The 288,358-nt window shown below is 45.9% G+C and overlaps 2 protein-coding genes across 3 annotated transcripts; both read right to left on the bottom strand.

The window, feature by feature from the left end:
• Nucleotides 1–23,733: 23,733 nt before the first annotated feature.
• On the bottom strand, nucleotides 23,734–60,220 carry LOC147706092 (E3 ubiquitin-protein ligase RNF182-like). Its single transcript, XM_086929027.1, has 2 exons — nucleotides 60,084–60,220; nucleotides 23,734–25,481 (listed from the first exon to the last, which is right to left on the bottom strand). Exon 2 carries the CDS (start codon nucleotides 25,413–25,415, stop codon nucleotides 24,672–24,674), a length of 744 nt encoding a protein of 247 aa, XP_086785153.1. The 5' UTR covers nucleotides 25,416–25,481; nucleotides 60,084–60,220; the 3' UTR covers nucleotides 23,734–24,671.
• Nucleotides 60,221–136,788: 76,568 nt separating this feature from the next.
• Nucleotides 136,789–277,404, bottom strand: PCIF1 (phosphorylated CTD interacting factor 1). Of its 2 annotated transcripts, none has more exons than XM_086932538.1 (16): nucleotides 277,222–277,404; nucleotides 247,225–247,363; nucleotides 246,053–246,177; nucleotides 242,397–242,534; nucleotides 241,907–242,070; nucleotides 233,254–233,408; nucleotides 232,507–232,654; nucleotides 231,915–231,998; nucleotides 209,126–209,225; nucleotides 176,253–176,415; nucleotides 175,620–175,792; nucleotides 151,584–151,670; nucleotides 146,991–147,175; nucleotides 145,874–145,967; nucleotides 143,403–143,578; nucleotides 136,789–138,504 (listed from the first exon to the last, which is right to left on the bottom strand). In XM_086932538.1, exons 1-16 carry the CDS (start codon nucleotides 277,402–277,404, stop codon nucleotides 138,249–138,251), a joined length of 2,370 nt encoding a protein of 789 aa, XP_086788664.1. In that variant the 3' UTR covers nucleotides 136,789–138,248. The 2 variants fall into 2 exon arrangements, with proteins under 2 accessions (XP_086788664.1, XP_086788665.1); XM_086932539.1 differs by lacking the exon at nucleotides 277,222–277,404 and adding an exon at nucleotides 251,302–251,490.
• Nucleotides 277,405–288,358: the final 10,954 nt, after the last annotated feature.

Below are 288,358 nucleotides of genomic sequence, written 5' to 3'. Positions count from 1 at the left end.
TATAGACATGCGAGCCCGTTTATGTCCCCATAAAAAGAGGGATAGGATTGAATGAATTTTCTTAAAAAACTTCGAAGGTATTGAAAAAGGAATGTTGAAAATAGTAAAGAGAATTATGGGTAAGAGCATTATTTTAACCGTATCCAGTCTGCCCCACCACGATAAGTAGAGGGGATGCCATTTTGAAGTGAGGGCGGTTAGTTTTTGTATGCAGTCCTCCATGCTACGAGCAATGGAACTTGAAATAGAAGAGCTAAAATGAAGACCCAGATTTTTAATATAATTAGGATTCCACGTGAAACCCGAACTGGTAAAGTCCGCCTTAAAAGTAAATTTAGTGAGGGGCAAGATTTCACATTTGTCTTTATTTAATTTGTAACCGAAGACCAGTGCAAAAGAATTGACTTCATCCAAAAAAGCAGGGAGGGAAGATTCGGGATGTGACAAAAACAATAAAACATCGTCAGCATAAGCTGCCATTTTAACTGAGGTCTGATTGAAATTAAAACTGTGAATGTTAGTATTCTGTCGAATCCGCAGTAAGAAAGGTTCAAGGGCAAGGTTAAACAAGAAAGGAGATAAGGGGCAACCCTGCCTAACCCCTCTTTCCAAGGAGAAGTATGAAGAGATACCACCGTTTGCCACAATAGCTGCTCTTGGATGAGAATATAAAAGAGAGATTAGGGTGGAAATTTTTGGCCCAAATCCAAACCACTTCAAAGTCTGGAAAAGATATCTCCATTCGACTCTATCAAAAGCTTTCTCCGCGTCAAGAGCTATAGCAGCAATGGAATCTGACGAGTGACAAGTTTTAGAGAGAATATCAAAAAATAACCGAGTATTGTTTGCAAGCAATCGACCCTTAACAAAACCAGATTGCTCCTTTCCTAAAAGATCAGGTAAGTGAGATTCTAAACGTAAGGCCAAAGCTTTTGAGAAAATTTTGTAATCGATATTTACTAGAGAGATGGGTCTATAATTTTTACAGTGTTGAGGATCTTTACCTGGTTTAGGAAGAACGCAGATGAGAGCATCCAAAAAGGAACCAGAAGAGGTACCAGATTTAAAAAAAGTAGATAAAAGCAGATGTAATTTCGGAAGAAGGAGATTAGAGAAATGCAGAAAAAATTCAACTGTGAAGCCATCTGGACCCGGAGCCTTATCCTTTTTAAGAGAGGACAATATAATCTTAATGCCTGTTACTCTATTCCTTTTATTGTCCTGTCCTGTGAAGAGGAGGTTGGGCTAAACAAATACTCGAAAGTTTTACATGAATGCATGCATGTGCAAGTGCTGTTGATCCAGAGAGACCTGACACAGACTTCCACATCTGACGTGAAGTTGGTGGACCAGACTATCAGTCCAAGGAGGCATTGATTAGGGTGTAATGCCCCACAACAAATCCTGAAGGTACTTCCTTTCTCAGGGCGCTTGGCCTGTGTATGTTCTTATAAGCTCTTCTGTTGCCACCAGTAGCTTCCTGTTTGTGCTGGGCCCGGTGCTCCTTTGCAGCAGAAGGGACCCTGAACAACAAGACTGCACTGCGTTGCTCCAACACACAGACTCCTGGGCAATTTGGTGCTCATGTTTCTTCTTCAGAGTGGAAGAGCACCAATTTCCTTCAAAATGTATGTTCCTTATTGAGTCAGGCTGCGTGACAAGGCGAGCAAGACCTCTGACCTCCTAGTCAGGGTAACTGCTCTCCCCTCGTGCAGCTCCGTCCTTAAGGCAATGCCTCCGGCGCCTTCTGGTTCTCCCAGGTAGGTGTTTGAGGCACTCCACCCGCAGCCTCCTGCCTGCGCCTCATCCCTGGTGGTCCAGTGGAAGAGCCTTATCTTTTTTTTTTGTTCGTTGTTATTCTGCCTATTTTTCTGTTTGCTTCTGTTTCTGCCTTTTTCCCGCCGCTGCTGCCCTTGCGTCCTCTCTCCCCCAGCGTGTTCCCGATCCCGCCTCCCAGCCGCTCTCCCTCCCCCCGACCCCTAGTTAATGGTGGCTGCTGCTCAAAAAGGTAAGCAAGCCCTCTGATCTCCTGGTCAGGGTAACTGCTCTCCCCTCACGCAGCTCCATCCTTAAGTCACTGCCCCCAGCACTTTCTGGTCTCCTAGGTAGTTGTTTGAGGCCCGGTGGTCCAGTGTCAGCCTTTTCCGTTTGCTGTTATTCTGTCTTTTTTCTGTTATGTTTTTTCTGTCTTTGCCGTTTTGCCTATTTTTCTGTTTGCCTCTGTTTCTGCCTTTTTCCTGATGCTGCCCCCGTGCCCCAGCAGCAACACCCCCCAGCGTGTTCCATGTCCCGCCTCCCAGCTGCTCTCCCTCCCCTGACCCCTAATTAATGGCAGCTGCTGCAACGAAGTCACACCAAAGCCAAACCCATCTGCGCCCCGACTGCGACCAGTGCCATGGACCCTGGTCCCCTGGTCCCCTAACTCCTGCTGCTACGACCCCAGCACTCTCCACGCACTCAACCCTGGACGCGCCAACTACTGCCAGCTATCGATGCTGAGCAAATCCCAAGGCCCTTTCTCCTGCTGACACTGCCGCTGTACCTTCACGCACCTCCAGACCGAGACAGCCACCAGATGCAAGCGCACACAAACCCCTAAGCTGCAACTTCCTCAACGCGGGCTCCCTGCACAGACACTCAGTAGAAGTTTGGGACCTCCTCAACTCCCACTCGCCGGACGTCGCCTTCCTCACAGAGACCTGGACCAATGCCAGCTCCGCTCCCGACATCGCAACCGCCATCCCCGATGGATACAAGATCCTGAGGAAAGACCGCCCCAAGGAGGCCTCACTATCATGCACAAAAGCTCCCTCCGACTGACAACCACTGACTCGAATGACGCCTCAACTCCCATGGAACACATCCACTTCCAGATCCAGCCCAACTCCCGGACCGACACTCCGCGGCCCGCCGCACATCTTCCACAGGGCCGCCTCCGCCATCGCACCTGAACTACAACGGCTAATAAACTGCATCCTTGAAACAGCCACGTGCCCCGACGACTGGAAACGCGCTGAAGTCAAACCCCTCCTCAAGAAGCCCTCTGCAGACCCTACTGACCTCAAGAACTACCGACCCATCTCTCTTCTTCCCTTCACCGCCAACAACATCCTTGACTCATCTCAATCCAGATTCCACAGCAACCACAGCACCGAGACCACCATCATAGCCGCCACTGAAGACATCTGCACCCTACTCGATCAAGGCCACACTGCAGCCCTCATACTACTAGACCTCTCAGCAGCCTTTTACACCATCTCCCACCTCACACTAGCTGACAGACTCCACGACACCGCTATCCAGGGAACTGCCTTAGACTAGATGTGTTCTTTTCTCTCTGGAAGAACACAAAGAATAAGACTCCAGCCCTTCCTCCCCGAACCCACAGAGATCAGATGCAGAGTACCCCAAGGATCCTCCCTCAGTCCCACGCTCTTCAACATATACATGGCCCCCCCTCGCAACCATCGTAAGAAAACACGAACTCAACAAAGTATCATACGCCAACGACACCTAGCTCATCCTCTCCCTCACCAAGGAACCCGAAATCATCAGGCACAGTTTCCAGGAATGAATGTAGGACATTGTATCCTGGATGAGCAGCAGCAGCCTGAAGCTCAACTCGGACAAAACGGAAGTCCTCATCCTCCGATCCACCCCTCCACATAGGACAACACCTGGTGGCCCCAGCTTCGGAAACCTACCCACCCCATGGGCCACACCCGCAACCTCTGAATCATACTCGACCTCTCACTCACCATGAACGACCAGATCAAAGCTGGGTCCTCCACGTGCTTCAAGACCCTCTGCATACTCCGCAAGACCATCAAATGTATTCCCCCATACTCAAGGAAGACCATCAACCACGCACTCCTTACCAGCAGGCTGAACTACAGAAATGCGCAATACGCTGGAATCAACAAAACACTCCTTTCCAACTCCAGATCGTCCAAAACGCAGCAGCCGCACTCATGCTCGACATCCCACGACACCACCATATCACCCAACACCTCTGCGACCTCCGCTGGTTCCCCGTCGAAAAGAGAATAACCTTCAAACTGATCACTCATGTCTACAAAGCCTTCAATAACACCGGACCAAAATACCTCAATGAAAGAATCTGCCTCCACTCCTCCAAGAGAAACCTCCGCTCCGCCGACCTAGCCTTAGCCAAGGTCTCCCGTATGCACTGAGCCAGAACGGGGGGCAGACTTTTTTCCTACATCGCAGCAAAGACATGGAACAAACTCCCTCTCAGCATCAGACGTAGCCCTACACTGCAAATATTCAGAAAGGACCTCAAGACCTGGGTCTTCAGATAACCTCGAAGCTGCCCAAACCCCCAGCCCCCTGTGCCTTGAGACCCTCACTTGTGAGTAGTGCGCTCTATAAATCCCTGATTGATTGATTGATTGAGGTTTTAATGACCATGTTGCAGGTCTTAGTGGCCCATTGGGATGGCGGGCAAACCGCCCCCACCAGCCGTGCTAGTCATCGCTGACCCGGCAAGGGCGATCCGCCCGCTAACCACACCTCAAAGTCCCATCGCCATTTTAGGATGGCTGGGGGGTCCGCAGCGGAGCCCCAGCGAATGAAAGACCGACTGCCTCTTTTCCGCCGATCGACTCGTCGACCGGGCGGGAACCATGGTTAATATGATGGCGGTGTCTGCAAGACACCGCCATCCATATTAGGATTACAGCGGAGATCAGACATGGAAAGGCATGCTGTCTTTGCCGTTGGGGGCCAGTAGGGGGCTCCCAGGAAGTTAGGGGGGTGGGGGGTTCACATGGGGGGTACCTATGTTACCCATCTGCATTGGCATGGACAAGGTGGCAGGCACCGCGCAGTGTCTGTCACCTTGTGCATGCCAATGCACCACGTGCATTCCCAGTACTGCCCACCACAATGCTGGGAATAGGGGATGCCACCGCGGCAGTGGCATCCTAATTGCAGGTGCGGGACCGCCGCACCCCTGGCAGACGGTCCCGCATTCCTAAGTCCGCCCGCCATCGTAATGGACCCCTTAATAATAATTTTGCACTTTGGAACAAATATCAATCAAGATTGTGTTACCAAAAGGAGAGACCGCAAAGGCATCATCTACAGCTCCTAATAGGGACTTTACTGTTTTCTACAAAGAACTGATGATATTGCGTGTTGGTATATGTTTCAGTTGGCATGCAAGATGTCGAGGCTCACATAAGAGAAGGCATCTCTAGTTAGCTGTTATTTCATGTTGCTGTATGTTTCAAATGGTAAGTAGTCAAAATATCGAATTTTTAATATAGACCTACACTAATATCGTGTTTTTAATATCGTAGGGACAGAATATCGAAGTCAAGAATATCGTTAACCAGAATATCGACTGCAATGTAAGTAATATCGATTTTTTTAATATCGAAATAAGTAATATCGAAGTAAATTATATAATTAGGAAAAATATTGTTGTACATATTATCGATTTTTTTTGTTACGTATTTTAGTATGTATTTTATATGTATGTTTAACATTTTTTTAATGTGTTTTCATTAATATTAAATAGATGTATTAAATGTTTAGAAAATAGTATTTTTTTTTATAAATGTTGCGTTTCAGTATCAGAGCGACTTGTGGGTTTATAGGGGAATAGGGTGGGAAGTAATTTAATTATAATTAATTAATATGTTTGCATTTATTGATATTGATAATTTATTGTAAATTAATTATTAATTGGCAAAGATGTTTTATTAATTGGATAATTTATAATTATATTAATTATGAGTACTTTATATTAATTTTTAATATTATTATTGTTAATTGATTTATTTTAAAGTCATTATCAATTAGTAATTATTTTTATGAATTGATAATTAAATTAATTTTGTTGTTGTTAGTGTGTAGGGGTTGTAGATTTATAGGGGAATAGGGTGGGAAGTAATTTAAATATAATAAATTAATTAATATAGTTTTATTGATTTTTGGTTTATTGTTAATTAATAATGAATTGTAAATTATTTTTATTAAATGGTTAATTTTAAATTATAATTTAATAATTTGTATGTATTGTTATTAATTAAATTATTGTTATTATTAATTGGTATTTAATTTCTATTAATTGATAATTAAATTAATTGTGTTATTTTTTATGTGTAGTGCGTTGTTTAATTATGGGGTAATAGGGTAGGAAGCAATTTAATGTTATTTAAGTAAATATTAATTTCATATAATAGTTATTTATTAATATTTTTTTGTTAACTAATTATTTCCATGTTATTTATTTGATAAAAAATATGTAATTGATAAGTATGTTCATTTAACCCCTACTCTATCCTACACTTTTCCTACTGTTGCACTCACTGGAGTGGGAATAGTAAGTTTTTACCCCTATACTATCCAACACTTTACGTACTATTGCAGACACTGGAGTTGGAATAGTAATTTTATTTACGCCGTTATCTAATATTTTTTGTATTATTTTAGCTAATGTAGTGTATTTTAAAAAGATTAAAAAGTTTTCATTTTTTAAATTTGTTCCATATATTTATTTAATTTTTATTTATATTGTTTTATGTGTATAGATGTATTTATAATTTATTTAAAAAATTAACAATTTATAAGTTAGTAAAATAAATATTAAAACATTTTAATAAGTATATATATTATATATTATATGTATATGTTTAATGTTTCTTTTAATTATATATATTACTTATAATTTTTAAGCATTTAAAAATATTTTTAACTGTTTATTTTAATTATATGTATTATATATTTTATTTTACATTATTATTTTAACTTAAAGAAAAAATGATATTTTTAGCAATTATATTTTTGACATCAATATTTTTTTTCCAATATTTTTGTACTTACCATAATGTTGATAGGATGTCGATAGACTTCGATATTTTTGCTGCAATATTTTTGTAGCTCGATATTGTTACCTTCGATATTTTGTCAATGATTCGTTTCAAATGGCATGTTAGCTAGCACAGAAAGGTTTTTAGTGTCAGAGAAGCAATGGGAGCTCTGCCATAAGTAGACACATAAGAATTGTGGCGTGCTGTAAGTGGGTGGTGCAACTGGGTGAGTGGAAAAACCCTTGTAACCACTCAGCCGACCTGACCTACCAACTGAAACAAAAAGAATACCCTATGCACACACATGAAAAGTCATTATGTTGTATATGAGTTAATATACAAAAGATAAAGCAACAAAGCAACAGAAATTCAGGGATCTCCTGTACAGTATTAGTCCAATGGAGTTCTTTAATTTTCTTTCAAAAAAACAGCCAGCCGACACGTGTTTCATCGCTTCTGCGAATCCTCAGGGCTCTAAAACGGCTGTATCTAGAAAAGAGGTAGCTCCGCCAGTGAAACTTCCGACATGGCAGGGCCCAAAACCAGGGTCCACACGAGGAACACGGCAACAAGGCGACCCGGGAGTACGCTGAACCATACCTACTTTCCGCATCTGATGAAAGAGAGACCATAGAGTTATCCGCTCTTCATTTCTTCATACTACGCTGCTCCTGGGCCTACTACCCGAATTACTTCATTCTGGGGTGCCGTCTCTACGTCCTTGATAATTACTGAACAGGTTTCAGGCCCTGCCGGGTCAGAAGTATCACCGGCGGAGCAACCTCTTTCCTAGATACAGCCATTTTAGAGCCCTGAGGATTCGCAGAAGCGAGGAAACACGTGTCGGCTGGCTGTTTAAAGAACTTAAAGAACTCCATTGGACTAATACTGTACAGGAGATCCCTGATAGATAATGATACTTTATTTGATTAAAAAAAATCATAAAAGGGTGGACTTACCACCATGCAAGCGGTATTTACATCATAAAAACAACACAAAATCAACTTTAAATCAAGTTAGGAATTAATATCCTGCTGAATTTCTGTTGCTTTGTTGCTTTATCTTTTGTATATTAACTCATATACGACATAATGACTTTTCATGTGTGTGCATAGGGTATTCTTTTTGTTTCAAATGGCATGTTAGGTGCTGAAGCTCCTAGAAAAGGAGGAAGAAGTTTTAGTGAGCTGTGATTATGTGTTGGCATATGTTTCAAATTGCACGTGCGATGCCAAAGCTCATAGAAGAGAAGGCAGCTCTAATTAGCTGTGATTGCATAGTGAGTAAGTTTCAAATGACACATGAGATTCCAAAGCTCACAGAAGGGGAGGCAGCAGCTCTAGTGAGCTGTGATTGCATGTTGGTATGTGTTTCGATTGGCATGTGAAACGCCGAAGCTCACAGAAGAAATGGCAACAGCTCTAGTGAGCTGTGATTATGTGTTGGCATATGTTTCAAATTGCACGTGCGATGCCAAAGCTCATAGAAGAGAAGGCAGCTCTAATTAGCTGTGATTGCATAGTGAGTAAGTTTCAAATGACACATGAGATTCCAAAGCTCACAGAAGGGGAGGCAGCAGCTCTAGTGAGCTGTGATTGCATGTTGGTATGTGTTTCGATTGGCATGTGAACTGCCGAAGCTCACAGAAGAGAGGGCAACAGCTCTAGTGAGCTGTGATTGCGTGTTGGGTAGAAGCATTTTTCTAGACTTATATTTTTGTGCAATAAATAATAATAAATACTAATCTTTTTTATATTGCTTCCAATACACATTTGATGAGTGAATATGATTACAGTTGAAACGAGTTTAATATGATACATAGAAGTGTGTGTGTTTATTACTGTAATTTAGTTATGCCTCATTTACGTGAAAATGCCATCTTGGACAAAATAGATCCTGTCTCTGTCATTTATTCGCTTCTGTTTCTTCCCCTGTCCATCATGTCCCCCTGCACATCTTCTCTTCTCACAAGCTCTACAGAGAGAAGTCAAACTGAAGTACTAGTTTATTTCCTCTGTTGTGAATACAAACCTTTCAAAGTTCTTACTTGTTGCAACTTTCAAGGCCGTTTCGCTGTAGCTCCATTGCTAAGTCTGGTCTTTTTCATTTGTGTGAAGTATCCTTGTTGAAATAAGTCATTTTGTTTGAGCCACTTCGGATGGCAGTACCTTTGAAGCTGCTGAATGCTTTCTTAAAATAGGATAGCGCCTATGTGTTAAGGTAATGATAGTCAAGATTCTGGTTCACCCAAGAGTTTATACTCTCAATCATACTACAATGATTCTTCTGTGTTACTAATTTTGTAAGCAAGAATTTTGTATAAGAACCCCTTGATTGTAGGATGACTCATAGATTTTTGGGAATTTTCAATTTCTTTTAGGGATGCTGCCTGAGTGTCTTTTGATTTTGCTGCTTATCTGGGACTTATCATTTTTTCGAATTTTGACAACTTCGTATAACTGTGTATTTGAAGTGTTCTTGGCATTTATTCTGTATTGCTTGATGTTGAGATTATTTTGTAGTAAAACTCTTTAACTTTTCTCTGATCTAGAACTCAATTATTGAGTGGCCCCAGTTACTTATATTTGCTACTCCTCTAAATTGGTGTCCGGAAGGGTGACGTTTCATGCAAGTACCTTCAGTAAAATGTTGGGTGTTCTGAATTTTGAGGTCTGGTTTTGCTCCCACATTGATGTATGTTTAAATTGGCACAGAGATGCCCAAGCTCACAAAAGAGAGGGCAGCCGCTCTAGTGAGCTGTGATTTCATGTAAATGTAAATGTACAGGAATTTATATAGCGCAAATCACCACTGGTTTCTAAGCGCTTGCTTAGGGAACCCGTCCTGGTATTCCCCTGTGAGATAACCCCGGCAGGGTGTCCGCAAGGTGAAAGCCAGGCATCCCGATTAAGCAAGCTATTGCCCAGAGTCGCAGAGTGTGAACCCGTGAGTCGAGTAGGCACCGGAGCGAGAATTGTCAAGTCCATGGACATTTTAGGACTCAAGACCCCGCCGAGCCGGGAATTGAACCCTGGTCCCGGGCTGACCTCTGCTTCCAGGTCTGTCTCCTCTAACCAGTGAGCCACACTTTTCATGGTGGTGTACTTTTCAAGTGACATGCGAGATGCCTGAACTGACTGAAGGGAAGGCAGTTCTAGTGCGCTGCGAGTGCATGGAGGTGTATGTTTCAACTGGCATGATGCCAAAGCTCCAACAAAGGGTGGGAGGCAGCTCTATTGAGCAGGCTGCCTCTCACTGGAAACGAGAAAATTATGGAACTTGCCGAGGGATAAATGCAATTGTGCATAAAATAGGTAGTAATTTGCCTTTTAGGGAAGGACGCCTGTGGTTGTACTTCAAAGGTTTGAAGAGCTTCCAGAAAATGCAGAACACTTCATGGAAACCTCGAAGCATTGTAATAATTAGAGTTGGAATGGTTAATTAAAAGCGAAGAAGGCAATGAGTTTGAAGGCTTGCCAGAGAGAGGCTCCTGCTGTTTGCAACATCATTATAAGTTAATAGCAAAGAGACACCAGCTGCAGAAACTCTATGAAAGGGGCTTCATTTTGTCAATGAGGAAAGCTCTGAAGAGTTTTTTTTCTAATACTTTTTTGAAAGAGGTGTTTTTTTCTGATATGTCATCCTCACTCTTTAAAAAGTCTTACTTCTTTTAAAGCATATATCCATGTATTTTGTGTTTAGGGGACTTATCAGACATGTCCCACTATTTCGAAATGGAGTTGGTGGCAAAAAATCATCTATGCCTGTGCCATTAGGAAGATGTAGACATAAGGAAGTTAGTCTCAACGGTGAGTTTGGAAATAGGTTCTAACCTGTCGGAAGGACGTTTATTGTCATCTTCCGCATAAGGAAAGACTTTGCATATGTCATAGGGATGTTCTTCGTACTCCGACTCATTTTACCCTCTTTTTCTCCATGTTTCTGCCCCACTCCCCTCCACCCTTGTTCATGTCCCTTTTTTGTGTTCCGTGTTCCAATTTAGAATCTTCATGTGAAGCTGACAATAGAATGTTGGTGAAGAGAAGTAGGAAGGAGCGAGCAGTTGATTAGAGGACTCTGTCAAGAAAATAAAGGATTTTACCGTCTTCATCCTGTGTGGGATGTATGGCGGTACAACGCGTGCTTTTACAACACGTACCGTTACGATGCAGGATTTACAACGCAAGTCGTTACTTCGACTTGCGTTGGGGGGCGCTGGATAGTGAATAGTTTAATTTACTATTCCTACTCCGTCCCCGTGGATAGTAGGGAAGGTGTTGGATAGTAAATTAAATTATTCCCTATCCTAGAGTGCCCTCCAGCGAAAGTCGTAACGACTTTTGTTGCGTGGTAACGGTACCGCGTTGTAAAACAGTTGTTGTAAAGGATGTTCCCCCCTGTGTGGATCCTTTCTAAGAGTTGTGTCTTGAGAGGCTGAGGGAGGTAGAGGGTCTGAGGCAGAGGTAGACATAATGAGGAATGCACGGTGGGTGCCAGAGATGTTAGACCCACATGGGCCCCATGCCAGTGATGTGGCTTTCTGGAGATTTGGGGTGGGAGGGAGTAGAGATGTAAGTTTGGGTAGAACAGATTTAGCAAGATAGAGTAAAGCCCTAGCTGGGTGGAGCCCCACAGACTGCCTGCCCTCGCGAAGGCAGAAATGAGAGTTTAGAGTATAGCGAAGTGGACTGCAAGTCAACCCTCCTTCAGACAGTAATCTTGGTAAAACACAGCAGGTTCTGGAGATTCCTTTCAGCATGGAATTCCTGTCCTCCATCTGAGAGGAGGTAAGTGGTTCCTTCAGGGCACTTACTGGTGAAGGAGAAAGAAAACAGAGGCCTCCTAGAGTCACGGGGCGTTCCACAGTTGGATGGAAGAAACCGTTGAAAGGAAGCACACGGAATGATTCAAGTTGAATGGGCAAAGTATCAGGCTTTGCGCTTCCTGCTTGAATGCGTCACATTGGCGTTGCAGTCCCATGTAGGTCTTGTCCTTCCCAGGGACCTTCTACACCTATGTGTTTATTGCACAGCGTAGGCCTCCAGGCCAACTGAGGAGCAATGGACCTGGAGGATCTTTGGATGAACTATTTAAAGTGCAAAGACAGAACCTATATGTGTCCTTCTCTTCCAAGGGTGAGGGTGACTGCCAGGGCTGGAGACTGACTTTTCTGCCCAATGGTGCTTGAGTCCACCTCGGGGATCTCTTTCCCACTGAATGCGTGAGACTGAAGGCCACCTTGGAACCGAGGCAACTTCCAGATGGTCTGCACTGTAAAGTACCCTCATGGGCCATAGACTCAAAAGTGGTAAAGGAGGTGAAGAGGGCATGGTAAAGGAGCTCCCAGCAATAATTCTTCGATGGTCCTCTCTAAGGAGACCAAGGAACTGGGTGCTACTAATTTACACCAGTCAAGACAATCTCCCAAGAGTAAATGGGGAGGTATTTGAGGTACTGAAGGGAAGAAATACGCATACAGAGGCAAAACCAACAAAGTTGTGATAACAATACGGCAAATGAACTAGATGACAGCAGGAACCAGACAACCAAGAAACTTGTGAAGCAACATGATCCCCCTACTGGCACTTCATTTTCTGCCTAGGAAGCGTTAGGTTTCGTGATCCAGGCCCGAACTGGTGCTGCGGGGCACTGGGTGTTTCCCGATGGGCTGGCAGCGTGGTGGTTGGTTTCACTGCTGGTGTGGCCCGCTTTAGATTCTGCAGGCCAGGCCGTCTGCGTTTCCTGCTTACACCGCTCTAGCACTTTAAAATAAACCATGCATAACAAATTGGTTTTAAGGTGTGCCCAATCAGATCATTCTCGCTCCAAAACCTTTTTTTTGTTCCAGTTTGGTCTTTCATGTCTCCTACAGGGTCACCACGAGCAATGTTGACCTTCAGGGCTTTAGGAGGAGTTGTGTGAGGAATCTGCTTTTGCTTGGCACAGAGAGTGCAGTACATCTGTTATAAAGTCTCTTCATAATTCAAACCAGTGTATTTCTTCATAATGTACCCTTACAAATGCATTTGAATTTAATATATGAAATTATACCTTTACATTGACTGGTAATAGTTAGAAGTGACGGATTTTAATCATGAACATAAAAAATATTCTTGCCCCACCACTGCCCAGACGACGATGCTGTTAGCGAACCAAGAGTAAAAACATCTGTCTTTTGCCCCTATACGTGGTCTGGGATGTTACTACAGAAGATGTAACATTATAGTCTTTCGCTTCTGTGCAGTGCATATCCTGAACTGATGAATTTTGATGGTTTTAAGGGTGGTTTGGTCACTCTGCACTTTAGTATTATATGCTTAAAATGCCCTTTGTCACTTGGCCTTTTAGGGATCCTGGCCTAAACTGTTTCACTTTAGCAATGGCGCTTTAATTTACAGAGTTTTTTTTCATTTGCAGTTTTGAAAGGATGTCACTGACTTTAGTATGAAAGATAGTTAGATCAAAGCAGGAGTAGAAGTTTACTGGTCCTTGGTGCCTCTGATTGGAATTGAATTTAAGGTTGGTGGGAAAGGCTACTTTAGTCTACATTGCACCTCTGGTTTCAGAGGGAGGGTTTTTTTTGATTAAGGAATTAGATATTTGTATTTTATGCAAATCTCATTTAACCTGTTTATTACTTATTACCTGTAATAAAATGTACTTAAACTGATGCATTTAAAGGTGCTTTTATGTTATAATGAAGGAAAAGAAGGCACTGAAAAAAAAACAAATTCCAAGGATCACACACTATGGTCAAGTAGAAGCCAGGATTAATGCAAGTTTTCTTTGTTTTTATGTTGTGCAATTCAGCCACTACATAGGTATCTCTTTATCTTTCCTGTTTCAGATCGGCGCTTAATTCATTGTGTTTAATTCTTTGAGGCACTATATCTGGACACTGTGTTAAATACACCCAAGCTATGCATGCTCCTCAAGGGTCGGTGGTGGTAATGTTATGAGAGAGTTTTAATGCAGAAGATAAAATGAAAAACAGAGCACCCTCCCGTGGACCCTTGGTTATTGCATTGAGACCATTTGCTCCATTTAGCTGAAAGTCTTTATTCATTGTCATACATTCTTGAATTCATTCATCCACCCCGTCCTCGTCATCCAACTATTTATTAGTTGCGCCATGCAGTCCTGTCCCTAATCTTAATACTTCTTTTGAATGAGTGGACAAGATTCTGTCATGAAAAATATATTATAAAAAACAACATATTTGAAATGTATTTAACAAACATTCTTGGGGGTGGGGGGGAGACCCCACAAACCCTCCTGGCAGTGATCAGGGTTTCTCGCTGTGATCTCTCACTACATGCAATTATGGGGCTGGTGCAACAAAAGTTGGCCGCAATACTATTAGTTCCCAGTAGTGCCCTGCCATGATCCTCAATCTCTGATTGGCCTGGATCTGTCTCTCACCTGTAAGGCCCTCCTCCTCCTCCTGCTATGCAGTGGCATAGCGTGGATTGACAGCGCCCGGGGCACGGCAAGTAGTACGCCACCTAACTTGTGGAGTGTTAGCACTTCCTGAGTCCCTTCCACTTTTCTTAAAAAATGTTCCACCCCAAGAATTTTGTGACCAGGGCGACCGCCCCGTGGTTCCGCCCACTCTACGCCACTGCCAGTAGGCTGGGCTTTCCAGCCTTTCTGGCAGCATTGTTGTTTCTGAGCTGTGGTAAACTTTCCCCTGTGATGTACACTGTAGCCCCTGACTCTCCTTTTCTGCCGTACTCTGACAACCGGGTCCATTCTACCTCCCTATGCGGCAACTAGGGCTGCACTGGTGCATAGGGTGCCCTCTCCAGATGTGTGGCCTAACCTCATAGGCCCATCGTTCTCCATGCTGAGGTGTGGTGTGAATCTGATGGAGCAACATCTGCTTCCCCTAGTGCACTCCAGCTGGCCAGCTGAGTATGGGGTTCTCGGAGTCGCGATCAGAACTGGGAAACTGGGGAAAGGGCGTGCTGGAGCTATAGGTGGGTCTGGGTCTCAATCTCAGCATCTCAATGCGGCTTCCAGAGGCCACTGGTAAAAGAAAATTCTCATCACAGGTATCATATTCCTAACATTGGAGTTACTCCATTGCCCCCAGACAATTTCCATCGACACCAACCCCAGATTTTGCTCAAAGTAGTTTGTATTCCTATTTTTTTTTATCATCTTGATAAAATCACTGTTTAGCAGTAGTGATCTGTCTAGCTTCAATCTAGAAACGGATTTCATCCTAAGTGCTACTGAGAACTTTGGTGCAAAAGCTGTATGGTAGGAAAAGAAGTTCAGCAGAAAGTTAAGTGAAGCCCCTTGCGCCTCATTTACGCTGCTTTGCGTTCATCACGCATCTGTGCCGTTTTCCCCCCATGGTGGCGGCGCATCCATGATGGCGGAGCTGTCGCGCACAATAACTGGCGCATCCCTGCTGATTTGCAGGGATGCGCCAGTTATTGTAAATATGCCCCATAGTTTTCTCTTTCTCTATATCATGCCCGACTTCGAAGAGTCCAGCCTGACAGACTACAGAAAATTAAAATCCCCTCCTAGTTTCCTATTTCAGGGAAATCTATTAATGCTGCCATTAACCTGTTAAAAGAACCATAATAGGACACTGCTGTCAAGCTTCATTGGTTAATTTCAAGCGCCTTGCAGGCCATCTGGCATCATTATTTTTGGGAAGTTCTTAAAATAACAAAAGAGAACTTATTACATAATAAAATTGCCACCACTCTGTGTGCCTCCGAGGCTGATGAAGCCGCTGCTAGTCTAAAAGGAGACCAAAATAGTTTTTCCTTTGAAGATGACTTTTTAAAATGTGTCTCTTGTAAATAGAGCTGCAGAAGGATTCTGATCCCAGGCCGGTGACAATATAGCTTTTTTATTTTTTTATTTTATTATCCAATGCATTGACATTTAATTACAACATTTGAAACTTATTCATATGGTCAAAAGAAGAACCACCTTGAAATGTCTAATGTGAGAACCATTTAAAAATATTTTTGAGACCTAGATGTACTCCGTTTTCCACCTCCCTTTCTACCATTCTGGTAGTCCCACCCTCTTTCGCTCCAGAGAACTTCCATCCATCCTCACTGGAACTCCCGCCCTGACTACTCATTTATTTATTTATTTATTTATTTTGTATTCTTATAAAGCGCCAGACTAGACTCCCGAAGGGGTATCTCTGCGCTATTGCTGTACCACGAGATTGTGCTAGTTACGAGAGCATGACTAATATAGGGTGCAGAAACTGAAAAGTAATTTATTTATCGGGATACAGGTACGTCTTTAAATTCTTCCGAAAACACAGATGACTGGAAATTGATCTGAGTTCTGGGGGCAAGGAATTCCAGAGTGTTGGGCCGGCATAGGCTAATGCACGGCCACCTTGTCTGGTTTTTTTTACTCTTGGTATCTGCAGGAGCTGCTGATGACTGGAGCGTAGAAAACGCCCCGGGATGTAGGGCTGAAAGATCTTAATCATGTACTTCGGGCCCTCCCCTATCATGCTCTTGTGAATCGTGCATAGAGTCTTAAATTGGACTCGCTTCCTCACTGGAAGCCAGTGGAGTCTCTTCAGCAGGGGACTTGAAGGAGTCCTAGCTGGAACATTCAGGACAATCCTTGCTGCTGTGTTTTGGATTACTTGCAATTTACTGAGCTGCTCCTCGTTAGCTCCGAGGAGCAGCCCATTGCAGTAATCCACCCTGCTGATGACCAGAGCCTGCACGAGCGTTTTTCTATGATGGTCTGGTATATAGGGGAAGACTCGTCTCAACATCCCGATAGCCCGGAAGCAGGTACCAGCAACCTGATTAACATGTCCCTTGAAAGTAAGTTGCTGATCAAAGAGCACTCCCAGGTTCCTAACAGAACTCTTGGGGGTGGGGGCAGGGCCTAGCTCCACGGGCCACCAGTCAGATGACCAATATGTTGCCGCTTGTCCAAAACACATGACCTCCGTTTTCCCTACATTGCACTGCAGACAGTTAGTTGACATCCAGTCTGCAATGGCTCTCATGCCATCTGCAAAAGATCTTTTTATTGCAGATGTGAGAGTTTTAAAAGGGAAAAGGAGTTGGGTGTCGTCAGCATACGACACCGGGGTGAAACTGAAGGATCTAGCTAAGTTGGCTAGGGGTGCCACATACACATTGAAAAGTGTAGGGCTAAGGCATGAGCCTTGTGGCACACCCTTATTGAGCCCCCTTAGCGTGGATTTGTGGGAGCCCAGCCTAACTTCTTGGACACGACCAGTCAGGAAGCTCTTCAACCAAGTCAGAGCCTCTCCCTCCACGCCCACCTCACCTAGGCGGTCGAGGAGCACCGTGTGAGACACCGTATCGAAAGCGGCGGAGAGGTCCAACAGCACCAGAATCAGGGAGCTGCCCTCATCCAGTGCCATTCTGATGTTATTGGTCACTGTTTGAAGGGCTGATTCTGTGCTGTGGTTAGGCCTGAAACCAGATTGTGAGTAGTCCAGGCCTTCCGTCGCTTCCAGATGTTGAGAGAGATAGGTGTTCACATGTCTCTCTGTAACCTTACCTAGGTGAGGCAAGAGGGAGATAGGTCGTAGATTGGAGAGGTCAGTCCAAGGAGAGGATGCCTTTTTCCTGATCGGGTTCACCACCGCCCTTTTCCAATCTGCAGGGACCTGGCCTTTAGTTAGGGAGATGTTAATCACATCCAGCATGTGCGGGCCCAAAATGGGAATCATAGGGCCGATCATTTTAGTTGGAATAAGGTCATTAGGCGACCCAGATTTAATGTGGCTGCAGAAGGAAAGGAGCTCTGTGTTGGTAATCGGAGGAAAATGTGAAAGGGTGGGTTTATTACCAGATACCGATATTTGGGGATGGGGATGGCCTATGTTGGAGATATTTATAGCATCATTGGCTGCCACTATTTTTTCGTAGATATTCTTTATTTTATCCTCAAAATATCTCGAGACTTCATCACATAGGTCTTGTGAAAAGTCCTCAGAGCTGTCACAAGCAGTCGGCTTAATAAAATTCTGCAAAATATTAAAAAGCTCCTTAGAGCAGTTGCCGGCCTGTGCAATCTGCTGTGTTAAATGTTGCTTCCTGGCTTGCTTGATATTTTTGTAGTACTTGGATTGAGTTTCTAAGAAAGCTAGTCTACTGCTCTCGGTCTTCCCTTTCCTCCAGGCTTTCTCAGCCCGGTGCCTCATGGTGCGACTCTAAGCACCAATTTCTTTAGGGAAATGTATATGGCACGGTTGTATGATGGATCCATGCATACATTTACAACACGGGCAATACAACACATATGTTGTTATCACTTGTTCCTTCAGCATGCTAGTCGTTACAATGGCTTGCCATAGTGAAGCGTTGGACTTTGGAATAGTATAATTTATGATTCCACTCCAGTCTGTGTAACAGTAGGAAAGGTGTTGAACTTAAAATCCAACACCAGTCCAACAACGCATTCCCTAAAGCAATCATTATAACGACTTGCTTGCTAAAGGAACTCGTGGTAATGATGCGTTTGCTGTAGTGCCCGCATTGTATAAGCACTGTATTGTGTCGACTGTGTGGTAAAGGGTGATTTCCCATGGGAGACATAATGAGTTTACGTAATCAGTTGAGTTCAACATAACTGTCTATCAAACCAATATACTGAACCTATAGGAAAGCCCAAGGCTCTAAAAATTTTACTTTATCCAAAAAGAAATGCACGGATACTATATCTGAGAAGGTTACAATTGACCCATTTACCAAGACCTTGAGCTTGGCTTGTCGAATGAACATAGCTTTAAAAGATGGATCATTTGTTTAAATTCCCTTCCACGTTTGGAAGATTCAAACAAAATGTCTTTATAAAGTTAGAAATTAGATTCATTAGTTATTTTAAGCTCTTTTTGCTTGATCACCTTAGTCAGAATTCACTCCTTGATCGACAGTCCCCAGAATTCACCAGCATTGCTCTTCGAGATTGATTATTTGGGCAAACTGAAAAGGGGACTCATTCTCTGGTGGTTGACAAAGATTCTTTAATACCTGGTAAAACATAAATTTGAATCAGATACTTAGTTTGGCTACATGGCCTTCTGTTCGCTTTCTCTTCAATTCCATTGATTGCTTTGGTGCTAAGAAGATCTGGTCCTATTACTGGAGCCATCTTGGGTGAGGTGGACCATTGTTTCCTCTGCTAACCCAGCTGCCCCTACTGGATTTTTTCTGACTCATCCCTACCACCTCAAAGGTCCTTTGCTCTTCCAATCTTCCCTTCTTCGACTGACATTAGAGGTTTGGCTCTTGAGAGAGTAAAACTGTAGTAGCAGGCATGTTCAAAAGAGGTGGTTTTGTCTATTTATCAGTCCAGAAGACCAGAGTCCCTGAAAGTGTATGGTCGCCATTGGTGTAATTTGGAATCCTTGTGCGTTATGAAAGGCTAGCAGGTTTGTTCTTATGAGACCATCTTTTGAACATAAGATTCCTTCAGATTTTTATGTTTGTCAAGACATTGTGCCACATGTGTTTTTTCCTTTCCCTCGCCTTCTTTAGATCTGGAGTTTTATTTGCACATTTTAGCTATAGAGCACTTTCAATACACCTGGAAAGGAAAGCCTCTTTTAGGAAGGTAGATTTTTTGTGTTACTTTTGGTATATTTAATCAGGATCATTGTCCCCCTTCAGTTTTCTTAGGTTTATGGATTATGTTTGCTGTTTCTGCTGTATAGTTGTTATCTGGGGTGCATAGTGGGTCTATGAGGAGAATTTCAACTTCTTGCGGTTCAAAGTGCTTGCATAGTGGATGTTTGTAAGGTTGCTACTTGGGCAATTCCCCTGATTCTTGATGGTCCATTACAAATTGAGGTTGGGGGGAATTTCTTGAACTTTTGGTATCTCATTGTTAAGGCCCCAAAATAAATCTGTATTGCCTGATTAGAGGGTTATTTTTTCATTTAAATCAAATACATTTCTGTTTTCATCTACATTTTATTTTCCAATGTACTTTATGAATTACATTGTGATTACATGTTCAATTGTTTATTTCTGACTTGGGTATTGCCGCAAATAATGACTGGATGAGAAAGATGGGTGAGAAGGTAATGGCCTGGTTACTTACTGGTAATCTTCATCACTCCATGCTTGGATCTTCCTCAGAACCGTCCATAAGTCCTTCCCTCCCACCTAAGCGACCACAATAATTCAGAAGCAACTTGTCAACTACCGGGAGTGTGGTTTATTCCTTTGTATATCAATGAAGTGTGTAACCTACCAGAGGAGGTAAGGGAGAAGCAGGGGCTCGATACGTTTTTATTGTTTTCATTTAGGTAGGAGAAACATAAATGAAGAATCTAGCGCAGTTGAGGGGACTAGCTCAAATAGTAAGGTCGGGGACGACCAGGGTTACTGGTAAGTAACTGGGCCACTTCAATGAGCAATTCCTTTAGGTCCTGAGAGTGAATAACTAGTTTGCGCTTTATTTATCTTATTTGTTTGCATAGCATAACCAGATGAGTTGAGGACAGAAATATAATCCATACCCCTTGTGCACTAGGTTTCTCCAAGCTACCTCCATCAATCCAGATCATACAGCAGTGCATGATAAAATCGATGAATGTTGTGTATCTTTCAGGACATTAATGTAATCAAATATTTATTTAAAAAAAAGTAGACTTATTTAGCCCACTGGTGTTGGTTTTATGGTCTGTGGATCCAGTAGCGGCTCCTGATGGGAGTGCTAATGGGCGGTGACGTGGGGCGGGGGAGGGGCAGCGTGGGGGGTAGTAAACACCGGAATACGGATGAATGCAGGTAAGTTGACAATTAAATCAACAAAACAAATTCCGTTGCGTGCGCTGCATCACCAAATGCGATGCAGCATGCGCAACAAAATTCGTTTTATTGATTTAATTGTCAACTTACCTGCATTTATCCATATTCTAGTGTTTACTACCCCCCACCCTGCCCCCTCCCCCACCCCATGTCACCGCCTGGTAGCACTCCCACCAGGTGCCGCTACTGTGTGGATCTCTGGCAGACCAAGATGTCAGCTCTGGATGTCACATCTCTGGTAGGGTCTACAGCAGTGCTTCCCAAACTGTGGGTCTCATGAGATGATGTTGGTGGGTCTTGAAAGTCCAATCAATAAATAAAGAAATCTTTAAAGTCTGCATTTATCTTGTTACATTTGCTGCACTTCCAAGACAGAGGTCAAATGTCAGGATATGTTTTCTGACACATTTCTGCTTATTTTTTCATAACAGGGCTTAGTGTTTAGATTTTAGAAACTCCTCTTATTTTGCAGCCCGAGAAAGAAAAGTCAAGTGAATTATGTGACATTCTTTCAGGGGGAGGGAGTGAAAGGAAGGGCTGTAGGGTGTCGTTTTTGTAACACATAACAACAAAACGTAAATTTCTGCAAATGAACTGTGCACATTCAGCAGTTAAGAAAGCAGAAATGAAGCACCTTTTCTGTAATTCTGTAGAGTGAAAGATTGTAATAGAATCAAAACAAATTAAGACACTTTATTTGGTGATGCACAAATGATAAATATTCACTGAAACTTGATTTCCACACATTATAATGTGTGTACAACATAGTTTTCTGGGTGAAACTGTATGTCTGTGCAAATTTAGAGGCTATATCAAAGGAAAATGTGCTGTCTGTAAATGACAGTGTGCTGCTACACAATGCTTTAGCTACATTAAAAAATCACCCACCTCATGTCCATTAAAGTCAGGTGGGTCGCAAAGGTTTATTGTTCTAGAAAGTGGACGGTGGTTCTAAAAAGATTGGGAAGTACTGATCTAGAGAGAAGGTTTACCAACTCAGTGCTAGCTCTGAAGCCTTATTGCTGGGAGAGACTGGACATACATGTGTACAGCACTGCCAAGGGCCAAAATGGGTGGCGGGACATGCACGAGGCCTTTAAATACTTTCACCCTAATGGGAATAAATACAGTATAAGAACAGAGTTTGTCTGTGGGGACAAAGCGCTGGAAAAAGGTGAAGGGAGCAGAGATAAGATTACACCATGTTTGCTGTCATAAGGATGTTTCTGCAGTGGACTGGGCCTTCGGTGGGCAGACTCATCAATAATGACAGTCTGGTGTGGCTAGGATGCAGTGCTTAATTTGTAAAAACATAATTGCCAGGGCCCTCAACAGGAGGTTACTGCAGTTTGCACTACCCATTGCCCCTGCCAGCGAGAGTACCAACACAAATACTAACCATCACACTCCTACAAGTGTGACAATTCAGACTATTTCAGGCCCCAAAAGCGATAAGATTGGCTTGGATAGCGGATATTAGTCATTTTAATGTTTATTGAACTAAAAAATAACTTTTGTTGTGCTCCTCTCCAAATTGCACAAATAGCGCCACCATGTGGAAGACTGTCATAAGTGCTGTTAAATTAAATGCAGGTGCTGAGCACTGGAAACCACTGGTTCAAATTAAGCAATGCAAGGAGGACTCTCGGTGGCACAGTTATGGTACTGCGGTAGGGCATGGAGAGAATTAAACGTTCTTAACTGGACAGACACATTGTCACATTAATCATTTACAATGAATACAGGCTAACACCCAAGAGGAATAGCCCTCTCAGACAGCTTGGCACAAGACATGACACCACAAAATGAACTCCGTTCTGTTTTTACTTTAATAGCATTTTAATAGTTGGCTCATCAACAATATACAGACAAGGAATTGGTGCTTTTCTCCATCCCAACACCTATCTTGTGCCTTATAGTTGCCCACCCTAGTGGAGAAAGGTCACATACTTGTCCTTTTCACAAAGGCTTGGTTAGTGTCAACACTGTTTTAAATTCTCAGCACTTTTCGTGCTAGAGTGTCAGACAAGCCAACACAGTTCTTCTCCGGGAGCCTCCTCCTAAAGTAATATTCACAGTGGTTCTGGCTGGGGCATGGTGAATGCACAAATACAACGGAAACATGGCTTCAAGATAAGGAAAATGACGTTCCAGTTCTATGACCATGTGGATCAGTGGGGCTCCCTGGAAATGTTGCTATCTGCATATTCTCCCAAAGATTTCCCAATAAAGTGGATTCTTAAAGTGCATAAGTCCTAAAATAGTAATAACAAAAATATAGATCTACTTTAATTACTAAAGTGAAAGTCGTGGCACTAGTCTTACCCTAACCGTAGCCCATTCCTCAACCAATGGATGGCCATACCATTGTTTCCTTGAATGTTTGTTTGAAATATACACTGTACATCCCTTACTTCTTCACCTGTCCAACAATTGGATCATTCTTTAAACCTCAGAAATATGATGATGAACACTTGTACCAGGTCCAAGCCAAGACTCGAGCCCTGACCGGATTTACCCGAGTCCGGACTAATCTTAAACCAAGTCTTGACAAAGCATTGGACCCCACTGTGGATTGTTAGCAGGATAGCAGTGATGTACATTCCAGTTCAAAGTGTGCATGTCAGTTTGGTCACCTGTCTTGTGATAGCCAGTCCAACATGCACAAGTTTTGGTTCTCCAACCCTAGTTGTGTTGGACAGCTGGATGGTGAGCTGGCACAGGCCCCCTGTCTGGATGAGCTGTGAGCCAGCCCACGCCAACGAATCCTGGAGCTTCTGTCATGCTGGTTATTATTATCAGAAGCATGAGAGCAGCATCTGGATTGGTTAGGGAAGTTGGCTCTGGGATGCATAAATCCATGGACAGGATAAGAACACAGAGAACCGGAGGACAAGCACCCAGTGGGGAAGTAAACATTTAATTTTAATTCTGACACATTTTAGAATTAGACCCACTGACCCGCACTGTGAGAAACTCACATTCCTATAGCCTCAACTCTAGATATCTCCGTTGTGGCACATCAAAACACTGTTTATAATGAGTCTCGATTGAGAGCTCTGGTGCTGACCCTACTTGAATTGCTAATTTCTCACAGTGCCTGTCAGTGGATCAAAATATTGACTTCCTGCGCCACCATTTTTAAATGTCACCAGCCACCTCTGATGATGTCCCTCTCCTGCAGGACGGCCATTGCTAAGGTGAAGCAGCCATGTTGTGGCCTTGGTACCTTTTACGTTCATTTGTAGATGACTGACTTAGAAAGTCCAGCTGTGACTCAAGGTGTCTCTCTCCTGCAGGATGTGGTGAGCCACATTAATATGGTCTCACCCTGGCCTAGATGACTAGCTCCTTCAAGGCAAGGAAGCATTAGACTGTCAAGGACTAGTTACAGAAATAAGTCACATAGCTGAGGTCTCTTCTTGGCCTGGATGCTAGCCTTTTCAAACCACAATCTCTAACAGAAAAGGTCTAATTCTAACTTATTTACTCCCGCCTTTAAAGTATGGGGAATTATGTAAAGGTGGCTTCACTCTAACCCACTGTGCTCATCTTATGCAGGGTGAGGGGGTCACATAGGGAAAGCCTCACTGTGGCCGGTTTATGATGTGCCTATAGTGTTGGGTAAGTCATATAATTAAGATTCCAAAATTGCACAAGGTGTCCTTTTCCTGCTGGGTTGGGTAGTGAAGTAGAAACAGTATCAGTCTGGTTCACAGTATCCTTTGGAAGGATGACTTTGTAACACAGTGAGGGTATCACTCTGAACCACAGTACTACTCGCTTGCAGGATGAGGGGAGTAACCAAGGAAAGTTTCACCCTGGCCTTAGTGCCCCTCCTCTGCAGAATTGAGGAGTCACATAAAGGTGGTTTCCCTCTGGCCAATGGTCTTCCTGCTCTTCAAGAAAGGATGAGTCAGGCAAGGAAAGTCTCACTTGGCTACACATTTTCCCTCCCCTGCAGGATGTGGCAGTTGTATTGGGAAAGCCTCACTCTGGGTCATTGCATTTCTCTACCGCCAGCAATGTTTAATCATGTAGGGAAGGCTTCCATGATCTCATGACACAGACACTGGCAGAAGCCATAGAATATGCACAACAGAAGGGTGGATGGCACCAGGCTGACCAGCACAATGCCCATCGTGAGCTGCTTGATCATGAGAAGGTAGATGCCCAGAGGCAGTGAGCTGAAGTAGATGAGGCAGAGGATGCCAATGACAAAGCGTGGAAAAGTCCTCCAGGTGCAGGAGCGGCATTTCTGGGCCGGACAGTGACAGGGCAATGAGTCTAGGCTCGGGGCACGGTACATGCGCATGATATCAAGCACCCCCAGGCTCTCGGCTGAGGAGCCCCCCTCTGGCACCTCCATGATGGTGATCACAAGGCAGTCCGATGAGCTGTGTGACTGCTCAGTGAAGGGCTCCAAGTCCCCAGGGCTCAGAATCACCTCTGGAGACACAGACGCTCCTCGTTTCCGCACACGGTCATGGTAAGAGAGTACCGTGAGGATTTTGCAGTCATCTTGTAGGAACTGGACATCCTCATCCGGGACGCAGGTCTCCTGGCGGCAGAAGGGGCAGCTGACGATGTTGGGGGATGAATCCCCAATGTCGGCCATCTTCTTGAGGCATTTTGCACATACCCGGTGCTGGCAGTTGAGGAGCTTGGGCTTGCGCTGCCGGGTGTCGTAGCGGTGGTAGCAAATCTTGCATTCCAGCTCCTGGGGATTGTAGACCAGCAGCTGAGAGCTTTCTGGTTCCGCAGACGTTTGGCTCATTGCTTCTCCTTCACAAAATGGAGGTCGAAAATTGTCCGGCAAAGAGGCTCAGATAACAGGAGCTTCCTAAAGGAGATGAGGGAGGTGGAGATTTGGAAAAAGGCGAAGGGAGAAATAGAGAGAAAAATAATGAAAGAGGGAGCCAGGGCGAAAGAACAAATAGAGGCCGATGAGGTGGTTGTGAAGAATGATAAGTAACCATTTCATGAGGACATTGAGGAGCCGGAGTAATGGAAAGGAGAGAAAAGGACAGGGGACAAAAGGACAGGGGACAAAAGGAAATGGACGTGTAGGACATGGGAAGGGAGGAGGCAAGTGAGAGTAGTTGATAGAGAGGTAAGTAAAGTGACAAGGCGACAGAAAATCAGATGTGTGGTGAAAAAAAGGGTACCAAGAGAGAGAATGGGAAAAAGTTCAGGAATGGAATTTTTGAAGGGAACAGAGGCGTGAGAGAAAACAGCAGTGGGAGCCCGGTTGAATCGATATAGGTAAATAGAGAGGATTTAGTAAGGAAGGGACAAGAATGGAGTACCAGAAGAGGAAAATGAGAAGTAATCCACATTAAATGAGTAAAAGAGATGTGAGAGATGGAAAGAGAGAGTAAAAAAGAGAGTTGGTGAATCCAGAATAGAGAGTGATCATGGGACAGGATGGGAGGAGACAAAGAGAGGTAAAACTGTTTATTACAACATAGCACACTTAAACACATTCATTGCTTGACTACAGCTTCCATCACAGAACAAGTCAAAAACAGAGATTCTAGTGTCAAGTCTGCTATATATAAAGGAGATATTTGACATCATTGCAGAATGATACTCTTACTCAAGCATAAAAAGTAGAAAGTTGCCTCATCATTACTGTCAGAATATTCACATTTATCTAATTGTTCATCCAGTGCCTCCCAAACATGATTTTGTGATGTTAGTAAAACTAATGTAGAACTTATGGCACCCCAAATCGACTCCCGAAACCCTTTACTCCAAGACACAAGAGGGCTGAGTAACCAAAGCAATTATGAGTTGAGGGAGTAGTACTGTAGGAGTACTCTTTTATGGTTAGGTATGGTAATAAGACCTTTGCTTACATTAAAAAAACAAGACCATTACTGTTTGATTCCGTGAAAAAAAAAAAAAAAAAAATATATATATATATATATATATATATATATATATATATATTTTTTTTTTTTTCACTAAGAAAACACAAATATTAAAGTGATGTTATAGTTAGGTAACACATTCCATATACAACAGAATATTTTAATCTAAACAAAAGCACTGAAATTCACCATTTATAGTTAATTGAAGTTATTCTAACTCACTCCATCAAGTAACTATCACATGAACCCCCCACTGTGCACAGTTACGTCAGAAATGATATCATTTCATATGTCATATGGGATGCTATCAATGTTGTCATTGAACATTTATTTATTTATTTGAAAGGTTTTATATAGCGCTGGCTAGACCCAGAAGTATCAGAGCGCTTTACATGAGCAGGCAACAAAAACATTAATTCAGAGCAAGGAGAACGGCAGTCATGTGAGAGCATCTCTCTATTTCTAAGGATTGTGGCTGATTCACAAGTAAAAGTGAATATAGAAATAGAATGGAGGTAAAATACTCAAGGCAGATGGACGTGAAACAACAGGGAGAACACAAATTGAGGAAGAGGAGGGCAGGGGAACAGGGCAGGGGGGGAGGGAGGCAATGAGAATGTCCTCAGACAGCTAGCAGAGCATACGTTGGAGCTGCTAGGATAGGAGCGGGGCAGGGGAGAGCAAGGCAGGGGAGAGCAAGGCAGGGGTACAAGGAAAGGAAGAGTACAAAAAGGGAAAGCGAAAGGTCGAACAGGTTAGCGGAAAGGTAATCAATACACAGTAGACAGTTCACCAGGCAGGAGGAGACATTATAGACTCCAGTACTTGTTGAGTAGGTGACATTTTAGGTCTTTTTTTAAAGCTGAGGTGGGAGGGGTTGCAGCGCAGGTCCCTCTGGAGGGCATTCCAGATGCTCAGAGCATTTCCAGAGAAGGAGCGAGTTAAGGTGGAATTCATTTTTAGTAACGGAGGACAAGGAGAAGTGCTGTGGAGCTTCTCATAAGTCTGGAGCAGCCAGCTATTTTGAGTGTGTCTGTTAGGTATGATGGAGATTGTGAGTGGAGAGCTTTGTGTGTGATGCAGGCAGTCTTATAAAAGCATATACCTTCAATAGGCAGCCAATTTAGGGATTTGAGGGCAGGTATGATGTGGTCTAATCTTTTACAGACAGTAAAGAGCCTGGCTTCTAGGTTGATCACAGATCTGAGAGGGACAAGGTGGATTTTTGGGGTTCCTGTGAGGATGACATTGCTGTAGTCAAATTTTGACAGTACTAATGACTGTACTACACATTTCAAGTCGTCTTGGGGGATGAAAGGTTTAATTTTTTTGAGGTGTCTGAGAGAGAAAAGGGCTCCTTTGGGCGAGTTATTAATATGGTCCTTCAGTGCCAAATTTTTGTCCAGAGTGAATTTTAGGGATTTCGCTGAGTTGGATAAGGTGAGCGGACAGCTGAGGTCAGAGATCCAGCCTTGGATGGGGAGCTGGTTACTTTTAGGAGAGAAAAGAATCATTTCCATTTTGTTAGGGTTCAATTTAAGATGGTTAGAGTAGAACCAAGATTGTATTTTGCTCAGGGCATTGTTTAAATGTAGTACATCCGTATGAGATTTTATCTTATAGTAGAGTTGGGTGTCCTCAGAATACAGGTGATAGTTGATACCGGATTGTTTCAGAATGAGAGTAAGGGGGTCCGTAAAGAGGTTGAAAAGAGAGGGGGGAGATAATTGAGCCCTGGTGGACACCTAGGGGGACAGCAGTGGGATTGGCGAGGCATGAGTTGATTTTAATTTGTTGTGTTCTGTGTTGGAGGTATGAAGTGAACCATTTCAGAACCTATTTACTTAGGCCCATGCAAGCTTTCAGTGATTCCAGTAAGGAAGAAGGATTGACTGTATCGAAAGCTGCAGAGAGGTCGAGGAGGACAAGAAGGCAGGCCTCTCCATTGCCCAGAGAGCGGTGAATATCATCAGCAATGTTCAGCATGGCGGTTTCTGTGCTACAGCCTTTCGTGAAACCAGATTGGAAGGAATGAAGTAATTTGAACTTGCCTACGTGGTTGTCTAATTGGAGTAGGACACAGTTCTCTAGGGTTTTGGCAAGAAGGGGGAGGTTGGGGATAGGTCGGAGGTTGTTAAGATCGTTAGGATCAGCATTTAGATTTTTTGAGAATGGGTGTGATTTGCCCGAGTTGGAGGGAGTCTGGGACACAGCCAGTGCCAAAGGAGGTGTTAATGATATTTGTCCAGGGTGGGGTAATGATGTGGTTATGGTTATGTACTAGGTTGGAAGGTAGATGATCTCTGGTGTGCAAGGTCACCTTCAATTTGGTAGTGATATTAAAGACATCCAGCTCAGTCACAGGCTAGAAATTAGACCAGGAGGTGTTATTTTTCAGAATTACGTTGGGGAGGAAGTCACCAGAGATAGTTGGAGTGGGTAGGTGAGTGGGAGTATTAGGCGGGAGGAATGGGACGGAGAAAGGAGGCACTTCTGTAGTGGGTTGGGGGTAGTGCAGGGCCAGCCTTTGGGGGGAAAAATGGATCAGTTTTAGCAATTTTTTCAGAGAAGAAATTTGCAATTACCTTGCATCTTTCGGTTGAGGCTGTCGGCACTGGGGTGGCAGATGAAGTTTGTTTTATGACAATTTTAAAGAGTTCTCTGGCCCTGTTTTGGCACGATCTAGTTGGGCACGAAAGAAGGATGCTTTTTCATTAAAAATTTGCTTTTTATAAGTTGATCTTGCAGATCTGAGGAGGGCAAGATGGGAGGGTGAGGGGTGTTGTCTCCATGTTCTTTCTGCTAGTCTAAGTTGCTTCTTTCATTATTGTGACCGGGGTTGAACTAGGAATTAGATTGGATTCTTCCTTGTTGTTTTAGTTTGAGTGGAGCAACTTGATCCAGGACATCACTAATGGCCTTTTTGAAATGATCGGTGTACTCATTAGCGTTATGGGAGAGAGGGAGGAATTGAAGTTGGGTTTGGAGTTTGGACTCCAGTTCACTAGGGGGGATTTGTTTGATGTTTCATGTTACTATCTTGGGTTTGTTATTAAGTGTCATGGGTGATATAGTATGTGAGTGTATAAGCTGTGCATGGCAAGGGTTCTAGTTAGGTTATGGTGTAAGTGACATTTTCACCTAAAATTATCATCACTTTAACCTTTGCTTTTTTTCAGTGAGTTTTTAAAGGTTTTTTAATATAAAGGCAGCTATTATTACTAAACCTAAACATAAAGTCACTTTAATCTTAGTTTTGTTCCAGTTAATTTCTGTAGTTTGTGTAACGTAATAGATTATTACCATACCTTGTAATATGAGCCACATACCATGCACACCCTTTGTCCATGTGTGGAAGGGGGTGGGAGCAAGCTCTGCCACCAAGCCAGGCCCTGCACCCAAACCCCCCATGAGAAGGGGTACATGGCATGTGATTGGCCACAAGGCCTGGCTGTGGAGACCCAAACTCTAATGAAGAGTAACACCAACAGCACTTTTTTATTCACAATGCTGTAAATCTGTGTTTTCACAGCAAGTTTACATGGGGGCCCCCACTGGGCAACAGAGTGGATCTACAGAGCCACAGAATTGCAAAACATAAAAAGTAATTGTAATTTGGCCTGTGGGTGTTCCCTCTGGGACCCACTCTCAAGGCCCAATTAGTCAGGATACTCCTTTCCTGCCCCCCTTATGATTTTTTGGGTATTTCCTCGGATCTGTGGATGAAGTCCTCGAGTCCTAAAATAGTGGCTACTTTTTTTTTTCTTCAGGTTGTGGCCAGCCAATCAGATCGCATAGTTTGGGCTTGTGGATCCATTATCCTCCGCAGCATGAAATACACATACATTTTAATCCTTTATTTAAAAAAAGTACAAAAAGGATTTACACCAAATCACAAAAAGCACACTTTCTGGTTATATAGATCAATCTTTCTGCCAAAGGAGGTGCAATTCCTTTAAGCTGTTTTTTTCCCAAATCGCTGTTCAATTTAAATTGCATGGAGAAAATGCGGTTTGGGACCAGCCCTTCTTATCAGCCCCTGCATGACAGATTGCCTCAAAGATTTCAAGAAAGCAGTTGAGGTAGATGAGACTTATTTTTTGGAGGGAAATTTGTGAAGATGCAAAAATCTGCACGAAGGTTAATAGCAAATCAAAAATCCACAAAATCCATTTCCTCTGGCAACACGGTCCTAAGTATAACTATTTGGTGACAGCAAACCCTTGGATGTATATATATATATATATATATATATATATATATATATATATATATATATGTGTTACCACTCGATACCGGTAATCCAGGGCTCTAGCAGCGCGGCGGTCCCTTCCAAAAAACCAGCGTTTTTTGTAAATATGGCAGCAAGCTTCCTGTAAACCTTCCAGGTTCAGAAAGGGTCGGGACACTCCGGGATGCTTCAAATTTGTTTATTTAGCAACAACGGTTACAAAAGCCGACGCGTTTCGCCGTAAGGCTTGGTCACGGTGAAGTTTGCACTTGATACTCCCCTTTTTCATACACCCAGTGATAACAATAGACATAGGACTGGCAAGGTGAAGCAACCAGATATTTGCTGCCATCTTGTAGTGGCTAATGCATTACGCTATTGTACACAAATAATAAATTACATTGTTCCAGTGTTGATGCATACTGAAATGTTGGTAGACATGGTAGCCTACTGTTTGTCTAATAACTATTTTTTCTTTGATGAGCAACTGTATGTACAGCTACAAGGGACGGCAATGGGCACTTGCTTCGCCCCAAGTTATGCCAACCTCTTCATGGGGTGGTGGGAGGAGCAAGTGTCCTTTTGCTTTGAAGAGTTCAATGATCACATTGTCCTATGGACAAGGTTTATTGATGATATTTTCGTCATTTGGCGAGGGGAACGCAAAAGCGCAACTGAGTTCATTTGATCGCTAAATACTAATGATTTGAATTTTGAACTAACTTCTCAAATAAGCACAGAGTCCATAATATTTCTGGATGTTGAAGTACAGGTGCAAGATGATCATCTAAAAGCCAGACTTCATAGAAAGGCGACGGCGGGGAACAGCTTGCTGAGTGCAGCAAGCTCACACCCTTATAGCCTTGTTCAAAGTATCCCTTACGGAGAACTAATTTGTGCTAATAGAAACAGCAGCACTGAGGAAGAATTTGCCAAAGAAAAGATGGTCATGTGTGAGAGATTCAGACAGAGAGGGTATGCCCAAAAGATAATCAAGAGAGCTGTAAATAAGGTAGATGAGCTGGATAGAACAGCGCTCTTAAACCCCAAAAATAGAGTTGACAAGAATAATAACCAAACCAGGATCATTACAAAGTACTCCAGTCAAGCCTTTCAGGTACGCAAAATTCTAAAGGAAAACTGGCATATATTAAAAACCGATGCTATTTTGGACAAATGCCTACATGAAACCCCACAAATAACATTCAGAAGGGGTCTGTCACTAAAAGACGAATTGTGTCGCAACCAGACAATGAAGTCTACCAATGAACGAGGTAGGGCATCGTCAGGGTTTTCATGCTGTATGCACTGCAAAGCATGTGCATACAGCAAAAATTGTTCTAAAATCAAAGTACCTAACAGTGAGAGGGAATTTGAGATTAGAGCAAACTTTGACTGTAATACAGAGATGTGTGTATACTGTTTAATCTGTCCTTGCAATAAACTATACATTGGTAGTACCAAGAAAAAGGCAAAAATTGAGGGTCTTGGAACACAAGCGAGCAATCAGGAACAACAATGAACTGTATCCGGTAGCTCGGCATTTCAAGAGTTTTCATAACCAAAATGACAAACTGCTAGCATTTGTTGTTCTGGATGCAATCAAACCTCAATTAAGGGGAGGTGACAGAGAACATCAGTTAAGAGTGTTAGAGTCTAAATTTATCATAGACTTCGAAACTCTAATACCGGTAGGCCTGAACTCCAGTGAGGAATTGGCAGTCCATCTCGGATAATTGTATTATAAAACAATCAGTGGCTAAATTTATGAGACTCCTTGTATATAAATTGATGAGCATGCATTGTTTTTAATTGTACATACATTCACGTATTTTTAATTCTTTTGCAATTGTATGTGAGCACTTTTTCTTTTTTCTTTTTATTAGGACTGTGCAGTTTCTATGATGGCTATGAATTGATTACAACCGTCAGTCAAGATTGCGTATTAACTGTGAAAAAACATTTTTGTTTAGTACTCTTTGGATTCGATATGACATGCCCACTGGGGCAGGATCTCGAGTACAACTACAGACAGTTGAGAACATGAACTTGCATTACGCCCACTTGGGCAACACTGGAACAATGTAATTTATTATTTGTGTACAATAGCGTAATGCATTAGCCACTACAAGATGGCGGCAAATTTCTGGTTGCTTCACCTTGCCAGTCCTATGTCTATTGTTATCACTGGGTGTATGTAAAGGGGAGTATCAAGTGCAAACTTCACCGTGACCAAGCCTTACGGCGAAACGCGTCAGCTTTTGTAACCGTTGTTGCTAAATAAACAAATTGGAAGCATCCTGGAGTGACCCGACCCTTTCTGAACCTGGAAGCCTTTTGGCGAAACGCGTCTGTTGTGGGGGTAGGGGCTTTGATTAAATACTTTTGAAATCAACGGTATGGTGTGCTGGTCTTTTGTCTAGCCAGACTGGAGTGGACTGTTTCGAGAATATATATATATATATATATATATATATATATATATATATATATATATATATATATATATATATATATATATATATACCGTCGCTTGCAGCAAAGAGAGCCTCCACTTCAGGTAGTTTTTCAAACACGATTTAATGCAAGCTGACGCGTTTCAACCATCAAGGTCTTTGTCAGAGCAATCCAAACACTTCCTACTGTGCACTACTGCCTTGAGAAAACATCGCATACGCCCAGGTGTGAAAATATGATATATATATATTAATATATATATATATATATATATATATATATATATATATTTATATACACCCCAACTCCTTCGTACACAAAGGATGACGACAGAGTGTGTGGATTGTCTCAGTGTATTTATGTCTAACTGGCATGGAAATGCATTGCGGCTGAACATAGCCTTGATCGCCGAAGTCTAGGCGCCATTTGCAACACATTATTCTTTTGCATCTGTGCATGACGTGCAATAACCATAAGTGAAAGCCGACTTCGCAACCTCCTTCAAAACACACATTGATTTACATTTGTATTTCTTCTAACTAGTTGATAAACATAGTTAGTAAAGTCGTTAGTAGAAGTATGTTAAGGAATTAACCATACTACAGTACAAATTAATGTCACCAGTAATTAAAATTATGTAAAATCATATATTACCATACATGTTAAAATATATTTGTCAAACATGTATTTTTTAAGAGCAGACAGCTGAAAACCGAGTCAGCATTGACTGATTTCTTTCTTTTATGAATATATAGCTATATATATATAAATCCTAATAAAAAAGAGTTACCCCATGTGGAAGGAGCCGCACAAGGTAAGTATTAATCATCTTTTAATCACAGAGGGGGCAGGCAGAGACAAACATGGAAGTCATCAGTAGTATCACCAGACGCGTTTCGGGTCGTCGTGTCCGTTGATCATTGGCAGCTGAACATGAAATGCAGGATTGGTGCATTTTGCAGGGTAAAATAACCTTAAAACACACCACGATTTATAAAATGGTATGGTATAACCAAAACATGATTTACATTGTGTCTAAAATGTGTTAACACCCTTCATACGGGTTCTCGTTTGTGTTCCTGAAAAACAGGCTTTCACTACAATGTATTTCAATAGGGACTATGTCCTGGAGTTCTGTAATGGTTGTCACCCCATATTGTTAATGTTGTGGGCAGCCAACCAAGGGGTGCCCCTTTGGGATCACTCTACACATGCCCCTGGGGGTTGGGGAGAGCTTACCCTACCCCCTTATATATATTTTAATTATTTTTCAGGACCATGCCCAAGACCTGGAGTCCAGCAATACCTGCTTCAATTAATGGTCAGCCAATTAGGATTGATTAATCCCTTTTAAATTGACCAATCACAACATATCTGACACTAGTGGTCCACATATCACTATCTGTTCTGGTGGTAATGCCTTCTTGCAAAATGAGCAGATTTTAAACACTAGTATCTTGAAAACTACGGAACAGATTTACACCAAATTATGAAAAGCATGCTTTCTGAGTAAAGTTCTACGTTTCTGACAAATTTGGTGCAATTCCATTCCACCCTTTTTTTATATTGTAAATCAATCTTTTTTAGGGAATTAAAATGCGAAATTACCATTTTGTGACCCCCACTTTTTCTTGACCCTTGCTTTATGGATCCATGTGAACCTGTCATGAAGGAGCCAAAGTGTATTAAACTTTTTTGGGAAATGTGTCATGTAGATCAATCACATGGATGGAAAAAAGTAAAGGTTAAATTAGCACTATAGTTAGCTGGTGAAATGAGTTAAAATCTAATGTTTAAAAACAAAAAACTACTGAACTTTGCCAGTCATTGCTCAGTGTGCGAAGTATAACCTGTTCCCCACTATGCACTATGTATGATCTCACATATTACATCACGTATAACATGTCAAAATTCCATCATTGATGACATCTCAAATGATATCATAGAAGGCATCACCGATGATATCACTACTGACAAGCTAGCTATAACTAGACCCAATTTTCTATAACCATTGTAGCGATAATGGGCATAATCACTTGCAATGTGCAGGACATGGATCTGAGAAGTCACCCAAACTTAGTAGATATTATTATCTATTTTTAGAGGTATTCAGGTGCATAAAAAATGAAATGGCTCTGTAGACATTACTGCGGGAGCAAGCATAGGTAGCTGCCCTCTACAAGAGGGAACAATGCCGGCTCCCCCAGTATGTGGAGAGTCAGCTGGGGCCACGGGGGCCATGGGGGCCATGGGGTTCCCTCCGCTGGGCCCAACTTGTAGTTTGTCTTTTGAGATATCATCAGTGATGTCATTAGTGATGTCACTGACCATGTCATCAGTGATGTATTATGTGTGGTCATAAGCCGTGCATTGTGGGGATAAAAGTTATAGTTGGCTCCGGTAACTATAAATGCTGAATTTCACTGGTTTTGTACAAGTGAAATCTGACGCTAACTTTACCGTCCCTGTAACCTTTGTTTATTTTCAGTGAATTGATATGGGCTTTTTTTAATCTGTATCCTAACTTTAATGTCCCTGTAAGCTTCGTTTTTTTTTAACCCTTTATTTGACAATTATAATAATACAATAGCAAGTTCACAACCACTAGGGCCGGCCGTCGCCGATACAGACAAATGCATAAGATAGTACAGTTACACAGCGCTGCAGCCGGCAACCCGGGGGTCTTGCGGCGAAAGCTTCATTTTTTTAAGTGAATTTCTAAGTTTTTAAAAATTCTATTTCCTAACTATAACATCCCTGTAACTTTTGTTCGACAGAGAAATTCATCAGAGTTCTTCTGCCCACTAGAATAGTATATTAATAATGTGACTATTCTTGTGTGGGCCAAAAAAAGACTATAGTAATCTTGTCTCAATACATTGAGTCTTGTTGATACATTCCAATCCGTACTCGGTTATATTTATGTCTTCATTGAGTACCACATAATGAAGGCATTAAAAATGTCCAGATTCTAAATGACTTTAGTATTCTTGTCTCATCCCAAATAGTTAACAAAGTACCTCAGCACTCGTGGAATCATTTCACGGATCTATTCATACCTGATTAATAAATTCTACATACAAACGATAAAGCTTCTTAATATTGTGATGAACAAAGATTATCAAGTTGCCGCACACCATCTAAAGTGCCATAAAAACTAAAGAAAATGTACAATACCACATGAAATATAGTAAGAATAATAAAACAAGAGTAAAATAAACATTTAAATCACAATGCATGAAATTATCAGTCTAGTCAATTACAGATGTACATGAAGTTCTTCTTCATAATTCATACCCAAGGGTACAAGGCAGTTCCCTTCTATTAAGTTTCATGACTTCAGGCGTTTCAGCAGTGGCAGCTGCTCCTGGGAAGCAGTAGTGGGAGAGGGAGGGTTTTAGAAAAAAAAATCAATTACCCGCCGGCTGGCCGGCTGCTGCCTCTCCTCCATCCTCTCTGTCCTCTTCCTTCCGTGGAAGCTGGAAGCAGGAAGCTCCCTGGCTCCGCTAAGCCAATCACAACGCTGTAATGCCGCGTTGTGATTGGTCTGAGTGCCCTCGATGCTCAGACAGGGACTGGGAGCCTGGGCATATTCTCCACCCTGTCTGTATAATACACCCAGTGGAGAACATTCAAAGTGCGCATGACTGTTTGGCCGGCCCAAGACTGCCGGTCAAATAGTCATGCCTACTTAGAGAGTGCCACCACTCCTACCCGCTGCTCTACCCAGCCCAGCCCCACCCCGCAAAACTGCCTCCACGGAAAAATAAAACTATATTGTGTTGTCATTTTATGTCTCATTTTTTGCTGTACTGAATGGCAGTGGTGCGACGCTCCTCAGCCTGAGCGGAGGAGACATCCCTGCGTTTCAATACGAGACTTCTGCCTTCCCTTTGACTTTTTGGCAATACTATCATTTCCAAAATGACTCAATAGTAGAAAATCCCTATTGTGGTTTTCTTTGAACTGTTTAGCAGTACTATAATTCATATCTTCATTAGTGATGGCTCTATTCTATTCTAATATCTTCCTTTTCATTGTGAAAGTAGGGATCCATATGTATAGCTTCTCAAAGGGGCACTTGATAGCATACACTACATATTCAGTCTTGCATTAATGGGTTTTTAATCTTTTATTTCCAGCCAGAGTTGCCTATGTCATATTCAAAGACATATTTGTTAAATGTACAGGCTTTGCAATGTGACGCAGTGCAGCAACCAAAGTTGCTGCACTCCCTTACGTGAAAGAGAGAGCAGAGCATGGACATATCTACTAAGACAGTGGTTCCCAAATTGTGGTCCCAGTGGGCCATGATACATTACCAGGGGGTCCGCAGGCAGCAGTTTAGTAAGCACTGCAAACTTCCTTGTATAATCAGCAGTTTCTGGGCAACAATAAAAGGATCTAGATAACTCCAGTGATTAATATACTTGCTGGAGAGAGATGGGATTCTTGTCCAGTGGCAGCTTTTTCTCATCTAAGGTAGCTCAGAGGGTTAATATGCTTGGTGGAAAGAACTTGTACCATGCATTACAATTTCTTTTACTTTATGTGCATAGCTCAGTGGGTTACTGCTTTTGTCAGATTCTGTTGTTTCCGTGTGGTTCATAAGTTGCAATTGTAATCTAGCACAGTGAGCTATGAACTACCATCAAAGAGCTGAATGCAAACTTCATGGCACTAGTTAGTAAGTTATGTTTTTTCCCAGTCTTTCATTATCCTGATGCTGCTAAAAAAGTTTTTTTTTGCCAAGAAATTGACAATTATTAGCAAAGTAAACCCTAACCACCCTAACCACTGTGTTAGGTTCTGAATCCTGAGTTTGTGCTTCTCCAGACCAAGTACTCTTAAAAAATGCCTACCAGTATGGATGACGTGTCAATCCTACACCTCGTAGTCCCCTTTGCCTTATGTAACATTTTCCATAAACTGATTTACACACATATTATTCATTGTCTCTGTATGTGTGTGCTGAAAAGTGCTCTGACACCCTACACAGATATGTGGAGTGCTATAAAACAAATTAAATACATGTGACAGAGGGCTAAAGAGAGATAAGAGGCACTTTTGGAGGGTGACAGTGAGGAAATCATTGAAGAGCCCCAACAAAGATTGTTGTATCCTGGTGCACAGTAATGTCTTCACTTACTATGCTTTAAAAGCTAATACAATGCAATATGTAATGACAAATGTGTTGTAGAATACACAATTGTTTCCTAATTTTCTTTGGGGGAAAATTAACCCAAAGACCCCTTTATAGTGGTTAAGCTCACTTGCTGCACTTTGTGTGCAACATATGGGGACTGGTCTGACAACATTTGCCGGGGCTGCTTTGGGTTTCAAGTCTGGCCCTAGCAGGAGCAGGAGCCATGTCTCATGAAATAAAGCCAAACATTGAAAAGTTAGCTGGGGAGATGCAGCACCAACCTTCCCATTAAAGGTTTTCAATTTTTGCACATGTTGTTCAATATCAAATATTAAAATCTTTAGTAATAGTATTTGTTTGGTGTGCACTTGTTTGTGTATTTTTTGCGAATTGCTGTTTTAATGTTTGAAATGTATATAGTACAAATTGCTTAGGGGTCCCCGACTTTCAGTTGTGACTCAATGGGGATCCGCAGGAGTCAACAGTTTGGGAATCACTGTACTAAGGCATGGCGCTGTTACTATATCCCCCTCTGCTGGTATACTTTTGGCTGCCTTGTGCCACGCACACACCTTTGCACCATCATGCAATGTTGTATGCTTGAAATCGATCAAAGGTTTTGTACTAGAAGGGTTCTTTTCCAGTGTAAAATTCTAAGCTTAGTCATAAATTAACATGTTTCCAAGTTTGAATGTATTCTGTTCAGAACAGCACAGATTTAGAGCTGGAAACGTTACGAGAAAAAACTTTTCTCCAAAGTTTTGCCTGCCTCAAGGATATTTAATTTTTTTATGCAAATCCCTGTCTACCAATGTTAGTAAGTAGGGTTTTGTATCAAACTTCATGGGTGGTTACATGGAACTGCCCACATACCATCCATGGAACGCCCCCTAGATACAAAGTAGTGCAAAGTAGCGCACAGAACTACTTTGTGTTTCTTTAGGGCTACTTTCCAGGGAAAAACAAGCATTACAAGCCATACTTTGTGTTACTTTAGGAATACTTTGCAACACAAAACAATTTTTGTGCTGCTGCACCGCGTTAGTAAAGCAGGGTCACAGTTATGCCTGAGACGACATGATGAAGGGTGTAGGAATCTGGCTCTGTATATACTATACCAAAGTAAGGTATAGTGTGCACAGAGTCCACTGGAACGCTAAAGATAGACGAAGGTAAAAGTAGATAATACCTTACTCTCTATTTGTTGAAGTGTGCATGAGCAGTAAGGCTTTATCAGAGGGTAGTGGTAAGCATTTATTCTACACATTCAGGCAGGAAACTATGTGACACACTCAAAGACTGAAATCAGACCAATTTGTTTGTATAAAAATATGATTTAGTTTATATTTTATTTTCTAGAACCAAGCCAGGCCTGGTACAGGTAAGTATAATAACACTTTGCAGGAATAATGCAGTTAAATATATTTGAATGGAGTTGAATGCAGAAGGATTGGTTACAGGTAAGTCATTTGGTTGTAAGCAGTTTAAATTATATTTCAGATTACTTTGTACATTACTTTTTAGATTACTTTTTAAGTTACTTTCTCTACTCAGTGTAATATGCCTAGATATTGTATTGTATTGTATTGTAATTGCATTTATATAGTGCTTACTACCCCTGATGAGGCGTCAAAGCGCTTTTTCGACAAGTAACATGCTACTCCAGGACCCATAGAGGATTAGTGTTGAATTAGTATAGTGAAACATGCAAGTACGTTTTAAGTGGTGGATAGGTTAGTCAGTTATTTGGATTTGGAATGATAGCAGAAGGATAGAGGAGGACAAAGGTTTGTATTTATATAGCGCTTATTGGCGCACGCTATTCAGGAAGCCTACAAAGGATTAGTGGTGAATTAATAAGGTGAAATATAAAGTAATTTCAGTGGTGGATATTAGTCAGTTACTTGGAGTGATAAGGATAGCGGAGGCATAAAAGGGGAAGAAAGATTTGCATTCATAGTGCACTTGTTACACCTGATGGGTGTTGAAGCCCTTTTCTGGCGAGTAGCACGCCACTCTGGAACCCATAAAGGATTACTGTTGAAAATTAGTATAGTAAAAAATATGAAGTAATTTGAGTAGTGGATATGTTATTCAGTTATTTGGGTAGTATATTAGTATAGTTTAATATGGAATTTGAGGAGTGAACATGTTAGTATGTTAATTTCGATTGAAAAGGATAGTGGAGGGATAGAAGAGTGATGGATTTTTTTTAGGTCTTAGCTGTAGGAGGAGGCTTAGAAAGGTTTGTTTTAGGGGATCGGTATAGTAAAAGAGGTGTCAGATGATGCAAGGAGGGGTAGAGTAGGAGAGAGTCTAGAAAGGGTTATTTTGGCAATCACAGTAGTGGTATGGGGTTTGGGATGAATGAGAGAATGGATGTAGAGGATATATTGATAGATGTAAAAGGATGAGAAATAGGGTAGTGCATTGGAAGGAGTATTAGAAGAATTTTGAGATGAGTCAGAAGGTTTGGCTAGAAGATCTTAGATATATTGAGCGAAGTATAGCCTGAGAAATAGGGTAATGCATTGGAAATGCTAAATTAGAAGAAAGTGATAAATATATAGATCCATAATTACATTGAAAGTACATAGATACATAAAGGAGGTAAGTATATGTAGATTAAAGATATTGATAGAGGCCCAATGTTATCCAATGGGGGTTAGGGGGCCTCCAGTTAGTGGCTGTTCACGAGCAGGCCACAAGGTTGTGGGAACAAAGTTCCTGGACTTAAGCTCAGGACAAAGGGGGGTCTGAGTTAGCACACAAGGTGCACCCACAGCGGCACAGGGGCGGCCAGGAGCAGGGTGCTGATTTGGCATCAGGTGCCAGTGTTTTCAAAGTGGATTGTCGATTTTGGATTTTGGCTGCAGGCTCGGTCTAGGAAGTCTTCTGGGTGGAATCAACAGCTAGGCAGATAAGTTGGAGGGCTCAGGGACTTAGGTGCATCTCAGGTTCTCTTCTCCAGGGTGCAGGGCGGCTGGATGCGGGGGTGTCTTTTGAGGTCGGATTTCACCTTACTGGGCCTCTCGCGGTTGGGGGTGGTCTCCGTGCAGAGGCTGCAGTCAAAATGGGGGAATCCTGGAGGGGTCAACCCACAGTGGACTCGAACTCTGGAGCACTGGGGGACCTTGCTGGGACCGGTGGGCCACTCTGATTCAGCCCATAGGAGTTGGTTTTCTTTGTCCTCAGGAGGCTCAGAGTCTTTCTCGGCTGTTTCTTTTTAACAGAGCTGATGTTCACAGGAGATCTGGTCTTTGTGGAAGGCAGTTAGTCCTCCCAGGGGTTCTGGAGGTCGCTAGCTGCAGGACAAGGTGACCTTTGGCACAGGATCTCTGGAAACTGCAGACGGGCATGTAGGCCAGTGACCAAGTCAGTTGTTTTCTGCAGTCTCCTCTGCTGGGTGTCTTCTTTCATCCTTCTTCTCCGTAGGTTTCAGGAATCTCTCTTCTTGGTTCAAGGCTGTCCCTTAAATACTGTATTTAGGGGGTTTAAGGGGTTTCGAGGTCAGTAGCCAATGTGCTACAGACCTTAGGGTGACTACACCCTTGGTGTGCTCACCCCACGTGGGGGAATGGGAACAATCCCTAATCCTGATTAGAGAGTGCCTGCCATCTGCAAGATGGTGGGCACTGATGAGTGGGCTTCACCTCGCCTCCCCCACCTAAGGGATGGGTTTGGCAGAGGTGGGCACACCTTCTGGGCTGTGCTAACTTTTCTCACCTGTCTTACTGCCGAAAAGGAGGGGAGACAGGAAGGGGGCCTGCTCCTGATAGCAAGAGAGGCTGTGGGTCACGTTACAAAGGCAGCAAGGCCTTTGAAGCTACCCTTCCACAGATGGCTTTTCCTGACCTGGGGGAGGCGTGAACACCTCCACCCAGGAAAGGCTTTGTTTCTGGGCTCAGGGAGCCATAGCTCCTACCCCCAGGGGTCTAGAAACATATCTCATGGTGGCAGGCTAGTGTGTACAAGTCAGGGAACCCACCAGAGGCTGGTCATTTTTCAGGGGCCATTCTGATGCTGTGGAGTTCGTAATAACAAACTCCCAGACCATATACACGTTATGACTTTACTGCACTTACAATGTCTTAGAATGGACTTTGACACTGTAGGGGTACAGCGCTCCTGCATCTGTACCTTCATCAGTGGTATAGTGCAACCAGCTAGAGGGGTGTCCTACCTGTACTATAGGCCATGGAAATGTGTGCCATGTCGACTCGTCACTTTTCTACGCATGTGTGTCTGTGTGTGTGTGTGTGTGTGTGTGTGTGTGTGTGTGTGTGTGTGTACACGCCCCAATCGGGTGTACAAATGTATAGTTTTGGCACAGGCCCTGGGAATCTGATTGGCAGGGACCCAGGTCACATCAAGTCAAAGTGCATCAGAAATCTGGCAAAAGGTGGAGGGTTACTGCAACAGAAACCAAACTTCATACAAAGGGCTACTGCAAGGTGGGCTCCTTCCCTACTTCTCTTGTGGTCTCAGTTCATTGAACCTGTTTTAAGCTATCCGCGCCCCTTCAAAGTACGGCAGGTGGAAGAGAAAAGGAAGATCTACTATCAATTTCACTGCTGCTGATATAAATAAAAAATATATGTATCTTACTGTTTATCTTCTTACATTTTGGTTGCAGTGCAAACATGAGTGGCACCTGCTTAAATTTAATTAAGATTATAGATTTGAGATGTACAGTTATTTTACTTCAGCCCATGCAGATGTTATTCAGCAATTACTGTATTTACAAAATGTGTCGAATTAAAAGTAGTAAGATGAATTTAAAAGTAAAAAGCACTGGAGTAAAACAATGAGAGCTGTGCTGTGATGGGGGGGCAATGACGTCACACCTGGAATTCCCAAGAGTAATAAAATGAAGGCATCAGCGTCCGAACTTGAGCTAGGATTGCTACATTTATTCATGGGAGATGTTTTAAAGGAGCACTCAGCTGACACTGCAGGGTTACCACATGTCCGGATTCCAGCTCATCTGATTCCTGCGCACCAACACAAGCGATCTCCAGCTCTACACCAAGACGGGCAGCCTGATGACACTTACCCACAAACAACGGGGAGTTAATCCACCCGGCAGGGATTTGCCAGAGGACTCACCCTAGGAAAGACTAGGTTAGAGAGCGCTTATTAGATGTACATAAATACACAGTACTTATATGCCTGCATATATACACTGTCTTAGCACAATAGTGGAAATGTTTATTATTTTCACTATTCTTGTGATGCTTGTTACACTAATCTGTTTAAATCTACTCTTATCTCAGTGCACTTCTTTTATGCAAGAATCACAGCGCTACAAGAAATATTGTAAAGTCTTACTGAGTATTTCTTTGGGTATACACGAGAATCCAAATGAAAGGGTTCTAGGTCTGTTACCCGGATTTCCTTGGCGGATCAGAGTGGTCATGTTCAGAGGTTGCACACATTTGTTACCCTGTACGGTTAGGGATGCGGTTGGTGCACTGTGAGCTAGCAGGATTATAGACCAACATCTCTTGGGGGGGGGGGGGGGGGGGGAAGGATTCAGACTTGTACCATCCCAACATTTATGTTGTCCAACAAACGCACAATTCTACCACACTTGGTACAAGCTGTACAACATGGCATGAGCACTTCTTAGTAAATGTGATATGGGAGGGAAACAGGCCTTTCAGATACAATCAATAACAGGGAGCCTGCCTACTGTCCCAGAGAAACAGAGTTATTAAAACATTAATTAGGCATTTACAAAGATAATTTATTAATCTTAAACGCAAAATGTATATTTTTACCACATTCTGAATCAGTAAATAGTGCTAGTGCGAAGTTACCACTAATGTAAGTCATAGAATCTCAGTCACTATGTCAGTACTAAAAAAGCAAGCGATAGTAATCCAGTCACCATCACCAATACAGAGCACACCTGAATATCTCAGTTACGATTTGTGCTGGTCCTGCAATATATACCTCTGTAATGCATTCAGCACTGTTTCCCCTGAACCACATAGGAATAAAAAATAAATTGCTTACATTCATGTTCATCATCAATGGTAGTACCACCAGGGCACACCAATGCAATGGCCAAAGTTGCCACAGGTATGCCCACAAGTGGGTTCACTGCTTACTGTGACACAGGATCCAAACTATACTTCACTGACAAGGCCTAATAAAGCTGAAACCTATCCAGGGTTGCTTGTATTCCCTTCTAGAGAGGTTCTCGCCTGGCAGTTCGGGATGAACTGTTTCCCATGAAGAACAGGGTCAGTCCTGATTTGCATAACATGAGCCTTTTGCCTCGAGTGCCACAGTGCGTAAAAAATGGCCTGGAAATCTAACCAGAGTGAATGTCAGGGGTTTAAACTATTTGCAAGCACTCCTCCCATTGCCTCTTGTGTGTTGTAGGTAGCTCAGTAGTACCTGCACATGTGAAACCTTCAGTGAAATCCTTAGTCACCCGTTCGTTATCAGTGCCAACTCCCCAGTGTTTGTGACCCAGTCAGCAGCTGGCGTGGAAGTGATGGGGCCCTGCGCTTTGCGCGGACACCCCAAAAAGGGCACAGAAGGGATCGGTGAGGTCTTCATGGAGGTGGACTAGCCTAGAATGTGCCGTCACGGTACCCACAGGACTCGACCTCAGGTGTCGAATGGCTGGACAAGTCAAGACTAGGTGGATGCTGATCCAAAAATAGGCAGATTCCAAAGACCCCCATGTCCCAAACCAGTCCCTGCAGCAAAGGCTAGCATTAGAGGTATGAGGGGTGGAAATTGGAACTGGGACCCACTGGCATCCTTTCAGAAGGAAAGTCAGTCCGCTGCTAGGGCACCTAGAAGTGGATATAAGGTCTAGAATGTGCCCCCAGATCCTTAGCCTGGGGCCGGGACTAGTTAATACCTAGCACAGCCAGGTATAGAAGGAGAGCTTTGCCTCTGGTGCATCAATGCTCTCCCGGCTAATCATTGTTTGCATCTGAGGGACAGTGGCGGCTTCTCCGCTAAGGCGGAGGAGCGTCGCCTCACTGATCAAAAGGGAAAATGAAATGATAATAACATATTGCTATTATAATTGTATTTTCCCTATTGCAGTCATTGGTGGGGCGGGGCTGGCTAGAGCAGGGGAGGAGTGGTGTGCACCCCCTAAGAGTGCATGAACTGTTTGGCCGGCCCTCTGGGGCTGATCAAACCGTTTGTGGGCACTTTGCATGTTCCTACCTGGCTGCATTACTTGTCCTGGTCAGGAACGATCCAAGGATCACAGACTAAGCACAACGCTGCTTCGCAGCATTGTGATTGGCTCTGGGGAGCCTCTGTGCTGGGGTGCCTCCTGCTGCCGCCAGCCAGGACAGGAAGATTAAGACGAGGGCGGAGGAGAGGCTGTGGCCAGCCGTTAAAGGCCAGTCTTTTTAGGTCTCGCCTGTCGATGCGCATGCGCATCGAGCAAGGCGAGAGTATTGCGAGTTATCCACTCTTTATCCACACTGCAAGGAATCGTGGCGATTCCTTGCAGTGCCCGTGACTTTTAAGGTCAATGCGCATGCGCATTAAGCTTATGCGCATGCGCATTGACCTTAAAAGTCACGGGCGCGTGCATGTCCGTCTTTGTTTACCCGCTCCGCCCCCTCCCGCCGTGTCGCCTTGCCTACTCTCTTCCACAGCCTCCCCCAGCTCCGCCCCCTCACTACTTGATTGCACGGCCGCTAGGCCGTGCCTCCCCTACTCTCCTCCCCCCTCCTCCTCTCCTCCCATGCCTGCCTGCCTGCCTCAACTCTCCGCCTCCTCGATCTTCTGTAAAGAATAATTGAAGTATACTCATTAAACCAAACAAGGAACTTACACGTCTATCAAAGCTAAATTAACCCGTAAGAATAACACACAGCGTGTCATTCGTATATTACCAATCCTTACCGAATAATGGGACCGTCTGATTTAAAGCGTCCCGAGTCGATCACATTTTTTCAATGGGCTCTACACAGTCAGCGCAACTCAAGTCACTGCTGGGTAGAAGATTAAATCCAACGGGGAAGGATCACACGGTAAGAGGATTCCCTCCCGTCAACAATCCAGAGTAAAAGTTTGCGTTTAGGCGTTTGTCTCTCGCGCCATATCAGGGCTTAGAAATAGAGGGCGGACCAACTACACTTAAACCGGGGCACACAATCCCAACTTTAGAGCGGAAACTAAAAAAGGACTAGCGCCGCGAATACCTCTAAACTCACTCATCATGGCAGTGCTCTAAGTAAAGTAATATATCCAAGTTTATAACACGCAAATACTCGAATATGCCTCAGTTTACCCAGAATGAATTTAAAAAATCTGAATTATACCAAATATAATCACATAAAAATAAAATGTTTGTCCTAGTATCTTATTTATATACTTTCAACACAGCGAAGTGTAAATAATAGTCACCCCTTATAACCCAGTGTGTTGCCTCAACCCCTTACATTCTGCAGATTTTGTAATACATTTGTCAATTGATCAATACATAAAACGATTGATTTCAAGTACAGCAGTAGTGCAAAATATACACACAAACAGGTATATCTATATTAATATTCAAGACCCTCAACCCCTCACCCTCACCCACCTTCACTCACCCTCACCCTCACTCACCCTCACTCACCCTCACTCACACTCACCCTCACCCACCCTCAACCCCTCATCCTCACTCACCCTCAACCCCTCACCCTCACTCACCCTCAACCCCTCACCCTCACTCACCCCCACTCACCCTCAACCCCTCACCCTCAACCCCTCACCCTCACTCACCCTCACTCACCCTCACCCTCACTCACCCTCAACCCCTCACCCACCCTCAACCCCTCACCCTCAACCCCTCACCCTCAATCCCTCACCCACACTCACCCACACTCACCCACACTCACCCACACTCACCCACACTCACCTTCACCCTCACTCACCCTCAACCCCTCACCCTCACTCACCCTCAACCCCTCACCCTCGCTCACCCCCACTCACCCTCAACCCCTCACCCTCAACCCCTCACCCTCACTCACCCTCACCCTCACTCACCCTCAACCCCTCACCCACCCTCAACCCCTCACCCTCAACCCCTCACCCTCAATCCCTCACCCACACTCACCCACACTCACCCACACTCACCCACACTCACCCACACTCACCCTCACTCACCTTCACCCTCACTCACCTTCAACCCCTCACCCTCACTCACCCCCACTCACCCTCAACCCCTCAACCCCTCACCCTCAATCCCTCACCCTCACCCACACTCACCCCCACTCACCCTCACTCACACTCACACTCACCCACCCTCACTCACCCTCACTCACCCTCACTCACCCTCACTCACCCTCAACCTCATGCTAAAGATTTACAAAAAAAACCATTAACAATTCTAAAAGCACTAACTCTAATGCTGCGAGACCTATTGCATTTCTAATGCTTGTTTTATTTTATTATTGCATTCCTCCCCCCACCCGCCCCACTACCCCTGTCCAGTAGCAGCAGCTACTGCTGGGCCATACTGACTCTCAGTCCAGTTTGCACTGCATTACTTCCAGTCTTTGCAGCCCTAGGGTGAGGTGAACTTGCTTCCCAGTACTTCATTCAGGGGGGTGGAGCTGTCTGTGTCTATGCAGTTGATTTCTTACTTGGTGGTTCGGTGCCGTGGATTAGAAATGTGTGAGAGCGCTCGCAGCCAGTAGATGAAGACGGTTCTACATGGAGGAGGTCTTCGTTGCCCGGCTATCGGGGCAGATGTGACATTCTTTGTTATTACCCTCCCCTGGAGCCAGCGCCCTCTGTATGAGGGAAGGACATCAATAAAGCCACTGAGCATGGCACCTAGCCAACCATGTTTGACGTTTTTAGGGATTACATTGGCACCTGGGCCATGTATTCCACAAATATGTGATGTTACAACGCAATCAAAATGAGCGCTGCATGTAACATCGCAGTTTTTACAATGCAAGTCATTACAACGACTTAGGAGTAGCACGATTTACTATTCCAACACCAGTCTACGTACAGTAGGGAAGGTGTTGGAATAGAAAATCTTACTATTCCTTAGGTTAGAGTGCCCTCCAGTGCAAGTCGATGTAACACGTGTTGTAATGGCTGCGTTCTAAATACATTGCGGTGTAGTCACCGGTAAGTAAAGGACGTTTCCCATATTCCACATGGAGCCACTGTGTCCCTGCAGCTGTTTAAGGATAGTGACTGGGACTAACTTTGGGCAAATCCCTGCGAGCCGCAAACACATCTCCAGAAGCCCCCATGCTTAGGATGCATAACTCCCTTGTACCTGTGCAGGGTGGCACCAAACTGTGGATGAAGATAGAAGGGGCTACACTGAAAGGGCATCTTTTTGGGAGGGTGAGCCGTGGAGGTCTTATTTGCAGAAAACAGTGACACCTCTCTTTACCTTTCTCCCTGTACCCTGTCCTCTTCCATAAGCCTCGGTCTGTCAATTGGTAGGGACAGAAATTTACCCAGGACAGCACTCACAGAAGGGTGCCAGCCACAGCATGAAGAGCAGGGCCCAGGCTTCCTGGCTTCTGATGACTGCATCTGAGCTTTCCCCAGAGCAGTGATTCCTAACCTGTGGCCGGTGCAACCCTGGGGTCCACGGTGAATATTCAAGAGGTCTGTGACTGTTTAGAAAATTAAAAATGAAATAACATTAGCAGATTAATAGAGCACAAACACACACAAAAGAAAAAGTTGGAAATTGTAAGCTTTAAAATGCTATGGAAAGGTGATGGAATTTGAAACTGGAAGCTAAAAATGAGGTTGGCATATTTATCTTGATTTGTGGGAGCACAGTGTAAATGCAGCAACAACTCTGTACTATTTTGTAGGTCTGGCTTAAAAGCGCAGTTGCCTGGGAGCCTTATTGTTACCAATTCTTTAAAATACACAAGTAGTAGTCTTTGTTTCCTCCCAGAAGGATACTTTGTTCTTACTTCATGGATGTTATGTCATTCCGCCTCCTATGGAGTACTACAGTAAAATACTCGCAGATTTATTTTACACCTCAAAAGGACTCTGAAACATCACACTGTAAATTCTTTATCTCAAAGATGCATAAAGAAAGCAACCATGTTTCTGTTATTCACTGCAGTATACACTTGTCAGGCCTCAAGTGTGAGACAGACCTTTTGACTATGCCTGCCAATGCTTGTCTTCACTGCTGTTCACATCTCTCTCTTCCTCCCTCAATTACAGTGCATATTCCTTGGTCTGACACTCCTCGGTGGACCTGCTGAATCTAAAAATAGCCACCTCCGCCTAAAAGGAAATCAGATCAATTTATGTGGAACAGCAACCAGTGCAGTACTGGACATCAGAGAAATGCTTTTAGGATGACAAGAAAATAGGCGGCCAAGAAAAAGAATGATGCCTGAAACACCTATCCAACTGGTACACCTGTTATATGCCCTTAGAACATGGATCGGCCAATCACAATTCTCTCAAAGAGATCTCTAGCTGATAATATACGTTTCCTTTATACCACCCTAAAGGTTGTGATGTAGTTAGGTTCAGCAGTCATACCCAATCAGCAAACCATAATGTGACTCTCCGAGCTCTTTTAATTGATCAGAGAACTCCATGGTGGCTTGGAATATTTTTATACTTGCATCCTATATATGTAAATGTAAATGTAAATGTGTTTGTATATATATAGCGCCTTCTGCCCAGAGGTCTCGTAGTGATGTATTCATACCGCTGTGGAACCCTTCCTGGCTTTCCTGTGAGATGTCCACTCCTGGGCACCCCCAAGGTGAAGCCAGGCATCCAAGCGCTGCTGGGGCCGTTGCATATATTTAACACTGCTGTCAATGAACACCTCATTTTACAAGAATCATATTGACTACCTTACCTATATACTAGGTCATTGTGCTTTTGCATATATGTTATGATAACTTTATGTAATGTCCTGTTCCTCAATCATCTTCCACCACATCCATCCTCCATTTATATGTACCCACCAAAAGTGAAAATGACTATGTACTGTGTTCTGTTGCTATTCACAGCATGTTGTGTTGAAATGCTCTGGGGCATATTCTCAAGGAGTTATCGCTGAGTTAGCGGCACTTTATTGCAGCCAAAGTCACAATAAAATTATTATCTCATTCACAAGCTGGTGCTAACAGCCCATAGCACCAGTTCACCTGCGATAGCAGCCGCAAAAAACATCACCACAGATGACCTATCGCAATTTAGATGCAGAGTAGGCGTTCCCGTGCCAAAAGGCGTGACAACACCCCTCCGCAACATTCTCAACAACCAGCCAGATTGGCAAAAAAAAACACAAAACATGCGATAAGGTGCGTTAACAGCAGGAAATTTACACCTGCTCCGACCTGGTGTAAAGTCGGACGACAGCCTGCACCACAAAAGGGAGCCCGGCCCAGAGCAACACCTGAAGGGCAACAGATGCCATGGAGCCTCTGATCATGCAGGCTGGACACCCAAGAGGGCCCCAACACCCACCGCCACCAACCCCAGGACCACCCGCCACCCCCCGACCACCCCCGCCCCGACCAACACTGAGGCAGCGCAGGCAAAGACAGTGACCCCCTGAAAATGCACCAACCACACACACTCAACACCAGAGTATGACATTACACACCACAGGCTCAAAGGGAAAACCAACATCCCACCGAAGACAAAGCTGCTGCCCGTGGTGCACCTGTTGGCTTCTGATACCTACCAACAACTGCCAGAGTCGGAGGAGCCCCATCAAAGCTTCTCAAACCTGTCCTGGATGCCATCAACAGCTTGGCACCCCAGTACCTATACTTCCCCCACACTGGGCAAGACCAGCTGGAGACCAAGCAAGGCATCTACGCCATAGCTGGCTTCCTGCACGTTGTGGGTGCAATTGACTGCACACGTGTCCTACTGGTGCACCCTGGCAAAACTGCACACAATAACCGCAACAGAAAGCACACACATCCCATCAATATGCAGGCAATGGCGGTCCCCCGAGAAATCACCACCAACGGTGACGACAACCACCCAGGCAGTGTGCATGATTCCTACATCTACCGACAGTCCATCAGCAACCAGCACTACCAGAATGGCACGCACGGAAACGCACTGCTTGTTGTCAAGTACATAACACACACCTCAACTCCACAATCGTGTAACTCACAACATTGGGAATGCACACGTTACAAACTCACATACAACATGCCACACAACATACCCACCCACCAAACACGACAGCACAACTTACTGTGGGAACCTTGGCCAGCCATGTACATGAGCCATCAACATCATGGCACCTCAGCCACACAATAGCTGAATGTGGGGAGAGGTGGGAACCAGGCATGTGCAAAGGAGGCAAGTGACCCATGGATGAGAAGGTACCCATTGCCAAGTGTGGCATGGAGGTTATGGCCAGACTGCAGTATGAAGACCACCCACATATCCATGTCGATATACCCCACTGGTGTATGGAGTGCAGTGGACAGTGGATGCAACCATGTCACCCCAGCCACTGTGGAAGCTCACGGAAATGTCGCTTGTTATGCCCCGTCCCCCCCCCCCCCCCCCCCCCCCGCCCACTGTAAGCGTGAGCGGAGTGGGCCGGCCCGGCAAATGCCAGGCCAGCATAGGGGTGTGAATAAAAAGCACGTAGCTCTGGGCGTGGTCCTCTACCGGAATGCCCAACGTCTCTGCCAAGGCAGCGCCTCCCAGCCCTCCACGAGGCTGACACCGCCGACGTGAGCGTAGTGGGCTGCGATCCTGTGTGCCAGCAGCACCCCATGCGCTGGTTCCCGAATTGCCCGCCCCTGCGCACCCAGGCCTCACTGCTCACCTGCCGACACCAGCGTGTGTCGAAGAGGGCCCACCACGCGCCGGTGCAAGCTCCAAGACCGAGGCACACGAACCTGGCAACCTGCTACGACCATCACAGACTCCGCAAGCAAGGCCTGCAGTACTCATTTCTCATTGACATACTCTGCCGGCATATACAGCGGACTAGTAGGTCACACATTTGGAACTGTGTCTTGATTACACTATGACAGAGAACAATTTTCATGGCAGATTTGATGTCACAATACTCCCTTCGATGTGGTGCGACCTTGTCTTAGTAGTGCATCACAACTGCACGATTCTGTGGGCCCATGCGGACTACTGCTCTCTGCCCCCACTGCGGTCAAGTAGGTCACACATTTAGGACGGAGTCTTTATTTTTCAATGGCGAAGTTCATATCATTGTACCGGCATCATTGCAGACCGCATCCCCTCTCAGCCCTGGTGCCTCTATGTCTGTTCCCTGACATTCATGGACACTTTCTGGTTAAACTTTGGTGCGTCTGAGTGAATGGACTTGGGGGTTGTCATCATCCTCAAGTAGCTGATACAGAAATGTTGGTGGAAACGTGGCTGTAGCACTCTACTCCTCAATGTGCTGCTTCCGGACGGCTTATGCCCTCTGCATCATGCCCTGTGGGACACCTTCCACTTCCCCCCGGAACCCCCGCCACAATCACCTCGGACATCGATGAGGACCCGCTCAGTCCACGTGGCCCTGTCTCAGTGCACCGCAAAGCACCGCCCCGTGGCGGGGAGCCTGTACCGGCCGATGTGCATCCGGGCCACTAACTCTTAGACGGTGGTCTTGGGCTCATCGATGCCATGTGTATATGGCCCTGCGCTGTCCACTGGCTCCGGCCTCAACTGCGGAGCACCAGGGCTCACACATCAAATCGAGTCCTGACCGGCCCGGACATGGCTTCACCACAGGAGGCACACGCCACCATTGCCAGGACCACCTCCAACCGCCATCTGCCAGAGTCCAAACAGTGGTACTGGCAGATTAACGGAGTTGCTCACACCTGTTGTGGATGCCATCATCTGACTGATACCCTGCTCAGAACTCCAGGTGCCACTGGCTCAGTGCACCTCAACCCATGGACCATTACTGATTGAGTTTTGTGCTGTGGCGAGTTCGCGCAGCAATGTCACCTCAGGCAGTGTGGGAGACCTGGGACGTTGCTGAGGAAGATGATGCAGGTCTGACACCCCCAACTGCGTCTGCATCAGGAATATCCTGAAGGGACACAATCCTAGTCATCTTGTTCACATGAGCGCTCTCAGCTCTAGTGCCCCAACCTCAGTGCACTGCAACTCACGGACGCTTCTGTTTGCTCATTGTGTGACCTCTGGACTTGCTCCGGCTCCCTCCATGATGCTCTGCAGTTGTCTCTGAAATGCTGGTGTTTACTGTTTCCATCTTCATAGTGTTCACTGTTGTATTTGTTGCCAGCACCAACCACTCCGTGAGGGCTGGCTTACACTCACCACACACATCCAGAACAGGCGTCACTGTACATGTGACCCTGCCAATAAAGGTAACGGGCGCACGTACCCCTAGCCAGTTCCACAAACTATCTGTGTGTGTCCGTGTGGTCATGATGTGTGCATGAGGGCCAGGGCCCTACAACATTAAATTATGCTGTGTACAGCGGACGCAGTCATGTCCTCGCAGGCAACGTGTTAGTGCTTGGACATGTAGCTTTGTCGTCAGCTATTCATTACGTAAGGGGAGTGTACTGGGCCATTGTACGGAGGTCCAGAGTGGGTGTGTGAATGGTAGTTCCGGGGCCCTGGGCGTGGTTCAGTACAGGAAATGTTCAAATGCATGTGTCTCTGTCGCAGTGTGGGTCTCCTTTGTGGGGTGCAGGTTTGCCCTGATGGGACTTTGAGACCCTGTATGTAATGTTATTCAGCTTCCATGGCCCAGACCCCACCCTCACCTGTTTAGCCAACTCCTTTCGGCATTCTGACACCTGGAATTTGTATTTGATCTGTGCCTCAGTGGCGTGGTGGGTGCCAGCCGTGCTTGTGGGTGCTTCCTGCTATGTGGTCTGTGCAGGGGCTGGGTTCTCCTCTATGTAGCTTGTCTTCCCTGGTGGTGGGTTGCCTGGGATGCCCATGACCTGTTATAGGGTGTTGGTGTTGAAGGTGTGGTGGTCCTCTCCAGCATCACTGATTGGTTGTCTGGTCTACTCTGCTGGAGGTGTTGTTTGTCCCTCTGAAATGTGAAGGGCAGATGCATGTTGTCATTGTGTTGACAGTGTGCTACATATCGTAGTGCATGTGTGTCATTGTGCCCATCTCCCACCGTCGCCCCAGACCCTGGTTGTTACTCACCCTGTTGATGTTGTGTCGGGTCCTATCGAGCTGTGTCCATACTCCCATCTCTTTTCACCATCTCCACACTGATGACTTAGCCTTCGTTTCCTCCAGTTCCTCCTGTGGCGCAGGACTCCCACCTCCTGTCGCTGCCTTCCTGTAAGCAGCAGCTTTGTGCCTGGTTTAGATTTTCACATCATGCCAGCTCCTCTTGGCCTCCTCGCCACTCCTACTGCATTCCCGGTGGTCTAATTGTGGGTCAGTTGATGGTAGTGTTCTGTCACCTCTGTGACGCTGATCTGGTTTTGCTGCGGACTGCACCCCGTCTTCCTCTCCCTCTTCTCCTTGGCCTTCCCCGACCCTGTTGTTCCTTGCTGATGATCTGTGGGGGTTGTGGGGTTCACGTTGGCCTATGTGCTTGGTCAGCGTGCATCCATGTTGCTACTCACTTTGGATTGTATCTGGTGTGTCGTTTTTGTAGCTTTTATAGAGCATTTTCCTGCCAAATGCGTGGAATTTGCAGGCCTGTCACTGGTTTTCGCTGCTTTTTGTAATGCAATTGGTCTCATTGCAAGATTTTTTGCGTTTGTGTTTCGCACTTTTGAGGCGGGGCGTTGATTTTAACGTGGTCATTTGACGCATTATCTGGAGACTATCGCATGGTACAGTACAAAAGGGGGTGGTGATGGACGGAAGCTTGTTTCCGGTCCGGGGAAGACATGGCTTGGCAGTTCGGGCTAGACTGTTCCCATGAGGCACAGGGTCAGACTGATTTGCATAGAGCCATGTCTGGACTGGGGTGGCAGAGTGGGCTAAAGAACGGTGATGGATTAAACCCAGATCTTTTGACTGGGTGTGAGTGTTTGATTGATTCAGATGCTCCGTCCATCACCACCCCCTTTTGTACCGCTTTTGGCCGCCATAAGTGTGGCAGGGTATGCTCAGACGTGAGTCCCTTGCTCACTTTGCCACTGGATTCAAGCAAGCCGGGCTGAAGACGGCTGGAATGCCAGAAACCGGTCCTCGGAAGCTTGTTTCCGGTCCAGGGAAGACATGGCTTGGCAGTTCGGGCTGGACTGTTTCCATGAGGCACAGGGTCAGACTGATTTGCATATAGCCATGTCTGAACTGGGGTGACAGAGTGGGCTAAAGAACGGTGATGGATTAAACCCAGATCTTTTGACTGGGTGTGAGTGTTTGGTTGATTCAGATGCTCTGTCCATCACCACCCCCTTTTGTACCGACTATCGCATGGTACCTCCGTGTTGAGAATACTTGGTTAACAGGGGCGTAATTTTCCTGTGGTGTTGAGTGTTGCGTTGTTACTTTTGCGATGGTTATTACACATTCTTGAGAATATGCTCCTCTGTTTGTTGCCATTAAATATGTTGTTTTTTTTTAACACCTCCAGTTTGCCTCCTAATCATAAAGTAAGTTGGTCTTCAGCGTTCTTTCCCTATATTTCCACAAAACTTGTCAATCAATCAATCAATCAAAGACATTTATAGGGCGCGCTACATACCCGTAGGGTCTCAAGGCGCTTGGGGGAGGGGGGGTGCCGCTACTGCTCGAACAGCCAGGTCTTCAGCTTCTTCCTGAAGGAGAGGTGGTCTTGGGTCAGGCGCAGGTCGGTCGGGAGGGAGTTCCAGGTCTTGGCGGCCAGGTAGGAGAAGGACCTTCCTCCTGTAGTCGCTCTTCGGATGCGGGGGACGGCGGCGAGGGCGTGGTTGGCTGATCGGAGGTGGCGTTTGGGAGCATAGAAGTTGATCCGGCTGTTGAGGTAGCTCGGGCCTTGGTCGTGTAGGGCTTTGTGTGCGTGGGTGAGGAGGCGGAAGGTGATTCTTTTGTTGACGGGGAGCCAGTGAAGGTCTCTTAGATGTCCGGAGATGTGGCTGGTTCGTGGGATGTCGAGGATGAGTCTGGCTGAGGCGTTCTGGATCCGCTGGAGTCTTTTCTGGAGCTTGGCGGTGGTACCGGCGTAGAGGGCGTTGCCGTAGTCCAGTCAGTGTCTTCAAGCTTTCAGCTTCCGGTGAAAAGATGTCACAATAAGTATCAAAACCTAAGGTGACATCACACAAACGAACCTTCTAGAACGTCCGTTGGTAGCGACTGTTAGTGATGCAGAACTGGATACAGAGTACCATTTTATCTCTCTACACTACAATATAAGTTAAATGCCCCTGTTGTTAGCTGACTCAGACCGTCTGCACTTCCTACCTTCCGTTTCATGTTTAGATATAAATTATGAAGCATACTCTCTTTTTATTCTTTCTGTATAATGCACAATATCATTCAATGTAAAGTTGAAGCCTAACAAAGAGCCCGGTGTTAAAAGACTTCCATTAAAATGTTAAAACTTTGCGTGCCCTGCAGTGCTGAGAGTAGAGAGCTGTAGGCACTTTTCGGGCCAGATTTACAAGCCCCTTGCACCACTTTTGCGCCATTTTTAACATGGGAAAAGTGATGCAAAAGTGGTGCAAGGGGCTTGTAAATATGCCCCTTAAACACCAAGGGCCTCATTTATGAGAAATGACGCATCGCTGCGTGAAAGCAGTAATGCGTCACTTCTCAGTGCTCCCTCCTTGCGACATTCCTGATGCGTCATATTTAATGTATGACGCATCATGTCGCAAGGAGTTACAGATACGTCAGTATTTCTGACGTATCTGTAAGCGCAAAAGTGGCGCATTGCTGGAGTGTGTCACAAAAGTGACGCAACTCCAGCAATGGGTCCTTTCACATGGGGCAAGCCCCATGTGAAAGGGCCTGCGTCAGTCTTACGCCTGCTGTGAGGCAGGCACAAGATTTTGATGCAACGGCGTCCTAAAAGTGACGCAGTGAAATCTCATAGATTTCACTGCGTCACTTCTACGACCCTTCCGTGCGTCAATACGCCCCCCCCTTGCATACATTATACCTGGCGCAGGTATAATGTGGCGCAGGGGTTTACAAAGTGACACATCTACCTAGATGCGTCACTTTGTAAATATGGCGCAACAAGGCGCATTTTTTACGCCACTGGTGCGTCACAAAAAGTGACGCACCAGCGGCGTAAAAGTGACGCACAGCCTCATAAATGAGGCCCCAACAACCGTGAAATGAGAACCCTTAGCTGACATGTTTCTATAAACTGCGGAAATGGTTTTTTTTGCGCGCGCGGAGGATGCTCCAGAGAGCGGCCATCTTCTCGCCGCCAGTCAAAGCCCACACGATAGAGACCCCTGGGTGAGAGCCTCGAGGTTAACAATTGCAGGCCCCAGGGGCCTGCCGTGTGTATGAATCAATCAATACGGCTATTTGTGGCCCAGACCACAGCGGTCTCTTCCGAGTGAGCTCCGATTACAGCCGAGCAGAGGCCTGATGGAGCAGGCGGGCTCCGGCCCTGGCGCGCCCGACGGAGCCTGTGGGAATGACATGGCTGGCAGCGAGAGAGTGGGTGGCAGGGGCGGGCTGGCAGTGAGAGAGTGGCTGGCAGGTGCGGGCTGGCAGCGAGAGCGTGAGAGGCAGGGGGTGGGCAGCAGAGGTCTATTTTATAGGGAGGAAGTAGCAGCGAAGCAAGGATGTCGTGTCCTCGTGCAGGAACGTAAAATTGTCCCTCGCCTCATCTGATAATAAAATAAGCAGTCCTAATTGGAGTGTAGTGGGCCACTCGCACCCCTGGACCCAGTGCCAAGTTAGATCGTCAAGCCCTTGGGTGGGGTGAAAAATACCAACGGTAGCCACAAGTGTGCGTTCCCACCAGGGATGGCTGCGTGCACTGTTTCCCTCCTGATTGGTAAACCACCTACGCCATGCTGTTGATTTAAAAGTACAACACAATGTATCCTAACTTATTTCACACAAAAAGTATAAATCAAGATTAGGTAAAACGATAATTAACCTTCTGCTGCGTTAGATGTAAAAACGATTTTTTGCTGTGATTCAATGTGTTTTTTTTTTTTAAAAGTTTGAAGTTTATTGAAGAAAATAGAAACAGTATAGGAAAGAATATGCAATAAAATACAAACGTTACATTGGAAATCAATTATGACCATAATATGTAGAAAAGAAAAGGAGAGGAGAAGAAGGGAAGGGAAGAGAAGAGAAAGAGGAGGGAAACGAAGAAAAGGGGAGTCCAAAATATGACCCAAATGCAAGTCTAGCAGAGGTAACAAATGTAACAATAAATTGAATATGAACATCCAAGGTATGATAGTCACAATCAGGAGAAAGGAGTTATAACGGAAAGCAAATAATAAAACATATGTAAGCATAGGCAAAATTAGAGGTCATGGAGGTTTCCTGACCTCCTGAGGTGAGTAAAGAAGTGGAAGCTAAAGCTGAGGAGGAGAAGTAAGATGATGAAGGAAGCCATAAAAGATCTCTCTTAATACCTAAAGAAATAGGGGAAACATTACTGGTGTCTAATCTGTGGTGGAAACAGACTTAAAGTGGCTTTAGGGAGGTCTGTACAAATGATAACCTGTAGCATGACGTGAGCACCTAGCCTTCTTATAGTGCTATATATTGAATTTTCACGAGCGCTTGTGATATTTATTTTTAGTTCTTCAGGGGTAAATGCTATTTGCGGCCTCCAGCCCAGTGTCATGTCCTTCTAGTTCCTTCTTCCACTCAACAACCTTTGCCCTCCTCCTCTCAGAGTGACACCCACCTTCCCTGATGGGCCTTGAGGTCTTATACAGCTCACACCGTGAATCAAATGCCACTAAGCGCTACCAAGGGGTCTCAAGCAGGGATGGGCGCCTCACCAATCACCAGGTGTGGGGCAGTTCATCTTCAGGGACCCGAGGGCTCTCGTTCAGGGCCCTGGCCAATCTGCTTAGTGACCCCCCCCCCCCCCCCCCTCCTAGGGCATGTCCAAGGACATTGACTCGCTACTTTGCCGGCAGACTCGGAATCGTTCAAACAGGAAGAGTTCGTTTTTTTTTTTTTAAATGTATTTATTTAGTGCGATTTTCTATAGCGCGATCATTACCCAAAGGTGTCAGAGCGCTTTACAAAAGAACCAGTTGCGATACATAAGGATTTAGGATTACATGAGTTACATAAAAGATACAAACAGGAAAGATAATTGCAAATGTACAAGTTGTAAAGTTACTCAGGGAAGAGATACCAATGGATAAACTCTAAGAATCACATAGGAATGGTAGTGAGTGACCCGGGGACCTGGACAGGTGCCAGCCACAGGAGGGTGCTGCCTAGGCCCTGTTGCTTCACTGCGAGGGATGTCAGGGGGTTGACCCTGGCGGTGACCTCCATGCGCGGGAACAGTAAGGTGCAGTTGTACAGACCAAAAGGCCTGTTGCATTAACTCATGAGGCACCTATTGGGGCGGACGCAGGGCCCTGTACTGCATGATGGGGGGAAGGTGGCCCTTCGTGCACTCACTGCTAAGAGATGAGGGGTTCATGCACCCCTGCTGAGGGACAGGAGGGGGCTCGTGCAGGCCCTGTCTTCGCTGCTGATGGACAGGATGAGGTTCGTGCATTCCTGCTGAAGGGCGGTGGGGCATTGGGGGTGACTGACTTAATGCGGTGCAGCCATCGCAATGACGAGAGGCGTCCAATCACTGCCGCAGACCCCCCTCCGAGTGGTGCCACGAATGGTACTAACCTGCCTCCGGCGGTGCCCTGGAGCTGGGCCGCTGGGCGAGCCGTGGGCGCTGTCGCTTGTCCCTCCAGTGAGACCCATGAAGGCTGCTCCAGGACAGCTTATCCGCCTAGTGCAGCAGGAAGCCGAGGACCAACCCCAGCAGATAGACCAGGGAGGGGGAGACAGGAGCGAAACAGGCATCCGCCTCGGCGTTACCATGGCAACAGGGAGATGGAGAGCGGAGGGGACATGAACGCAGCGAGCCGTGTTGGTCCTCGGCCCCCTCACCCTCCTCTCGATGCCGTCACTCCGGCTCCACACTGCACCAAGGAAGCCTCCAGGAACAGGAGAGCCGGCAGTGGGGCGCTGGTTCTTACTGGTGCCCCCTGTGCCATCACCCGTTTTGGGGGTGATGGTAGCTGCTGCGAGGGAGCGGGGGTGGGGGGGCTAAGCCATCTGTGGAACAGTGAAGGAACTGTGTCGTCTGCAGACAGGAGATGTAGGCAGTTATGTAGGAGCTGTGTGGAATGGTGTAGTGGTGTTGGATGGTTCAGTGATGCAGGACATGTCGTAGGAGTGCTGGCTGGGGGTGCGGTTGCAGGGGATGGAGTGTGAGGAAGTTGTAGGGAACTGTGTAGAAGCACTGACCGAGGAAGCAGTCTTGAAAGTCACAGGAGCCGCGTGACTCCTCCTGTATAAGTAGTCAGTGGCTGTAGGGGTATGTAGTGTGAGTTCGGGGTGGGCCGCTCGCAGTAGCCCCGCAGGGCTGGGTCTGGTGCAGCACTGATTAAATGGCTGTCTCCCTCTCTCTCCCTCCCTCCCGTGCTTTGAACAGCTCTGCCTGCCTCTTCCCAAACAGCCTGGGGCCTGCGGCCACGTCCAGGGCTGGCAGCACTCGGCGCATTTCATTAAAGGAGAGATTTAATTGAAAGCGCGTCCTTGCCCGGGAGATGAGCTGTCTGGGGCAGAGCCAACCCCCTGCCTCTGCCCGGGCTCCGGTTGTGGTTGAAGTGATGGATCGCTGTCATGTTCTCTGCAGCCGCTGCTCGCGCGCACGATGACGCGAGGACAGTCAGCCGCTCTCCCTCAGGTGTGGGTCCTTTTTAATGTCCCATGCAGCGGTGTGTGTATCATTGTGTCGTAGCTGGAGTATGGTCCCGGGCCTTTCTGGAGCCGTGGTTCGCTTCATTTATGTCTAAACGCACCCGTGCCTGTTTATCCCTGTATTCCCTTGACCTCCTCCTCCACTACCTCTTTTTGGGGTCAGGTTGAGCTACCTTGTACTGGCTCACATCCTGCTACCGTGTATGGAAATGCAGTTGTTCATCCAGCGCGATATAATCCTTTTTGATGTACCTTATAATGCAACGATCCTCTGGTTAAGCGCTCTGCTCTGGGTCTAGACAGCACTATATAACGTTCGCAAATCAAACAAGCACTGGCGTTGCCAAGAGGTCTCGCAGTAGGAAAGTTGGAGCTATTGGTTTTGTAAATGACATTTTATACTTATGTTTTGTGATTTACAATGCAAATACTTTTAACTTTAGCAAATGTGACACTTTTAGCATTTGTAATGCCACATGCTTTGTATTGACGTGACTTAGATGTATTGATATTACAAATAACAATGGCGTTTAATTTTTTTAACTAATAATACTTAAATAAAAGTGATTGTAATTTATAATGGCAATGGTCCGAAGTAGATAAAATAGTGGCAAAATAGAAAAACTGTGGCACAGAAAACAGGGCAGAAATTCATATCTGGCGTTTGCATAACAAACTAAATCTCAGCATAATTGTTATGGAAACTTTTACCAAAACAAATATTTTGAAGGCAGGGTTAATAAAACCCACAATAAGTATTGGCGTTTTGATAGAGAACAGTGTTGAAAATCAGGGGTTGACCCCCTATATGCCTTTGCGCTTTCACTGGAGGGACTTCCCATGGTTGGGGGGAGGCAACCTTACTGCCCAGCAGCTGGCCGTAGCTTTGCAGACCTGATGCGAGCCACGGCCGCCAGGCCGTGAAGTGTGAAGCAGTGGGCGGGGAAGCAGATCCCTTTGAAGCTCTCGGAGGCAAGGGGAGGAGAAATGCTGCTGGTGGCAATCCTCTACAAAAGCACGAAACACTGAGGGGATATGTAGGTGGAAGGCCAGCAGGAGGGCCCGGGAAAAAAAAAAAAACGGCATTGAAATGTAAATAAATCCTCCACAGCAAACATCTGAAGTGCACGGTTAATTCAAATACCTCACAGGGCTTCAATTTGTTTAAAAGGAAGCTACGTGATATTAACAATCACACAATAAAACTTAACCTGAATCTTCCTTAATGTCACCGAATTCGAATGTTTTTCCAGGGCTGCTCTCACGGGCAGTAAAAAAAAACGTTTTGTATCACCATAGCTCCGAGTCCTTTACTGATGACTGGGGAGGGGGGGTGGGGGCGCAGTGGGAGGTGGACGAGCCTCAGTTCGCAGCCATTTGACTGCATAGATGGCGTCATGCATTACAGTGTTGAGTTTAGAAACCAGTCTGTTCGGTTGTCCTTAAATGAAGTATGTTGTAGCCGCTTCCATGTGCCATGACAGGCAGCTGCCGTCCGTCCTCAGATACTACATCACAGCACAGTAACATTATGCAAGCAGGTTGGTGTACGTGATTTCAGGACCACCTAACGTGCACCAATACAGCATTTCACTACTGACGTTGTTCTGTTCATAGCAATCCTCTACAAAAGCACGAAACACTGAGGGAATATGTAGGTGGAAGGCCAGCAGGAGAGCCCGGGGAAAGAAAGTCTAAGAGCTCGCCATAGGCAGCTGGAAGATGCAGCCGAGGCAGAACTGTGCCTTGGAGGAGCTGCAGCCCCTCTTCATGCCACTACTGAAGATGAGAAATACTACCGAGAGAGAACACGTTAAAAACACAAAACTTAAAGGAAAAGTATTCAGAGCATTGCGATTAGAGCACCCGACATTACAACAGAAATACAACACAGATGTATTCTGCTGTTTTCATCTAAATTGTGATGAGTCCGACACATGAGTAAAACTATAATATTTAAATAAGAGAAAATGTACAGCAGCAGTTTTTGATGCAGCACATATTTACATTCAAATATGTTTGGAGCAGTCCTGTTGCTTTAGAGTGCATAGTTAGCTACTGGAATGAAAAACAACGTGATAACTAATTACCAAGGTAGCGTCGAGTTTTGCCTTGCTGCGTGTTCTGTAGAAAATGGTGTTGCTCTTTCACGACTGGGAGTAAAATCCCTATCCCCCTAGCTGCCTTTCGATCAATGCAGAGATCAGAAGCTTTGGGAGTCTCCGGAATGTTTGGAACGGAGGGGGGAGGGACAGCAGAGAGAGTGGGGTGAAGGAGCGAGGGGAGAGAGATGGCAAGGAAAGCAAAACCAGCGCTACCTTCCTGAAAGGGCACCTCCCTCGCTGATAAAAAGAAGTTTTCTGTGTAAAAATGTATTATATACGTAACATATTTACCAAGGCATATGAGAGGAAGGAGAAATAACAGGGAGACGGGGAGGAACGAACTGTGCCTAAATTTCCGACTGGGTAGGTGACGGTCAAGGGGAAACCAAGGCCAATCTCCTCATTAGCTGTCTAGCATCTCCATAGGTCATCAGCCTTGTTGCTCGGGTATCAGCATTCAGGGAAAACCAGTTTTTAGTTTATTAGGTCTCGCTTTTTCCATTCCGAAGGAATGGAAAATGGAGAGAATTCAAGTGCTCAAAATACTCGTCAAACCAAGGGTTTTTTGGTGCGGTTTTCTTCGAGTTCACGTGGCCACAGGCACGCGCTTTTGGGCCATAAACTTTCACGGCCATTTGTTCACCACCTTACACTTCCTGTCTCATTCTTGATGGTTTAGTCCCATCCCTGATCTCTCAGTTTAGTCTCATCCTAATAATTGATCTACCATCTTTCTCTTCCTTCTTCTCTTTCCTATATCTCTTTTTTTTCTCTCTTGCTATAGGTCAAGGTCTGTGATGATTAAAACCATACCATGGTGCCTAAAAAATAGTTATGGGGCCCACCAGAGCAACCACTGGTACAAAATGTGCACTAACAATGCCAGGGGTACCGAGTATAGGGTCCCCCAGGGGTACCGAACTCTCGGTCCCCCAGGGGTACCGAACCCTCGGTCCCCCTAGGGTACCGAGTAAACGGTCCCCCAGGGGTACCGAGTAAACGTTCCCCCAGGGGTACCGAATCCTCGGTCCCCCAGGGGTACCGAACCCTCGGTCCCCCTGGGGCACCGAGTATAGGGTCCCCCTGGGGCACCGAGTATAGGGTCCCCCTGGGGTACCGAGTAAAGGGTCCCCCAGGGGTACCGAGAATAGGGTCCCCCTGGGGTACCGAACCCTCGGTCCCCCAGGGGTACCGAGTATAGGGTCCCCCTGGGGTACCGAACCCTCGGTCCCCCTGGGGTACCGAACCCTCGGTCCCCCAGGGGTACCGAGTGTAGGGTCCCCCAGGGGTACCGAACCCTCGGTCCCCCAGGGGTACCGAACCCTCGGTCCCCCAGGGGTACCGAGTATAGGGTCCCCCTGGGGTACCGAACCCTCGGTCCCCCTGGGGTACCGAGTATAGGGTCCCCCAGGGGTACCGAACCCTCGGTCCCCCTGGGGTACCGAACCCTCGGTCCCCCAGGGGTACCGAGTATAGGGTCCCCCAGGGGTACCGAACCCTCGGTCCCCCTGGGGTACCGAACCCTCGGTCCCCCTGGGGTACCGAACCCTCGGTCCCCCTGGGGTACCGAACCCTCGGTCCCCCAGGGATACCGAACCCTCGGTCCCCCAGGGGTACCGAGTATAGGGTCCCCCAGGGGTACCGAGTATAGGGTCCCCCAGGGGTACCGAACCCTCGGCCCCCCTGGGGTACCGAGTATAGGGTCCCCCTGGGGTACCGAACCCTCGGTCCCCCTGGGGTACCGAGTATAGGGTCCCCCTGGGGTACCGAGTAAAGGGTCCCCCAGGGGTACCGAGTATAGGGTCCCCCTGGGGTACCGAACCCTCGGTCCCCCTGGGGTACCGAACCCTCGGTCCCCCAGGGGTACAGAGTATAGGGTCCCCCAGGGGTACCGAACCCTCGGTCCCCCTGGGGTACCGAACCCTCGGTCCCCCAGGGGTACCGAACCCTCGGTCCCCCAGGGGTACCGAGTATAGGGTCCCCCTGGGGTACCGAACCCTCGGTCCCCCTGGGGTACCGAGTATAGGGTCCCCCAGGGGTACCGAACCCTCGGTCCCCCTGGGGTACCGAACCCTCGGTCCCCCAGGGGTACCGAGTATAGGGTCCCCCAGGGGTACCGAGTATAGGGTCCCCCAGGGGTACCGAGTATAGGGTCCCCCTGGGGTACCGAACCCTCGGTCCCCCTGGGGTACCGAACCCTCGGTCCCCCAGGGGTACCGAGTATAGGGTCCCCCAGGGGTACCGAGTATAGGGTCCCCCAGGGGTACCGAGTATAGGGTCCCCCTGAGGTACCGAACCCTCGGTCCCCCAGGGGTACCGAACCCTCGGTCCCCCAGGGGTACCGAACCCTCGGTCCCCCAGGGGTACCGAGTATAGGGTCCCCCAGGGGTACCGAGTATAGGGTCCCCCTGGGGTACCGAACCCTCGGTCCCCCTGGGGGACCGAGTATAGGGTCCCCCAGGGGTACCGAACCCTCGGTCCCCCTGGGGTACCGAACCCTCGGTCCCCCAGGGGTACCGAGTATAGGGTCCCCCAGGGGTACCGAACCCTCGGTCCCCCAGGGGTACCGAACCCTCGGTCCCCCAGGGGTACCGAACCCTCGGTCCCCCAGGGGTACCGAGTATAGGGTCCTCCAGGGGTACCGAACCCTCGGTCCCCCTGGGGTACCGAACCCTCGGTCCCCCAGGGGTACCGAGTATAGGGTTCCCCTGGGGTACCGAACCCTCGGTCCCCCTGGGGTACCGAACCCTCGGTCCCCCTGGGGTACCGAACCCTCGGTCCCCCAGGGGTACCGAGTATAGGGTCCCCCAGGGGTACCGAGTATAGGGTCCCCCTGGGGTACCGAACCCTCGGTCCCCCTGGGGTACCGAGTATAGGGTCCCCCTGGGGTACCGAGTAAAGGGTCCCCCAGGGGTACCGAGTATAGGGTCCCCCAGGGGTACCGAGTATAGGGTCCCCCAGGGGTACCGAGTATAGGGTCCCCCAGGGGTACCGAGTATAGGGTCCCCCAGGGGTACCGAGTATAGGGTCCCCCTGGGGTACCGAACCCTCGGTCCCCCTGGGGTACCGAACCCTCGGTCCCCCAGGGGTACCGAACCCTCGGTCCCCCAGGGGGACCGAACCCTCGGTCCCCCAGGGGTACCGAGTATAGGGTCCCCCAGGGGTACCGAACCCTCGGTCCCCCAGGGGTACCGAGTATAGGGTCCCCCTGGGGTACCGAACCCTCGGTCCCCCTGGGCGACCGAGTATAGGGTCCCCCAGGGGTACCGAACCCTCGGTCCCCCTGGGGTACCGAACCCTCGGTCCCCCAGGGGTACCGAGTATAGGGTCCCCCAGGGGTACCGAACCCTCGGTCCCCCAGGGGTACCGAACCCTCGGTCCCCCAGGGGTACCGAGTATAGGGTTCCCCTGGGGTACCGAACCCTCGGTCCCCCTGGGGTACCGAACCCTCGGTCCCCCTGGGGTACCGAACCCTCGGTCCCCCAGGGGTACCGAGTATAGGGTCCCCCAGGGGTACCGAACCCTCGGTCCCCCTGGGGTACCGAACCCTCGGTCCCCCTGGGGTACCGAACCCTCGGTCCCCCAGGGGTACCGAGTATAGGGTCCCCCAGGGGTACCGAACCCTCGGTCCCCCTGGGGTACCGAACCCTCGGTCCCCCTGGGGTACCGAGTATAGGGTCCCCCAGGGGTACCGTACCCTCGGTCCCCCTGGGGTACCGAGTATAGGGTCCCCCAGGGGTACCGAGTATAGGGTCCCCCTGGGGTACCGAACCCTCGGTCCCCCTGGGGTACCGAGTATAGGGTCCCCCAGGGGTACCGAGTATAGGGTCCCCCTGGGGGACCGAACCCTCGGTCCCCCAGGGGTACCGAGTATAGGGTCCCCCAGGGGTACCGAGTATAGGGTCCCCCAGGGGTACCGAGTATAGGGTCCCCCTAGTGTATGTAGGTGTTTTTACTGTATTATAAGGGGCAGATTTATGAGGCCGTTGCGCCTCTTTGCGCCGCAATTGCGTCACTTTATTTGACGAAACTGCGGCGCAAACAATGCGCCCTATTTACAATGTGACGCATCTAGGAGATGCGTCACGTTGTAAAGCACTGCGCCATAAGGAGGCGTTCCTGCGCAGGGGGGGGGGGGCGTTCCTGCGCAGGAACGCCTCCTGAAAGTGGCTGAGTGAAATCTATGAGATTTCACTCAGTCACTTTCAGGGCAATGCTGCGTCAAAACCCTGCGCCTGCTTGAAGCAGGCGTAGAACATACCACTGGTTCCAGGCCTGGTTAGTCTGAGTCAGTTACCACCAGTACTCGTCTGAAAAAGTTGTGGGCACTGGATGATTTTGCAACAAGGCATCTTTCTGCTCCTCTGTTTGTTCTTTCTGCACGTCTTGCTTCTTCCTGCACTTTTCTTTGTCTTTGTGGACTTCTGCCTGCAGTTTTCTTTGTCTTTGTGGACTTCTGTTGCTTCTTTCTGCATTTCTTTTGCTTCTTTCTGTGCGTTTTTTCTTCTTTCTTCACATGTCCTACCTCTGTAGGCATAGTTAGAAACTAGCATTTAGAAAACCTTATAAATTCACTTAAGAAACCATAGGTTTCAGGCACGTTACAGTTAGAAATTAGCATTTAAAAAACCTTTGAAATTCACTGAAAAAAACATCGGTTTTAGGCACGTTATAGTTATAAATTAGAATTTAAAAAAAACCTTTGAAATTCACTGAAAAAACCATATGTTTCAGGCATGTTATAGTCAGAAATTAGCATTTAATAAAACCTTATAAATTCATAGAAAAAAACCATAGGTTTCAGGGGCGTTATAGTTAGTTGGACATTTCACTCGTACAAAACCATAGAAATTCACCCGGTTCTAGTTAGTTCAGTGAAATATAACTCGCGCTCCCGCAATGCACTGCTGATGACGTCACATATTACATCACTCATGATATGGTCAGTGACATCACTCATGACATCCCTGATGACATCCCCGATGACGCCCCTGAAACTTATGTTTTTTTAAGTGAATATATATATGCTATGGGCTCGAGTTTTTAGCCCAGTTTCGCGAATTTGTTTCGGGGGAGCTGGGAGAGGGACATACGAGCGGATCCCTCTCTACAACAAGAGTTTATGAAGGTGTTGATGTGGCTTCGCTACATCGATGACCTTTTCATTGTGGAAGGGCACGGCTGATGAAGCCGAAAATGTCATTATCAAACTGAATCAGAATGACCGGAACATTGTTCTTAGCGGCATCAAGAGTAAAACCAGTATTGAATACCTTGATGTCAAGCTGGAAATAAAGAACAATGAAGTTCACACCTCACTTTTTCGGAAGGCTACCGCCGGTAATAGCATCTTACATGCACTCAGCAGTCATCCCGACAATCTCAAATGGAGTATTCCATTTGGGGTACTGCTGAGGGCGAAGCGGAATTGTAACACTGTCCAGGCTTACTCTGAGGAAAGTAACATAATTCTTGACAGATTCAGACAAAGGGGTTAACCCAATAGGGTGCTCAAGACGGCAAGAGAGAGAGCAAACAAAATAGATAGGACAGAAACCATCACTGAAAAAGTTAGTGACAGTGAGAACAGTAATGCCATCACAAGATTAATACTCACATACAGCTCAGACGCCCAGGCCATTAAGAAAATAATCACCAAGAACTGAGAAGTATTGAAAACCGATACTGTCAATGGTGACAGTATTTCGGAAAGACCAAGGGGCAGATTTACAAGCCCCTTGTGCCACGTTTACACCGCCTTGCATGACGCAACATCGGCATAAACGTGGCTCATCCCTGCGAGGCATTTACAACGAGACACATCTAGGGAGATGCGTCACGTTATAAAGTCCAGCGCCACAATGGGGGCGTTCCCACGCAGGGTGGGCGTTGCGGCGCCTGTGCGCCTTGCAAAAGTGCCTGCGTGAAATCTTCACGCAGGCACTTCCGCTACGATGCTACTTCAATTCCTTACGCCTGCTTGAAGCAGACGTAAGGACTGACGCAGCGTGTTAAGTATTGGGCGGCCCTGAGCATTGCTGGGGTTGCGTCACGCTTGCAACGCGAGTCCAACGATGCACCGCCCTTACGTCACAAGATGCATCACGCATCTGCCTACCCTTGCGCCATATATTTATGAAGAAAAAGTACCCCCCACTTGTTTTTCAGAACAGCTCTTAATTATGAGCAACACATCCACTAGAATTAGATATGTTCGGTATGTTTATTTATACCTTGAATCCAACAATTATTTAGAAAATTCTGTACATTTCATGTCAGACAAAGAACACCAAAAAATTGACATAAATTTTAAACATACAAAAAGGAAAAAATCACTAAATACATCTACTGTACACAACAAAGCATGACATCAGTTTTAGAAAAAGTCACAAAAATCAAAAATGAAAAGTTCTTTTCACAGTAATAAACAAAGTCACAAACGAAAGGAGATATCACGACACATAAATTGTGCCAATCGTTGCACAACACTCGTTTTTTGGTTGTGTTAGTTATTTGTTATGGTTGCCTGTTATTTCTATCCCCTTTCTTGCCGACGCGTTTCGAACTCCGTACATCAGTTACGAGTTCTCTTCAGGGCGTTGTTATTACTATATGCCTGTGTGTAAAAGGAAACGCTATTTTAAAATCCAATTTTGGGTCTCATCTCCTAAGATGACTTAGGGTCTACTGCAATTTTTAAGAAGCAACAAATTACCTGGGCAGTGGCCGGGTTTATCCTATGTCTTGTTCTGGGTCATTGAAATTTCAGTCTACAAGACGTTAAGAAATCAGTTTAGAGTCAAATACCAGTGTTAACCCTGCAATCACATAAGCAGACATTGCAAGACATACCTTTATAGTAGTTTTTGGTACGGTGGGGCGTCTCCCTATGGCACGGGGAAGCTTCAGTAACCTGGGGGAGGGCGAGGAGGAAATCAATACCAGCAGAGTGAATCCTTACAGAAGCCGAGACAGTTAGTTATGGGGCTCCCCTTACCTTGTAAGGTGCCCTGTGGGCTTCGGGAGTATTTCACTTTGCGCCTCAATCGGTCAGTCGGTTTCTCGTGGCTGATCAACCGTGCCGCGTAATGACTCGCAACTATTCTCCGGTCACGCACGCTGTTGGGAAGAGGAGGAATTGGTTTTACATATTACTCACTCAAAGGAGCAGCCCATCTCAGTTTAGCATTCAGTCCCTGCGCTCACCTCTCGCTCAGCGGTTCACTTTCCAAATGACTCAGTGTCGAGGGCGGCGGTGAGATTGCCCAGAGACTAAATGCGGTCACATGACCGTGGGTGTTCTGGGAGTTGTAGTTCTAATTACTCGCGTATATCATCCTCTTGCGCCCTTCAATCAAAGTGGGACTATGAGGCCTCATGGAGTCCCATTCAACTTTGGCATTATAATCTGGACACCTCGGACAGAGTATTCAATCCATTTTGTGAGCTATTAAATTTTAAGATCAGATAAGCCTCTATTCTTAGCAGATGCGGCGCATCTGCGGTGACGCAAGGGTAGTTTTGCGTGACGCATTTGTTCTGGCGCATCTCTGCTGATATGCAGAGCGGCGCCAGAGTTCGTAAATATGCCCCTAAGTATTTCATACCGCCGCGGCAGGAGTATTAGGGACATGTTGGTCCACAGTGATATTACATCTTATCCCCCGACCAACATACAGGGCATTGATGGGTTTTTTCCGTGTGGCCACTGCAAGGCCTGTGCCAACAGTAAATCTTACAAACAGGTCATGTACAATGTGATTACAAAAAAGATTATACCGTTTCTCATGTGCGGCTCCACATTTGTTGTATATGCAATCATATGCACCTGCAACAAATGGTATATTGGCAGCACTACGTGTATGACTAAGAAACGCATACTTGAACACACCAGGGCCATCACGAATTTTGATCCAAAATACCCAGTGGCACGACATTTTAGAGAACTACACTACTCGAATGTCAAAGATCTCAGCTTTGTTATTTTGGAACAGGTGTCAAAAAACCCCAGTGGAGGCAATAGGGTTCTCACGTTGAGACAGAGGGAGTCAAGGTTGCTGCTTGATACATATGGGGCTTATTACCAACAACTAGCGATAATTTTCGCTATGTTGGTTTAGCGGCAATATTTTTATCGCCGAGCTGCGGCGATTTTTATCGCTTAGGAACCTTGCTATTATAAAGGTTTATCTCCTAAGCGATAAAAATCGGCCGAAATGCATGAATATCGCTGAAAAGTCCGCGATATTCATGCATTACAGAGCTAATGCTCTTAGCCATGTTATCCACCTACCATTGGATAACATGGCTAAGAACTGCTCAGGGCAGGTGTTAGCTTTTGGAGATATTCGCGCTTAGCGCGAATATCTCCAAAAGTTGGTAATAGGAGATAGCGATGTTAGCGACTGTTTTCAGTCGCTAACATCTTGGCACGCCCACTTTGCATGTCATTAGTGATAAATTTCACTGACATGCAAAGCGGGGCCCAAGATGGTCGCTATCTCCTACTAGCTGTCGCTAACTGGTGTTAGCGACAGCTAGGTAATAGGGAATAATTTTATCTCTGCTTTCTTGGCTTTTAAAGCCAAAAAAGCGGAGATAAACCCCCTTGATAATATGCCCCTCTGTTATTTATGATCCTCTAATCCCTTGAGAATGTCAGTTCTGTGTTCTTGTATATATATTGTGGAAATGTAATTTGAGCAATTTTGTTCGACAGGACATTTTTATCGTGTTTTTTAATAATAATTTTTGTTATTCTGTTTTGTTTCAGGAGGACAAGAAGGGGCCCAGTCACCTACACTCACTTTGCACTGGATTTCTCCCCTTCTTTGTCTCCTTTAGCACGAGCACCAGAATGTTCTTGCACCCACTGACCTACCTACAGCCTTGGGTAACACATTCTTTGGACTGTTTATACACTGTGGGGCATATTACCAAGCAATAGCGATAATTATCGCTATTGCTTGGTTAGCGGGAAAAAAATATCGCCGAGCACCGAGGATTTTTGCCGCTGAGATACCTTGATATTATCAAGGTTTATCTCAAAAGCGGTAAAAATATATATATATATATCAACTCACAAGCAAAATAATAATCCGGCACTCCGCTTGGTAGATGGAATTAATTTATTTAGCACACTGTGATCGCCTACGCGTTTCGAACAAAAGTTCCTTTTCACGGCAGTGTCAAGCAGTTGTCCTACTTTGCTTTCATTATTTATACATGTGGGGCATGGTAATGCATTCTGGGATATGCAGTTTTTTGTACATACATTATGCTTTTTTGTATATGCGGTTTTTATACCATCAATTATTTACATTGCTTTTCTCACTCGCATTTAGTTCTAATTGCTGTCATTAACAAAATTCATGTTATATCAACATTGCAAATAAGTGTGAAACATGTTTTGGGTCTCTGGGTAACTACTGTCCACTAACACGAACTGCTTAAACACAGCTTGATAATAAGGATGATGTGAATCCCTTTGTGTACAGTGTAACACTGCCTAGTCGCATTTTGACCGATGACAACTGTCAAATCGTACTGCTAAATGGGATACTGTGCATCCTTTTGAGTATAATAGTGTGCGGTAGGGCACTCAGCCGAGAACCACGGACATGTCTCACACTTATTTGCAATGTCGATATAACATGAATTTTGCTAATGACAGCAATTAGAAATAAATGCGAGTGAGAAAAGCAATGTAAATAATTGATGGTATAAAAACCGCATATACAAAAAAGCATAATGTATGTACAAAAAACTGCATATCCCAGAATGCATTACCATGCCCCACATGTATAAATAATGAAAGAGAAGTAGGACAACTGCTTGACACTGCCGTGAAAAGGAACTTTTGTTCGAAACGCGTAAGCGATCACAGTGTGCTAAATAAATTAATTCCATCTACCAAGCGGAGTGCCGGATTATTATTTTGCTTGTGATTTGATTAATTACGAGACCCTGTCCTGGTCTCGATTGCGGCACCAACTTGCGAAGCGCTCCCTCTGCGACGGGACAGTTCGTGTTTGATATATATATATATATTTATATATATATATATATATATACATTGAAACCAAAGTGCCACAGAGCTACGAGAGGGCACACAACAGTGTTCTCCCATTCGGGTTTCAGGATGCAGCCTGCCTTTCTGCTCCACCATTAGTTTTGCCTCTTGCCGACGCGTTTCAAGGCCGATGGCTTCTTCTTCATGGGCTGCTAGAAAAATTGCATTCGGGCCTCGCATTAATTAAATTTCCGGCTTTATTTGTTTGTTAAGCCCCTTGGTGGGCGTATCCTCTGTGCAAGCTCTCTTAATGCCTGATGGGACCTGAAGTCCTTAATGCGAGTCAGTGTTTACTTTAGTAAGTTCAAATGTTTATTTTTCATTCATTGCGCTTTTAAAATCCTGTAGTAGGTGACGGAGCTTACTGGCAGGCTAATTAGCATATAGAACACTGTGCAAATGGTATTGAATAGTTCCCTCCTCAGCCTCAGCTAACTGGTGATTTCATTTTTCCCCAGCTGGCAATGGTGCTCCACTCCACGGCCGGGCTGCCGTGTCTAAATGTTGAAACAAAGTGCCACAGAGCTACGAGAGGGCACACAACACTGTTCTCCCATTCGGGTTCCAGGATGCAGCCTGCCTTTTTGCTCCACCATTAATTTTGCCTCCTGTAACGACCGGATTCTCGAACCAGATGGGATCAGCTCGTAGGAGCCCCTCCAACCCAGTCGGAACGTAATCACCTCCCTCCTTAGAACGTATTTACAATGGGTATAGGTATATGTATGTACATCTCGTACCTAAGGATGGGGAAAATAGCAATACACATGCATAGGTTTTCTACAATATCCTATTCATACCAACTAGTCTCACGGCCACTTAGGCCCAGACTAATCTACCCTGGGGCAGGTCTGATTATGTACCATCACACACTGATCACCCTCAGTGCTCACTCGACACGCAATCCGGCATGCCATTCACACTGGGCTGCAGTCCCAGTGCTCTCTTTTTATCCGGTCCACAATCCAGCAGACCTAAACACTGGTCTCCCTCCAAGTGCTCGCTTACTTACAACCCGATCCGCAATCCGGCGGATCTACGCACCAGTCTCCCAGCTGGTGTTCTCATTAACGCCGCTTACCAACGACGATCACTCTCCTATGAATACCTTTGGAAGAAATCTCTCATTGGCTACTAGGGATGATACTACAATAACATGAATTAGCACGGCTTTCCAAATTGGAGTATGTACCTTCTGCTCTTGGCATCAAATGGTCCCTCTCTCCCTCATTATTCAGTCACCTCTTTCCTGACCGGGATTTACATCCGTTCATGAAAACAATGTCTGACTAGAAGACCAGGTTACCCTGATTGAACAAGAATACAAGGCACATGTCGGTTCACTAAGAACTGGGGTATTTTATTACAATGATTATAAACACAATACTATACTATAACTTATATCCTGCAAAGAAAAGTGAAAGGTTAGAATGTGCACACTATGGGGAAAAAAGTCGACGTCACCTTAGTAATGTGGAGTCTGGGTTCAGCAGTCATCTAGGTTCCCTTCTCGTCTGTGCCTTGGCTCGTCTCGGAATCACACCTCAACAGTCACGAGTACACGTCTGCACCGCTATGCTCTGTCTCCTCTGCTTCCCTCCAAGTCACTGGAACCTTCCTCTTTATTAGCTGCTGTCTCTCTCTGTCTCTGATCGCTCTGCGCTACTTCTCCTTCTCCTTCAATCTTTCTCAGAGAGTATCAGCTTCATGATCTTTCTCGGACTTCAAAATGGCGACTGTCTGCCTGGAAATAATTAATGGCATTGATGCTAACGGCTAGCTGCCGCCTACAGACTGACTGACTCACTGCCTAACACTTTCGCTAATATGGAAGCTTGTCCTTTCATGGAAAGTTACGGCCAGTAACCTGCCGACCACCAAATTCTTGCACCTCCCCGTACCAAGGACACGTTCCCAGCCGGCCGGCCTGATGTTGTGTCTTCAGAGTGGAGAAAAATACAGTCTTTCGACGGTTCTCTCCAAGCGAACAACACTTCGAAACTAAAACACTACACTTGGCCTAGAAGCCTCTCAAGCTGCCGGGGTAGAAAGCAAGATGGAGTCTCTCCCGTTTGAGGCCTACAAGGCCCAAAATAAGCATAACTCCATAGAAGGTATACTAACACTCTTGCAAAAGGACGGATTATCACTAATACTAATGAATCTATTCCCTAGCTTAAGTTTATAAGCCCTGATCTAAGGAAAAGGGTACGAAAATGCACTACTGTGCCTTATGAGTAGGCCCTGTTTATAGTTCTAATCCCTGCACTAGGAGGGTAATAGGCTGGATGGAGTCACCTTCAATCATTCTCCCTCCAAGGAGGGCCGAAAAAGTCGGTCAGAACACCTCCTGCCGACGCGTTTCAAGGCAGATGGCCTCTTCTTCATGGGCTGCTAGAAAAATTGCATTCGAGCCTTGCATTAATTCAATTTCCGGCTTTATTTGTTTGTTAAGCCCCTTGGTGGGCGTATCCTCTGTGCAAGCTCTCTTAATGCCTGATGGGACCTGAAGTCCTTAATGCGAGTCAGTGTTTACTTTAGTAAGTTCAAATGTATATTTTCCATTCATTGGGCTTTTAAAATCCTGTATTAGGTGACGGAGCTTACCGGCAGGCTAATTAGCATATAGAACACTGTGCAAACGGTATTGAATAGTTCCACTCCTCAGCCTCAGCTAACTGGTGATTTAATTTTTCCCCAGCTGGCAATGGTGCTCCTCTCCATGGCCGGGCTGCCGTGTCTAAATGTTGAAACCAAAGTGCCACAGAGCTACGAGAGGGCACACAACAGTGTTCTCCCATTCGGGGTTCAGGATGCAGCCTGCCTTTCTGCTCCACCATTAATTTTTCTCAAACAACCCTACTCAAATTTTTTCAGAGATGTCTGAAGTGGGAAGGATAATCTGCCTTAGCTGAGCAGGCACATCCTCTGTATTGGCTGAAGGTTTTAAACACGCTTGTGAGGATTAAAGGTTCCCATATCATGCTAAAACCCTAACTCTCAAACTACTTGACATCGACAAGGTGGGGGCTGTACTTCACACTGTTTTCCTGCTTCAAGTTGGCCGGGCTGTGCTCTGCTTTCTTTCCTGCCGGTCCCTTCTCCACCTCGTTTGCTGGCCGGGCTGTGCTCCGTCAGCACTGCTGGCCGGGCTTTGCTGTGCTTCCCTGTTGGCCCGGACTGCATCTTCCAGGGGCCTGTGCGCGGCGAGGACGCCGCTGAGCATCACCAGACTTGCGCCAGGAGGCGCTTAAAGCCCCGGGTGGGGCCGACTCCTTGTGTGTGACATCGACAAGGTGGGGGCTGTACTTCACACTGTTTTCCTGCTTCAAGTTGGCCGGGCTGTGCCCCGCTTTCTTTCCTGCCGGTCCCTTCTCCACCTCGTTTGCTGGCCGGGCTGTGCTCCGTCAGCACTCCTGGCCGGGCTTTGCTGTGCTTCCCCGTTGGTCCGGACTGCATCTTCCAGTGGCCTGTGCGCGGCGAGGACGCCGCTGAGCATCACCAGACTTGCGCCAGGAGGCGCTTAAAGCCCCGGGTGGGGCCGAGTCCCTGTGTGTGACATCGACAAGGTGGGGGCGGTTTTCCTTAACACTGTTTTCCTGCTTCAAGTTGGCCGGGCTGTGCTCCTCTTTCTTTCCTGCCGGTCCCTTCTCCACCTCGTTTGCTGGCCGGGCTGTGCTCCGTCAGCACTCCTGGCCGGGCTTTGCTGTGCTTCCCTGTTTCCCGGACTGCATCTTCCAGGGGCCTGTGCGCGGCGAGGACGCCGCTGAGCATCTCCAGACTTGCGCCAGGAGGCGCTTAAAGCCCCGGGTGGTCCCTCGTCCCGCGGGACGTGCACAGGAGAAGCTCGGGCAAAGGGCGGGCCCTCTGTGGCCCTCAGAGGACCGAGAAGGACGGGATGGGCCACCCCCCTTGGCTCCTACTGAACAAGGTATAGTGAGACCTCCACCGACATCTCTGCACATACTGTTGCCTCAAGACACTGGGACTCTCATTGACTTTTTACGGGACTCTGTTTGCTGCACTTTCACCATGCCTCTTAAGGGGGCGCCCAAACCCAGTATTCCCCCAAGTGACTCTAGTAGGGGGAGGTTAGACTGCTATGTAGACAGGGTATTATTACCCGTTATTCATGATTTGGAAGATCTAGAAACTCGTTTGCCCGCACATAGCGTAGCCTGCAAACATCCCGAGGCGCAGCTAGCCGACACAGCATCAAGTTTGTCCTGGTTGGAGGAATTGAACGCCCTATGTCACATTCGATATGCACCAGTCGAAACCATAGCAGACCCACCCCAAGCCCTTTCCAGCCCAATACTTCCCATACATTTGCAGTCTAGCTCCTTATTGAACGCAAACGATAACATTCTGGCTGCCCATTCCTTATCCCCGTTAGTAAAAGCAAACACTAAACAACTTGGAAACCCTAAAACTCTTACGGTCACAAGAAAGCGTTCCGGGGATAACTGCATGAGGAGGGAAGCAAAACTGCTAAAGCCTTGCACAAGTTCCTCACCGTCCGTCAGCACCCTACCTACAGCTTCCCAGGCCTGCGATAACATTGAATCCATTGAATCCTTTGCACCCCCCTACCAGGCAGTTCTTCTGGACCTGATTGAACGCCTGGTCACCTCTCTAATATCCCCTTTAACTGCAAGAATCAACTCCCTAGGGGATAGGTTAAGGGATATAGAGATCTCAATTAGGGCACCGACTCAACCTAATAAGAACCTGGCAGGACTTAGCCAACCACAGCCCTTACCCGCTACCGTGGTTTCTAACTTAGCTCCTCAAAGAAGTAGCATCCCTCTCAACAGACCTACAGTCCCACAGAACCGCCCATGTATCTCCTCGTCATCCGACATCGAGCCCACTACCACTAAGAGTATCATCGCTGAGGTAGGGGTGCCAAACGTTCCCACACCTCATGAGGAGAAAGCTACTAAATTAGATTACACTAAACATATACATTTGCCTCCAATGGCCGCCCCCTTTGTCTGTGTTCTCACTGGTGTTTTACCAATCACAAAGGGAAAAACCGAGAGATCAGAGGATCTAAAACACAAGGTCATCTATTGGCTGACTAGGAACCGACCCTTGCCAGTGAACATTGATGGTGCTATTCGAAGTGTTAGAAGGGTGGGATGGCTCGGCCCCCTTCCAAAAGATCTCCCAGGCGACCTGGTGTTAGTTAGATTCTGGAGTGACCGGGTTGTGCCTTATTTACAAACTTGGTTTCCACAATTAGAGGATGGCCCGATCTCTGTCTGGGGACTCCATGATTTCTACCCTAGGTCCCGCTACCCTCGGCCCTTAAATACAAGACTAGAGAGAAAACACCATTTTCCAGAAAGAACAAGTTTAGAGATTAATTATCGGCCGGATCGGAGTGTGTATGTACAGAATGGCTTTAACAACCCCATCCCAAATTATTTTCCACGAAGCGTTTTTAGCAGTGGTATCCAGTGATTAGCAATTCGTTTGAACTGATTTAATAATGTCTTAATTTATTATTAATTATTGTAATGAAATGGTTCTTAATGATGTGTATATATTGAATGTTGCTTTTATGATTTTATGTATCAAAATCGAATAAAGCTAATCTGACTGACAAACTACTTAATTTCTTCTTCTTTCAAAATGACTGAAGCCGTAAATGGAGTTGTAGGTGAGGAAGGAGACTAATTTGCTAATGCTCTTAACATTACAGAAAACTGCCGATAGGCAGTGACTTTGAAATTATTAGAACATGGGTTACCTGCAACAGGTGGCCATGTTACCTTCCTGATTGAGGCACACAAGCTGTTCGGGTCAGAGGTATTCTATTCCTGGGTGAAACTTCCACCTGCAGATTCACAGACATTTTTATTCCATGAATACATTGGAGTGGATCCATCAGCAGACTACATTCCATACGAGGACATTGAGGTCCATTTAACTTACCAGCAACATAGAAACTGGTTTAAAGGCGCCCTAAATCCCACAACGTCTGTCTTAAGACTTGATCCACTCAGCATAGGAGGATCAACATGGCCGGTCTTAGCGGCTTACACTCCACATCCTAAGATAGAGAGACTCCCAGTAGGGGAAGTGCATACACTATATAAAGACATAGTAACACTATACAGACACATTTTCCAGTTCGTCGTGCGAACACTCACATTACAACCTATGAGAGCTGCTCCTCCTGGAACACTACATACTAACCTACACTGGTAATTAGTCCACAGACACTAAAAGCAGTCAGGAACGCATTCTTATCTAAGAGGGATCAAGTACCATTTTGGATTGCTCTACAAATAGCACAGTTGGAAGCAGTATTTCCCCATACGGGTCCGCAGGAAAAACACAGAATGTTAACAATTTGCTTGCCAATGAGAATGGTTTCCTCACTGGAAGATTGTACCACATGGGGAACAATCTTTGCTGCAGTATTCATTAGAATTCACGGTACCCCAATCATATCAGTTATTCCTGAAGTATTGAAAAGGATACAAAATGAGTATGGGGAAGGACCTGCCCTGGACTTGGGAATTAAACTCTTTTGACCAAGTCTTGGCAATTAAGCTGAGCAACATAAAGGGGGACCATTAACAAAATGGGGTTGCCCAAAAAGTCACAGACCTGGGTATAATGTGATATTGAAAACAGTGGTCCGTGACCTTTTCCTTCATAAAACTGAAATGGTATGGAAATATTGATTATGTACTGATTGACTCAGAGTGTGTCCCTTCGATCAACTCTAATCAATAAATGCACAGAGTTCACAAAAAGAAAGAAAATGCAACAGCGATAATTACAAAACCAGAGACAATTTTAATTCATTGTATCTCCATTAAATGCGAAAAAATCACAATTATCCCTTGATAGAAGCATATAGGTTGCCCCATAAGGGCGTGCAAAGAGCAAAGAGTTATTGGGACAGTATAAGGTGATTGGGAAAGGTAGAATTCAGGTAGTGACATAAAATTATTCGCAAAAATGCTGTACACAGGACCGGTTACACATTTCACCGTCCTACAATATCCTGGCCTCGAACGATCTTGGGGGAAACATGGCGGCAGCTAGTTGAGCTGTCGCAGTGCTCACCTGAGTTCCTGTCCGCGATGGTCCGATGGTCAGCGTGTGAGCGGAGGCCCACAGTGAGATGAGAGTGAGAGAGATCTGCGGTATTCGGCCTGTATTTTTCCGGCGTTCTTCCGTGCCTTTTTGTCAGCCCCTCTCTGAGCCCTCTTTGAGTTAGCTCGGCAAAATCCATCATCCGCCATCCACCATCCGCAAATATCTGCCTTCTACCTTCCGAGCCTCCAGCGTTTAATGCGCGGAGGCGAGAAGTGGATGTCCAGCCCCGGGGTCGTCATTGGAGTCTTTGGAGTTGCCGGTAGCGACGAATCTGCTGCAGGGGGCCCTACTCCGGCTCCAGCTGCAGTTGCACTTGCCCCGCCCTTTCCCTCGGCTGTAACACGGAGGAAGCCAAGTTTGCCGTCCGAGCTTCAGCTTCAGGTGCGGCAGTCAAGTTTGTCAAGCCCGTGGCAGGCTCTTCCCGGCCTGCTGCTTTGGAGTTTGGCAGCACTGGAGCTCCGCCGTGGGAGGAAGCTCCGCAGCCTTCATTTTGGGCCTCGAGGGAGCTTGGTGGGACCCAGCTCCAGCTGTAGCATCTCTTCAGTATCTGGTAGGAGGTGTAGGGGAGGGGCGGAGGAGAAGGACACAACTGAGGCACGAAGGGGTCTGGGGCCCAGCGCAGAGGCTGTCACGGCTGAGCTTGCAGAACTGTCACAGGGGGGGTGTAGAAGGTTGGCGAGTCTGGAGGAACACAGCAAAATATTAGCACCTGTAATTTACGAGGCCCCTGGCCCTCACCCCATCCTCAGCCTGTCGCCCTCCCCAGAAAGCGGCTTAGAAGTGAGTACCCCTAACACAAAGCATACAGCCAGAAGGAGGGGGAGGGGCACGCTTAGTAGAAAAGCTAAAACCCTTGGGGGGGGGGCATAGATCCTGACATCGAGCTAGAGATACAAACAAAATCCACTGGTGATGGTCCCCCGACACCGGATCTAAGTCAGACAGCTCAGAGCGCCTCATTGAGGAAAAAAGTCTCCTCATATTTATCTGGAGAAGTAAAAGCGAAACGTGCCTTTACCTGCAAAACGGCACGGGGTTCCAAAACCGCCAAAAATACCAAAGCAGCTAGTAACACTGGATCAAAGATAACGCCTTCTTTGAGGTCTTACTTCAAGGTCGTCCCGCAAATCCTGCGCCTTTCAGATCAGCAACTATTCGAAGATACCTCTTCTGGGATGGCATCGCTGGAACATCCGGAGGGGGCCGCACCTGCCGCAGATAGGAGCATTCCCGTTATAGGACCTCCCCCCGCTACAGCAAACACCTTGCAGGATCTAGCTGAGGCTGAGGCTGAAGAGGCAGATACAAGCACTGAGACATATAAAGTCGATACTACAAAAAAATCCTGTGAGATAAGGGTGGTTGATCAGGGGTTGGAGGCGGGGCCTAAGGAGGTTAATCAAATGGTTAATGTGTTAGATGGCTCTTCAATCCAGAGTGTGAGCTTTCAGGGGCCGCTGAACACCATTCCTTCTGACACCCCGGTACAAAATCCAACGGATTTATTACATCCTACGGTACCACTGATTGTCACTTCTCCTATTTCCTTTGAGCAAAATCCAACAGATGTTTTGCGCTCCATGGTGCCATCGACAATTTTGTCCCCCTCGATACACCTGGCCGCAATGCCTAATCCAGTGTCACTGTCAGCAGGGTTGCCATATAACAATGAGTTACTACAAGAGGACCTGCAGGGAGCTACGGCCTCTGATACCTACCTGGGTAGCGGGGTCGACCCATGTCTAGCCTCCTATCTGCAGTCAATGTTTTCATCTTTATCAGCAGATATTAAGAAAGGCTTTGAGGCGTCGACATCTATCCAATCCGAAATCCGGAATTTTTGTGAATCCCTAGATAGCAAAGTAGACAGCCTTGCCACAAGAACAGAAAGGTTGGAGGATACAGTGACAGTCATGTCTCTAAACCTGGACGAAGCCAAGACGAATATCGTCAAACTTAAAAAAGAAGATCTGATGCTGGCGGAGAGGATGGAGTCATTGGAGAACAACGCGCGTCGTAGCAACCTCCGTATTCTTAACATCCCGGAAAACAGCGAAGGGTCGGATATCAAGCAATACATTATCCAACTGCTAAAAGAATCCCTGAGATTGGATCAAATGGTCGAGGAGTTGTCACTTGACATCCAACGAGTCCATAGAGATCCCTTCAGGAGGAATCCTCAAAGAACAAAGCCGAGGAAAATACTTGTGAACTTCCACACTTACACCCTTAAAGAGACTATCTTGAGCTTGGCCCTAAAACAGAAGTCCTTGAGTGGGAAGGGTTTTAACTTCCAAATTAGATCAGACCTCTCAAGGGCTACGCTCGATAAGCAGTGGGAGTTCGGGAGGAGGTTAGATGCCTTTAGGAGCCTAGGGGCAGTAGCCCAGTTAGTCTTCCCAGCCGCCCTGAAGGTTATGCATAATAATACAATGCATAATATCCGCTCAGTCCAGGCTGCGGATGAGTTGTTAATATCCTTGGGGAGGGGGAGAGACAAAGATAAAAACAAGGGGGCTTCAAGTTAAAAAAAAAGAAAAAAAAAAACAAAGAATAAATTACTGTGCCTCTGAAGGGAAGGAAAGGAGAGAAGAGAAGAAGGAGGGAAGGAAAAAAAAAAAGGGAAACAGGAAGAAAAAAGGGAAAAAAAAAGAAAAAAAAAAGTGAGTTTAGTTAATGCCACGAGCAAATGTCAAAGGGGGTTAGCACAGGTTAAAAAAGGAAGGATAATAGATGAAAAAAAAAAAAAACAGGAAAATAAAGAGATATCTGTTAGGAAAAATTAAGAAAAAAAAAAACTTAAGAACATTCTCACATATAATTTATATCCTGTTCCCCTCCCTGCGGGGTCATTTGTTCTTTTATTTTCCTCTTTCTCTTATTCAGTTTTTTCCGCTTTTTTTTCTTTTTTTTCCTCACTTTTGTATATATAAAAGGTATCGGTTAGTTAGGACAGGAACTCAGTAGGGGCGCTATCTTCTGGTTTTCCAGATAGATAGAGTAAGGGTTTCCCAAGGGGCGGGGGGAGGTTCAGGGGGGGAAGTAGGGGGGGGTGCTTGTAAAAATTTCAAAAAAAGTCCTCATTTTTTGCCCATTGATATTCTGGTTATGGAGAGTTGTAGGTCGGGATGTAAAAGTTGGTACTTTTTCCAGCATTGTTGTTAGAGGCTCTCTTGCCTTACTTGTTAATGTTTCTAGGTGGGGGAGTGCAAAACTGCTCTTATCGATAAGCTAAAAGTTCTTTCTTGGAACATAAACGGCTTGCGCTCTAGCCCCAGAAATAGGAAGATATTGCAGTATCTTCGCGACTCGGATGCCCAGGTACTCATACTTCAAGAGACCCATCTCACAGAAAATTAGATTCTTTCTTTAGTTAAAAAAAAATAGGTGGATCGACTTTTGCATATCCACTACACAGAACTCGAATACCAGAGGTGTGGCGATCATCTTTAAAAAATCTTTAAAAGCCAAGCTGGTTGATAAACTCGCAGACTCTGGGGGCAGGTGGCTCATTGTCTCGGTTCTTATAGCTGGGGCTCCAGTCACGATAGTGGGCTATTATGGGCCTAACAACGACGATCCTTCAGCATTGAGTTCATTGTTTTCTCATCTCCTTCTTTATACAGAACCGGTCGTCCTGGCCGGAGATTTTAATGTGGTCTTGGACCCTAATTTGGATAAATCTCAGTCTAACAGGCCAATAGTCCCTTCCAAAACTAGGGCCTTTCTACTTGATAAAATGAAGGAGTTTGGATATGTAGATATATGGAGACTAAGATCTGGGTTAAAACAGGGCATTTCCTTTCGTAATTATAAGTATCACCACCAGTCAAGAATAGACCTTGCTCTGGTCAGTCGTGAATTAGTTAAATTTGTACAAAATGTTTACTATCTCCCTTTCCATCTGTCTGACCATGCAGCTTTGTGCATGGAACTGGTTGGGCTGTCAAATACCACATCCAGAACATGGTCGTTTGACCGCTCCCTTCTTAATGCTCCAGACGATATTACCTTTTTAAAATCTGAAGCACAGGGTTTTTTTGATAACAACATCGGATCGGCTCCATTAGGTTGCGTCTGGGATGCATTTAAAGCTTTTTTACGAGACATTATCACTAATAAGGTCTCGCATAGAAGGAAGATCTATAGAGAAACTGTCACCTCATTGGAAGCCGATATGGCTATGCTGCAGGAGAATATCTTATCACATCCTGCTGCCCCATCAGAAATTTTGGAAGATTGGCAGAACAGGCTACTCATATTAAAGGGGGAATTGAGTTCAACTCTGAACGCGCGAGTTCTCCAGAGATGGGAGGCCGGTAAGATGGCCCATTTCGAATATGGAGAATGTGCAGGGAAGCTCCTGGCTTGGAAAGCAAAAACAGACCGAGTCAGAAATAACATAGATCATATTGAAGTTGACGGTGTGGCTTACTCGGCAGACAGTGACATCAGAAGGGCCTTCCGTGATTTTTTTAAAGACATCTATCATGAGGACAAGACTATCGAGGCGCGGCAAGTAGACGAGTGGTTGATCGGAGTATCCCTCCCTTCCCTTTCGCATGACCAGAAAGTTGCCTTAGATAGACCAATTACTAAGGAAGAGGTTATCAGAGCCATTACAGATAGTAAGAAGGGTAAGGCATCAGGTCCCGATGGCCTCCCATCGGAGGTCTATCTGGCCCTATTACCAACAATAGTCCCCTTATTAACTCAGCTGTTCAATCAGATCTTCCAGGTGGGGCTGGCCCCTCCTGACTCATGGAATGATGCTTCAATCACTTTGATATTGAAGCCGGGTAAACCAGCCGAGAGCTGTGGTTCTTATAGACCGATCTCCATTCTAAACTCAGACTATACGTTTTTTACATCTGTTCTTGCTAGTAGGCTGGGGGAGGTGGCACCTTGCATTTTACATCGAGATCAACGAGGCTTCGTGAAGGGGCGCCAGCTCTTTGAGTTGACTTATGACCTACTGGGAGCAATCGACATGGCGACTGCGGATTCTTTACCCTTAGCCGTTATCACGTTGGACGCCACCAAGGCCTTTGACAGGGTAAATTGGAAATTCTTGTCGGGGTCTTGGGAAAGTTCAACCTGGGGGAGGGTTTCCGCAGAGTGGTGAGCCTATTGTATCGGAACGCCACAGCTTCTTTATTGGTCAACGGTGAATTGTCGGACCCTTTTGACATCACTCGGGGTATGAGGCAGGGCTGCCCCCTCTCCCCTCTCCTATTTGATTTCTATATTGAACCCTTTGCGCAAAGGCTTAGGGATGACAATAACATCAAGTCTTTTTTCTATGGGGGATGGGAGAGGAAGGTAGCCCTGTACGCAGACGACATTCTCATCTCAGATCTGCACTCAGCACTCCCCTCGGTCATCGCACTGGCTCATGACTATGGTGAGCTATCTGGATATCAAATCAATGAATCCAAAACTGAGATGATGCTGTGGAATGAGGCTGAGCCAGTGGCAGGGGCTCAGCAAAGTAATTCTATGCGCTATCTCAGTCTCACCATCGTTAAGGACATAGACAAAATCGCTTCATTGAATTTTGATATTGTGGCGAGAGACTGTAGAAAACTTATGAGGTCTTGGTCTTCACTCCCCCTCTCCATCCTGGGTAGAGCCAACCTTGTAAAGATGTCTATTTTACCTAAAATTTCGTTTTTGTTTAATACTCTTCCTTTGCATTTTGAACCCTCTCTCCTAACTAAGTTTCAAGGTCATATTAGTTCCTTTATTTGGAATGATCGCATACCACGGGTAGCATGGAAAAAGATCAGGCGCCGTGGAGAAAAGGGGGGTCTGGCAGCACCCGACATACAACTATACGCTTGGGCATTCCAATTTTCTCATGCCAGGATGCTGCTTAAGACGCCGACAAACGCAGGAATAGGTAGCATGTTTGCCGCACTACTTAGAGGAGAGGGAGCAGACCAGCAGGGTTTTTTGCTTAAATTCGGGGATCCTAAGTTTTTTAAAAAGATTAAGTTGAAGATTTTGTTGGGATTCACCAAAACATGGGTTAAATTAAGAAGTGCCATAAAGGTGGTTTATTTCGCAGGCAGGTCACCATTGTGGGACTCTACTGGGTGTCCAGGATGGCTCCTTGATAGTTTGGCAACTCCTTTGAGAGAGGCCGCCCTGGAGGTATGGGGGGATCTGTTTTTAGAGGGCTCTTTGTTACCTTGGGACTACCTATCAGCTAGAGTGGGGTTGGGCCTCTCTAAATTTAAATATCTACAGATGGCAAGCTGGGCCATACACAGAGTTCTGTTAGGGGTAGATTCCAAATGGGAGGTGATAGTAACATATTATCACTGATGATGGACAAACCCCCGGTAATTAAGGAAATCTCGTTCTGGTATAATTTGTTACTGGATGAGGTAGACGGGGATTTTATCCTTCCCGAGACCTTGTGCAGCTCTTCCTTTATCGGAAAAGATCTCAAGAACATTTGGTATTCTTCCTTTAGGCTTCTGTGGGATACAGTGAAGCCGGCGTGGTTGCGTAGGAACCATCTTTTTACGCTACATAGGGCCTACTACTCTCCACAGCGGCTATCGAAGTTCTCAACTGATTCCACTGTGGCTTGCCCTAAGTGTGGGTTGCTTGCAGCCTCCGACTTACAAATGTTCTTTGAATGCCCAGTGCTGTCATCTTACTGGGATTCTATCAGCTCTCTGTTAACAACATCCCTGGGCTTCGAAATCCCAATCGATGCACTGCTTGTAGTCTTCGGAACATCATTGGAAATCCAAGGCCCTGTCAAAAAACTCCTCTTCTACTGTATCCTATTGGCCAGGAGAGAAATATGCAGGAAATGGAAGGAACCACTGCCTCCCACTGTGTTAGATTGGCGCATCTCAGTTTTACAAACATCTAAAACTGACCTAGAAAGAGCTGGCAACCCCTACAAACGTGGCTTCTGGCACATTTCAAACTGGTCTAGGTGATTCTTCTCTAGACTGTGTTTTTTTTTTTTTTTGCCACTGTCCGATGATTAACGCTGCTTGGTCTGCTCTCCCCCATTGCTCTATCCAAGGTTGTGGTCCCCCCTATCCTGTATGGGTATTGCATAGCAGCAACATTGCTCCTCTAGAGTTGTCATCTTACGGCGCTTTTTTGGGAGTGGGGCGACGGCACTACCAGTTTACCTGTGACAGCGAAGTTCATACCCCTCTCCTAGTGCACCTAGGTGATTTACTAAGGGCAAAATGAGGACATCAAAAAAAAAAATATCCTGGCCTCAGATATCAATTCTATACACAATTTTTCAAAAAACTGGACATGGCTTCCATTAATGTTTGCACATGATAAAGTGTCATAGGATCCTATGTCCCAATCACTCTTTGCTCTTTGCACGCCCTCTTGGGGCAACCTATATGCTTCTATCAAGGGAAAATTGAGATTTTTTCGTATTTAATGGAGATACAATGAATTAAAATTGTCTCTGGTTTTGTAATTATCGCTGTTGCATTTTCTTTCTTTTTGTGAACTCTGTGCATTTATTGATTAGAGTTGATCGAAGGGAAACACTCTGAAATGGTATGGAAATATTGATTATGTACTGATTGACTCGGTTTTATGAAAGAAAATGTCACAGACCACTGTTTTCAATATCGCAACATAAAGGGGGAGGCAGCAGCAGTGGTGATACACCAATGCCTGAGGGAAACACCTTCTGCAAATCAGGAGTATGCATTACCAAAAATTGTGGAAGACACCTATGATTCACTAGGTAGAGATAGTTTGGGAGCCAAACCATTAAAACGACAAATGGTGAGTAATTCTGACAAAGATAACTCACAGCAAGCACCCATTGCTTCTAAAAATAAATGGGATAATAATACATAAGAAAATAATAGTAACTGAAACACTTCACGATCAAGGGGTGGGTCTCCCCAACGGAAGTCCTCTGAAAAGAGGTACAACCTTAGGAATGGTGATCACATTAGGAAACCTGACAGGTATCAGGATACTGTAACATGTTCCTTTTGTTCCTTTCTTGGTTCATCAAAAAGCTCGGAGAGGCAAGGACAGTCAGAACAAAAAACTGAAGATTGACAAAAGGGAAAAAGGGACACACAACGCACTTCCGATTTCATGATCAAACAGGACGAGCAACCTATAGCAAAGACTCAATTAAAAAAGAAGAAGGTAGCTGGCTTAAAAATTAGAAATGCCCAGGTTTTTGAGGACTCAGTTTCTGAACAGGGAATGGGCTCTGACGATGCTAGACACCACAGTAGATGTAACAATAGCTCGCCAGAACCTGAAGGAATTTCTAGTGACAGCAGTGTTGAATGAGTATATCATGGTGGAAACACCTGATACAAAAGTGAGTGTCCCCCATCGTCTACTCAAAATAAATTAGAGTGGGACATCTCAAGAAAAATTGAAGGTCTCTTTTGGGAAAATTTGACATTTGGATATGATATCCTGTTTGCTGGAAAAGATTGCCAACCTAAATTTATAATGGATTGCCCAAAAGGCAAAAGTGTAATTTTGCCTGCTTTTTCCGACCTCGTTCCTGTATCCTTAAAACACTCATACACATGGGAGTGGACGCAAGTCTGAGCTCCAGCATTATACCGCAAACATATAGGGTGGGACGTGGATTCTAAACACCATGAATAATATTAAAAACTACTGAAACACCACACAGATATTACCCTTTTAAACATGAGGCAAAGAAACAGGTAAAAGAAATCTTACACCAACTTGAGTACCAAGGTGTAATTGAAACTTGCACTTCACCTATGAACAACACTTTGCATCCTGTAATGAAGGCCGACAATGCATATCGTTTGGTTTTAGAAAACGGATATGATCCAAGGCTTAGAACACAAGCTTCCCTGCAATACAAACAAGAATACCCTCTCCCGAATGAATCTTGCCTCTAGATCAGTATGAATACATAATTTACACTGAAGGATCTGCTCAGCCCGCCTAAGGAGTAAACAGCAATATAGCACTGCGTGTGCTATTGTGAAAGGTCGCATGCGAGATGGCAATTTCCATCCCAGCAATACAACAACACAATCTCTGGGAGCTTGTACTGCGCAGCTGGCAGAACTAAAAGCCCTGATACTAGCACTACAGTACACAGATCTAGAATTCCCCACACTGATAGTGTGCAATTTGTTCTACTGTGTGCAATCTTACACTGAATATCTTCACTACTAGGGCCTGAACAGGTTCAGAGACGCAAAGGGTGTCACAATAAAACACAAATTATTAGGGGAACTAGTGCAAAGCTGAAAGCTGGCCTGCCACGGGCTCAAGTTATTCACACCTTGAGTCATCAGCGCGTTGGCATACACGTTGAAGGGAATTCACTAGCTGATGAAGCAGCCAAGGTGACAGTGCGAACTGCTGCCGTTGCCGCAATCCCTCGTTCACACACGAGAATAGACAGAGATATAATGGTAGCTATCAATGCCACAAAGAACCGCCAGGCCATCCTGCCAAAAGGTTTCCACTCAAGTACTCCTACAAGTTAGATGCACACAACAAACCCTATGCTCAAATTCCAGGAGTGGGGGTAGAGTAATACTGAACAAAGATTGCAGATTAGGTTTAATTCTAGCAGCACACGAGGGTCTAGGCTCTGCTCATGCAGGAGTTACTGCAACAATTTTATTATTACAGTTGTATTACTGGTGGTCGGAGTGTAAAAGGGTTCAAAGACAACCAGTGACCAAAGACCCTTTAGTGTTGCCCGGCGGTGTCGCCTCAATGACCCACCAATATTAATCAATGAAGAAGCAGGCGCTGGAGACTGAAAGGCAGGAAACGAGGGTTTATTCTCTCCGGAGGAGAACACATCAATTCGGACAGCAAGTATCGTCACGAGGTGCTCTAACCGCATCTCTGAGGCCTGGCCTCTTATACCAGGGTTTATGATCTTTATTGCACGTAACACATTCTTGCAACACTTTGATATGTGAAAGAACATCCTCTGAATCTCCCCTTCAGGCCCATTCCCACATACATTTACAGTTGAATTCCCCACCCCGGTCACAACAGGTGATGATTATCGCACAGCTGGACATTCCGCCGATTCACGGAATGTGTGGAGTTTGATCGGATCTCATAGAGTGGGGGGCTTTGATCGGCTCGAGGGTCTTTTGATGGGGAGGGGAGGTTTCCTACTGTACGGGGTAATAAACAGTATCCGCAGGGCCAGGTTGTGGCTTGGGAACAAGGAAGACAGACGGGCACACAGGAAAAGGGGGTTTGCATCAAAGGGCCCGAGACCATGAAAGGAATGAAGGGAGGTGTCGCGCTGGGAACAGGATGGGATTCTGAGGCAGATCTGCGCTGAAGAGGGGTTTATGACCCAAGGCATGTGAGAGCAAGGGGGTTGTCAGCGTGCGGGGGATGCCTGCGAGGTTAAGAGAGAGTGAGACGCGCTGGCTCTCAGCGAGGGACAGGGAGGCCATGGTGCTTAAAATGGCTGCCGCTTATGCGCAAGGTATGTGAGGGCGGGGGTGACTAGTACATGGGGGCGCTGGCGAGGGTGAAGAACCGGGTTGGGGGTCAGGGACGTGCAGAGAGCGGTTCTGATCAAAAACAGCTAAAATGGTGGGAGCGTATGACAAAAAGTGTGGCATCGGAAAAAAGGCAAGATGGCGCAGACGATGTTCACCAAACCGTAACGATTTTCCACAGTCCTCCCTTTAACATTTCCAAGACATCTTGCCGGCCTATTTCCTATCCATCTCTACTGCGGTGGTCATAAGTAAGGGGATGGAGACCTAGGCAAAGGAACTGTACATAAATATCACATTATAAACATCACATTTGAAAATCTTGTCATCTAGTAGGCGGGTTCATCGTTAAGCTTGTTGCAGAAAAAGTCATAGTAATGCAATATCAGACTAGAATTATGTAGCGAGGGCGTTGGGTACAGATCATAGATGCTTATAGTCATTCGGAATAGGAACTGGTAAGTTATCATATAAGTAAGTCCTTTTTGTACTCGGTGGGAGCATAGTCAAATTCAATGGTGGTTGGGAGAGAAATGAGATATAATAAAAATAATAATCAGAGTTCTCAGCATTCTTTGTCGTCTTCTGTTGGCACTGTTAAGCACCTGTATTACAATTCGTTCTGTCAACAGGAATGTTCATGTGGATTGAGTCGTTGGAGGTCTTCGGGCGGGAGTACATCTTTGTTTTGTTTCGCCAGACCTCATGGGAGAAATGCGTTATGGTTTCGGAGCACGTACATTTTCTTCCATAACTCAGAGCATAGTTATTAGGAGGCAGAAAAGGATTGCGATGAAAAGTGCAATTGTCTTTGAGTTGTGGAGTCTGTTTGTTTCTTGGGTCTCTGTGGTGGGTATTTCCTGTTGCTTCCATCATCTTCGAGGCGCTCAGCAGCGGGTAGAACCACATACTTCGTTCATCTTCTCTTTGGAGCGACCCTTGGTGGAGTTTAGGTCACCGTTCTGAGATTAACATAGTCCGCGGTCTACTTAGTCGGAGCTCCCTCCCTTTAGACGCAGGAAATACCCTTCTCTGGATGGTTCAGTAGGATTTAGAGGATTTTGAAAGTTCAGGTGGGAGGGGGGTGTGTGTGAGTAGTCCTTATGGTAGGTCGGAGGAGGAGGGGATGGAGCAGGGCCAAGTCGGGAACAGATCAGGGGGACGGAAAATTTTTGACAGGCGGGTCCATAACCAGGTTCAGAGAGCGGGGACTTTTCGGCACACGTTGATCATAGAGCAGGGGCCTCAGGTCAGCCCTTTCCTTTAGTTTTGTCGGAAACAGTGCCTCGTCCTGCGACTCCTTACTGTTGTGGTCTCGCCTTGGCCTCCGTCGCTGAGGTTCCACGATCTGCAGTCAGGCCGCGTGCTCCCACATCCGGTCTCTTTCTCCTCCGACAGTGGTACCCTTAAATGAGTTTGAAAAGACAGTCCTTAGAGATTTTGCAGAGGAAGGTAATTACATAAATCTATTTCTCTCCCAACACCAAGCAACTGGGGTAAACATCCGCTACATTGAGGTTTGCAGCCAAAGTATAAACAATTGATGATGGGTTTGCTGGATTCCCAACAACTTCCCTTTGTGGCTATTTCTTTGGCGTTTTGTTGGTTATTACATTCATTTGTCGTGGTACGAGGTCTGATACCCATTCATTGCATTCGTTTATTACAATCATGTCAGTTCTCCTGGTAGAGACCCATTTCCTTAGTACGAGTCTTGCAAGGCTAGACCGGTCTTCAGGGCTTTGTATTTTACGGAAAAGTGCAACGTGTTATTCACCATAGTCTGATAGGCATCCTTCTGAGGAATGAACAGAGGCTAAACGATTCTCCATTACATCAATGCGTCCTATCTTTTAGCTAAACATCTTATTTTCAACAAGGTTTACTGCAACAAGTTCTTTCATTTTTCGATCTAATTTTAACTTTGTAAACATCATTCTAATTTTCTACATCGTTTCTTACAACCTGGCTACTTCTTTAAAAACTCGGGGGGCTTGCGATAACCATTAAACTCATCTTTGGGGTGAGTGGGGTCTTATGGAAAACAACTAGGAACACAGCGAATTGGAGCAAGGGACATTTTTTTCAAATTCTCATCTGGGGCAGCCGATACAAAACTGATGGTGTCCTGGGAAGGCGGGTATGTCTCGATCGCTTTTACTGATTGGGGCATTGAGACAATTCGGGATGGGGAAGGTTGCGTTACCAGAGACATTTTATCATAGAAGCCACTGACAAGTAGTCCCTCATTACGGGTCAGATTAGGGAACCGTAGTCGTCTTACCTATACCTTTCTTTTCGGCCAATCTAGTTTTCATCAATATTTAGCAGAAAAGGAGAGGTATTAACATGGCATCAATGCAATTTTATTAAAAACGAATTTTGTGCAAATACTTGTGGTATTTGGAGCCAATTGGGTGGTACACCAGGTTCGCCAATTAAGGTGCCAGTCGTTAGGGAGAGACAGAGAGAGAGAGAGAGAGAGAGAGAAAGATAGAGAGATAGAGAGAGAGAGAGAGAGAGAGAGAGAGAGAGAGAGAGAGAGAGAGAGAGAGAGAGAGAGAGATGTGCAACGATAGGCTAAATGATACACATGTGTCCTGGAGAGTGACTGTGTACTATTTAGGCTATTCAGTGCATTACCCAATATGAGACGTTTCGGGTCTGTGTTAGGATGTAGAAAGCATGCAGTTTTGGGACGGAAGAGCATTAGGTCAGGTACAAGAAGGACGTGCATTGAGTTGGGCGCCTTTTGGTGTCATCTTGCAGCGTTAGTCCGTTTCATGTATCGGACGTGACGTGGCTCCAGATCTGTTACGATACCCTAATCGTGGTTCCATTGTAACCTGCAGAGGGAGAAAAAGAGGGAAAGGGAGGGGGAACAACATTCGAGCATATCAAATGTATGGGCACGAAAGTCCTTTACTTACCACATACTCGTCTTATCCCCTCAGGATATAATCCCTGGGGTCTCGGTTTCCGAAGTCAAAGGGGTGGGCAGTGTGGTAAGGGTGGCGAGCGATAGGTTGTTCATAGGGGAGACGGTCCGAGCGTGGTATTTTAGATCGTGTGTAGGGAAACGCTAAGAAGAAACCAGGGGCGCCTGGCGCAAGGTATTTGGTTTTAGGAGGTGTATCTAGCTATCGGGACCCTTAAATCATCCTCAATGCTGTGATGTTCTAAGGCATATCAGTTCTTCGGCCGACCCTGTTCCTTAGCACCTTCGAGTATCATACCTTTATAACATTCTGTCATTCGTACCGCTTCACTTTACCCGTTCTCAGAAGTCGTGGTCCTTCTTCCTGTGTTAGTTCCTGAGCCTAGTCGCACATTTGGAGGCAGCGTATCATACCTTAGATTCAATCATCCATCCGGGGCCGACCAACCATTTTCTAATAACCTTAAATAGAGAGCAAAACGGTTGTGCACAGAAAAGCCCTCCCACCAATTCCCACATTTACAAAAGTATGTGATACCCATTCATAGTTTGGAAAACCTTTATTTGCATAATCGTTCAGTACGTAAAATGTGAGAGTGCAATCATATTTTGGCCGGACATGGCGACGGTGGAAGCACATACAGTAGGGGGGTTATTTTGCAGCATAAGAACATGTTAAAAAGGCCTAATTAATTATTTGCAAGTAACTAAAAACGTCTCATTAAGTGATGAGGGATCAGGGGCATTTCAGTTCATAAATGGAAACACAGTCAAGCTCATTGTAATCACATTTCCTAGATGTATACCGTGGGTGTGCATCATAAGCGACGTTATGTACCAGTTACAATAGATATCAAAATAAATCGTTCATTGAAATCAACATTTTGACGGGACCCCCTTTCAAATGTTCGCCAAGTGAACCCTCCCCCCTTTTTCGTCAAGTGTGCAAAGGTTCACATATATATCTTAGTACATCAAGTCTCATTAGCTAAAGAACACCACAAGGTGTCCGTTAGTTCCTATTGATACCGGCGCCATTTTGGGCGAGGCCGGTTTAGTCCGGAAGTAGCATCAAGGGCATAATGTCTCCGACGATTGGCGGTTGGACCAGAGTCCCTTTCGGCAGTTCAAAAACCTGTGCTAACAAAGGGGCTGGTGGTGTGGACCGTCAATCAAAAAGGGGGGGGAGGGAGGAAGAATCTTTCTTACCGGGTCACGTTGATGTTCAGCCGGAACTTACTCGAGTTCGTTAGCCCATAATGTTCCTGGGTGGTTCAGACTGAAGCTGGCGCTGATACGAGAGCACCACCATCTTGTGGCTGTGTAGTGGTTATTTCATTAGTGATTAATGCAGCTGTTCCCCTCCGGAAGCCTGTAGGGGCCGAGGGCTCCCGGGACTTTGGTAAAATCTTCAAAGCTGTGGGGATGTTGTCGAAGGTGGGGGCTTGTGCCCAGGTGGGCAACTGCCCGAGTTGCAATTCCGGACAAAGTTACTCCAGCGGCCTAGACCCGCCTTCCAGAGGGTCCAGACGCCATTTTGAGACCCTGCAGCCGCCGCCCTTCGTCGTGTCTTTCAGGAGTGGAAGAAACTTCTTGTGGCGACAAAGACAGAACACCATGTTGTTGGAGCAGGACATTTGGTTCGGGGCGCCAGGGTGCAGCTGTGGAGCCTCCACCTCGGGAGGTGAGGGAGGCTCGTTCGCGCCGCCTCCCTCTCCCATCGCATCCCACGCCATCCCTTCGAATCAGGGGTGCACATGATGACCACCCTACACCCCTGACTCCGACTCTTGGGGGACCATTGTATGTTCGGTGCTGCGCAAGTATATGCCCGTTGGACACTGCACGTTCTGTGCTGCGGAACTATGCCCGCCGGACATTGCATGTTCTGTGCTGCGCAAATATGGGTCCATCGCCCGGCTGGAGGACTTCGGCGCCGGGCCAGGGCTGGGAGACCTCCTACCTGTGGAGGTGGGAGAGGCTCGTCCGCGTCGCCTCTCCCTCCCAGCCCACCCTTCATCAGTTCGATGGAGGAATTCGTGATGGCCGGACCAGGAGATACGAGGGAGGGGGTCACCTGCATCCGCCCCCTCCCTACTCGTGGCCCGGGGGACATCACCCCAGGAAGGAGAGTATGGGAAGACCATTTCATGTCGGCCCATGGAGCCTCCTGTACCTTCTCGTCGGTGATTTCTTCTGGTCTATGGCTGATGGCTGGCCCCGCCCCACACGTGCTGTGTGTTTCACCTTCCAGATGGGCGGGACCGTTGACTTGTTACATTTTTAGAACTTCCGGAGTGAGCGTAATATGTTTTGTATTGTTCCTATTAGTACAGTTTACTTTAAAGAATGTTTTACTAGTTTTTCTATTTATCGTTGGTTGTGTGTTATCTTTATCGTAATTAAATCCTAAATTATATAACAGATGCTTGGCTTCCTTGAGTCCTTTTTCTAACGGGGGGTTGTCTACGCAGGCCTGTAATTGCTTTTGTTTTTCAGAGTGGGGGGGGGCAACAGGGAGCAATCAGTCCCAGGACTCAAACATGTCGTTGAAATTGGTCTGACGAAATCTGTGCCATCGAGCATAATCAAACGTGGTGGTTCTATCCGTCCTGTCCGTGTTAGTCTGATTTGTTTTTATCTCGTGCCTTTTCCCTTTCTGCCGGCCGGTTATTTCTGTCGACCCTCCGCTCTTACCTATGTTCTGTAGAGTCGGGCATTGGGCTTTCCAGTGCCCGAGACATTTACAAAAAGCACATTGGTTTTGCCTTAAATCTGTTCGTCCTGTGCATAGTGTCGGGGGATTACTTTTGGGTCGTTGTGTCTCGGGGTTGTCCTGTCGGCACATCCCTTTACACCGTTCTCTTTTTGTGTCTAATCCTCGGAACTGTGTCGTCGCTGGCCCTTCCTTTTGCCTACCAGACGTTTGGAGGGTTGTCTGCCGCGTTTCTTTACCTACTCTGACTTCGTCTCTTTCCTTTCGTTGCGTAGCTTCTTTGCGCCACATACCGAGACTATCGTGCATAATAGGCGTTGTCTTATTATTACAAAGGGCCACTGTTTCTCTTGGTTCGCTTTGGTATACTTGTGCCATAGCTTACTATAGGCTATGGTAATTAATCCATACTTTGTGAACATGTCTTTATTAGGGGTGCCTTCCAGCGGGGCTAGATGGTCCACCTCTAACAAACGGTCCGGGCTGAACCAGCTATCCATCAGTGGGGAGAAGACAGGCATGACGGATCACAATGGGGATAATAGTCAGCACTACCTATCTTATCACTGCGTGCAAAGACTAGACAGAATATTTCTATTCTACGTTGTTTGCAGGCAGTGAATACCTCAAGAACCAATATCGGGCAATCAGTGTTTGGTCAATAAATAAAAAATAAAAAATGGTCAATGGGGAGAATAAGTAGGCCCGCAAAGGTCTGCGTCACCTACCCTTTCACTATCTGCAAAGAGGGGGACCTATTCTTTCCTTTTTGCAGACAGAGAATCTCCAGAAAAATGATCCGTAACAGTTAATCAATGGGGAGGGGCAATTGATCAGTGGGGGAGAAAGATAGGCACGACGGGTGCGTTACCTATCCTTCACTGCTTGCAAAGAGAGAGAGACGGTTGTTTCTCCGTTTGCCGACAGCGAAACTCCAAATAAATTAACAAAGAATAATACTAGTATTTTTCCATCAATCATCAATCATTCCGCAATTCGTCGTGTTTACACGACCTTACCCGGACCGTATGGACAGTTTCTTGTCTTCCGAATCCAGCGCCCGATCGTCCTCTTCTCTTCGTACTCCTCGTGGCACTCCTGATGGTTCCCAGTCAGGACCGTAGATCACTCGAGAGAGGTCCGTTCGGAACCAGTGAAGTTCGGATGATCGGCTGTCAGACGAGGGTCTATCGGACAGGGTACCTTCCGATCGTTGCAGTCGTTCACTCTGTCGTCAGGACCTCTCCCACTGGATCCACGAGTCGCTGATGGGCCCCACGCTTGGGACGCCAATTGTAAAAGGGTTCAAAGACAACCAGTGACCAAAGACCCTTTAGTGTTGCCCGGCGGTGTCGCCTCAATGACCCACCAATATTAATCAATGAAGAAGCAGGCGCTGGAGACTGAAAGGCAGGAAACGAGGGTTTATTCTCTCCAGAGGAGAACACATCAATTCGGACAGCAAGTATCGTCACGAGGTGCTCTAACCGCATCTCTGAGGCCTGGCCTCTTATACACAGGTTTATGATCTTTATTGCACGTAACACATTCTTGCAACACTTTGATATGTGAAAGAACATCCTCGGAATCTCCCCTTCAGGCCCGTTCCCACATACATTTACAGTTGAATTCCCCACCCCGGTCACAACAGGTGATGATTATCGCACAGCTGGACATTCCGCCGATTCACGGAATGTGTGGAGTTTGATCGGATCTCATAGAGTGGGGGGCTTTGATCGGCTCGAGGGTCTTTTGATGGGGAGGGGAGGTTTCCTACTGTACGGGGTAATAAACAGTATCCGCAGGGCCAGGTGGTGGCTTGGGAACAAGGAAGACAGACGGGCACACAGGAAAAGGGGGTTTGCATCAAAGGGCCCGAGACCATGAAAGGAATGAAGGGAGGTGTCGCGCTGGGAACAGGATGGGATTCTGAGGCAGATCTGCGCTGAAGAGGGGTTTATGACCCAAGGCATGTGAGAGCGAGGGGGTTGTCAGCGTGCGGGGGATGCCTGCGAGGTTAAGAGAGAGTGAGACGCGCTGGCTATCAGCGAGGGACAGGGAGGCCATGGTGCTTAAAATGGCTGCCGCTTATGCGCAAGGTATGTGAGGGCGGGGGTGACTAGTACATGGGGGCGCTGGCGAGGGTGAAGAACCGGGTTGGGGGTCAGGGACGTGCAGAGAGCGGTTCTGATCAAAAACAGCTAAAATGGTGGGAGCGTATGACAAAAAGTGTGGCATCGGAAAAAAGGCAAGATGGCGCAGACGATGTTCACCAAACCGTAACGATTTTCCACAGGAGTTGACAAAACAAACCAAAGACTACGTACTGCAGAGTGATATATGCCATCAGTTGAAGGGTTCCACCGTTGACAGACCATCACAAACACCATTACTGATTTTGGACAAACCCCTCGAATGTGTCTATTTTTGGACCACTGCGGCACCTTAAATTCTGAAGGGGCATACCAGTATATCTTAGTTGCAATGGATTCATGCTCCCGAATCCTATGAGTTTGGCCCCAGCACTCGGCTGACTCTTGAACTGTTATAAAGGATTTGCGAGTCATCATCGGGACATAGGCAATTGGCACCTTACAGTCCTGCATTTAGCTCTCAAGATTACAAGGAAGCCATGGAAAGTATAGGCTTGGCCTTGCGGTACTCCCCATCCTAGTAAAGGTGAGGAAAAACCGTGACCTAAAGCAATCCTTAACAACTAGAGTATTAGGCGTGGGTGGTGTTTGGGTCAATCACCTTTATGGGGTCCAAAAGGCACTTAATAATATGCCAAGAAAGTCCTTGGGATGTCGTAAACTTTATGAAATACTGTTTGGAATAAGAATGTTGGTACCTGATCTCCATTGTGCCAGCACAGTGGCTGATGCAAACCATTTGAACTGAATGACCGCTTGGCTGTCTTACAGGAACTGAATGAATTCCAAGCGCTACAAAGCAACGTCCAAGTCAAACGCACCACCAATGGAGAAGTGAAACCAGTTCCAGCAAGACCTGCCTGGGTCCAGAAGATTGGCGGAGGAAAAGATTGCGGACAGAAGAGAGTTTGGGTCATCATACAGAACAGCTGTACCTGTCCTAGCGGTAGTAGGAACAAGAACAGTACTACTACCAACTCTTGCCAGCATTATGAGGGTGCTTCTCAACAGTAGGCCGAGTGGTGTCCTGAGAAGCCGCAGACCTCCTCTAGCTACTATACAGGAAGTTCAGATGGAAAGACTAATAACCTTTCAGGGCTCAAATACTCAGGGTTAAGGAGTACCGAACAATGGAGCACAAATCATTCCAATTGACACTGAACAGCATCAGTAAGAAATTAAAGTTGAAATTTGGCCCAAAAATGATGTTTACTTTAATGTGCCTTCAAATAACACATCTGCTAGTTCTACAAAACCTGCGGAGCTACCAAGGATAGATAGAACTACGTCTGGCTACTTCATCAACTTTGATGACTGCTCTTTAGATCCAAGTGAACCTCATCAAACGCCACCCATTTCAAAGAAAGAAAAACTTTGCCAATTCTATCTTTTTCTGAAAAAGACTTTAGTGCCACCTTGGTTGAACATTTGGTTTGCTATAGGGGTAGTATATCTATTAATTTGGATAGGCACAGTGACTGTCTTTTTTTCTGCTTCCGAATGGAGTTTATCTCCCTAAACGATCTGCAATACAATCTGTGAACTTGGTCCTGAAACGAGATACGTCATCACATCGTAAACAAAGAGAGTTGTCCCTGGTGAACAATACAGCAATTCCAATACCGAATGGTATAGTCTGGGATAAGGTTTCTCATGATGTATAGGGCCCCACTAAATATTTAAATATTCCACATTGGTTTAAAATGTCTTTTAATGATTTCATTACCCCCAGTACACTCTGATGGTTGGGACATTGAAACTGTAAATACTATGCTCACAGATTTAGAACAGTCTGCTGCATTTTCTTACAGGGAATTGTAAGTTTTGTTATCAGCATTATGGTCATCATTTTTTGCATAGAGTAAGTGTACCACACACTGTTAACACTTACCATCAGTGGGGACATTGCCCAACACCACCAAAGGGTAGTCCTGCCACATCCACACAGAAATTTGCATACTTTTCAGGGTTCAACACATCAGACCCAGAATTGTTCTATTACAAAATCGCACAAAACAGTATGACATCGAAGAAAATTATGCTGACAAATACTAAACTGATATATTCAGCACCCTTTTTTCCCAACTGTCTGTACAGGGTTTCAACTACTTGAGGGACACTATAGAGACGAAATCCATCTGGGGACAAGAGAGTGACAGGTTCAGGGAACTGAGGCTTTATTTAGAGCTTGCCTCATACCTCTATAAATGATTTTCCTGAACAGAACTTTGCAACAGACTACCTGTTACAGGTTTGCAAAAATCAAAGACCTAAAAACCCCGAACATCCCTTCACCCACACCTGTTAAAGGAATCTCAAATGACACACTAGGTGAAGAGATACATGGTACATACAATTCTTCATCTCCCAATTGGAAGTGGTTGTTGCTTTGGCCTACAGACACGAATATGTGTAACTCAAGATTTAAGGGTTCCACTGATGGGTTTAGTACCCATAGGCCCGACCTGTGCTATGTACATTTAGACGACCCAGCGGTAATGACTTTGTATAGTGTCGGGAAGTTGTGCCTAGGTTGGCTAAAGACCTTGGGCCTTATTTATGAAAGACTTGCGCCACTAGTACGTCACTTTTTCCCATTTTAAAAGTGACGCACAGGCGGCACAAGACCTTCATAAATAAGGCCCCTTGACTCTATCACAGGTGAAACAACACTTGCCCCTTCAGTCCGACAACATGGATTTTGGGGATTTCTTGTTAGGTCCCAAGAAATCACATACTAAAAGCTTTCTATACACCATTTATAATGAGGTTTGGAAGGTCTCCCAACAGGAAACTGCTGATAGACTTTGTGAAAATAGATAGACTTAGCCTAGAAAAGGCTTTAGCAGTGGTAGATAATGGAATGACCACACTATCATCTCGTATTTATTCACTGGGCTACATTCTGTCCTCGGCTTTCGACATAATGTAACAGGATTTGTCCATTTTGCAACATGGGCAATCACAGCTACGTGCTATTATGCTTCTAAGCTAGACGCTTCAATCCTTGTGTTCTGGCCACATTCCATGGTGATACATTACCGACACAAATCTCTTTTCAGCTTACAACCTAAAAGACAGACAATTGACCGTGCCACGCAGAGATGTGGAGTACATCATGCTGTTCATTGAAAAACTGGAGAAATTACCTTTTACTGTAGCTGCATTACCGTCTACAGAATGGTTAATCCTTGGCTATATCACACTACCAATCACAACTTTCAAATTTCAGTACTGTCTAAAACATTATGCAGTAGACAGGTATGATGCATTGGGCAAAGGGTACATATGAGAAACCTGGGAGTTACCATATACTTATAGGTGCAGGAATAAGGACAAGGAGGTTTTCTTGAGTGATAAAAACTGCACTAAGTCCTTAAGTGGGTCTTTAGTGTGTAAGGAAATATAATTGCATGTAGTGTGTAATGCATCCATGGCAAACATGTCCTGCCTCCCGCAGGGTTCCCCAGCTGCTGTAATTCATATGTTTTTTTAGTTACTTTCAAATGGGAGTTAAATGCTAAATGACCAATGCTGCTGTGGTTTGACGCCCGGCATTGCTTATCTAGTGACCGTCAACTCCAGGATTGTTTGTTGTAAGCAAGTATTGTTTATCCCGGCTCGCCCAGTTAAGGAGGCACCACTGTGGCCTTCACTGATTGTTTCCAAAATAGGGTTTGTGTCTCTGAGCAGACTGAAAGCCATGCTTTTAAGGCAAAATGTGACCTTAACTTCAGCCCGAGAGATCTTTGATCTCTAGGTTGCATGGTCTTCGGCAGAGATACAGGAGCTGGTCTGGACTCATTTCCCCCTCCATTGTGGTGCATCGTATCTTCAACATGTCTGATATGAGTGGGACCGTACACTTATTTAAGACCATAGGATCAGGCCTGTTAACCACCTCTCAACCATCATTCACACATTCCATACTTGGAAGTGATAGAGCGAGCTTTAGAAAATATTTTATTCTAGCTCGTGACGTCATACTCTCATAATTTGAATTAATATATTAATGAGTGTTTGCATGATTTGTTTGATTAAACCAACCTAGATTAAGCTTGCACCACACATGAACACGCGGGAAACTAATTAAATATGCTCTTGTTGCATTTGCAAGTCTGTTTTTGTAACACATTATTAATATTGTCCTGTTTGTTATGTTTGTCCTATTGTCTTTGTCACTATTAATATGCAGCTGATCATTCATGGCATGTGCTTTTATATGTGCTTACATGTATGTCCTATGTTGTGTTTGTCTGTCTGTGTATTATTTAATCATCTTTTTACTCTTTCAGAAACATAAAGCTGGATTACATGAAGAATGGTAGTTATTATATGTGTTGCTTTATTTGTTTGCTTCTGCTAGTTGTCATTTATTAATGGGTTAATTACTAGCAGGGAAAGGGTGGGTAACAGAAGGGTTTGTTTTACCTGAATTAATTATTCTTTTGTGTTTGTTTAAATAATAGTTTTCTGAAAAAGTGACGCAGGCAGAAAGTGGCGCAGTGACGCAATCAGAAGCAGCGCAGAAAAGGCCTGCTGATGCAAACCCACATGAGACAACTTTATTCTGAAGTGGAAGAAAAGCCTTTTATTATGAAAGTTTTAAAAAATGAACTGCTAAAGACAACTCTGTGGAGTGGGTTTGGATGTGCCACGAAAGTTTAGAACGGTCTGGCTCAAGGCTAAAAGGAAGAGACGTGACAAGATTTCCTATTGCTTGAACATTTTTGCTACAAATTGTAGCGGACTATGGAACTATTGCCAGGATTCTGTGCATGAACAATGACTTTGTCTAAAGCCTGGTCTCGTGGTGGAAGATGTCACAGTTTACTGTGGCGTGAGGTGATTCAGCCAATGGAGAGCCAGAATTCAGCTGTTGGAATGTGAAAAATAGTTAGCTCAGCTTATTTTAGAGTATAAGAATAGGCGTTAGCTGCAAACTTTTGGCTTACGCTCCTGATTCCAGAAGGACGTGTTCTGCTGTCCGATGATTACACGTAAGAAATGTAACTTTTAAAGACTTTGTTTTCAGGCGATGAGGGTAGAGTCAGTGAGATAGTTAGGTTTTGGAAATGCTCTTTCTTTCACTTATTTCTGCTAATGAATAATATTATCTCTTTATTAAATGCTGAATAAAACTTATATGACTTTTTCTAATGCTTGCTGAATAAAGTTCCAAACCTAAGTTTTCTTAAATATGTTTTAATAAACTTTTTAAAATGACAAGCTGGTCTTGTTTATTGTAGATAGTTTATTATGAATGTCTTAAACAAACATATAGTATCCATTCACCTCACTCTCTGTGTTTATGGGCCTGGTATTGATTGGTAAGTGTGATAGTGGATTGTGTCATCATTTGTAAAGAATTTTAGTTTTTGGGCTCCATCAGAAGCATTTTTAGAGGGCTTCCTTTCGTCCTACTTTCAGTAGTGGGCATCCTGATTTTAATCCTATTGCTCCGCAACGGATGCCAACATAACACACAAGCATCAGGCTCAGGCACACAGGCATCTAAGTCTTCCCCGATGGCTGCCATGGGAATCAGAGAGGATAATCTCTGTTCACTTGCTTTCATACTGGAGGTGCTGGAAAGCCTACCTCTTGCGGATGACATGGTCAGTGATGTTGATTCTCCAGCACAGGATTCTTAAACAATCTGGCCTCTTCTTTCCTGGGAAAAGGGGGTGGTGATGGAAAATTTGGCAAGTTTTTAAATACCTCCCAAATTAAAGGTTGAAAATGACTCTGGTTTCCTCATTCCTTTTTCTGCTCTGACTGAGCGTAGTGACTTTTAGGGTTCTCAGAGAAACTATGTAATCATAAAGGACATATAAAGGATCTTTCTTAGAAACACGTTTAGGGAACAATGTTTTCTGCTTTTATGAACAATATTTTTTAAGACTCTTTAAATGCTTTTAGTATGTTTTAAAAGATTTCCAATTTATAATGCTTTTTTTTATAGCATTTATTTTAGCATTACCTAGCTGACCTTGTTGACCTTTTGATGAGGAGTGGGTGTCATGTCCTTTAGGGTAGACCAACCATGTACATGCAAGCTACATACAGTTTGTCCCATCCACACGACATAACAGTTTTATATAGGTGACCTTTTACCCAGTAGCTTCCTCCTGTCTTTTCGACAGTGGGCTCTTGGCAGCCTTTCTTAATCCCTGTACCCATCGTACATGCATGTCCTTCAGCACAGTAGATTTATTCTGTACAAGGGTCACCATTTTTTCCATCTATGGCCACAGCCAGCTGTGCATGAGTATTTTGTTTAGAAAAGGATGAACGAGGGATTAGTGAATGTTTTCAAAACAATATTGAAAAGCAGAAGTGCACCGCTTTCTTGTAAATATGGCGCATCCCAGCATTTGAAACTGACGGAGCGTGGCTTTACCAATTTTGGGGTATCACTGCTCTCCGACAGTTTCTAGTAATATGCCCCTTAGAATTCCTTCGCATTTGGCAAATATAAGCTGGATTTTGTACTCCTACAAGAAACTCACCTTACAAACTCAGAGGCACAGAAACTACAACGATCCTGCGTTGGTAAGGTTTTTGTTTCTCCCACACAAAATAAAAAGAATGGCATTGTCATCCTTTGGTGAACTATCTTGATATTGCTATCCTTTCATAGCACACAGACTTGCAGGGTAGATTGATTATTATAAAACTATCTGTTAACAAAAATCCTAGTGCTGTTTTTCATGTTTATGAACCAACCCAAAATGACTTCTTGTTCCTGGTGATACCGAAAAACCATGCCTTCAGTTCACTGATGAATACTTTCTAGGTGGAGACTGTAGCCAAATGTGTGACCCTTTTCTAGAGTGACAAACCACTGTTAAATGTATTCCATATAGAATGCATAAACGGTTTCCTCCTTCATGTCTGACAGAGCCTTGGTTGATACTTGGAGATGAGCTCATCCCTTAGAACGGGAATATACCTTTTTCTTCCCCGTACACAATTCCCTCACTAGATTATACCATATCTCTTTACTCTGGGATTCAAATTTTTCTTCGCATTTACAACCTTTACCGATTAATTTTTCTCCAGACATCAGGATTCCTCTGTACATCCTCAACTCCTTTGAGATTCTTTCAAGGCCACGTACAGAGTTTTAAGATTGATTATATTGACATAAAAAAGAAACATTTCTTGCTCAACATACTACCTTACTCCCTGGTATTAAGAAGTTCAATATTATACTTCAGAGACCGAAATCCTTCCTTTAAATACATTCTGTACCAAACACTCCTTCTCCTACTCTGGTTTTATGTGGACATCAACTAAAATTAAACATCCAGGTATATGGATCTCTAATTCCGTTTTAGCCTCTGTTCCTTTAAACCTTAAAGACCTTCTGCGCCATATTGAATCTTTACTCTCTTCTTGGTCACCTCTCTTTCTTTCTTGGTGGAGTTGACTCGATTCAATTAAGATGATGATTTCACCCATTGGTTTTTACACCCTATCCTTAATTCCTGTTAGTATTCTCCTGTTCTATTTTAAGAAATTGACTCTTTCTTGTCAAACGTTTTATGGAACAAGAAGAAACCTTGTATCCCTTTATCTCATTTGAAACACTTTAAAACTGAAAGGGATGTTAATATTCCTAATTTTCAACAATATAGTAAAGCTTTCGGCCTTCGACAAGCTGTCTTTTGGAAATTAAAGACACCACTCCCTTCTCTACGCCTGTGGCTAACACTTGAACAATCGATCATTTTTCCATTCTCGTTTCCACATTTCCTTGCTCACTCTTCTACCCCTGCATATTTGTTCACCACAGTTTTCAGCATCTTTCTCATTTGATTCCTCTTCCTTTAACCCCACCTCCCCTCACCTGCAAAGGTTTCCTTCAAATGGCTATCTGGTACAATACATTTATCAGTATTAGCAATGGTCCTATCTTTTGGAGAACATGGAGGAGTAAGGGTAATATTTGGGTTGGGGATGTATTTCTTTACTACAATCCCATTGAATTTCCTCAATTTCATAATTTCATTGTCCCTCCTCCTTACATATCACATTTTCCCTTCTCATCAAAATTGTGCTGGATATTTTTAGCACCTTACCTGATGAAAACCTACTACAGTGTTGACAAATTCTCCATTTCTTCAGATTTTTTTCAACTCTTTCAAAGCCTTAACTTATTTATAAATCCCTAATTGCTGCACCATCCTCTGGACCCAAATCCCGTACTGAACTCCCACGGGAAACCGCCTTAGGTTGCTCCTTGACATCTTCCCTTTTGAACAAAGGATGACTTAAACTTCACAAAATGTCTTTAACTGCAACTCTTACTCAAACATTACACTTCATCTGGAGTAGACACCACTAAGTGCTAAGTGGACCAGGCTACTCTGAGATTGAGTCCATTGCCTCAATGAACTCCATGCCGAACTAGCACCTGACAACCAAGGTGAAGAAGACCCCAGCACCCAGAGGATTACTGCATAACGCCCAGAGAGATTCAGGTCCTAGGCATCATTGTTGAACCCACCCACCCACAGGATGCACTTTGTGACTCTACTAAGCCAGGAAGCAAGTATGGGTGAGAGAATATACAGGCTATTTATCCCCAGGAAGTGACTGTATGTAGAGAGGGGAGGGAGTCCTGCACTGGATCTTCAGAAATATGCCAATAAAGCCTCCAACCCATAGGAAGAGATGGTGGGGGTGTAGAGTTCCCAGCAGGGGTCCTTCTTTGAAGCACATGAGCCTCACACCTAACTATTGGGTATCTAACACATTATTGTAGTGTGTAGCATGGAGCCTTTATGTCAATAAAGTACTTGTCTTTTCCAAAAGAGAAGGCTGGCTGGACAAAACATTTTTTGCTGTTGAGTGATGAGCCCACATACCCCACACTAACCTCATTCAGAAGCCTGTCACTGCTCGCCATCACTGCCACTGAGAGCTGAGTGCTGAAAGGATGGTACTTGGCCCAGTTTGCAGAGCCACAGTAGGAAGGACGCCGGGAAAGAAGAAGCAAACTACCCCAGTCCCACAGCTTCGGCACAGTAGCCCCTGCCTGCCTTATGGCTCCCGCATGGGGTCTGGCACCCATCACGGACAGTTTGGAGGTTTTGGGACCGTTCAAGTATGAGGCATGGGAACAATGCAATGAAAGGTGATAGTACTGCTACACTTTTTTTAGAAATGACCCGAGAAGTGAATGGGGATGACGTTTATTTAAGGAGTATTTCAAAGAGTCATTAAGCAAGAAAAATAATAATGGACAATATTTGGGGTTGACTTCCATTAGCAAAACTGGTGTTACACTTGAAGAGGAATAGTAGTCAACAAGAAAGATGGTGGTGTATCATGAATACAAACAGTATGGTGGTGAACCCGCCCTGGATGATTATAAAGTCTACAAAAGTGCCAAAACGAAGAGCGATGGAAAGAAAGTCAGAGGTGGATTACCAGCTGTATTGGCCCCTCCACATGCCTCCTTCAATGTGTTACGAACCAAAAGCCTACGCCCAGGTTGCGTTTGGGGTGGAAGACAGGAAGCATGTATGTGAATGTGGAGAGATAGAAATAAGAAAATAAACCAAAGAAGCCTGCCAGAGTGAGAAGGGTGGGAAAACGAAGACTTGGTTAGAATAAAGTTTCATTAAGGAAATGAAAAAGGGGGTATTTACTGTGTAAAAGGATCGAAAAGACTGACAGGAGTGGATAGTGGTTGGAAACTATTCACTAGCTGTGTCCGCGGAGTAGTCAATAGAGTAGAGAATTTGAGAATGTGACCAAAATGAAATGCTAGGATAATGTCAGTGAGAGAGAGAAGCTGGGAGTGATGTGAGCATGGCACTGGGATCTCTGGGGTGAAAATCTTGACTTCAGTATCTTTTGTGTGTTTTGTTGGATGTTTGTATAAAAAAGTTCAAAAAAAGATAACGGCCTGCGATAGTATTGATATTACGTGAAATGTTTTTATCTCAGGGATGGACTAAGATGAATGTACATCAGTCTGCTGGTGGCCTACACAGCTGGTGTGTACATGCATATGTGCCTTTCCACAGGGCTTCTGCATTCAAAATGTTATCTAATAAAGAAGGATGGGCATGGTCTTCACCATCACTGGATGTGGAACAGTATTGTTGTGCTAAGCACTAGTGGTTGGTATCTTACCAGTCCACTTTTGACTCTGGTCGTAGCAGGGAGACAGTCATCTGCTGGTTCTTTTGACTCTTGTTAGCTTTCAATACAATACACCATGGGATGGGGTGGGCCAGTTTTAGGGAGTGCATGAGTTTTGCAGGCAGGCTGATGACTGTTTGACCGGATTTCTGGCCATATGTGATCTAGGAGTCGGCTGGGGAGGGGATGGTTCAGTTCATGTCTCTGAATTTGCCATGTGTGTCACAGAAGATATGGACCAGTTCGGTGATCTGATTACGTGCTTTTGGCATTCTATTGGCCAGCACACTGACAAACCATCATTGCATTATTTTTTGGAGACATCCTGCACATAAATATTGACTGGGATCAGGTGCTGGGCAACTAAGTATTTTAATTTTTTTTAAACCTCAGCTATGCTTGCTAATTCAGCCGGTCAAGACCAGACCGCTTTTTAAAAATGTTTTCTCCTTTGCAGAATTACATTCAATAAAATGTATTCTTTGAAATAAAATTCCTTTCACGCTGCCAGTGGTACTTTTTTTTACTGCATTCCAGAAAAGATTTAAAAATCTGCCTTTTATGAAGATTTTTAGAATTATTTTGTATGCCAACTGTATAAAGATTCCTTATATCCTAATGCTGTTTGCACATTTTAAAACGTATTTATATAATGAAACATCACAATAATAAATCCTAACGTTAAAAGTCAAAGTGCAGCAAGATTCTGGTCCACTGTGCGTAAAAGTGTTTACATCCCTGAAGATTTCCTGAAATCTGCTTTTTTGGTAATTCCGCTTAAAACTAGTTATGCTGGAAATTAGCAGATCATGGTATCGTTTTGATCTCAGCAGCATTCATCAGGGTGCTGCTGCCTGTGGATTACTACTGGCTCAGTCTGGACTAGAGCACTAAAGTACCACCTTTGCCTCTGGATCTTAGTTACTTCTAAGTGTGGCCCAGTCTGCTACATTTTGGTTGGATGGTGGCACTCTTCATACTAGGAGCTCTTCTCAAATTTTTGTAATTTATTGAAAAGTTGGAGCAGTCCTTGGCTTGCCTGATGTTCCTCCCATTTATTCAAATGTGACAGATATTCCATCTGCGTTATTAAAGTTAATTAATTTAGGATATAATGCATTTGTAATAAGACAGACGAGATATCTGTGTTTGTAAAGGGGTGCCCGTTCGCCAAACATTAAATCAGGCCCTAAGTTTGTATCCCTGCTGCACAACAAAAAGTAGCCAATCACAAAACTTTAACTCAGACTTATGGGGATTTATTCTGTAGCCACTACCTAGGTAGTCTTGAATTTTGAACAGGGGCAGAGAATGTAGGGCCATATTATTAAGAAAAGGCAATACATTATCGCCGCTTTTATCAGTAGGAAACTGCTGCTAAAGCGGCGATAATGGGCTTGATAATATGCCCTTGTGAATTCCCATAGGAGCCCAGGTTCTGGTGTTAACCTGGGCTTCTATGGGAATTCACAAGGGCATATTATCAAGCCCATTATCGGTGCTTTAGCAGCAGTTTCCTGCCGATAAAAGCGGCGATAATGTATCGCCCCTGCAGCATCCGTAGAGGAGAAAGAGTCATCCAATTCTTAAAGACCCGAAAAGATTTACTGTAAACAGTGAATGAAAGAGCATGCTTTGACAAAAACTAATCATGTGCTTTTACCATGTTAGAATGAAAGTAAGATGGAGACTTTGATTGTTTTGTTGTCATTGTAGAATGGGACATAGTGGTCAGCATGCCGGGTTTCATTAGCGCAGTGCTAAGAAAAAATAGAGGCTATTCGGGACACAGGTTGGGTCTAGAACTTCATCTATACAAGCAGTGAATGAAGTCTGGACACGAGCCTTATCTGTCTACACGTGATGGACTGGGCACCGTGAAATATGCTGAATTATGCACTTGACCAGGGCTTCACATTTGATATGCTCAACATTAAATTACAATTCACTATACAAGACCTTTTCCACTCTACAATTCATTTCTGAAGAAATGTGCATCTAACAGCTGTAGTGTCCACATTCACCCTGTTAATTAAAATTCTGAGCTGTCTGCTCAGCGTTTGCCCTTGGAGTGTTGATATAGTTGCAAATTTGTCTAGGCGTGCTGGTGTTTTATACTTCCCACACCCACAGTGGCCAAACACAACTGGGTCTAAGCATGAGACTTACTCACCTACAAGAGATCTGAGCACAAGCAGGTTAAGTCAAAACACAGAAAGACTGTGTTTTGGACACATCTGCATCAGGAGGTCTACAGTATCAGACTGAATACCAGTGGATTTTCTATGACAAAACATGTAAAATTCAATGGTGCAAATCATATTCTTCGAAGAGGACGCCTCTCCTTTCCTTTCTGGCTCAAACCCTCAATATGTAATCACTTGATGGAGTGGAGTGCTTTAACAAAATGACACATGTGCCTTTTTCCCTCTAACTCTACCTTGGGGATGCTTGTCCCTTTTGTTCAATTGCCATTGCCAAGTGGGAATCTGAAATTTGAAAAGTGTCTAGGGATCAAATAAAAATTATTATTGTTGTCACTTAATTTCTGGAAAAAAAGGTACTTAATAATTTGTTCACGAATACAATTATAGTATAAAAAAATAGCAGAATTTGATATTCCTAATCAAATTGAGGATATACCTGTATCTGAGTGGGAGTGAAAATGTTATGGCTGGGATCAAGCTACACTGTACAGATTTGGGAGAACGAGGAGAAATCCGTTCCATTATACAATCTCCTCTGAAATCGTACAGTGTAACTAAGGGTATACTGTTTCGCACTGACAAGTCAGACTCTCGATAAGGGTCTAGTAGTAGTCACTGAAAGCATTTGCTCATAGAAGCAAGTACCCACATCCACCCAAAGGGGCATGCTTCATCATTGGGCTTGCTCCTCGTTGGGCTAGCACTGCAATGCCCAATGGGCCTGCCCGGCCTGGCAAGATGGCACTTTACCAGAGATCTTTATATAATCACCAATGGAGGACTAGTATACCTTTGTATTTGAAAGACTTTGTGTCCAGTAGGTTTCTCACACTGTTTTTAATTCATCACATACCTAGATCCCTATTAAATCAATAGTTCCACCAGGTCTACAATTGATTTTAACTCACATTTTTTCTAATCGTCTCACCCACCAACTAGAAAACACTGACTTCTTCAGTCCTACATTGGTTATGATAAAAAGATCTCCGATAACATGCTCTCTTGCGGGGCTCACTCGGCGTTGCCAGACCAACAAGGTCCAAGACCAATGATGAAGCATGCCACTTTCATGTGGGTGAGGCAGTTGCTCCTACTAGCACATGCTTCTAGTGCTACTACCAGACCTCTACTGAGATATTTTTGAATCACCATTTTCTGAGGTGTGAGGACATTCCAGACGAAAGCAGTCAATGACTTTCTTGGATCTTAGTCGTTGAGTCTATAGTCAACAATAGGTCATATAAAAAAGTGACTCAACTGGTGCTGTGACTCCTAAAAAGGGGAAAATATGTCTTGCCTTGTAAACATCTGTTTGTGGCATGTAGTGACGTAAATTCACATGCTGTGTTCATGCCTGCCATCTAATGTTGGGCTCAGACGTGGGCAAGTTGTTTTTCTTCGAAGAAATGTAAATGTAAATGTAAATGTATTGCGATTTATATAGCGCACGTATCACCCGAAGGCATCAAGGCGCTTGCCTTGGGAACCCGTCCTGGTATTCCCCTGTGAGATAACCCAAGCAGGTATCCACAAGGTGAAAGCCAGGCATCCCGCCACGAGGGGCCGTAGTGGAGATTAAGCAAGCTATTGCCCAGAGTCGCAGAGTGTGAACCCGTGAGTCGAGTAGGCACCGGAATGAGAATTATCGAGTCCGTGGAATTTTTGAGCCCAAGACCCGCCGAGGCGGGGAATTGAACCCTGGTCCAGGACTGATCTCAGCTTCCGGGTCTGCCGCCTCTAACCCCTGAGCCACACTTCTCCACTATCTTGTTGAGTCATGAGGTAGAGTGACTCTACCTATAGCTGGTATTGCACATGGGTATCAGCTCCATTGTTAGATTGTTTTTTCAACAAGAAGGGTGAGGATTTAGATAGATCATAGACATACAGAAAGATGACAATGCGAAAGAAAGATTAAAGATGAAACTAAGAAGGGTCTGCAACACCTACAGGTATCTAGGGAGGAGGGTGGGCACATATGAATCATCAATAAAACATGACACGAACAGATGCTTATATAGGTTATGTAACATTTTCCATTCATGGCATGTGTAGCTGGAGATACATATACTGTGCATAGACTTGAAAGCAGTCCTCTCAGAAGTAGTGGCTAGCCTGAGGATGTTGCAGTAGATTGGAAAAGTGTGTGAAGGACAGCCTGACCAATGTTAAGTCGATGGCAAGTTAAAAACATCCACACACTGTTTCATACATGTATGGGGCGCAGACCATGTAGCTGCCTTGCAGATGTTTATGTAGGAAAGTGCCCCATTTTACATATTCACCCCCACTTTTTATTTTATGCAATTTTGACAGAGGTGCACTGGGTTCCAGCTATCCAGGTCCCCAGGGCGTGATCTCTTGCCCTAAAACTGTACGATTGTGCCCCAATAGACAATACCTTTAGCGCCCCTGTAAGTCCCTAGTAAATGTCACCCCTAGTACCTAGGGCATGCATGCTAAACAGGGTCTCTAAGGGCTTCAGCATGTATTGTGCCAGCCCATGGCAGTCCTCACCACACTCATGCAAACTGCCATTGCAGGCTGCATGGTATGGTGCAGAACAAAGTGAAAACGTGACATGGCACACTGCCATGCCTGTCGATACTGCATGCAATGCATGTAAGTCACCCCTAAAGGAGGGCTTACAGCCCCAGGGCAAGGAGCATTAAATTACATGAGAGGACGTATCTGCATGAGCAGATAGGCCCCAGTGATGTCCAAGTCGATTCTTGGATATTGCGGGTGAAGCCATCTTGAGGATATATACTGGGCACTGTTGATTACGAGTTCCCCATCTACATGATGGCTTCAATGAAAGCAAATATATTTGGTATCAAACATCTTGTATTAATAAACCCACCCGGATTCCAGTGCTGGTTTAATTAATACATGCACCAAGAGGGTTCCTTAGAGGTATATTCTGAAAACCTACCAACCTCTAGTGTACTGGCTGACTGATTCAGACTAGCCTGCAAACACAGAGAAGTTACTGCCCCTCCCGCAGGTGACAGCCGATGCTTTCAGAAAAAATGCCTCCTATTGCCGGAGGTGTTGTCACCTCCTCCAAGCAGGAAGGCAAATAATCAGCATATCAAGGCAGGAGGCTTCGAAGACCTCTGCTGCGTTTGGTATGCAACTAATGCTCCCCCCAGACTGGGGAAATGCCAATCCCTGCCCCAGGCCCATTTGGCAGATGGGAAAATTAGCTAGTCAGAAGGTGTGTTCACTATCAGGCCCGTTCCACCCCTAAGGTGGGCTACCTGATGTGAACACAAAAACTAGAATTCCACAATTTTGGTTTTTGGTGGAATTAGGTTCACTGGGGCAGGGTTATGCCCACTTTCCACAGGAAGTGATCATGTAGGGGGTGTAGTCACCCGAAAGGTGAGTAGCCCATTGGCTACCACCTGTCACTCCCCGTAACACCCCTAAATTGAGTATTTAGGTGGCACCCCTGAGGTCAGGAACTCAGATTCGACGGGCCCAGAAGAAGAGGAAAAAGAGCAATGAAACAGAGAACTGAAGACTTGCTGGGGATTTTTGTGCACAGAAACTCTGCCTGCACTAGTCTTATCAATTGTGAAGCAACCAGCTTATCCTACAGCTGAACCTCTATCAAGACTTCTTGTCCTTCACAAACTACCAACAATCTCTCTTGGAATAGAGGAGCTACTCTCCTGCAGTCCGCAGGCACCAAAACAGCACAGTCCGGTTTACCATGCTGCCACTCTTCGGTTGTACCAACTCAGCAGCCGCCCAGGAAGAGGTCCAGTGCTCCAAAAGGTCAGATCAGTCTCCCCACCAAGTGAGAAGATTCCAGGACCAACCAGAGCAGCACAGCACCAATACCCAGGGCACCGGACCCCTTGCAGCAACCAAAGCCTGTTGGGTCCCATCTGGACTCCAACAACAGCCGTTGAGGGATGTCACCAACGCTGACACCCACTTCCAGAGTGGCTCAGCTGCTGTTTTTTGCACCCTCATCTGGTAAGATCGACAACCGCAACATTCTATGACGCACAAGCCCGGCCAACCTCACCCCTCTGCACCCAAGCACCTGGCCTAGGTTCTTGAGAACGGACTGAGCTCCTTTGCTCCCAGGAACCTTGAGATCCGAGCCCCCATAGGGAGCTCCCAGACTTGTCCCCAAGTACCCTTCCGCAGCCTGTTTGGAGGGTCTCTCCTTTGGTGTAGCACATGAGGCTACCAACTCGACCAGCACCTCTGCACCCAGATGCCCCAGGGCAGGAAAACTCTAAATGCTGGTGGTACTTTGGCCCTTACCCCTCTACCACTTTAAGTCCTGTATATCATATGTGCCTTTTTCTTCCAGAGGAAAGCATTACACGTAAAGCCTCATTTAAGTGAATATTTTACTTAACAGTGAAAATCGCTATTTTAAAAAGTACTTACCTGCTTGCAAAGTTTTTGGTATTAAAATGTATATAAAATAGGAGTTATTTTCATAAATTGATCTCAGATTTACTCTGAGTCTGTGTCTCGTTTATTGCCTCTGGGAGTACAACAATTGCTTAGCACTACCCTCTGATTAGCCTAAACTGCTTGCCGACGGTACGACAAAACAGCATTTAGTGTTGTCAATTTTGCCTCTGTAAACCAATAAGGGCTGCCTGGACTTGCTGAACAACACTATCACTTTTTGGTACACTTTATAGGCATTCAGCTTGCTACAGTCTACTATAGGAATATATATAACCCAAGAAAGCCACAGAGACTCCTTTTTTGTGGGTAGAGTAGTGTTTGGGAGGGCCAGGCAAAGACCGTTTGACTACAGCATTACAGGAAGGTATGCATCTGACCAGCCAGCATATGGAAAGTCATTGTCCACCCCGGGGATGTATGGGATGAGGAAATTAACTCCATGATGGATCGTTCACATGCAAATGCTCTGAGCTACCACACACAACTGTAGAATATGCAGCTCTGAAATTCTATAAAACATGGCTGTTGTGTTGTTAATCCTGGCTAGACCTGCCATGCCGAAGAGGAGGAAGGAATGCTTTGAGGGCTAGCTGGATTACTAACAACTCCAGATGGTTGATATGGAGATTGCGTTGGTTGGGTGTCCATAGACTTTGTACAGTCAGTTCTGTGGTGATGGTCGCTTGGGGAACTGAGTTTAGGAAAGGCTGTCCCTTGAACAGGTTGCTGGTATTCCAGCACAGCAGCAGAGTGCAGAGTGCAGCCCCAGATCAATACTAGATCCTCCCATTGACCCTCCACCTGTGGCCATTGTGTTGGCAGGCACTCCTGCAAGGGACACATGTAACCTGGCATGAGAGACTATGGCAATACAAGAGGCTCTCACACCAAGGAGGCACGTGACGTTTCTGACTGTCACCTGGCAATCTGGATGAAAAAGAGGTAGCAGCGTTTGGAATGCTTGTACCCCTGCTGGGCCGGAGTATGCTTTTCTTACTCGAAAGTAGAGTATGGCTCTGAGAAATGGCTGTACTTGTAGGGGTTGAAGATGGGATTTGGTTGCATTGATAGTGAAGCCTAGGCTGTGCAACAGATGTATGGCAGCTTGGTTGTGCACTAAGCATTACTGCTTCATGTCGCTTTTGATCAGCCAATCATCAAGGTAAGGAAAGATGTGACCGCCGCTCCTTTTTAGGTGAGCTGCTACCACTGAAAGTTACTTTGGAGTAAGCACAGCTCCCAGGGTGCTTACAAAGGGCAGCACTTTGAACTGATAATGCTGACCACTTACCGCAAAGCAGAAGAACCTTTGATGCGTAGGGTGAATGGTTATATGAAAGAAGGCGTTCTTCAGGTCGAGAGGGGATCGGGGGGGGGAGGGGGGAGTCATAAAATCGCCTTGCTGTAGTAGAGTACTGGCATCCTGGAATGTCACCATGAAGAAAAGCTCTGACAAGATGTACTTGTTGAGGAGTCTGCGTTCAAGGATGGCCCTCAGAGACAGGACCTTTTGGGGGAATTAAGAAGCATAAGGTGTATAACTCCTTGCCATGGTTTTGGGGTGTTATGGGTCCTATACCCTCCCTTGATGAGTGCTGCATGCATCTCCGCTTGGAAAAAGCACAGATGTTCTGGGTACAGCCTGTGTCTCTGGGATGTTAGGTGGTGTTTAAGTGAGTTCTAGGCAGTACCCCTCTGCTAAAATATCTAGGACTCACTAGACTGAGTTGATCTCAAACCCCTGCAACCTTCTCACGACAGGTGTTAGATGGTCAGGGGTAGGGTACAGATGTTACTGCTTGGAAGGTGCAGCCACTTTAGGGGTTGTGTCTTTACCCCATACTCCACCTTTGTTGCCCATCTGTCCTCCCCCGAAGTAAACACAAGAGGGTGTTTTTGCTGCTGCTATTTGAGAAATGATGTGGAAGTTTCGTGGGTGGTTGTTTTGAGCCCCCCACGATACTGCGTGCAGCGAAAGGAGCCGCGAGCAGATGACGTCTGCAGGGCACCCATGTACTTGGCTGTCTCTGTCCTTAATTTTCTCCAACATCTCATCAACTTGCATCCCAAAGAGATGCTCACCATCAAAAGGAAAGTTTAGAAGCTACTATTGCACCTCTGGTTAGAAATCAGACAAGCGCAGCCGGGTGTGCCTGCGAAGGACACTGGTGCTAATGGTTCAAGCAGCGGTAGCTGCTGTGTCCAAAGCGCATCTGATGTTGGCGCTAGAAAGGATTTTCCCTTCTGCAACCAACTCCTGGCCTCGCTGTTTTTTTACATTGATCCGAAAGGTACAGGATCAGGTCTTCCATCTAATCCCAGTGGGCGCTGTTTTAGCAAGAGAGCAGGCCCACTAACTTGGCAATCCGCCCTGTGTGGCAGACTGGGCAGTAACAAGTTTGATTGCATCCCCATGAACGTGGGGAATGTCCCCAGGGCACTGGTCAAGGGTCCTCTGGGTGAGGCTCCAACTCTTTAATAAAGACAATGCTTCACATCAAATCCAGGTGCAATTTCTGCTTGTATTGTTCACAACACGAGGTTTCATGGGGAACTTTTTAGAGTAATTCAGCTGTGCACGTACGACATTAATAGCAGTAATAAGTTTGCCCACCACATCAATCTTTTTGGTTTCTCGTCATGAGGGGAAGCATCTCCTGTGTCCTGGTAATTACCACGCTTCTGTGCGGTATGTATGACTAGTAAGTCAGGTGGCAATAAGCACCGATATAAGTGGGGTCAGGGGGGAGGCTTAATATTTTTGTATCTACCCTCGGCGTGATGACTTGTGCTTTCACTGGTTCCTTGAAAAGCCAGTAAAGGCAGGAGTCATCAGTTGTAGAGGTATTGAGTGGGTCTAAGCAATCCCTTAAGCATGGGCAGATATTGCACTCACCCATGTGTGGAGGAGAGGGTCTCCATAAGAAAGTCCTCGTTCTTGGGCTGCTTGTGCATCTCTACCTCGTGAAAGGTGGCTGCACAGTGGAGAACCTCCTGGTATGAGGTGCTGTTGTCTTGGATTGAGGGCATGGCCGGAAAAAAGGTCTGGAACAGTGGCAGCTGGGGGGCTCCACCTGATCCTCATCCCGGGGATCTTTATCAGGATGTCTGTCATGTGACAGGTGGTAAGGGATGTAAGGAGGCCTTGGACTTTCCCACCCCCACCCAGAAGGAAAAGAACCCGGAGGTCAAAGTGGCATATGGTTCATCGGCAGTAGTGGAGAGGTGGGCCTAGTGGGGAGTGATATAGGAGGTAGAGGAGTATGTGGGGAAAGCAATGGAGGAGGTGCAGAGATGCCTTGATCATGGGCCAATGCTTCTTGGGCGTCGTCTCCGATGGCAGGTTCAAGGCTTCTTCAAAAAGTTAACTTCCTCTTGGGAGGAACAGAGTCCCTATGTTTGTCTGCAGGCTTGGCTAGGATCTGACTAGTGACAGGCTGGATGTGGATACGCTGCTGCCTGGTGTCGAGTTCCTTGTGGATGCGCTGGTGGATGGATCGACTGCTGAAGTCCTCGGAAGCCGCAGAAAAGGCAGGCATGGATGCAGGTCTTTTCGGAGCCAGAGGTTTTCGATGCCCTTGGGGTGCCAAGCTGGGTTTCGATCCAAGGCAGGCCTAAAGGATCTCTTTGAGGCAAGAGGCAATACACTGTTCGAGATCGACAGGTGAGGCGTAGATAAGGACTTTGGCGCTGAAATGTGGGCGAGCTTGTGTCCAATACCTCTACTTGGTGCTGAGCACTACCTTGCGGTAGTGCCAGAACAGATGCCTCAAGAGCTGCCTGGGAGCTCTAAGCTCTAACTCCCCGGACTACGCATGATGTCTGGGAGGCGTCTGTAGGAGGGCAGTACCCACTACGACCATTTTTGCTGGGTGTTGCGCCGGTGGAAGCTCGTCCTCAGAACCCAAACTCTTAGCCAACGACAGCTACTCTATGTTCAGAGACGGAGACCTCCAGCTACTAGGCGTACTCAATTTCGGTCCCAAAGAGGTCTGGAATAGCGTTCTATTGATGACGCGCCACTGAAACTGAAGCAACGGGTCCACTGAAGCAACGGCTCCCGAGGGTTTTTTTTGTTGCGAAAGTCGAGCCAACCGCTTAGGAATCCTCCTGGTGGTCACGGGACAAGCAGAGGTAACAGACTCGATGGAGCTCTGTCCTCAGATATTTAGAGTGACACTTAAGGCAAAACCAAAATGGAGTTGTTTCCATCAATAGGACATTCTTGTGCGCCGAGGATGGTAATGTAGGCCCAAAGGGACCATGACCCGAACAGGGCATCGAAAAAGTTTGAGTCGGAGGGGGAATGCAGTAGATGAAACCAGATGCACAACAGTAAACTGTTTTGACGAAGAATGGATCAGAGCGGGCCCAGCAAGAACATCACACAGTGTCAAAACAGAGCTTGATAGACCAGTATGAACCCGACTGGGAAAAAAAAACCAATGTAAGAATGGAGCCAATGCCAATGCGCATTTCGAGTAATAGGTAGAGGTCTTCATCAAAGAGAAACAACTTGGGGGCGTGGCTAGCAGCCGATGATGGCGGCAGCAACCTAGAGAGGCTCCCGTAGCAAGGCGGCTTCCCGCAACAATCCGCATGCCTATCCGCTCAATACTCGTCCCAGAAGGGGTGTCCTGGGTGCGGTGACCGAACGGCGGTCGCTGGAGAAATTTGGGAGCTTTCAAGCCCCGGGAAGAGGAAGAAAGACCTACTTTGTCCTCCATCGAAGTGCGGCCTGGTGGCACGAGTGCAGCCGCGGTGGTCTGGCCGAGCTCCATCCGGGCGGAAGTGGACCCTCCCCGGCACAGCCGACAGGAAGTACCCGCAGAAGACGTAGTTCGACACCAACGAACCTCCGGACCGGCGGGTCCCCTTTGAACACTCAACCTCCGACTCTAACTTTCCGGCGACGAGGCGGGGCAGTGCCTTGCAGCGGCAATCGACCACGACTGAAGTCTGAAATTACTGCGTGATAGCCGCCATCTTGCCCTGGCCTGCCTGAGCCGAGGCAGACCCGCCGCCGAAGGGACTAAACCGCCAGCAGCGGTCACCGAACTGTGCCTAGCTGAGCTCTCCGTCCGGATGCCTACTTCCCCTATCACCGAGAGTGGCCCGCCGTCGAGCCAAAATGGCGGGGAAGGGACTCCGACAAACCGCCGCTCAGGCGAAACTCGGCAAATTTGCCTACGATAACCAGGCACTTTCCCAGCCTGAGCAACGCAAGTCCCTGGGCAAAGGTGCGGACAGCGACGGGGTTAAAAAGGCTACTTTGGATGATGTCCTACGCGCCCTGGAGCAGGTTCAGGCGACGGTGGGCTCGACTGCTACCGAGGTAACCCTCATATGAGCCGACCTCCAGAAGATGGGCGAGAGAGTGAAGCAAGTGGAGGTGGTGGCCAAATCACTCGTGGAAGACGTCTCAGATCTACAGGTGGCAATGGAAAAGTTGCAGGCTGACAACAAACTCTTGAAAGACAAGCTGGATGATCACGAGGGGCGCTCCAGGCGAAACAACGTCCGCATTTTGGGGGTCCCGGAATCCGAAACGAAAGGGGCCATGGACCTGTATGTGGAGGACCTCATCAAGAACCAGCTGGCCCCTAAGGGGCTCTCCAACTTCTTTACTGTTGAGCGAGCCCATAGGGTACCCGGTGGGACACCTAAACCGGGGGCTACCCCACGTCCCATCCTGGCAAGACTTTTTAACTTTAGAGATCGAGACACGATTCTCCAAGCGGCCAGGGTGGCACCACCCATTCAGATTCAAAATTCACGCATCTCCTTCTTCCCGGACTACACGGCGGAGGTCACGCGCAGGAGGAGAACTTTCCTGGAGGTGAAGAAGACGCTCCGCGAACAGGAATTGCCGTACTCCATGCTGTTCCCGGCCCGGCTACGAGTGGTGGCCGACAAGAAGGTTTGGTTTTTTGACTCTCCGGAGGCAGCAAGAGACTGGCTGGAGGGATGGCGCACGGTGGACCGCACGTCAAACCGTCGACGCAACAGGCCCGAAACCGACAGCCGGCCCGGCTCGCAGACTTCGGCTAGGAGGAGCGCGAGTGCATCGCCATCACAAGATCGAACGGGGGCTGCCGGGGGCGAATGAAAACCGCAGGCGATGAACTGGCTGGACTCTGACTTTCTCCCATAAAGGTTGCTCTATCTCGTCGTTCTTGGACTCTGGCCTGGACATCCCGAGGGCGGCAAGGGGACCGCCTGCTTTGGGGGACACTCTCCCCTGACGCGCAAGCACTCTGTTTTTGGAATGGGATAAGCGCTCTGCTGAGTTGGGGTGGCGGGCAGTTGAAGGTCCGTTTAGCAGGGAGGCAGGGTGGGAAGGGGTGGGGGGGATTTGTTTCTTTTTCATGGGAAATTCACTAAGTCGATCAAGAACTGTACAGTGTGTTTTGACTAGAATTGTGCTATTGCAGGTGCGGATGATTCTTGCTGGATGTATTATGTGTTTGATGATTGGTGATGGCGGATGAACGACTCAATGCCGTGAGGGTGGATGGGACGCAGACGAGTAGCTCCGCCCTCCGGCCTCTTTCCTGGGATGTGCGGGGCCTAGGGGATAAGGTAAAACGCGGCCTAGTCCTGTCTGAAGTAAAGCGCTATAAACCAGACTTGGTACTCATGCAGGAAACTCATTTGGTGGGTGGAGCTACCAGGGCACTGGACAGGAAGGGGTATAGAATGCTCGTACACTCCGAATTTTCCACTGGTTCAAGGGGCACAGGTATACTGATAAAAAAATCCTCCCACTTCATCACACTTCGCACTAAAACCGACAATCAGGGGTGCTTTGCTGCGGTGGTGGGGCAGTGGGACGGTCGCCCGTTATCGGTGGTCTCAGTGTATATCCCGCCTTCCCTACACTCGGTGATGCTTCCAGCCCTGGGCGACTTCTTGCTGTCCCTCCCGGACGGTGACATGCTCTTGGGTGGAGACTTCAATGCAGCTGCAGACCCGCAGCTTGACAGGTTTCCGGTGGCCGCCCCGCCGGGGGGACCCTCCCTGTTTCAGCGGTTCTTAGAGGCACTGGGGCTGATCGATGTTTGGCGCCATGTTCACCCCCTGATCAAACAATACACGTTTCATTCCACAGTCCACAACAGTCTGTCCCGCATTGATTACTTCCTAGCGTTGGGGGACGGGGTACAGCGAGTGGATGAGGTAGGCATACACCCTCGGAGCATCTCCGACCACTCACCATTGACCCTCACCATTACCTCACGGACGCACTCCCGTCGCAGCATATACCCCATTCAGGCTTCTTACCTTAAAGTCCCGAAAGTCAGGAGGGCTCTTCAGAGGGCCACGGAGCAGTATTTCCTTGAAAACGAACCAACCGCGGCTTCTGCTGAGATTCTCTGGGAGGCCTATAAAACAGTATTGCGGGGACAGGCTATAGGCTCAATAGCGGCGCATAGGAAGGAACGAACAGCTGAGCACTCTGCTCTCGAGCTCCAACTGCGCGACGCCACAACCACCCACGAAGCTGACCCCACGGAAGACACGGCACACACCCTTACCCTTCACCAGCAGTTATACACAGACCATGCACGCCTCACGGTACAGGGACATATCACTGAGACACAGAATCGGGTGTACGATGTGGGGGACAAGGCGGGGAAGATGCTGGCCTGGCTTGATAAGAGAGGGGGCAGCTCCAGGGGGATCCAGCAGGTGAGGGACGAACATGGCGCGATGTTAACTGACCCCAACCGGGTGGTGGAGGCGCTAGCGTCCCACTTCGAAAAGTTGTATACTCCCGAAAGGGAGGTTACCGTGATTGCGGCCCAATGTGCACTGAGCGACATAGATATTCCGTCGCTGCGACCGGAGGCCGTGGCCGACCTGGAGGCGGCGTTGACTACCGACGAACTTCGGTTAGCCATAGGGGCGCTCAAACCCGGTAAGGCACTTGGGCCGAACGGCATTCCGATCGAGTGGTTCCAGGCACGCACTGACGACCTCTGTCCCTACCTACTTAAGATGTACGTAGAATGTCGTGAAAAGGACCAGCTCCCGCTGGATCAGCGGACGGCCACGATTGTGGCTATACCAAAGCCCGGCAAGCCTCCAGAGGAGTGCGCATCTTACCGCCCCATCTCTCTGCTGAATGCAGAAAGCAAAATTTTAGCGAAGCTCCTGGCCAACCGCCTACTGCCCCATCTGTCTGACCTTATCCACCCAGATCAATCGGGGTTCATGCCTCATAGAAACACCGCACTTAATCTCAGAAGGGTACACGGGGTGCTGGCAAGGGCGGACCAACTTAGCGATAGTGCAGTTATAATGGCCCTGGACGCGAAGATGGCTTTTGACCTGGTGGAGTGGACTTACCTCTTTGAAGTCCTATCCCACATGGGCTTCGGCCCGAACTTCATATCATGGATAAAGCTTCTCTACACAGCGCCAGTGGCACATGTGGTGGCGAATGGCCACATATCACGCACATTCCCGCTTGGCCGTGGCACCCGGCAGGGCTGCCCTCTATCTCCCCTGCTTTTTGCGCTTACCCTGGAGCCTCTGGCTATTCGCATCAGACATACCCCCTTACTCAAGGGAATTCAATGGAGGGAAGGATGGGAGGACCGCTTGTCCCTCTATGCGGACGACATGCTGGTGTATCTGACAGATCCCGAGCGTGGAGTCCCGGCCCTTTTGCGCCTGTGCAACGAACATGGTGAGGTTTCAGGCTACACCATAAACTGGAACAAGTCGGAGTTATATGTACTGGCAGGGGGCACCCCGACACTCGGGCCAGACTGCCCTCTGCGTCTGGCCGGCTCCTCCTTTAAATACTTCGGTATCCATATCACGAGGGACCCCTCTGAACACAAGCGCCTGAACCTCATGCCACCACTGGAACGTCTCAAACAGGACGCAGGCTTCTGGGCAGGGTTGCCGTTAACGATGCTGGGGAAAGCTGCATTGTACAAGATGAAATCACTGCCCCGTTTTCTGTACATCCTGGATAACACACCATTCCCGGTGGCAGCGGGATATTTCAGGAGGGTTGCAGCGGTGGTTTCCGGGCTGTTGTGGGGCAATCGCCCTGCGCGCATAGCCCAAGCTAAACTCTGTAGAGGCTTGTATGAGGGAGGCATTGCACTTCCTAACTTGCACTTATACTACTGGGCAGCACAACTCAGGCCCATCAACTAATGGCTACATGCTCCGCAGTCTGACCCGGCGTTCCAAGCGGACAGGGCACAATTGGGCACCAATAACATACTTGCCCCGCTTTACGATCGAAGGAAGCGGAGACTGCTCGTAGGCCCCACTAAACTCACTGTAGACACCTGGCACGCGGCGACTGCTGCACTAGGATGGAAAGGTACGATTACTAAGCTCACCCCGCTCTGGGACACGCGCGCTTTGGGAAGTTTAAGGACCAGTAAGGGTTTTTCCCGCTGGGACTCCATCGGCATCTCCACAGTGGGGGACATGTGGGAGCAGGGAGATGTTATCTCATTCACCCGCCTGAGAGAAATGTATGACCTCGGACCGCACGAGTCACACCGATACGTGCAGATCCGCCATGCCTTGCTCTCCGCCATCCCTGCTGGATCGACTCTCCCTGAGTCCTCCCCGCTGGAGGATCGCCTCCTGACTGACTTCATGGTGGAGAGAGCAACGTCCCTGACATACCGTAAGCTCCTAAATAACTCACCAGATCCTCTGACACCCCTCAAGGACAGATGGGAGCGAGAGGTAGGCGCCCTAGATGAGTACGAGTGGAATGAGGCTCTAGCTTCCCCCAAAGAAGCGGGCATATCGGCCAGGATGAGGCTGGTTCAGCTAAAGGTCCTTCACAGGGTATACTACACGAGGACACTGCTACACCGCATCCACAGAACTCCACACCCCTTTTGCTTGCGTGGTTGCGGGGATGAGGGTACCTTCTTCCACACATTCTGGGACTGCCCACGCATACAAAACTACTGGCGCCAGGTTTTGCGTACTATATCGCAGGTGCTGGAGGTCTCGGTCCTTCCGGAGCCACGGCGGTGTCTCCTCAATGTATGGGAACCAACGGACCTGTCGCGGCATGGCCGCCTCTGGGTGACACTGGGAATGATGGTGGCGAAGCGGGACATTGCGCAGCGTTGGGGGGCAGCAGACCTTCCGACAACATCAAAGTGGTGCATGAACATGGATAGAACAATGGTAACTGAAAGGGCGGTGTACCTAAGTCGGGCCTGTCCGGGCAAGTGGAACAAGGTCTGGTCCCCATAGAACGCCTACCGGGGCGACATCTGCGATCCTCTGCCGGAGGATGATCCGCTAGACTCAGATGAGGATGAGGGGATGGAATGAGGGGGGTTGATTGCTGGGGGGGGGGGGGGGGGTCCTGCGGGAGGGCTGTGGAGGGGTGGTAGTTTCTTCCCACCCCACGTTGATTCCTGGATAACACGACACTTATCCTATCCTTGGGCTACTCCTATACCTATCCTGAAATGTACATTGTCAATGATCGCACTGTGATTTCCCGATGTTCTTTTGTTCCCTTTGTTATTTTATGAAAATAGAAAATGAAACCTCATTTATTCCTTATGATAATTGTGCTAGCGCCCTTCATTCCTTCCTGTGGCATGCCTTCACTACAATGACTTTCTCAATATAAGGACATTCATTCCACAAGGCTGTCATTGCGATTTTCCTCTTTCGTTTAGCGGCCGGCCCCTCGGGGTTGTAGGCGGCATGCTGTGTAACATTATGAAGGTACAATAAAGGTTTTCAAAAAAAAAAAAGAGAGAAACAACTTCCACATGTCCGAGCTCAACACTAGATTGCAGGTTTATGAACAGTATATGTATCAACAGCTACACATGCCATACACTTTTCTCTCTCATTATTTCTGCTTTAGAAGTGTTTAAAGAAGAGGGCTTGGTCAGGAATGCTGCTTTATGTACTTTTAGACTTAATTTAATTTTGCAATGGAATGTAGATAATTATGTGTTAATCTGCATGAACTCACACTTCTCGCATTTTAAAATAAACAACATATAAAGAATATGTTTGCCGTAGATTGACATCTTGTTTGCTAGTGCAAACAGTTTCTCTTTGGAAAAAGCAGTCCCAGACTCGGCACACAGATGGATAGACTCTTTGTTCAGGAGTATTAATGAAGATCTAACGAGCAGTAGGTAAAGGTTCTTCTTTCAATTCTTCAAGAGAGATGCAAGGGAGCAATAAGTGATGAGGGGTTTCTGACCGAATTGATAGATCAATATAAGGCTACTAATAAAGGTGATACTCCCTGCCCTACTTTTACAGGTCAATTTGCTCATCACCAGCCGAGGAAGGGGGAATGTATTAGAGACAACAAATAACCCACAGGGAACGTCTGGGCAAGCCACTAGACCTTTGTCCTGCATACCTGTTGTCTCAGAGGCTGTCCATATGGCTCCCGCCATGAATACCATTACACTCCTGAGGATACAGACAGGCAAATACACAGTTTTAATGTACTTCATAGGGGTGCCCAGGTGCCTAAACATTCTGTCTGTGAAGACATACTGAACTTACCACCCACAGCCTGTCCATATGTACTGATACTCGCCGGCGTCCCTCCATTGAAGTCAGGCCATGAAGAAATGTGGGTCCAACCAAAGAACAGAACTGTGCACTGGTAAAATAAGTATTTTGACGCCAGGAACATGAGTAAAATCATCATGGGGAGGGTGCGGGGTGGGGGGAGTGGTAAGGACATTACTGGGGACTCTATATTGGTACAATTTCGGAACCTGGCATATGTGCATAATATCCGGAGAGGTAAAGAACTGCCACATAATAATAACCCCCAAATCGTGTCACTACCTCTTGGTTATTTCTATAAGCCGCAGTATCACCACCTCGTACAGCTGTTCTTCCTTAGCAGGCATATATCGACTTAACTGCAACAATAGGTTTGAAGTTCTTAATAGGTATTAAGATGTCAACTGACTACGTGAACAGTTTCCGCCCAAATCACCAATCTTACGGACTGTTAATCAGATCGCTGCCCACTCCAACCACTGCAATTACTCCACTAAGTATTCCGAGTTGGAACGCGGCCGGGGTTCAAAACAAACTATACCTGCCTGAGTGGCCGTCATTTATTAAAAGTTATGATATTGTTATGTTACAGGAGACATGGGAGGTAGCTCCCACTACAATCGACGGGCGCCAGTGCCATAGTATCGCAGCAGCTAAGTCGCGCAGCGGCCGAGCAGTGAGTGGGCGAGCAGTATGACTAAATATAGCACTAGGTGGCCACACAGATTATTATTATTATTGTATTTCTTATATAGCGCCAGAATCGACCCCCGAAGGGGTATCTCCGCGCTTGCCTTGGGAACCCGTCCTGGTTTTTCCCTGTGAGATAGCCCCTACAGGGCATCCCCACGGTGAAAGCCAGGCATCCCGTCGCAGGGGGCCGTTGTGGAGATTAAGCAAGCTTAATGCCCAGAGTTGCAGAGTGTGAACCCATGATTAGGTCAGGCACCGAAGCGAGAATTATGAGTCCGTGGACATTTGAGCTCAGCACCCTGCCGCGTCGGGAATCGAACCCTGGTCCCGGGTCTGACCTCTGCTTCAGGGTCTGCCTGCTCTAACCAGTGAGCCACACTTCTCCAGATATTTTTGAAACACCAAGTGTTAGCTTCCAAGTTGTTTTATGGAAGAATCACGTCGATCTTTACCTGGTTAATTTTGATAATAATGATTTTACAATATACCGTATACCACATTCCTAGAATTATCTAGTAATCTTTCTGAATTGTCTGACAAAGTTATTACTGAAGGGCATGTAATGTATCTATGCCTGGCAGGCGATTTCATACTTGTCTTCCATCTGCTCATAATACCGTAGCCAGCTCTACATCTGGAGCCGATCCGGAAAGCCTAGACCAGCCATCCTTATTAGCCCCTCTTGATTAATGGAGCTAGTAGGAAGGGACACTATAAATCCACCTACATATCGATGTAGAGGAGCATCATCATTTATAGATTATATATTTGTCACAATAACTTTTACACGGATCTGTGGTACTTCCTACTTTTAGTGACCATAACCCCCCCTAGAGGTTGTCTTTTAAATAGTTCCTAGGAATAGGTATAATAGAGAGATTGAGGCCAGTTACCCCCAACCTACAACAGATAATCTAAGGTTAATATGGCAAACGCAAGACTCTACCCAAGTATTACAATCAGTAATTGGGAATATGGGAGTAGTGGAGGTTTGCTTGGCTGAGGAGGAACCTGAGAATCAGATTGTTGATGCTTTTAATGAGTAATGTTTAATCATCCAGAAAGCTCTTCTTAAACCTGTGAAGCCCTATAATAAAGTACATTGATGGTTTAATCCCGATTATACCCGGACTAATCAGGATCTGAGAATAGCTCTTGGGAAGAAGCCCAGAGAACATTGGCACCCTGAGGAACTAATACAAGGTTGTTACCTCTAAGTGATCGCAGGATGTAATACCGGATCAGTGGAATTTATTAGCGCAGGCTGCCCTCTTGAAAGATATTAGGCATTTTTGGACTACCGTTTCAGACATGAGACATAAAAAACAGTCATATTACCAGCGAGTCATGGGGAAATCATTTTAGGAAAGTTTACACTGCACCGCCGGCAGAGGATACTTTTGAAATTGACAGTAGAAGGCAGATAGAAGTGAAGATAAACCCAACCGAGGTGGAAGAGGCTATTACTCAGAGTGCTAGGGGAAAGGCCCCAAGGCCAGATGGTGTCCCAATTGACTTATTTAAACACAGAACTGATCTTTGGGCTCACATCTTGACTGATGTGTTTAATAATCTTGCAAACTCCAATTTGGCTACCTCATGGAATATATAAATTATTGTTCCCATATATAAGAAGGGCAATAGGGCCGACCCCAGTTGATTTAGGTCTATTTCACTTATCAACACCACTGTCAAAATCCTAGGGCAACATATCTATAATAAAATGCATGAGTGGGTCAAAATGGAGTCCATCTTGCAATCTTCACAATATGGATTCAGAAACAAGATTGGGACAATTGAGCAATGTGTGAATTTCAACTTGGTGCTAGGTAAATATACTGTGGAAAAGCAAACACCTTGTACCTGGCGTTCATGGATTTATCTGCCGCCTTTGATTGTGTTAGTCTTTCAACATTATGGCAAATTTTATTAAGAGGCCTGGATGCTGTTCTTGAACACTTTCTTTAGCATATCTGCACACAAACATGAAAGCACGGGTTAGAATGAATGATAATGGAGAAGTGACCAACGATATAGACATTTTAAGGGGTGTTAGTCAAGGGTGTGTGTTGGCCCCTGTTTTCTTTATTCAACACATCAATGACCAGCATCTGATTTTAACAGGTATTACCAGTGACGTCCTAAAAATATCTTATCCACATGTTTGTATACAGACGACTCTGTGCTTATGGCACGCACACCATAAGTACTGCACTTGTTTATATTTGCTTTTATTGAGTTTATGCCCACCCGTGACCTGTGCACTCAAAATCACATATGATGGCATGCGGGCCACGATGTATCCAGCTTTCTACCATGTCAACGGGTCTAAACCAGCTGATGAGCGTTAACAGGTTCCCATACTTTGGGGTTACCTTTCCTACTTCTGGTGCATGGTCTCCAGGAATTGCACAGACTAATGAAATTATCTAAGGCAATCGGCTCTCTTTTTAGCTTCCCCCAACCTCGAGATAGGGGTCAACCGATTCCTCTGCTACAGATATATAAATCCCAATGTGTTCCCATTGCAACATACGGAGCCGAACTATAGGGGATCGCAAATTGCGAGGCCCTCCAACTTGAAGAAATAGGTTTTGTAGACATCAGATCCAGTTTCTACCTCTCATTTTATTTGACATAGTGAACTTAATCTGCACCACATGATTTATTATATTAGAGCTAGACCGGTTGTCGATCTGGAAGAATGAGAAGGCGAGGCTAACTAGACACATTATGCATGACTGCCTCTCTTGCGATAATGGCTTTCAAATCCCATAGCTGGCATATATCAAAAAAAGTATGGCATAATATTGGCAAGCAGAAGACTTTTACCGAGTCAGACTCATATCTTTGCCTCAATAAGAGCGAGTTAGCATCCACTTTCAATGACTCTGAAAGAGAACATCGCTTCTATAAAATGGAAGGGAAAACTAAGGTTTTGTTTTATCCATCTATGAAAGCTTCTTACGACACACCTACATACCTTAGGCAACCACGGGCGCGCTCATTGTTATTTCGTTTTAGAGCTGATACTGCTAAATATTTGCTGTTTTTTCCCCTTGATTATCAGTCAAACTTGGGTCCTATTCCATGTCCACGTGATGGAAGAATAAGACCAATAATGATGCACTTTATGTGTTTTTGTAAATTCTAAAAAATGTATACTAGGCTGTTTTTAATCCCATTATTTAAAAGAAGGGCAATAATATCAGGCAGTCTAGAACTGCTTTTACATTCATTCTGTTGCAGAATGACGAAGTTAGTTTACATGTAGGGTCTTTTCTGAGACATGCTGCAAGAGCACGAGGCACTATGTTGTTTTAACTTATGCTGCTAGCTCTGTATGTACTTTTTAACTGTTTGACGTTTTTTTAAAATGTTTTTATTCTGTTTATGGGTGAAATGACGCTCGAAAAAAACTTATTTTGGATCTTTGAAGTGATGTCATGATGGACGGGGTCTTGCTTTTCCACTCTGGTCCTATAAGCTGGTCAGTGCAAGAGTGATTCTACTTTTACCACCACCATCACCCGCTGCATAAATACAGCAAAGGTGGAGGAGCGGAATGGCTCAAACTCCAGAAATCAGAGAGCCTAAAAATGGGAATCCAAGACGAGGATCAGCGGTTTTCAGCTCTGACGATATCAAAAAGTATAGCAAGATGTTATTTAAAGCTTCTAATAAGCACTCCGGACATTTGGCAATAAGTAGGGTGTAGAGTTTGGCTTGAGTAACTAGATGCCCTTGTTATCGTAGCAGTTGTGGCAATCTGTGTAGTTCCTTCTCAGCACCCGTAACCTCTTGTCGCAATCTTACTCCATGAGGGGTTCTAGTATACACTGCACTTACTCAATAGGATGGAGCTGGCACAATTACGATTTACACTGAAGTACAATAGTCCAACAGAAATTAAGCCTGGAGTCCTCTTTTGGGCAGATGCAATATAAAGCAATGAATACATTTTTCGGTTCTCAGGGCTTAAGGCCTCAGCAACTTGATGTCTTCCCAAGTATTGAATACCCCTGAGATAGGAAAGATTGCGCTCAAGGTACGAGTCTTTTTACGATACCCAAGGTGACTGTAACAAATCGGAATAGAGTAACAAATCTATGGAACTTCATGTCCCTGATTGTGTTGTGGTGGAACTTAGACTTTTGTGTTTGTGCTGTGCCATCCGTTAGGTACTACTGACACAGCCTCCCTCTGATACTCATGTCACTTAATCAAATCTATTTAGGCAGTTCCAGTGGTCAAAAGAATAAGCTGTGGAGGTCAGGTATTCTCCTTAAGGCTTTTGCCCATAGGATCTTACCAGAACAGACTTCTTTTGAGGAATGTGCACCTGAATCTTAACCACAGTTCACCAGATTGGAGTCTTGTCCCTTCATCATTAAAAGCATAGAGCTGTACATCTTTTTAGGCCTCGCCTAGCAACGCTCATTCGCTGAATAGGCAAAAGACCTTTTGGAATGGCTTCCGCTTTTCAGCCAAAAACATGCATTGGTTCTATTGCCTTCAATGGCAACGCGTGCCGCTTGGCGATTCCCTTGCGGGAGCGAGCAGCTGGCGCCATCTGGTATCAATTATCGCGCCGTGCTCCTCGCTCCCGCAAGGGAATCGCGCAGGACCCCTCCTCTCTCCCTCTCCCTCTCCCTGCTGCCGCGTGAGGCAGCGCGCTCGCACTTGTCCATTCGCGCGGTCCTTCAGCGCTGTCAAGATTTCCGGAAAGTTTACACTCATCTTCATGATTCTATCGCAGACAGGAGTCTGCTTTTTCACTGAGCTGTATCATAGTGCGGTCGTTGTGGTTAATACACAATTTTGTGTATGTATACTATGCAGTTTAATTGATGTGCTATGTCAGGTGACCTTCAAAAGACCGTATCAGGTTATAAGAGAACCCAAGAAAGGCCTGGAAATGAGCCGCTTTGAATGCATTTACGCATTCCACACTGAATTTTAATTTCAAATTCACAGAAAAATGCAGGGCACTTACATATCTGCCTCTGTGAAGTGGAGTCAGTCATGTGACGTCTGGAAAGGAATCTATGAAACGGGCTCTGCGGAGCTTGTGAAAAACTGTGGGAGCTCACACTACCCTCTACAAACATTAGTCCCTGTAGAACATAAAGCAGAAAAAACAGCTATTTAAAGCAGCGCTCTCGTGGCTGCGCAGCACCCAGACCATGCCCCTTGAACAAACAGCACTGAAAGTAATAAAGGCTTAGGCTCTGGGACTCTGTGTTCTGTGAGAACCTCTGCCGACCCTAAACCGACCCATGAGACCGAGTAAACTCTCACAAAACGCAATGCGCCAGCAACGTAACATTAACTTCAGCAACGACAATCCTTCTGCGCCATTTGCAGGTCTTCCGACAATGCAGCAAGAAGAGACTCAAGAGCTGAAGTAACCTAGGATGGAAGTCTCTGGTATAATGCCCACCTAAGAATCCACCAGGACTACTTCTACAAACAGCAAACGTGCATCTCTTTGACAGAGGAGGTTGGGGCTGCACAGCAATAATACCCCTTAGTCCTGCCAATAGGACTGCATCATTATTTAAGAGTATAATCTCGACCCTTTGCAGCTGGTTAACTTTTACTGGTTATTTAATGGCTAGGGCTTCCATCATAAAGGTAAGTACCGAGCAAGGGTACATGAGGGTTGCAGGAAATACAGCAAACAAACAGCTGCAGGAGCGAAACCTGGTGTCCGGTCAGAATGTACTGAGGAATTGCTGGAGATGAGCATGTGCGACGGGAACGTTACGCACTTTAGCAAAATGTAAATAGAACAGCTCAAAATATACAGCTGACTAAAAAAGGATGCCAGCCAATGGAATAACTCTTCTAACATCCTTCAAAGATTTCCAAAAACACACACAGTGTTTGGTCTAGCGTAGCTGTTACGTTTTTCAAGTCAGGTGGAGCTACTCCACTCTCTCCTATGCATTCTGGGATATGCAGTCCTGACTTTACATGTGCTAAACAATACAACAATGCAACGTGTGGGCTGGAGCAGCTGGTCACACATGGACCTAGGGAATTTGATGAGGCTTGTGAGAAGGCCAAATTGGGTTTGAAGCATGTGAAACATGTTTTGGACACGCAAGAGAGCTTTGATGCCCACAGACTCGGTAAAGCGTTATGATCTCTCAGCCTACTCTAGCTCAGCATGTAACCTCAAGAAAAGAACGAGTTTGGGACCCATTATGAAACAACTGATGTCCTTTCACAGATAATTGTTCATTTAATTGTAGATATTTAGAAAATGCAAACCTATCACCCAAAGACAATGGAGTGCTGAGGAGAGCATAGGAAATGGAAGTCAACATATGCGGAACAAGAGATGAAGGTACTTTCAAGTACGAACTAAAGTCAATATAAGCGTGTACCGGTACATTAGGGGTTAAACAGTGCACCACAGTGAGGTAAGGTTGGTGAGAAAACGGATTCAGTCTAGGTTGCTAGGAAGAAAGTAAAAGCAGTGACTTTTCTTCAACTTCACCAACAAAGAAGCAAGTCTGAGGTGTAAAGAGACACTTTTCTTTGTGAGTTTTGCATTTCCTACCGGCCAGCGCCCCCAGTAAAGCGGATGACACCAGATAAGTTGAGGTTAGGAGCACTGCACTTGGGTTCACCCCACTGACCATGGATCACACAACAGGCTCTGAAGTGAATTCAAGCAGCAGGGCGAGAGACTAGACCACCTCCTCCACACATACCGACAATAAGCTTTAGCTTTCTTCAGCTGGTGACCATAACAATGCGCTAGTTCGCAGCCAAAACCTTTCCAACCCTGAATTTACCCTTTAGTTGGATTCTCCTTGACCATGGCTGGCCGAGAGATCATTAGTATTCATGAGGACAAGTCTGGCCAGGCCGTATGAGTGTCTAGTACTAACAGCGTCAAGGAAGTGGACTGACGAAAATAAGCAAGAATAGGAAATAGTTGAGTAAAACATCCCATGTGAATACAGCCTTCAAGTGTTTTTGGAAAATCTGGCGGAAAGGGGAAGAATAAGATTAATTCATGTAGAGAATTCAAGGGTATTCGGTCCTAGCAAGTGAGTGCTTTGTACAAAAACAACCCACTGCGGAAACGGGAAATATCGGCCCATTTCACCCGTCTAGGGCAAGCTTATTGCAATACTGCTACTCTGAGGCACCCTCATCTGCCTCAAAATTATGGAGTTACCACATCTGCCTCATAATCCACCATCTCATGCATAAGATCAAAGGTGATTAAAAAAACACTGGGGACAAACACAAGTTAACCGTTTGCTTTTCAGAGGCTGGTTGATTTGCTCAGGTGTTAAACTGGTAGTAATGAGGTTCCATTTTTGCTTAGACAGTAATACTATACACCAAAATGCCACAATGGGAGGGTGGGTGGACCCAGCTGAACTCTTTGGTATACTCCCGTTCAGCTCCAGCAGCTGGGAAGATGCCAGCAACAATTCTCCTTAACCCGAAACTGCAAGTCTAAGAGGTTCTCCACAAGTTCTTAAAAACAGAGGCCCTGACGAAGCCCCCACCCGGTGAACACACTTTTCAAGATAGTACTGCACGTCAGTGGCACCCTTGCCATTGACACCACCTGGACTTTACTGTCATGTCTGGTGTGTAGTTGTTTACAGTGCCTGATGCCCACAGTTGTTTCAGAGACGAATTCCAGAAACCTCCTGGGAACTCTCTTGGGGGGGGGGGGGGGGGGAAGGGGGGTACGCCGTCCAAATACAAGGATACAAGGAACAAAGATGGGGAATCAATTCTTCAGACATAGATGTGCTTCCATCCTCAGTTCAGGAGAATAGAGACCCAGTGGAGGTTTTCTGCTCCGCAGGTTTTACTTAGGGAGGAACCCTACCTAGGGACATGTTAAAAAATAAACAAGCATTGGCATAGCCTATAGGTCTCGCCTTTGGGACCTTATAAGTGTTTAATTATCCAGCACAATATCCTTGGTGCAACAACATCAACTGTTGTATGGCTAAACACTTATAAGGTACCAAAGGTGAGACCTATTGGCTATGCCAATGCTTGTATTATCTGCCAAAGGCGAGTATTTACGCATGCACCTTTCAGTGACACATATCCCACGCTGTGCTAGAAAACTTAAAACGGCTTTTTATCACATGCTGTTTGCTCTCATTATAATGATTTTGAAACCTGTTGGCAATATTTCCATACAAAACACTGCTTATGTAAATCAGAATTAGAGACAAAAAGTCTGTGTGGCACAGCTGTCACTATTCAAGAACAGCAAGTGCAGGGATAGGACAATATAGCTGCAATAAAAACAAGCATTGGTATAGCCAATAGGTCTCGCCTTTGGGACCTTATAAGTGTTTAGCCATGCAACACTTTATGTTGTTGCACCAAGGATATTGTGCTGCATAACTAAATACTTATAAGGTCCCAAAAGCGAGACCTATTGGCTATGCCGATGCTTGTTTATCTTAGCAACAAATGATTTCACCTCCCTCTTCATTTAGTTCTTCCCTGAGCCTTCTCCTTCTCCAAGAGGTATTTCCATTTCTTTCATGGTTTCAAGAGCTAGCCCAGTAATAATGCACTCTGACTTATATTTTGTAAAGTCTCTGTTCACCCAGTTGGCAAGAGCTATCTCCTTTCACTTGGGACCCTAGAACTACCTCTCAAGAGACAAATGTTATCTCTCCTCAACCAAGTCAGCCCCTCTCTCATAGAATCCCCATACCATCTCCCCTCTGGCAGGATACCAATGCAGTCTCCCAAGTCAGCTTTTAGTCTCCCAGGAGATCTTTGCAATATCCAACATACACCGTGCAGTTTCTCCTTTCTCATGTCCGCCTTCACTCTCATTGGTGCCCAGTTGACTTCCATTTCTCACAGGAGAGCAGTGCAGTATCTCAGGGGCACAGTGACGTCTGGCAGGTGCAACGTTTGAAAAACAAAAGGTTATCAGTAAAAACATTTTCATTATTTTTAATGTTTCTAATAACCAGGAAACTGAAATCAAAAATATACTTTTACTTTCCTTTGATACAAGTAATAAAATGGTTTACTGATTTTAAATTAATTAAAAAACATAACAACAACAAAAAAAGGTTAAATAAAGAGCCCTGGAGGCTGTGAAAAACTTTCCTCCACAGCAAGGACTAATCTTTTCAGGCTAAGCAGCAAACCGATCAGTGACAACAGAACCCGTCCAGGGCCAGAGCACTGAAAAAGGGTCGGCATACCACGCCACATTCACAATACACATCTGATGGCCTTGCTCTGAAACAGGACCGACAAACCACTGAAAAGCAAGTAAACATATCTGGTGATTTATCTTTCAAAGTGGGTCAGAATTATTTTCCCCATTGAAGAGACGCATCAGTTGGTGTTCCATGAAAGCTGGTTTGCAATCTTCTCCACAGTCACAGAGCTGGCAGATAGGACTTGATTTCAGAGCGCAGCTACGTCAACTGCAGTTACTAACATGTCCAGTGACTGATCCAATAACTGACCAGGAAACCCCTTTTACAACTACGAACCATCTACTATGACTATGTGCTGAAAGGTGGTCACCAAACCCAACCACAGCTGCTCTGAAACAGATCAGATGATAAAGCTCTTTTGGGTAAATATCAAACCTCTCAGCAGCCATGACACATGCACAAGACGGATCATAGCAGACTTGCAGTAGCCTCTTCGCAGCTAAGACACATCCATGATGGTGTTCTGGCGACTGTGCAAAACTACCCGACCTCTACAAAACATGTCCACCATGGAGCCCTGTAGATAGGGCAGCGAGCACCTCCCCAGCTATGAGACACACCCATTGACTCACGCACACAGAAAAAAAGGGGACCCTGATCCTCTGGTTACTAAGAATCAACAATTATGGACTGACAAAAACCACTCATATTTTGGACACAGAGACCAGCTTCTGACATAGACTAACTATGTACAACGGAAACTGAAGAGAAGGTGTGGCTGACACTCTGCTTGTCTGGGTTAATGCTGAACTCGGGCGGCATCTTCGGGGCAGACTCCTGTTCCACCTCTGGCTGTCTGTGGATTAGCACACTCTCCCATCTTCGCCTACGGTGCAAGGCAGAGCTTCCAGTTCCTTCTGAAGACAATGGTCTCACAGAGAATGGGGTTACAACATTATTCCCCTTTCACCATCATATGGACATATTCCCATCTCCCAACAACTCCGCTGGAGAAGTTGGTGGTGCTCCGCTCCGTCAGCCATGTTACACCTTTGCTCTAGATGCTGTACAAGGTGAGCAATGCAAATGAACACGAAGGAAGGAGTATCCTGGAATGCCCTCAGTTAGGAGGCCTCATCTCACTGTACAGTCTGTACATCTCGCCACTTAAGCGCAATCCTGAATGCCGCCAGCGGCACAACCTCAGAACTACACCCAAACGATGACTAGTTAGGAGGTCCATCTTGGGCAGAGCCCTCTTCTGGAGCATTCTCTTTCTCCTTCTCCTTCTCAGCAGTTCCTGAAATGGATGAGGACGATGAGGAGGATGACCCCGGCGTGCCAAGCGTACGTCCGGAGTGCTTGTATGCTGAAGTGAGCTCCTGCAACTTCTCCGGGGTGGGTGGCCACTTAGCAAAACCAGGCTCATTTTGCAGAAAGATGACAGCTGTGTTGTGTACAGCTTTGTAGTACATTTCCTCTCTGAAAGAAAGAACAGAAATTCAACATCTTTACTCAGTGTCACTTAAATATCACAACATTTTCTGCACATCTTTATCCCGCGTCTTCCTCAACCTAGGGTCTCTATCCTGTTTATTTGACAAGGTAGCTCCACTTGACTCCACCCATGAACCTCTGCATACTCAGTCCCCAAAGCTAGGATCAACTGAATGCATCAAGGTTCATCTCATAATCCCATCCCTCCTTCCAGTCACAAGGTCATCACTTACTGGTCTCCCTGTGGCCTCCAACAGTAACAGTTTATCCATAATACCTAAAGTTTGCACTATTGCATGAAGGTATTAGCCTGTACATCCTATAGCCTTCAGTTGCTGCACCTTCAAGGGGCTCCACTCAAAGTTTATTTTGGGACTCCACCTAATGCATAAACCAGGGGCATAAAGATACAGCTCCCACCTAGATATCCATCTTTTGTTCAACTCTAAGATCACTACTACCCTCATGAACTGTAGCAATATAATATTGCATGCTTATTCTAGGGTATCCACCCTTCTGGTCACTCCAACCTTCTAATTGTCCCATTGCCTGCTGTCCTGCTCATCAGGGTCTAACACCATCCTTATTTGTTATACCACATTCTCTTATTTGTATGCAAGGGCACTATGACCCATTTCCCAATAGCTGAAGAATCGAAACATGAGTGGCATTGAACCCACTGAAGCCAAAGTAAGATTATCAACTGGGACTTGGTCCAGCAATGCAAATATGGCTGTGTTTCCCTATGCCTGGGTCCTTAGATGGTACACCATTCAATATAATCTTTGGTGGCCAGTGTTGTCAGGTCGTGTGGTCCAAGTGCCCACATGTTCAGGCAGCGTGGGTCTTGCAGAAGACATAACGTTCATGTTCTCCTCAGGGACGTGTGTAAGAAGAGGAGTAAAACGTGTGTAGTACTATCCCTGGAGCCTGGATTTAAATTCGGGAAGACCATTAAAAACTTTACAAATGAGGTGGGAGTTGAAGATGCCCAAATTCAATTCCACTGCAGCTACTTCTGCTGTGATCTATCTTGCCTTGAAATCGAATCAGGAACTAACATTCAAAAGCATTGTGAACTCATTGTGAATGTGAAGCTTCAGACATCTCCAACCACCTTTGTAATTTTAGCGTTGTGTTTCAGGTAGCAGCACAGACAGCAGTGACAACTCTGTGTGTTGGGTACTTCACTCATTATTGCATTTAGCATTGATTTGAGGGCAATCTTCTTTTGGGTTTTGCAAGTGCTTTTATGTTATAGAAAATGTTGCAAATAATGACACTTCCTTTTTGTTTCCTGAAAGCTCCTCCTGAGCCAACAGTACCATGAGACAAGGTAAAGACAGGTTTTAAGACTCCTTTCTTGGCTCAGGGTGTTGAACAATAATCTGATGAAAGGAAACCCCACGTGCCTGCAATTACCGAGCATAGTAGGGTGAGGCTTTTTTAGTCGAAGGCTACTGTCTGAATATCTATGATTGACTTCACATCTGCATTATTTTAAGGCAATGTAGCTCCTTCTCTTTCACCCCTTGATGTTGTTGTTCTTCTCATTTCTCATAATATTTCTATATTTTCCCTAGAAAATTCCGTTTGTCTTATAAATTGAGTAAATTTAGAATTAAAATTAATTTATTAGCTTGATAATGTGTGTTTTTACACGAGACAACATAAAATTTGCTGCTCACGTTTTGTGCCCAGTTTGTTTATGATTTAACAAAAACTCTTTAAAAAAGCGAGGATTACAAAACAGGAACAAATAGAGGGCGTTGGGGGTTACAGTGCATACAATAAAGCAAATCAGGAGCTGGAAGAACACTTTGAATGTAATGTGAATGTAGAAACACAAAGGTGCAATTTTTTGAGGGTGCAAGAAGGGCATATCCCATTGATCACTATGTGCCCAGTTAAATATGCAACTTATCTTTTGTAACAACCCAGTGAATATGTAGTCTTCCTGCAGATTCTTCACCATGCTTCCAAGGGAGTTGACCGATTCTGGAAATTGTCAGAAATATCCGTTCACTAGTGCTGGTGGTATTGTGGATCCTTATAGTAATTACCAAATATGGCGAAGCAGATCCATAAAGACACCACCAGCACAGTGACGTCTGTTTCATCGAATGGTCAACAGCAGGAGTTTAGCACACTCCATGACACAGAAAAAAGTAGAGTATTAGGATAGCAATTTTCATGCAACTAAGGTGATAAACACTGATACACTTAAACATTCTATTTGGCACCAGAGTACTTAGCACAAAGCCTCCCAAGTAAACCCAAACTCATCCCCAGTGGACACCACCAGGCAGAGGGCTTGTTGTTATTTCGATGACAGAAGCTTTTGTATGTGTCTCCACCTTAGAATGTGCTCAGGCGTTCTATGTTTTATGCACTTCTTTACCATATTTTATTCATCCTAATTTCCTGGACATTGTGTTTCTTTAGTGTAATTCTCTTTGTCAGGCAGCAATGGAGATCTAAAACCACTAACATATTCAGCCATAAGCCTTGATCACGTGTTCTTGCAAGCCCAGTGAGTCAAGTGTGGAAAAGGAGTAACATGGTTATCCAAGCCCTGGAACACTAGTGATAAATGATAGTGCCAACCTTGAGTAATTCCTGACTTAGGGCTGTAAACCTGTTGCCTACTTCCTCCTCCAATAAATGTCTGATCTTTTAGCCATCATCATATTTATTCTGCCACTAATACTCATCCCTGAATGACTATCCTCTACTTATAGTTGGATACCTACATCAGCTCATTTACATTGCCTCAATTTACCAATTCCTGGGTCAACATCTTGCTATCACTGAATCTCAACCAATTAATCCCTGTGTTGTTGCTAAATTCCGAGGCTGCCTCAATTTGGTCTTTTCTCGCCTTCACTTCTTATTCACTGGGTTCCCATACTTGTTTATATCTATTTAGTTTGGAATTTTACACGCTGCCGCCCAGATACCACAGAGCACCATAGAATTTTAATGAAAGTCCAGGGCTGTGGAACACCCGGAGTCCAGTTGGCTATACTACGACTGCTAGCAGATATTCCACACTAGCTATCATCAGTTCTGAGGAATAGCCAAAGACTGTTCTAAATAGTTCATATTCAAGATAGTTGGGTTATGCATGCAATGTTGAGTTCAGAGAATTCCCAGACTTTGGGCCTCAAGCTCTTGGAAATCGGCCTCCATGTTTTTCCCACCAGAAGTAATGTTGTGTAATTTGATGCAGTAATACCAGAATAGATTGGATTTTTTTAATACATGGCCCTGATCACCTGTTCATTGCCTGGCTATCTCTACCCGTGCATCTATTTGCCTTCTCTTTCTGTTTATACTTAATTCTACATGTGTTCCATTTGCCACCTCTACCTACGCACCCCTGCTTCTCCTCATCCCCTTCCGCCACCTATACATCTCTGAGCCACTTCTTATTGGTCATCCCTGATTTTCCTCTTCATCTATGGGCTGCATACACCTGTTCATATGCTGCCCTTCTCCAGCAGTTCATTGCTGGGTCTCCTGCAACCATTTATTCTGAGCTGCCTCCCCTTTTCATCTATAGCTCTACTGCAGCCACTCATCCACCGGCCAACTGCTTCTTCCGTGTTAAATTCATAGGGCTTCTCAACACCTCTGCAACCACAGGCCCTCCACATTTTCATGATTGACCTATCTCTTCTCATGTACATCCATGCAGTGTGTCCTTGGGATGCAATGGGATTCATCCTCTTTCTCTGCCAGTGGGTTAAGCGCTGGTCAACTGTGGGTCACCTGCACCTGTTCATCTCCATGCTATTTATTCCTCCAAGTGTGTTGTATAAACCATGATGATCCCTAGACCAAAACATCCTTATATTGTTGGACTGCATCCTCCTCCTCCTTCCTCCCAAGGCCATTCTAGTTGATGGCCGTCCTCTACGAGAGTAGTTTGGAGCCCCATTCTTTTTCTGCCTGGGTCTTTTGCACCTCCTGTTCATTTATAGCCTTTCTCCTAACCACTAGGCCACTGCTTCCAACTATTTATCCCTCAACCATAGCCTCCCCTTCTAGTCATTCCTGGGCTGCAGCCTCATCCTCATCTTGCTCTTCCCTCAGCCTTTTCTTCTGGTTTGTCCATGGGCACCTCCTACTCAGCCTTGGGCTACTTTCTCCACTTGTTCACCCCATGACCTCTTTCACTTGATCCTTCAACTATTCATCACTGCACTATTACCTCCTCTTCTCTGGGCTTTTTATACCACCTGTACATCAATAGCCTCCCTGTGCACATCCCCGGGACACCCCCACCTCTGATTCATTCATTCATTCATTCATTCATTCATTCATTCATTCATTCATTCATTCATTCATTCCTACCCCATCTCTACACCCCTGTGCTCCCTCCTCTTGTCCAGACGTAGGGCTTGTATTCTTCTGGTTTATCAATAAGCAATGTTTTAACTTCTAGCTCGTTCCTAGCCTTTGTCCTCTTGTTTATCCCTGGACGTCTCCTACTCCAATTCCCCATCTGCTACCTCCTTCCCCTCATTTCATTCATCACACAGCTGGCTTCACTTTATGTCCATAGCTAGCCCTCTTCTGACTACTCTTCCATCCACTAGTGATGCGTCCTCATGCTGATGGCTTGAACCTCTGCGTCTTATCTCTGAGAATTCCAGAGAACAACCTGGCCCTTGCTATTTTTTAACAGGCCTGAGAATCACCTTGTTCCACTGTGAAATATCTAGGTACAGCATAGGACCCCAACATACTTCTTTCTGTGCTCAGATTCCCTCATACAGTAATTGAGGCTCATGTAAATGGATCAGTAGGAGACAATGCAAGACTGGGTAGGGAATAGCTCTACAGAGAAGAAAGAAAAGTAGCTTAAAGTTGAGTACTTTTTGCAGACATGTTGAGATCCACTGCGATACTCATGATCAAAGGCCGGCAGTGCAAGCTGATGTCGTTTGAACTTGCTCTGCTCCATACGGACCAGGGCTGGTGTCGGTGGGTCTCGCCACTCCGGAATGAAGATGATAAAGGACAGTGGTTCTTTTGAACTCTCCAGAAGTTTCTGAAAGGAAAGATCGAAGTAAAAGATTGTATCACAATGAATATAAAAAACATAATTTTGTTGATGCAGAGGAAAGGAAGAGGTACTTTGAGGATAGGGAATCTTTGCAAAAGGGCCTTCCCCTCTTCCCCAATGTAACATGTTATTCCAAAAAGCGATCTTAAAAACACAGCTGAAATAAGCAAAAAATTACTCACAAGCACTAGCATTAAAATACACATTAAATTACAACATATTTTCAAAAACTGAAATTTTACTAATAAAACATGCACATAAGAAGTACATTTTTCTATCCTATTTAAAGACCGGTCCAAAACAATCAGATTGAGGTACTGGATGAAAGTCATAAATATGAATGCACCATTCTCCTTCGATTTTGTTCCTGAAAAGCTGAAGACAAAGTGCTAGGATTTTGCATTCTTTGCTGTTACAACCGAGTTGATTTATCTATTCAGAAACTTCCCGAGCACTCATTTAAGTACCATTCTTGCGTTAGCTAGCGGAATTTGCTCAGCTCATCCAAATGTATACTTGGCAGATTTATTTGATGAACAAACAGGATGCTTGTTCCTAACTGACTGGTTAGATAATGCCTACTAGCAATGCCTGCCTGAACTGGCTGATCTGATTCATGGTAGAAACAGTTCCAGAATTGAATGGCCTGCCCTGACTGGGTGGGTGAAAGCATTTACGGCCGCCGACAAGCAGGCTCGACTACACAGCAATTGAGTTGCGTAGTAATCTACTAATGTCGCTGAGACAAGACAGCGAAAGAGTTGAGCTGTAGAATACGCCCTACCCATTTCTTACATAAACATGATCTCCTTTTACCCAAGCACTAAGTAATATTGTGCTTGCTCTCCTTCCTGCTTACGAAATTGTCTGGTGGGATGCTCAGTCAATTATCTGTCCTGAGGATGACCATGTACATATGACAGGTCGCAACGTCGTCGACGCAATTGTGGCCGCAATTTATGGAGGGCACATTGTTTTGTGTGTTGTAGTTCCAGTAGTGTTTTGGAACTCCGACTTTTATGTAACCCCGTTGTGTATGCCACTTGTCTGGTCGTGCATGTTTACCAATTGTTATATGTACCAGCGTATATGTCTGAGCCTCACAATATTACTTTTTTATTAAATAAATGACTCTTTATATGTTTTTCTAAGAAATCTTGTTTCTTGTATATGGGCCACACTGTCTATTATCCCCCCCTCCTTGTTTTACTATTTGGTGTGCAGTGTTCTTTGATGTAAGTACTTGTGACTAAATTATGTCTGTGTTATGATAATTTTGTGTCCGCTGTGAACCATTGTTTGGATAAAACACTGCCCTGACTTTCAGCATGTTTACGTATTATAACTGTATTGTGGGAGACTACTTTCCTTGGATAGGCAGTTGCACCTGTGGGATCACTAACCTTGCACAAATGAGTCAGATGATGAATTGATTAGGGAAAGACTTGTGAATTGGTAACCCTAATAGGTTGATGTTGCACTGACACCACTAAAGGACTGTATGGTGACTTATGGAAGAGTCCCAATTTTTTGTCTTCTGGAACCACTGGTCCTCATTATAATAGATTCACTGTACCATAGACAAAGTAAGGTAAGGCACAGTAGCCTCTTTTCCTAACCAGACTTAAAATGTGACTGACTTTTCTGAGGAGTGCTAACGTTTCTTCCTAATTCTTATACAACATGCTTTTTGTGCCCCTATAATGCAGCAAAAACATACATTTTCAAAATAAACATTTTATATCATTTAATGTAGCTAATTTTGAACGTATTCAAACATAAAGCACCCTTTGTCTCGTTGCTGAAGGTGCCACTTCAGACATGCCTTGTTAAAATTAAGGGTACCATGCCTAGAATTGTATACTCATTCCCAAGCTATTGCTGTGGGGAATTGGGTGCACATAATCTATTATTTCAGTTATCCAGGAATGGCAGGTGAGACTCCCTTTTATAAAAACAATGTAGTTCCCAGTCAGTCCATGGTGGCTTGTGGTAAAAGGAACGCTCTTGAAATACAAGAGCTAAGTTCAGCTCCTGCAACACAAATAATTATTTTGGCCCCTGCTACAAAACCACCAAGAGAATATTTCTCTAGTTTGGGTACCTGCCGCAGATGTTTGGTGCTTTGGAAGTTTTCCCTGCTTTGGCGAGGATTCAAGAATTATTTAGAGTTATTAGACTTTGTATTTGAAGTTATAAGATACACCATGAAGCAGTCCATTGGGTGGCAAACCAAAAGAACAAAGAAAGAGGAAGCATATCCTTGCAAGTATTTCTTACCTCAAAATGAGTAACCATGGCATCCATCAACTCCTCACAGAATGGAGGGTTTGCCTCAAAGGATCCACTGACGGGGAGGAATTCTAGACATGGCCTGAAAGAACCAAATGGCAATATCAAGAAAGCAATCTGGGGTGTGTGTGTGTGTGTGTGTGTGGGTGTGTGTCTCCATTTGGAAGGCAAATAAAAAGGATATGTATGCTGTTAAAGAGAGAAGGCTCTGGAAAAGGCTAATAGTAGGTGAGTGGGAAATGGCAAATAAAAGGAACAAAACTGTTGATTAGTTCTAGAACTTGGGGGGGCCAATGGATCGAAAGCATGAGAAAAGGGGAGCACATGAGTTCTCTGAACATGAAATTGGTGCACATTAATGGACTAAAATTATGAGGCATAAGGAGAGGGCTCAGACTATGAGAGCAGCAGAGAAATGCATAGAAGTAAGAAACGTAGAGACTGCTCAGGAGAGGAAATTGAGCCTGAGCCCAGTGGGAAAGCAAAAGTACGCTTGTGTATCTTGCATTACGGAGGCATCTCGGGATACTGAGGAAAGGCATTGTGTATGGAACTAGTTGGGAGCTGCATTTGGGTTTACAATCTGTTGCTGGTAGAATAGATAAGGCTGTCATTTGATCTGGAGAGTGGGACACTTGAAATAGTTGTAATTCGAGGACTACAAAGCATATACTTGAAGCGGAAAACCAAGATTTTATGCCGGAGTGAAGGAAGCAAAAATATGCTGGTGCGGTATAGAAGAAAGAAGTAGGAAAAGTCCGTAAGTTCGAGAGAGTAGAGAGGACCATTGTTTGGAGGTAGGCTTGGACAGGAGAGAGAAAAGCAGAAAAGAGCTGCCTTTAGAGTGCTTAAAAACACCATAGACGTGATAAAATACTATGTGACATGGCAAGTAAAGCAGTGAAGGATCAAAGAATATGGAAATGAAAGCCTTTCGAAAGGAATCACAAATAGGACTTCTAACATGCTGCAATTACGACAGTGTAAATTAACAGGGTGCAGAACGGAAAGATGTGTGACAGCACATAGTTCCAGGTTTCATGACTGCATGTTTGACTAAATGTATAACCTCCCCGCCCAAACCAGAACCTCACACACAACTCACCCTCTTGATCCAAAGTAGCCATCAGTATCTGCAAACGCGGAGCAAAACTGCTTGAAGTAACAGTTGAGCGGAGAGGCAAAGCATTCGAAGGTCACACCAAAATGCTTATTTAGGGCTTCAAATACATGAACTGGTAGAGCACCCTGCAGGCCTGTGCCTTCATATAGCCCAACTCCAAACATCACCTAAGAAAGAAAGAGAGCTTTAATTGAACCCCGACCCCAGAAAATACCACTATCTCCCTCACTCCCAACACATTGTGATTATCAAAATTGTATGATACATTTCTGAGAAAGAATGAAACAATTTCTCCATGAATTTGAAAGCTACAACACTTTCCGCCTAATTTTTTACTGGCTCATTCAAAACAATGTAGACGCTTGCTGAAGTGATGTTGGCAATGTACTGCACATGAGACCTATGAAAAGCACTTGTGCAATTATAGAATATATCAATTGTAAAAATCTTCCTTACGACTTCCTGCCGTAACAACATCTAGATAGGGAATAAAAGAAATAAAACTGCCCATATTAATTCTTGTATGGTTGTGAAGATAAGGGTCTGAATGGAATGTGGAACTGTATGGGTGTCTGGGCTGCATTTTCTGCCTCTTATCATGCAGAATGGTGTGACTAGGTGGGACCTGAAGACATTTGTTGAAGGTCGGAGTTCTGGTAAAAAGCTTTAATAAAGGAGGGAAGACCGATGACTAAGGGCTGCATGGATGTTGCTGACCATGTATGGATAGGGCTTAGTTTATAACCATATTGAATTTTGTCCTGTCAAAGTAACTGCAGAGAACCCTCTTCAAATAAAGAATAAAAAGCAAGCATCTGATGGATAAATCAGATTAGAAATAAATGTTTGAAGTAAAATGTTTTAACTTGCCTGGAAATCTGATATTCCAGGAGGAGGAAGAAATGACTTGAAGGTTCCCAAACGTAAATAGTAAGCAATAAAAAAAAATTGCAAAACATTTTGCTGGATATAAAAAGGTAAGGTGAAACGGTTTCCTCCTAGTTTGCCGTGATGGGGATGAACTTCCTAAAAGAGAGAGGAGCATAGCTTGGAGAGAAGAAAACGACCACCATATGGCCAATGTAGCGTTATGGTTACGCTACATTGATGATATCTTTCTATTATGGAAAGGAACGAGATCCGAGTTTCTAACTTTCTTTGACGAACTGAACAACAACTCAGTAGGGTTAAAATTCACCTACAACATTAGCAACAAAGAAGTGGAATTCCTGGATACTAAAGTATATGTTCATAACAACCAAATACATACAACAACCTTCAGGAAGAAAACGGCCACAAACAGTATATTGCACGGACGAAGCTTTCATCCTGAAAAATTGAAGAAAAGCATCCCATATGGTGAATTGTTGAGAATGCAGAGAAATTGTTCTGAAGAAAGAGAAATGGAAAAAAACTTTGATGACAAAAAAAAAAAAAATTTTATAACGCGGTTACAAACTTGAAGACATCATCCAGGGAGAAATGAAAGCGAGAACCAAAACCAGAGCGGAAACATTACTACCCAAAACATCGGGCATTGATCTCAACACAAAACAAACTAAGACTGATCCCCCTAGGATGATCATCACATACAGCAAAGAATGTCACAAAATACGGAAAATACTAAGCAAGTACTGGCATCTGATCCAAAAAGACCCCGATATAGGTAAAAATGTGGGAGAAAGACCTTTAATGACCTACAGAAGAGCTCCCAACCTTGCGGACCACTTAGTACATAGCCATTATGAAGATAAAAAAATGACCAATTGGCTAACGGAAAAGAAGAAATCATTTGTAAGATGCAGTACCTGCAAAGCCTGCAAGATAGGAAAAAATACGAAGACAATAATTGATCCTAAAGGCAAAGCATACACTATAAGAGAGCACATCACATGTGAAACCAGTTTTGTAGTCTACATGCTACAATGTTACTGTGGGAAGCAGTACATTGGCAGTACCACCTGTACTCTAAAGAAAAGGATTTTGGAGCACATTCATGCGATACAGAACAAAGACTTCACATATGCTATGGCCAAACATGTATTAACTCACAACAACAAAACGTGGAAGGACACTCATTTCTTCGGTTTGGCCTTAATACAGCAGCACGAACGTGGTGGCAATAGAAAACTAAATCTAAGAAGACTAGAATCAAAACTGATCATGCGTTTCAAAACGAGACAACCGATAGGTTTGAATGGGGACGAAGAACTCTACTTTCACCTCTAAACAGATGTACTCCGAAAATCTGCCTTAGAAAATCTAGTAACTCAATCAACATTGGGAAACAATGTATGACCGAATGAAACCTATTGCTCTCTTTAATCAGTGCATATGTACATTTCAGTGTCTAATCATTGGCAGTGATCAGGGCACTCAGCCCGAGGAATACAAAACTGCTTGCACAGCCGGAACAGTTAAAACATCGCAAAAAATGGAGGAGGAATCTCCTTTAAGTGCACAGTTAAACACACTGCCGAGACACGCAATCTGAGTGCTAACTGGACATTAATTATATGCATGGCACTAAGCCTGAATTGTACAAAAATAGATCTGTATGCATATATACAACAACATGACACAAATGTTGTGAATAAGTGTGCGAAATAAGTCTTGAACTGCATGTCCCACAATGCACTTTGAAATGCACTAGAACATAAATAATTGAAAGTAAAGTAGTACAACTGTGTAACACTGCAGTGAGAAGGAACCATCTGGTTCGAAACGCGTAGGCTGTAACAGTGTCTGAATAAATCTTCATTGCATCCAACGAGCGGAGTGCTGGCTTTTCCTTTTCGTGAAAGATTAACTCACAGGACCCGGTCCTGGCCCCGAACCCAGCACCGACTTGCCAAGCTGTTCCCTCTGCGACAGGATCGTTTGTGAATGATATATATATATATCTATATATATATATCTATATATATATATATATATATATATATATATATAAGGTTCTCATCTATCTCAGCCACCTTAGCTAGAACGCACATGCCCTCTTTATAGCAGAGGGTTACGCCCAATGTGGACAGTCGGAGTTAAGAATATTTATCAGCACTAGCATTGCCAAAGTATAACCTAGATGCAGTAAGATCACAGAAAATGGGTTTTTAGGAAAAAGGATTTAATCCTGGCCAAAAATGCAATGAAGCTTTGTCAGCTTACATAGAATAGTACTGCACCTTGGGTCCAAGGATGCTTCATAAATATTGGATGATTTACAACTTGCAGTTTGCAACAGTCATATTTTGGCTATTTTATCTATCAAGATGTCTCTGAAATATTGTTGTAGGGTTCATTAAAATACTGCAGCAAGGTGGAGAAAGAAAGTGTTTCCAGAAAATCTTCAATAATGGGAAAAAGGTCTCAGGTGGAATTTGAGCCTCTACGAATTTGAGAACTCAGATGGTCTGCCTTTGTCTGTATAACTAATTTGCGTGAGCAGTGGAGTCTTGCAGAGGCTTTTGGATTAATACAAGGATCTCAATGAGGGTTTCTCATTTGCAAGGGGTCTGCCAAGATGGAATGTCACAATGTGCGTGCATTTAGAGAGGAAAAAACAGCTACTGCTCTTGAGCCTTTTTTATAATTGTATACAGGAAGGAAACCAAATGAAAACCAGCTGACCTTTAAACAAATCCAGTACAGGACTGGAGTTTACTAAGGAAGGATACTGCTTTAAGGTCGGACTACCCCAGCAGGGATATTTGTCTGACTGTTACAAGAGCATAAGTATATATCAGGTCTAATATAGGACCCATCTTGGCAGAAACTGGTGAGTTCTTGGTTCATTAGCAAGTTCTAAGTAGCTGGGAGTGACAATTCAGTTACAATACTGGTAAAGTCACAAAATACTATGGTTTGCACCTGACTCACAATGTTTGTTATAAGGGCAAAAACATTAACAGTCTTGTATTTTTTTGTGATTACCTATAGAAGACAAAACTGTATAGTCTTATAGTTCAGTTTATGTTTAAAATAAACATTTCACTGTTTGAAAAAAGTAACAGCTTCCGGCTAACTGCCCGAAGTAAATTTGCACTGTAAAAAAGAAAATAATAGGGTACTTGCGTAATGTTGTCCTATATTTCAATCTCGAGATTCTAGTTTACATTGGCAAACCACCCCGCTTTTAGCCTTGTAGTTTACATGGTACCATTACAAATTCTACCATGATTGTCTCAATTTTATATACTGGATTATGTGACTTAGCAATCACTGTGTGTATGTTTTAAAATATGTGTGGGCCAATTTGAAAGTCAATTAGAAGTAGGAGGGATTTAGAAAAATGTGGTAGCACCACAGTTCCTTATCCTTTTAAGAGCTTTGCTATTTTGAAAACGATCAAAGAATCTGTAGAATTGCTAAGAAGAGTACCCGATAATTAAAGGCAGTTCCATTCTGTAACTAATCGCAGTTTAAGGTATCAAACTAATGGGTTACGTTGCAAGACACTGAGAATTGTAAAGACTACTATAGTCTTAATATACCTCAACAGTCAAAGTTCTATGCCAGTAGGCAAGTGGAAAACTCCCAGCCCAAATAGTTAAGGACAATCACAAGTAAACAACTTACCTGATATCGACGAAGCAGACACCAGACACGAGGCAGAAATTTCTCAAAAGTTGAGTCATCTATGCAGCTGTATCGATAGAGGTACCACTGCAAGACAAGACTACTGAGTTACCAGCAGATAACACCAACTACAGGAACCACTGCAAGAGAAGACTGTGGTGTTACCAAGTGACAACACTCAAACCTGTGGCTTCCTCAGCAGCAGCTTCCATTGTAGAAACTTTGTAAGAGAAGGCCACTCCACAACATTACTAAGGGTTTCAAACGTACCACACACACAGGAATTACCAGGGCAAAATTTTGAATGTGTGTACATAAATGAAATATTATTTGGAGTGGACAATAGTCTACCTCAAAGGATAAGGCTACCAGCAGCTAGATGTCACACAAATTAAATTAAATAAACCTTTGCTTAATTCCTGGTGACGTGACATGAAGCAGTCATGCTTTATGTAAGGCAATGTCTAAAGTATTGAAGCAGTGCATAAACAGTACTAAAAGTCACATAAAACAAATTCCACAACCAATTTAAAAATGAAGAGAAAACGTTTATGAAAATAGTACAAGAAAGCACCAGTGTCAATTACAGTTCATGCAAAGTGGTAAGTGGTAGACCAGGACTGAGGTGTGATTTGAGGCTGAACGTAATGGAATCCTGGTCAGCAGAGGCGTAACACAGGCCCCCGCAGTGCGGGGGGGTGGGGGGGGGCAGGGGTTGAAGGGGGCCCCCTCAGCACTGTACTCACGCCAGAAAGCTCCGGATTAAATCCAGAGAGGGCCCCTCTGTGCACCTTGCAGGGAGGCCCCTACGAATTTTGTTACGCCACTGCTGGTCAGACACAACAAGTGGATCGTCCCAGTGAAAGTATGGAAGTCAAAAAGTTTGAAAACATTTCTAAGCTCTAACGCAGAAAGGGGCTTTGTCAATTTTTTAGAAGAAATCTCCTGGAGCGGAACGCAACTGAAATTGTAGCTGCCGCAGTGTAAGTGAAGACTGGATACTTGAAGCAGATTAGTCCCCAGAAAGGACTTAGTTGCTTTTTCTGTGGTGAACCTTGACAGGGATGAAGCTCTTTCACAGCTAATTCGGGCCAAGTACAGGCCTGGAAAGTTGCTGTAGATCTAATGCTAATTAGCATCCAGCAGCTTCAGCCAAGGTAAAGATAATGTTCTAAAAGTTACAATTCGAATATATTTAATAAAAACCGACCTCACTATTAGACTGGCTGTTTATTAAATATAAAGATAAGTCTAGTCTGTAGCTAGTTCTGGGCAAAAGTTATAGTTCATAGTGTATAATCTGTACTTTTCCCATGTACAGGTTATTGTCTGGACAGTGACAGTGTCGCTTTGGGCTGAGTCACTGGGGGAATAAACCATTTCCAATGTCACCCATGTCCTGCTCTTAAGTATGATGCAACCTGCCTTGTGGGCCGTGAATTGTGAATACAAGTGAATAATTGAATATTTAAAATCAGGTTTAGATTTTCCTACCTGTCCAAAAGGTATTTTTGACACGTCTAGGCAGCAGAGTTCAAACTACTGCTGCTAGGCTACACATGCTACGCCTGAAGCAATGCTTTCACTTCCACTGTATTGGGTAGCAAAACAGGATGTGCAGTCCACACGTGGGTCCTGATTCACAAAGGCAAACTTACACTTTTGTGTGTTTACAATGGTTTGCTACTCACAAGGAATTTTACAAGTACTATCTTTACGACTGTGGAGTCTCCACACATAAAAAAGATAGGACAGTACTATATTTTTATGTGCAGAGACTCCGCTGTCAAAAACATAGTACTTGAAAAATTTCTTAGTGAATAGCAAACAATTGTAAACTTACACAAAGGTGTATATGTTTACCTTCATGAATCAGGCTGCAGAACAGTAGTAAAGTTATTACAGCAAGTCTAAACTTACACAAAAGGGCAAACTTACCTTAGTAAATCAGGCCCTGTGAAGATTCCCAAAGGTAAACTTACTGCAAAGTGTTAATTTACGACTGTTTTGGTATTCACAAACAACAAGTGCAATGAACAAGTTACTGATCTATGGGAACTCATTATCTGGTAGAGACTCTCTAGCCGCAGATTCCTAACCGTAGAATTATCCCCAGGCTATCCACTGGATCCGTGAATTATTCAGTGAGCTTTACTCCTACGCGACGTTAGGTGGAGGTATTCAGTGCCACCTGTGTCATCCGTGCCACAAGTGATGTGCGCAGTGCCTTTATAGGCGCCTCCTTGGTGTGCGGACGTCAGTTTCTTTTTGCAATTTCCAATGCCAAGAGCACGGAGCTACAACGAATATCTAACACTGGTGTGGGAGACTAGGACCCAGAGAGGGAGCAGCCTTACTTAACCCTAGAAATGAGTTGGGTAAGGAATCTGAGGCTAGACAGTCTCTACCCGGTAAGGCGCTACCAAAGGGAAGTAACTTATTAATCTGACAGAGACTTCTAGCCACATATTCCTTACCTTAGAAGAGATACCCAAGCAATACCTTCCAAGAGGTGGGTCTGCAGAAATAATTCACAGTAGAAAGTCCAGCAGGACCGAATGGGCAAAGTTCCCATCTGACGGACCAGATTGTCCAGGCAGCAGTGCTTGGCGAACGTGTCCAGAGAAACCAAGGTTGCTGCCTGGCAGATGTCAGGGACTGGAACTCAGTGTGCTTACGCAGTGGTCGCAGCCTTAGCAATGATGTAATGGATGCGCAAACCCTAAGGGGGTTGCCTCTTGGCCAGTGGATAGCAGATTTTAATACAGAGGACGATTCTTCGAGAGACTCACCCTTCCCCTTCTTGGTTCCGACATACCCCACAGAGAGTTGGTCATCCACCTGGAAATCTTTTGTGCAGTTAAGGTAGAATAACAACGCTCTTTGTGGGTCCAGTCGATGGAGTCACTCCTCTTCCTTAGATGTATGCAGTGGAGCATAAAAGGTAGGCAGGGTGATGGACTGGCCTAGATGAAAGCAAGTGACACATTCTGGCAGAAAGGAAGCTCTAGTGCAAAGAAACAGTTTGTCTGGAAAGAATGTTAGGTATCGAGACTTAGATGACAAAGCCTGAAGCTGACTGACCCTCCAGGCAAATGTTATCGCCACTAGGAAGGCTGTCTTGATGGTAAGGAGCCTAAGAGAACAGTTATGTAGTGGCTCAAGGGAGAGCAGCACAAGATTGAGGTCCCACTTAGGCATGATAATGGATGTAGGGGTAAACATATGTTGAAAACCTTTCAAAAACCTATTTACAACAGGGGATTTCAACACGGATGGCTGATCTAACAACTGCAGAAAGCCTGAGATGGCAGAAAGGTAGCTCTTTAAGGTGCTCAAAGCAGGGCCCTGCTGGGCAAGAGAAAGAATAAACAGAAGGACCTGAGAAAGGGGAGCAGAAAGAGGGTCAACTTCTCCACACCATCCACAAACTTGCCCCGGGTCAGGCATATACTGTCTTGATGGTGGAGGGATGCCTGGCTGCCAAGATAACATTGCAAAGTTTAGGCGGAAGGTCGAAAGCTGTCAACTGTTGCTGTTCAATCATCACGCATGAAGGCAGAGAGTTGACAGGTTCGGGTGGAAAACCCTCTCCTGCTGCTGCGACAGAGGACCCTACTGAACAGGCAATCTGATCGGAGGGCCAATGGCCATGCTTAACAGCTCTGAAAACCAAACTCTCCGAGCCCAGTCCGGAGTCACAAGGATGACTTGAGCCCGCTCCTTCCTGATCTTTGTGGGGACTCTGGGCAGGAAAGGCATACAGGAGGCTAGAGTATTCAAGCAATAGCTGCCTTAGAAACTCAAGCGCAGAAGTGCTGACATTGTGCGTTCTTGCAGTCAAGAACAGTTCTAATCAAGCCTCTCCCCACTCCTAAAAGAGACCTTGCACCACCTCCGGACGGAGATGCCATTCATGATCCACTATGCATTTTCAGCTGAGTTCATCCATCCTGGTGTTCAGAGAGCCTGCCAGGTGGTGAACCACTAGGGATATGCTCTGATGTTCCAGCCCAGGCTTTGCATAGGGTGCACGACCCCACCCCGCTTTGTTTGTTGCAGTATCACTTGTCGGTGGTGTGGTCTGTGACACCTCCATTAGCTTTCCCTTGACGGAGGCTAGAAAGGCTTTTAATACCAGCTGGGTCATCCGGAGCTCCAGTAGGTTGATGTGGAGTCCGGATTCTGCTGGTACCAGAGGCCTCTGATCTTCAACTCTCTCAGATGGCCAACCCATCCCAGGTGTGACTCATCTGTCATCAATATCAGATCTGGTTTGGGAAGGGGCCTGTCGCTGACCAAATTGTGGTTCCTTAGTCACCACGGCAAACCTTTTGCAATTCCGTCCGAGATCTGGACCACGTGGGAATGATTCCCCTGATACTGCGCCCACTGAAACTTCAGGTCCCACAGCAGAGCCCGCATATGCCAGTGGGCATGTGTCACAAGCAGGATGCAGGAGGCCATGAGGCCTAACAGCCTCAGAATCAGTCTCACTGAAATCTAGAATTGAGGCTGAAACATCGGTATCATAGCCTGAATATCCTGGGCTCTCCGTTTGGGAGGATAAGCCGGAAACTGCACCATTCCAGACAGCTCCAATGAAAGGTAGCACCTGAGAGAGAGTCAGGTATGACTTTGGCAGGTTGATAGTGAACCCCAGTGAGTGCAAGAGGTCTGCCGTCAACGCCGACAAGACCTGGAACACCCTCCCTACCCACATACAGCAGACCCAAGACCTACTCGCCTTCAGAAGACTCCTCAAGACCTGGCCCTTCGAGCAGTAGCAGCACCCTCCCTCCCCTCAGCGCCTTGGGACCCTCACGGGTAAGTAGCGCGCTTTACAAGTACTCTGATTGATTGATTGATTGATTGATTGATTGATTGATTGCCGTAGTCTGGAGGTGGAAGACGACTGCCTTGGGCAAGTCAGCCTTCAACAGCCAGCCTTTGAGACAGGGAAAGACTGGTAACCCTGATCTCCGCACACAAGCTGCAACCACCGCCATTACCTTGGTGAACACCCGAGAGCCACTGGTAAGGTCAAAAGGGAGCAGGGCGAGCTGAAAGTGCTTGTGACCCCCCATGAACCAAAGGTAATGACTGTGTGCAGGCAGAACAGGAATGGGTATATATGCCTCCAGCGAGTTCAAGCTACCCACCAGCCTCCGGGGTTCTAGGGCAGATAGGACTTGAGCGAGCATGAGTATTTTGAATTTTTCCTTTTGAGGAAGAAATAGAGAGGGCACAGGTCTAGGATAGGACAATAGACCTCCGTCCTTCTTGAGCACTGGAAAGTAGAGGGAATAACAACCACAACCTACTTCTGGCGTTGGATCGCTGTCTATGGTTCCCTTGCCAAGAAAGTGCCACTTCCTGGCAGATTAAGGAAAGATGTTCCTATGTCAGCCACTCGCAAGTGGGTGGCATGGGTGGAGGGGTAGTCATGAAGAGGAGGGAGTAGGCCTGTCAGACAATCTGGAGGACCCAGCAGTCTGATGTTGTAGATTTCAGTAGTGCAGATGATGGCGTATCCTGTCTCCCGCTGGTTGGCCATGATGGTTGGAGAGCAAACTAAAGAGGTTAGAAGGCTGCGGCTGCTAGGAGGGGGTGATACACTGGCCAACCTCTGGTAGCCCAATCCAAGGAGTCTGTGGCTACTGAGTCTTCAACCACATAGAGGCTAAGAAACTTGCATGTCGTGGTGGCTGGGCAGGTAAAGATGCGGCTGGAAGTGCCCTCCATGTCCACGAAAACAGCGAAAGGTGGATTTAGGTTGGCGGGGCCATGGAAAGCCCCAAGGACCTGGCCGTAGCTCTCCTATCCTTGAAGCACTCCATCGCTGAGTCAGCCTTGTCTCCGATTAGGTAGGAGCCTCCAAAAGGCATGTTCATAAGCGAGGCTTGGACATCCTCTGAAAAGCCAATCATTCCCAGCCAGGTGTTGCGCTGTAAGACCACAGATGAACAAACCGCTCTCACTAGCGAGTTGCGTGTCCAGCCCACATATGATCACAAACTTGGCTGAATCTCTCCCGTCTGCCATAGCCTGGGAGAGTATGGCCCGGGCCTCCTCCAAGACCATGTGCAGCACCTGCGCAACTGAATCCCACAGTGCATGGAGGTAACGGCCCAAAAGGCACACAGTGTTCAATGACCACAGTGCCAGCCTGGTGGATGAAACCCCCAAGGTGTCCAGCCTCTTGGATTTCCTATCCAGTTGGGTCGTAGTGAAAGCACCAGAGTTTACATGGGAAGTGGAGGTTTTGATCACCAAGCTCTCTAGCTAGGGTATTGCACGAGGAAATAGGGGTCCCCAGGGGCAAAGCAATGGTGGGAGGCATTTGTCCGGGTCACAGGTGCCCCTCTGCAGGGTTTGTACCAGGTAGCAAGCAGGACATCTGTAAGGCTTTATTAAATTGGAGAAGCGGTTCTGATGGAGGGGTCACTCTGGCTGAAGCACCTCTGCAAAGACGTTAGTATTGACTGCCACTGAGGGCAGGCTAAGGTCCAGAACCTCGGCCGCCCTTCTCACCACCACAGCAAAATAAGCTCCCTCCCCTGTAGTCACTGTAGGAGGAGAATCCATGCCAGTATCTGAGAGGTGACCAGTCCACTGGTGTCTGGCAAGTCCTCACACCTGTCCATGTTAGGGTCTAAGGGCTGGTATTCCTCAGGGTCCATTGGGTAGTCCCATTTGTCTCAAAGTCCTAGCCTGTACGAATAAGGCTCAGGCTCTGGTCTGGAGGGCGAGGCTCCAATCGGAACCGGAGTCGGGCAATGCCACTCCGGCTCCGTGTGTGAGTCGGGAATGAGATTGGGGGCAGTGCCGCCGAAAGGTGTTGGCAATACTGGGATTGTCAATATCAGGACCGATGTTGAGGAAGGTGGAGGTGGGACGTCCGGCGTTGGTCCAGGTCCATCTGTAGATAAAAGGGGCCTGACTGGTGCCGGTGTGGACACGCCAGTGGAGTGTCCTCCCGAACTCGCGCGGCCCAAAGGCGAGCCACGAGGACAAGGCCGCCCAAATATGAGGTGCATGGCCTCATATAATTGGCGTAGTGGGGAGGGGGTCGTTCCGGCACCCGGACACTCAGTCAGCCACGCTCCTTTTCGCCTTCTTACTCTTTTTTCTTGTGTGACTTAGCCTGAATGCCCGGACGACTTTGACTGCGACGAAGATCGAGGACTACGCGACCGATCCCGGGACCTTCCTCTCGACCAGGATCGGGACCGTCGCAGCTTGAGGAACCGCTCATCGTCATCCATCAGGGAGACATATTTTCAGTGGGAACCAGCCTGTTCCACGAAGGCTGAACAACGACTTGCCTTTACAACGAAGGCTGAACTACGCAAGCCCTACCGCACATATGCCTTAACCACGCATGTGCGTGGTTAAGGCATATGTGCGGTAGGGCTTGCAGACGGACAGATGCAGCAAGAGGTCGAGGTGAGTTAAGTGGGGCTGGGGTGGTAGGTCGGTGTTATTTTAAGTGGGCTTGGTGAGGTCGGGGTTGTTTGGTGGGCTGAGGGTGGCCCGGGGTTGTATCAAGTGGTTTAAGTGGGTCTGGGGGGGCGGGTCGTGGACGTTCAGGGCTGGGGGGGGGGGGGGGGGGGGGTTGAGTAGTTTCAAGGGCTGGGGGGAATTCAGGGTTGTTTTTAGGGCTGAGGGGGATTGGGGGTAGGTTTCAGGCCATGGGGTCAGGGTAGTTTTCAGGGCAGGGGGGTACGGGGTAGTTTTTAGGGCTCAGAGGGATCGGGGTAGTTTTCAAGGCTGGGTCGTTTTCAGGGCTTGGAGTACATTTTAGGGCTCAGGGTAGCAAGCGTAATACCCCTTAGGACTTTGGGGGGGCAGGGTAGTTTTTAAGCCTTAGGGGGTCGGTTTTAAGGATATGGGGAGGACAGGGTTAAAAGGTTAGTAGGACTGGGGGGGAAATGGGGTAGTTTAGGAACTCAGGCTGGGGGGAGGGGTTGGGGGGTTAATACTTACCTGTGTATTCTTAAACACAGATGTGTGTTTACCATATATGCCTTGACGCATGATTCGTTGTAAAGGCATGCGTGGTAAAGGCATATTCGTAGTTAAGAATATCATTGTTGAACCTGCGTGGAACCGGCATTCGTGGTAACTGCATGCGTGGTTCCATCATACAACCCTTTTCAGCAGATCTGAAACGCCTAATGCCTTTTGAAGGAACTATATAGGAACCGGATGGAAATAAACAACCCAAAGTGCAATACAACCAAGATCCTTCACCATCTCAGATGAATCGGTCTCAAAAGCAATGATCCTGCAAGAACAGCTCAGGAGTGTAGAATCCATAAATCAGCTTACTCTGACTTCTCCTAGAGCCCCAATTCAAAGAACTGTTCAAGGCAACCGGCCCAGCTAGGTCCCCATCTGAAACCATACCTTCTGGGTTAGTCAACACTCTACATCTACCGCTACCTCAGCAAAATCACCTCAAAAATACCTCATCTAGGCCTGTGCGCCTCCTTTGACAGTTCACAACCCCACCCTCCTACTGTGGCCAGAGCAGCATGGCACCTCAGTGAGCTGGATATTTTGTACCTCGCTTATAGATCTACCATCATATCAGTCTTTTTAGGTCTTGCCTGGCGTTGCAGCGCGCATGCGCTGCTCGCTTTGCGTGGGCTTCTTGGAATCGATACTGTTTCAGAAAGGGGTTGAAGCCCCGCCCTTGTTTTCAATTGGCTTGCTGCATTGTTTATGTTAAACGCTGGAGCGTGATTGGAAGACGGGCTTTTTTGTTACCGCCCTGTCCAAATTGATGGACGGCCCATTTGGACAGGCCGACGCCATCTTTGTTCCCAATGAAGTAGGAGGGTGGGCTCCTAGCTTGTTTCTATCAGCTGTTTCCCCGTAAAACGACTGCATTAACCGCGCATGCGTAGAAAAATTATTGGCGGACTAATGGCGCTCTTTCAGTCAAAGGTTCTGACTTCGGTGCATAGCACGCCTTTGCTACATACACCTCGGTTCCTGGGATCAATAACAGTAAGTCATGCTGCTTGGATCTCAGTACTCATGGCGAATCTCCCGGTTTGGCCCGCTCATCTTCAACTCACGATCAATGCTGCCACGATCGGGTACGCTACCCTAGATAAGGTCACCACCTCTGCCTGCTTCGCTGTCAAAACTCCCACGAAGAACCAACTACTCCATCCCGCTCGCCGTTTGTATACACCCCGCCCACACTGCACATTCATTGGTCCGATAAAAACCAGTGGACTGTTCTATTGGACATGGCCTTTGACAAGAAAATATTTATTGCCAATCAAAGCGATACCTCATTGCACATGAAAAGTAAGCAAACTACATCCTTATTGGTAGGGCAGCAAAAAAGATTGCATGCACATTCTCCAAATAGTGTCCTTTTGGCTCACTACCGCAGTAATTGGTTGCAAGCAGCCACTAGCTATGAAATGTCGTTAGTGAGGGATGTTTTGCCGCTTAACGATGGACACGGAAACGGAAGCAGATGGATCCTCTTCTAGCAGCAGTCGCGTTATGAACAGAAGGAACACCGGCTAGGATAGGTGAAATTCCAAATGCGGAAATCGGAAAATAATATCACAAGGGTGCCACTTTGAGGGCTCCCCGATCTGCTCCTTTCAAACGTCCGAGGAAAACATTCCATCTAGCCAGTATCGTTTTACCTTTAGACTCCCATTTTCTGGTATTCTGGTTCCATTTATGTAGCGCTTACTACCCTTTATGTGACGTTAAAGCATTTGCTTTTCTTCATTTCCCTATTTTTCCTGCTATCGTTACTATCTTGTTGGTTACCCTCTCTTCATCCATCCACTGGTTGGGGCTGATTTATACCCTGTTGTCACCCACCAATGTCTCTCACCAACTCCCATACAGTGCACCTGTCCCTCAAAATTCTCTCCTGAGGAAAGGTGAGAGAACGGTAAACACCACATCTATGTTTGGTATGCTACTTGTTTTTGTTCATCAGTATGTGGTACTTATTTTCTGCTTATCTGTAAAGCGTTGTACCAGTAAATGTATATATCTAGTGTTTACTACCCCTGACGAGACGTTGAAGCGTTTAACACCAGGCAGCAACAGATCTGTGTTTGATATGCTCCTAGTTTTTGTTCAGCAATATTGGTTGTTTTTTTGTTCCTCTGTAGAGTGCTGTATTGTAATGTGGACAGTTTTGCAGCATAGATAATAGATAAAATGAACCTGTTGGATCTTAAATGCCCGCTATCCCATTAAAGTGACATTCTATATGGTATGTTATGTATACTTTGTTTCCATTGCATGTGTTTTTGTAATGGTATTATTTTACCCATGTCCTGTTCCTGTCATCTTTCTCTCCCTTGATTTAGCTGAATTTAGAGTGTAATAACACGAAACCAAGAGCGATGAGAAGGAAAAGAACGGGAAAAAAGGATTAGTTACTTACCTGTAATCCTAGTTCTCTTCCAGGGGTATCCTCATCAAAGTCATAAGCATTAGAATATTCCCGCTCATGTGCGGGACCCCGGAAACACTATATTATATGTGCCCCACATATAAATACACATATATATATATATAAATAATATATATATAAAAAACAAGCAATAGCAGCCAAATCACATTAGAGCTGAAATATGCTGTGAAGAATTTCCACCATACATGAATAATAAGCATTAGAAACAGGAGAAAACAACACCAAAGTTTGTTTAGGAATTGTTTTAATGCTCAGAAAGCAGTAGAAATTCTCAGAACTCACTGGAAGCATAGGAAGCTCCCAGGCTGCATTGCAAACACACAGTCTAACAAGACTGAAAAGCTAACCTGTAGCTAAATAACAAAAAACTGACACTGTGCCTTTAAGGCACTCATGACCCCCTGAATCCCATCATGCCTCATGAGTGGCAGTTAGGTCAGTTGTTCTTTTCGGAGACTGAAAACCAAACCCAATAACACATAGGTTAACAATACCTCCTTATTAAAGAGTATCCTTTGCCCGGGGAGGCGGGAGGGTTGCTTATGACTTTGATGAGGATACCCCTGGAAGAGAACTAGGATTACAGGTAAGTAACTAATCCTTCTCTTCCAGGGGATCCTCATCAATAGTCATAAGCATTAGAATAGAATAGCGAGCCTCTCCTCATCCCTGCGGGCAAAGGAAAGATAAGACAGAAATCTCATCAATAAGCGTGAGTAGACAAAATAAACTACCCAAACAGATTCCTCAAGGAGGCTTGCCCTACTTGAGTGTCAGTCCTGGAATCAGAGTCGAGGCAGTAATGCCTCGTAAAGGTAAGCACTGATTTCCAGGTCGCGGCCTTGCAAATTTCCGACATGGGAACGTCATGCAAGAAAGCCACTGTAGCCGCCTTCCCTCTAGTGGAATGCGCTTTTGGAGACATCAACAAAGGTTTTCCTGCTAGTTGATGGGCCAACTTTATGCAAGAGACAATCCACCTGGAAATGGACCTCTTTGCCGCTGGAAAGCCAGTTCTCATTGCACCATAGTTCACAAACAGTTGATCCGTTTTCCTAATCCCTTTAGTCTTTTCCAAATAAAACTTCAGCACTCTTTTAAGATCTAAGGAGTGAAGTGACCGCTCAGCCGGGGTCTTTGGATTTGGAAAAAAAGAAGGGAGGGAAATATACTGATTTATATGAAAATCAGAGATGACCTTAGGCAAGAAAGAAGGGTGAGCCCTTAGAACTACCCTGTTATGGTGGAATACCGTATAAGGTTCCTTTGCACAGAGCGCCTGTATCTCACTGACTCTGCGTGCAGAGGTAATTGCCACCAAAAAAGCTGCCTTCCAAGAGAGATGTTGTAAGGAAGCCTTGTGGATGGGCTCGAAAGGTGGAGACATTAACCGAGATAGAACCAGGTTTAATTCCCACGGAGGAGAAGGATTTCGCACAGGGGGATACACTTTCTTCAAACCCTGAAGGAAATCCTTGACCACCGGAACCTGAAAGAAAGACACCTGGTCAGGGGACTTCCTATAGGCCACAATAGCTGACAAATGTACTCTAATGGAAGCGTACTTCAAACCAGCTGTTGCGAGGGAAAGGAGGTATGGTAAGATGACGTCCTCCTGCCCTTTAATAGGATCCAAATGATGATCCCTACACCACAAGTAAAACCTTTTCCACTTGAAGGCATAGAATGCTCTTGTGGACGGCCTCTTAGCCTCCCTCAAAATGCTCATGCAGTCTGGAGGCAGGTTCAAATGTACGTATTGCAGGACCTCAGGAGCCATGCTGTTAGGTTCAATGATGGGAGGTTGGGATGCATTATCCTCCCGTTCATTTTGCTCAACAGGTCTGGTCTGCAAGGGAGTCGTTTGTGTGGACACACAGACAGATGTAGAAGGTCCGGATACCACCACTGCCGAAGCCAGTCTGGAGCAATCAGGATCATCTCCATGTTCGTCCTGAGGAGCTTGGAAACCACTCTCGGAATCAGAGCCAGGGGAGGAAACGCGTATGCGAACATCCCTGCCCAATCCAACAGAAGAGCGTTCCCCTGCATCCCTGGTCTGTGGAACCTGGACGCGAAGGCGTGGCACTTGGTGTTTTCGTCGTCTGCAAACAAGTCTATGGATGGACGTCCCCAGCAACGAAAAAGCTCTTCTACTACTTCGTCGTTTAGCACCCAGTCTGGCTGATCTTCGAAGTGCCTGCTGAGTGCGTCTTCTTTGACGTTCAACTCGCCCGGAAGATGCACCGCCACCACTGTGAGACCTCGAACGAGGAGCCAATGCCATATTGTCTGAGCCTCTCGAGACAGTGGGCGAGATTTTGTGCCTCCTTGTTTGTTCAGATAGAACATGGTTGTTGTATTGTCCGTCTGAACTAGGACCGAGTTGGAGGTGATCGCTGGCAGGAAAGCTTTGAGAGCCTGGAATTCCAGCATGTTGATGTGGTATGTCTGCTCCTGTGCAGACCACCGGCCTTGAATCTGAAGCGGACCCATGTGTGCTCCCCAGCCGTGCAGGGAGGCATCTGTCACTATAGACTGGGACGGAATGGGCTGATGAAACGGCACTCCCACCATCACATTGTGTCTCTGAGTCCACCATCTGATGGACTCTTTTGTCGCCTGGTCCCACTGATCCTCCAGGGTCTGTTGCAGAGGACGCATTCTCAGCCTGGCGTGTGGGATGAGAAAAATGCAGGACGCCATGGAACCCAGCAGAGACGCCACCTGTCGCGCCGTTGGAGGCCGAGACTCTAGCAGAATCCCGCATTTCAGGGTCATGGAAGAAAGTCTCTCCTCCGAAGGAAACGCTCTTCCCACGCTTGTGTCCAGAACGGAGCCTAGGTAGTGGATGGATTGCGTAGGCCGCAGGACCGACTTCTCCAGGTTCACATGGAGGCCGAGCCTGTGAAGCTGTTGCAGGCACAGATGCAGATCTTGCGTTACCCGTACCGGAGATGGACCCTTTAGGAGCCAGTCGTCCAGATATGGGTAAACGAAGAGACCCTTCTTGTGAAGAAAAGCCGCCACCACTGCCATGCATTTGGTGAAGACTCGTGGTGCGGACTTGAGACCGAAGGGTAACACCTTGTACTGGTAGTGTTTGCGTCCCACGACAAACCTCAGGTACTTTCGATGTTGCTGCGCAATCGGGATATGAAAGTACGCATCTTGTAGATCCACCGAACACATCCAATCTCCGGCTTGTAGATGAGGACATATTTGGTGAAGCGCCAACATGCGGAACTTTTCCTTGACGATAACCTTCTTTAGGAGTCGTAGGTCGAGTATGGGTCTGAACTTGTCCTCCTGATCTTTTTTGGGGACAAGGAAATATCTGGAGTAAACTCCCTTGCCTCTTAGAGCGCGAGGAACTTCTTCTATCGCTCTTTTCTGCAGCAGGATTGTTACCTCTCGTCGGAGCAAGCTCAGTTGGTGAGGGCAAGAGCTCTTTGGAGGGATGCTCTTTGGAAGAGCACGGAAACGTATCCTGTATCCATTTCGCAGTACATTCAGAACCCACTGATCTCTTGTGATGCTGACCCACTCTGCCAGGTGTTGTGAAGCACTTCCTCCCACTGGAGTGGGCAACGGCGTCAGAGGAAGCCACTGTTCAGGCCTTTCCTCCTCTCGTGGTGTTGGAGGACTGCTGGTGGCCCCCTCTGCCCCTGCTGGGCTTACCACGAAACTGGGGTTTTCCCTGAGCTTTGTTCTGGGACCACTGAGGGGTTTGAACCCTCTGTTGGGCCCCTCTACCCCTGTTGGACTTGAAGCGGCGCTCGAATTCCTTTTTCTTCTCCAAGCCCACCGCCTTCACCGTGCCCAGCTCAGTCTTCATTCGGGTCATCTCTTCGTCCGCGTGTTCCCCGAAGAGAGCGGAACCCGAGAAGGGGAGATTTAGAATCCGATGCTGAGCATCCGGCTTTAGACCTGTAAGGCGCAACCAGGCCGATCTTCTGGCACAAACCCCATGGGAATAGGAATGAGCCGAAAGCACCGCCCCATCCGCGGCCGTGCTGATCATCTGGTTAGCCACCAGACACCCCTCCGTAACAGTTTCCTCAAAGTCCTGCTGGTCCTCTTTCGGCATTATGAAGGGGGGTAGAACCCAAGCAGTCACGGGGACCTGGGCGTCAAGTAGTAAATGTATAGAGGGGTCCCCGTGGAAGGGAAATTATTTCTGCACAGACAATAAAAATTCAAAAAGAAATAAGATAGTACTCAAAGGACAAGGATGTTGTCATTTACGGTGGCTTGTAATGGAGAAAGTATCCTTAGGGAGAAGAGGCGGAAACCTAGCTGTGTTGCTAAATGTACGAGAATGCAAATGGATGTCCCTCCTGGACTCCATCAAAAATGGCCTAAATGAACAGGACGGCAGCTTTGCACAGCTGGCCGCCCTGAGATGAATAACCAACTTATTGCCATACATAGGCCATATTGATACTTTCTCAGATATCCCCATTCAGATATCCACGTATATGATAAACGCACGTAACTCGTTTACACTATCCTGCGAGACAGGTGCACGAGTATTTCCCTACAAGGGTAGACAGCATATCAAGTGCTAACATGGAGTGTTCATAGAATGTGATCTTATTCCTTCTCACTAACACCTACATCTTCTAAATAGAACTCGCCTTCACTCCCTTGCATGGGCTGTGCGCGAGTCCCAATTCTCTGATAAATTCCCATTCTGAATGTGTAATTTCATCTTTATTCGCCCAAATGGCGAGTGTTAACATGGAGTACTTATATAATGTGGTCTTATCTCTTCCCAATAACTCCTACTTAATTGACATCTTCTAAATAGAATGATCCTGGTGACTACTCGCCTTCACTCCCTTGCATGGGTTGTGCGCGAGTCCTAATTCTCTGATAATCTCCTATTCTAAATATGTAATTTTATCTTTATTCGCTCAAATGGGTTGGATGAAAGCGTACTGTCTCTGAATGATTTCTTTAAATATACGTGTGAACCACAATATGTTAATACCTTTGCGAAAGGGCTGTTTTCCACTCCTAAGCCTCTGAGTGTTCCGATCACACCCGAGTCTTTCCTTTATTACTTCTATCGACCCACGTCACACCGCCAGCCCCGCCCCCTAACTCCGCGTAGTGGTTTGCAAAGTTGGTGTTTCACCGCGAGAAGCCCAGTTGCCTCGCGTAGTGGTGTACAGTATACGGCAATAGGATTGCAGCAAGACGCTCTGCTGACCCGCGCCCTGACTTCAAAGTAAGTGGAGAACCCTTCGGTCCCGCTTTTCTTGGCTGACGGAATACCGAGTAACTGACGAGCGTTACTGATTATTTCAGGTTCCGAGGGTGATTACACGGAGCCAATCGGAAAAAACCATCATTCAGCTCCCCAATCCGTTAGGCACTGCACGGACCAGATTAAGGTATGGACATACGCGACTGTGGAGTCCGCTTGTCAGACTTCCGCGTTGCGCCTATGTCTCTATTAACGTGTATATATATTTTCATTTTTTCATTCACAGTTGATTGAATATAGCACAGCGCCTAAGCCTTTCTGCTACAGTGCAGCTCAATATACTGAGGTAACCCCTTTTTTACGAACCAGTTTAACCAAATAAGTTCTCTTTGTGGTTACTCTGACTAATGCGAACCTCATGGTTTTATTTAGACGTGCCCAGCAGTAGAATTATTTGAAACAGGCAGCCCACACATTTGAAATTTCCAAAGTGTGGTTTTTTCTACCACAGGTAATTGCTTATAGTTTTCCTTATTTAGTTGCCGTGCCCTTGTACTAAAATAACGCAATCAGAACCCCATTTGATTTAATTGCCCACATGTGATTTAGGGCTCATCTGAGCACTACACGTACTGCCAATGGGTTCCACCTTTGTGAGCGGACACCATTAATCCCTGGCTAATGTGCCCCTGATGTATTGTACTAGACAAATTAATTTCACAAGCGTGTTTATGGATTAATTGCGTATACAGCTTCTGGTCCCCTTGTCTAGAGGTCCCACGACCCGGACACCATGGCTTCATTTTGTTTTTAACTAAGTCACCTCCTTGGTGCACAGTACTAAGACTGTTTGGTTTCTTATTAATTGATACTCCATCCCCTGACACGGGTTTTCATTTTTTCAGATAGGACGGCCCCTCCTCGTCCCTTTCCCTCCTACAATGGTCCTGATGAAGACCCCGGCAAAGGACTAAACTGATCCTAGAAATGACACCTCTTTATCTTGGGACATCCGGCACTTTTCCAGTACTTGATTGATTTGTACACGTGACCGTGGAATGCCCCACTCTTTTTGATAAAATTGCCCAATACTTGCCTTAATTGATGTAGGCTGTTTTGTCTTTTGGAATAATTTGCAATTCCTTGTTGATTGTGTATATGTACAGTATGTTTAAATCTGTGTACTATCTTTATAACTTTTCACACAACCTTTGAGCACCCCCCTTCCCCTTCCCCCCTTGGGGCCCTTTCAAACTTTCGATTTCTCGTTTTCATCTATAAATGATCACAAACATTGCTTTAAATTGTTTAATGTGTTGTTGTTGAATAAATGACAACATCCTTGTCCTTTGAGTACTATCTTATTTCTTTTTGAATTTTTATTGTCTGTGCAGAAATAATTTCCCTTCCACGGGGACCCCTCTATACATTTACTACGGTCCTCTTTCGGCAGCTTGGCTTTGAATCTTTCCATCGAGTCCCATAAGGCTCTGTCATACCGACCCAGGAGCGCAGCTGCACTGGCGACCTTAAGAGTGGAAGCAGCAGAGTTGCAAACCTTCCGACCCCAGGAGTCTTGGGTCTTGCTGTCCTTATCTGGTGGGACTGAAGAGGAACCAGCAACCGCATGTGTCTTCCTCGCCGCTGCCACGATGACAGAGTCCGCCGGAGGGTCAGACTTCACAAACACCGGGTCAGAAGCCGCCGGTTTGTGCTTCTTGGAAATGCGTGCTGGCACTGCTCTGATTGCTGCTGGGGTTAGGAAAACTTCCTTGACAGGGTCCATAATCCCCGGAACCAAAGGCAGCAGAGGTCTGGAGATGGCCTTTTTGTCCAAGGTTTCGAAAATGACTGTCGTCGTCACTTGAGGGACAGACATTTCGATGTTCAGTTTAAGCGCACCTCTCTGTAGAACGTCCAGGTACGTGCCAATATCATCCACTGGGGAGGACCTGGATGTTGGACTGTCCGTCTAAGTCGGTGAGTAGTCCCTCTTGGACGATCTGGTAGATGAAGTGGAGGAGGTAGACGGAGTACGTCTATGTCGATGGTGAGAACTGCGTCTCCGCTCCCGCGACCTCCTGGAGCGCTCCTCCCGTCTAGGAGAGCGAGACCTGACCCGATCTCTTGTCCGATGTTCTCTTCTAGGGGATCGGGACGCCCTGGGGGATTTGGTCGGCGACCGCACAGGAGATCTGCCCCGGGGAGGGACAGAGTTCTTCCGACCTTCCAGTCTAGGATCCTTTGCAGGCGATTTAGATCTTCCCCGACCATCCCGTCTAGCGTCCCTTGTAGGCGAACGGGACCTCCTTGGCGCATTGGTGGGTAGCGTCACAGGCGTTGAGCGCCTGGGAGGGCTATGCTTGTCCATCTCCTCCACCAGGTTTTGGAGAGGTGACCTGTGGTGTGGACTGGCATACTCCTGCATTCGCTTGGTAGGCCCATCGTCTCTCCAATGGTCCAAGGACCTGTACCATCTAGGTGACAGCCTGATGCGCCCCGCTGAAGGATCTGGACGACGTTCAGGAGTCCTGTGTATAGGGCTTCTGGACCTTGAATGCGCAGTAGAGGAGCCCGAGGACCGATAAGATGAATGGTGAGAAGCAGATTCTGTCACCATGATCGTATCCGAGTGCCTCGACGTCGAGCGCTCACTTCTCGCAGGCGACCGCTTCCGAGGAGTCGGAGGATCAAACAATCTCGACCTCGAATGTCCATGAGAGTGTTCGTAGTCTCTCGACGTCGAGCGGCGATGAGCAACCGCCGACGGAGCTTTCTGCCTCGACGTCGAACGGTGGTGTCCGGTCGTCGACGGGGACCTCAGCCTCGACGTCGAACGACGATGTGCTGTCGCCGACGGAGGCTTCTCTCTCGACGTCGAACGGCCTCGCCCTGTCGTCGACGGAGCTTTCTGCCTCGACGTCGAACGGCGATGGTCAGTCGCTGACGTAGAGCCATGTCTCGGCGCCGAATGCCTGTGCGACGACGGCGGAGGGGTATTGGGCACCCTCGACGCTGAGCCCTGCTGCCGCACCGACGGAGACCGCGTCCTCGACGCCGATCGACGAGCCACTGTTGACGGCGGAGGAGTCACCCTTCTCGACGCCGGTCGTCGCCTGGTTGACGACGGCGAGGTGACGTCCCTCGACGCCGGCGGAGGAGTAATGGATCTCGACGCCGACCGTCGCCCGGTTGACGGCGGCGGAGTAGCCTTCCTCGACGCCGATCGCCGCCCGGTTGACGATGGCGGAGGGGATTTCGACGACGGCGCCGGTGCCTTCGATGTTGTCGACGTACCTGGTCTTCTTCCTGACGGCGAGCCCGCCGTCGACGGCAGCTTCTCAGAGGAAAATCCCACTTGTGGATCTTTTCTCAGCGCCGAGCTCGACGCTGAAGTAGAAGGGTGTGAAGACTTCTTCTTTGAAGAGGAACGGGCCTTCTTGGAGCCCTTCTTCACTGGAGATCTCCCTCTCGAAGCTCTGTGAGCCAGGCCATAAATTCGAATTCTCTCCCTGTCCTTGAGAGTCCTTCCTGACAGGTTCTCACAATGAGGACAGCTGTCTGGATCATGGTCTTCAGGCAGGCAAACGATACAGACCTCGTGGCTGTCTGTCTTGGCCTTCTTGCTGTTACAAGAAGGACATTTATCAAAGAGTGAAGGCATTTTCAGAGTAAAATGCCCTCCAAACTGCTCAAAACAAGCAGTATCTTACTTGACCAGATGTAAGACGTCGAAGTAAGAGCAAAAGTTGTCAAAAAGAAGCAATTTTTCTGTAAAAAAACAGAAAATTAGTGGAGCTGTGTAACCAGGGTCCTTCACTGAAGGAGCCGGAAAGAACAACTGACCTAACTGCCACTCCTGAGGCATGATGGGATTCAGGGGGTCATGAGTGCCTTAAAGGCACAGTGTCCGTTTTTTGTTATTTAGCTACAGGTTAGCTTTTCAGTCTTGTTAGACTGTGTGTTTGCAATGCAGCCTGGGAGCTTCCTATGCTTCCAGTGAGTTCTGAGAATTTCTACTGCTTTCTGAGCATTAAAACAATTCCTAAACAAATTTTGGTGTTGTTTTCTCCTGTTTCTAATGCTTATTATTCATGTATGGTGGAAATTCTTCACAGCATATTTCAGCTCTAATGTGATTTGGCTGCTATTGCTTGTTTTTTATATATATATTATTTATATATATATATGTGTATTTATATGTGGGGCACATATAATATAGTGTTTCCGGGGTCCCGCACATGAGCGGGAATATTCTAATGCTTATGACTTTGATGAGGATTCCCCTGGAAGAGAACCATAAAAACAACACACAATGGAAACGTAAAGTATATTCAAAAGCGTGTTGCAGATTTACACATGAACCTACATGCAGAACTTTATATGGAACCAGCAATGTGTTGTGATTTTGCACACTTAAGGTATAGCGTTAATGCTTATCCACCAGTTTTATCCCAGATAAACAGTCTTTGCACTCGCCTGTAGGTTGGCACACATAATGTTCAATGCCAATCTGCAACAGAATGCAAAGACAGCATCTGGAATAAAACTGTTAGATCAACATTTTCATAGTGTATCGTACTGCGTCGTGAATTAAGCCATCTGGTCGTTGCACTGAGAATGTTAATATGCATTCAAGAAGTGTTTCCTCTAGTTATTTTTAGTTAGAACTCGTCCGTCGCCAGTTAATGATTGTACACATACAACATAATCACGAAGCATTTCTTTCATCCACTTATTTAGTCAATGGTTTTGTTAGGCTCAAGCTTGACAATTGCCGCTTTGTAGCACTGGTGATGTAGCGAAAGATTGCAGGTTGGGTTAAAGCTAAGTTAATGATAACTGGACTGTGGGGCTATGAATTATTCATTCAACTCTAGCGACTGGCAGGATTCAAACTTCATTTTTTTTTTATTATTAGAAGAGGACAAGAGGGAGGAGTTTGTGCAGACTATTCCCCACTTTGTTCCCGTGCATTTTCAGATCTTCTGAAGTCAGTCAGATTTGGTTGGGACCTAAGGTCCTCCATTCGAACTCCTATCACTTGGATTTGCCTGCCTCTGTACTACGTTAGACAGAACGTGACGTACATGATCGGATTTGCATTGCTGGATCTCAGGATATGATTGGATGCATGGTTTGGAAAAAAACATCTATTTAAGCATTTTGGGCGATAGGCTTCCCATACTTTAAAATGGTTTAGAGAAGTTTGGACTATATTCTGTGGGCCTGGGTGAGACAGTAAAGGCCGACTAGAGCTGGGTGATGTGCGTCAACACCTTTGGGTTGAGGCAAAGCTTGGCTGCCTGGCTTGTAATTTCATAATCTCTTTTGATCTCCTGCATAGACAATGTTGCAGTAATGCATTCTCAACACCATCAAGGCCTTGGTCCACTTGAGAAATGTGATAATAGCAACAACAAAGGACTGTTCTCACCAACATAATGTTTGAACTGGTTTTTAAAACTAGAGTAGTGATTTGATGGCCCAACAAGAGATTGCTTCAACCCATGCACTAAAATTCTTAACTAATTCAGCTGGGTTCACTGGTTCGTTTCTTCCAGCCAGCTGAACAGTGCACTGTCATCTAATGATTCTTAGTTTTACATTTTACGTCTCCAAAAAGGCAAATGTAACTCCTCTTTCTCTAGATGTGTGCATTGTTCAGACGTGTCAATAGGACGCCCCACATATGAGCTTTACATTTTTGAATACGCACAATCCATTCTAATTTTCTGGCTAAGGGTATATACAATAGACGTGGTTCAAGTGAGTGAACACATCCATTTCTCTGAGCATTCTGTTAACATTTTATGATTTCCAATATCATGCCGCCAACAATTCAAGAACAATTACGATTTCAGTTTGCACATTGTCAAGAAATCCAGAGTTTTTTTTCTTTCAAATATTGATTATTAGTTTCTGTGCATCTCCTTCTCTGAAACATTATTATCTGTTGTTTGAGTTTACCTATATAAACAAAAGTGAGAGAGAGAAAAGCATGAGCAAAGACCTGTTCGCCTTCTCATCCAATCAATACTATAACCACAGAAAAACTAGTTTGATATCTATTTTACTAATGTTCCAAAGACTAGTTTCTCATAATCTTCAATGCTGAGGTACCTTGGAACTCACAGGGTGTTTTAAAAGAACCCTCACTCACCTGCCTAGTTGGTGACATACTTCATCATTGGGTTCCCACCCTGGTCACCGAATGCTTCCAGGGTGTGCTAGGACGCCTGATTACAGCAGAGCAGGTTTTTGGGTAGATCTTTTACTGTGTGTTAGGAAATCTTGAGCTAATTTGAACATCACCTTTCACTATCACAATTCGTCAGTTTTTAATAGTGGAAGTCTCGGTCGGTGTTAAAAACAATGGTGGATAAATGGCAGCTAACAACCATTAGCAAAGCCAATAGTCCTGGCGTGCTGTAAGTGTAATGTTACTTTTGACCGCTCGTGGATGACGGCAGCAGGGAGTGGTGGACAACGCCTTGGGAAACTCCTGGGTCCCTGACTCCAGAGAAACTTTGCGGGGGCCCCATGAGAAGTTTAATGAGTGAGCACAGGTAAACCGGAGGCGCCACGCCTGATCAGAAAATAGCAGCCACCTTTCCCCTTTGCAGCTACTACACGGTGGGCTCCCCATGAGTCCCTCGGAAAAGGTGTGGTTCCGGAGGGGTCCCAAAGTCCATGTCTACCACAAAGGGTTTACACCACTGCAGTTGGAAGACGAACAGAATTACTCTTGTATTTACGAGCATTTAAGCTATTGGAATTATTAATGACAATGCCATTTATTATTTTTGAAAAACAAAAATAAAAGACATTGTGATTTACAATGTCAATAGCTCAAACTAGTGTAAATGCGAGACCTATTGCATTGCAAATGCTTGTTCACTCCTGCTACTGTCAGAACTTTGATGCTCTTGAAGGCTAGATAATTTCTCATGTCCTACTTAACGTACCTCAGCAGACTTCAGGACAGTATGAAGAGCTTCATCCTAGGGTGCTACAACCACGTCGATGATACACAGATCATACTAAAGCTAGTATAAAAATATCAAATAATTGGTGTCATGGATAATATCAAAGAAGATAAAATCAATATAAATAGAAAGAAGCACTGGCAAAGCCACTAGGTCTGTGTTTTATATAATAACTTTGGCAGCGTAAGCCATACCAGAAACTAAAGTCAGGCTGAACTGAAGCCTCACTTGCCCTCAATGCTATCCTTTTTTTTCTATTCCAAATAAACGTTGCATAACTAGGGTGCCATCACTATAGTACTTATTTAGTTTCTATAGCGTCGGAAAAAAAGGACTAGAAGTGGCTTCCTTGCAACCAAATCTCGTTTTGCCATAGGAAAGAAACAAGGAGGGTATTGAAGGCAGGGGAGTTATCAGAATAGGAAACAAAATAAAAATACTGGGTCTCAGTGACACGTAAGAGAAGCCACTTGGAGGGAAAGCCGGGCACTGGGAAAATGTTGTGCACAGGGGAGGAAGGCACAAGAGATATATACAGATGTGTGGTGGCAAAAGGAAGGCGGGAGGGATATACAAGAGGTTGTCAGGGGAGTGAACGGGAGCACACAAACGAAGGAGGAAGAGGTGGGAAAATGATACAGCAAGTAATGGGAGTAGAGAAGTATACATGTTATAGAGAGAGGGCTCGGAGGGAACCAAAGAGGAACAAAACAAGTCACACAGGAGGAAGGCAGAAGAAGGCAGAGTGGGCATTACTTGGAAAGTAGTCCCTAATGCAGTTCAAAGCAAGAAACTAGGTGGACGCAGAAGGATACATTCAAACAGCCAACAGAGTTAGCTGAGAGATGAACACGCCTCTGGGCTGAACAAAAAATATTATCAACGAAATCTCAAGTTAACGACTAAAAGAGACTGGGGAACAAAGCCAGTGGTTGAAAGTGGCGGACCCAAAGCTCACTCAACTCTTACAGCTATGCTGTCAAAACCCAGACCTAAAACCGGTTAAAAACAGAACTGCCACTGATGAAAAACATGAAGCACAAATTAAACTCAGGGACCCAATCATGAATTCACTTTTTTTGGCGCATGCCAGAGCAGGATGCCTGTTTTATGTGCCTGGAGATGGTAAAGTGACATCATTAATCACAATATTTCTCTGAGTTAATGCTTCATTTTCAAACAGAAAAGCTCAAAAACAGAAAGAGGCAAACCTTGCAAACTGTTTCTGAGATGTACTATCTGCAAAATAGGACTTGGTGGGGGAGCATCTGCATGTATCATTAAGATCTTCAATTCTTTTGACCCACCACTCTAGTTCCTTAGATTTAAGCTAAGCTTTTTCTTTATGACATCACACTTACCAGTTTGCTGAAGTAGCTGCGGCTCACTTTCACCACCTCGCCTTTGTATCGCACACAGACGACATTGGTGTCCACGTGCATTTCCACACATGGCATCGGCGGAGAGGGTATAGCCAGCCTTATTGGATAACAATACACAAGGCGACCTTGGACCTCAGGCGCTTCCACTTCGTCTGTGAGAAACAATATTGAGCAGTCACAACCAAGTACCTTCTGTTGACGTCAACAGAGAGCCAAAATCAAAGTCTGCCTCTTAACCCTCATACATGGAGCAATCTCTTGGTAATCAACTCACCTCACACACCTTACCATCTTGCTAACCGAGGCAACTCTCCCCATTACTTTATAATCCTACACACCTACCCATAACTTCACCGTATATTCCTGCAGCTTTCCTGTACACTGCCCAAAAATGTCTCTTATTTCTCCATCATTCCACTGTCTGATTCTCTTAAGTTTCCTCAAACCTAGTCCCTTCTTCCAGTACACTTTCCCTTTGCTTACTCTTCAAGACAAACTCCTTGCAATTATCTCAAGGTTCTATCCATGCATCACCTTCTATACCTCTCCCAATCGACGACTTCTACTCTGTCTTAAGTTGGACTTAGTGCTGTCAAACCATTTTGCCTATACCTGATATATTGTGTTCCTTCAACAAAGCTAGATGTTTCTCACGGATCCGCTTCACATATTCGCAAGATATGTGGAAGATCTTGCTGCAAATTCCTTCCACTGAATCCTTGGCAACAGCGGTCATGTGAGGCCCACACTGTTTGCGTAGATGCTCCAGACGATCCTGCAGAGAGGCAAGGGAGTCAGAAGAAATCTTTAGGTAGAGTCTGGTACTCTTGAACGAAAGGAGACAGACAGATATACAGGAATCATCTTGGTGATGGTTCAGCCTGGTAATCTAGATTTATGAGTTATGGCAAGTGGTTTTCAAGACATTTTTAATTTTTTCTCTATTTATGCAGAACGTCAGTGTTTACCCCCATACACACAAATAATTTTTACGACACCTCATCCCCTTGAAGCTGAACTGTTGCGATAGTTACTCCCAGAATTTCTCCACTTCTATTTTTATTAACCTGATTTGAATTTATTTCCTGAACTGCTATTACTTACTGCACTTTGTTGCTTTAAAGACGTGTCCCTATTCTAGTCAGGGCTAGTATTTGCACACACTCATTATTCTTTTATCAAAACTTTATGGAACAAGCATTGGCATAGCCAATAGGTCTCACCTTTGGGACCTTATAAGTGTTTAGTTATCCATCACAATATCCTTGGTGCAACAACATCAAGTGTTGCATGGCTAAACACTTATAAGGTCCCAAAGGCGAAACCTATTGGCTATGCCAATGCTTATTTTTGTTGTTTCCATGCTCCCATGATAAAATGTAGCCACAAACATGGTGTAAGAACACCACATGGTGTAATGTGTGCTTCCCAGCATCAAGTGAAATATATATTATTTACAAACTTAGCTGGGGCACCCTTTGCTGAGGAGCAATTGGGGACAATGTTTGTGACGACCAGATATGACTAGGGTGGCTCTTCAATCCAGGTCATAATGCACACTGTCTCCAGTCCTGAACTTGTCTCCTACAAATCGTTGATTTCAGGTTTGGGAGTCGAATTGGGTCAATAGTAGCAAATCAAGTTTACAATGCCCATAATGCACTGGGGGAGCACCCAAAAGTCCAGGACTAGAAACAATGTCTGTAATGGCTTGCAGGAAGGTGGTAAGGTAGGCAGTGGCATAACAATAGCCCCCAGAGTCCCCAAGGTGTGTGTGTGTGGAGGGGGGTTCGAGCTCCAGGGAGCCCCATCCAGCGATGTATACGGGTGGCGGCCCCTGGCCTGAGAGCTCCTGACAGGGTCCGGAGCATGTGTACTTTGCAAGGGGGACTCTTCAATTTTCGTTACACCACTGAAGCTACACCTGGGTGAAATTTTTGTTACGCAAGCGTAATATTACATATTTAGGAATTTCACGTTATGCTCGTTGCCGAAATTATGCCAGTAGAGAGACAACAACCTTTGCTCACACCTTACCTGCGACCAGCTCCCCTTGAAACAACTTTCCATTCCTATTTGAAGACGAATATTTACTATTCTGATGCCCCATTGGGATGGTGTAGAGTTTTGTTAACTCATGAATGGGCTGCTAACAAGAAAGATGCAACTACATAGTGAACGTGTGGCCTACAAAGACAAATTACTAGGAGATTGATGTAGAAGAAAAGGCTGCTGAAAAAGAAAGGCAAGACAAGGCACCGCAGTCAACAGATGGTTCTGACCTCTGCTCCCTTTGTACGAGGCGCTAGTCAGAGGCACAGCGGGGCGTCTCAGAGGATGCGGGCGCCATGCTGAACCAAAAAGTCTGGGCTAGAGAGAGACTCTGACATGAAGGAAGGCTTTCCGGCAGAATCAGAGAAGCGAGCAAGTGCGTGCGTTCTCCATCACTTCAGAGAAACGCATCCCAGTACATGCAGTCCTTCAAGAGCCGCCTTTACCAAGGGGATAAAACAGGCAACTCAACTCTTAACAGGGCCCTCAGATCTCCGGGGTATCCTGCCAGAAAGGCGGTTACTCTATAGAGCAGTGAAAACTGAAACACCTCTTGTCAGACAAACCGGAAGCCCTGCGATCGACGAGAGCGGGTCAGCACTGAGTTAAGCAACAAGCAGAGCTTTTATTTATTTGTCATATTCCGGTGACTAACCAGTCAAGCAACCAGTGTGTACCGCACCAAAGGATACCGATGCAAGAAACGGAGTGTGTGTTGCCTTCGTTCAAATTCTTCTTTTTAAACGTTCTGCACATATGGTTTATTTAGTCATGCAGTTTTCTTATACACACCTAATACTTTCGTCCCTGCGTTTTACAGTATGAAATGGTACACGTCACATACAGTAAATAATCTCTTTTCATACAGTGACTCCTTGGAGCTAAATCTACTGAGCACTTGGGTCTTAGAACTTATGAAAGGTAATTGATGAGCAACAAAGCCCATGCTCTTATAAGGCAAGGAAAGGACTAATTGTTCTACAAATAAATTTTAAAATGTGCGCGCGACTCGCGCTAAAAGTAAAACAAGCATTGGCCGCAGGGTCATTAAAGTGACGTGGTCGATCGGCCGTCAAAGTGAAAGTGATTGCGGGCTGTAAGGCTGCCCGTGAGCGATGCACTTAATGAGCCATGATGAGAGAGGAAAGCCAGATGGCGCTTCTACTCGTAACTGTGTGTGTAACCGCACGCTCTAGGCCACACAAAAGCTGTGGTCGGCTTTTTAAAGCCCACTCACAAAATGTCTCATAAGACAGCGCATGCGCTGGCTCAGGCGAGACCTAAAAATCGAAATACAGATTGGCAGTTAATCAAGTGTGAGACAATTCTAAAGAATCATTGCTGCGATATATGCTCAAAATAACATACAAAGAAAGACACACAACAACAAGGACTCAGAATTGTGGAGATTACCACGGAGAAGACAATAAAATACAATGATAAGAGAAACAAGCATTAGAAATGCAATAGGTCTCGCAGCATTAGTTAGTGCTTTTAGAATTGTTTATGGGTTTTTTTGTAAATCTAGCATGAGGTTGAGGGTGAGTGAGGGTGAGTGAGGGTGAGGGGTTGAGGGTGAGTGAGGGTGAGGCTGAGGTGTTGAGGGTGAGTGAGGGGTTGAGGGTGAGGGGTTGAGGGTGAGTAAGGGTGAGGGGTTGAGGGTGAGTGAGAGTGAGGGTGAGTGAGGGGTTGAGGGTGAGTGAGGGTGAGGGATTGAGGGTGAGTGAGGGTGAGGGGTTGAGGGTGAGTGAGGGTGAGGGTGGGTGAGGGTGGGTGAGGGTGAGTGAGGGTGAGTGAGGGTGATGGGTTGAGGGTGAGTGAGGGTGAGTGAGGGTGAGGGTGAGTGAGGGTGAGTGAGGGTGAGGGTGAGTGAGGGTGAGTGAGGGTGAGTGGTTGAGGGTGAGTGGGTGTACTGCCTACCCCATCAATTAAAATAGGGGAGTTAGTTGTAATGGTTTTGCAACGTAAGGTACACCATTAAAATAAGCAATTTGTAAGTGCCTATTTGGTCTAGGTCATAGTTGTGGAAAGTGACTTATTTATAAACCAACATAAATGTATAAATTGAGTTTTAAAGCCACTCAAAGGCTGGGTTTCTCGCGCATGCAAGCCTTTCAAAACTGTGATTGGAGTTGGCCAAAAATTGACTAATTAATGAAAATAGCAACCTTCAAATTGTTCAAAATCAATTATCAAATGTGTTTGAGTGCCAGAAGAGTTTTTCTAAGCATACCTACAATCCTAAAGAAAAGACGAATCTTCTTGTGCTGGAAGAAATCTTTCTTTAACTTTTAATGTGTTTGTCCTGGTGATGGAATACACCCAAAATAATTCTTAAACTTAATAAAGAATTGGTCAAGCTTGCTATAAATTTGCACCTTTATCATGTGCCTTGAAATAAAGCATAATATGAAATGATTAACCAAATAACTTTAGACGTATTACAATGTTACAATTAACATTTAAAACAAAATACATCTCAAAAGAGCTATAAATTTAGAAACAAGTAAACAGCAAAACGTAATAACAGGTACAGTATTTTTGGTAGAGTGTGGATGACAAACCTTAACGCTACAAATAAAGAAAGCTACTCCGTACATTTGTATCAACCAGTAAATAATGAAGCCCTTCGTGAACCTTTGACTTTCGTATTGAACTCCGATCCCTGAAGTGGTGCATAACGCCCCTATCTATTTTGTAGGCAACAAATCAAGTTGTAAACAACTGTAAAGTTTGCTTAGTAAACTTTACACATAAGATCGGATTGCTTGGGGCTAGTAAAGACACCAGAAAAGTCAGTCTAATAAAAATTGGAGTTATGATTAAAACTCATAACGAGAATGTTGACACTTCAAACTAAATGTTTTCAAATTATATTTTTGTATACACAATATTTTCTTACATGTAAACAAAATGCGTTTTGCAATATATAATGTCTTTAAAAAAAAGTTCTTTTGATAAAAATCACAAAGATTTTTCATATTTATTACAGTGTCTAAAATGGTGTACACGATGCTTTCAACACGTAAACACGGCTCTGTTAACCACACCACACATCAAAAGCCCAGACTGTAACAGTTTCGTCTAAACTTTGTGGCGTCGTAACAAACGTGCTATATTTACAATCGCTCCTCGCCTTGCTGGTGAAATAAGTACAATGTATTAATAACAACTGAAAGACTGGGATATCATTCTGTTTCAAATTCACACCGGGACGGACATATACCCTCTATGCACACGACTTCGTTACACAATGCGCACATACGTTTTTTTGGATCGAACACTGCTTCTGCAAATTCCCCGTGCAATGCACAGTTCCCTCTAAACTAGGATTAGCAAATACGTTCCTAAACAGACGAGGCTCAACGGTTTTCGTCACTCAAGACTTGTTTTTTTTCTAATGCAATTCATTAATATGAAAACTATAAAGCACAATATAACAAAACTTTGCGCTTATTCGTTTCTGTCGCGCGGTCACATATATTTTTATTCAGAATTCTTAATTTCCACCGATTAATTCAGAATTTGTTTCTCATTATATATATCTGAAAATGGTTCATGCAAGTGGTATTTATTCACTTAACGCTTACTTTAAAATTATTCTCAACATTGATACGAATTTCGTAAAGAGTAAATAAATTACAATCTTCAAATCTAAAACAAAACTCAATGACATTCAGCAGCCACCTCTAATAAGATTTTTTTTACGGGGGGGGGGGGGCGACACAAGTATTCCTTGCCAGTATTAACAAACAAAATAAATTTAAATGCAGGTTCGCCAAACAGGGGCGTTTAGAGTTGGCTGAAAGTATGAGGCAAACAAAAATCTTTAATGTGCTTTAGTTCGTATGCGGGTGGGCACGGGGTGCGGGGGCAGGAGTGGCATGATCTGATGGGCAGCTGGCTTAGAAGGGTCATCAAAATCAGAGGGTGGCTGATAGATCAAACGGGCTGCAGTTTCAAAGCCAGGGGTGGGGGTCAGGGCATTTCAAAAGTGCAAAGAGGTCAGGCGGAGGAAGCAACTCGGAAAGCAGCAGCTGGATTGCAGTGACCAGCAGGATGCGGCTATCGCACGGTTCCTTACACACTTGCACTTACACACCGACTCTGTGGACATGTTTGGGAACTCGCGGCAGGGGCTGCGGAGGGTGGAGCGCGGTGCGTGGCTGGATTCCCTTCGCCATTCTTCACCGCCGCTGTCCGGCAGCGCTGCCTGGCCTCCGCCGGAGCTGAGAGCCCATGGGGATCTGACCGCAGGCAGGCTCTGGCAGCTGCTCCGTAATCTTGCAGAAGTTTCCTACTTGTTGCTGCGACTGCGATAGCTCCTTAACTCGTTTACTATTACGTTGTTTTTAAGGAGGGAAGAGAGGGGAGGGGGGAGGAGAAATGCGAGACGGCGGGAAGGGGGCAGACATGGCGGGGAGGGGGCGGAGCGGGGGAGAGGGTGTGTGTGTGGGATCTGACCGCAGGCAGGCTCTGGCAGCTGCTCCGTAATCTTGCAGAAGTTTCCTACTTGTTGCTGCGACTGCGATAGCTCCTTTACTCGTTTACTATTACGTTGTTTTTAAGGAGGGAAGAGAGGGGAGGGGGGAGGAGAAATGCGAGACGGCGGGAAGGGGGCAGACATGGCGGGGAGGGGGCGGAGCGGGGGAGAGGGTGTGTGTGTGTTGTTAGGAGACGGACGTGCACGCGCACGCGCTTTTAAGGTCAATGCGCATGCGCATAAGCTCAATGCGCATGCGCATTGACCTTAAAAGTCACGGGCACTGCAAGGAATCGCCACGATTCCTTGCAGTGTGGATAAAGAGTGGATAACTCGCAATAGTCTCGCTTGCTCGATGCGCATGCGCATCGACAGGCGAGACCTAAAAAAAGAAACAAGGTGTGTAAAAAGACAGAATGAGAACTAAAACAAGTAAATGGTATAAAGCGGGAAGGAATTAGACAGGAAAACGACGAAAAATATAAGGAAGAGTAAAACACGCAGTAAAGCATGTACAAGTAAGAAAGTGCACAAAAAAGGAAGGACGAAAATCACGGAACAGTCTTAACCATAACTATATTAAACAAGTAGGGACCAATAAGGGAAAGTAAGAGAACAATGAAGAGAACTAAAATGGGGGAAATGAAGTAGAGGGAGACACAGCAAGCAAGAGAACATGAGATAACAGATGGGGAGAAAGAGAGCGGCAGATGACAAACCCCATGAAGTAGAATTCTGGAGGTTGAACAGGTGTACAAGAGGAGAAGAGAGAAACCTCCCAGAGAAAGAGAAGCGTTATAGAACGTTAGCAAGTTGTAGAACAGGAAGAGAGCATGCAGTAAACAGAAAGAGGTAACAAGCATTTACAATGCAATGGTTTTGCCTTTGTTAAAGTTAGAGCTATTGGCATTGCTCTTGACATTATTTTTATTTATGTTTTTTTTAACATAAATAAATGGCATTGTCATTTACAATGCCACTAGCTTTATCTCTCGCAAATGACACCCACACAGAGCCCCCCACACACACAGCCACACAGAGCCCCCCACACACACAGCCACACAAAGCTTCCCACACACACAGAGCCCTCCACACACACCCACACAGCACAAGCAGGCAACAGGGGCACACGGAGGCACAAGCAGGCAACAGGGGCACACGGAGGCACAAGCAGGCAACAGGGGCACACGGAGGCACAAGCAGGCAACAGGGGCACACGGAGGCACAAGCAGGCAACAGGGGCACACAGAGGCACAAGCAGGCAACAGGGGCACACAGAGGCACAAGCAGGCAACAGGGGCACACAGAGGCACAAGCAGGCAACAGGGGCACACAGAGGCACAAGCAGGCAACAGGGGCACACAGAGGCACAAGCAGGCAACAGGGGCACACAGAGGCGCACGCAGGCAACAGGGGCACACAGAGGCACAAGCAGGCAACAGGGGCACACAGAGGCACAAGCAGGCAACAGGGGCACACAGAGGCACAAGCAGGCAACAGGGGCACACAGAGGCACAAGCAGGCAACAGGGGCACACGGAGGCACAAGCAGGCAACAGGGGCACACGGAGGTACAAACAGGCAACAGGGGCACACGGAGGTACAAACAGGCAACAGGGCACAAGCAGGCAACAGGGGAACGAAAACAGGCACAAGCAGGCAACAGGGGCACGCGGAGGCACAAGCAGGCAACAGGGGCACACGGAGGAACAAGCAGGCAACAGGGGCACACGGAGGCACAAGCAGGCAACAGGGGCACACGGAGGCACAAGCAGGCAACAGGGGCCCACGGAGGCACAAGCAGGCAACAGGGTCATGAAAACAAGCACAAGCAGGCAAAAGGGTCACAAGCATGAATTGTAATTTAGACGGGGCTGAAGTGGAGAACGGTCAGTAGGGAAGTAGTGCGGCTGGTGCAGTGGTACCAGGCCGAAAGGTGAGGCTGACCGGGTCTGTACCCCTACATTTTCTTCTTCTATTTGAACGCTCTGGCGGGGATCTGTATTGTGGGTGAGCCCAATGTGACGCCTGAAGGCGTAATATTGCACAAGTGTTGTTTCAGAGGTTTCAACATCATTGAGGCGCACGTTAGACAGCTGAGCCCTGTCAGGGTTTCCGGAGGGTTGTTATTCAGTGCGTTAGGGTTTGTGCAAGCCCCATTGTAGACCTCTGGTCTGCGCCTTTCACTGTCTGGGTTCCCCAGCTTTCATATATATATTAAGCGTACTTGCGCTACCACAAGTCCTTCTGCGAGGGAGTTATTGACCTGGCCTTCTGCAAAGAAATGGAGGCGCAGGATTGCACTTATGAGGAGGAGGTGTCCCAAGCATACCTGCAGTGGGACAATGAATTTTACGAATCTGTTGACTTCTCCATCTATAGAATGGTTCATGAGGTGGGTGGCCTTATGGAACAACACCTGTCTGACAGGATAGTCAAGGAGTGCGCAAAATTGGCACAGGCACACGCAGAGACCCCTGCCTCCTGGACAAATTTGCATGCTTTTCCAGGGGCGGTGGGTGAGATTTTAAAGTGGTGCGGCGCAAAGTGATTTGCATACAGCACCGTAGCGAGCGAGCTTGAACCCCAAAAGGGTTTTAAAAAAAAAAAGAAATATCGCGCATTTTCAAGCAAATTTGAGAAAGCAGGAAGGTTAATAAAGCAATTGTGAAAGTGCAGTTATTACATTAATAGATGGCATAACATAGGTAGCTGCTTATTCAGTATAACCACAGAGCTTCATACATTCTGTCCTATTACGCTGCTGAATTCAGACTATAAGACTTTCATGAAAATCTCAGCTCTAAGAGTAGAAGAAGTTGCACAGCAGTTGGGAAACAGCCTTAGTACACCTGCCTCAGTCATGTTATCACGTTCACCCCATCTATTGTTCAGCCAGTCACAAGCGCCCTGAAGCTACTGATCACCTGCATGTGCCGTGGTACAAACTGCGGATAGCAGTGAAGGGTGGAGCTGGGCAGGCACTCCTTCACAATTTGATTCTAGAAGAAACGGAAATGTATCTATCCCGTAAATAAATGTTTGTCCGCTTCAGTTGCCAATTATTTTGTGAGATGAAACCTCTAGGGACACATCTGTGCTCCTTTACAGATAATGAGGCGGAAATGACAGTACCTCTTTCCATGTCCTCTTACTTCAGACAGAATAACATAAGGCAGTGAGGTGTGTTCTCCTCATGGACTGAACACCTTAGATCTGATGATAATGGGCAGCCTGAATGGAATAATCTGACATCTTTAAAATAAGCCATAACTTACTAATTGCACTGTTGTCTCACTTCTAGGGTGTGAGTAGCAACTTACCAGCCAAAACACTACTCTGACCCATCCAAAACCAAGAACATAGTTATTAAAGATCTTGTATGGGAGAAACAAGTGTCCACCTGGATACACAAAAATATCTGTTGACATTGACTTGTTGAGAACCTGGGGAATGGCAGAGGTGCACAGACAGAATCAACATCAGCTGTCTGAGGCACTCCAATGCACGCTGTGACCCTGGGGGATGTGTCACATTAAGTGGAATTGAACAGCACAGGTGCAGTTTAAATCGGGCATTCCTACCCACATAGCATCATAGGTGAACTACAACAGCAAAATGAACATGTTTCAGCAATAAAGAAATGGCACCAACAATGAGCTCCCCATTAAACGTATACATTTCCACTTGCTTAACACTCCTTCAAAAAGAGAATTATGAACATTAGTCAGAAGTTGGGACCGACCGAGAAAGTAAAAGTTAAAAACCACACTTGATAAAGGATATTAAAAAACAATTTGAAAATCTCGGACTAATACAGCTGTAAAACACACTAACTACAGGTGGCTTTTTCAATGCACAGTTCAGGGGCACGTCAGAGAATTGATCACATCTGCAGGGAAGTCTGGATGGAGAGTGAAGGTGCACACCTCATCCACCCCAATTCTATACCTAGAACCCCTTTAACAAGAATTGTAGGGAGAAATGTGAAGGCAATACAGAAATCTGCAGCCGAATTAAAAACATATAGCCTCTTACTTCAATTAAAAATGGCTGCAGCTTTAGAAAGTGAAAAAGATACATGTCAGAATCTACTGAACATCCACTGACTCTCCATCTTGGCGCTCTTAGTTCTTTTCCTTGAAACTGCTGTCTCTTCAAGTGTTGGCAAAGCCTGCTCAGCACACCACACTTTGCACACCATGTCCATACAAGTCACACCCTTCATATTCACTCTATGCCCTTCGCGTGTGCTCTCCATACTGAACACCTGCTTTCTGCCGTCCAAATCAATTAGGTTTCTTAAAATAGAAGGCACTCAAAGATAACGCTGTGCACGCCTAAACACCCGCGTGGCAATCTAGAAATGCATTTGTAATATTTTAACACGTCACGTTCCCAATTCAAGTTGGTTTAAGGAAGCTATTTAAAAAGTTTGTTTACAATATTTAAAAAACCCTTGGCAAGGTCAATGGTTTTTCACGTGAGAGAGCCATTAGCTTTGCCAATTCATCTTTCAAACATTTAATTCAATCCCTTCAGCGGAAAAGCACATTTTTAACAATAGTCATAGGAGCTTCAGTAAAAATACATCTTTTTTGCATAGTTTATTTATTCATTTTGTTTGCAAAGAGTGGCATCGTTTTTTGCCCGATCGCACTTCTCACCTTGGGAAGAGAAGCTTAATAGTAAATGCATCGCCTCAGTTGAGAGAGACATATTTAACACTGATTATACGCTTTGCATGTGACTTATTATAGCTCACTTACTTTTGCTAGCAATGTGTGTTTAATCTCTACGCACAAACGGCAGGATGTCATTTGAGTAATATTAATAAGTCAAATACTGGCATGCAAATAATCGCAGGTGGGGACTAATCCCAGAAACGGAAACCAAAATTCACAAAAAGTAACTGCTGCGATGCAAAAAACAACTCGGAGGCTTGCATTTTTCTGTTAGAATTACCAAAGCAGGGGGTTTGGTTCTAGAGACAGTCGACAGACCCCTAACCTCTGAAGAACTTTAAATAAGTACATGAAAAAATTGGCAATGCTACACCTCGAAGGGCTTCAAACTAGGCGCTCTTGTGAAGTCACGCAGCTCAGCTACCACTGCCAGGCTGCTGAAAACAACATTATACAATAGTCTATGCTCCAAAGTGAGCACCAACTCACTCACGGGTACAGTATAAAGGGGGCGTATAAAGGGGGCTTAGAAACAAGTCCTGAAGCGGCATGGCACACACAACTCCAGCGCAGGCATTAGCATGACACTCTTTCCCACAGTGACCCGGAAGAATGAGATGGGACAGAAACACTAATTCATGACACACTCTGCGTAACACAGGTATGGCTAGGCTACTACCACTGATATAGTGCAAAAAGTTTATGCTGCCGCCTCACGTGAACCCGTAGCAAAAGCCGGATGAGGACAGCCCTCTCTAGTACTAGGTCGAGAAAGTCGGATAGAATCAAAGGAAAACTTCTTGGAACGATTCAGGGGCAATGTATTGGGATCGTGCCCGCAATGCTGCCACCGTTCAGAAACCATTGGGCGGAAATGCTACGCAGCGGCAGTAGCAAATGTTACCTCAGTGTTACTTCCACGGCACGCAAATAGCACGTTTAATATTTTAAAGCACATCCTGTCTACAGCCCTAACTCCACCCAGGCTTTGTAGCCTGTGCACTGTAGGTGGGGAGGTTAAACAGGACTCTTGGCACCACGAGAACCCATCTGCTCCCTCACGGAGCAGCAACAGCACTGCCCCCGCCTCACCCGGTCCACACGGAGCCCCCCAGCCCTTCAACTCACCGGGCCTCAGGGGCGGCTCCTCCGGGCGGCGGCTCTCTTCTGGCCAGCGCGGGGCTCCTCTTCCACCACGGAGCCCCGCCGGGCCGCTCAGACGCTCTCCTCTCGCTGCAGGGCGGGGGCGGTCGAACTTCTCTCTTCCTGCAGGGCTCCCTCGGTACACGGGAGCCCTGCCAACCGGCCGCCTCGAGGTAACGGGTTCGGTGACACGGAGAGGGGGTGGGAAAGAGAAAAAAAAATGCACCAAAAAAAAACAAGCAGACCGGCAACGTCCTCCGCATCTCCCGGGGTTCCCTCCAGGCCACGGGAGCCCCGCGGGCGCCGCCATACTGCTTGCCGTCTTCCTTCTTGTTGCGGGGGGCGGGCACTTCCGGCCGGCCGCGCTAGGATTGGCCGGCCGGCCAGTCACGGGGTTAGGAGAGACGCAGAAGTGCCGGCAATGCCGGACCAGACACGGGGGCGTTCCCGGCGTCGCGTGACGTCGGCAAAAGCCAAAGAATGTCGGGAACGCCCCCGTGTCTGGTCCGGCATTGACGGACAGGCCCCTCGTCCAATGGCAAGGCTCCGTTTACGGAGCCAGCCAATCAATGACGAGGGCCGAACCAAAGCACCCTACAGTTCTCAACAGGATTTCGCCTGCGCGGAAAAGCTGCGCAGAGCGCAGCTTCCGCTAGGCAAAACCTAAAAAGGAGGCAAGTAGGATAGGAGGAGAAAGGATGCATAGACCATACTAGAGAGGACTAAGAGAACCTGAGAGAGGCCCATAGAGAGACAACAAGAGTGGAAGATAGGGCATAATGGGTGGTGGTTAAGGGGGAGATGAGAAACTTAAGCATATGTTGCCATGGAAGGCAAAACTACTACAAGTAAAAATAAAAAAGGCCCTAGCAAACTTGAAAAATGCAGCAAGTTGCATGACATTCTTGAAACACACCCGTTCAAAGCTAAGCAACCCACAATAAAAGTACTGGTAAAAGTGTTGGATGATCTAGTCGAGTTAGCAGTATGCTGACCCTACTAAAAATCTCTGTTGCAGTCAACACTGTAGAAAATATCATAGGCCACTCACTTCAAACAATGTCCAATACATCACACAACCAGATGATCTAAGTAATTCATTGAAAAATGCACACAAAGTGTGAGAATCGGAGAATTCATCTCTACTTCTCATGAAGTCGCCGGTGGAGTACCATTACACCACATTTGTCTCCCCTGCTCTTCAACATCCACCTTAAATACCCAAACAGACGAGCTCTGCACCCATTAGTTTCACCTCCACTCCTATGCGGACAACAATCAATTGTACCTCAATGCCACAGTCCCTCTAAACCAATTTGAAGCCACACGAAAAGGAATCAAATGCATTGCTGTAAACATGGGATGAAACAGCTTCCATATAAACAGTTCAAAAACAGAAATGCACTTCTAAGCACAGCATACTTGCTCACAAACAGGCATTCTATGCCTACCTCCTACTGTCTTCATTGAGAAGGAACAATGCAATTCAAACGTAGGAGCAGCTCTTAAAGTTTTACCCACCAAAGCAGACTCCTGTGTAAAGCCCCCTCTTTCCTGTCCCTACTACACCAACTTACTCATCCCAAGGGAGCGGGAAACCTCTAACTCGAGACTAGATTTTTTTAAAGCCTTCTACATTGGACTAACAGCCTACCAAATTAAGAGACAAAAAAAGGTGCAAAACAACAGCCGAAGTTTGGCTTAGAACCAATATTCCCTCTAATTATTTTCCTCTGTGTGCGGCAGAGTAAGGTCTCTGTGCGCTGCAGCCAAGGCTATGTGCGCCAAGAACATGACCGTGCTTGTAAACCAGGTCTTTGAGTGGGATGAAAATACTCAGGGATCTTTCATAGGGGCGTAACTGATGCAATTAAGGGTGTGGCTTAAAAGCAATTAAGCTAAAAATATGTGCATCGCATAGTGTGCCACCCTACTGATATGTTGCTGCTTCTGTCATTGCATCCAGATATCTAATGCAAGTAACATTACACCTACAAGAAGCCAAGACTATTGGCTTTGTCAATGGTTGTTTTTTGCAGCAAGTTGTATATAATATTGAAAAAGCTTCCGCTCTTGTGGTTGCAAGCACTAAGCACTTACTTTCCTGACTTCTGAGTGCGCTCGCAGAGCAAGGCCCCTACCACTGTAATAGGGCCGGACTCCCATTCACCGAAGAGATTGTCAAGAACCTAGCTATCTAAGCCGCTGTTTGCATGGGGGCCTGATAGCCCCTTAATTTCAGCTTATGTAATGCGTGCAGCTGGAATCCTCTCAGCTTCTTCCCTGGCCGGCATTGCTGCTCGGAACTAGGCCAGAAAAGTGCTGGTGCAGCTGAAATTGTCCCAGTGTCCCATACGTATACCAGGACAAATCTGTTGGCCCATCCATGTGGGGACCCCCTCTCTTGGCCATGTAGACAGGGTCCACCCTTCAAAAAGAATGGTTAGGCGCCCTCTACCGCGTGTTCCCGACTTGCGCCCTGGAACTAGCTAGCTACAGCCAACCTATTGGCTGAACAAGAGACTAAACTTTAGTAAGGACGGGTCGCATACAAGTGTATCAAAAGCCGTGTTAAACTACGAGGAGAAGAGTCCCCTGCACGCAAAACACAAGGGTATTTTTAACCTATTCTATAAATTTTTTGTAGTGTGACCCAATGGTATTGGAGCGCCTTGCATGAGCACCAGATACGTGACAAAAGACCTTCATTTTTGGTTGGCACAAGAAGATTAAGTGATTTACCCAGAATCACAAGACGTTGAATGGACGCAGAGACTAGACTCTTCTTCCCCAGGTCCAACGTCGACATAATAACCAACTTTTTCCAGTCGCGCTGTTATGCTGTCTAGCCACGCAGGAGGTCACTCTTTTGTATAAATAAGATGTGCCACTATGAACCAGACTGTAGAGTCTCACATTGGTTTGATATGCGTAAGACCTGTGCACCATGTGAGTGAGGATGTCGGCAATGATTCATGTGTAGCGGATGGTGGGCCACTGGCCCAAATGCCTTTAAGATTTCAAAGAGACCGTCACCAGATAGCTGACAACACAGCAGTTCTGTCTCTTTCGTGCACCACCACATTTCCTGGAAACACTAACCTGGTGTGTCCAAATATTCACCACAAAGAGATCAGCCACAGCATGAACTGCCGAACCACTGAAAGCTATTCTTGACTCCAAACCAATTCGACCTTGAAGCTATGTTGGTATGGTACCTATAAGTGAAGCTAGGTATAATAACCCTATAATATATTGATTATATTTTTATAGCACATATTTGCAGTCCACCATACAAAGTTCGGCATTAAACTGAATTCCTGTCAGCTTGCGACCCCAGCACCGAAATACTGTACTTTCACCTTTTCTAGTCGCTATAATTTAAATAACAAACATTGGCCATTTGATGGTGGTTCCCCCCACAAAAGGGTGGAAGGCTTGGGATGAAATCAAGAGCCTAACATTTGGCAGTCGCGAGCGTTTGGCTCACTGAGCTATCCTTTGGCCTAGCCGTTTGACAGAGCCCATCATAGTCTGTCAACACCCATTCCCATTTTCCAATGGCTCTGTGCAGCAGTCAAACCCCGCAGCGACACAAGCTGTTTATACCGCAAATATAAAATGACTACATGGGCAACATATAAACTGCATAGTAGAACATCTAAACATCTGGAGCGATAAAGGTAAAGAAGGCACCATTAGCATCAGTAGACTCCATGTTTAGATACCCAAGTTTGCTGCCGAGGCGCTCCCTCCTTCCACGCCCTCAAGTCGTAAAAACCGGTGACGAATAACCCTAACCCTTGGCCCCTTCCTTCTTGGGGTTCACAGTCGCAGGTGCGTTAAAATGCTGAGCGAATTGCATACGTCTGCCAAGAAACACCTTTCAGGTCACGAAATTAATCCCTGACAAACTGACCCCTCCTTTTATCCTTCCTAGAGGATATAATGTATGCAATAACACTTTTGGTGGGGCCTCGAGACTTTGCTAACTGAGTTTAGTAATAATCTCTATTAACTGCCCTACTCTGTGACTAAAAAATAAATAAATAAAAAACAGTCATTCTCCGTTACTTCCCTCTCGAGAGATCACAGCTAATGTTGAAAGATTAGACCTCTTTCATGACCATTCACTAATTGACTCCTCTGTGCCCAGATGAGTTTAGGGGTAAGTCGGATATCAGCCGGTGTGCCCATTCAGTCCTTGGCCTCTGTGTCCGTACATCAACACTAGGGACGAGTAGGAGGTATGTCTCAAAGCATAGTTTCTCTTTGATTTCTCCAAAGTGTGATTCTTCCAACGAGGAGAAAATATGCCACCAGAAGCATCTTTCTAGGGAAGATGGATGGCCGTGCTAAACGTTTTGAGCACTCGAATGTTTGCAAGCTTTGCGGAAACATTCCTTTTTTTTTAAATACTCCATTACTAATGTCAGTGGAGAACCAGATTACATTGCAAACATACCACCAATGCATTCGCCTCAAAAATACATAACAGAATGAGGTATACGAATCCTAGAGATGGCCTACTAAAACTCGTACCTGACAAACCTAAAGTAACATCTCTTAGAACATACTATACAAATCAGTACCTCTGAATAGCAAAAAGCCAAGTACCAACGTACAGAGAATGGAAATGTTTGATATTAATAACCTTAAAATAACAGGTTCAGCACGATCGCCCACCAAACAGAACAAAGAAGCAACATATAGCACCCGCCCACAACCATTACCCCTTCTTTCTCCAGTTTCTACATCCTCAGACTACATGCGGTCTCAAAAAGCCTGTCCGTACTGCCGGTGAGTGAAGGTGGAAAGGACGGACATGAAGATAAACAGGTCAGAATCCTCCCTAAGAATTATTAGGAATCTAATGAAAAACGCGTGTATTTTGTGTTCCTTGAGCATTGCATCTGCTGGCAATAGTAGTGTAGCGCCTAGAATAACTGAGTTTTAACAGTGAGCACACTGCGCCAAGAGCAGCCAGTGTCTTAAACAAATCGCCAATCTAATGCTCAGACCAACCACTGTGTTAAAAGCACACAATTCGGCGCCAGTAGCAGGCCCGGCCCCAACACGGTATCCCCAATATAGTGCCCAATATCAGCCACTAGCTTAAAAGCGCACCAAATATGTGAAACCATTGCTGCCTTATAGTACGCGCTTTTCAAAAGACACGCATCAAGTCCAAAAGCACGAGGTGTGCTTTACACCTCGTGCTTTTGGACTTGCTTCATTTCGTTTCTAAATAGAGCGCGGCTGGGTGCTGATTGTGGCCCATTGTGAAAATATTTATGTTAATTGCAGCACTGTCATGTGCTGCAATTAACAGGAATCCTTTAAGAATGATGTAAGAATTAGAAGATGGATGGGAGAGCAGGAAGACATCAGAGGAGAGGGAATACAGAGAATGGCTAAGTCAGATTGACACTGAATGCCCAACAGAGAGAGAAAGGAGGGAAGGAAGGTAAGAGAGAACAAGTGATCAAGGAGTACAGAGATAGAGTGCCTGAGGAAGCAAGTCGGAGGGAGAGTATATCCTTCAGTGAAATAAAAGGAGGGAAATAAAGCGAGAGAAGAAGGAAAGCCAAATATCTGAATATGCAGTGAAGACAGCAACAGAAAAGAGAGGAGAGAAAGAATGGAAGAAAAAGTGAGACAAAGGAAGGCAGAATGCACAGAGATAGCAGAATTAACTTTACTGATATCTGAATATCCCATTGTCCACAAGAAAGTGATTACAAATTTGATTCCAATGTTCACAGCAAGCACTCCAGCACAGATTCCCTTTTTCTTGGCACAACTTTAAGACAAGCTGCGTGATCCTCTTTCGAACAACCACATATTGTAGGAAGATGGCTCTTTATACAATATACCAAAATTAGGTATACTGTGCAAAGAGTCCAGGTATTCCCTTATGAGTGGACAGAGGCTTGCTCTAGCAATCCAAAGGTGCTCTTTTAGGGAGTAGTGTGGTCGTGCAACCTTAGGTTTATCAGAGAGAGTGTTAGACATTTTCAAATACACAATATATGGTACACACAACTCAATAAGGAGATCCACACCAATTTATACCAAGCATTTGCAATGCAATAGGTCTCGCATTAGGAAAGTTTGAGGTATTGGTATTGTAAATAACACATTTTTTATTTATGTGTTGGTTTTGAAAATAGCGAAATTAATAGCTTTGTCATTTACAATGTCAATAGTTTTAACTTTTGCAAACATGACACATATAGCCTTTGTAATGCATTATGTGTTGTATTTACATGACTTAGATGTATTAATTTTACAAATAACAATGGCTTTTATTTTTTTAAATAATTAATACTTAAATAAAAGTTATTGTAATTCATAATGGCAATAGCTTAAACTTTTATAAATAACTTGGGAAGATTATGTTCAGTGTACTTTATTGTGATGAAAATCCAAGAGCAGAAGTGAAATATTAACATCTTTTTGTGACATTTGTAATAAAGCTTGAAACATTGAGAGAACATATTAGAACCAGTTGTTGAATGGTGGTGCTGAGTGATGCTGTTGCGTTCAGTGGTGCTGAGTGATGCTGTGGCGTTCAGGGGTGCTGAGTGATGCTGTAGCGTTCAGGGGTGCCGAGTGATGCTGTGGCGTTCAGGGGTGCCGAGTGATGCTGTGGCGTTCAGGGGTGCCGAGTGATGCTGTGGCATTCAGGGGTGCTGAGTGATGCTGTGGCATTCAGGGGTGCTGAGTGATGCTGTGGCATTCAGGGGTGCTGAGTGATGCTGTGGCATTCAGGGGTGCTGAGTGATGCTGTAGCGTTCAGGGGTGCTGAGTGATGCTGTGGCATTCAGTGGTGCTGAGTGATGCTGTGGCCTTCAGTGATGCGGAGTGATGCTGTGTCATTCAGTGGTGCTGAGTGATGCTGTGGCATGGAGTGATGCTGTTGCGTTGAGTGATGCTGTTGCGTTGAGTGATGCTGTGGCATGGAGTGATGCTGTGGCATGGAGTGATGCTGTGGCATGGAGTGATGCTGTGGCATGGAGTGATGCTGTGGCATGGAGTGGTGCTGTGGCGTGGAGTGGTGCTGTGGCGTGGAGTGGTGCTGTGGCGTGGAGTGGTGCTGTGGCGTGGAGTGGTGCTGTGGCGTGGAGTGGTGCTGTGCTGTGGCATGGAGTAGTGCTGTGGCATGGAGTGGTGCTGTGGCGTTGTGGGGCGCTGTGGCATTCAGTGGTGCTGAGTGATTCTGTGGCGCTGAGTGATGAACTGGCGCTGAGTGATGTTGTGGCGTTGAGTGGTGCTGTGGCGTTGAGTGGTGCTGTGGTGTTGAGTGGTGCTGTGGTGTTGAGTGGTGCTGTTGCGTTGAGTGGTGCTGTTGCGTTGAGTGGTGCTGTTGCGTTGAGTGGTGCTGTGACGTTGAGTGGTGCTGTGGCGTTGAGTGGTGCTGAGTGATGCTGTGGCGTTGACTGATGCTGTGGCGTTGAGTGATGCTGTGGCGTTGACTGATGCTGTGGCATTGAGTAGTGCTGTGGTGCTGAGTGGTGCTGTGGCATTGAGTGGTGCTGTGGCACTGAGTGGTGCTGTGGCATTGAGTGGTGCTGTGGCATTGAGTGGCGCTGTGGCATTCTGTGGCGCTGTGGCATTCTGTGGTGCTGTGGCATTCAGTGGCGCTGAGTGATGCTGTTACGTTGAGTGATGCTGTGGCATTGAGTGATGCTGTGGCATTGAGTAATGCTGTGGAATTGCGGGATGCTGTGGCGTTGAGGGATGCTGTGCGCTGAGTGGTGCTGTGGCATTGAGTGGTTCTGTGGCGTTGGAGGGTGGAGTTGGAGGGATGATTTGGAGGGTGGAGTTTGAGTTGGAGGGTGGAATTGGAGGGTGGATTTGGATGTAGGATTTTGATTTAGATGGTGTAGTTTGATGGTGTAGTTTGAGGGTGGAGTTGGAGGGTGGAGTTGGAGGGTGGAGTTGGAGGGTGGAGTTGGAGCCCGTAGTTGTAGTTTGCGGGTGGATTTGGAGGCTGGATTTGGAGGCTGGAGTTGTAGTTGGAGGGTGGATTTGTAGGGTGGATTTGGATGTTGGAGTTGGAGGGTGGTGTTGGATGGTGTTTTTGGAGGGTGGATTTGTAGTTGGAGAAGGAGGTGGAGTGTGGATTTGGAGTGTTGAGTTGGAGGGTGTAGTTGGATGGTGGAGTTAGAGGGTGTAGTAGTGCTTGGATGGTGGATTTGGATGGTGATTTTGAGGGTGGAGTTGGAGGGTAGAGTGGTGGGCGGGTAGAGTGGTGGTGCTAGAGTGTGGGCGCAGGAGTGTGGGCGCTAGAGTGGTGGATAGGGTGGTGGGGCGCATAGAGTGGTGGGGCATAGAGTGGTAGAGTGTTGATGGAGAGAGTGGTAGAGTGGTGGCGGTAGAAAGCTGTACTGTGTGTGAGAGAGTGTGTGTGAGAGAGAGAGTGTGTGTGTGTGAGAGAGAGAGAGCGTGTGTGTGAGAGTGAGTGTGTGTGTGAGAGAGAGACAGACTGTGCTTTGATGTGGGGGTGTATATGTTTGTTTGCTTGTGAATTAAAATTACTCTACCTAAAAAATTAGACCTTATTTTTAAGATGTAGAAGTAAGATTTGAACTAATTTAAAGGCAGCCCAGAATGCAGAAGTGTTAAAAGAACTGATTTTTCCCCCTCATTTTATGTTATAGCGCTTTGCTAACTTGAGTCAGACACCAATATAAGACAAGAAAACTACAATAAAAAAGCATTGGTAAAGCCTTTAAGTCCGGCATTGAAAAGCTTGCCATTTTCAAACGTGCGTATTCCCATGATGCACTGGGCCAGGGACAGACTGATTTGCATATAGCCAGGTTCTGAACTGGGATGGTGCAGTGAGCTAAATAACGGTGATGGATCAAGCCCTGATCTTTGGACTGGGTAAGAGTGGTCTGTTTAATTCAGACACTCTGTTCATCACCACCCCCTTTTCTGAATCGTTTTTGGCCACTATAGGTGTGGCAGGGTATACTCAGACATGAGTCCCTTTCGCACTGCACCATCAGGATTCAAGCAAGCCGGGCCGAAGACGGCTGAAATGCCAGAAACCGGTCCCCGGTAGCTTGATTCCTTTCTGGTGAAGAATTGGCTTGGTAGTTTAGTCTGCCCTGTTCCCATGATGCACTGGGCCAGGGACAGACTGATTTGCATATAGCCAGGTTCTGAACTGGGATGGTGCAGTGAGATAAATAACGGTGCTGGATCAAGCCCTGATCTTTGGACTGGGTAAGAGTGGTCTGTTTAATTCAGACACTCTGTTCATCACCACCCCCTTTTCTAAAAATAACATGTATCTTTATATATATGTAGGCACCAGATCAATACAATCAGGTAAGTATGTTTCGAGAAAGAACGACCTTTTTGTTTCACGAGTCGACAGTGAAATTTTCACAGGCGGCAATGTTATCCCATGTAGGAAAAACAAATACTGCATACAGATCCTTTACAGCGACTTACGAGACCAATAAGAAGGTCTTGAGGTAAGTACAGGGCAAGGTCCTAGGCAGCTCCAGCAGGTCACCTCAGGCGGCAATACGTCAAAAGGTTGCAGTGGAGCAATACAACGTCAGGTTCCGGTCCGGTCACAAAGAGGCTGCAGGTTTGCACTTGAAGGCCAGTCGGCGGAACCACCAGGGGGGCTCAGGACTCAAGATGCTCAGGGACGTAGGAACACCTGCGGTCCACTTCCACTCAGGCCATAAGCAAAGGGTGCAGAGGTGTCTTGAGGCATCAAGTTTCTCACGGCAGAGTCACCTGCAGTCAGGCGGAGCTGCACATAGACTGCGGGTGGCGTAGAGGAGTCCCCTCCTGGCAAACCAAAGGTGGGCTTCTTCTCCGGACGGCTGGGGGACCAAGCTAGCATTGTTGGTCCACTTCAGCTCAGGGTTGGAGCGACAGGTGCAGTAGTGCTAGCCAATGTCAGGTTTACGTGTTCTGTAGTCCTCACAGCTTTTTCTATGGGACCTGCAAGGTGCAGGGGGGCAGCTCTGCTGACAATCCTTCCAGTCTTTTGGAGGCACAGCAGCTTGCAGGGTGAATCGACTTGGCGCAACTGAAAGGAATAAGGAACAGGCAACCAATGTTGGCACAAAGTCAGATGCCTTTTCAACAGTTCTTGCTTTTTGCGGCTCTTCGGTATGCTTTTATATTAGCAGGATCTGATATTCTGGTGCCATAGCCTCCCCTAAATAATAGATTTAGGGGTGTTAGGGGAGTGTAAGTTAGTACCCAATGGGCTACTTACCCCTGGAGTCACTATGCCCCCTATATGACCATTTCCTGTGGGAAGTGGGCATAACCCTGTCGCAGAGTTCCTAGGTTTGCTAGCACATAGACAGCAGACTTGATTTTCGTATTCACTTCAGGTAGCCCACCTTAGGAGTGGAACTAGCCTGAAGGTGAAAACGCCTCTATGACTACTCATGCCCCCCCCTGTCAAGGTGCCAAATGGGTTCTGGACATGAGGGGTCAGCATTCTCTCCTGTGAGGGAAGCCCGATTCCCTTGCCAAGGGAAGCTCCCTGCCTTGGAATGCTAATTCACAAGTCTTTTTGTGGGAGGGATTTGTTCCTGACCTCCTGAGAGCAAAGGCCCTCACCACTGGGGGTCAGAAACTCGCTGTGGTGGCCTGCTAGCTAGGATCAGTCAGTCAGCACCCTAGTAGTTGGCGGGGGCACCTCCAAAAAAGCCTCTGGGTGCATGTATTAATAAATCAATCACTGGAATCAGTGTACATTTATTAATACAAGATGCTTGATTCTGAACATCTTTGGTTTGAGGGAAGCCATCATTTAGCTGGGGAACTTGTTTGTCCAGCACATGTACTTTTAAATGGCTTTCCTGATCACTTGCACTCGCAGCAACTGAACTGACCAGCACAGGGGCATATCTGCTCAAGCAGATATGTCCACACATGTAGTATAGTGAATAGTGCCTAAGGGCTGTCAGGCCTGCTATAGGAGTGACTTCCCTATACAGCATGCAGTGTCTCCAGGCATGGCCCACAGACTGTGTGCAATGTCATATTTTCACTTTGGTCTGCACCAAAACACACAGCCTGCAGAGGTATTCGTATGTGTTTAGGGAGGGGTCCCTTAGGGTGGCACAATTCATTCTCCAGCCCTTAGGAACCCTCTTTAGTACCCCATGCCCTAGGTACCAGGGGTACCATTTACTAGGCACTTACAGGGGGTGCTAAAGGTATTGCCAATTGGGGGACAACTGCATAGTTTTATGGAAATCTGGCGCTAGGGATCCAGTTGGCAGAAACCCAGTGTACTTCCAGATGAAATGGCATTAAATACAAAGCAAAAAGTGGGGGTGGCCATGTCAACAAGCATTGGAAATGCAATAGGTCTCGCATTAGAAAAGTTGGAGCTATTGGTTTCGTAAATGACAATTTTTTTTAATGTGTTGGTCTTGAAAATAGCCAAATTAATAGCTTTGTCATTTACAATGCCAATACTTTTACGCTTTTTCAAATGTGACACCTATAGCATTTGTAATGCAACATGTTTTGTATGTACGTGACTTAGATGTATTCATCTAACAAATACAAATGGCTTTTAATTTTTTTAAATAATTAATACTGAAATTAAAAAAATTGTAATTTATAATAGCAATAGCTTAAACTATTGTAAATAACTGAAATCTGGCAGCAGGTTCTGTTGACTATTAGTCTTGGGCACTACTGTTAAATTCCCTAGTGGAGAGATAATCATGATTAAAAAGATGGCAATGAAATCAGTTGGTGTTCCTTGTCTGTACAACTGTGCAGATTTCTGCATTTGTGTATATGCATTCACGTTTTCTAATGCCATATATGGGAGTCTATTACATTCATGCTTTCTAATGCCTGCAACATCTGTGTAAACGTGGGGGTCATGAGTTCAAAGTCTGTCAGGACTGAGGTAGCCTTTCATCCCTTTGAAGACGTTAACATTTCGTTCAAACAGGACACTGTATAATCAAGCAGCCGAGCAATTTGATGTCTTCAGACACAAGACACTCGGAAAGAAGACTGGGAAAGCGGATGGGTAGGGGGGAGTGCACGTGCGCGAAGTTGTGAAGATGAATTATAAAAAAAAAAAGACTGCCACGCTCTTGAGATTGCTCTGAAGTATTTTAAACACCACCTCAAACAGAGACAAGCTAACGAGGAGGGAGGGGAAGAAAGGAGGGGGGAGGGGGTAGTGAGAGCAAACAGCAAGAGGGTGGGGCGCATGTATTTCCATCGGAGGAGGGCTGCTTTGGGTTTCCAGTCCAGCCCTGGATTAGAGGGAAAAGGTAGAGCAAAGACAGCCTGTAAGTATAGAAGAACAGCGTGAGACTGTGAGGTCATGCAGAGGGCTCGTGCGGGGTGGAGGAAGGCCAGGAGGGCGCGAGGAAGGCACAGTGAACCTGGGGCTAATCTATTCATGTCGAGGTTTTCCATATTGCGCATCACTGCAGGGGACAATGTATCACAGCGTGTGACAACATGACATTTCAAAGCAGCACATGGTGCAGGTCAGGTTAGCCTGTAACAGCGTGCAGTAAATACAGCGCCATGCAGACATTTCCACCTCAAACTAAAGACGCTGCAAACACGTGCGGCCATGTATTTATTTTATTTAATGCCTGCTGAGCACGCCTTTGGGCCGCATGCGGCATGTGCTCTGGGTGGCCGGATATACTGTTTCTGAGATCCGGGGCACAGAAGGGGTACATAACGGTGCTGCCTAAGGATGGTGCGCATCTGTTTTACAAAAAAAGCAAAACAAAAAATAAACGATTGAAATATAAATTAATAAAAAAAACTGCAAATAATATTATTAAAGAAAACATAAAAGCAGACTTTGGCCCACCAGCCACGGCTCTGATCTGGACTACTTTCTAGGTTGCCTGCACATGTCTAAGAGCAAAATGCTGTCACTCTCGGTGAAGAAAACAAATGACCAAAAGGGGCGGACATGTTGCCTGATGATGTAGGCTAAGCTGCCAGAAGCCAAATGTGAATGGTGCTTGATTTCAGCAATGGCCCTTGAGAGTTCTGTGTGGTTATATACATGTGCGTTTTTTTTATTTATTTTGAAAAATATGAGGCTGGTTACACAGGTACAGCCGACTCTGTGCCAAATAAAAGAGGGGGACAAATGGCACAAAGAACAAAGAGAAGGGGAAACAAGGTAAACAAGTAACGCTCTAATCTGCGACTTACTTTGAAAAGTAAACGCTCTGGGGGTCCAAACCTGAGCGGCAAGTTTGTGCTGGGAGAGAGAGAGTGGGGAGGAGAGTAGGAGGAGGAGGGGGGAGGAGAGTAGGAGGAGGAGGGGGGAGGAGAGTAGTGGAGGCACGGCCTAGCGGCCGTGCAACCAAGAAGTGAGGGGGCGGAGCTGGGGGAGGCTGTGAGAGAGAGAGTGGGGAGGAGAGTAGGAAGAGGAGGGGGGAGGAGAGTAGGAGGAGGAGGGGGGCCAAAAGAGACACGACGGAGGGAAGGCACAGAAGGGGAGGGGGGAGGAGAAATGCGACACGGCGGGCAGGGGAGGGGGCGGAGCGGGACGGGGAGAGGGTGTGAAAGCAGCAGGGCAGGCGGCTGGGGGCATGTGCACGCGCTTTCAAGCTCAATGCGCATGCGCATTGAGCTTGAATTTCAGGGGCACTGCAAGGAATCGCCACGATTCCTTGCAAGTTGGTTAAAGACTGTTTAAGCCCCCATAGTCTCGCAAGCTCGATGCGCATGCGCATCGACAGGCGAGACCTAAAAAGGGGCACTTTCTTACACAGATCCTTTCAGACCATGCCACCATTACAGTACCAGTAGAGCTAGGGTAAGAGCATGGTGGCTTGTCGCAATTCAGTGTTAAGAGAAATATTCGAGAATCATTTACTCACTACTATGAAGAAATGTTAAGGATGGTATGGCTTAGAGTACAATCGGTGAAGCCACTAAAGAGCTCATAACAAGAGAATGAATAGCCCACTCAATAACATTTGTCAAGCTTGTTAAGTGGAAGTGGTAGACCTAGAGATGCTGATTGAACAGTTGGGAGTCCATCATGATATGGGAAACAAATTGGAAATTAAGAAGGGTAATGGGCAATTGGAGGCTCTTCTTAACAGCTGCAGCACATACATTGTTCAGAAAACACAGCTCTACTATGACAGGGGGAAATTGCAGAAAAATTCCTAACGTACACAAAAGAGCGACACGCACCGTAATTGTCTCTACGAAAGTAGAGACCAAACGGGTATTCTATGGTATGGTTTGTGGGATTACAACTTGTGCCTGTATTTAGCACAGGGTTGTTAATCTGATGCACAAGCTGAATAACTCAGGAACTAATTTCCCTGCCAACGATTCTCCCAAACCATGATACAATAGCTCAGGGCTTTAAGTGGGTCAATTTTTGCCAGATCTGAGCACCAGTAGTTTTTAAAAAAGAAAGATTGAGACGGGTCCGCTTCGAGCCCTATATTGATCCTCTTAATTACTGGGCTAAAAAATGCACACCAGCAGCAGGTCGAACAAACACAATGTTTTAATGACAGAGAGGTAGGCAGTAACCTGGTGCTTGACAGCAATTCCTGGCATTATCACTCAGCCTTCTCCAGTAGCCTTAACAACCACTGGAAGTGGGGCGGAAAAGCATGGTGGCTATTCCAGGCCTACCATGCTTTCTATTCTGTTACTCTTCACACACCACAACACTCCAGGAGGACTAGCCTCTTGGGTTCTTAGCTTTTCACAACGGATAAGGTCTACTTTTGCTGTTGTGCAGTGGCATGGCTACTACACCAGTAATCAGCAGTTGAATGAATGAATGAAAATAATCTTGTACCGCGCAAACTTAGCCCGGTGGGCATCAAGGCGCCTAACAGAAAGAGTAAAGAGGGGCCGGGAACCAGGTTACAGATAAGCCTCGGCAAAAAGCCATGTCTTTAATGCCTTCCTGAAAAGCGAGATGGACGGTTGGACTGATTTATTAATTTTTGTATACAGCTGCAGTGGGAGGAAGGCGGACTTGTCCTAGGCCTTCTATTCAGCAAGAATTGAAATAATGTATTTGTGAATAAAGAACTCTGGTCTGCTCATCAGATCGGCAACAGGGAAATGCAGACATTTAAGTGGAGTGTGTATTTTTTTGTTTGCATGATTTCCTGATTTGCCATGATCTGCAGCAGGACTTGGATCGAGTAGAAAGAGCAAATATGTAAACCTGCCTTTTTTCTGAAATGAGAAAAAGCCAGCTTTCTCCTCAGACCCCCCCCTGGCCGTATATTAATTTAACCGTGATGCCACTTTTTGTTGAGAGTTTCAGCTCTGGTGAAATTCAAGTACGGCTCCGAAAGTGTATTACATTGTATTTCCACAGCGCTTAACACCCCTGAAAAGGCCCTAAAATCGGATGTTGTTGAACAGAAGTCTGTGTGTGCAGTGATTGGAAGGAAAGGATCCTGGTGCCAAAAATGTCTTAAAAATATGGTGTATAAATTACCATCATTTGTGGAAACACTTGCCTATGAGCTGGGAGTATGGCCCAAATAATGATAAATAAATATGTTGTTGCTTGCTCATTTCAGTTATCGTTTGTTGATTGACTTCATGAATTATGAGTATTTTAGACTTATTTGCTTGAAGGCATGTCCTTATTTACATAGGCCTCGCCCATTGTAAAGGATTTTTAGTAACAACTCTTTGGACACACCCCTTTTAGAGACCCCAATTTTTTGTATTCCACTTTAAGCTTTGCAGTAGCCTATATGAGTGTTCTCTTCTCTTAAGTAGTATGTGATGCCACCTGTAAGATGCAGGATAGTAAGACCTCCCCTAGGTATTGATAACTATATTGACTTTGCTACCAAACATTTTAGGGCAGATTGATAGATTCACTTTCTCATGTATTTTATTCACTCCAACATACTTGCCTGGACATGGAAACCATGATTGAATCTATTCTGTTTCTGGTGCTGAAGCCAGACAAGGTCCCTGAAAACTGAGGGTTTTATCGTAAAAAGGATAGTTGAATTATGATGTCAAAATATACACAAAAGTTCCAAGACTACTCCCTCATCTCCCTTGGCCAATCTGATTTCATTGAAAACATAAAAGTAAATTGTTCGGGTCAAGACAGTGAACAGTCGACCTGTCCTTCTCTAATTGGAAGGAAAGAAGGCATTTGATACACTAGATCAGGGATCACACAAAAGGTATTAGAGAGAGAATTCTTTTGAGTGAACAGACACTGTCCTAAGACCTATGTGAAAAGGGAAAGTTGGACATATCTTGGCTTAGCAGTGTGAACTGTTAAAAAATTATTTGTTTGCCTAGGTTGCTTTACAATGCTCAAATCACCTCCATCAGGTTTCCCTTACAGGTCCACAAGTTGCCCAATGCAAACTATTCAAACAGTATTTTGGGCTACATTTATAAGGGAGCCAGGAAAGAAGAGTCATACCTGTGCAACTAAAACCACTGATGGAGAGAGTGAGCCTAGGCGGAAACCTGGTTTTCTCTGGAAAAGGAACATGTGTTGTCTCCAGGAGAGATCTTGTCAAAGCATCACTGAGCCCTTGTGAAGCTCTTAGAGACCTTTAAAAATAAATCTATTCCATTCCATCCATGCAATATGCATACAAGAGATAACAACTCTCCCTTCTCTGGCAACCCAGATAGTGCATCAGCAAACACCAACAGAACTCTCAGTGGGTGGGCAGGGGAGCTTTTTGTGGGTGGAATGGGGTGCAACCTTTAGATGAGAGTTACAACTGCAGCCAAAACACACTCAACCAGCTGTTGGACTGGGCTGAGCAGGAAGAGATGCAGAGAGGAGGAGGGAGGGATCCCACCAAAGCTGAATCCCTATTTTCACACCGCGGGCAGTGAATAAAGTATTGCACGTATAAAGACAACAAAGTTGAGTTGGATAACTTCAAATCATCATTACATCTATGCCATAGCCACAGAGTAGGAGACTGCTGAAGAATCATGTGTCAACATCTGGAAAACATCAGCAACAGTATTCTTATGCAGCAAATATTTAGAGAATGCATATAATCTAGGTTTCCTGTGGCACCCAACTTGGGTGAGGTTAAAAGCTGTGTTTGGGGACTGAGTCATCTGTTGGAAGGTTTTTGATGCAAGTGGCATAATGTATCACACGCATCTGACCTGCCTGCCAATAAAAATCTTCTGGAAAGAAGTTCTCATATATATTCAAGAAATTACCAGAATTTATATACCACATTGTATTTGTGAGCAAGTATTTCTTTGTGTATGATCACCCTCCAAACCTTTGGACTGATGCTGCTGGTTATGCATCTCTGTAGTGCACTGGGCCCAGCTCTCCAGGCCCCAGTGCATGTGCTACGACCCCCAGAGTATGTATAAAATTGACTAATGCCTAACTGGACTGGTAAGCCCTAGTGTGTGGTACCAAAGGTAACCAGGGCTAGTAAGTTAAATGTCAATTGTAGACTGCAGCGCTCAATCGTGCCGCCTTTACAGTGACAAAGTAAAACGTGACTCTAGGCCTGCCACTGCAGCCTAGTCGGGCAGCTTTCAAACTGCCAACTTGACACGGCAAAATAAACCCATTTGCAAAGTCAGAACCTTCCTTTTTAATATTACTAAGTTGCCCCTGAGGAAAAAGGCGCTGGCAGCCAACTAGACGGGCTGCTAAATATTAATAAGAAGCATGTTCTTTCCTTTTGTGTTTGACAAGCCCCAACAGTGAAAACTCAAAATTACAGTTTTCTTTTTATCAAGGTAGGTAACCCCATTGCCTAACCTGGTTTTACACTAGCCACCAAGCTAAATGCTAGCTTCCATTTGTGCCTACCAAAGACAGTCCTCCAAGTTATCTAATTAATAATTACACTCAACCAAATTCATTGCTAAGTTGGCTTTAAAGTAACTTGTAATAAGAAAGTGACTTTAAAAAGTCACCACGTTGTTGCCCAATCCCTGGTAGCCTTTCCTGAATGACTGCAGCTATTGTCACCCAAGACAACAGGCTGCCCAAATGCTAGGAAGTGTGAAGCACTCCAAGGAACAGGGAACAGTGGGACCTTCTCCAGCAGGATGACAATCGGAAGGTGGCCACTGATGGCCCAGCTTCGAACAAGATACTGCAGCAGTAAAGCAAATATCAACTACACCGAAGCCTGCCCACTCCTTTGCCTAAGCAGACAGACTGGCATCTCACCCAGAGGGAGAAAACTGTTGCAGGGTCAGTTTTCCAGGAGTAGCAGCTTATTATGCTGGGTACGCCTCAGTGGTGTGCCAAGATCTCCTCACAGAGGAAGAACTCGAGTCATCTTGGATTCACGTAGAGAATTGTACCCTGGAATTGTTTTTAGCCAACCCTCAAGGAAGTGATGTAAAGTGGGAGGGCTAACCCCATGTGAACTGTTGACCCACTACCACAAACCTGAAGATGATACAAAAGTGACACTCCTGGCACTCAGTAGTCATATCACTACATGACTTGAAAGAAGACAGACGGACTGCCCTGCTTCTCCACTGACCCAGTAAAAAAGAGGCTGTACCAAAGAATGAACTGCACCTGCTGCACCCGAGGAACCTGCAAAGAGGACTTTGCCTGGTCTGCCCACTCTTGGAAGAGCTCCACTTGTGCCGAGTCAGAAGAAGTGATTCCAAGGGCTAGGTGGCTACCCCACTGTTAAGCTTCAGGAGCAGCAATGCCTAAAGAAACCTGCACCCTTCGAGAGCCCATGCACCCAGGAACGCCTGCTAGCCACTGGATGATATACTGCCCTCAGGGAGAAAGAGTCTTCGTCCTCACGAGGTGCCCCACATCAACTGGGCCTGTGACCGAAATAAGAGTGGACCTTGGTCTCCCAAGGTAGAAGATTTACTCACTTGTAAAGAACCACTGAGACTAATGTAATCAGGAGACTAGCTGAACAGTGGTGACTGGACCTGCAGTGAACTCCTCTGCTGCATCATGGAACATCGAGTTCTGAGACCTGAGACGACCCCTGAAGTTTGTGGACTCTTCAGCATCTTTCATTCTCAGCATCAGGACCACTTCTTAGCTGGACAGCATTAAAGGAGAAACATGCACGGAGGACCCTAATACCGCTGAAAAACACCAGTTAACTGCCTCCCTAAACTCGAGTGGCCCTGTGACTGGCTCCCTAACCACTTAGGCTAGTTCAAGAAAGTTCTACCAGCCATTTTAGCCCGTTGGCTACTGACCACTTGCAACAATTTATTATGTCTAAGAACAAGTTAAAGTAATTTTTACTTACCACTGAAAAATCATATTTCTGGTTCCTCTTGATAGATTTTTGCCAATTTGGTGTCTATTTAAAATTAAAAAAAACACTATTTTTATAAATTAGTGTTAGATATGTATGGTGGAAGTTTCTTACTTACCTCAATGCTTTACACTTTTTCCTTCTATTAAGACTAACTTAATTGTGCCACAGCTACCTACGATAAAGCTAATGGTTTTATTAAAGAAACCTAACTGTGCCTGATGAAGATTGTGTCATTATTGCATGGTGAGATCTTTAAACCCCATCACATAATAATCCACTTTCCTACAATAATGTTTAAGAGCATAGACGACAATAGCGTTTATTCCATCACTGTGAGTAGGTTGATTACATGACTACTTCGAGCAGCCCACTTCACAACAGCACCAAATTGGAAAGCTTCTGATCTCCCTACCATAAGATGGTGTGCCTTGCACAAGCGCAGTTGCTGTAGGTCTTAAATGTTTATATTAAGGGATCCATTTCATTGCCATTCTACACTGAACGAATATCTAGAATAACCTCACAGGTGCCAAATTAAGAATGTCATAGGGATGAATGCTATATTCCATTCCACCATTTTCCTGCATGTTCTTCATTCACTATGTAATAGATTTTTCTATTTGTAAGATTTGATCTTGTGCTTTGGAAAATATAAAAATAGTTGTAAAAAAAAAAAAGGATATGTCCTATTGAAATAGCTATGGGTGTAAACATGTCCTTATACTGCAATGCTGAGGTTTCTAAACTGGAATTATATATTTTAAAACCAAAGACCGTGAGCAAGGCGTTATGCCGAAACGTGTCGAAAACTCATTAAATTGAGAATTTAGCATACAGGAGCGTATGAGTTTTTCGTTCCATGCGAGCAGAATTTTGTGCACATACATATATATAGAGAGAGAGTCTCGTTATGTGAACAAGCCCACTTGGTGGGCGAAACGCATCATCCACCATGCCGACCCCAGAGGAACCCAAGCATGAGTGTATAAGTGTCTGTTGAGTAAATGTAGGAATTCTCCTGTACTGTTAATTTGTTCTAAAAGGCAGGGTTCACCTCGACCTCTTGTATTTGCAAATGGAAAACAATCAAATGTTTCAAAATAAAAAAAATATATATATACTAACATAAACTTAATTTTTTAACCCCTTCTCCTTAGCTCGTCATGCAGTACACTGGTCGTGTGATCATGACGAGCTGAGCTCGTCATGAAATAATGTATTTCAAGGATCTGCAGCACAGGAGGGGAATTGCCTTAGCAGTCATGTGGTTAAAGAACACCATACAAGCATGGATGCATACAAGATAAGCAAAAAATAACTACAGATAAACACAGAAACAAATGTAAACAAAATGAATACATTGAAAACCGGGAGAACTAGATACAGCCCATATCACACCACAAATTGAAATAGACACTGAAAGAGGATGTTCAGGAGGGTATCAATATAACAATGAAAGGAAGAAGAGATAAAAGAGAGTCCAAAATTACAAGGTTAAATAGGAAAATAAATCGGAGAATGAAAATGAAACAATATGAAGATGAACAGACGGATTGAGAACAGAGAGTCAATACAGAAGTAAGTATAAGATAAAGACGAGAAATACAGACAAAGGGAGTGGTAGAGACAACTAAAAAGGAACATGGGTGATGTACTGTACTGAAGGAGATAAAAGGTAAGAGGTGTAGTTGCGGAAGAAAGTAAAAGCATGTGACGTTGTAAGGAAAGGAATCAAATAGATTCGCTATTTGGCATGTTGAACAAGAAGAATGATGAGTGGGAGAGGGTAATAGAGAAGAGTCACACATTGGCTGGTGTTAGGGGGGGACAGAATAGCACAGACCATGTAGTCCTCCTTCGTGGCTAGGTGGTCTCGCCTTAGCCAGCTGAAAGTGTCTTCCACATTCCATTTCACCACTTTTCTACTATCTGGAGTGGCACTCCTGCAGGGGACAGATTACAAAACGATTAGTATCTAGGTGGTGGCATTAGAAAAAGCAAAATAGAATTGTTAACATTTTATACAGTCACACTTAATTCAATTGTTTTACATACCAGATTTAGAATGGCCATTAAATGAATACAAACTCAAATTCAATATTAAATAAAAATTCTATGTCAGGACCGGAGGCTTCGGATTATGCCATTCTTTCATCGCTTTATTCTCTACAGCAGCAAGAAAAAATATAACACAACTACTTTTCCCATGAACATTTGGGGGAAAGAATAAAGTCAAACATGAGTCCTATTACAGTGTCCATGTACAGGTGTCTCCCATCATGCTCCACTGTACTTGTCTCCTCCTCTTTCTTCGCTGCTCGCAGCAAGTTAAGTTGGTTTTTTCCTTCTCTCCTGGGTTTTGGGTTTCTGTGTGGTGCCTTTGGCCTTTGGGCCGGGTGTTGAGCTACTGTTCTTTTTCCACAGATTCCCTTGATTGGTCGCGGGACGCCTAATGCGCTCCTTACGCGATCTTTGCCCAGTAGTGTGCGGTGTGGTGGCGCGGCCACCAGGGGCCGGTGTCTCGTTTGCTGAAGGGGCGCTCCCAGAAGCTTCTGGAGTGTTCTGGCGCGCTCCTGTCACCAGCGGACCCGTGCTTAGCCTCCCGGCTCTGACACCCTGCGGGGTCGCAATTAGGTTTTTCCCTTGCTTCTGAACGCCCTTTGGGTTATACTTTTGACGAACACCCTACGGGGTCGTAATTGTGCTGTGTGGGGACGCTTTGCCGGGAGGCGCCCCGAGACTCTGTGGGCTGCAGCGTTCCCAGGTCTTTGCCCGTTCATTGTGTGCCTCTGGCCACCCATATCGCTGGGACTCCCCAGACTATAGAGCGCCCTGAGGAGGGTCATTGGTCTTGTCTGCCGTCCCGTTGCTAGAGCCTAATTTAACTCGCTATGCAGGGGAAGGCGGACAATTATCCGGAGGAGGACCCCCTGAACTATGTCCCGTTGGACGATGACTTTTATCAGGCGGTCGACTACTCCATCTACCGTGCGGTCGACCAGGCTATGGTCCCCCTGGAACAACGTCTTTCGGCGCGCCTGGACGAGGCCTATGCTAAGTTTGCCACCTTGCTTCCGGTGCCTGTCCCGGCCTCCGGGCCACATTCGTCCCCTACCCCGCCTCCTCCCAAGAAGCCTTGCACTGAGGGGGTTGATTCAGCGGCTTTCGCTAGGGTAAAGAGTGCCTTCAAGGCCCTGGAGGACGCACAGCCTCCCGCTCCTCTTCCCTCGGAGGCTCCACCGCTTTCTCCACCTGCGATGTCTCCGGACCCGCAGCGCGACGACGACGACTCTCCGGACTCGGAGGAAGAGGCCTGTTCTTCCAGGTCGTGGCTCCCTTCTCAGCCCTCATCCTCCGCAGGTCCGACGGACATGCTGGACCCGGACGATATCGTCCACCCCCGTTCGTCAGAGTGGGTCCCGTGTGACAAGGTGGCCCAGTACGTTGCTAATAGGCTGAGGAAGCCGGTGGACAAGGATGCCAGAAGCCGCCTGCGCGCGGAATGTCCCCGGCCGTCGTTGGAAGGCAAGGTGGCCATGACCCCGGACATCGATCCGAAGATGGCGACCTTCCTACAGAAATTTGTCAAGGACCCGCGAAAGGGTATTGACAGGTCCTGGCGCACTTGCCAAGACAAGCTTCTGGATGCTGTTGGGCCCCTTACCAAGATCCTGGATATGGCGGAGGAGGCCAAAGTGTCGGGTGAAGCGATTTCCCCCGAGGTTCTTTCCAACTGGGCCCAGAGAGCCATTATTTTCCTTGGCAACGCCAACTGCGCCCTCTCTACGGAGCGGAGGCGCTCCCTGCTTATCAAGGTGGATCCCAAGCTGGGCGACCTCGCCTCGTCGGAGACGGGTGCTGTAGCCCAGGGGGGCTTGTTTGGTGACCCGTTCATCAAGGAACTGGGGAAGTTTGTTGCCACCTTCACGTCCCTGGATCGTGCCCAGTCCAATATTAAAAAGGTTTTCGCGCCCCGGGTTTTCAACAAGGCCGGACGAGGCAGGGGCCGCTCGTTCGGCCGGGGCGCCAGCTCGGATCGAGGTCAAGGCTCCGGACGTGGCCAGTACCAGGATAAGGCCAGGTTCACAAATTTCTACCCCACGAGAGGGCAGAAGTTCGGAGGTCGTGGAGGTCAGCTTGGCCAACAGCAAGGCGGTGGCCGAGGTGAGTGTACTGCCTTCAGCGAGTTTGAAAGTGGGGGGCGCTTGGCGCAGTTTCTTCCTGCATGGGCCTCCCTTACCGGCGATGCTTGGGTGCTGCAGACGGTTCAGGGCTTCCGTATGGAGTTCCATGGCCGTCCGTGTCAGCTACAGCGTCCTTGCCCCATTACCTTTTCCCAGCGCGATGCGGCTTTGGTGAGCGAAGAGGTCGCTGCCCTCCTCCAAAAAGGAGCGATTTGTTGCGCTTGCGAGCACCCCTCAGGTTTTATAAGCAATCTTTTCGTAGTCGACAAGGTCGATGGGGGCAGTCGCCCCGTGATAAATTTGAAGGAGTTCAACGAGTGGTTGGTGTATCGGCATTTCAAAATGGAAGGGATACATCTCCTGCGCGACGTCTTGCGACAGTCCTACTGGATGGTCAGACTGGACTTGAAAGACGCTTACCTAACGATTCCCATTTTTCCCCCTCATCGGCGTTTCCTCCAGTTCAGGTGGGACGACCAAGTTTACGAGTTTACCACTCTTCCTTTCCGACTCTCCTCAGCACCGTGGTGCTTCACAAAGGTGTTGCGGCCGGTGGTGGAGGCATTACGGGCTCAGGGGGTCAGAATGATAGTCTACCTAGACGACATGCTGCTCATGGACCAGTGCCCCGAGAGACTGCGGTCACAGTTGCAGTCTGCGGTCAACCTTTTGCAAGGCCTGGGGTTCGTGATCAATGAGAAGAAGTCTCTCTTGGTTCCCATGCAGTGCGCTACGTTCCTCGGTTTCACCATAGACTCGGTGGCGGCCTCCTTGAGCCTGCCAGCCAGAAAGATGGCGCGGATCAGACACGAGTTGCGACAAACCCTAGCGAAGCGGATGATTTCCTTGCGCCACCTGGCGAGGCTAGTGGGCCTGTTGTCCTCTTTGATCCAGGCTATCTTCCCGGGACCCCTTCATTACCGCGCCATGCAGCGCTTGAAGGCGTACCACCTGCGGAGGGGCCTGACGTACTCTCAACTGATTCCTTTGTCGGAGGACGTGAGGGACGAAATGCAGTGGTGGCTTACGCACATGGAAGCCTGGAATGGTCGCGCGATTTTCGGTTCTGCCCCAGATATCATGATAGAGTCAGACGCCAGCCGTTCCGGCTGGGGGGCGCGGTGCGGAGACTTCTCCACGGGGGGCGCCTGGTCTGCTCTCGAACAGTCCTTGCATATCAACTGCTTGGAGTTGCTAGCGGGCTCATTCGCAGTGCAATGTTGGACCAAGGACAGAGTACAATCCTGCGTCCTTCTGAGGATGGACAACGTGTCGGCGGTCCGTTATATCAACCACCTGGGCGGTACCAGGTCCAAGATGTTAGCGGACCTGGCCAGAGATTTCTGGCACTTTTGTCTGGACCGCCAGGTGTCGGTTACGGCGGAATATTTGCCGGGTCGTCAGAACGAAGTGGCCGATTGGCACTCGAGGAATATCCTGGACGCCAGCGTTTGGAAGCTGGACCCTACCCTGTTTGCGGAGCTTTCGGACCTTTGGGGCCCGTTTTCGGTGGACCTATTCGCATCCCGCTTGGACCACCAGCTCCCGCGGTATTTCAGCTGGCGCCCCGACCCTCTGGCGGAGGCAACGGATGCGTTCCTCCAAGACTGGTCGGGAATACAGGGCTATGCGTTTCCACCGTTCTCCATGATAACGCGAGTGTCAGCGTTGTTACGCCGCCAGTCGGCTCAGGTAGTGATGATCACTCCGTGGTGGAGGTCGCAAGTTTGGTTTCCGGTTCTTCTGGAACTTTCTTGGGATTTTCCGATCCTATTCCCCCAGTCTCCCCACATTCTACTGAATCCGGAGGGAGCGCCCCACAGGTTAGTCCTGGAGGGCTCGTTGCGCCTGATGGCGTGGAGGCTCTCCGGCGACGCTGGACGTTGCCTGGCCTTTCGAGAACGGCAGAGGACTTGCTCTACAAGGCTTGGGCCGACAGCACGACCAAACGCTACAGATCGGCTTGGCTCGGGTGGAGTCGTTGGTGTGTGCGACGGGGTTTGGATCCCGTGGGGGCACCTGTAGTGCGTGTCTTGAATTTTCTGGCGGAACTGTCTGATCAGGGCCTGGCCTATCGATCGATCAATACGTTCTGGTCGGCGGTGTCTGGGGGGCACGACCTGGTTCAAGGGTCCCCGGTTGGCGAACACCCCTTAGTCTGTAGGCTCTTGCGGGGTATACGGCTTGCCTTGCCGCCGGAGCCTCGGTATTCCGCCCTGTGGGATGTGAACAGAGTGCTGAATCTCTTCCTTTCCTGGCAACGGAACAGGTTTTTAACGCGTAAGGAGTTGACGGCTAAGTTGGCCATGTTGTTGTGCCTGGTGTTCTGCAGGCGTGTCTCGGACGTGCGAGCGTTGGATATAACGGCCAGGGTTTTTTCTCCTGAAGTCAAGTCAAGTCAAGTCATAAAATTTGTATAGCTCACTACATACCCAGAGGGTTTCAAGGCGCTTAGGAAGGGGAGGAGGATTATTTGTCAAATATCCACGTTTTAAGCTGCTTTCTGAACGCTAGGTGATTCTGGGTGAGGCGAAGGTAGGCGGGGAGTGAGTTCCATGTTTTGGCCGCCAGGTATGAAAAGGATCTGCCTCCCATGGTGGTCTTGTTGATGCGAGGTACAGTGGCGAAGGCTTGGCCGGAAGAGCGAAGTTGGCGGGAGGGGGTGTAGAAGGACAGTCGAGAGTTGAGGCAATCTGGTCCGATGTCGTAGAGTGATTTGTGTGCGTGGGTAAGCAGTCGGAAAGTGATCCTCTTATTGACGGGTAACCAGTGGAGGTCTTTCAGGTGACCAGAAATGTGTTCGTTGCATGGGATGTCTAATATGAGTCTGGCTGAGGCGTTTTGGATTCGTTGTAGTTTCTTCTGGAGTTTAGCGGTGGTACCTGCGTAGAGGGTGTTTCCGTAGTCCAGTCGGCTCGTGACTAGAGCGTGGGTGACTGTTTTCCTTGTTTCGGAGGGGATCCAGCGAAATGTTTTTCTGAGCATGCGAAGAATGTTAAAGCAGGAAGAGGATACGGCGCTGACTTGTCTGTTCATTGAGAGTGAAGAATCCAGGATGACGCCAAGGTTCCGTGCGTGGTCTGTCGGGATGGGTGCTTTTCCAAGGGCTTCCAGCCACCAGGAGTCGTCCCATGCAGAGGGGGATGTGCCTAAGATGAGGACTTCTGTTTTGTCTGAGTTCAGTTTCAGACGGCTTTGTTTCATCCATTCGGCGACTTCTTTCATTCCTTCGTGTAGGTTAGTTTTGGCGGTGCTGGGGTCCTTGGTGAGAGAAAGGATCAGTTGAGTGTCGTCCGCGTAAGAGATGATGTTGAGGTTGTGTTGGCGGGCGATGGCCGCAAGGGGGCTCATGTAAACGTTGAAGAGGGTGGGACTGAGTGAGGATCCTTGTGGTACGCCGTAGATGATTTCAGAGGCCTCGGACTTGTATGGTGGGAGGCGGACTCTCTGGGTTCTTCCGGTGAGGAACGAGGTGATCCATTCCAGTGCTTTTCCTTGGATTCCGATGTTTCTGAGGCGTTGTAAAAGGGTGCTGTGGCAGACTGTGTCGAAGGCTGCGGAGAGGTCGAGGAGGATGAGGGCGACTGTGTCTCCATTGTCCAGTAGAGTTCGAATGTCGTCTGTTGCTGCGATGAGGGCGGTCTCAGTGCTGTGCTTGGCTCGGAAGCCAGATTGTGAGGGGTCGAGAGATTTGTTGGCTTCGAGGAAGGCGGCGAGCTGGTTGTTGACGGCTTTCTCGATGACTTTGGCCGGGAATGGAAGAAGTGAGATGGGGCGGTAGTTTTTGAGTTCGGTGGGGTCTGCTGTTGGTTTTTTCAGAAGGGCGGTGAGTTCGGCGTGTTTCCAGCTTTCCGGGAAGGTAGCGGAGTTGAAGGAGCAGTTGATGACGTCTCGGAGGTGCGGAGCTATGACGGAGTCTGCTTTGTTGAAGATGTGGTGAGGGCATGGGTCTGTGGGGGATCCGGAGTGGATGGAATTCATCAGGCGGATGGTGTCCTCAGTGGAGATTGGGTTCCAGTCGTTAAGGGTGTTTACGGGGGGAAGATGGTCAGCAGATGGTAGGGTGGGTTGGCTTCCGGGTTGGTTGGCAAAGCTGTTGTGGATGTCAGCAATCTTGTTGTGGAAAAAAGAGGCTAGGGAGTTGCAGAGGGTTTGAGAGGGGGTGATGTCGTTGGAGTTGGCCGAGGGGTTGGAGAATTCCTTGACGATGTTGAAAAGTTCCTTGCTGTTGTGGGCGTTGTTGTCAAGTCGATCCTTGAATGCTGTTTTCTTGGCCTTTCGGATTAGTTGGTGGTGAGTGCGGGTGGCGCTTTTGAAGGCGTCCTTGTTGCTGGTGGATGGGACTTTTTTCCAGGCCTTTTCAAGGGAGCGGCACAGTTTCTTGGACTTCTTGAGGTCATCGTTGAACCATGAGGCCTTCTTGTTGCCAAGTTTGTGTTGACGTTTTTTCAGTGGTGCTAAGGTGTCGGCGGTGTTGGATAACCAAAGGGTGAGGTTGGAGGCGGCTTCGTTGGCGTTAGAAGAGAGGGCTGGGGAGGTTCGAAGGAGCGATGTGGAGATCTGATCCGTGGTGATTTTGTTCCAGTTTCTTTGTAGAGTTGGTTGGAGGTGGATGATGGGTTTCGGCTTGTTGTAGGTGAAGTGAACGCAGCTGTGGTCAGTCCAGAGGAGATCCGTAGTGTGGCTGAAGGAGACATGGTTGCTGGAGGTGAAGATGGGGTCGAGTGTGTGACCTGCGATGTGGGTGGGGGAAGTGACCAGTTGTTTAAGTCCGAGGTTGGCGAGGTTGTCTAAGAGGGAGGCGGTGTTGCGGTCGTTGAACTTTTCAAGGTGGAAGTTGAGGTCTCCTAGAAGGATGTAGTCTTTGGAGGGGAGCGCGTGTGGGGTGATGAAGTCCGTGATGTCTTCACTGAATTTTGCGCGGGGTCCTGGTGGTCTGTAGAGGAGGGTGCCTCTGAGTGTGGTTTTGGGGTCGATGTGGATCTGGAAGTGAAGGTGTTCGGAGTTGGCGAGGTTGGCGTCAGAGCTGGTTGAGATGCGAATTGATTTCTTATGGACGATAGCGATTCCTCCTCCTGTATGGTCGGTGCGGTCCTTGCGTGTGATCTTATAGTCATCAGGGATAGCGATGGCGATGTCAGGGGCGGAGGAAGCGTTCATCCATGTTTCTGTTAGGAAGGCGACGTCTGGAGAGATGGTGTCTAGTAGATTCCATAGGTCAATTGCGTGCCTGTGGACCGATCGGGTGTTGAGAAGGATGCATTGTAGGTGGTTGGGGTCGGGAATCTGTGGTGTGGTCGTAGCGGAGATGTTGTCGGTGCCGCTGAATTTGCAGGTGACGCAGGAGAACGGTCCATGGGTGCGTCCAGGAGCGGCTTGGACGCAGTTGGGTGCGCGACCGGGGTTAAGGGCTAGGAGGGTGGCGGCATCGTAAGTGAGGCGAGTGGGCTGGGCAGCGCGAGGGGCAGGGGGTATGGCGCTGGGCGCGGTCCAGGCGCGGACGGGCGTAGACGGGCTTACCTTTGGCGCACCTTCGGCGCGGATTGGGCGCGGTCGCTGCGCGTGGACGCTGCGCGTTAAAGCAGTGGGCATATATGGATGGTGGAGGGGGAGGGGCGAGGGCGTCTCAGCTGGGAGGCGGGGCGGGCCACGAGGGAGGACAACAACACACAAAATGGCAGCGGAGGGCTCAGCGGAGCGGAGCGCTTGGGGCGGAATGCACAGATACTGCTAAAATGTATACACACTGGCAAACGCGGTCAAAATGAAAGATAATCAAAGCGCCAAGCGGTGCAGACTGCAGGCAGTTAAATATAGTAAACAAAAGCGGAGCAGCGAAATCACAGTGCGCCAGCACAAATACTGCAAAATGTATAAACAATGGCAAACGCGGTCTGAGAGTGAGAGATAGGCAAAGCGCCAAGCGGTGCAGACTACAGACAGTTAGTTATGGTAAACAAAGCGGAGCAACGATACCACAGTGTGCCAGGGAGGCAGGGGAGCGACCACTCGGCTGGGGAGTTTCCTTTACCATCAGCAGGCGGACCAAAACAAATACTAGGGTCATTTCGTACCCGGCTTTTCAAGACTCCCCTAAGCTGTGCGTAGTGCAGTGCCTCCGTGCTTATGAGGATATGACAGAGGATACTCGCCCTCCGGGCGAACGACAGCTGCTTATTGCCCTGCGTAAACCGTATAAGGCAGTTACTTCACTGACGATCGCCCGTTGGGTGCGTTGGATCATGCAGGAGGCGGGGATTGATACTAAACAGTTTGGGGCGCACTCTACGCGAGGTGCCATGGCGTCTAAAGCTTTTGCCATTGGGCTCGGTTGGAGGATCTGATGAGAGCGGCCGATTGGTCCTCGGACTCCACGTTCAAGAGGTTCTATTTCAAGCCAGTTATTGATGTGGCCAGATTGGTGGTCGATAAGCTTTGAACTGGCATAATCCGAAGCCTCCGGTCCTGACATAGAATGCGAATTTGCCTAGCCTTGGTGCTGGTAAGTTCCAATTCTATTAAGGACTCGGAGGCGAGGATTATCCCCCCCAGTGACTTCATGGAAGTGTACCCTCCCCGTATGCAATGTAAGTAAAGCGTTTATGTTCTTTTTCGAATGTGCGCTTATGGCTCTGCGGTGTACTGCTCTTCCTGTTTAACAGCTGACGTTCTATTGGTATAGAATGGATCTGATGGTGTGTTCTTTTGCAGGAGCAGATAATTCTAAACAAGATGCGTGAGTGGACGGATGTTCTGGCTTCGCGCGAAGAAAGAGGAGGAGACAAGTACAGTGGAGCATGATGGGAGACACCTGTACATGGACACTGTAATAGGCCTCATGTTTGACTTTATTCTTTCCCCCAAATGTTCATGGGAAAAGTAGTTGTGTTATATTTTTTCTTGCTGCTGTAGAGAATAAAGCGATGAAAGAATGGCATAATCCTCGCCTCCGAGTCCTTAATAGAATTGGAACTTACCAGCACCAAGGCTAGGCAAATTCGCATTCTCCTGCTGCAGAAGCGACGCCAAGCAAGAGTAATTGACATAATAAAAGCAAGGAATCCATACAATTTCTTCACCTCATATTTCAAAAAATAAGGTACAGATAATTTCTTTGTAGAGGCAGAAGCCATTGGCCCTGTAATACAATGTGAATTTCTGTATATTTCCTTTAAAAAACACTCAAAGTATGTACCTTCATTTGGCTTTGGATAGACTAATTACAAGCTTATTAGTAGTGCAGTAATTCTGGGGTGCCATCATTTTCCTATGGACGGCTAAAAGTTTCAAGTCTAACAGAATACAGTTATTCACATATAGAAGGCAATGCACATATAAAATATTAACTTCTGGAGAAAAACACTGGATATTAAATTGCACTTATGAGAAGAAATAAAAGTAATAAAGGAGGTAGGAGACAGAACTGATCAAGGCCTTTTCTAATGCAAAAATATATTAACTGTCCATTTAGACAGTAGTCTAACAACCTCATCCAAGTCTCATCATGTAACCTATGGATTGCACACAATAACCTCATAGGTACCTTTAAAGCTCCTAAAATATCCCATAAAAGGATGTGATCAGTGAAGTCAAAGGAAGGCGACTTCACTTTCTAAAAATGTTAAAATGTATATGGAAAATGCTACTTACAAGTATGCATCTGTTCTTGGCATGTAGAGCGGCAGATTCGTACACTATGCATTAGACCGCCACCTGGTGTTGGGCTTGGATGATTGCAGGTTGTTGTCTTCTTGGAGAAGTCTTTGTAGTCACGATATAGGTGACTCCTCCCTTGGACAATACTGCGCATGGGCATCGACTCCATCCTTAGATTGTTTTTACCATGATGGGAATTGATGGAGTTAGTAGAAGTGAAGGGAAAAAAGGGATGTCCATGCGTGTGCATCTAAATAAGATGAGAACTGGAATGGATACAAGTCCGGGGAGGCGGGAGGGCGTGTACGAATCTGCAGCTCTACATGCCAAGAACAGATGCATACTGGTAAGTAGCATTTTCCGTTCGAGGCATATGAGCTGCAGATCGTACACTATGCATCGATTGTGCAGCAGTGTCTCCCCTAGCAGTGGTCGCTTGTATCCATTGCAGTAGTCTGAAACAGTGTTCTAAGGACAGCCTGGCTTACTGCAGCTTGCTGCTTTGCTTGCACATCAACACACTAGTGTTTAGTGAAGGTGTGTGGTGTAAACCATGTTGCTGCTTTGCATATGTCCTCTAATAGTATATTTCCTAAGAAAGCCATAGAGGCTCCTAGTTTGCGAGTAGAGTGTGCTCTAGGAGGAACTGTTAGTGTGCGTTTAGCTTTTTGATAGCATATCTGTATACACTTAACAATCCACCTGGCAATTCCACCTTTAGAGATAGGGTTGCCTTTGTGTGGAGGAGAGAAAGATACAAACAATTGTTTTGTCTTTCTTAAGGATTTAGTTCTATCTATGTAGTATAGCAGAGCTCTTTTAACATCTAACGTGTGTAAAGCCATTTCTGCTACAGAGTCTGAGTTTTGGAAAAACACAGGTAACTCTACAGATTGGTTTAGGTGAAAAGGGGAGATACCCTTTGGGAGAAACTTTGGGTTAGACCTGAGAACCACTTTATTAGTATGTATTTGAAAAAATGGTTCTTGTATGGTGAACGCTTGTATTTCACTTACTCTTCTGAGAGAGGTAATGGCAACAAGGAAAGCAGTTTTCCATGTTAGAAATTGCAGTTCACATTTATGTAGAGGCTCGAAAGGGGGTCCCATGAGTCTCGTAAGGACAAGATTTAGGTTCCATACTGGGGAAGGTGGCAGCCTGGGAGGGATTATTCTTTTTAATCCTTCCATAAATGCTTTGATTGCAGGTACCCTAAAAAGAGACAGGTGTTGTCGGTTTTGTAAATAGGCTGCAATTGCTGCAAGATGTAGGCGTATGGATGAGTATGCCAAATTAGACCCTTGTAGATGTAAATGGTAACAAATGATATTTTGGATGGAAGCATCCAGTGGATCAATGTGATTATGTTTGCAATATATTGCAAATCTTTTCCATTTGGCGGTCTCTAGTAGTGGGTTTCCTAGCCTCTTTAATGATATTCATGCAGTCTGGTGGTAGGTTAAGATAACCAAAATCTAAGACTTCAGAAGCCAGTTCGCCAAATTCAGTTGGTTCGGGTCTGGGTGTCTGATTTCTCCATGGTTCTGTGTTAACAGCGAGGGTGTGAGCTGTAACTTTTGATGTGGAACCAGAGAGAGATCTAGTAGTGTGGTGAACCACGGCTGGCGTGCCCATGTGGGAGCTACTAGAATGAGCTTGAGAGACTGTTGTTTGAGCTTGCGCACCACTAGTGGAATGAGGGGGAGAGGCTAAAAAGCATACGCAAATCTGCCTGACCAGTTCATCCATATTGCATTGCCCTCTGACCGTGGGTGTGGGAACCCGTGGGCGAAGGCTGGGCATTTTGCATTTTCGTGGGTGGCAAACAGGTCTATGTGTGGGTGCCCCCACTGTTGGAAGAATGGTTGAAGAACTTGTGGATGTAGTTCCCATTCGTGAATCTGTTGTGACTGCTGACTTAACAGATCCACTATCTGATTGTGAACCCTTGGAAGGTGTTCACCTAACAGATTTATGTTTTGAGGAGAGGCCCATCTCCAAATGTTCTGTGCGAGCTGGGACAGTTGCAGAGAGTGTGTCCCCCCCCTGTTTTTGTATATAGTACATTGCTGTCATATTGTCAGTACGGATTAAGACAGCTTTGTTCTGCACTTGAAGTTGAAAAGTTTGAGTGCTAAGAATATCACTAGCAACTCTAGATGGTTGATATGTAACAGCTTTTGTTGGTTGTTCCATCGACCTTGAGTAGTGTGGTGTAAGAGATGGGCTCCCCATCTTGTGAGGGATGCGTCTGTTGTGAGCACTATTTGTGGAACAGGCTCGAGAAAAGGCCGTCCTCTTGTCAAGTTTATGGTGTTCCACCATTGCAGAGAGCGATGCGTGCAGCTGTCTACCAACACCAGGTCTGTGAGCTGACCTTGAGCCTGATTCCACTGTTGTGCTAGACATTCTTGTAATGGACACATTTGCAATCTTACATGTGGTAGTATGAAGATGCAAGATGCCATCATGCCTATTAATCTCATGAACACCCTTGCTTGGAGAGACTGTTGGTGCTGAAAAGTGGAGACTAAGGCTTGAATGCTCGGTATCCTGACTGGACTGGGATACGCTAGAGCTGTAGATGTGTTTATGGTAGCTCCTAGATACTGATGCACGTGCGAAGGCTCAGGTGCGACTTTGTGTAGTTGATCGTAAACCCTAGGTTGTGCAACAGTTGAATTGTCTGCTGAGTGTGTTGTACACATTGGAGGAATGAATTGTCTTTTATGAGCCAATCGTCCAGGTAAGGGAAGACATGTATCTGTTGTCTTCTGAGATGTGCTGCTACTACTGCTAAGCACTTTGTGAACACACATGGTGCTGTTGTGACACCAAACGGAAGGACTTTGAACTGATAGTGTTGTCCTTTTATCACAAACCGTAGGTACTTTCTGTGAGCAGGATGTATTGGGATGTGAAAATAGGCGTCCTTCAGGTCTAGAGTGGAAAGGAAATCACCTTGTTGCAGTAGTGGGAGCACTTGTTGCAGAGTAATCATATGAAAATGATCTGATTGTATGTAATGGTTGAGGGGCCTGAGGTCGAGAATTGGTCTCAGTGTCCCGTCCTTTTTGGGAATTAGAAAATACAGCGAGTAAACCCCCATCCCCAGTTCCTCTAATGGGACTAGTTGAATAGCATCTTTTTGTAGAAGTGCTAGGACTTCTTGTTGAAGCAGAGTCAGGTGATCTGTAGACATAGGACGCTGCCTGGGTGGTATGTTTGGGGGGCTTGCTGTAAGTTCTAGGCAGTAGCCATGTTGGATAATCTGTCTCACCCACCTGTCTGTTGTGATGAAGTTCCAGACAGGCAGGAACTGTGTTAATCTGCCCCCCACAGGAGTGGAATGCAGTTGGGGGAGCAGAGGGAAGTCACTGTTTAGTTGTGGAGGAGGAGCGATTGTTGTTGTTACCGCGACCTTTTCCCTTGTTATTATTGCCTCTGTATCCTCCTCTAAAATAGCCTTTGCTAGAGGATGTTTGTGTTTGCGTCTTGAAAGATGTTGTTGTGTCTGCTCCAATTTGCTTGGAGCCTCCTCTATAAAAGGAGCGACGAAAAGAACTTCTAGTCTGTGTGGACTGTAGAGCTCCCATTGACTTTGCCGTGTCCGTGTCTTTTTTTTATTTTCTCCAGTGTAGTGTCTACTTCTTGGCCAAATAACTGGTTTTGGTTAAAAGGCTGGTTCGAAATTGTGGTTTACACCTCTTGTTTGAACCCGGAAATGCGCAGCCATGCATGTCTTCTTAGTATTACGCTAGTATTTACAGCTCTAGCAGCTGTGTCTGCGACATCTAGTGCACATTTTATTGAGGCATTTGAAATTAATTTGCCTTCCTGAATGAGCTCAGTTGCCTGGTCTTTATATTGATCTGGAAAGTGCTGCAGTAGTGTCTCTAATTGGTCGTAATGAGCCCTGTCATAACGTGAGAAAAGGGCTTGTGTATTCGCAATGCGCCATATATTTGTAGCTTGTGCAGCTATCCTTTTACCTGACGCACAAATAACATTGGATTCCTTGTCAGGTGGGGGCGTTTCACCAGAAGTCTGTGATTTCGCTCTTTTTCTTGCATTGGACACCACTAAAGAGTCTAGAGGAAGATGTCCCTTAATATAGGTTGGATCAGAGGGTGCAGGCCTATATTTCTTGTATATTCTTGGATTTAGTACCCTAGCGCGTACAGGATCTTTGAATATTTCTGGAGCGTGCTTAATGACTCCATTGATCATGGGAAGAATTTGAGTAGATCTGTTTGATGGCTCAAACGTATCTAACAGAAAATCCTCCTCAATGTCCTCAGAATGCATTGTAACATTGTGTTAGATAGAAGCTCTGTGTAAGAGGTGATTAAAGCCAATGCTGTCCTCTGGAGGAGAAGGCTTTGATGGGTATAGCTGTGGATCAGGGACATCAGGCACATTATGTGGTGGAAAAGTATAGATATCATCCTCTAAAGGATATGTATTTGGGTCTGCATGTGGATCCTCCCCACCACCTAAGTCATACTCCTCATCAGTTTGTGGTAAATGTGAGGATGCAGGAGAGGGTACAGGAGAGATTTGAGGTGAAATGTAAGGAGGGATAGGAGAGGAAGGAGATACAGGAGGGTGCATAGGAGAAGTTGCAAAGTCCTTCTTCTTGGCAGGAACCACAGGTGTAGGTGTTGTTTCTGCTCGTCTCTTTTTATGTAGTATAGCACCTACATGTCCATTCTTTGGGTTTATAAAGATCCTCTTTTGTTTAGGATCTCGTCTGAACATATCTTCCCTTCTTCCTCTACAACCTTCTTCGGCGTCGATTTTTTCGGTTCCGACAGAGGTTGTTTTTGTCGTTTTGCCGTGGGAGGTGTTACAGCGTCCTGTGGTAAAGTTCTTGGTGCCGAAGGTGTTGCTTCCGGCTTGGCAGGCGTGTCCGAGGGCTTAGGAACCACAGAATCCGGCTTTGCGGGTGTTGTCACCGGAGCGGGAGTCTTCGGAGTGGAAGGTGGCCTCGCCGGCTTTGAGGCGACGGCCGCTGACCTTCCATCTTTAGTTTTGGAAGTCGACTGCTTCGGAGCCGGAGATTCTTTTAGTACCACTTTAGTCTGCGGTGCCAAAGGATCTTTTGATTTCGGTGCCGAAGGGTCTTTCGCTTTGGCGTCGAAGAATCTTTCGGTTTCGGTGCCGAAGAGTCTTTTGGCTTCGGTGCCGAAGGATCGTTGGGCTTCATTGTCGATGGAGGTGGTGGAATCGGCACATGTGGTTTACTTGGTGCCAAAGCACCTGAAGGCGTAGTTGTCGGAACCGAGCTCGATGTCTGGGCTTTAGGAAGGAGCACTTGGTCTCGACTGGGCCCCTTGGGCGGAGTGCTGACCTTCGCCTTTGGCTTGGGCAGTGTATGTGGTGCAGGGGCAGAGGTACTCACGGGTTGACGTGATGGAATCGAGTCATCCGAGTCCTCTGCCTCTGATATGATCTGGAGATCCGGCGAATCTTCTTCTGGAACGAGCGGAACCTCGTCATCGAAGATATTCTCCGGTGCTGGGGCTGATTTCCTCATCTTGTGTCGACGGGCCCTCCGATCCCGGATGGTCTTCTTTGATCGGAAGGACGCACAAGCTGTGCAGGTCGACTTGTTGTGATCCGGCGATAGACAGAGGTTGCCAACCTCGTGATGATCGCTATGCGGGAATTTTGCCTGGCATACCGGGCATTTCTTGAACGGAGTTCTTTCCATGTGGTGTAGGCCGCACTGCGTAGATAGGCCCAGCGGCCCGCGTCGATGAACCGGAATCGAGGGGATGGCGTCGAAAGTTGTATAGTCGACGTCGATATTGTTTGTAGGAAGTTTTTGCGCTTCGAAGTTGCTGAAAAAGTTTTTCTAGCCGGAGCGGAGAAACTTTCATCCGAACCCAGTGGCGGAAAAAAACAATCTAAGGATGGAGTCGATGCCTATGCGCAGTATTGTCCAAGGGAGGAGTTACCTATATCGTGACTACAAAGACTTCTCCAAGAAGACAACAACCTGCAATCATCCGAGCCCAACACCAGGTGGCGATCTAATGCATAGTGTACGATCTGCAGCTCATATGCCTCGAACATATATATCCATACTAATATAATAAAGAGAGAGCCCAAACCTTTGAGGCGGGTAATCTCAAGAACGACAGCATCAATCACAACACCCAATATAGCGTTGGAAAGGGCAGTTGCAGCAGAAGGACATAGGCTATGCAGATTCCCACCATATACATTTAAAAGGTAAAAGAACCGTGCCAGCAAAGTAGTCCCTTGTGGCCGAGTCTGCGTTGTGCTGTGGGCGTGTGCTGGGGGCGTGACAAACTCTGGGGGCGTGTGGTACGTTCCGCCCTTCTTGCCATGTCTCATATTGTGTGCTAATCCCACCCTGCTCCCTTAAAATACCCCTGCACCCCATAATCATAATCCACCCTTACTCCTTAAAATACCCCAACACCCTTAAACACTAACCAACCGTAACCCTATAAATATACCCTGTACCCCAAAACCAAACCTATCCCTAAACCCTAAAAATACCCCTGTACCCCAAAACCCAAACCTAGCCCTGAACCCTAAAAATACCACTGTACCCCAAAACCCAAACCTACCCCTGAACCCTAAAATACCCCTGTACTCCAAAACCCAAACCTAGCCCTGAATCCTTAAAATACCCCTGTACCCCAAAACCCAAACCTGAACCCTAAAAACCCTGTACCCCAAAACCCAAACCTAGCGATGAACCCTAAAATACCCCTGTACCCCAAAACCCAAACCTAGCCCTGAACCCTAAAAATACCCCTGTACCCCAAAACCCAAAACTAGCCCTGAACCCTTAAAATACCGCTGTACCCCAAAACCCAAACATACCCCTGAACCCTAAAAATACCCCTACATACATTTTTTTAATGTTTGGGTAAGGTAAGTATGGGTATATGTTTTGGGGTACTGAGGTATAGGTTTTGGGGTGTTTGGGTATTTTAAGGGTTCAGATATAGTTTTGGGTTATGGAGTACATGGGCAGTTTTAGGGTTTAGGAATAGGTATGGGTTTTGGGGTACAGGGGTAGTTTTAGGGTTCAGGGCAAGCTTTGGGTTTTGGGGTACAGGGGTATTTTAGGGTTCAGGGGTAGGTTTGGGTTTTGGGGTACTGCGCAGGCATGCAAACACACTTTGGAGAACATTTGCATGCAGAGAGCTGGTGTAGAACATGATGTGATCAATTTCTACTAGGACCAGAGGTATGGGGCCGCCCTTGTAAACCCAAGAGACCTTCTGTAGATATAAAATGACCTACTAGCAACGGAGGGTGATTTCTAGGTGTAATCTAGCCTTTCTTCATTTAGCATTTTAACATGCTTTCTCCCTTTGTATTTCATGGAATAGTAACTATGCTGATAATCTTGTTGCTTATAATATGTCTGCTTGTATTAGCTAAAATACTGCGCCTGAGAACAAGGCATTAGACATAAATATTTCAAACTTGCACATGTATTCATTTACTCCCCGTTTTGGACTGCTATGAGAGTATAACGAAAGAGTGTTCATGTGTTCCACATTGCCAGAGGTATTCCAAGTTCCATGTTCTGGGTTGTCTAATCATTGGGGGTATGGAAGAACCAATGAGACACTGATTGCTAGTCTGGTAGGGGATATGGCTACTAAGGTGAGTTTTCGGTACACTCTAATTCAACTGAGGTTCCAAGTCTCTATGCAGAGTTCTGTGTATGAGCAGAATCCCTGCTACACTCTATCTGGGGTAGTGTGGTCAAGCAGCCTTAGGCTTATTAGAGAGGAGTGTTAGACATTTGTTCCACACATAGAGTCAATAAATTATGCACACACGCAAATAAGAGATCCACACGAATTTAGAAAAATACACTTCTTTTTACATATATTTTTAACACCAAGAACTTTGTAATTGTGTAAGCACTTAGTTTTGAGAGGTCACTGTTGAACGTATACAGGAATACACTTCCATCCGGTGAGTTATAACGTTTTTTCAGCATACAGAAATATACTGGCACTTATATCGGTAAAGCGGTAATGTTCCTATGGGAAAGAAAAATACTGGACGCAGGTACTTAGCAGTGAATCGGGCACGCAGAGGCACAGTTGGTTCACTGGAACTTGGGCTGGGTGTTGTGTGTGTGTGTGTGTGTGGGAGGGGGGGGGAGCTTGAGTTCAGAGGTGCTTTCTCCAGCGGAGTCGCACTGAGGGAGGAACTTGCAGTTTTTGGTTGTCTGCAAAAACCAGGCTGCAGGCAAGGACTGGGGGAACAACCCGGCCAAACCCAAAGGTGGGTTCAGCTGTGGAGGGTCTCAGGACCCCGTGGGCACAGTTGGTCCACTTCTCTTCAGGCTAAGGGGCTTGAGTACAGTGGTGTTTTCAGGCATCGGGTTGTGGCAGCCCAGAGGCTCTTGCGGTTTCTGCTTTCCTGCATAAAGAAGCAAACACAAGGAGATGATGGACGGAGCGCTGAAACTTTTCAGACACTCACTCCCAGTCACAGAACTGGGTTGAATCCATCATCGTTCTTTAGCTCACTTCGCCACCTCAGTTCAGACCCAGCAATATGCAAATCAGTCTTGATCCTGTGCCTCATGGGAACAGTCCAGCCCGAACTGCCTGACTCGGAAACAAGCATCCTGGGACCAGTTTCTGGGTAACACCCTTCATCAGCCAGGCTAACTTGAATCCAGTGGCTAAGTAAACAAGGAACCCACGTCTAGGCATACCCTGCTATGCCCAGACGTGGGTCCCGTTCTCTCCATGCCACTGGAGTCAAAGTGTCCTGGCTGATGAGGACTGAAACCCCAAAACCGGTCCTAGGATGCTTGGAAGCCCGAACTGCCAGGCCAGGGAGGACCTGGCCTGGCAGTTCGGGCTGGATTGTTCCCATTTCCGCAGTGTCAAGACTGCTTTGCATATGGCTGGGTCAAAACTGGAATGGCATGGTGAGCAAAAAAATGATGGATTTAGGCCCAGATCTCTCTACTGGGATGAATGTATGACATTGTTCTGCATTCTGTCCATCAATTGTTCTTTTTGCATTTGTCACCTCGAGAGGGACGGGTATGCCCAAACGTGGGTCCCGTGCTCTCCATGCCACTGGAGTCTGAACCCGGTCCTAGGATGCTTGTTTTCAGTCCAGGGAGGACCTGGCCTGGTAGTTCGGGCAGGACTGTTCTCATTGGGCGCAGGTTCAAGACTGATTTGCATAAGGCTGGGTCAAAACTGGAATGGCATGGCGAGCAAAAAAACAGATGGATTTAGGCTCAGAGATCTGTATTGGGATGAATGTATGACATTGCTCTGCCTTCTGTCCATCAATTGTTCTTTTTGCATGCCTGCATAAAGAAGCTGCAGGCGGGGCTGCGGGGCCAGTCTGGTGAAGCTCAATGGGGGTCTCTATATTTGGGGCTATCTGTGCCTCAAGGGCACCGCCGGTTCACAGCAACTCTGGCTTGGGGGCTCATGTGCAGTTAAGCTTTGTCCAGCGGGGTCGTGCTGGCAGAGGCTTTCGTTTCAGTCCTTTGGGTGCATTCAAACATGCAGGAAAGCAGCTCCTCTGCTCAAAGGGAGATGTTACTGGCAAGTTGAAGTTGTGGGTCAATCTTTCACAGATTTTAGAGGTGGCACAGCTCTCTGCAGAGCCAGGTTCGTGCAATTGACGGGGACAGCAGGCAGTGCCAAGTCAGTTGCTGCTCCTTGGTTCTCCAGCCGTGGGTTCTTCTTTGTCCTTCCTTGTTCTCCAGGCAGACAAATCTGAATTCCTAGTGTCATGGGATCACCTAAATACTCAATTTAGGGGTGTTAAGGGGGAGTGTAGGGTAGTAGTCAATGGGCTACTTAACCCATGAGTCACTACACCCCCTAGATGAACACTGCCTATCGAGAGTGGGTATCACCCTGTCCCAGAGATCCTAATTTCACCACAACCAAGATGGGGAAATTCTAAATTTCGTGTTCACTTCAGGTAACCCTACTAGGGTGTGACCAGTCTGGAGGTACAACATGCCTCCTTGCATAGCTAATTTCCTGCATGTCCTGGTGGCAAATGGGCCACAGGGCGGGTTGTGACGTCCTCCAGGTCTGCGGGATGCCAGGCTGCATATCAAAGGCGGTGGGCTCTTTGAAGCTGTGAGGACATATCTGCATAAGCAGATATACCCCACTGATGTCTAGTTCTATTACTAGACATTGTAAGTGAACAGGGAAGCCACATTATGGTATGCACTGGTCAAAACGTGTTACCCAGCTACAAAATGGCTACACTGAAACATATGGTGTTTGGTATCAAATACCCCCTATTAATAAACTCACACTGATTCAAGTGTTGGATCTATTAATACCTGCATCCCGATGGTACCCTAGAGGTACCCCCTGAAACCTACTAGTCCTCTAGTGTGCTGGCTGACTGGTCCTGTCCAGCCAGGTCCCAAAGACGAGTTTCTGACCCCCTAGGAGGTGACAGACCCACTCTCAGAGGTCAGAAACAATGCCGGCTCTGGCAGGAGGGGTCTACACCCCCTTGGAACAATATTGCCAGTAAATTAGCATGTCAAGGCAGGGAGCTTCAAAGAGCAAACCCCTTTGATATGCGAGCCTGGCTTCCCCCTGACCTGAAAGCAGTGCTTAGTTTGTAAATAAATAAGTGCCAGAGCCCTCATCAGGAGACCACTGCAGCTTGCACCACCCACTGCCCCTACCAGCGCAGCCAGTTTCAATACCAACACAAATACAAATCATCATACACCTACAATGGTGACATTTTAGACTATTCCAGGCCCTCTAAGGCTATAAAAATAGCTGGAGTGCCAGGTAGTAGTCGTTTTTAATATATATTGAATTCATAGACTACTGTTGTTGTGCTAATCTTTAAATTAGGCAAACAGCGCTACCATGTAGCAGACCTTTATAAGTGCGAGTGTTGACTATTAAGTGCTGGCACCATATACCACTGGCTCAAATTCAGCGCTGCCTAGACGGTGCCACCCCCTGCGCTGAGGCCCATTTGGCACCAAGACAAGTGGGAAATTAGATAAAAGACATGTTACAATGACAGGCTGAACACACTTCTAGGGTAGACAGTCTGACATGAACATGAAAAACAGGATTTCCCCATTTTGTGTGTGGTGGATTTAGGAACTCTGGGACAGGGCGATACCCACTCCCAACAGGAAGTGGTCATTTAAGGGGTGCAGTGACCCCAGGGGTCAGTAGCTCATAGGCTACTACCCCTCACGCACCTTTAGTATTTAGGTGGCCCCTGACACCAGGAACTTAGATTCAACTACTTGCAAAAGAGGAAGAAGGACCGAAGAGAGCGACACCTGATGACCTACACCAAAGACTAACGTAAAACCCTGCCCGCTGCCTGCACTTAAGACGATCTCTGTGGCCAAGTTCGCCAAGAACTTGACATCCTCCTCAAAACCCTTGGAGGACTGCCCTGCACCTCAACAAATGGGAATGATCTTACTTGGAGTAGAGGTGATGCTCCCCTGCATCTGCAGGCATCACAAAGCATCTGGGGGTACACTGTGTTGCTATCCATCGGACTCACCGAAGGAGCACCGCAACAGGATAAAGATCTTCGAGCTCCAGGAGATCAGCTCTGTATCATTGACAAGTTTGGAGGCTCCAGGAGCCACCCAGCACCAATACCCTGGGTGCTAGAACAGTTGCAGCGCATATGGCTTGTTGGTGGTCAAGTCCGAACTCCAACAGTACAAAGCAAGATCTACTGTTGAGGGGCGTCAGGATCCACCAGCACTGTCATTGGCCCTGCTGCCCGTTTTTCCTCCTCACCAGGTGACCAAGACATAGAGTGAGCCTTTGACTGACCACTACCCGACGCCTCAAAGCACCCCTGCACCCATGCTCCACAGCCCAAGTCCGAGTGAGGCAACGGTGCCTACATAGTCCTGAGACCCTCAGGAGCTGAGCCCACCCCTGGGTTTGGCCAAACTTGTAACCCAGTTGCCGCCTGCAGTCTCTTTCTGCAGGAAACGAGAACCGTGAGTCTTCAGCAGCGTGATCCCGCCGGATGAAACACCACTGCACACAAGCCCCCCAGCCTGAGTGGACCGAAAGCGTCCCTGTGTGCTGAGGACCCCAGAGATCCCCTTGTGGGTTCTGCTGGACTGGCCACCCAATCCACGCTTGCAGCCTCTTTTGACAGGTACAGTTACACATTGACTTAAACCAGGCACACAACACAGAAAAGCAACTCTGCACCCGGATGCCCTAGAGCCGATCGAGATGGCCTGTTGGTGGTGCCTTGGACATTGCTTCATTCTTACCTTAAGTTCAGAAGAATAGTCCTGTAAGTTGTTGACAAGTGATCGTATGCAGTATATGTTTTTCTCCATGGGACAACATTACCGCTTTAAAGATACAAATATAATGCATCACTATCTTGAAAAGTACTTACCCGATTACGATGATCTTGGTGTCTAAATTCATGTAAAAATCTGTGTTAGCTTTATAAATTGTGTGTCGGATTTCTTACTTGAGCATGTGTCTTGCTTACTGACTGACTGTGTGTGCAATAACTGCTTAACACACTCTCTGATAAGTCTCAACTGCTCGCCCACACTACCACAAAAGAGAGCAATTGGGATTAATATTTTAACACCTGTAAACCAGGAGGGGTTACCTGGACTCTCTGCACAGTGTAACTCCTTTTTGATACACCATAAAGAAAGAAAGCTTCCTACAGATATCAAGCAACTTGACTTTTCTGATTTAAATATTGATACACATTACAACTGAAAAAAGAACTAGTTCCTACCTGGATTCAATCAGCCTTTTTGCAGCTTCTGCGTACTTGAAAAGTAGTCGCTTCGCCTCCTCCCTGTATTTAATACGAGACAACCTACAAGAGATGTTAACAGTTAGACTCTGCAAAGAGAAATGTAAATTGTACGTTATCCCTATGCTTAAAAGACCAGGTGACAAACCTGGGCATATGGGAAGGAATAGGAAGAGAGAAGAGTAAAGTGACAAAAAAGGGGAGAAGCAGAGTCACAAAGCCAAACAAGCATGAACACAAGTTTTCCTTAAGATATTAACACCCACATTCGAAGAGGGATCAATAGAAGCCCCTCTTGAAATCACTTACTAGAGCACCTTGTGCACAGTGATCATGCATTTATGAGCGCTGTAAAGTCTGGCGATGTTAAGTTGGAGATACAGCCTACATATTTAAGGGACAGACTTGTGCATATTTAGTTCTTGAGCACAGCCTCAGTGCCAGCTTAAGCATCAAAAACACCTGCATATAATTATGGTAATGAAACGCATTGCCTTTGAAGGATCTTTGGCCGTGATACCCTACAGGGGAGATAGTAAAGGCCCAATACCCACAACTATGTCATCAGTACCTTATTGGAATGTCATTCATGATCTCACGGAACATAGATGGAGAAACTACAGGGTCGCATTCACTAGGTAGAAGAGGGTCTGGGCCTTTATCCTCCACTTTACGTTCCAATAACCAACGGTTAAAAGATTCCCGCGGTGGCTCAATTCCTAGAGAAACAAACAAAATGAAAGGATATTAAAATAGATGAAATGCAGAACAGAAAGGTTTTCAATGAGCTATCCATAGAGATGAGAGAGAGGAAAGGAGAAATCCAAATACAGAAGTGAGAAACCATTCACAATATTCATCATCTTGTGATAGGACAGGAGAGCCCTCCAAACATACAGGAACACTTCACCATAGGGCAAGAATTGAGACGCAAGAGTTTGCTAATTTTTCTGCCCAGTAAGTGGGGAGCGGTGGAAAAACATAGGATTAAAAATGAATCGCTATAGGAAAGCCTATTATTAGCAGAAGGGAGAGATTGCACCATTTAAAACAAATTTGAATAGCCTTTTTAGAAGAACTCTGCCCCAATGGTTAGAGAGTGAAGAGTGACATGTAAAGGAAGTTGTTTCAGCTAGGTGAGAAGAGCGGTGAAGGAAGAGAAGTAGAAAATGATGGGAGAATGGAGAGAGTCAAGAGAAAGGCATTGCAGAGACAAATGGAATAAGAAGGGAAAAAAAGAGGGTGGGAAAAATAGATAAATGGGGAGCCATCTACAGGAGGCAAGAAAGTGAGGAGGACAGTGTAGGGCTTGGCTCACCCTCTCTCTGCTGGCACAGCTCCCGGTAATGCTGCCTCAGTTTCAGGATGAGCTGGGATCGGAGAAGCTCTACTTCTGGGTGTGGAGTCAGTACTTCAGATGGTCCCTTTTGTTTTATAACTGCGTTTGTCTGAATATCCAGGTCCCAGTACACTCTGCAGGAAAAGCATCCAGGACACATACATAAGATGAGGCAACATGTACAACTCTAATATGCTGTATATCGTACTCCAGGAATATGAGAAAATGCTGCCTATTCAGCATTCAAAAGTTCAAAATAAGTTGGTTCTGTCGGGTGCGAACAACAATTATTTATCCAAACATTTTTCTTCTTATATGGTTTACAAACCAAAAGATACAATTCAGACCCCCTCTGAAAAGGAAAACACCCAAGATAGCTTCTTACAATCAATGACAAGAAAACCTGTGAGTGACTAAATATTCTCTTTATATATTTATATAAGTCGCACTTTTGCAAAAAAAATCGTTTCAATAAAAGTGACTGTCACTATCTACAATACAGTGCAAAGACAGTGAAAACAGTGAGTAGTGATCACATGACAAGGACAATATATACAAGGTTAATACATTCAAAGTACACAGCATATACGATTATGAGCAATCCCTTTAACACCACAGAGTCGGGGTTGAAATTTTCCTGTATTCAAAGCACATGACAACCTATAGAAGTTCCTGAAACGGAGGACCTGCTCACTTTTAGAATATCCGAAGACAAGCACTGGGCCACAGGGAAATCTCTCACTGCTGAGCCAGCACAGATGTCTTAATGTTCAGAAGCTGACTCAGCTGCAGAGTATTGCCCCCTCAAGCTATGGTCACATATTCACACTGATGTAATGAGGCAACTTTTGAATCTCAGCACTAAAGCACTGTGGCTGCTTTTGAAATATCTTGGGATTGAGACGCTGAGGTAGTTTCGGCTTATAATCCAATAGCACTGAGGTGGCTTTGAATTTTCTCATAACAGAGATAGTAAAGCTCACCAACTATTATTCTCAACACACAAAGGTGTGATCTGGAGGCTGACTGCACTTTACTTCAGGCTGTCACGTGACTACATTGTGTGTTCTTATTATATCTCTTGATGTCGCTGCGATTCAGATACCAGATCTGTACAAATGTGTGCTCTTGGAAAACAGTTATACATCAGTTTAAGTGCTACCTAAACACTTTTGTTTTTACATTTGAAATAAACTCCCAAATGGAGGCACATGGGAACTTCAGACTGTTGGATCATTGAAGCAATACAGGTATGCCACCGAGTAAATGTTATATGTAAACACAGAATAACCCATGTTATAAACTGGATTGTCACTTGGTGCTTAAAATTCAATTATTATTACCAAACTCGATGGCTTTAATTCAATTAACCTCAGAAGAATGAAAGGCAGAATCACTCCTTCTGGCATTTGAACCAGTGAGGAATTCACACAATTTTCTACAGTAGTTATTCTCTCTCAGAGCTCACACAGAGACACAAAAGCATCTTGGAAACCCTATGTGGCGATGAAGGCAGCTCGGAAATAGCTCAAAAACAAGAAGGTACCAGGTCTTCATATTGCCTTTATATTGTGAAGATATTGGATAATGTCATTTCATCCTGAGATTTCTTTAAATATAGCACAGCTTTTCAGTGCTCTGGAGAGGATCGGGATTACTCTAAGCTCTGCTCAGTTTTATATTCTTCTAGATAGGGATCAGGAAAAGAAATGACTTACCATGAAATAGAGTGGTTTGCCAAAGGGACCTGTAATAGATCACATACCTGAAACCTCTGTGTAGAGCTGAGAATACACAGTACACGTTTGCAGTCAGTCAGTGGACGAACTCGCGCAGAAAACCAGTTTCCAAATTTTATCTAGAGAACAGTCCCATTAAGCCTTATGAAGAAATTATATTATTGCTCCATTCCTTCTTTATGCTGTAAATAAAGAACATATTGTCTGCGCCGATCTCGGTCGCCTGGTTCTGAATGAGGGGCTCAAAAGCTTTTTGTGTGAAGCGAAGGAGTCTTAGATGATGCCTGTTCAGGAGGGTATTGTATCCATGAGGAAGCAGGGATCCGTCCATTGAATTTCAGCTTTCTATCTTCTTGATCAGAATCCTGAACAAGTTTATATCTGTGATTTTAATATCAAGCTCCTCAATAGCAAAGACCGAGTGCCTACTCCACCGAAGAGCTTTTTATACAAAAAGACTGTCTTATACAGCAGTTTTCGAGCACATGCACTGGGTGAAAACGGTAAGTAAAAGACATCTGTACCAGGATCATTTTCTACAGGTTTTTGTAGAAAACGTTAATTGCTAATTTACATTTCAAAGGAAATGCTTCAAGAGGTGGGCCATGGATGCTCAACACCAAACACAAAATCATATATGAGCTGGATTTTTCACCTGAACAATTCTGGTACCACGGAAAAGAGCCCACAACCAATCTACAACACAAAATGTTCTGGCACAGCTGTGCACTCAGTAGAACCCATGTACTAGATGCAAATGAGAAAATCAAGTAATTTCTTTTATTACCTGGGGAGAAATCTGTGTGTGGCAGATCTAGCACAGCCAGTCCCTCACTTTTGCTCACAAAACCTCTCTCATCAATGGCATTGGATCCACGTATGAACCAGCCACTTCAGCAACACTTTCTGTTCATCAGGCATTCCTGCGCTGGTGCCTAACTTTGGGAATAACTATCTCATGATCAGTGAGTAGTAATGACATTTATATGGCGTTTGGCGATACTTAAACGCTTCCTAACAGACCTGAAAACCTTCAATTGGTTAATAGTATTAGATGTAAAAAGGTAAGTATTCGTTTGCGAAACAGTAGCAAAATAGGTTGGCTATGAGAGCTACAGGCAGCTTGTTTCAAACCTTGGGGAACGGGTAAGAACAAAATCCTGCCTCTCCGTTTAGCTTTGCAAATACAAACTGTGATTAACAGAAACAGGGAATATGATCATAGAGCCTGGAGTGGCTCATACGAATGAAAGTGGACCTGCAAGAATACAGGTACAGACTTGTCGATCGCCTCATGGCAAACACGAAGACACTTAAAAATAGATGTTTTGGTGAAGGATGCCAATGAAGGCCCTCAAGATACACTTCCCTAAGGCAGAATTCCCAAAATGAGGTAGGCCCCCATGCTTTAAATAATTAAGTTTCACCATCAGCAACATGGAGAAACGAAGATAAAGGGAAATAGCGTCATCCAGAGAGGATGCAACATCTACTTAGACAACTGTTCTCCAACAAAGCACGGGGAATACAGGAAGGATCTTTAGTAGACTCTCAAGCAGAGTGAGCAAAATGAAGTCACAGTTTTAGCTTTAGTGATATAGGGTCCTAAAGAGACACGGTGTTGGAAAACAATACTAGTCATCTATACTTTGGAAATAAAGCAAGGAGCATTGCACCACCCACCCCCAATCTCTGATGGCTATCAACTATATGAACAATAAGAATTAAACAACCAATAGCCAAGATCTCAGGTAGTTGCCAGTAAAGCTTCAGTGATTTAAACCCTTGCTGTCAGTTCAGAGGCATTTTGTTTCATAAAATGTCCCTGGCTAGTAAGTGTTTCATCATTCAAAATAGTGAGAATCAGGGTATTATGTGAATAACAAAAAATGTAAGGTTTTGTGAGGATTCTTACAGAGCGTGAGCACTGCCTTTCAAGCAAATACAAATGAGCCTATGTAAAAGAGCGGGGTGCGATGCTATAGAAAGGTAGTAACAATCCACGAATGTTAGGAGGGGGTAAGCCACCCTCGTCCAACACCATGCGCAGATAATTCATGCTGCCACAGGCACAGGTGTGTTCCGTATATGAGAAGGATCAAGCCTGACTAGAATCAAAGATCTTGTTATGTACGGCTCTCGCTAACCGCCACCATCATGAATACCAAATTATAAATCTGATTACTCACTGTTCAACGTAGCAACAGTGGTTTCTGATTTATGTCATAGAGGAATTCTCTCTGAGGGCGTGTTAGTGCAGCGCTGGCTCTCTGCTCCGATGGAGAACAGAGCAAAGCGTTGATGAGGAAGAGTAGGGAAGGCGCAAAGCGGGGTGGAGGTGTGTGGCAGGAGGTAAGGTTTTTATTTTTTACATTTGGGACAGGAAAGAAAGATCATGTTAGCTTAGCAGTTGAAAGCAGAAGGATATCATTTTAGGGGGCAGTATGCCACATACAATTATAGATTGATAAAATTGAATAGGGTTTTCACCATATGGTTCCGAGTGACATAACAAACAACTTGTGCTTCACTCTCCTAGTCTATTTATGTCACTTGGCACCACCTCACTAAAAAAGCAACCCTGCTACTCACTGTTACCCATCTATAATTTTAATTGTTACTCATAGTTCTCACCGAGCCCTACTAGCGTGAATGCCAGATTCCAAATCTGGCAACTCATTGCTATGATTTAGCAACAGTGGTTAACAAAAGCTGTAACCCATCGTTGCTACGTCTTAAAGGAATTCCAAGCTGCTTTTGCTGGGTGATCACTGAGGTAGTCAGTGCAGCGCTGGAAGACCACAGATCAAATCAAGTGGGGAGCAGAGAGAAAAGGAAGGCACAGACTGTACCCATGTCAGAGTAAGGCCCCTAAAACTTGGTACACCTGGCAGACATATTCCTGGATGTTAATCTGCTCCACCTTTTGTCTCCCACCGAAGCTCAGAATAGACTGAGATACCAAATGGGACCTTAGCTGGTTGTTCACTTAGCTCAGCCCTGCTGGAAACATTGACTGCCCCCCTCATGAAGCCATATTAAGGTCATAAATCTGGAGAACAGGCCTTGGAACACTGGTCTAAGATCTTCGTAACTTGGGTGGGACATGCATTCCTGTTTAGTGGAGTGCATTTTAGGAAAAGGGTCTTTTTGGACTGTTTTTTATTTTACCAGACATTTCATCTACTATCCATAGCTAGATACACCTGATCAGAGGGAAGATCGTTCATAACGAGCTGGACACTTTACATTGGTTTACAAGCAGGGTACCTAAAATGCCTTGAAAACAAGCCATACAACAATTTAAGAGTTCACCAACAGACCAATGTTGCCAAAGGCTCCAACGTAATTTATGTTCTAGTATCAGGCATGTAAATCATTTGCTGTTGTAGCTCAACCCTATACGATGCTGACATCATCTGGTTTTTAAGGTACGTTTTAACTGGCCATATTTCATTATATATCAATAAGGTCATTTTTAGGTCAAGACTGGCGTAGGCTGCGCACATGCGCAGTCTCGCCAGCGAGACTTAATGACTGAGTATCGAGGGTAAACCGCACCCCTCTTCTCCATTGGCTGGCCTCCTAAACAGTGGCCAGCCATTGGAGAAGAGGTCTCAGTTACGTCATTGTCTCGCTCTAAGCCCAGTCTTTTTCGGATTGGGGGGGGGGGCCTGTTTTTTCGGTTTGTTCTACCCTCTTCTCCATTGACTGGAATGGTAAACAACTAGTCAAAAACACGCCCGTTGTTTACACTCCAGCCAATGGAGAAGAGGGGAGAAAGAAAAACACGCCCCAGTCTGAAAAGGACGAGGCTTAGTTCCTTTGTGTTTATCTATTTCTAGCCTCTTCCTAATCCTTGTCGCCTCCTCTCCGCCCACCCCTCTTCTCGCCTCTCTCCTCCTCTCCTCTCCCATCCCGGTCGATGCGCTCCCTGGCTGCTGCTGGGCTCTGTGTATGCCCGCCTTCCGCCTGCTCCTCCTCCCCCCTTCCGAGACAGAGAAGGCTTCCCCCGGTTGCATCCCCTGCTCCTTGCACCGGTGCCTCACTCCAGTGCCCAGGGCAGGGTCCCGCACACTCCAGCTGTTCTCGTTCACAGTGACTCTCCAGACCGGGGGTGCAGCGACTGCGCAGGCAATACAGTGTCACCCTCCGGGATTGCCCGCCTGCCCCACTCTCACCGGTCGACGACGCCTCTAGGAGAGCACCTGGTAGCTGGGCGATCCCCCGCTTCCAGCCGTCGGCAACAGGCACTCTTTACCCTCACACTCTGTGCAGCAGCTCCAGTACGAGCGTTAGGCCGCCATTTTGTGAGCTCTGGCCCTTGCCGTACACTGGAGCGTCCCAGGGGCGGTGGCCCGCTACCCCAAGCCCCTGCCTGAGCTGCCGGGAAGGACGCCCATCTTCTGGCCCGGGGTGGTGCCCTGGAGGGACGCCAGACACGCCTGCGCCCCCCGTGAGTATCTTCAGCTATGCAACGCCTGGAGCCTAGGTACAGTGTGGGTCTGCTTGCTTCTGTGTTTATTTATATCTGTATGCACCTGTGACTCATTGTGGACCGGCAGCATTGTGTGTGTGTGTGGTATAGTTATGCGGTGTGTGTGGTTTTTGAGGTTTGCAAGACTGTTTATTTTTCTCTGTGTGTGATGCATATGTGTATGCCGGTGCCCTCTTACGTGGGAGGAGGTGCGTGTATGTGACATTTGTGGTGCCTCTGTGTGTTGTATTCATGTGCCTGGTGATGTTTCTTTGTATGTTCATGTGTGTGGTGTGTTTACGTCTGTATCAGCGTGAGTGCCTCTGTATGATGCGTGTGGTGTGCCTTTGTGAGTATATTTCCACATGTGTGTGTGGAGAATCTAGGTTGCAAACCCTGCCTTGTTGGGAGTGATTCAAGAAATATGTTCAAAAAGTGAGAAGGCTAAAGATGCGCATGAGTGTGGGAGATAGACGATTGGATGAGACTGGCTCAAATGTTAAATTGGGCCTTAGCAGGTTCAATTGGGAAGACCATGTGGACAAGTCTGTATGTGGGGAAGGGGGGGGACACTCTGAGGAGGAGGGCTGAGCACAGATTGAAAGTGACAGAAGGGGTGGAGGGGCCGAGTATACACCTGTGCAGCGTTGGACTGGGACATAAACAAAACAGTGCCACAAAATAAAAGTCACTGCCATTATTGGATTAGATGGATACAATGTGGCACATGTTGGCAAACTGGGTCGGTTGTTAACTTTTAAAATTCACAGAAAAAGAATTCTACAATGTATAGACGTTTGAGCTTGTAGCGAGCAACGTTTGTTTCAATATTATGGAAATCAACAGTAAAAAACAGCAGACCACAAAGCAGTCCCTCAAACAGCCCAAATACCGGTCCACGCACAGACCCGCCCATCGGGCAGTGCATGTTTGCCCTCCTGGCCACCCCGGGCCTGCATGACGGGTGAAGAAGGAAGGCTCAACAAGGGGTGCACGGGGGCGAGGTGTACACCGGATGGCAAAAAGAGGGCACGGCCAGTGTGAAGGGGCGAACGTGGTGTTACTGGGCAGAGGTGGGCGTGTGGTGAGGGGCAGTGGGTGCCCAGGGCATGGACGCCAGCGCACCGGCTGACCTGGACTAAGGTAACCAACGGGTAAGCTCTGGGAGTTGGTGGGGGCCTTGAATGACCCATTTGTAAATAAGGAGAGTCCCCGGGGTGAGGGTGTGTGTGTCTCTGTGGCTTTGTGTGTGTGTGTGTGTGGGGCTCTGTGTGTGTGTCTCTGTGTGTGTGGCTCTGTGTGTGTGTGTGTGGCTCTGTGTGTGTGTGTGTTTGTGTGTAAGCTATTGGGATTGTAAATGACAATACAATTTATTTATCTGTTTTCAAAACCAACACATAAATAAAAAGTTTGTCATTCACCATGCCAATAGCTCTAACTTTTCCGAAGGCGAGACCGTTGCATTGTAAATGCTTGTTAGATATTACAGCAGTAACTGAACTTCAGTTTAGTGTGTATTATTTCCTGTATCACGTGGTATCCGAGTCTCTGTCCCCGATCACATCATAGAATAAAAGTTCTCAACGTCGTTACTCCTGTAGAGTCTGGTTCCAAAATGGGCTAACTAGTTATCCAGTTGGAGTAGACATTATTAGTAGTTCACAAATCAAATGGTAAACAACAGTACTCATTTAAGATACCAGCCAGTAAGTACTACATATTATAGCACTAGTAACTACTGACAAATATATACCAGCAAACATTAGTTTCTACTACTGTCTGCCAAGTGTTTAAATACGTTTATAATACACAACATACTCCCTGCAAACAAAGCGCAAAGGCCACTAAAGATTAGGCAATTACTATAAAAATAAAGATACCTTAAGTGCTTCAATTGCAAGTGTGCAGGATACAGATAATACTGTACGGTGAGTGGTTAACTGATTTGTGATATAGGTGTCAGAAAACAATCAGATTTACAAGGTTTAAATGAGAAGTATTAGTGGCAGAAGTATGATTATTTCTGGAGTCATCATTAGGGACAGAAACAATAACTAGATTTTTGGGACACAATAGTCAGGGAGGAAGAAATAGCAGGCCATATTCTACACTCCCTCAGTGTAATAATCACTGACTGCCTCACGACTCACAGAGCAAAAATCTTAATACCAACTAAAAGAGGCAACATAGTCGCTCTCTCGCTAGCTGCATTGTTATTAGCACTGTGATCAAGAACCTTAGGCGAAAACTGGTGCACAATCAGTAACCTGAGCTACCCAAGACCTCCTTCCTTTCTAACAGACATTGAAACATTTCTTAACAGGCAGACCCAAGAAGAGGTTAACTCAGACCCCTCTTGTGAGAGGCTTATAGGCCTCACAACATGGTGCTTCACTGCAGGAGTACAAATACTTACTCTGAAGGTCGCAAGAGGGCCGCTTGTTGCTTATCTTCTTGGGATGCGCCCCAAACCTTAAAGACTGGAGTCCCAGGGACACTTGGAGAGCTGGGAACAGTCTGAGATGTTGGCGTTGTAGGAGTCGGAGATGAGACAGTAGGCGTTGTTGGAGTCACATCAACCTGATGAGAAACAGAATAGTGATCACCACAGAGGCAAAGTTTGGTGTGGTGAGTAGAGAGTAGAGCAGGCATGAAGAAGAATAGAAGTGTGCAGAACATAAAAAGATTAGTACAAGCTGGAGGGAATTTGTCTTAACTTAAAGTGTTAGAAGGGGGAGCTAGACATAGAAGGCTATTCAAAAGAAGGCATAGATAAAAGTGAGCCTCAAGAATCAATTGCTTAAATTGGTAGGTGGGAGGATGCCAAGACTGGCAGCAGTTTGGAAGGATTGGAAGCATGGGCAATGTAAGAAGTTCTAGTATGGAGCAAGCAAGTCTAAACTTACCTTAATCTTCTTCACACTATTCCCACTTGGTGGGAGCTCCTCAGACAGCTTTCTCTTCCGTTGTTTCAGGTCCACAGGACTCTCAACAACAGCTCCCTCGGTGGGCATTGGAGCAGCATTCAACCCCAAGGGATCCGACTGTAACGATACATTATGTGCAATAAATCAACGGCCCACAAGCATGAACAAAAAAACATGGCAAATACAACATGGAAGTAATCCCCAAGGCTGATTGGAGGAAAGACAATGTTCCATCAGAATATGACCGACAGGAATCAATATGTCATGAAATTCTAACTTTGACAAAGATGAAATGAAGCATTACAGGAGTTCAACTGAGTGGAAATAATTAGAAAATCCAGATAGAGTCTGAATGTGAGCAAACAAAAAGGGGGTTGCTTAGTAGAACGAGTGACAGTCAGATGTAGAACTAAGGAAATACAATGTGAAAGTAACTCAGCTGAGATAAAACAGTTTAAAGACCACATGCTAAGATAAAAGAATTGGACAACAGCGTGCATAAAAAGAAAACAAATTCATAACTGCATTCCTTAACTGAGTAAAAAATATTGTGGAATAATCTTGCCAATACTACAAAAATGCAAAGGAGTAGCACTGGGTTTCATACAGAAATCAGAATGTTGAATGGTTAGTGATGGTTCCTGGTATCAATGACAACTTTTGCCTTTAAAAGACTTCAAAGTCAGTCTGACAGGCAGAATCCCTTATATGGGAATAAGAGGTCTAAGTCGGATGCAAGAATATAGCGACAGTCTTATTCTAGGTACAGTGAAACTAACATAACTAGGGGTGGGTGGAAGTAGGAGTTTTACTGTGCGGAATTCAGCGGAGTTACCTAAAAACTCAGCAAGATTCTGCAGAGTTCCGAGAGGGGCAAGCTCCTGGTGCTAAAAATCAGCACAAACCGCTTGACGAACCGGAATTCTGCAATTCCGGTTTGTCAAGCTGTTCCTGCTGATTTTTAGCACCGGGAGCTTATCCCGCGCTGTAAAATTTGCACAAACCGCACCATGCGACACACCTGAGGGTGCTGCTTCTTTCTACAGCTCCAGTAGATCTAATCAAGCAGCATCTTTCGCAACGTGAATGGCAACTCTTGAGGCGAGTGGTAGAGACCTGCCATGACGATCAGCGTTGAGAAATCTCACCGGGAAGCAGTCTAGCACTCCTCTTTTTCTCGCTTGCACTTGCCAACTTAATGTTGGCAAGCTGTGCAAAAGAAAAACTCAGCCACACAGCAGTTTACAGCTTTTTTGCTGAGCACGGAGTGGACAAAACTCAGCGAACTCCGCCAGAGGAGCGGAATGTACAGCCCATTCCTAATAACTACCAAACTCTGGCTGAGAAGTGTCAAAATGACACAACCACCTTGGTTCATTCTAAAGGCAACACTATGACAATAGAACAAGCTTGACTAACTAATCACGCCACTTTGTAACATTTTTTCCAAAACAACCATTTCTCAAATTAAGAGGCACAAGTTGAGAAAAATATCAGCCTGACAGAGGAAATAGTACGAGTGTACACTAAAATGTAATAAAGCAAAATATGATCTGTCTATGAAGGCACACTATTTCACAGCAATCAGTACTAGTGTAAAAGGAGACTGATTCAATTAAAGACACAAAATGCAACACAACTCAGAAAAACATTTACCCGTAAGGGACCAGAAAATGAAAATATTCTAAGTCTAGATGTAAAGAATAAACTTATCAAAACTCAGATGTTTAAAAAAACAAAAAACGATCTGGTTAACCTTTAAGGAGACCCAATTAGAGGTGATGTCTTTCAATGAGCCCGTTCCTTATACATCTTTATTAACTTAGTTTAAAAATATGCATTTATTTGTCATCAAAAGACAAGAATGACCACTCTCCTACTCTAGACTACAATCAAACCAGGACCAAGTCCTATCTTTCCCAAATCCTATACCTCAGTTGACTACAGTTTTACCATGGAAGCACAAGAGGAAAACAAACACTAATGATATTAACAAGACAACTTTCTAATTTTGAACAACACTGCAACGACCTAGCTCTGACTTCACACAAAGGGCCTAACGACTCTGCATTGTCATTTCAGCCAGCTTGAAGCCAGAGCAAGGGATGGAGGAAATTCCATGCACTTCAGAGACACTGTCTGGAAGCTTCTCCCATCTTCCAGAACCAGCATACCAGTGTATACAAGACGTACCTGGGTAGACTTCTGGACCTATGGATACTCTGCCAGCGGGCCCGTTTGCACTGAAAATGCACCACTCACACCAAAATTCAGTACGAGCCGCATCAAGCACCGGGCTGGCGCTTTCTGCTTTTAGTGACATCTTTGAATCCATTCATTAAAAGTTCAGAAGTACTGATTAGAAGTTAGTCGTTCTGGTCTTGTTTTATTTATTAAATGAAGCCCTATTTTTCTAACCCAGTGTGGTGGGATTTTCAGTTTTACTGTATGAAGTGTTGCACACATACTTTACACATTGTCTCTAAGTTAAGCCTGACTGCTCTGTGCCAAGGTACCAAGGGGGGTGAGCACAGGTTAATTTTGGGTTTGCTTATGCCTTACCCTGACAAGGATTATGATTATTGCTTGAGCAGGGCTCACAATCCAAGTCAACCCGTAACTCAATTTCTAACAGGTCTCAAAGCCCAAGAAATTTGATTTCATCTATAACAAGAGATATCGCAGATTACCCCAAACAACATAATAGATGAAGAAGGTCCCACTGCTATGCCCTGGAGCTATAGTACTGAGGGGGTCAATGCAAGCTTTTGTAGGTCTCACATTTAGGACCAACAACCTTGGTCAAAAGCTTTCCCATTTAGTTGTTGTTTACTGCAAGCTGTGACTAATATAGAGGCACTGCGGCAACGTCCAGAGCTTTTCTATAGAAAGTCATTAGATCCTGTAGCAGGATTATTGGGTGTCACTAGGAGGCACTGCAGCTCGAATATGGGTGTGTCACTGTAAGGCTCTTTGGCTCCAGTGGTTGATGGCAGCATTTAGAGAACTGTACCATTGGTGCTGTGGCGTCACTGTGAACACTGTACCTCATGTGTCTCCGTCTTGCAAGCGGGCTTTGAGCTCCAGTACTGGGCTCTCACAGTCATTCATAAACTGTATAATCAAAGGGCGCACATCAGCCACCAAGTAGGTCAAGTACACAGGTCACATTGTAGAGGTCACCCAGCTCAAGTATTACAAAGTCGTTGTGGGAGCAAGAGAGCTAATATATGAGAATGTCATAACAGGTGCTTATACTGAGGATTCTGCTCCTCGATTGCGGCTCTTGTTCTGGAAAATTACTATGGGCCCTGTAGAGTCCCAAAGTCTCATTGTGGGCCGTGGGACTATATTACAAAAGGGCTCTTGTTTCATGAAAATCATGGTTGAACCTCTAATAGGATCATTAAACTCGATTATGGGAGCCTCAATTCTGGGATCAGGTGCTTTAAAACTGACATTCACTGTGGAATCTGTTGTCAACCAAATAGGAGCTTCTGCTGTGGAGTCTCCAATCAATGCTGTAAGATTTTTGAGCATTGTTCTTTCCACCCACTTTCAATGCATTAATGCACCAAACCATTCGCGGTCGAGAGAGCCTGGGACTTGGTGGTACAAAAGAGTATGTTACTCACAATGACATCATGCTGCCCAAGGACTGGCATCTCCCAAAGGGACTGATTCGTAAATCGATTGAAATAATAGGGTCGATTCTCGCGCTTGCTCCAGCATTTCTCCCAGCCTGCCTGGACCAGCTCATCTGAAATGCATGAAAAAACACTTATCAGGGTAGGAAAGTATGACACACAGTCATGATGTAAACAATTAACAACTATAAGAAATAGCTCAAGAAAAAAAAACAATCAAGAATGTTCCTGTGAACTTGCAACATGAAAAGTCGGAAAAATGTATCTCAGGGGACCATTTGCACCTAAAGCCATCCCTTTCTAAATCCGAAACGCTGCTATAATCACACCTGCCTAGGAAAATATGGTGGAACATAGGAGGTTGGTTACCTTTGTTGCTGTAGAGTTGTATCTTTGGTTTAAACAAAGAACCACAAGAATCTCTCTATGCACACCTCAGTACCCAAAGTAATCCACCACACTTTCCATAAATATGCTTATATAATTGGGGCATTGGATCAACACTCCACCGGCAACCATATGGAGAAACCTGATTACTAGGGAAATATATCTGCAAATATGTAACACTTCAACAACCCTACAAAAACCACATTGGTAGGGCTAAAATTTAGGCTAGTGTGCCTTAGACTCAAATGACACCACTTTAAAAAGAAAGCCAATATCAACCAATACATACCACTGCACATATAAGCATGGGCAAGTTCATTAAAGGAGCAGAATACCACTTATACAAAATCTCAAAATACTATCCTGGAACACTAAAATACAAACATTAAAAATAATTAAATAAATAAATAAATAAATGGGGTCAGCAGACTGGCAAAATGGCCGTAAAACTCAGCTACCCTTTGTCAGTTCGATCAGAACCTACACCACTAGCTTTTACCTAACTCAATATTTTAGAGATGTATTGTGGGGACTTGTGCAGGTCACGTCACTGTGCAAGTCTGTTACTACTACTTCTTGTAGTTGAAATAGAGTAGTAGCTAGGACATTATGTCTGCTTCACGCTCTCCAACATCAGAGACATGCCATATCTTCTTTATATATATATATATTGAGAACCGACTCTCATGTCAATTTCTTTCGAGATCTCTGTTCCCTGCCAACAGCACTCAGAACCATCAACTCATTCTGGGATCAGTTTCAGCATACATTACCTGGTAGGTCCTGCACCAGTCTATTGGGTTTGGGCGAGGTTGGCTGGTTCTGGTTTGAGGTGCCAGGAGAGTGCATCATTAGAGAGGTCTCATCTCTTGGGCTTCCGTGATTTTCATTAGCCATGTCTCTGCATTCAACCTGTATGCAATACAAACCAAGGAACATTTACATCACAGCACGCATCTCAGCATTCTGTTAAGCAACTGACCAATGCAAGGTAGCGAGTGAGTATTGCACCTGCATAACATTGTAGAAGGCAGTGAGGGATTACCAAGCTTGTATAATTGGAGAAAGGGGTACACAGCGAGAACACATTTGACAAACTGCAGACAGCAATGCAAGGTCTCTGCCCTGCACTCTGCAAAAGTGACATTTAAGTTGATTGTGGTACGTGCAGATGCCCATACACTGCATTGTAGAGAACATAGAACTCATTGCACTTTTCCTACCCAACAGATGGAACTGCAAGTAGGTAAAACAATGCTCTGGCATCTTGCAGGACATTTCCTCTTTCCTATTTACAACACAAGCTCCCATTCACTGATTCTCTGTAGTGCGGACGATCAATTTCTTAATGAACAAAGTGGTGTCTATTGTGTATTTGTAAAGAACTTTGTTCCTGGAGGTGCCGAGAAGATAGACTGCATATTACTCACTGCCCTGCCATCAACCACTATGTCAGGGATAGAGTGCAGTCTGTTTTCCACAACCTTTCCAGACTCTGAGGCACAGTATGGTTCAAAATCAGAACTTTTTCTTTTTTGCACAAATGGTAACAACTGAAATATGAAAATTCTCCTCTCTAATCCACAGGTATCACTGAAGAAACACTTCCAGTGCCCCAGAGCACTGGAAGTGAAAGATGTATATATCATCTGGGATGTCCTCTTAACTGCAGATCTTAGTGCAATCAAGGGCTGCAGCCTTCCCCAAAGTTGAAGGAAGTTACCAAGTCTAGAAAAATAGTGGCCTAAAATCTAGAGACCTCTATAGTCCCGCCGAAGATGAAACAAAACTATAATTTGTAAATGGGTGATGGTAGTTATTGCAGTGCATGTGAGTGAAGTGTGAAAAAGTGAATAGTCTAAAATTGGCCACCAGGATACTTAACAACTTTAATGAACGCTAACCTGGTGTCAAGAATATTCACTTTTTTCAAACTTCAGATGATGATATGTACCACCTTGGTGGGTTGATGGGATTTATTGTCCTATGTAAGGTATTTCTTTGACCATAACCTTTCTAGTTTGTTGCGGTTTCAGTTGTTTTCAGACCAGCGGTTCTTTGGTTATTATTACCTCTGGTTCCATAACACAAATATTTGGATGGAAACCAAAGATTTAAACCTCTGGGCACAAAAACACTTAAGAGTGGGAACCATTTCACCCCCATTCCTGACTTCTTTAGAAATATTTAGAACTTAGGCTAACCCCACTGTTTATTATGGTAGCACCACACAAGCTAAGAGGAAAATCTATAATTCACAATCATAGTTTTTAGGTCTCGCCTATTCCATTCCGCAAGGAATGAATATGCGAGTCTAATGCCGTCAAACCAATACTTAAACCCAAGGCTCCTAAAAGCGGATTTCATACAGTTCACGTGAGTCACGTGACCGCAAGCACGCGCATTTCCCCACATGAAAGGCATCAGCCTCCCTCCCACAGGCTTCCCCAGCGTGCGCTCGGCCGGCCTCTGCCAGTTCTCCTCCCCTAATTATTCACTTAACTTTTCACGGCCACAGGCTGTGACTCGCATCTCTACTCCCCCCTGGTCTCACATCAAAGGCATCAGCCTCCCAAAGGCTTCCCTCCCAAAGGCTTCCCTCCCACAGGCTTCCCTCCCCGCCCCCCCCCCCCCCCTCCTGCACTCCCCAACCAGGCTGCCTCGCATAATTGCATCAGACCAGAGCCACATGTCACCATCTTCCTTTTCATGCCCCCCTCTCCTTTACACTTCAGTGTTTACCCCCGTCTTCCTCTCCTCTCGCTCACTTACGCTCTGTGTTTATTCTCTCCTTTTCCCCTACTGTTACTCACTATATTAATGTGTCACTTCCTTTTCCACGAGCTCGTAATGCGTGTGTTTTGTGAGCTTACATAAGCCGACAGTTTGCCAGTGCCAGCCTTCCTTCCCTCGTGCACGCTGCAGGGGACGCAGACCGAGCCTTATTCACTTCACTTTTCATGGCCGAAGCCCGTGACTCGCATTTCTACTCCCCCCTGGTCTCACATCAAAGGCATCAGCCTCCCACAGGCTTCCCTCCCACAGGCTTCCCTCCCCGCCCCCCCACCTGCACTCCCCAACCAGGCCGCCTCGCATAATTGCATCAGACCCGAGCCACATGTCATCCTCTTCCTTTTCATGCCCCCCTCTCCTTTACACTTCAGTGTTTACCCCCGTCTTCCTCTCCTCTCGCTCACTTACGCTCTGTGTTTATTCTCTCCTTTTCCCCTATTGTTACTCACTATATTAATGCGTCATTTCCTTTTCCACGAGCTCGTAATGCGTGTGTTTTGTGAGCTTACATGAGCCGACAGGTTGCCAGTGCCAGCCTTCCTTCCCTCGTGCACGCTGCAGGGGACGCAGACCGAGCCTTATTCACTTCACTTTTCACGGCCGCAGACCGTGACTCTTATTTCTACTCCCCCCTGGTCTCACATCAAAGGCATCAGCCTCCCACAGGCTTCCCTCCCACAGGCTTCCCTCCCCGCCCCCTCACCTGCACTCCCCAACCAGGCCGCCTCGCATAATTGCATCAGACCCGAGCCACATGTCACCCTCTTCCTTTTCATGCCCCCCTCTCCTTTACACTTCAGTGTTTACCCCCGTCTTCCTCTCCTCTCGCTCACTTACGCTCTGTGTTTATTCTCTCCTTTTCCCCTATTGTTACTCACTATATTAATGCGTCACTTCCCTTTCCACGAGCTCGTAATGCGTGTGTTTTGTGAGCTTACATGAGCCGACAGGTTGCCAGTACCAGCCTTCCTTCCCTCGTGCACGCTGCAGGGGACGCAGACCGAGCCTTATTCACTTCACTTTTCACGGCCACAGGCTGTGACTCGCATCTCTACTCCCCCCAGCACACCCGGCCTCACTTCTCCTCCCCCTAATTACACTTCTTTCACGGTGATCCGCTACCCGCCCCCCCGGCCGCTTGTTTTGCTTCGGCTCCTCTCTGCCCACTTCATTTAATAGCCCTCCCTCAGTGCTCATCCTGCAGTTTTCTCTGCCCATCATCTCCAAACCTTGTTCCTTTAGCTGGTCCCACTTTAATTCCCTCCCACCCTTCTCTACTCCTTCTCATCCTCCTGCCTCACCTCTTAAGTCTACTCACCCCTTCCCCTCCTCCGTCCTCGTTTCCTTCCTTCTCATCCTCCTGCCTCTCCTCTTCAGTCTACTCACCCCTTCCCCTCCTCCATCCTCGTTTCCAACTGTCTTCCTCCTTCACCTTTCTTTCTCTACACCTTTTCCTTCCTCCTGTCTTTTTCCTTCCGCTTCTTTCATTTTCCTGTTCCCTTTCAGTTATCATTCGCCTCATCTGCATGATACCTTACTGTCTCTGCCACTGACTCACACCAACCATCTACGACCTCGAAACACATCCATGCACAGCTGAACAAAGTTGGCATTTCAAATAGGATCCTCCCGCCAGGTTTCTTCACACTTTCCTTTCACTCGTCAACCCCAAAAACAACCCAGCATACCCTATCACTCCAGATTCGATCACATAAACGTGTATTAGCAAGGCTACTGGACTTTAAACTGCACATTGGCAGAAAATATGTCACATCACATCATACCACATGGCTCAGTACACACTGCACAACATTTTAACAGTATAGCGCCTACCTTCTTTTCATACACGCCTAGCTCACCATCTCGCCAGGACACTATACATACAACCGTCCATTCCTGCTGCCGCGCGAGGCACGTCGCTTTACATTTAAACAGCGTGGGACTCAGTAATTCTAGGGGCATGTTTGAAAGAAATACTACAAACTCCAATTCTTTAGGCAACTTGCACTCTCTCTCCCCAGCTTCAGATCATGCCCTCACAGAAGTATAGTGCCTACCTTCTTTTCATACACGCCTAGATCACCATCTCGCCAGGACACTAAACATACAACCGTCCGTTGGGCCCAGCTCTCTCTGACTCTAGTTTTTTTAACTCTTACAAATCCACTCGTTAAGTCTCATTACAAGGTACGTTCATTTGTAAATGCGAATGAATGGCTGGGGCCTAGACGCAACAAGCAGGGTGTGTACTTTAGAATCTGCCTCGCCCCGGGCGTGTGCACGAGCGAGCAAAGTCTACCCACCTCCAGCCACGAGCACCTGGTGAAATCTTATCAGCTGTCCACGGACAGGGAGGATTACTGCACTCCCATGGAAACCAGGCAAAGAATTCCACTGATTTCGACATCGGAGTGAAAAACACAAACATCACAGTTTAAGGTGACATTTCCTTGTGGGAAAACACAGGTATCTGCTTTAAAAGCCGACTTCCCATGGGAATTGCTTCTTGATAAATCTAGCTGCTTAATTTTATATAGCGCTAAATTGCGCACTGCTGTTGTTTCTAAGAACTGAAAATAATACAGATCGTGACCACGGCCTCACTTCGCAAGTTTACAATGCTAAGCGCTGCGAATAACTGGACTAAATCCCAACGTAGCGTGCGCTGAAGGATGGAAGGCAGAGCTGGCCTTGCGCGGATTCATACTTGTGAGCTGGAGCATACTTACATTGTTTACATTTAAACAGCCTGGGACTCGGTAAACACATCTTTATATGGCAGGGGAAAGATATTAAAAGGATCGGCGACTTAATCTGTGTCCGCAGCAAGAAATGCAGAGAAGTCAGAACATAATTCTAGGGGCATGCGTGCACCCCACGGCTTGTCGCCGTAAGTTATACCCTAAAACACTGACGTGCCCAACATACCGAGCATCTAAGCCAGGTACAAGCCCCCTCTCTCTCGCTCTCTGCTCTGGCTGTCATTACAGAACCAAGACAGGGTGTGGCTTAACGCTCAGAATTGCCGGCTCCGGGCTTTGGACGTCTGATGAACATCCTGTGATTCAGCGCTAATCACTTACTCACCCCTTGCTTGCTACAAAAGAATGTGTCCCTGTATGACATAACTGCTGCAGCATCACTCTGCGCTACCCCATTATCACTCAGCCCCACCACATTATCACTCAGCACCACCACATTATCACTCAGCACCACCACATTATCACTCAGCACCACTACAGCACCACTACAGCACCACTACAGCACCACTACATTATCACTCAGCACCACCACATTATCACTCAGCACCACCACTCAGCAGCACCACCACTCAGCAGCACCACCACTCAGCAGCACCACCACTCAGCAGCACCACCACTCAGCAGCACCACCACATTATCACTCAGCATCGCCACATTATCACTCAGCATCGCCACATTATCACTCAGCATCGCCACATTATCACTCAGCATCGCCACATTATCACTCAGCATCGCCACATTATCACTCAGCACCACCACATTATCACACAGCACCACCACATTATCACTCAGCAGCACCACTCAGCAGCACCACTCAGCAGCACCACAACATCACTATGCGCTACAACAGCATCACTGAACACCACAGCATCACTTGTCCCCAAAACAACATCACTCAGCGCCACCACAGCATCAATCTGTGCAACCATTCAACAACAACTGGTTCAAATATTTCCTGTCAATGTTTCAAGCTTTATTACAAATGTCATAAAAAGATTTTAAATGTTTTCACTCCTGTTCTTGTTAAAACATTGTGATTTGTCAGATCAATACATGTAAGACAGGGGAAAACTAAACATGTACCTTTACTAATGCTATAAATGTAACATTTGCTAACTTTATAACTATTGGCATTTCTAATAACAAAATTAATACTTTTATATTTTGAAAAACAAACAATAATTTAAAAATATTTACATTTTACACACAAAAAGCTCAAACTTTTCTATTGCGAGACCTATTGCACTGCAAATGCTTGTTAATAATTGGAACCATCACATAATTAGTTAAAACCCAGTCAAAAACCAAGATCATTCTCATCCCAAGAAGCAGGAACAATCCAGGGAGTGGACAGAAGACAGATAGTCATTAGATCAATTTCAGCTAACAAAGTAGGCTTATCAGAGTGGCTTAGTCCACTGGGACAACTATTCCGGAGTCAGAATTTAGGCAGGCCTAATGCATGTGGAGAACACCCTCCTTAGTAGGGAGAATAATAAGAATAGCTATATTGCTTGATTTTTTATTGCATGATGAGCCCATGGTCTTCTTGGAAGGAAAAAGCTTGCCTTTCAGTATCACTGTGCTACATAGGGTACAGACAAACAGGCAACGGACTCTTTGGAGTCACCATTCCTGTACTCATCGGCTGACAATGTCCTTGTGGAGTTGCCAATCACTTGTTTTGTCTAAGCAATACTGTTAAGCATTTTTCATACTTAGATCTGAAAAATTATTATTGCAAAAGAGAGAGGTTTGGGAAGACGGAAGATATATACAATCCTTTTTATAATGAAATATGATTTTTTTGGGAACAGAAAATGGATGGGTTGGTAAAACACTAGCAGAGCACCTTTTCAGCAGCTAGGGCTCATATGGAGGGCCCATTCATTTTTCTGTTCTCTGGTGCAATGTATTTATTTTGCTACAACATGTTACAAATGTCCAATACATATATAAATAAAAATAGTATAATGATCAACTACCAAACAGGAAAATTGATTCTTACAGAAGAGTGCAGGAACTACCCAAGCCCTTTGAGGAAGTCCTTATTCATTGAAAAAGAAACAGAAGAAGCTTGAGTATGATTATTTGTTTACATGCACGATGACTGCCAAGTGAACCTTTATGGCAGAGAACTGAATATCAGGCTTTAGTGAATGTTAAAGAAATTGCAATACTGTGTATTGAAATGGAGTTCCAAAATCTTTTCATATATACCACTTAGATAGATAGATGGATATTTATTTTTGCTTGATTAATTAAAATATTTGCAAATACATAGTAAAATTCCCATTTGTCCACGGATAAATACAGTTAAAAGCAATTTAAAAACCACAATGTTAAAACAAGGTTGTCAATTGCATATTCCTAGTTTATACAATTTAGCTGCTTTTAAAGGAGATTCTCATAAACTATTACATCTTAGTTAATACTGACAATAACTGCCACAACTTCTCAAGGCAGACGGCACAGCTTAACCAGGTCCATTGTCCAAGTTAGAGGTTTAGTGGGGAAGCGCAAGTACGACTTAAGCGAGATGGAGAGTTAATATTGCATTTAAAAGCATACTAGCATGTTTTAGATAACGACAGTGTTTTAAGTCTCTTTGTTGCCGTCTCAAAAAATGTTGTTAGCCGACAATTGAGTTGGACGTCAGTGGGGTTAAAACAAAACTTCACTGCCTGCTTCCATGTCCGGATACCGCAATGCCTAAAGAAAGGACATAACAAGGTGCATCTTATGTCCTTTAAGTTAGGGCAGTTGCAGATGACGTGGACAATGTCTTCCTTCCCACTTCCGCATAGACAACAAGTCTGAGTTCCTCCTTTCCTTTCCCATGATGGAAGATGGGGTTTGATTGCAATTACCCCCAAGCGCAACCTTAAAAATGTTTCCTTTCTGCTTATCTTAATACCAGCACTCAAGTAGGCTTGGGGTTTTAGCTTTACATAGTCACTGAGCACTATCCAGCCGTGTGCCTTTTTAGTAAGACTTGCTTTGTCTTCTAAAACTGATAGCATAGATGTTGTTTTTCTTACTGCTTTTTTAAAGGTTAGGTGATCCGTTGGAACGGCCCAGAGTTCGGACAGGCCCAGTAGCTCAATCGATTCAAACAAATAATCCCTTGCTGGACATTTTTCTTGATTGTGCAGGGATTTCCAAAGATGGGAGTGTAAAGATCCTGCCTCAGCGTTTCGGATTTTGTGCCAACACTTAACGTAGGTGCTCCTTCTTTCCACCACTTGTTTTTGAATCCCGAATTCTAGCCGGATTTGAGCCGGAGAGACATATTTAGGGAGATGGAAAATAGCTCTGTATGAGTTGGCTATTATGACATCTAAAACTGCTGCATCTTTACCTTTTAGGGCCTCACTCCCGTATGGCAATGTCGGCAGCAATTTAGCCCTCATGACCTGTAGGAAGGGATCAAGCGTAAGGTCAGATAGCCGCCTCTTTAGTGACTTCAATGATAGATAGGTTGTGGTCCCTTTCCTTCGCATGGCCTCTAACTGAGGTTTGAAAGAACATTTGTCATCCATTAATATTCCCAGGTATTTATAGCTTTGTACTTGAGACAGAAGCTGGCCGTCAAGAAACCAGCAATTGGTCTTCTTTTTTTTGGTAATTGACTGCCATAAATTTGGTCTTATTGAGGTTTATTTTAAGAGAATTCAGGTTGGAAAAACTGCTTGTTGTGTTTAGTAGGTGCTGAAGGCCAATTGGTGTCCGGCTCATTAGAACCAAGTCATCAGCGTATAACAAGTTTGACATTAACTTGTTTCCCAGTTTTGGTGCGTGGGATGCACAACAGTCCAGCTCTCCAGATGTATCGGCCAAGAAGAGATTGAAAAGGATCAGGGCAAGGCAGGGCTTTCGAGGTTATGATTTGTTTGGAGATGTGCGTCCCTGCGCCTAATTTTACCCTGATCCATGTGTCTGTGTGCAGCTGTTTTAGCCGTTCCAAAAGTGTGTTTGGTAGACCCCACTTTTCCACTTTTTCCCCAGAGTTTGGAACGATCAAGGTGGTCGAACGCAGCTGTGTAATCAATAAAACACAGGAAGAGAGGCTTTTTGATACTTTGGCTGCATCCATTAATAGAGCGAGAGCCAGTATATTAGTTGTAGTTCCTTGGCCACTGCAGAACCCAGTTTGATTAGTAGGAATAATGAGGCTATCTGAAGCTCAGGATGATAGCTCCTCCCAGAGTGTTCCAGTGTAGTATTTAGCATCTATGGCAAGAAGGGCAATTAGTCGATAGTTATTCGGGTCATTTCTTTTGCCTTGTTTGAAAATTGGGCTAATAATTGATCCTTTCCATGGTTCCGGAATGGTGACTGTGGTGTTTAAGCCCCGTGAATACTGGTAGTAAAGCCTTGCTCCAAAAGACGGCGTCATGTTTATACAATATCGGCGGATCCCGTTTGGACCGGATGATCCCGTGTCTCTACCCTTGGTTATTAAACTTTTTATCTGTTTTTCTGTTAGAGCATATCCTTCCTCATCGACGGAGCCTATAGAGTCTAAGTCACCAGCCGACAGAGATCCCGGTTGTTTGTGGATGCTATTACTGCTGACCACGTGACCTTTGGTGGTACGTTTTTGTATCGCATTTCCCTTGATAGGGGGTTCAGTGTCCAGTCCCGCTGTGCACACATCCTTATTTAGATTCCCTTCCTTGTTGTTAAAATGGGCAGGGAGGTACTCTAGCAAGACAGACTCTGTTATATTGGAACGAATTCCTGGATGGTACGGCCGTTCTAACTTGTGGATTGTTTGCCAGAACTTGGCACTGTTACGTTGCTTGGCATCATACAATAATTTAGCCCATATTTTGTCATTTTTTTGCCTTATTTTTCTCCACTTCCTCCTTCTCAATAGCACCTTCGTTTGTCGAAGGGTAAGCTGCAGCTCCAGGTTCCCTGGTGTTTTTCGCAATTGTCGAAGAGTTTGATTTACTGTGCATTTGAGGCTCTTCGTTTCCGGGTTAAATTTCACTTTGTTAGTACGTCTGGTTGTCGTGGCTTAGTCCCAGTCGCAAAGTTGCCACTGAAGGTCTTAATAAAGTTTTCCCATGCTGTTACTATTGTGGTTCCTGAATCTTTTTCTCGCTCAAATAAAGTTTTAACGGTAGCCGATAGGCCTTCAATGTTGTTGACATTGCACCTTAAACGCTTTAGATTAGAAACTTCTTCGGTCTCAATCGTGTTCCAGGTATCTAGTGTGGCAGCTGGCCTTGCCTTTACCAATACTTCTTGTGGGAGGTGATCGCTCTGAACATTATCACCTATTTTAAAGGTTTCTACTTTATCGAACATGGCTAGTGTCACAAACGTATAGTCTAGGAAGGAGGATGTTTTTGAGGAGTGAAAAGTAGCAACAGGTGGAGTATCCTCCAAGAAGCGGCCATTCAGTGGTCTTAAATTAAATACTCTAATTTTTGTAGCAGATGTTTGGCCCATCTTGAAGGTTTGCTAGAGTTTGCTTGGCCCGGAGTCGGTATCCCCCAGAGTAATGTAAGTTTGTGCACGGGTTCGTCATCCTGGCTTGTCCCAAAAAGGTGTAGATTGAAGTCACCAGCAACAAATATGTGGTCGGTATCTTGCTTGTCCATAATCCTTTTTATTTCATTTGACAGCTCTTTTACAGCTTTTGGTTTGCGTTTGGGGTGCACGTAAATGTTTATTATTATAACTTTGTGTAGTGTTGTTGAACTTGAGTTTTGTCTGTGTTGCGAGGACTGCGTTAGGTGGCGTACGTTTTGCATCTACAGGCTTTGTTGACCCCATTGTGGTTATTGAGGCCAGCGTCATTAGACCCCCCGAACAGCGACCAAAGTTAGAATCTTTTGTTGCTGGGAAAGAGTAGGAGGAATATCCTTGGAGATCCTTGGTATTATCCTCCCAGGTCTCCTGGAGAAGTATTAAATCAAATGTTTTCAGATAGTTAACTGCTTCGTAGTCGACCAGTTTAGCTGCCAGACCATTGATGTTCCAAATGCAAATTTTATTTTGACTTTGGGCAGGTGGAGCTGTCTGAGGGGAATCACACTCTTGTCAGATTGGACAGTCTATTAATATTGTACGTGTTATTTGTGACTGAGCTTGTGGTCCCTCTTTCAAGGTTGAAATTATTGGCCCTGAGCATCTGCTTAAGATGGAGCCCTCTATGGAAGCAGTTAGTTTGCTGGGAGTTCTGCTTCTTGCCCCTCTTAATACTGAAGTGATAGTTTTGTCTGGGATGATAATTCGGGCTTTTAAAAAAGGAGTTGGGTAAGGAGATTTAAATTCAACTGCCATTTTTATTTCCCATTGTTTGAGCGTACTTTCCTCTTCCTTGATTTTATTTGCGATTGCACTTGAGCTCTATTTTGTTCTCGTTACCTCCGGGCCCAGGCAGTTGTTATTTGGAAGAAATTCTATGGAAAGTAGGTCCAGTGAATTTATGTTTCCCAGGCTCAGAATGGAATTTAAGAGTCGTAGGACATTCCCTCTGTTTAATATGTCCTCTCTTCCCTGTAATTCATATTCGGGAATGAGAATGATACTGTCTACTTCTTTGATTGTATTTTCCTTGATTTTGTAAGTTAGGGGTTCATCCTGTGGGTGAGGCCTTGGCTGCGGAAGGTTATTCTGTTCAGCTCCTAGAGTAGAAGATTAACGAGGAATTGGCGGAAGGGCAGATGAAGACTTGATTTTGCTGAGTAAGCCGCTTTGTTTTACAAGGCCCTCCATCGATCGTATCTGATAGCCCTCATTTTTTAACAAGAGGGTTTCAATGAATGGTGCCCCCTGGGGTTGATCTTCATTGATGCATTTCGGGATTACTGAGTTTTTAACAATTAGTATTGACTCCTGTCTCTCGGTTGTTGTTAAGATGTTCCTTCTTGCTGGATTGTTTTCTGTTACTGATAGCTCCTCCCTCTCATTCACTCTTGGGTCCTTCCTTCTTAATGGGCTTAGTGGTTGCCCCAAGGTGACAGCCGTAATTGTAGGAGGCTCCGTGATAGGTTGATCCAACCTCCCCGACACACTCTAGACCCAGTTTTGTAAAAGTCAGGGTCTGGTTCAACCATGATGACTGGTGGTTCACTCAATGTGTTTAGAGTAAGTGCTAGTGGCTTCTTGTTGCGTCCCTTCCTTTTTTGTTTATTGCAGGCTTTCCCGGGTGTATGGTTTTTGTTTGGAGAGGCCGTTTTTATTTGGGCCATTGTTGACGTTATGTCACTCTCAGCAGCAGTTTTGGGAGAGCTAGTTGCAGTTAGTTTAGTACTTTGGGGTTCAGACGAGGCGGTCCCTGTCTCAGTCTCATGCTGGCCATCTCTAGGTATGTGGGGCGATGGAGCACTGCCTTTTATTTCCGATAGAAGATTCCCTAACATAGTTGGCAATGTCGTTAGCTTGTCAATTATTGGTGCACAGGTGCATTCGAATTGAATGGTTTGGTTGCCGTCAAGCGCTTCTTGTCCTCTCTTAATTAGGTTATTAAGCTCAAATAGTTTCTTGTCGATCCCGGACGTAAAGTCGGCCAATGTTTGAAGGACCGTAAGTTGTAAATACATTTTGTGAGATTGATATTGTAAAGCTGTTGTTGAGTATTGCATTGAGTTTAGGATTGCCACCCAAATTGATTCGGTGGACGTAGTATTGCTGAGTTTGCTTCTTCCATGCAGTGGTGTATTAAGTGGTGCAGGAGGCGAGTTATTTTGAGCAGGTTTTAGATTATATGAGGCAACGAGCTCCTCCCATTCCTGTGAGGCTAGGAAGGACAGGTCCGGGCTTGATATGTCAGTGCCTTCATAAGGAGACATTGTGTGGCGTTCTGATGGTTTGCTAGGCAAAGAACTGTGGGAGGCTTGAATAATTTAGGGGCCCATTAAGTAAGGGACCGCTCGCATGCATTGCGGCGGTCCCGCACCCCTGATCATGGCGCAACCGCTGCGGTCGCTATCTGGCATTTTAACATTGCGGCTGGTGCAGCTGGCTGCAGCACCCGCCGCAATGGTGAAATGCACAACGTGGCAGGCACCAGCACCGTGCGGTTCCTGCCACCCTGTGCATGGACATGTAGGGGGTACCATAGGTACCCCTCAAGTGCATCCCCGACCCCCTCGGGGGCCAGCAACGGGCCCCCAAAGCAAGTCACCGCCAGCCTTTCTATAGCAGCAATAAGGCCCTGAAAGATCAACATCATAATATGGATGGCGGTGCCTGCTGGGCGCAGCCACCATATATGAGCCCCAGCTCCGCCCGTCCGGCAATCGTAACGATTGCCGACCGGCAGAAAAGTGGCAGACGGGCTTTCCGTCCGCCACGATACCCACCATCGAAATATGGTGGTGCGTAATGCATGTTACAATGGCATGCTGGTTGCCACCGCCGGCACGTCGGTGTCGATCGTTACACCATCGTGATCACCCCCTTAGTGTTGAAATGTTTACAACACAGCATAGGGTTAAGAACTACATACTTTGAGAGGGCTTGTAAAATGAGGTTTCAGTCTGGCTAGTTCAATCACTGCCAGTACAAGTTACCAAGGAAACCATTTTAAGCACATGTGCTGGGCACTGGTAGAAAAAGAGTTCTCAAGCTACAAGATAGCTTCACTGAAACCAAAAATGTTTGATATGAAACATCTTGTATTAATAAACCCACAATTATTCCAGTGATGAATTTATGTATATATGCACCCACAGGGCACTTTGGAGGTGCCCCCTGAAAACCTACCAACTACTAGTGTGCTGGCTGACTGGTTCTAACCAGCCTGCCACCACAGATGAGTTTCTAACCCCTAGGGGTTACAGCCCACACTCTCAGGAGGTCAGGAACAAAGCCTGCTCTAGCAGAAGTGGTTTAACCCCCTCCAACAGGATGACCCGTAAATTAGCATTTTAAGCAGGGAGCTTTCCAAGAGCATAATGCCTTAGGTATGCAAGTTTGGCTTCACTCAGAGGTGAGGAGATGCCAACCCCCGACTGGGGCCCATTTTGGCACCTGAACTGGCAGCAAAATTAGTAGTCAGAAAGGCATGTTCACCCTCAGGCTAGTGCCACCCCTAAAGAGGGCTACCTGATGTGGACAAAAAAATAAATATCTGTCATCTTGTGACAGAGTTATGCCTACTTCACACAGGAAGCGTTCATATAGGGGGCATAGTGACCCCAGGGGTAAGTAGCCCATTGGCTACTAGCCTACACTCTCCTAAATCTCGTATTTAGGGGAGCCCCTGGCACCAGGAAATCAGATCATACCGACCTGAAAGAATAAGACGGACTCTGAAGAGCCACAAAAGCAAGGATTTAGGAGCAGTAACCGACTTGGCGCCAACCCTGCCAGCCTGTCTGCTGTTTCGGATAATTGCGCCAAAGACGACTCGTCCTGCAGCTGCTGTGCCTCCAAAAGCATGGGAGGACTGCCAGCCTTCACCCAACACTTACGAACTCCTATAGAGTAGTGGAGCTGCTTCTCTACATCCTGTAGGCACCTCAGAAAAACTGCGAGGACTCCGGACCGTCAAAAATATGATACCAGGCACCACTGCACCCGTGCCTCCTAGCCCGAGTCGAAGTGGGCCAATGGTGACAGTGTGGTCCCCAGATCCCCCTGAGACGAGTTCCACCTTGGGTTTGGCAATAGTGACCTCCCCTACTCCACCTTGAGCCTCTTTGTGCAGGCCCCCGCTACAGTGAGTGTCTCCAGTCGTGAAAACCCGACACCTAAGAACACCTCTGCACCCGGCCGTCGCGACCCAAGGAGAAGAGGAACAAAAGGTGTCCCTGAGCATCATGAAACCTGAGCCCCCTTGTTGGTTCAGTCGGACTGGCCCGCTAGCCCCAGCTTGCAGCATCTTTTGACTGGACCGATCCCCAACAACTTAAACAGGGTACCAGACACTGAAAAACACCTCAGCGCCTGGCCATCCTAGTTTGCCAGAGATGACCTGTTGGTGCTGCCTTGGACCCTGCCTCATACTCACCTTAAGTCCCAAAGATTGGTCCAGCATGTCGATGTAAATTACCTGTATGCAGTATATGTCTTTCAACAATAGGATAACATTGCTTCTTCAGAAACTACATTGTTGATTTTTAAAAGCTGTAAATACTCACAGCACAAAAAGCACTTACCTGATTTTGATGAGCTTGGTGCCTAAAGTTACATAAAGATGTGTTATTTTCATAAATTGGTGTGGATCTCCTTATTGAGTCGTGTGTAACATTAATTGACAATGTGTATGGGCTTTCAAGGCCCAGAATGGTAGCGGTCCCAATTACATCAAAAAAAGTATCCGCCCCGATCAGCAAAGGCGGTCGTTACGTTCCAATTCACAGAATCTGCTGTGAGTTCCCCCAATAGTAAAGGCTCATATTGGAGGAAGGGCTTTCTCGGTTGGAGCAACCAGACTATGTACCTCACTTCCGGTAAGACTTCGGCGTATCCCGGATGAAGGGGAGTTCAGGAAAGCTCTAAAAACATGGCTTTTTAGCCAGGACTAGCTAAATTTGTTCAGTTTGGAGACCCGATACCTTATGTTGCTGGATCACTCTAGCGCAGGGACACCTCTGTTTGAGGTAGCTGTTGCGCTTTACAAATGCTGATGTATTGTATTGTATTGTATTGTATGCAGCAGATGCCTAATACTCCTTTTTTGATAAGCCGAAGGCTGCTTGACCACACTACCCAACTAAGAGAGCACCTTCGGATTGCTGATGCAAGCCTGTCCTCTTATAGGCGATACCTGGACTCTTTGCACACTATACCTCTTTTTGGTATACTATATAAAGAGGCAGCTTCCTACAGGGAGGCATTAAGTGGAGTGGAGAGGCATTAGGTGGCATAGCACTGAGTGGAGATACATTAAGAGGAGTGGAGTTGTGTGGCGTTGAGTGATTTGAAGTGGAATAGCATTGAGCGGAGTGGAATGGCATAGAGTTGAGTGGAGTGGCACTGAGCGGATGGAAGTGGAGTGGCTCAGAAAGTTGTCTGAGTTGCCAGTGAATTGCTTGATAGCGTTTCAAAGCCTCTTCGGGCTTGAAAAATCATAACATTTTTGCATGACCTGCAGGTGTTGTTACTTTAATAATCTACTCGACCTAACTAAGTGTACTTGAGCAGTGAACTGGTCTCAAATTGTGCGATTCTAGGCAAATAAATAGTTTGTCTTCTGGAGCCTTCTTCTTCTTAATTATCACATAAGAGAGCACCTTCAAATATGCAAGTTCACTATTTCTGCTGTACAAAAAAACTCTTTATTTAGTAGACTAAATGTTTGCTCCATGTATAACAAGAATCAAATTCATTTAGAGGGTACACATTATTCCTGGCTTGCCTCTTAGATCACTAATAGCATTGTCATCTGGGCAGGAGCAGTAATATTCCCAGTTCATATGTAAAAACTTGATTTTCATAAATATATTACCAAAGTATGATGTGGTAGTGCACTGTCGTTACAGATGATAAACCTAAAATGGTTGGTTTCTGGGATGGCACCAGGAGAGACTTTGTATCGTTTATCATGAACCCCAAATCCTCTTGAAGGTCTATCACTGTGTGCAGTTGTCTCGACAGATGCCAGAGACACTGGGCCATCAGTAGCATGTAGTCCAAGCAAATAATGAGGCGCATCCCCTGCACCCAAAGGTGTTCAAACACTGGTCTGAGGACGTTGGCAAAAACCCCCAGGGCGGAGGACAGCCCAAACGGCAAGCTGGAATACTTAAACGCCTGGTGGAGCCAAAGAAACTGGAGGTATTGCCAGTGAGGTGGAAAGATTGGAAACGACAGACTGGTGTCCTTAAGACCTAGGCGGAACATCCAGTCAAGTGGCCTCAACGCATCCCGCAGAAGGTGAATACCCTCCATTTTGAAATGGCGGTAGAGCAGGCACTCATTGAACTTTAGCAGACTGATGATGGGTCGTCTGCCCCCGTTGCTTTTTTCAACTAGAAAAACATTGTGATAACCCCGTAATGGTGGATGGTCGGTGGATGCAACACGCCCTTTCGCCAAAAGAGAATGGAGTGGTGCACCTATAAGCGAATTCTCCTGAGAGCAAAATGGATCAGTCTTCAGCCAGTGGGCTGAAACAGGGTTCCGTAGATTTCTATCTAGAAGCCATGCACTGTTTGTAAAACCCACAAATCCAATAAAATACCTCTCTATGCGTGGAGAAAGTGCGCCAGTCTGCCCCAGACATGTACAAGAGAAGAAGTACTAACACTCATCGGAATTGGTATTGCTGGACTGTCCCTTGAAGCCTCTGAACTAATGACCCCTGGTGGGGTAGAAATTGGCAAAGAGCTGGTCTTCATAGTAGTCTCACCTGGAGCTTTGACCTCTGGAGAGAATGTGGGGAGAAACACGGCTGGCCTCCTGGAAACCCGCTTGATGCATAACTGGGCATGGGTCCAGAAGATTTGGCATCTTCAGCCATGTCCAGTATTTCTTTTAAGGGACCAATGGCATCCAGGAGTTATCCTGGAACACCATCCAGGATCAATCTATGCCTTTCTTGGCAACTGTAATCAATTTGGCCAGAAAGGTGGCCATCTTGGGGTCAATATCTGTGGTCAAAGCGCCGTCTAAAATTGGACAGGAGCATTCTACCCGCAAGCAACTATGTGCCTCTTTGTCAAGTGGTTTGCAGAGGCGGTTCACCACATAATGTGGTGCTTTTTTCCCAGTGACCCATTCTGAAGACAGGAGGTGGAGGATGTCATCAGGGTCCAGCTTAACAGATCCTGAAGCCGCAGTCCCAGGGTCAGATTTGGGGTGGGGGGGTTAGGATGCCATTGTCCTGAAGTCCCAGTCTCATCATCCGAGTGGGAGTCGACCTCTTAGACACCCAGCTCCTCTTCACCTGTGAGAGGGGGGCGGACTTCGATGGAGGTAGGATCCAGGGTTGCCTTGAGGCTGTGTTTCAGTGGTTCCAACATCACAGCCTCAAGTGCAACTCGGATAAGTCCGAGGTCCTCTTTTTTGGATGCAGTTCGGATCCGGACTGGAAAGTGTGGTGGCCTGAGAACATGTTTCCACCAGCAAGTTCGTCCCAGGTGGCAAAAAACCTTGGGATCAAGATCGACAATGGCCTCACACTACGTTCACAGGTAATCGGGCTCACTGGCACCTGCTTTGGACTGCTCCGGATGTTACGCAAGTTCCTTCCCCTGTTATCGGAGGAACACAGGAAGATCACGGTGCAGGCGTTTATAGGTTCGAGAATTGACTATTCTAACGTCCTTTATCTCGGCCTGCCAGAATACCTGCTCCAACGGTTACAGGTTGTCCAGAACTCGGCAGCACGCGCCATCTATGGACTTTCTCGCCGTGCCAGAGCCTCGGGTCTTCTGGAGGCTCTACACTGGCTTCCTGTCCGGAAGCGGATTATTTTTAGGACCCTCACTCTGGCATACAAAGCCTTGCATTCCTCCGGAGCAAAATACCTTCAGAAAAGGCTAACTTTTTACCACCCTGCCAGGCCGCTTAGATCAGGAGCCTTGTTTCTTGCTACGGTTCCCCGTGTCAAGAGAGCCCGCATCGGAGGCCGTTCTTTTAAACTACTAGCGCCCCAGTTGTGGAATAAACTGCCTGTGTCCCTGCGCAGCTCCCCTAACCTGTTAACTTTTAGGAAGGGGCTCAAAACCTGGCTTTTTACTTCTTAGTTCCTGGCCCTATTAGGTTTTCTCTTGCTCTGTTTCTATTTTTTCTCCTTGTTGTGTTATGAGACTGTGTGCAATTCAAAGCGTCGGGACACTCTTCTGAGTAGCCGTACGCTATACAAAACCCCGAGATAACATAACATAACATAACATTAGAGGTAGGGTGAGGGGAGGTTGAGGGTCAGGCCCCCCCACCCAGTCTGAAGGGGGATGGTCAGGTTTTGCATCATTAAGGTCTGTTTAAGCCTGGCGAAGGCATCATGGTCTACGCTGTACTTGCGGGCGCTTAAGAGGCACTGCATCCGACTCCAGCAGGACTCGGGGTGCAATGGAGGGGTCAGGTGTCTCCTGCGGCGTGTGAGGTCTCTTAGCACTATGCGCTCAATTAATTGTGCCAGGCATTGTTCCATCAGCCCCATGGCCTCCTCAACTGCTTTACAGATGGAAGAGTCACCTGCATCATAATAATCATTTCCCCAAGGGAACTTCCTCCATATGCCAGTTGTTTGAGGCTTCCAAACCCTAGGGGCAATAAAGAGGCAGGGAACCTTTGGCCAAAGGTGTAACACTTTTGAATCAGCTAATCCAGTGCCTCACAGCATTTAGAAACAATGTAGGCAGTCAGAGAACTGCAGATTAGGGACTGGGGACTCCAGTGCAGGTTTTGGGTGGGGCAAAGCCACACAATTATATTGCACAGCCCGGGAACACTCTCCCCTGGTGCCACTAGCTATTGGCAATGATAGAGCCTGAGAGCATGCTCCCAAGTGAGGCCTTGAGGCCACTAAAATACAGACCCCTTGGGGCGCTCTGGGGGAGAAGTAATACAGACTCTTATTGGCATCACAAAATGCTTTGAAATATGGGCAGTATAGACCTCACACACCGTGAGGCTTTACTCTCCAGGCCAAGGGTTGGACAGGTGATCGGCTCTGCAGCGCCCAACTCCAGGCTTACCGAGGAGAAACTGATTGAGTATGCGCTGCAGGTAGAGCGTCGTACATACAACTGCGGCAGCAGGCCGGCTGCAACGTGGCACGGTGCACACTAAGCAAGTGGCCATGAAGGAGCGCGAAATGCATTCCAGCACTGTAAAAACACTAGCCCTACAATGTTATTTGTAAAACATTTGCAGGCAATAAATCCACACTGTACAAAGATCATTAATGCGCGTAGAAAGCAACAAAAAACGTGACTTATCAGTGCTGCAAGCAGCGAAGAAAAAGGAGGTCACAACATAGAAGAAGGACTATATGCAACAGATTCAACATGATTGGACACCCCTTGGGACCTTTATTGTTATTTGATTGGCTGTTGTGTTTGAACCATTCTTAGGGGTTCTTGGGTCTGGTAGGTTTTTTTGCTTTTTATAATGTGGAGATGTTTAAAAAATGGCTGCTGCAATAAAAAGCAACAGAAGTAAAAGCAGAATCCTCGCCTCCAGTCCTTACATAAAATTGTCATATCATCTTACTTGATAATACATGAGGTTCGGTAATCCCTACAAAAAGGCATATCTCAAATTTCTTTATAATCAGCGACTAGTGACACACTCAGCTGCCCATAATTTGAGCAACACCATTAAATTAAAAATAACTTGTGCACCTCTGTACAACTTTGGCAACTCGCTAACCATACTACATAAAACTTGTGTCTTTACGTTGTACTGCTTATACCCTTTAACATTACAGGACTTATACTATGTGTGATTATACCATTCATACTAACACTTATGACAACTTAAATGACACCGGTTATAGTTTATGTAGTTTGGCTAGCGACTTGACAACACTAATTTTAGATTTTTTATCGAGTGAGATGCAGCTACAACTATCACACAAGCCTCACCAATAATTATGGGAATACCACTCTTTTGACTCAGTGGTGCAGTGTAATCGATGAGATTCTGTGTGTGAATCTCAATTTTCCCCAAAAATAAAATTATTTAAAAAAATATTTTTTTTTTAATGAGGATCAGTGTCAGTACTGATTTGGAGGGCATCTCTCTAGAGTGGCATAAATGATGGGTTACATTGCTACCTAGAGCTATTGTTACTGGAGACTATTTGCAAGCATTCATCCAATCACCTTCTGGGTGTTTAGTTGCTAGTAGTATGCCTGGAAACCTGATAATGGCACAGCTTTCCAAGCCTACTACTGCCAATATTTATGAATTCTGAAAAGAAGTTAATTTGCCCCATTCAAGAAGTACTTTTATGAGTGTATAAATAGTATTTTGTCCGAAAACCTTTCACATTATACATTTAACATTCTGCTACAGAAAATGAAAAAGGTACAAACTCTTAGTAAAATGAGAACACGAAAAACAGACATAGCAAACCGGATTCAAGCCCCCCCCTCCCCCCCCCCCCCCCCCAGACACAACTAACAAGCCAAGAATACATTTGGGGGTGTCACATCCAAACACCCCCTCCCCAAAGCTACATCCCTGATGGTCTCACTTGGGCGTGGCAGTTCTTGATGGGAACTTATGACTATGGTTATGTACAACACAATAGCCTGGAGTCCCTACCCTTTGATCACTTATTTTAAATCTGGTTTCACCACATGCACAATTCTTCAGCTCTAGGAGAAGCCTCAATTGTAGAGTTGCCAAATTGGTGCATGTCGGAAGGGTTCCATGTTTCCAATTCTTGACTTTCAAAAATAGTTTTTTCAAACGACTGAAGGCCCCATGTATTAACCCACGTTTCAAATAGAGGTGGGCGCGCCAGCAAATTAATGTTGTGAGTCGAGCCATGGATCTGGGTTGGCTCTAAGAGTCCATGCAATTTCCAAGCCAGGAAAATGTTGGGCATGTATAGTGTTATAGACAAGCAATTATAAAAAGTGATGGCTTGCCACCCCCCATGACAATGTCATCAGTGAACTAAGAGGCAAGACAGTAGTCATGCTAACCCTAAGAGTGGCCCAAATGTTATTATAGATGGAGCAACGTTATAGTCTATAAAATCAAACTTAAGAGGCGCTTGTACAGGTTACATCTGGAGCTCAAGTAATTAAAAGTGCTCTCATATGTGATAATAAAAATGGAGGCTCTGGGGATTAAAATGCTTGCCTAGAATCATTATTTTGAACAAGAAGGGAGTCTGTATTAATTACACGATATCTGGTTTCACATTTGGAAAATCAGCCACTATATCTCACTCTCTCTCCTGTTTTACATCAAAGATCAGTTTTGACTTTTACTCTTTATGCACACCGAGAAAAAACCGACATGGCAGGCCCAACTCAGGGCCACCACAACCACCCGCCAAGAATGAATTTACTTGGAGGCGTCACACTCCAAACATTCCCCCATGAACCAACTGCCTTGAACACTGTGCCAAGAGCCAAACTATGGGCCAAAATGAAAGCTTGGGGTGCCCCCCCCCCCTAACCTATTGGGAGCAATCATCAACTTATATTTGCATACCTGGGTCCAAATAAAACAAGCATTGGCATAGCCAATAGGTCTCGCCTTTGGGACCTTATAAGTGTTTAGCCAGAGACAACATATGTATGATCTGAAACAATCATTTTAGCCTAGACATTGCTCAGTAAAGATGGACGCCAAACTTGTTTCTCTCTGGTTTATGTCAATTGGGCATCAAGGGTGGGTGGTGGTGGTAGGAGTTTGAAATGTTAGAGCAAGTGCAGAGGGGCACACACACAGCCAGGGCGTCTAGTTAAAGCACAGCCAAGAAGAGCCATCACTAGCAATATAAATCTGAAAGGAACATTAAATTGTTTGACTTACATCACGCATGTTTGCTTCTCCAAAGCTCGCCAGCCTAAGTACATTCTATTCAAGTATAAGACTTCAAATAATTTGCACTATGTGATATTGAATATAACCAAACAGATTACATACTCTAAGGTGCGTGGGGTCATCCAGATTCATTTATATGTCTATCACATTTAATGCAACAAAACTGAATAGAAGAATAGCAATGAATAGATCCTGAACATTAATTTATTTGTATGTCATAGTATACATAATTTAAAAGCAGTGACCCTGTGCGAGGGACCTTCTGACCACGGTTAATACAAAGAACATTTGAGCGTACACCATTATGCCTTGCGTAATCTCGTGGTTCATCTGATGGGAATAGCCCTAAAACTGTAACCTTGCAGTGTAAGCATGCACTCTGCAGCGCTCTGAGATGAACTCAATGTGGAATGCTGCGCTATAAAAAGAACCACTGATACTCAGACTAACCCCAGAGTAGCATGTGAATCTATATAAAAATATGAATACCTGCAGTACTGCATAACTGTCTGGCCTTGTCACAACACCTCTCCTGGTGCAAGCTGTGCAGCTGTTCCGCCGGTTGACGCCTGACCTAGCCTTGCGGAGACCGCAGGCTCGCAGTTTTATGAAGCAAAGTAATGAATCTCCAAACTTGTGGTTTGCTCGCCATGCATGTGGGTTCGATTGACTCCAGAGTTTGCTTGTTTAACCCCTTTGCTGTTTAGTTGCTGGGCCTGAAATGCTTTCCACCACGGTTTAAAGTGAATTTGGTCAGATGCAAACCAGCTGCAGAGCTGCAGACACTTCGGGGTGGGGGGGCTCTGCAGAGAGCCAGGGCGGCCTCGTACTGCTTGACACAGAAGTGTGAAGCCATACGGTAAACTCAATGGCCTCGACAAGAGCCACAACAAGCTCTAACACGCCGAAATGTTTACATACTGATACTTCAGTGCCTCAAATATCGTTCACATTCACGAGGCGCTACTAATAGCAGAAATGCCTGCTGCCACTCACAGGTAAGCTACAGTTGTCAACACCCTTCTGAACTGCAGCCCCCTGGTAAAGTGTGCGTGTATTCTCATTGGTTACTGCATGTAGATTGCTAAAACGGCGCATACACTGAAAGAGAGCCGATAAAAAGTGTGCAACTTTTTGTTCAGCTCACTGATATTTGTAATTTTAAAAGGCTGACGTCATGCGCCCAGACGCATTGTACTAAATTGCATTTTGCACTAAGTAAAAGGGAAAACACAGTGCCACGCACGGAACCCCTAATAAAAACAAAGTAAACAAGATCAGGATACTGGAGGAATGCAGCTGGTGCAATGTGCGTCGCTGCTTGCTCCCGAGACCCATAGGCCATGGGAGTAAAAGTTTAGAGGGAATGCGGGACATGCACCCGTCTTTGGCCATTTGCGGGCTTTCATTATTGAAAGACACACGAAAAGGCCAATGGAATGTGTGGGAGGAGGCCGACCCACATTGAGAAGTCTCTTGGAAGTATGAAGTGATTCCACGAATCTCTCTCCTTGAGCAGCACCTAACAAAGAAAATTCTTACAACAAATGGGCTAAAGCAAGGATGCTTGTTGGCTTCAAGCCTTTTAAACATTTATACTACCGACCTAGAGAGCAACCTTTGTATAATCCAGGGTGACCCACAGAAACTGGTAAAAACATCTCTAGCAAGCCTGCAATATGCGGATGATATTGTGCTTCTTTCTCAAACTCCTCTTGGCTTGCAACGGCTGATCTCACAACTTGTGCTGTATATCTCAAACGCACATTTAACAATAAACCTCAAAAAATCCAACATCCTATGCTTTTGCATCACTCGTAAAAAACGATCAAAATTTGTTTGGAGGATACATTTGTGTACCTTAAAACATGTGGATGAATATAAATACTTGGGTGTCCTACTAGATTGCCAGTTAAACTACAAACATCACTTAGATCTTGGTAAATCTAAATTAAAACACCTACAGTTTGCTTTCAAAATCATACAGAAAAAACCTACGTGGAAGCTCAACCAGTCACCTACTAAAGGTGGTAGCAGCAAAATGTCTGCCCTCTATTACATATGGCTTGGAAATGATGGACACCAAGGACTCTAAAATACGAAATCTCGACCAATCAAATTTGTTAAAAAAAAAATTCTTAATTCCGCCATATTTCACAAGCGCAAATATGTCTGGAATACGGCCTAACAAACCAGATACAGGCCAGAAAAGGTGTTCTGGCCAAATGTTACTGGCGAATGAGGGCAGCAGAAGACAACATTCTAGCCCAGAGGTCTTCAATCTGTGGGGCGCGACCCCCAGGGGGGTCGTGGAGTCCTGGGAAGGGGGTCCCAGATTCTGTTAGAGCGTGCAGTTCCTTTGCCTTAGTGGCGTCGGGCTAATTGAGGGTGCTCACTGTGGAGGCCTAATTCACACCGAGGTGTGAAAAAACATCCATGCCTCATTAACAAGTAATGTGAAGTACTTGGGCTTGGGCTTTGGTGTGTCTCTGAAGCTGTTTCAGCCAGCCTCACATACACAAGGGGGAGGCGAGGTGGGGTGGCTGGGGGAGTCACACAATTTGCATATTGGCCCCAGATAGACAGAATGACGCAGGGCGGCATCTTTGTTTTTCTTTTCAGCTGCCGCCATATGCAGACTTTCTGTGCCGTCTGACCCGGCCCTTAGAGTGTTGAAGGGGGAGGGGGGTCATGGTCGAGGGTGTTGGTATGCCTTCCTAAACCACCACAGATTACTTACCTCCGATTGCTGTAAAAAAAAAAAAAAAACGCTTCGCAGCTCTTGCCTTCCATCCCATAAGTTTCAGGAACAGGGGCACAATGTGCATTCTACCGATCCCGGGCTTTTTACGGTAAGCAGAACGCTTCTTGTGACGTGTACTGTTGAACACGGGAGACAACCCAACCCTGCGACAGGATGTTACCAGCCAGCAGCAACAATTTGGTAGGGAGGAGTGATAAATGTGCAGCTGGCAGATCCCAGCTAAGTTTTTCAGAGATCGAAAAACTCCTGTCATTAATTTAGGTAATGCATATTCATTGCAAAACTGAAATACCAAACTTGTGTAACATTTTCTTTACAACAAAATTAATTTCTAATTTACAGAGCAAAAAGGTATATACAGGCTGACACTGAGATAAGACAGCTGTTTTTTGGTATAGATGACATCTGAATTGTATTAAATCTGAAAGGAGTGGACGGATGAAGGGTGGATGGATGAAGGATGGATGTATGGATGAAAGAGTGGACGGATGAAGGATGGATGGAAGGAAGGATGAAAGGGTGGATGGATGTATAAAAGGTTGCATGAATGATGCATGGATGGATGTGTGAAAAGGTGGGGAGATGAATGATAGGTGGGTGGATGGATGAAAGGGTGGGTGGATGAAGGATGGATGTATGGATGAAAGGGTGGATGGATGTATGGATGGAAGGATGAAAGGGTGGATGGATGAAGGATGGATGTATGCATGGAAGGATGAAAGGGTGGATGGATGAAGGGTGGATGTGTGAAAAGGTGGGTGGATGAATGGAAGGGTGGATGGATGTATGGATGGAAGGATGAAAGGGTGGACGGAGGATGGATGGATAGAAGGATGAAAGGGTGGATGGATGAAGGATGGATGCATGGATGGATGGATAAACGGTTGCATGGATGAATGATGCATGGATGGATGTGTGGAAAGGTGGGGGATGAATGGTGGGTGGATGGATAAAAGGGTGGATGGATGAATGATGGATGTATGGATGGAAGGATGAAAGGGTTAATGAATGAAGGATGGATGGATGAAAGGGTGGATGGATGAAGTATAGATGTATGGATAAAAGGTTGCATGGATGAATGATGGATGGATGTGTGGAATGGTGGGGGATGAATGATGGGTGGATGGATGGATGAAAGGGTGGGTGGATGAAGAATGGATGTATGGATGGATAAAAGGTTGCATGAATGATGCATGGATGGATGTGTGAAAAGGTGGGGAGATGAATGATAGGTGGATGGATGGATGAAAGGGTGGGTGGATGAAGGATGGATGTATGGATGAAAGGGTGGATGGAAGGATGAAAGGGTGGACGGATGAAGGCTGGATGTATGGATGGAAGGATGAAAGGGCGGATGGATGGATGAAAGGGTGGATGGATGTATGGATGGATAAAAGGTTGCATGGATGAATGATGGATGGATGTGTGGAAAGGTGGGGGATGAATGATGGGTGGATGGATGGATGAAAGGGTGGGTGGATGAACTATGGATGTATGGATGAAAGGGTGGATGGATGAAGTATGGATGGAAGGATGAAAGGGTAGATGGATGAAGGATAGATGGATGGATGTGTGAAAGTGTGGGTGGATGAATGATGATGGATGGATGTGATGGGGTCTAACAGGTGCATTTATGGTTGTCAAAAGTTGATGATGAGGAGTACCAGTTTCTAGAATTTTTTTTCGAAAGGGGGTCCTTACGCCTAAAAAAGGTTTTACAAGGGGGTCTCGGCATCAACAAGTTTGAAGACCTCTGCTCTAGCCTATCACTGTTGGGAGGAGGTGGTAAAACAGGCTAGGCAGATCAATTCTACATGTAAGACTCTTAGGCAAGCGCTTCTATCGCTATAGCTTGGCATTCACCAATGTCATACCTCGCTTTTAAACAAATTACAAACAAAGCTATTAAACAAATATCATTGCAAACTGATAAAGCATTAGTGGCTGGCAAAAGTCACGCCTGGATGGTGATGCCAACGTACAAACACTTGAAACAACAACCCTATCTACAAGAATGCTTCAGAGATCACTATAAGAGGAAACTATGTTTACTGAGATTGGGGTTGCTTTCGATGAAAGACCTCATCCCAAAATGGTACAGACTTGGCCATCTTTGGATTGTCGCCTTTGAGACAAAGGAGAAGAGTCGCTATTACATCTATTATGTATCTACCCGGCCATAAACAATTTAAGAAAGATCCTTCTGAGGCCAATGCTAAGAGAAATTACAAGTCTGGGATAAAATGCCTCAGTAGCTCTTCGATCCAACTTTCCTGCAAAGAGCTCGAAAAGAAGGCTGCAGCAAAACAGGAACTGTGAAATCTGGACATATTGCAGCCCAACCCAGATCTTTCGTAATGCTCTTTGCAGCTTCCTCTCCTCCCTTTACCCTTTTATTCTATATCACTTTAAGCACTTTATTTAAGACAGGGGGGACAGACACGCTTACTGAAGCAAAAGCTCTAAATGTGTGCTGATTCCTTGTTATAACTGTCGCTTGTTAGCTCCAATGTTATGTGAGGGCTATCTTCCCCTTTTTAAAACGGTTTTTTCTGGTTTTATTTAGCATGTACACCTGCATAATGTTGCCCAGCACACGGGCATGTCTCGCCTTTTTAAATTGCTTTTCCTGTTTTTACTCATCACGTACATTGTGCAATGTTGCCCAGCACATGGGGGCATGTTTCACTTTATATGACATTGTTTACCACATGGTGGTATGTTCCACCATTTTATGATTTTAACAAATCAAATAAAAGTATTTTTCTATGCCTTGACCACTGTGTCTGGTCTGGTGGCTCAGTAGACTAATGTGGCCACTGTAGGAGTGTGTTTGACCGCAAGGTCACAGATTCAAATCCCAGCAGGTCCACTCAGCCTTCCATCCATCTGAGGTTGATAAAATGAGTACCATTGAGTTGGGCAACAATAAAACAACTGTTATTCAGCACATTGATACCCTTGGGTGATACGTAAGCTTTACAAGTACAGGTTATTTTTAACCCCTTCTCTGCGGGGCGTTTTCACCTGCTTTGCAGAGGGGACGGGGGCGCGTGTGGCACCGCTGTGCTTGTGACGACCTCGGTTCGGCATGAGGAACAGTGGAGCTGCACTCATGACGAGCGGAGTTCGTCACGACCACACCCGTTTTGGAACGTTCAGCACAGCGGGAAAATTATCCCCGCGTGTTAACGTTCCAACGGTCACGACGAGCTCAGCTCATCATGAGTGCAGCTCAACCGTGCATCATGAGCACGCAACGGGTTAAGCCAATCTGTTTATTTTGGGTGTGCATGCTGTTGCATTGACATCAGCAATGTCATTATGGTCTGGTTGGACAGTGGAGCTGTTGCTAATTATGTGAGAATCACTAGGAGAGGGGCTTTGGCTCCACCCACATGTTGGGAGCAAGAACATGTTATGATTGGGCAAAAGTTGTATGCTTCTACAAAAGAGTGCTTGTCCCCCACACAATTGGGCAAAAGTTGTGTACTTCTACAAAACAGTGCTTGTCCCTCACACAGCACGAATCATTTTTTTTTAGTTCAGCTGCCTGGGCTTGAACCAATGTACTACTAATAAAGTGTTATAAAACTAGGTTGTATACGGCGTTTATCTCAGGCAGCAGACCAAAATGGGAGGGAAATCACTAGCTTACGTTGATTTTTATACCTGGCATGGCAGTGCATTCATAAGAAAGCCCTATTGCATTGCCATTTGCTACAACAGGTTGCCCCTTGTGTGTATGCATAGAGGTAGATACATATAGACAAAGACACAGACGTGTCTGGGTCCTACTGCTGAACCCTTTTCACTTTATTCAAGCACATGTTTTTCGGCTGCAAGGCACTATGCGTAAATGTGAAATTTGGTCCGGCTGTTTCAGCGAGTCATTAATTATTAGTTCTCAATTTTTCTTAGTCTAAGATGCCTTTTTTGCATATTACAATATCAAGCCAACATAATTTATTATTTATCTCAAGTGTTCCCAGAAAAATATACATGGGTTATGCATCACTTATGATCCTGTGAACAAATGCAACTTTCGCCTTTTTGAGGAGCCCGTCGAACGAGAGCCAACCAAAACGGGCTTATTAACACGTCGTTTACCCAAAAAAAACACGTCCAAATACCAAGATAATATTTTTAAATGCTTCACAGCTGCATTTACGTTTACGCGCTTTGCTCATGTGTTATTTGTCTAAAGGTTCATTAAAACGACCATGAACGATGGCCACGTCCACCACATCCGTCACTCAAAATGAGGTGGCCGCCATTAATAAACGGCATTCGTTTTGTTCCGGAACCTTCAAAACCTAAATGTCCCAAAAAATCACGAGCTGTCAACTGTCAGTAAAATGATGATCTCGCGCCCGGTTTGCTTCATATTGCCGCCGCGCGTGCCTTCTACGGGCGAGCAAGGCACCACGTTCCGCTGGCAGTCATAGCGTCAACGACAGTCTGAGCAGCTCCTACACCATCGTGTAGCCCTAAGGTAGATTTCTTGTGGTTGAGTGTATACGCAGGCGCACTCCCCGCCCCGCACGCGCTCGCCATTGCCGCTCGTGCCATATCCCTCCCCCTGCGCGCGCGCCCGGCCCGCTGGGCTGACTGAGTGAGCCAACAAAAGGCAGCAGGGCGACGAGTATCAGAAGGAGAACGGGAGCCGTGGGGGACGGACGTGAGCTCGGCAGTCTCCGGTCGTATTCTTCCCTCCGGACGACGGTGGCCCGTAGGCCGCTAAAGACGGCTTCTACGCATCCTTTTTCCTTCAGTTGACCGCGAATTCAATTTTATTTACTTTTTATTTCTTTGTTCTTTTGGCAGTGCGCGTGCCCGCGTCTCCCGCCCACAACAAGAAGGGGAAGCAGCAAAATGGCGGGCGCCGGCGACTGTTCCGTTTTCTGGTGGATTTTCTGTTAAATAAGACAAAGTTCTTATTGCCGGTAGCAGATTCGGAAGCCTGAGGGATTCCGCTATAAGGCGGTCATATCGACAGTTCGCGGAGTGGCCGCTAGCCTTACCTGGGGCTGGATTAGCGGGGACTCGGGAATAGGCTCCACTCTGCGTACTGCTGTCCCGCCTCCGCCTCTCCCTCCCCACCGCCGCCGCCATCTTGTATTCCGGACCCGGCCCTGCCAAGTGCGCACGCGCAGCCCTGAGCAACGATCTGTCAGGCGATGTACGCCATATTGGGAGTGGCGCATGCGAAGAGTTGTTTCCTGATGCGGACGTTGGTCCATATCGCTGCTAGTTTCAGACAATACTGTTCCGACATACCCCGAGGATGAATCGGTAAAAGTGGCGTAAAACAATAAGGCTCGTGTTTACCGATAATCGAAGGAAAGTAGATCTAGCAAATTCTGAAAAACGTCAGCTCTATCAAATTGGAATGGGTAGAGAACCTTTCATGCTCGACCGTGTAAAGTTAAGCCCACTTATGATTTTGCTTTCTGGAGGGCGAAATAATATATCGGAATTAAAGGTCAGGGCGGGGCTTTTTCGCCTCAGTGACGGGGGCGTTGGATTTTATCGATATCAAGAAATTTACTGTGAAAACTGGGGGGCGTCCTTTTATTCATTTGTGAATAGCAGAACATTTTATTGCTGTTCAAATGAGTGGTGTGTGTGTTTTTTTTTGTACACTTCGTCTTCATGGAGCGTATTGCTAATTATTTGGCAGGTACCAGTTTGCTGATTTTGCAACGAGTCTGTAATGGCAGAACCACATCCGATAGAGAAAGTTAACATTCTTGGAATGGTCCGTCTTGCACTAGTCTGATTGGTTACTTTTTGGTAGGTGTGGCCTTTTAGGTAGGTGTGGCCCTATGTAATTAACATGTTAGTCCACAGTTATCACAGCGCATTTCTATTATCGTAGCCCTTCCACCCTGTGACATGGCAGTTGCTCCCCCTTTGATAGTAGACTGAGGTTATTTAACATGCGCCGAGTGAAATTGTAGGATTATTCACTCTGAAGAGCTTGTGGCAGTTGTCAAGTCAAGTCATAGAATTTGTATAGCGCACTACATACCCAGAGGGTTTCAAGGCGCTTAGGAAGGGGAGGAGGATTACTTGTCAAATATCCACGTTTTAAGTTGCTTTCTGAATGGTAGGTGGTTCTGGGTAAGGCGAAGGTAAGCGGGGAGTGAGTTCCATGTTTTAGCAGCCAGGTATGAAAAGGATCTGCCTCCCATGGTGGTCTTGTTGATGCGAGGTACAGTGGCGAGGGCTTGGCTGGAAGAACGTAGTTGGCGGGAGGGGGTGTAAAAGGACAGTCGTGAGTTGAGGCATTCTGGACCGATGTCGTAGAGTGATTTGTGTGCGTGGGTAAGCAGTCGGAAAGTGATCCTCTTATTGACGGGTAGCCAGTGGAGGTCTTTAAGGTGACCAGAGATGTGTTCGTTGCGTGGGATGTCTAATATGAGTCTGGCTGAGGCGTTTTGGATTCGTTGGAGTTTCTTCTGGAGTTTTGCGGTAGTACCTTCGTAGAGGGTGTTTCCGTAGTCCAGTCGGCTCGTGATCAGAGCGTGGGTGACTGTTTTTCTTGTGTCGGAGGGGATCCAGCGAAATGTTTTTCTGAGCATGCGAAGAATGTTGAAGCAGGAAGAGGATACGGCGCTGACTTGTCTGTTCATTGAGAGTGAAGAATCCAGGATGACGCCTAGGTTCCGTGCGTGGTCTGTCGGGATGGGTGCTTTTCCGAGGGCTTCCGGCCACCAGGAGTCGTCCCATGCAGAGGGGGATGTACCTAAGATGAGGACTTCTGTTTTGTCTGAGTTCAGTTTCAGACGGCTTTGTTTCATCCATTCGGCAACTTCTTTCATTCCTTCGTGTAGGTTAGTTTTGGCGGTGCTGGGGTCATTGGTGAGAGAAAGGATCAGTTGAGTGTCATCCGCGTAAGAGATGATGTTGAGGTTGTGTTGGCGTGCGATGGCCGCGAGGGGGCTCATGTATACGTTGAAGAGGGTGGGGCTGAGTGAGGATCCTTGTGGTACGCCGCAGATGACTTCAGAGGCCTCGGACTTGAATGGTGGAAGGCGGACTCTCTGGGTTCTTCCGGTGAGGAACGAGGTGATCCATTCAAGTGCTTTTCCTTGGATTCCGATGTTATTGAGGCGTTGTAAAATGGTTTTGTGGCAGACTGTGTCGAATGCTGCAGAGAGGTCAAGGAGGATGAGGGCGACTGTGTCTCCATTGTCCAGTAGAGTTCGAATGTCGTCTGTTGCTGCGATGAGGGCGGTCTCAGTGCGATGAGGGCGGTCTCATAGACCATCTGGAAGGGCTACTATCCTCGCCAGGGTTGGCACACTTGCGATGTACAGGAGAAGAGTAGCACAAGGCACAATAACATGTTTGAAGAGCTGAGTAGAATCTTTGTTGAATCCAATAAAGCTGCATGGAAGAAAGCTCCTCCCAACATGCTTTAACTCTTCCTGCAGGCGGGCTTGGCTTGCTCTAATACAAGCCATCAAGCAAGACAAAAGAAATGAGATTAATATTAGGAGGGTTGGGTGTAAAAGGGCTTTGTCCCACACCAAACAGGAGTGGGAGGCTGAGAAGTGGGTAGGAGTTCTAGATGCTGTGCGAAAGGGAGATCAGTGTTAATTTTGGTACCTGATGTCAACAGGTTCTACAGAGGGTTTCCACATTGTGGAGACCAGTGTCTCTTCAGCTGATTAGGCCACACACTTTTCTAGCTGTAGGTCACAATAAAATTGCGGGTGACCACCTACATTGAGATTCAATGTTTTGGGTCCCTATTTTACAGTTCTTTTTAACGATAAATTGAATGGGGGCTTCCATTCTGCCTACTTAGCTGGGGGGCAGAAATCGTTTCCTTATAAAAAAAAAAAGGCTGCCCATCATTTCCATCTAATTGTAGGCCAATAAGCCATATTGACTGTTCCCAGAAGTTATTCAGCAGAATTCTAGGAAGTTTACAAGAATGGCTAGATGCGAATTCAGTGGTCAACCCCTACGGGCTGACTTTAGGAATAGTACTAGCAAGCTGGATCTGTACTGCTGCTACATGCTTTTCTGGAAGAGGGTGGTTATGGGAGAGGGTGTATGTATGTAGTCTTTGAAGATCTTTGTTCTGTCTTTGACCTGGTTCCGAGGCCCCCACTGATGGGGGCTGGCCGATATAGATATTTTTAAATACTTCCTGGTCAATATCGTACGACATTGTGAGCACAGTTATGCACCGATGAGGTGTGGTCAGTTAGACAAGCTGACAGCACTTTTAACGTCGCGAGAGGGGTCAGGAAAGGTTGTGTTTTAGCACTTCGCCTTTTTGCAATCTATGTTAATGACCTAATTGACAACCTAAATGGGTGGGGGAGGGGGGTTCTCCAAGCCTCGCAGGCTTGCGGACAACACATTAACGTCACAAATTAAATCCATGGTTCTTGGTCCTTGTAACACCACTAGACCCGACCCAACATTTAAGGCTCCTCTCTGGAGGGTGTGCCCACCTTTCAGTACCTAGAATTGATCCTTGCTGAGCAACTGGACTGTTTTCGTCGTATTGATAGGTACAGACTTAAACTTGGTCAGCATTGATTTAAGTACAGAGAAGTACCAAATTCCGACCAGTTTCCCAGGTGCTGTAAATTTATAAACAATAGGCAATGGAAGCTTCCCTTTACAGAGTGGAGCTCTGGGGCCACAAGGACGTATTGGCTCTTATTCTAGTGGAAAATGGGCTGCTGCGCCAGCTGACGGGCCTCCCTGTCAGCACCCAATTGCTTCCAATCCGGTTAAATATGGGTATTCAGTCGACCCCAGAAGGGATAGGGATGAGACCAATCCTTTATTGGAGGAGGCTCTTGGCCACTTCCAAGCTTATATCACCTGGGTATGGAAGAAATCTGGGGCCTCCCAGGTTCTGACAAAATCCCATGGATTAGATATATCAAAGTCACACTAAGAAAGACGGTGATGGGATTTTGTGGGAAAACGCGATAACACCGTGGTCTATTAGCAAGAATGCCATCAAAGCCAATTCTGGCCAGTACACAATGAACCTAATGCATTCACATCCCTACCTCGGTCCCCTAACCAATGCTTTTCTCTTGGTGAAGGATGAGTTTAAGACAGAGCAGTTCCTTGACGAGATCAACCTGCGGCAGCTAGGACACTATACCATCCAGTTTTGTTATGGCGCCCTTTACTTGTTCTCATGCATCTCAAGTTGGGCTCGGTGCCATGAATGGATAGGTTGGCATGCCCCTTCTGTGATGCCTGCAAGGAAACTGGAGCATGCACAGTTCTGCCCTGCCCATGTGAAGGAGAGGGGGAAAATGGATACTCCCAATATGCCGAAATTTAGGGATTAAAAAATGTTGTGGATTTCGTATTTTAAGAGTCAACATGAGTCAACATTCTTTTGCTGTCTTCCGCTACCGTCTGATGATGGAGAGGACTAGGCGCGCTTAATGCGTGTCCTGATATCTCAATCAGAGTGCTCCCTCTGTCTGCTCCCCCTCATGCACTAGCTCTTTGAGACGTAGTAGTTCATGACTGAATCTGTACATTATATCATAGGTTTCATTAGATAAAGGTGGCAACCCTAGGTACTAGTGTGAATGAAACTAGGCACTTATGTCCCTGTAAAAATGTATTTTTTTTTTAATTGGGCTCCTTTTCTGAAAATTAATTGTCTGGGCGGGGGGTTTAACTAGACAGGCGATGATCTCATTCGCATGTTGGTGTAACTGAGCACGATGTCTCTACTGAAGGACAGACGTCTTTAAACTTAAGTGCTGCGGCCTCTGAAACAAAATCATTTTTTTTAAACCTGGGTGCCCTTTAAAACTTTCCGGTCAGTAAAGAGGGAGGGAGGATTTTCAAATAATGTTAAGGCTGTGTAAGTAAGACAGTCCTTGCTCCCCTCTTTCAGAGGCATTTGGACTTAGCCCTAAAGCAGGCATACTCCTACCTATCATGTAAAAGCATAGTATCCGCAGCATTTGGTTATTTCAGAACCACTAAATAAACTGTTTACTTATTGTGGCATTCCTGAACATATTTCTAACTGATTGATCGCTGAACGAGACCACTCATTCACTAAGGTAGTATTTGTATGATATTCATTAACTGAATGTCTGGGAATTGTCTTGTTTGACGATGAATAGATTGATAAATTCCACGCAAGTAGTTCTGGGCCCAACTTATAATGGGGATTGTGCTGATTTTGCACCACACATCCCCCAAATGCAATTTTAATGAGATACACAAGGTCACTGTGTGGCCTGATAAATCAGCAGTAACACAACTCTGTGCAAATGCACCAAAATGCCATGCCTTCCCAGGTGAGGCGTAACCAGGAGAAATCTCTTTCTTTTCGTTCGTTTTTTCCTCGGTCTATGTGTGCTGCAGAATCTGCAGCACACAGAGTAAAATGCCTCAGTGGATTGTATTTTTGCTGGAAGGTGTCCCCTCCTGCACACATCAATCCTGCTTCCAACGCAGGATCTCTTGCACCATGGTGCAAAGATGCCTGTGTTTGCGCTAGGCAGCATGTTGTGCGACAGCGCCTGGAAAAGAGGAATGGGCCATTTAATGTTCAATAAGGCACATTCTTGCCCATGTCATGTAGTGCAGCAGGATGACTTCCTGCCATGCATTACTTTTTAGGTCTCGCCTACGACTAACGCGCTGAAAGCACGTTCTCGCAAGCGAGAACTATAGTCGTCGTTTCAGCAGTCTGAGACTGACGAAGGGAGACCAGACCTGGCCGCGCGCAGCGTTTCCCCATAGGATAACGTTGTGCGTGCGGCCAGGTCTTGTCTCCACAGCATGCATTGCAGACCGGATCGCGACGCACGCCTCTCTGGAATGCAGGAGGAGTCTGCAGAGAGGCGCGCGGCGCTGATCAATAGGCTGACAGAGACGGACCCGGGGAGGGCAATGAACACATTCCTCTTAAGTTTCGGTTAGTTCATCTCTTTCCGTGTGCGTGAGGCAGAAACAGCCCAGGCAGGCAGGCGGGACGGATGCTGTGAGTGCAGCTTTGCACCTTTCTTTACATTTTGTTGCCCGTTCTGTAATTCCTTTGTGTTTTATTTATTCTTTGACTTCTCATATGCCCCATTCATCGTGCCCTTCTCTAATTTATTTCCGTTTCACGTGCCTTCTCGAACTATGGTTTTCTCTTCCAAAGGGCTCCATGTTCCCCGAGTACCACTCTACCCCAGCCCTGTACTCTCTAACCCTTGTTAGTTTTGGTATGTATGGTGTTCCTTTTTGCTGTGGAGAACGTGGTTAACATTTTTCAACGGTGTTCGTCATTTCCTTTGTGGTGAACCGGAAGCTTGTCCAGAAAGCAGTTAAATGCAGGTTCACTTTGCCATTTTTGGTAATGACACATTCTCTTCTGTAAAATAACTAAATACGGGTACATGATTGCGTGAATCCTCTCCATCTAGCTTATGGCAGAGATAAATGCGTCTCTTAATTAGTTTGATTTTTGGGAGTACATCGTGTTAGTTAAGGCACAAACCGGAACTGATATCAGATTTCGAAACTTCTCCCTCCTGTCTGGGCTCTGTTTATCAAATGTGCAAGGCTACGGTTGATTGGGCCCGGGCCTGCGGCTGGCGTGGCACACTTACTGCATTGGGTTGCTGACTCCCTAGGCAGAGTAGAGGAGGACCTGGCGGCTATCCCAACGGTGGACTGCCGTTCAGTTGAAAGGAAAGCCTGGAGGGGAGGTGTGCTAGAGAGCAGAGTTGCTTTGTCTGCCCCCATGAGACAGACAGAGGGGCGCAGCTTTCATGGACTGAGGGGACTCCCATTGGAGCTTCAGAGTGTGTGAGAGGTGGGTCCCCCTCCCCCCGACACTGCTAACGGTACAGGGGATGTCGCCCCGGGAGGGTCCTGCACAAGAGCGGCACTCACCCTGAGTGACTCTTGCCTCTGGAGTTGTTGTACTGTTCACACCGGCACTCCCCTGTGACTGGCGCACAGCCAGGCTTGAGTGATCGTGGGACTGGTGTTCCCGTGAACAGAGGTCGCTGGCGCTCCATGCGGTGGGTAAGAAAAACGTGCCATACTTGCCTTTGAACGGGCCTAGAATTGATTGGGCCCCACCTATGAATGCACTTTGCCCAGACAGTACTCCCTAACGGAGGGTTAGGACATAGGAGCATTGAACTGCTGTATTATCCACTGGGTCCCTGCTGATACCTACACTCTATCAACATAATCCCTGCTGTGCTGCAATATTTAGGCTGTTCACCCGGGGCCCTCACGACTTATCACCTGCTGCATCCTTCTGTGAACTACTATACCTCCCTGTCCCGGCTGCTACACTTGCTAGAGGGTCCTATTGTGCTGCGGTTGCTTGAGGCTGCTCGTGCTACCGCGCTCATTGTTGCTAAATGATGCAGGTAATCGGGGTCTCTTCAACTACCATATCTTGACGACTGCTACACTAATACTGGCGCTGTGTATGGACTGCAGTGGGAGTTGAATGCCCCGCGGCCTTCCTCGCTGGTCTCATCACAGCTCTACCCCAGTTTTTGTATTTATGCAGAAGTCACGTCTGTGTTCCTGAGGTCCTAGGGCTACTTGTTTTATAGGCTGCAATTACCAATTTATATATAGGTAAGGTCTTTATTCCTCTAACGTTGATAAAGTCAGTACTATTTAGTTCCAACAGAATAATGTGTATTCATGAATTGCAAGGGATTTCTGCCTTGAAAACAACTTAATAACGAGTGTTTGCTCAGTATAAGCTGGTACTTATTATTAGCACAGACAATGTCTACCCCATGTGAAGCACTGCATACAGTGGACACAACAGCAGCACCCGCACCAAGTACAGGTGCAAACAACCGTGCCACCAAGCGCAGTTCATACAGTCCGACCCCAAGCACACTCTCATTCCTTTAAGCAAAATACTGTTCCACCAATCAGCATCTCCCATTCACTCCTTCAGTACGTGGTCTCCTGCTCTCTGGGGGGCAGGGCACTTTCTGATTGCAGATGTGCCATGCAAAAAAACACCGCAATGAACAGGGTTCGGATCTGAAATGAAGAAACAGTCAGTACTTTCCTGGTTTTGCACTCCAGAGGTCAAGTAACATGTCCCAATTCAGTTCCCTCATGCCCTCTTTGGCCATGTCACTATCAGTGCACAGGCACACTCGTTCAAATTTGAAAGCTGCTACATTATATATTCAAGAATAGTGAGGTGTGTATTTAATATTGTTTGTATTACAGCAGCAGCTCACTAATATTACTACAAATAATCTCTGTGACACCCTCCTATTTCTCAAATACGAGGTTCTGTTTTTATCGAATAGAAACAATATTTATGGATGTTGCATGAAACAAACGCAACATTTCTCTGCAAAATGTCTGTAATAGACAAACATTTGCAATGCAATAGGTCTCGCATTACTAAATGTTTCAGTTATTGGCGTTGCATTATTATCAGCAACGCTAATAGCTCAAACTTTTACTAATGCGAGACCTATTGCATTGCAAATACTAGTTGATAAATGGGTTCATGTGCTCTAGAAGGAGGTGTCTGCAATACGAAAGGCTACGGGCATATTTATGCAAGTTTTGTGTTGGCCTTGCACCGCACAATGGGCATGGAAATTTATCAAGCCATGCTACGCCACCTTGCAGTGCTCTTCATAGCTTGATAAATCCAGAGAAATGCAGCACAAATCGCTGCTTTGTGTTACTGTAACCTGGGGAAGTGTTCTCATATATTTTGGCGCGTTCCCAAATTTACCAACCTTGGTAAACCTGGGAATGTGCCAAAATGCTACACTTCCCCAGGTGAAGTGTAACCATGAGAATATTTTTATTTGTCCTAGTTACTTCCTCTTTCTATGTGTGCTGCATTACCCTTCCTGCCCCAGACTGCTGCAGCCACAATGCTCGAGCAGGATGGAAGGAAGATATCGTGCATAAAAACTATCCAGCTTACAACACCAGTATCTTTGCACCATGGTGCAAGGGTGCCTGCATTGCCACTATAAGAATATGAAGGTGGGTGACCCAATAAACCCTTGCGAGCTTGGGCTGAGATATAGTATATGCAAAGTTGCTTGCAAGGTTTTTTTTTGTGTTTTTAAACTTATTTAGAAACAGGAGATTGATCAAACTTGACTGGCAAAAATTATGAGATCAACTTAAATTAATTAAAAGACCTGTTTTTCATCTGATTCAACTCTTACTTGAGTGACAAAGTGGTAACAACTCACTGTAGAAAAATGCTATACGGGAAGTAGTTTTTTGAAAAAAGTTTTATATATCAAATTTTCATTTCATGGGGTACAATTTCTAAAAAGCAGTAAAGAATAATCAACAATTTACAAGTGGACAAGACATAGATGAATTGTTCTTTGAAATCCACTTGCGTTGTGGTCCACTCTTGTTAAGTTATAACACAACGAAACGTAGTCACTGTAACAAAAAATAACGTTGCATGAAAAACAGGTCTTTTATTTAAAGTTGATCTCATCATTTTTGCCAGTCAAGTTTGATCAATCTCCTGTTTCTAAATAAGTTTAAATACACAAAAAAACCTTGCAAGCAACTTTGCATGTCTCTCATGCTCTCACTTGGCTGTTACTCTCACTCTATCTCTCATGCTGTCGCTCCCACTCTGCTGTCGCTCCCACTCTGCTGTCTCGTGCTCTCACTCTGCTGTCTCATGCTCTCACTCTCTCATGGTTTCACTCTCACTCTGCTGTCTCTCATGGTGTCACACTCACTTGGCTGTCACTCTCCTCTCACTGCTGGCTCTCACTCTGCTGGCTCTCACTCTGCTGGCTCTCACTTGGCTATCACTCTCATTCGGCTGTCTCTCATGCTGTCACTCTCACTCTGCTGTCTCATGTTCTCACTCTCATGGTGTCACACTCACTCTGCTGTCTCATGGTGTCACTCTCACTTGGCTGTCACTCTCCTCTCACGCTGCTATCACTCTCATGCTGTCTCTCATGCTGTCACTGTCACTCTGCTGTCTCTCATGCTCTCACTTGGCTGTCACTGTGACTCTGCTATCTCTCATGCTGTCGCTCCCTCTCATGCTGTCGCTCCCTCTCATGCTGTCGCTCCCTCTCATGCTGTCGCTCTCTCTCATGCTGTCGCTCTCTCTCATGCTGTCGCTCTCTCTCATGCTGTCGCTCCCGCTGTTGCTGTCACCCCCACTCTGCTGTCACTCCCACTCTGCTGTCTCTTTATAAATGCCCTCACATGCTGTCTAAACCGCTCCAAAAGACACACCAGCCCTGAGCATCCTCTCATAGTGAGTGATGACATGCAAGCTTTAGGTCAGGGCGCCTCGGACTCTCCCGATGTCCTGGAGCCTCATTTCATGTTCCCACCTCCTGCATTTGAGCGGCAAGAAGATATCTGTTGGCCCACATACAGACACACAACTCGCACGCACGCAGACACAGCTGTGGGGTTCCAAGGGGGCCTATGTGATAAACCTCTCTTTCAGCCAGGCCTGGATTTTTTTTCCGGCAACATCCTGTCCCTGTAAGGGTGATAACAAGTCTACAAGTGACAGAATGCAACACTCAGTTGCTGAAAAGCAGAACTGGTTAAAGGCTTTACACACACTACAGGCCTTGTAGCATCTGTGCACATGATCGAATAGAAGTAAGAAAAGTGCATAACCTCTTTATTATACTGAACGTTTGCTCAGCTGCTGTAAAGTGTTATGCTTTACAATTAGTGCATTGTGAACAACAAGCATCCCTCGTGTTCATAGGGGGCACTTGTATTTCAACGTATGCACACAGCATCCCATGCATTATATGGGATTAATGGGAGGAGTCAGATTACCGAGCCCCTGAACCTTGGTCAGGAAGCAAAACACTGCCTCTGCAGTGATTCGTGGGAAAGCGTGAGGGTGGTTCCGATCTGATAAATGTGAACAGGATCATGGAGTTCAAAAGCAAGGTCCCCCGCCATTCGTAGCATGAACAATATTCATGTGTGTGTGTCCGCAAGGGGGAGAGGGTGTAGGGGGCAAGGAAGGGGGCCAATGGGATGTCCGTTAAAAATATCCTCCACGGTATGAATAAAAATGCTCTAAACTGAAAGAAACGAGAGCGCAGTCACAGAGGTTGGAGAAAGGTGAGAAGTTTGCTGCTGTTTGCATAACGTTAATACATACAGCTC

The sequence above is a fragment of the Lissotriton vulgaris genome, chromosome 7 (genome assembly GCF_964263255.1).
Source record: "Lissotriton vulgaris chromosome 7, aLisVul1.2, whole genome shotgun sequence".
Taxonomy (NCBI): domain Eukaryota; kingdom Metazoa; phylum Chordata; class Amphibia; order Caudata; family Salamandridae; genus Lissotriton; species Lissotriton vulgaris.
The sequence above is the reverse complement of the archived record's forward strand: the minus strand, read 5'-3'. Positions and strand labels throughout refer to the sequence as shown.

What these genes read in the sequence shown, in the direction of transcription:
- PCIF1 (XM_086932538.1), bottom strand. Translation starts at nt 277,404, where the DNA reads ATGCGCCACTCCCAATATGGCGTACATCGCCTGACAGATCGTTGCTCA. An exon ending in ATGAATGACATTCCAATAAG is followed by an intron (nt 231,999 to 232,506) that starts GTACTGATGACA and finishes CATCTCTTGTAG; the next exon opens with GTTGTCTCGTATTAAATACA. An exon ending in GGCTACTTTGGATCAAGAGG is followed by an intron (nt 145,968 to 146,990) that starts GTGAGTTGTGTG and finishes TGGTTCTTTCAG; the next exon opens with GCCATGTCTAGAATTCCTCC.
- LOC147706092 (XM_086929027.1), bottom strand. Translation starts at nt 25,415, where the DNA reads ATGAGCCAAACGTCTGCGGAACCAGAAAGCTCTCAGCTGCTGGTCTAC.